Source organism: Schistocerca cancellata, chromosome 4 (assembly GCF_023864275.1).
Source record: "Schistocerca cancellata isolate TAMUIC-IGC-003103 chromosome 4, iqSchCanc2.1, whole genome shotgun sequence".
NCBI lineage: Eukaryota > Metazoa > Arthropoda > Insecta > Orthoptera > Acrididae > Schistocerca > Schistocerca cancellata.
Window position 1 is genome coordinate 830,266,489 of NC_064629.1, and position 288,358 is coordinate 830,554,846.

At 43.8% G+C, this 288,358-nt stretch overlaps 1 protein-coding gene across 1 annotated transcript; it reads right to left on the reverse strand.

Moving 5' to 3' along the window:
• Window positions 1–11,071: 11,071 nt before the first annotated feature.
• On the reverse strand, window positions 11,072–206,413 carry LOC126184458 (uncharacterized). Its single transcript, XM_049926848.1, has 6 exons — window positions 206,372–206,413; window positions 200,323–200,535; window positions 163,472–163,692; window positions 55,980–56,271; window positions 13,293–13,566; window positions 11,072–11,130 (listed from the first exon to the last, which is right to left on the reverse strand). Exons 1-6 carry the CDS (start codon window positions 206,411–206,413, stop codon window positions 11,072–11,074), a joined length of 1,101 nt encoding a protein of 366 aa, XP_049782805.1.
• Between the last annotated feature and the right edge of the window lie 81,945 nt (window positions 206,414–288,358).

A 288,358-nucleotide genomic window follows, 5' to 3' on the forward strand; every position in this document is an offset into this window, starting at 1 on the left:
AAATGCATTACGCCTACTATACTTTCTCCATGGTACACCAGACGATTTGTCGGGTTTCAAGCTAAATGGCCCCAATTTATTAGTACAAGCTATTCTAACTTTTTCTAATGCGCCCTGATCTTCATCGAATTTTTTATTAGCTCTGTCATCTAGTGTTAGTCGCTCTACCCTTACATTAATTCTATATACATATGTCACGATTTTATTAATAATGACAGCATTATATTTGTTAGCAAAAAACTTAAACTCATCGGTTATGTCACAGTGCTTAAAAGTAGTGAAATTTTGGGCGTTCTCGTCATATTTTTCAATAGTTGCCATTTTTCCATATTCGAATCTTGCTGCGTCCGCTTGTGTAAATTCAGTACGCCACTTGCACATTCGTCCAAAATACGGCCTAGTCAGAGTGTTCCGTCGGCGAATCCATCGCCTCGGACGTGCACGGCGAAACCGGTTCGTCATCTTCATCCGACGATATGCATATAGTCTCCGCCTCGGCTTCCACGTCCGACGTGTCCGACGCCATTTCCTCCTTCATATTTAAACAATGAATTATATGGCAATCGGCATGAACTACATGTAATCGTGAAATCAATGCTTCATCACCGACATTAAATTCATTCGACACAAATATGACAAGTCCCCTATGTTTAATAGTCATTCCAGGCTTGTTTTTCACATTGACAGTGACAGGGCGACCTTCAACAATTCGTTTCAAAATAGAAGCAAATGGACGCCAACGAAGCAGGCAGGATGGCGTACCACTTGCGTTCCGCATTGGGATACAAAAGAGCAGTGTATGAAGATGCTACCCGTGGTGTACAACAAATCCAAAACAATGAACATTACCCAAGTACTAATACAGAGGGAGACAGGCTTCAAGAAGAAACTTCACAGGATGGATTTAACGACGGATGGGAGGTGCCGTTGTCGCGCCTGCCAGCGCACCTTCTCGGAGATGGAGAATCATCCGCTGCGAGTGCGTCCCCACTGGGGGCCCCTTTAGAAAGCGACACGAGCCCACCTAGTATTACTTGTGGGCCGAGTACGCGTATTCGCGATTGCGTAACGCCTTCAAGGCCGCGCGCAGGTTTAGACGTGCCTGACCGGCTTGGACACGTTCCAGAGAGACTTAACCTAGGTCCAATTTATGATCCTGCAGTGAATGTTAATAGTAATGTTATAAAGACCATTGCCAATAGCTTGTGCTGCTCTAGCTGTTAGCTTCAATCTTACCGTAAACATATGTATGTGTCAGAGTTTATTGCACTCGCGTGTGACAAAGTATAGGTTGAGTTTATCCGTTAAAGTTACTAATAACTAGATTCTCGAACAAAAATGTTAATCATTTTCTTGCCTAATTAGGCTGGCGACCGTTTTCTTTATCCATTAAACAGTGCAGATAGGCAAAAATTTTGTTTGTTACTGCTCAAATATTTACGTAATTTTGACTTTCACTTCCGATAAGCCACCTCCGTTATGTACAGCACGGTCAACATAACAAAGTTTCTCTCAGAGGGTAACACTGCTCTGTTGCTTTATACCATAATTGCTTTAACAAGATAGTTTTATTTCACAACCTGCCTCCAGCTTCGAGGTTATGGTATAGCAATAGCAGACAGGAGTGTTATACGTGGCGACCGTGACAGGACTGATTTGTTCTGTTGGGGCATAGTACGTAGTAAACCAAACTTGGTATTTTGAGTACATAAGCTACGTAAATGCAGTTGCAGTGTTATAAACTGAAGTCAATTTTAAATCTGTCACGAATAAATTTACCTTATGGAATTATTTTTGAACCCTGCCAATCTCCGTTCTCATTGGCACATGTGCTCGGTTATCCTTTTTTCATATAAGTAGCAGATTCGAGCACAATACACTTAAAACAAACTGCTTCAGCAGACATATCATTTTCTTCTTTTATACTCAGCTTTCAGCAAACAAGTGCGAGGAGCAGAGAACTTCAACACACGTGCTGTAGCAATGACTGCATCGAGATATTACAGTTGAGTGCATCATTTTCTTGTCCTTAGTCATTATGACATGCTAGGTGTAGTTAAATTTCATGGCACGTATCTTTCCGACAAGGAGAGATGCATCTACGTTGATAGATTGTATTACGACGGTTGAAGATCTTCGTTGCAATTTATCTTCCTTTAATTTCTGTTGTATTTTCCGTTGCTCTATGAGAGTTCGATTACTACCTCATATTTGATTAACTGTCGATAGATAGCGTTGTCGTTCATTCATGATCATCTTTCATACAAAGGAGAATATTTTCAAGGCAAAAATGCTGAAGTCATAACTTGCTATTCACTCAGGTTAAATTATATCAGGTAGTAGCGGCTTTGAAGCTCAGTGGAGCGAACATATAATCTCAATAGAAGATAAGGCGAATTGGGAGACAAGATTACTTGGAAGAATTCTAGGAAGCTCCATTGCGTCTCTAAAGGAAATCGAAAAAAAAACGCTTGAGTGATAAATTCTACGGCAGTGCTGCCATGTTTGGTGTTATTATGCAGCAGACATGAGATCTGACGTTTAATAATTCAGAGCAGCACAGCTAAGATCGTAAGAAGTCGGTGCAGCCCATTCTAAAGTAACAGGCAACTTATGAGAGAGTTGTTGGAAGAAAGGCGTAGTTGCTCTCATGAAACCATGTTGTGTATTTTTAGAAATCTGGTAATCGAACAAGACTGTACAAAATTTCTGCTGCAAGCACGGGGGGTGAGGTTCACTAGAGTATGATGAGAAACTGCAGTGCCACTACAGATATCTGTCTGTCTCAATACACGAACTGCTAATATTGACATAAAGTACTCTCCGCCGTGCAATACACAGGAGCTTTCGGCGTACCCCGTCAGTCCAAAAACTTTCGAGAATCGATCGATAAAAGGCTAAGAAAAGTTAAGATGGCGGTTTTAATATATCAGGAGTTCTACATAATGTACCCCCACATGAGTACAGCGAATAAGACATTCATACAGTCATGCGAAACTGTCAAAATATCCCTTCTATGGAGTGTTGTTCAACTCGTGCGTAATATTAACACCTTCTTCGGTCATGGAGAATCAAGACCCATTCTGCACTTTGTCGTTTTGTGGTAAGTTCCTACCGATGACACCAAGTCTCGTCACCTTTAATGGTTGTCCGCGTTTTTCATTTCGATCAAGTCAAGGCGATTTGTGACACAGAAACGATGACATACTACCGTCATACGTCCTCTAGTTTGCCTGGTCACGACTTGAATGCAAACCTTTTGTCAACAGTTATTAGTTTATGCGGTCACCAGACTTATTACACTGATGTCGCTTATATGCCAGGAATAAAATCAGTCTTGAAACTTTCTGGATGGTCTTCGTGTACAGGTAGCTTCCTAGAAATCGAGTACCTAGTTAATGTGTGAGTAGTGGTTCCCAAAAACAAGAGTTGCAACCGACAAAGCATTTAATTACTTACTAATTTTCTGTGTTACGTGTAGATAGTATGCACCAAAGATGAAAGAAAGTTAGTTATAAAGAATCACATAAAATAGAGATGTCAAACATCTGAATTCAAATCCACTTAATATGTGCTTTATCCATATCTTAAATTTTTGTTTAATTAGAATTAAGAAATATAGTCACGCATGCTGCCTGTTAGCATGTAGTGAAAAAACTTGTATTATCAGTATTTCCACAGCCAATGAAGAGCAAACTATGTCCTCCAGTTCTTGATCATTAGGCGTTGGGCCAGTGTCCTGGGTGATATTCCTAGGCACTTAGCTGTGTTTCGGGGACCGAGGGCACATGAAAATGTTGGTGTTGGTGGTGCGACAATAAGAGCGGCAGTCTCCTTGGTGTTATTCGAAGGGAGTAGAATCTCTGCTGGCCTCCTGTTTCTTCCTCTTAGTGTTCTCCCTAACCGCTATCTATAGCCGAAACTGGACACAACATCTAACAGCACAATTAAAAAACAACGCTCACATTTCAAAAAGCAAGGATTTACCTTCTGAGAAATTAAAAAAGCAACTCTTAACGGTGTAAGTAGGCTGTGACTCTGCTGTGGGTTTGCTCTGTTGTGACCCATTACCTGTCTGCATGTCAAGAGTCAGCACTGTCTTTCCGTTGGAAGGACAACACTACTTCTACAAGACTGCATGGAAATCCAGTACTTCCGTGTGAATTTTCATTTAATCTTCAGACTTTGAGAAAAGAAACGGCAGTTTTACTGTGATGAATGATCAGGACTGTCTTTATGGACTGTGAGAAAATTTTAGCTTTTGACCAACATTGTATTAATATGTGTGTGCATTTGATATCTTTGTTATTGTAATTATGAAACATTTTATCAAATCATTATTGGCCACTGCCCAAAACAATTTTTTTGTGGTCAGCATGGGGGCTATGTAAGTAAGCTGTTTATGTTTTCTTATTGGCAACGTTACGTAGCGCTATGTATGAAAATCACTGGCTGTGCGGTGTGCAGTCTGTGTCCAGTTTGCATTGTTGTCAGCCATTGTAGTGTTGGGCAGCGGCTACTGGATGTGAACAGCGCGTAGCGTTGGGCAGTTGCAGGTGAGCCGCCAGCAGTGGTAGATGTGGGGAGAGAGATGGCGGAGTTTTGAAATTTGTTAGACTGGATGTCATGAACTGCTATATATATTATGACTATTAAGGTAAATACATTGTTTGTTCTCTACAAAAATCTTTCATTTGCTAACTATGCCTATCAGTAGTTAGTGCCTTCCGTAGTTTGAATCTTTTATTTAGCTGGCAGTAGTGGCGATCGCTGTATTGCAGTAGTTCGAGTAATGAAGATTTTTGTGAGGTAAGTGATTTGTGAAAGGTATAGGTTAATGTTAGTCAGGGCCATTCTTTTGTAGGGATTTTTGAAAGTCAGATTGCGTTGCGCTAAAAATATTGTGTGTCAGTTTAAGCACAGTCATGCATAATTTTTCAAAGGGGACGTTTCAACGGTTTAAGTGGCTAAACCCTAAGAGACTTTCTAGTTTGTTACGGAATACTTTACGTAGCCATGGAACTATTAAACAAATAAAATCGAACTTTCCCGAGAAGTCCACTCAGTTCCTGTAACAGCACCCCAAAGAGCCACACTATGTGATCAAAAGTAATAGGACACCTGGCTGAAAATGACTTACAAGTTCGTGGCCCCCTCCATCAGCAATGCTGGAATTCAGTATGGTGTTGGCCCACACTTAGTCTTGACGATAGCTTTCACTCTCGCAAGCATATGTTCAATCAGATGTTGGAACGTTTCTTGGGGAATCGCAGCCCATTCTTCACGGAGTGCTCACTGAGCGGTATCGATGTCAGTTGGTGAGGCCTGGCACGAAGTAGGCGTTCCAAAACATCCCAAAGGTGTTCTACAGGATTCAGGTCAGGACTATGTGCAAACCCAGGCCATAACAGGGATGTTATTGTTGTGTAACCACTGCGCCAGAGGCCGTGCATTATGAAAAGGTGCTCGATCGTGTTGAAAGAAGCAATCGCCATCCCCGAATTGCTCTTCAACAGTGGGACGCAAAAAGGTGTTTAAAACATCAATGTAGGCCGGTGCTGTGATAGTGCCACGCAAAACAACAAGGGGTGCAAGCCCCCTCAATGAAAAACACGATCACATCACACCACCACCGCCTCCGAATTTTACTGTTGGCACTACACACTCTGACAGATGACGTTCACATGGCATTCGCCATACCCACACCCTGTGGACCGCCAAATTGTGTACCGTGATTCGTCACTCCACACAACGTTTTTCCACTGTTCAATCTTCCAATGTAAATGTCGTGTTACCAGTGCCTCCCGCCGGATAGACCGTTCGCCGGGTGCAAGTCTTTCGATTTGACGCCACTTCGGCGACTTGCGCGTCGATGGGTATGAAATGATGATGATTAGGACAACACAACACCCAGCCCTGAGCGGAGAAAATCTCCGATCCAGCCGGGAATCGAACCCAGGACCTTAGGATTGATATTCTGTCGCATTGACCACTCATCTACCGGGGACGGACAATCGTCCAATATTTGCGCTCCTTACACCAAGCGAGGCGTCATTTGACATTTACCGGCGTGATGTGTGGCTTATGAACAGCCGCTCGACCATGAAATCCAAGTTTTCTCACCTCCCGCCTAACTGTCATAGTGCTTACAGTGGATGCTGATGCAGTTTGGAATTCCTGTGAGATCGTCTGGATAGATGTCTGCCTATTACACATTACGATCCTCTTCAACTGTCGGCGGTCTCTGTCAGTCAACAGGCGAGGTCGGCCTGTACGCTTCTGTGCTGTACGTGTCCCTTCGCGTTTGCACTTCACTGTCACATCGGAAACAGTGGACGTAGGATTGTTTAGGAGTGTGTAAATCTCGCGTACACACGTATGAGAAAAGTGACACCCAATCACCTGACCACGTTCGAAGTCCATGAGTTCCGTGGAGCGCCCCATTCTGCTCTCTCACGATGTCTAATGAATACTGAGGTCGCTGATATGGAGTACTTGGCAGTAGGTGGCAGCACAGTGCACCTAATGTGAAAAACGTACGTTTTTCGGGGTGTTCGGATACTTTTGATCACATAGTGTACGAAAAACTTAAATAAACGATTTCAGTGGTACTATCGACAACAAACACGACTTGAACGATGTTGCCTTTGAAATGATGGAAGGTAATTGTATGATATGTGTCTTTTACGAATGAAACAACTTGTTATATTCTTTGTTTTATTTAATATTCGTCGTTCTTCAAGTAGTGCAGTTTATTTAATGTGCGCTTTTTAGTTTGGTCGTATGTGCTAAATGACATGTCTGTCCACATCGCTGCTTGAAATGCTAGCCAAGTATTGTACAGTATCGTCAGCAGACACTTAACTGGCTTCGTTTCAACTACACTTTTTGATGGCTTTGAGGAGTCTATTCACATCACTTGTTTGGGATATACAATAAATCAAACATATAATGCAACACCTAAAATTTTATTAATCCACAGCTGAATATATATTGACATTCTGTCACACATTAAGAACACATTTAGTAGCACATCGAAACTGACTTCAAGCGTATTTTGACAGACTTAGATAAACTCGCAATGAGTGACATAAATACATATGATTATTTGTACACATAGAACACACTTATTTATACAGTTTCTTTGTCTTTATACAGTTTCGTTAGAATTTAACGCTTTCAAGAGCAACTGTGAATAATACTCTTAAAATAGATGCACAAAACATTAATACATTTTTACATAATATTGTGACTTCTGTTCAGCTATAATTACACAGTGTCGTGTATGTATGATCTTTAGAAATACGAAAGTCCTAAAAATATCTCGTAGTGGTATCTGCAATGCAAAAATATTTTTTTCATACGGCTATTGCAACTAGTATCAACATCTGTCATTAATGTAAGAATTACTCTCAAAATTTATACAATCATCTGATCGAAAATATCTGCTCTGAGACTACACGAGAAAAAACAAAAGCGTGGCAATGGTCCACTTGACATCCCATAGGTACGTCTGCTGATTAACATTTCCCCTCTTGTGAAAAATCACGTGTGATTTCGGAACTTTCGGATTGACTAGTAATTCTCAGATAACCCTCTCTAGTAGTTAAGGGATATGATGTATGCGAATACGAAAATATGAGAGACTTCACACGACTTCTCTATCGTATGTACAAAATTTATCTTCAGATAAGCGTAATAAGATTTCTGTGGACCAATTGCTACCATTCTTTTCCCCTGTATTCCCTAATATTTCTATTTAGAAAAGTAATTAACGATTTCAATCACATAATTAAATAATAGCACGGACCTAAAAAGTTCTAGTTTCTTTCCTCTGAGACTTAGTTCGTACTCTGCGGCTTCAGCATTTACAAAATAATACTTTTGTGATTTACTTTCAATTAATTTAGCCATATTGAGTTTTAAGGGGCTATGTGTATTAATTACTTGCGAGAATGAACTTCTTAGTCAAGATGACTTGTAAACAACCGTTACTGTAGAGTACCGGTTTCGGTAAGCATGGTAACCATCTTCAGTACACGATAACTGTTTGTTACCTGCCTCCTGTACCAATTCTGTAAGTACTCTGTTAAAAACATTGCCAGATCGTGAGGGACGAGATGATCGATGGATCGGCAAGTCATGGTTAAAACCGTAGTACGCAGAGTAATTCACTGAATGCTAATGTCCCATACCATACACTACCGTACATTTCATTGCAACCTTGGGTCTAGGGGTGCTCTGGCTTTTATCGAGATGATAAAATGGTAACCAAGCTTATCAAAACCTGTAATCGACAATAAGGATTGATTACAGGCGATCTTGGCCAAGAATGTCACCTTCTCTCAAGCACTTACTTTCGAGTTTTTTTCGGAAATAGTAAAGTACTCCGTGAAATACTTGTTGCAATATTCGTCAACCACTACATTGAATTCCAAGAAAAATTTCTATGACAGAGACTAGTTACAGAAGCATACTTCACAATACCTATTCAATAACTGGATTTGAGCATTTGTTTGGTAAATTATATGTTTGTTCGGTAAAGTAGCTTCAGCCTAAGAACGCCAAAAACATGAAACATCTATTACAGTGTTAAACGAAATTATGTGTATAATTTCGATTCAAGATTTTATGGGGTGACGAATACGAAAATAAAACTTTCTACAAGCGTTATTTTGCCTTTTCCGTTCCTTAATTTGTAGTTCATTTGGGACGGAAAAAGCTAAATAGTTCTCATTATATCAGTTGTTTCAGAAGATGGCAAACAAATACGTTTAACAAAATTAAAACATGTAGCCCGTGAAGTAGAATATAATAAAGCTAACACAAGACCAACGGGGATAGCAGACTATTATAATTTTAACTAAAACAAGAAGCGTAAATTCCAATTTATTAAAAGTTATTTCAAAGCCGTCTTTGCTACTACTGTGTGAAATACTTGTTAGAAGTCGGATTTGAAATATGTATCAATAAACTGAAAGCAACTACAGACACCATGGCAAGAGAAATAAAATAAATTATATGGTTTTCGATACACATATCATTTTAGTAATTTAGTAGCCCTGTAACTAGCAGATGATTTCATAAATTTACGAATGCTGAACAAAAGCACTTTCACTATTAAACTCATATTCACTAATTAAAACTTTAAGATCCATGAGACAGATCCATCAAATATCTTACAACGATGACAAAAATTCAACTATCATGATTACAAATACTTCTACTTATCTTTTATACAATGACACAGGCAGACATACATACACAACTATGCTGCAATTCACACAAAAGCGTCTAAAATAGTAGAACTAGTATTCTATCACTTACGTATTTCCTAAATTCTTTCTCACATCTATAGAGCAACTGAAGCTAATAACTTTTGAAGCTGTTTCTTCCTACGTCACACGACACTTATTATCACATTTAAAGCTTAATTGGCGAGCGCAGATACAAGTGCTCGGAATAATAAATTCTGCAAAAGTGCAAACGTTAATACTATAACATCAAGAAATATGGGAAAAATAGTTCATTCTTCCTTATGAAATTATGTCGACATTCACCAGCTAAATGCTTTCTCACCTATCACACTCCTCACAATTCTATATACCATTAGCGCCTTCTAAACGAACATTTTCTAGCACTGAATCAATCGACAGACGCACTTGAATCAGCCTTCTGCTAAAACAATATTGTACATAAACAGGATGCTAAATTAGTTCCCTTATGGGTTTCTGTTTTAATCTGAACACCAAACTAAACCACTGTGCACCGTGCTTTAAGGATATGACTGTGTCATACAGCGTAATATTTACACGGAAAACAATAATAAAGGTCGGATGACTTGTGTTACGCTGGGAAAATCTATAAAAGTAAGACTGATGCCCTATCGCCAGTACAATGAGAGGCATCAATGAAATCCTGTGTCACAACAGTTCAGCAAGGAGAATAAAAAGTCTATGCACTTGTAAAAATAAAATCGTTACATTAGATAGGTGTTTAGGTCAATTGTTCGGTATTCTAATCAGCCCGAGGGACAAGAAACATGATAAACGCAGTTTAGCCTGACAGTCCAATGTTATTCTACTTTTTATGAAGCACATTTAGGATCATACATAACTCTTCCCGTGTACGAAGCGAAGATACGGGTAGACGTGCTAGAATTCACCTGTAATTTCTTGTAGTTCGTCAGAGGCGTTTTTGTCTTCTGCGTACCAGCATACACATGAGTAACTGTATCATCAACATTAAGTCGTAAATAAGACATTCTATCAGTCAGTCGCCTGTTGTCCGAAGGCATACTACTTAAAGTATTGGAACCAACTAGAGGAAACACAAAATCCTGTCCAGTCCCTGCAACTCCTTCGATAACATTTACAAGTGCAGGAGAATGTGTAAAGCAAAGGGAGGCCCATCCAGCATGTTTTATGGAACAAGATTGCTGTCCAGCCCCTGCAAGTTCCCTTGGTAATATTCATAATTGCAGGAGAATGTTTAAAGCAAACCGAAGCTCATATAGCAAGTTTTACGGAATAAGAGGCTAAATCGCTATTTTCGCTACATATTTATCTCTATAAAAGATATTAACAATTACTGTTCCGTCTTGAGTGCATTATCTTTGAAGTAACTCAGGGTCTATTGTCCATAAAGTAAAATGGTAGTTAAAAACCATTTGACGAAAAAATCTTTCTGGTTTGATCTACACACGAAGAGTTAAAATAGCTTAATCTACATTCCCACTGGTAGTAAACTCGTCCCACTTACATCATTAAGGTGATCTTAGCTACCTAGCGTTTGTGGAGTATTTATGTTGCCCGATTATGTTCAGTGCCTGCTTTGTAGTTCCAGAAGAAATGTGAGGTGATTTTAATCTATCTTAAGTACTAAACATAAATTATCTCATCAGTTAAGCATATCCTGTTGCTTGGTACTGCACAGAACACACTTACGACCGACCTGGAGAGGGAAATATGTAATCGAATGTTCCAGCTGGTCAAGAAATCGTCCCACGTGCAACGCAAAGATAACGTTAGTTGCTTAGTACTCCTGACATATTTCTAGTCGCTGATTACATTTAGTGCACGTTTTTGAGTTCAAGTAGAAGCTTCAGGAGAGTGGGATCAACTACACGAGCTAAGCGCACAGGCATTGCAATGAACTCATGGCAAACATATATCGAACAAAATTAAAGTGTGAAATGAAAAACATGTAGCTCGTGAAGTACAATAAGGCCAATCCAAGGCCAATGACGATAATAGACTATTATAATTTTAACAAAAACAACAGCCGTAAATTCCTAATTATTAAAAGTTATTTCAAAGCCGTCTTTGCCACCACTACATGAAATACTTATTACAAAGTCGGATCTGAAATACGTTTCAGTAATCAGAACCACTCTGCCAATAAAAATATAGTGAATTCTATGGTTTTCCATGTACATATTATTTTAGTATCTTTCGTTCAGGTGCCCTGTAACTAGCAATACATTTCATAACTGCACAAATGCCAAACAGAAACACTTTCACTACTAAACCCACACTCACTAATTAAAACTTTAAGTTCCAGCAGACATATCGATTAAATATTGTACAACGATTACAATAATTCAACTGTTACAGTTACAGATACTTACACTTATATTTTATACAATGACACAGGCAGGCATACATACACAACTATTCTACAATACGCACAAAAGCGCCTATAATAGTGTAAATAGTATTCCAACACGTATTTACTAAATTTACTAAATTCTTCATCAGATCTACAGAGCAACAGAAACTGATAACTGTTGAAGCTACTTCTTCCTACTTCCAATGACATTTATTATCACATTTAAAGCTTGATTGGCGAGCACAGACACAAGTGCTCGGAATAATAAATTCTGCAAAACTGTAAGCGTTAATGATATAACAACAACAAACAGTTCATTTTTCCTTATGAAATTATGTCGGCATTCACCAACTAAACATTTTCTCACAAGTCGCACTGCAACGCCCTGTTCTTTGGCGAAACAAATATCCACACGCACGCGCGCACACACACACATATGTATATATATCGCAGTTTTTGTCTTCTGCGTTCCAGCATACACGTTATTACCTGTATCATCAACATTAAGTCGTAAATAAGTCATTCCATCAGCCAACCATCTGTTGTACGAAGGCATACCAGTAAAAATGCTGGAACCAACTGGAAGAAACACAAGAAGCCCGTCCAGCTTCTACAATTTCTTCCACGATATTTACAAGAATGTGTGAAGCAAAGCAGGGTTTATACAGCATGTTTTATGAAATAAGTGGCTAAATCGCTACTTTAGTTACGTATTTGGCTCTATAAAAGCAAAGAAAATGAGCACTTGGACAATAACGCAAAACTCGTATGGAATTTTATGCTGTTGACCCACAAAAGACGTTTTCCTAGGAAAGTAAAATAACATCAGTCCACTATTTTTTATCTATAATTACATTCACTGTTCCGTATTGAATGTGTCATAGAATTCAAGGTCACACGAGTATATTTTGTTGTATCACTGCTTGTAGTTCATAATTGAGTCTTTCAACATTTTTCCAAAATATTAATCGTAAGTATTATTTATCCGCGTGAAAGTTCAATTTTCTGAGTATTGACTATCGTCCTAATGAGTAGTTTGATTGACGTTCCTATTTATATACTAACGATACTTACTTCAAATATAAGGAAACACTATCCCAGTTCGTGATGACTACCTGGTAACTACTTTGGGAAGGAGACAACTAATAGGGCGTCACCTTGACGACAGGTCACAAAGAAGTAGCTGACACTTCGTTTTAATCCTAGGATAAGTAAACAGAAGAACTATAGCTACAGAGAAAGCAGACATCTGCCACATTTAACTACTGCGTTAAAGAAAACTCTTCTGCGAAAGAATGTCAGCGCACATTATCGTAAAGGCAGTCTTTCTTCAAAGAGTCTTCAACAGATGAAGATAGGTAGTTAACAAAGTAGTTTACCCTTACATTTTCGGCGCTGTGAATCAGTCACAGAAAGTCAGTAGGACAATAATTGGGGATTGCTACACATTTACGTAGGGAACTACTTCGGTTTCTTGAAGCTGACGACAAATACATTTAGAAGAAACAACGGCTGCGGCTGTGGCCGCAGGGCCGATGCGTTTTGAAGCGTCGTTCTCCCCTGGTAACGTGAAACTAAAGAATAACGGTAGTGGGCTGGGGTTGACCCAGCTTAGGCGGAGTGGTACGGGTCGTCTCCGTCCTCGTCGTCGTCGTCGTCGTCGTCGTCGTCGTCGTCGTTGCCGTCGGCGTCGGCGTCGGCGTCGGCAGCGGCGGCGACGTCGGCGCCGTCGTGGTCTTCGGGCGCGCTAGTCGGCACGCGTTGGGGCTCGTCAGCGCCGTCGTTGCAGCAGACGCAGCGCATGCGCGCGTCGTCACCCACGCGCACCGAGCGGGTCATCACACACAGGGTAACAAGCGACATGAGGAAGAGGCTCCCCGGCACTGTCACGCCGATCACCAGCTCGCGCTGCGTCCTCTGCCGGTCGAAACGCGCCACCACGAAAAACGAGTTGTTCTGCAACGAAACAATACACCGGACCAGTTATTATACTGCTGGCCACTCACATTGCAACGCCGTGTATCAAAATGTACTACGTGGCTATACATGTAAATGATTAATATATCTCCATGACAACACAAAGTAGGTACAGTTAACGCCATTTATACTCTACTTAGGGTGACTCTTATGAACGTTTAAAAACCCCGAGGCAGTTTATTGGGACCCCTCCTCCCCCACCTACCCTCCCCCCCCCCCCACCTTCTCTCCCCCGAGTCCTTTTGGATTTCCCTCCCCTGCCTTTTCCCATTCCCTCTCGTGTCTGCCCTGCCCCTCTTCCGCTTATGAGTCCTCTCCCTCCTTTGGTTCCCCCCTTTCGTTTTTCCTCTCCTCCCTCCTTGTTTCCCCCCCCCCCCATCTGCCCTCGGCTATGGTGTGTTATCTCTGTGCCGACATTTTAGTACAGTTTACAGTGAGTGTTCAGTGTCGTGCGTCTTCTCCGAAGTGTTGCGAACGGACATCATACTGTCGCTGGGTGTGATTTTTATATTTCTTGCGAACAGAAACCAGACTGTCGCCATGTTTTTTAATTGTCTTTCTACTACGTTCCCTGTCTGCTTCCTGTGTATTTTATTAGCTTTGCCACCCCTTTGCTTTATGTTTTAACTTTCCACAATTTTCCGCCGTTACACAATGTCAGTCACCGTTTTATCGCCTGCTTTTATTGTTTCTTATCTTCTTTCTTACGTTTTAAAACGTCTGTAGGCTGCAGAGCAGCGTAATAAGCTGCTGCCAGGCCGCCCCCTTCGGGGGGAATCGAAATACGATAAAGGAAAAAAAAATATTGGGAGAATTTTAGGAAAGTGTGATTCATCTGTAAAGGATATCGTATGTAGGACGGTGGTGCGACCTATTCTGGAGTACTGCTCAAGTGTTTGGGATTCGTTCCAGACCTGAATGAAGGAAGACATCGTAGCAATTCAGAGGCGGGTTGCTAGATTTGGTACCAGTAGCTTCGAACACCACTTAAGCGTTCCGGAGATGCTTCGTTTTTCCATCGTTCTATTTGCGAGTGGAACAGGATAGAAAATGACACACACACACACACACACACACACACACACACACATATATATATATATATATATATATATATATATATATATATATATATATATATATATATATATAATTTCCTGTTCTACTCGCAAATAGAACGACTATCTATACGGTAGTTAATCTATAAACAGCTATAAACCGACAATTGGTTACTTCAGAAACCGGTTATTTTGAGCGGTTTTAACTATATATATATGTATTAACGACAATCTTCAGATTACTTATAGTATTATAAATGCATTCGCAGTGTACAAGACCAAGACCGTTGCATCTTCCGCAGCATTCTTATTTTAAATCTTCAGGTAAAGTATGCTTTGCACAGTCACGCTATCTATGACAGCAATTTCCAGAATTAGATTTTCACTCTGCAGCGGAGTGTACGCTGATATGAAACTTCCTGGAAGATTAAAATTGAGCTTCTGTAAAGTTTGGAAGGTAGGAGACGAGGTACTGGCAGGAGTAGAGCTGTGGGGAGGGGGCGTGAGTCGTGCTTGGGTAGCTCAGTTGGTAGAGCACTTGCCCCCAAAAGGGAAAGGTCCCAAGTTCGAGTCTCGGTCCGGAACACAGTTTTAATCTGCCAGGAAGTTTCTTACGACAGCTATTGAAACAAAACGTCTGCACACCGTCAAAAATGTTTTTATGGCAAATTTCTGCTTGAATTTACTGACTGTAACGAAAACAATTACATGGATGGATCAATGTATAAAAAATTCCGAAGCTGTACAAGCTTCTTGTTGCAGTTGCTGTGACAGATAGCGTGGCTGTGCCTAGCACATTTTACCTGAAGATTTACAATAAGAATGTTATGGACGATGCAACGGTCTTGTACACTGTGAGTGCATTTATAATACTACATGTGATCCGAAGATGGTAGTTAAGCTACCGAAATTGGTCATCACTTTGTTAAAAGAAAACAACGTAAAATGAGATTGAGACAACATATAGAAAATTTTTAAAGATTTAAAAAGGTTTATAGAATTTTTTTATAATTTTACATTTGATTATCAAGTTTCACGTCGGTGTGGCTCCGGGCCTAGGTGCGCGACTTCACCGCGTGGGGCTCAGGTTTTGAGTCTTGTTTCTGACAGGCATTATTTTCTCGCATTGCGTTAGACACTTATGTGTATACATTCAGGTAAGATTTATTACTTTATTTACCTGTATCGTGGTTTCCGCTCCTTAATTGCAATGTGCAGTACAACAAAAACCCACCGTTTTGTGTCAAAAGAGTATCGACTGACCCAGTTGCTGCACTTGCGGCGAGGGACGTTATCTGGTGACGTCACATGTTCAACATTTCTCTTTCACTTTTGGTGTATTTCGCAAAATTTGTGGCCCAATGAATCTTATATTAAATTCCTTGTATCAGCATCAGGTTTCTTTTAAACTTTAATAAGAATCACCCTGCATATAAGAATGGATTATACTACTGGTTAGTTCAGAATAACCGGTATTTTTCAGTATTTGTTCGGTCTCAGATGTAACAGGTTTTTTGATGTTTTACTAATCACTAGGTAAAAATACCGGCACATCTGTTTGCCATGACAGCATTGCATGGCCTTTACATATAATTTGCCCGCATCTCGTGGTCGTGCGGTAGCGTTCTCGCTTCCCACGCCCGGGTTCCCGGGTTCGATTCCCGGCGGGGTCAGGGATTTTCTCTGCCTCGTGATGGCTGGGTGTTGTGTGCTGTCCTTAGGTTAGTTAGGTTTCAGTAGTTCTAAGTTCTAGGGGACTCATGACCATAGATGTTAAGTCCCATAGTGCTCAGATCCATTTGAACCATTTTTTACATACAATTTTTTTTAACGAATAATGTTTCTTCATAAAATTTCCATTGCTTTGAGATATTGGGTTATTATAGAAAGAGGCGAAACGATCTGTGCTATTGTAATGACAACCCCGACAGCTAGGAAGTAGCAACAAACACGTGAGATAAGAATCGGTTCAGCTTTTCTGAGACAATAAAGAACCTGTAGCCACGCGGAGTGGCCTATTAGACAGTACATACATATGGGCAGTGTGCAAGACTTGCCCCGTCTGGTCAGTTGGTTAGTTTCTTGCTGTCGTCCTGGAACATCGGTAGTATTGCAGAGTGGCACCATCTCCACTTTGGAAGTGTTTTACGGAATGTGGCAGCAGTGAAGTACAATGCTCCATTTCCTTTACAATATTGAAAACGGGAGGAAGCACAACAAGCTTGCGCCATCATATAAGGAGAAAACATCCACAATGTTCCTTGGAAGGGAAGTCTAATTACGAGTAGATTGGGAAACCTATAATTTTACTCACGTGCTATAAACTTGGGGTAATAACTTAACATTCAGTTTTGCAGTTGTTTCAGGGTGGAAAATTGCTACCATCGAAAAGTGATGATACAGGAAAGTCGTCAGCTTGTGTCATTTCGCTCTCGCTGTTGCCTTGCCTGACTCCTTTATCTTCGCTATCTCTACAGAGACATTGAGGCAAATTTCTGCCACAACCTCAAGTTCATATCGATCGAGAGCTCTTACTTCTTCATCTTCATTAGAACTTCTCAGCCTTTGTTTTGAAGTCTACGTATATTACCGGAAATAACAGCTATAAAAACCGACGATTGGTTATTTCAGGAACCGGTTATTTTGAGCGGTTTAAACAATCAGACTAAACTGGAGACGAAAGAAAAACACAGGATAACTGTAAACTAGTTGTTTCAGCTACAACCACCATCCATACAGCAGGTTTCTTACACAGGAATACACTACTGGCCATTAAAATTGATACACCACGAAGATGACGTGCTACAGACGCGACATTTAACCGACAGGAAGAAGATGCTGTAATATGCAAATGATTAGCTTTTCAGAGCATTCACTCAAGGTTGGCGCCGTTGGCGACACCTGATGACATGAGGAAAGTTTCCAACCGATTTCTCATACACAAACAGCTGTTGACCGGTGTTGCCTGGCAAAACGTTGTCGTGGTGCCTCGTGTAAGGAGGAGGAATGCGTACCATCACCTTTCCGACTTTGATAAACGTCGGATTGTGGCCTATCGCGATTGCGGTTTATCGTATTGCGACATTGCTGCTCGCGTTAGTCGAGATTCAATGACTGTTAGCAGAATATGGAATCGGTGGGTTCAGGAGGGTAACACGGAACGCCGTGCTGAATCCCAACGGCCTCGTATCACTAGCAATCGAGATGACAGGCATCTTATCCTCATGGCTGTAACGGATCGTGCAGCCACGTCTCGATCCCTGAATCAACAGATGGGGACGTTTGCAAGACAACAACCATCTGCACGAACAGTTCGACGACGTTTTCAGCAGCATGGACTATCAGCTCGGAGACCATGGCTGCGGTTACCCTTGACGCTGCATCACAGACAGGAACGCCTGCGATGGTGTACTCAACGACGAACCTGGGTGCACAAATGGCAAAACGTCATTTTTTCGAATGAATCCAGGTTCTGTTTACAGCATCATGATGGTCGCATCCGTGCTTGGCGACACCGCGGTGAACGCACATTGGAAGCGTGTATTCGTCATCGCCATACTGTCGTATCACCCGGCGTGATGGTATGGGGTGCCATTGGTTACACGTCTCGGTCACCTATTGTTCGTATTGATGGCACTTTGAACAGTGGACTTTACATTTCAGATGTGTTACGACCCGTGGCTCTACCCTTCATTCGATCCCTGCGAAACTCTACACTTCAGCAGGATAATGCACGACCGCATGTTGCAGGTCCTGTTGTACGGGCCTTTCTGGATACAGAAAATGTTCGACTGCTGCCCTGGCCCGCACATTCTCCTGATCTCTCACCAATTGAAATCGTCTGGTCAATGGTGGCCGAGCAACTGGCTCGTCACAATACGCCAGTCACTACTCTTGATGAACTGTGGTATGGTGTTGAAGCTGCATGGGCAGCTGTGCCTGTACACGCTATCCAAGCTCTGTTTGACTCAATGCCCAGGCGTATCGAGGCCGTTATTACGGCCAGAGGTGGTTGTTCTTGGTACTGGTTTCTCAGGATCTATGCACCCAAACTGCGTGAAAATGTAATCACATGTCAGTTCTAGTAGAATATATTTGTCCAATGAATACCCGTTTATCATCTTTATTTCTTCTCGGTGTAGCAATTGTAATGGCCAGTAGTGTATTTTTCTGAGAATTTCGAACCTCTTGCGCCATTTTAATTGGTAGAACGCTTTTCATAGGTCTACAAATACTGCTTCCATTATCAAACGCAACGTCAGAACGGACTCTCTTGTGCCTTTGCCTTTCCTAAAGCCAAACTGATCGTCATTTAACAGATTCTCAATTTTCTTTAGCAAGAAGTAAGTGGTTAATAATATGTTCTCCTCTATTACCTACGAGGGGTATTCGGAAGGTAAGTTCCGATCGGTCACGAAATGGAAACCATTGTGAAAATCCGATGAAGCTTTGCACGTATGTGTTGGATAGTGTCTCTAGTATGCCCGTCGATCGCGTGACGTCGCTCTTTTTAATTCTGGGCGCACGGCGAGCACGTAAAGATGTCTAGGCAGTTGTGTTTCCACCAAGTATGAAGGCCTGGTGTGAGATTTCGCTCGACGTCATGCAACTCACAAGACATAAATGTCATACGGTTCCTTCTTGTTGACTATTCTGAGCCGCAGTCTGGAGGAGAAATGAAGACGTTTCTCCAGCGTTTTCGATGGACAGTGTTAGATCGCCCACAATACAGCCCGTAATTGGCTCCCGCTGAGTTTAATATCAACTCAGAAGAACTGCTGGCTATGAATACGAGGTTTTGTCGCACACAACGAGCTATAGAACAGCGTATAATATTGGCGGAAAGGACAGGCGGCTGCCTTCTTTGAAGAGGGAGTTGGAAATTTGGTACAACGCTACAACAAATGTCTAAGTTGGTGCGGTGGGAGGGAGGTGTAGCTAAATGTCGCAAATAAAAATTTTTGATTTTCACAGTGGTTTTCATTTCGTGACAGATCGGAACTTACTTACATTCCCAATAGCTCTCGTATGACTCGACTATGGGGAAGCTTCTCGATTAGACGTCTGCAGAAATTGTGATATCATTTTAGTTATTACTGATGTTCCTCCACAATTATATCAACTGCGTATTCGTTATTCCAGAGAAGAGAATATCTGCAGTCTAAATTTCAAAGAACAAAATATAGCATAAACTCTACAGTGGTTCCACCTCGGTAGCTGCACCCTCAGCGCGGCGGTTTGCTAAGTCAAGCGGCCTGGGTTCGATTCCCTGCCGGGTCGGAAATTTTCTCCGCTCGGTGACAAGGTGTTGTGTTGTCCTTACGTTCGTATCGTCATAATTGTCATTACACTACTGAGATGACTGAATGGCTGAATGGACTCGGCCAGAAAGCCAATAAATTAACAAAAGAAAGCCCACTAAGCAGCGGTAGGCAGCAACTTGGCTGCTACGCGTAAGTCTTAGAAAGAGAGAATTCTAAAGTGACAGAGTAATAAAAAATAAATGTATAAGGAGGTTTTGAAAACTGAAACAGTTTATTATCACGTGGTATACGAGGGATAAATGATGGGAGGTTGCAGGCAAGGTGTTCACTATGCTAGTTTTCTCCGATTATTGATCGCACCCTATTCAACAGCTGCACGAAGCCTCGGAAGTGCACTCCTTAAGATCTCGGCCTTCTGCTGCGCCATTGCAAGGCGCTTAACGATACCGACAGCTGAGGGTCTTCTAGATGCGACCTGCGCTGTGCGTGCCGGGTACGACCTGTGCACTCGCTGGACGTAGATAGCTGATGCCCCACAGCTCACCAGTTTCAAATGTGATGATATTTTTATACTAACCAAAACATTACAACTTATCTGAGAGCACTACGACCTTTGCAAAATCTTAAGTGTTTGACAAAAACATAAGCTCCATGGGATTGGGGGCGGTGTACCTTTAGCAATGCATAAGAACTGTATGTCAACCGAGGAACACATTGGGCATATTTGCGGACTGGTGTAGGCAAGAATAACAGCCACGAATGGGAAAGAAGATGAAGCTGTACCCCTCCGCTGGCTATCAGACTGAACTGCAGAAGTGACGTACAACTTGCTAGAAATTCTGCAAAGCGGAGTGGGATTAGACTAGAATTAACAGTGCCAACCCAATAACGTGCAAGCAAGCAGCGTTTCCTGATGTGAGCAAAACAAAAACAGGCAAGAAATTCCGTAAGTAAAAATCAACATCTTGCAACGAACTATTTTTCGGTCTAGAAAGCAATCAAATTTTAAATATCTTTCATTGCAGACCACTGATTGTTTGGTTACAAAACACACACATTCCTGTATTTAAAAAGGAAGGAATATACGCTGGAGCGTCAAAGAAACCGGTATAGGCATGCGTATTCAAACACAGAGATATTTAAACAGGCAGAATGCGGCGCTGCGGTCGGCAACGCATATAGAAGACAAGTGTCTGGCGCAGTTGTTAGGACGGTTACTGCTGCTACAGTGGCAGGTTATCAAGATTTAAGTTTGAACATGGTGTTATAGTCGGCGCACGAGCGATGGGACACAGCATCTCCGAGGTAGCGATGAAGTGGGGATTTTCCCGAACGACCATTTCACGAGTGTACCATGAATATCAGGAGTCCGGAAAACCATGAAATCTCCGACGTCGCTGCGGTCGGAAACGGATCCTGCAACAACGGGACCTATGACGAAGAGGATGGTTCAAGTGGCAGAAGACTAACACTTCCGCAAATTGCTGCAAATTTTAGTGCTGCGTTATCAAGTGTCAGAGTACGAACCATTAAATGAAACATCATCGATATGGGCTTTCGGAGCCGAAGGCACACTCTTGTACCCTTGATGACTGCACGACACAAAGCTTTACGCCTCGTCTGGGTCTCTCAACACCAACATTGGTCTGCTGATGATTGGAAACATGTTGCCTGGTTTCAAATTCCATCGATATGTACTGATATGGAGACAACCTCATGAATCCATGGACCTTGCATGTCAGGAGGGAACTGTTCAAGCTGTTGGAGGCTCTGTAATGGTGAGGGGGGTTTGCAGATGGAGTGATATGGGACCCCTGATACGTCTAGATACGACTCTGACAGATGACACGTAAGTAAGCATCCTGTCTGATCTCCTGCGCCCATCCATGGCCATTGCGCATTACGTCGGACTTGGCAATTCCAGCAGAACAATGCGACATCCCACACGTCCATAATTGCTACAGAGTGGCTCCAGGAACATTCTTCTGAATTTAAACACTTCCGCTGTCCACCAGACTCCCGGGACATGGACATTAGCGAGCACATCTGGGATGCCTTGCCCGTGCCGTTCAGAAGAGTTCTCCACCCGCTCGTACTCTTACGGATTTATGGACAGCCCTGCAGGATTCATGGTTTCAATTCCCTCCAACACTACTTCAAACATTAGTAGAACCCATGCCACCTCGTGTTGAGGCACTTCTGCCTGCTCGCAAGGGTCCTACACAACACTAGGCAGGTGTACCTGTTTCTGTGGCTCTTCAGTGTATGTACCCTCAATAATCATTAATTGTAATCCAACTACGGACAGTATAACCTACACAAATGAAAAATTAATAGAGAACCACCCTTCCCTAATATGTATATTTCCAAGCTAAGCTATGGTAGTTAGAGGAGATTGTAATAGTCCAACAATTCTGTTTGACGAGAGAAATTCCTGTATACAGTTACGAAGACTTGGTATAAAAATTACCTCCGCCAGATGTTTCTGAAACCTAATCATGATGGAAATAGACTACTCTTATTGGTAACAAACAGACTCAAACTCTTTTAAGATGTTCACTTAGAAAATGGGATTAGTGTTCACTACTGTGATGTAAATGCAGAGGCACCGAAGTATAAAGGATGAGAAAAGAAAGCAGATGCATGAATATGTTTGGTAGAACGGTTCAAGAAGATCGTACCTCACTTTTCGTACAGCTGACTCAGATAGTAAACCTATAGAGAAGCTGTGAAACTAGTTCAGACGAACAGTCTATCAAGATCGATAAAAATGTGTCTGATACGATGATTACATCGTATTAAACCACTATCAAGGAGCTTATTAAGAAACAACGATTTCTGCACGAAATGTAAAGTGCCAAGCATGTATCCGCTGGTAGAAATATCTTAATCGACGTTCGTTTCGGTTTGCAGACGGACAATACGTGAAGACAGAATAAAATACTCAAAAATGTTGTGCACATCCTACATGTCTGTGAACCAGTGAAGGCTCAGATCCAAGGAGTGCAGGGAATCAAGTAACATGCCTTGTGAAACCGAAGAAAAATTATGTACACTCCTGGAAATTGAAATAAGAACACCGTGAATTCATTGTCCCAGGAAGGGAAAACTTTATTGACAGATTCCTGGGGTCAGATACATCACATGATCACACTGACAGAACCACAGGCACATTGACACAGGCAACAGAGCTTGCACAATGTCGGCACTAGTACAGTGTATATCCACCTTTCGCAGCAATGCAGGCTGCTATTCTCCCATGGAGACGATCGTAGAGATGCTGGATGTAGTCCTGTGGAACGGCTTGCCATGCCATTTCCACCTGGCGCCTCAGTTGGACCAGCGTTCGTGCTGGACGTGCAGACCGCGTGAGACGACGCTTCATCCAGTCCCAAACATGCTCAATGGGGGACAGATCCGGAGATCTTGCTGGCCAGGGTAGTTGACTTACACCTTCTAGAGCACGTTGGGTGGCACGGGATACATGCGGACGTGCATTGTCCTGTTAGAACAGCAAGTTCCCTTGCCGGTCTAGGAATGGTAGAACGATGGGTTCGATGACGGTTTGGATGTACCGTGCACTATTCAGTGTCCCCTCGACGATCACCAGTGGTGTACGGCCAGTGTAGGAGATCGCTCCCCACACCATGATGCCGGGTGTTGGCCCTGTGTGCCTCGGTCGTATGCAGTCCTGATTGTGGCGCTCACCTGCACGGCGCCAAACACGCATACGACCATCATTGGCACCAAGGCAGAAGCGACTCTCATCACTGAAGACGACACGTCTCCATTCGTCCCTCCATTCACGCCTGTCGCGACACCACTGGAGGCGGGCTGCACGATGTTGGGGCGTGAGCGGAAGACGGCCTAACGGTGTGCGGGACCGTAGCCCAGCTTCATGGAGACGGTTGCGAATGGTCCTCGCCGATACTCCAGGAGCAACAGTGTCCCTAATTTGCTGGGAAGTGGCGGTGCGGTCCCCTACGGCACTGCGTAGGATCCTACGGTCTTGGCGTGCATCCGTGCGTCGCTGCGGTCCGGTCCCAGGTCGACGGGCACGTGCACCTTCCGCCGACCACTGGCGACAACATCGATGTACTGTGGAGACCTCACGCCCCACGTGTTGAGCAATTCGGCGGTACGTCCACCCGGCCTCCCGCATGCCCACTATACGCCCTCGCTCAAAGTCCGTCAACTGCACATACGGTTCACGTCCACGCTGTCGCGGCATGCTATCAGTGTTAAAGACTGCGATGGAGCTCCGTATGCCACGGCAAACTGGCTGACACTGACGGCGGCGGTGCACAAATGCTGCGCAGCTAGCGCCATTCGACGGCCAACACTGCGGTTCCTGGTGTGTCCGCTGTGCCGTGCGTGTGATCATTGCTTGTGCAGCCCTCTCGCAGTGTCCGGAGCAAGTATGGTGGGTCTGACACACCGGTGTCAATGTGTTCGTTTTTCCATTTCCAGGAGTGTATATTCGGAAGGGCATACTTTAGCTCATTTGTGAAATCGGAATATATTGCTGGATAATATTACAATATCGTGATGCTCAGGCTCGTATATCGTAAGATGCTTCTATCCACCTTGGCATGCCGTTCAAAAGGTGGCAGTAAAGCTGATCATCAAGCCTGCTCCACTGTTGGACGGTGGCGAACCTGCGGAAGGTTGTTGGGCAGATTCTTTCTTGGGTAATGGTTTTATGAATCATTGCTCCCAGGCTCTTGGAAAGATGCTGGAGATAAAAGAATACCTGAAAATCTTTGGCAAGTAGTGGATGGCGAGAAAATTGATTATTTGCGCTGCTATGCTGCCGTTTGCTGCCGCCGACGAACGAATATGCGTAACTGACTTCCTGACTGTGCTAGGGCTTACCTGTTGCAGAGAAATCTTTTCGTTTGTGTCAATCACTGCTACTTTAGCAGAAAGATATGTGTGTGAATTTTGATGTAGAAGAACCATTATTTTGAAAATTTATGTTCATATCTCTGGCTACAATTGTGTGTTCATACAAAGATACACGACTTGAGAGAGCAGATTCAAAACTAGAGTGACGTCCAACTGTAGATGTATTGAATATTACACAGACGAGACACTTTCTATTGGGACGTTTAGTTTCTCTGAAAATGTGCTTTGACTTGTCCTCGTTTTAAAATGTGATCACGACTTTGGAGAACCTATTTGGATGTATATATTTTGCCACATCGTCTCCACATTTGTAACATGTGTCGCGTCTCAGAAAAATGTAAAAATATAGACTTCACTGTGAGCGAACATGAAGTAGAAGCAGTAATAGGAGATTTGGGGGTCAGGTACGCAAAGAGTCTTGTGTGCACTGACAAAGTATTCGCTGAAGAGGAGATTTCTGCAGTTAATATTATTACAGTTACAATGAGTATCACTGAAAGATCTGATCAGGGTAATAGTAGTAGGTTAAAAATTGGTGACAGCCAGGATAAAATTAATGCTTTCGTCGTTGATAATGATACACAGAAATTTGTTGTTGACGATCTGCATACTGAATGGCTCAGAAAAAATTTAACCAATTTCTGACTATGCGATTACGTTGGGCAGGCCAGATAAGAAAAAAATGATGATACCACAGAAGTGGGCAACTGAGAAGTTTACTGCAGCCAGGAATTTATGTCGTATGAGGGAAAATAAGTATGTGTTTCATGCTGCTCTCGACGAGTTATTTAGTGAACCTCCTAGTGACATACGTGTTAAAACAATGTACGTTGATAGCTTTAAGGAAATATAAGGTCAATAGAAACACAGTTAGAGTCAGTAGAGAAATTTCAGCCTATAATTAGAGTGTGTATTAATGATGTCCCTGTAGATTGCCCGGTTGACACAAGGAGTAATGTGTCTTGCATTTCCGAATCTTTCTTTAACCATGTTAATAATAAGGATATTGTAGTGTATCCTGTTACTAGTGTAGAGATTAAAATGGCTACTGGAAGTTACAGTAAACTAGTTACGATTGAGGCAATTTTTGACTGTTGCGTATAATTGTAATTAATTGTAATTCTGTAATTCGGGGCCGAGCGTTGTGGCCGAGCGGTTCTAGGCGCTTCAGTCTGGAACCGCGCGACCGCTACGATCGCAGGTTCTAATCCTGCCTCGGGCATGGATGTGTGTGATGTCCTTAAGTTAGTTAGGTTTAAGTAGTTCTAAGTTCTAGGGGACTGATGACCTCAGATGTTAAGTCCCATAGTGCTCAGAGCCATTTGAACCATTTTTTGATTTATTTCGGTACTTAGAGATGGTACTGGAATTCTGTATATCTATTTAGTTGTGCTAGAGTAGGATGTCACGTATCATTGTTTTTGTTATATTTATTTTAGTTTCTTAATCGTTGGTGTGTCTATTTATATTTGTTTACATTGTGAAGGGCTTGTTTAAATTTCCGTTTTCTGGCGTGTGCGATGTTGCGGCTGGTGTTCTTTCATACTGAAGAAACAGACCACAGCTGAGAAGCAAGAAACTGCAATCGTGTGTGTCTTGTTCCCGGCGCAGTAGCTGCGAATGTGTTTGCTGCTCTCACCTGATAATGTTTCTATCGTGTGAGTTTTTCTGCCATGGAAGTACCATAAAAGACAATAGTGCATCATACTGAAATAAAGGGGCACTTATTACTGGAGAATTTAATTTTTAAGTAATTTTTTTCATTTTTACTTTTAATCAGCTCATTTTGAGCACAGACAATGATTCCTTTAATTTCATTCATTGTCCCAATATTTAAATGTTTTATTTTGCCTACAAATTGTTACTCTGTCACACACAAACAGGTACATGTTGCGTTCAGTTTCTGCAGTGTTACACGTACAAATAACATTTACTTTAAGATGTCAGATACATGACACATGTATTGATTATGCCAAAGAACAGAATTATACAATTCTACGTTAATGTATTTTTTTTCTGAATACTGTCTGGATCTCTTTTAATGTAAGGGGTTAATTTTGGTGCTACTTCCGTTATCTTGTTCACTACGTGAAAGATAATGAAAGTGGAGGTGACGTGACGTGACGTACTATAACCTGAAGTGACTGATTCCGCTCTGGTGCGGATTCCAGGCTGGAGTAGTTGTGATGGCTAACAAGAGGGCGTGGTACCCGCGGAGAGCCGTCGAGGCGGCCACGTGGAACTATCTGATCTGTGCTCCGCCTGGAAGTGATGTTCTGTCTGCCCCGCTACTGTCACAAGGGGACATGTAGCGCCAACTGTTGTAATTACAGTAATGCACGATAAACCGTTTTCAAGAGGAGAAAAGAAAAAAAAACAACGGATATACCGATATAGACGATGTGCGAGACGAGTTACAGCACTGGGAATGCTCCTCTAACAGAAATTTAGTCAATAATTAACAACTACTGAAGTTTTTAATTGCAGAAAAGAAGTGAGTTAGTAACGCTCGTCAATACACTTTGACTGAGGTAGTTAGGCGCTCTGTTACTTAAATAATTAAACGCTGAGAAACATTTTAATTGAATTTTTGATTAAAATGCCCAAAACGGTTACATGACGGTCGCGAATTCCCTTTGATCTGTCACGAAAAGTACAGCATACTTGCTTGGCATTTTGGGGCCGAACAGGAGCTACACTGAAGGGCCAAAGAAATTGGTATAGGCACGCGTATTCAAATAGAGAGATATATCAACTGGCAGAATACGGCGCTGAGGTTGGCAGCACCTATATAAGAAAAAAAGTGTCTAGCGCAGTTGTTATATCAGTTACAGCTGCTACAGAGGCAGGTTATCATGATTTAAGTGAGTTTGAACGTGGTGTTATAGTCGGCGCACGGGCGATGGGATATAGCATCTCCGAGGTAGCGATGAAGTGGGGATTTTCCTGTACGACCATTTCACGAGTGTACAGAGCATATCAGGAATCCTGTAAAATCGATACGGCCGGAAAAAGATTCTGAATGAAGGGGACCACCGACGACTGAAGATTGTCTTTCAACGTCACAGAGGTGCAACCCTTCTGCAGATTGCTGCAGATTTCAATTCTGGGCCATCAACAAGTGTCAGCGCGCGAACCATTCAACGAAACATCATCGATATGGGCTTTATGACTGCACGACACAAAGCTTTACGCTTCGTCTGGGTCCTTCAACAACGACGTTGGACTGCTGATGACCGGAAACATGTCGCCTGGTCGGACGACTCTCGTTCAAAATTGTATAGAGCGGAAGGACGTGCACGAATATGGAGACAACATCATGAATCCATGGGCTCAGCATGTCAGCAGGGGTTGCTCAAGCTGGTGGATGCTCTGTATTGGTGTGGGATGTGTGCAGTTGGAGTGATATTAGACTCCTGATACGTCTAGATACGACTCTGACAGGTGACACGTACGTAAGCATCCTGTCTGGTCATCTGCATCTATTCATGTCCATTGTGCATTCCGACGGACTTGGGCAATTCCAGCATAACAATACGACACCCCACACGTTCCGACTTCTTACAGTGTGGCCCCAGGAACAATTTTCTGGGTTTAAACATTTCCGCTGGCCACAAAACTCCCCAGACATGAACATTATTGAGCATATCTGGAATGCCTTGCCCGTACGGTTCAAAAGAGATCTCTACCCCCTCGTACTCTTACGGATTCATGGACAGGCCTGCAGGATTCATGGTTTCAATTCCCTCCAGCACTACTTCAGACATTATTCGAGTCCGTGCCCCGTAGTTTTACGTCATTTCTGCGTGCTCGCGGGGGCTCTACACGATGTTAGGCAGCTGTACCAGTTTCTTTGGCTCTTCAGTGTATCTCGTCAGCACATTCAGGCGCAAGCCTACGCTTACGCTTTTCGTGGAAGAACGGCTCTTCTTTGGAGTTGTAAAACTGTCTAGTGAAGCACTCTGTTCCTGTTCCTCGCAGTTTTCGTCAACAGATATTTCCTCCATCTTTTTGGAAGCATCTGGAGTCAGCTCTGTTGGGGATTTTGTTACACGTTCGGTCGACTGCAGTGCATCAGGAACTTCCCCTACAGGATCTGGGATGTCCAGTGGAATATCTTTTTCAGTGACAGTGTCTTTATACGTTGATTTCAAGATTGATGAGGTCGGCTTCCGGCCACTGGCAGCAGCAACGTAAGTCAAAGGCACTGTTGACATAGCGGCGAGTCGTAAGGGCTCGCTTGCTGGTAGCTGGTCCACGCGGTGCTTATACACTGGGCACGCACGTAACCTGGTCAGCCACATGCATCGCAATCTACGAGGTAGCCTGTAACATGAGACTATAGTGTGGTACCGGCAAATGCTTATGTACGAAGGGATATGCTTCTGGAAGTCACTTTTCAGTTTCCGTGTTCTGTTCAATATCGGAAATTTAGGAGCATATGACCACCTCTCAGTAGAGTTATAGAGAACTTTTTCATAAATCCACGCCACCGCATTTATTTGCTAGGCCCAAAGGGTAGTTTGAATACTCTTACTGTCCTAATACCAAGCCCATCATGGGTAACATCTACGAGGGCTATTCGGAAAGTAAGGAATGATCGGTCACGAAATGGAAACCACATTGAAAATCTGACGAAGCTTTGCGCAGATGTATTGGGCAGTGTTTCTAGTATACCTGTAGATAACGTTACATCGCTCTTCTTAGTTCAGAGCGCACAGTGATCGCGTAAATGTTGTTGTTGTTGTGGTCTTCAGTCCCGAGACTGGTTTGATGCAGCTCTCCATGCTACTCTACCCTGTGCAAGCTTCTTCATCTCCCAGTACCTACTGCAACCTACATCCTGCTGAATCTGCGTAGTGTATTCATCTCTTGGTCTCCCTCTACGATTTTTACCCTCCATGCTGCCCTCCAATACTAAGTTGGTGATCCCTTGATGCCTCAGAACATGTCCTACCAACCGATCCCTTCTTCTGGTCAAGTTGTCCCACAAACTTCTCTTCTCCCCAATCCTATTCAATACTTCCTCATTAGTTATGTGATCTACCCATCTAATCTTCAGCATTCTTCTGTAGCACCACATTTCGAAAGCTTCTATTCTCTTCTTGTCCAAACTATTTCCCGTCCATGTTTCACTTCCATACATGGCTACACTCCATACAAATACTTTCAGAAATGACTTCCTGACACTTAAATCTATACTCGATGTTAACAAATTTCTCCTCTTCAGAAACGCTTTCCTTGCCATTGCCAGTCTACATTTTATATCCTCTCTACTTCGACCATCATCAGTTATTTTGCTCCCCAAATAGCAAAACTCCTTTACTACTTTAAGTGTCTCATTTCCTAATCTAATACCCTCAACATCACCTGACTTAATTCGACTACATTCCATTATCCTCGTTTTGCTTTTGTTGATGTTCATCTTATATCCTCCCTTCAAGACACCATCCATTCCGTTCAACTGCTCTTCCAAGTCCTTTGCTGTCTCTGACAGAATTACAATGTCATCGGCGAACCTCAAAGTTTTTATTTCTTCTCCATGGATTTTAATACCTACTCCGAATTTTTCTTTTGTTTCCTTTACTGCTTGCTCAATATACAGATTGAATAACATCGAGGAGAGGCTACAACCACTGCTTCCCTTTCATGTCCCTCGACTCTTATAACTGCCATCTGGTTTCTGTACAAATATGCGTAGAAAATAGTATCTTCCGCCAGGTATGAGTGCCTGCCGAGAGACTTCACCTGCTTTCATTCACACCCCCACATAACGTAACTGTCATACGTTTTCTTTTTTGTTTGGTTTCATTCTTTCTGTTTTATAGGGTTCCGATGGGAGGGCCCTTATACCCAATTACATAACATTTCGTACATCTAGCAGCACATGACAGTAATGGGGCAAAACACTTGCCATATCGGCAATAAAAACCCCACAACATGACAAAATACAATTGAGTACAGAACATGGATTCAAATTTTGCGTTACAACGACTAGGTAATTAGTAACTATAAATCATGGAACATCGACAATGGCCTTATATACAGCTATCGGACATGCATTTCCTTCTTCATGACAGTTCTGGGCTGCACACTGCAGGGACAACGAGAATGCTCCTGCCGCGGTTTCGATAGGAAGTGTTTGACGACCCACAATACAACTCGGACTTGGCTGCATCTGATTTTCAGCTCTACGTTAATGAACCGTTGGCTGTTGAGACAAAATATTGGCACAGATAGCGAGCTCCAGCCCAGCGCAGAAAATTGTCGGGAAGCACAGGAGGCTGCCTTCTATGACGAAGTTATTGGAAAGTTAGCACAACGCTACAACAGGTGCCTGATTCGGAGCGGCGACTATGTAGAGCAATATCTGGAAGATGTAGATAACTCCAGAATGAAATTTTCACTCTGCAGCGGAGTGTTCGCTGATATGAAACTTCCTGGCAGATTAAAACTGTGTGCCCGACCGAGACTCGAACTCGGGACCTTTGCCTTTCGCGGGCAAGCGCTCTACCACCTGAGCTACGGAAGCACGACTCACGTCCGGTACTCACAGCTTTACTTCTGCCAGTATCTCGTCTCCTACCTTCCAAACTTTACAGAAGCTCTCCTGCGAAAATTGCAGAACTAGCACTCCTGAAAGAAAGGATATTGCGGAGACATGGCTTAGCCACAGCCTGGGGGATGTTTCCAGAATGAAATTTTCACTCTGCAGCGGAGTGTGCGCTGATATGGTAGAGCGCTTGCCCGCGAAAGGCAAAGGTCCCGAGTTCGAGTCTCGGTCGGGCACACAGTTTTAATCTGCCAGGAAGTTTCATGTAGATAACTGTTGCAAATAAGACAATTTTGATTTTCACAGTGGTTTCTATTTCGCCACCGATCCTTCCTTACTTTTCGAATAGGCCTCGTACATCTCAAATATTACAGTCATTGTGTTTGAACTTCAAAGTTCACCCACAAGAATGCTGCAGCTGGCGGCCAAAATTGGAACTAATTTTTTTTCCGGTGTGAATCAGTTCTGCATTAACACGTTACAATATTTACTAAGTTCACTGCCGTGCAATAATTACAGCCCACCGTAGACCTCTGTGGGCAATTTCACTAACCCTTGGATGCATAACAGTGGTCTTTTACACCCAGCAACCCATATTTCTCTCAATAAACTGTCTATTTATTTTATTTGATGTCCTGTGTAATTCTTGGTAATACAAATGACTTTTTCAGAAGGAACATTGTATATTGCAAGTCAAATTAATTATTTTATTTTATGAATTTCGTAGGCCTACTCGTATAATGCATGACAGGGGCCTTTTAGATCCCGTAGCTAACATTTTACTAGAATGACTTTTTAAAGTATCTAGATTACTGATAACAGTTATCAGTCTGGCACAGTTATACTCTTTGTTGAGAGGTCAGACGTACTGTGCAAACTACACTCCAGTATTCAACTGAAGATAAATGTATTTCTCAATGCCAAAACACAATCAGGTGAACGTAAGTTTTGTATTGTAGAAGAAATAGGTATTGAAGATAATATTACTCCTTACATAGGACATAACTATATACCACACTACCTGTAAAGAAAGAAGAATATCTTAAGTCTGCGCAAGTGATGAAAACTTTAAATTAATTATTACTGAATGACTTGAAGATGAAGTTCACTTTGAGCAAGAAGACAGTAGAGAGTGAGACACTAACAATCATCATGATAATGAGGCCACGTCTTCTAACGCCCCAGGTGAAACAAGCAGCGAAGAATTAGATGATACAGACCACAGAGTTGCTGATTTCCTTATCGATCATAATGGAGCCCAACAGAGTAAATCACTTTCATTGATGAGCAGAATACGAGTACACAAGATCATGAAAAGCTCACCTTGTCTAGTAAGAAGCAGTGTACACAAAAAGGAAAATTCACTCTACATGAATGCTTCCATGAGCTGAGAACCTTTATAATTATCATTTTCGTCTGAAAGAGAATGTGAAAATTGTATGTTATGTAGCCAAAAAGAAAAAAAAAAGTGTGATGTTGTTAAGACTCTGCAGAAGAGCGCCAGCGTACGTGAAAGGCGCAGAAACAAAATTATTCTATCATGAATGTCCACTAGGAGTTCAGTGTCGAAAGGAAATGGCTCTGAGCACTATGGGACTTAACATCTGTGGTCATCAGTCCCCTAGAACTTAGAACTACTTAAACCTAACTAACCTAAGGACATCGCACACGTCCATGCCCGAGGCAGGATTCGAACCTGCGGCCGTAGCAGTTGCGCGGTTCCGGACTGAGCGCCTAGAACCGCTAGACCACCGCGGCCGGCTTCAGTGTCGAAAGGCAGGTACATACACTTGGAAGAGACCGTCAAGAAGATGGTACTTTGTCTTGAGGACAATAGTATTGGATGGAGTAGCAATAAATTCCCTGCGTATATTTTCACAGTAACAACCCAGCAACATGGAAGGCAGATCTGATAAAAACAGAAATTTTCTCTTATGGAGAGGAGAATCAACAATCCATACACCTAAATAAAGTTCTACAAGCCATGGTACGTTGTGGAATTAGTTGCTGACGGACGAAGATTCCGCAACTGCAAGATCAGGAAAAGGAAGATGCCTCATATTCCTACATCTATAGGAAAGAAAAGCAGTCACTTAGTAAATAATTCCAGAAAAATGTATATACAAAGAAGACAGTAAAATTATTTGTGAAGAGTATGACTTTTAATGAGCAAATATACTGACGTGGTACAGTAAAATTTGCAGTTAGTTATTCAACTCTGGAAAATTATAACATAATTTATTATACTGTGTTTCATGTTACGTTAAAAAAGAGTCACAGTATCACAATAAATTTCTTATTCATTCTGGGTCACCAATCGCTTGAAAACTTTATAATATATCTTTAATACAAACATTTAGTACTTGTCCTAAGCTAGGGGTCTTATAGACCCCCTCTCATGCATTTATGCATCCATTTTAACCACCCGGTACATATGGTATGCCACTTGATTTACTTAGTGCAAATTTGTACCAAACCTAACTAACAGGCGCTACGGTCGCAGGTTCGAATCCTGCCTCGGCCATGGATGTGTGTGATGTCCTTAGGTTAGTTAGGTTTAAGTAGTTCTAAGTTCTAGGGGACTCATGACCATAGATGTTAAGTCCCATAGTGGTCAGAGCCACAGGTCAACCGATTCCTCCACAGGAAAACACGCTTGATATATTCTATACGACACTGGTGACAGATAATAATTGTCTGAAAATAAAAAATTAAACTCTTCACTCAAGGGAAGACTTGAATCCAGGACTTCTCGTGCCACAGCTGCTCACGCTAACCACAGGAACACGGCGTTCCTGAGTTTGCACTTTCCTTGATGTTGCCTATCTTGCACATGGACTACTCAGTTTGTATATTTTGCTTATTTTTTTCATAGTTCCACACAACTTCTTCCTGTTTTCTCGATAGTTCTGTGTTCAGTTTTTCAAGGCCTATCCACTGTGCCAACTTATAACTAAATCTGAGGGGGGTGCGATGGGGAGGTTCCCTTGTCAGAGGCATTTTGAACCTAACTAACAGGAAAATAGACGAGTAATACTCAAATGGTTCAAATGGCTCTGAGCACTATGGGACTCAACATCTTAGGTCATAAGTCCCCTAGAACTTAGAACTACTTAAACCTAACTAACCTAAGGACATCACACACACCCATGCCCGAGGCAGGATTCGAACCTGCGACCGTAGCAGTCCCGCGCGAGTAATACTCCACAGCGTCTGTAGTGCGGTGCACTTGCCATGTAACGGTAGTGCTGGGCTGCACTAAGCGTCCTCGCTGTGACGACAGGGTCTTTAGCCAAAACATTAGTGGAAATCAGTACATATGCAAGGATATTTGCAGGAAAATTAACATTGTCGTTTGGAATAATCATGCTCAATGCACATGGAACAGTATGAAATCCAGTATACCGACAATTGCAGTCAAATGGTATCGCGTTTGATGTCAGTTGTGCAGTAGATAAAAAAACATCAATGGTTCCGGTGGTAGAGAGTAGAACACGGTATGACGGGACTCTGCTTTGTGTGGTGTTAGTGTGTGCGGTCGTGCCTTTACTGCAGACAGGAAACAGCCACTATTAGTGACAATGCGTGTTGTGTATATAAACCACGATTGTGAGAAAGCCACGCAGAAAACAGTTATCATGTGTCGAAAAAGCAAAAACCGGTACGCACAAGGGAATGGGGCTCTCTAGTCGCCAGATTTCCAAGAAGTTGAACTGTTCAAGTACAGTGAAATAATTTCTTTAGACTGGATGAACGATATGGACAGAACGGAAAATATGTTCGAAGCAGAAAATTATCTGAGGCATAGAAAGAGTTACTTTTACGCAAAAGCAAGGGCCACAAACCATTATTCTTTTCAACTTGTAGCTGATTTACAGTTCTCAGTAACTGCCAGATGTGTACGACAAGTTTTATCACACGACAAAAGTTCTTGCATTCAAGAAACGACTGCAGAAACCCGCTGTACGTCCAAGCATAAACGGACTAGATTGGAGTTTGCTAAGAAACATACGTCATTGACTTCAGAATGCGATAAAGTGATCTCCAGTGATAAGAAGAAGTTTAATTTAGATGGAGAGGCTCGACTGCAATATTATTGGCAATATCTAAGAACAGAGCAGCAGGTAAGATAGAGCAGAAATTATGATGTTGTAAGTGTTATGATTTGGGTAGCCTTCTGCGCTAAAATCACGCGTTTATTGACTCAACATTAGAGTGAACTGCAAAATGTAAACTGAGATGCTAGAGACAGAACTGATCAGAATGTCTGAGGAGCTATGAGACGAAAGTCTAATGCTTCAACAAGATAATGCATCTGTGTATGTTTCTGCTACAGCCAAAAAGTGCTTGAAGATAAAGAAATCGATGTTTCGCCCTGGCCTGCAGGTAGCCCGGATTTGAAGCCCATGGGAAAACTTTGGGGAGTACGTTTAAGGCGTCTTTATCGCAATGGAAGGCAATTTGAGGCCGTATGTGAGTTGAACGAAGCGACACGAGAAAAGTGGCAGAAAAGTTCGCTGAAAGAACTACACACCCTTACAAAATCAATGACGAAGAGAATTTTTGAGGCAGTTAGGAAGAATGGAGCTCGTACAAAGTACTAACAATGTAGGACAGTGAGTGTCGTTATACCAGTTTCCATCCACGAAGGGAAAACACTTTATTTTGTTCTCGTTTTATGTAAGAAACTACGTAATTCCATCACTAACGTTTATTATAGTAAACTCGATACATGGACTGGCCCCCTCTGGCGCCAGCCGCCGCTGCTCCAGGATGGGCGACCACTACTTGAACGAAGGAAACAGTCCTAGTACATGGGCTCTCAAGAAAATGAGTGTCACTCTCTCTGTGTATGGAACAAACTACAAAGAAAAGTAAGTTACAGATAACAGGCCATGATGTTTGAATAGTGTGGTGAGACTATTCCTGCATAAAACATTGCACAAGGACTCTGTAAGAGCGAACCTTCTAGTCCGAAAGCTACATCTCTTTCACTGATTAGTCTTGACTCTGAATAAAGAAAAAGGTGATGGACTTGCAGAAGTATTACCAAAAATGGCGCAGGAACTGCGCTGAAACATAAATGGAATTAGGGTTTATGTGGAGGAACTGAGGCTTTTGGCAAAGGCGTGACCTATGTCTCTTTATCGCTAAGGGACTTATGCCAGAGACGTGGATGCCCTTTAGTAAAGCGCTATAGCTTCCATAGAAACGACGATCTCAATGGGGAGAGAGTTAAAGGAGTGGCCATATTTGACAAAAGTGCATACCACACCTGGGCGTCCACCTCAACACCATCTGACAAATGGTAGTTATTACAAGTGCTGTACAATATGGGGTGACAGTTTGTTCCCTTTACTTCCTGTCATATGAAGCTCTAAGCAGCAAGGGTCTCTACAAACTCATCAGAGAGTTCCCGTATACATATCTCCTCTTTGGTGACTTTCATACATGCTACATACTACTGGGACAAGAGTGTTGAGAGAGTCACAAAAGCAGAAGAATTGTGACTCCACAAGATGGGGCAGCACACGCACTTTGACAGTGTTTTAGTGTCATTCTCCTCCATTGGTCTTCAATAAACTCTCCGATCATTTCAGACACTACCGTTACACCGCAGAATGGTATCCTGAGCGGAGGTGAAAATTTTTAATGTTTTCCCGGCAATTGCCACAGCCAGAAGAGAAGTCAAAGCAATATCAATACTGAAATGACAACCCAGAAGAACAGTCAATACTGCATGCAGCATTAGGACACAACGGACCTATTTGCCACACACCGCCCAAGTTGCAAGACGAAGGTGCTGGTGCAGGAAAGTGACCTTATGGAGAAGGGAGCATAGCGTCATTCAGTTGAGGGGACACAGTGAAGCAACAACGCCTAAGGACAGCTCTCATTGCATAAACGCTGCTGAAATAACTGAACTAAAAGCCTGAACACAGGAGATGGGACATCACGAGCTGGTGCAGAGTGCTGACGAGTTGAGAAAACTAATGTACATTTGGTCATTCTTGCCACTCGGTAACGTCATCGGCATAGACTGATCAGTAAAAATACCCTGATTTTCACAATTTATTTCTGATTTTGCAAATAACCAGTCCCAAGGTGGGACCTGTGGCTCTACATTCTCCACGTGCCTAGATGATACGATCTATGATGCAACAGCAAGCCCATCCTGCAGGACTTAGCTGGCGTATGCTGCTACCACCAATTTTTCTGCCTTCGCTTACAAGAAAGTTTGGGTGCTTCCTAGCACCAGGCTCCCTAGAGACCTAGCTGATGTTTCTTGGTGAGCTGCTGAACTACTGTTAGTCCGGGGTAAAGCAGTGGCTGCCCCCCCCCCCCCCCCCCGACCTGCGTCTACGAGTGGACAACTGTCACTGAACGTGCTATTGCTGAGGGGTCATGGCATAATACTCCACGACTACGGTCACCTTGTACAGAGCTGTTGGCCATCTTCCTTGGGTGCAGCCGCCAGAGGCAGTGCAAATAACACCGACCGAATTGTGGCTGGTTGACAGTGATGTCGTGGGGCAGTGAGTACGCGCTTCTGCTTACACGGCCACTGGCAGCCATGAAGGAAAACAACTGTTGTCATGAATAATAAATGTGTATTCTGTCAACAATTTCTCTTTAGCGCCTTCAGGTGTTCGACAGATCCTTACCACCGCGCTTCACTCCAGTCCATCCTGGAAACATAGAGGCAACAGCTCCAGCCCTCTGAACCACTTAGTGGGGAATGGTGGATAATCTGCACTGCAGTGACCACTTTCCGATCTTCATTCCGTAGGCATTTCGAACAGCAATCAGACGAGAGCTGCTGAAATGGACACTGATCACAGCTAACAGGATGCTGCGTACTCAATCGTCCTTATTTTAACGTCAATGTAGCACCCCGGAATGGGTAGACTATTTTAGCAACGCTATTCACCATTGCGCCAAAGCATCTAGCCCATAGTCTCAAGGACATTTGTGAGGATAATCTGTTCCCTGGTGGAGTGATGAGTGCCACATCTTAATATGGAGTATTTGGGCAGCTCTACATAACATCAAGTGCCAGCCAGCTGTGGATAGCCCCTTAGCCTTTGGGGTATCAAGAGCCAAATGTCCCTGAATTACCTGACGATCTCCTGACAGCTCAGAGAGATACAGTAGGAACTGGCAAAATACTTGCCTGGAGCGACCGTCACTGGTCGCCAGAGTCCAGTACTAAAAATGGTTCAAATGGCTCTGAGCACTATGGGACTCAACTGCTGTGGTCATAAGTCCCCTAGAACTTAGAACTACTTAAACCTAACTAACCTAAGGACAGCACACAACACCCAGCCATCACGAGGCAGAGAAAATCCCTGACCTCGCCGGGAATCGACCCGGGAACCCGGGCGTGGGAAGCGAGAACGCTACCGCACGACCACGAGATGCGGGCAGAGTCCAGTACTCCATCATCTCAAAGCTAATGCTGTGATGGACAATAACGATGAATTTGCCACTGTCTGTGCGTTGTGATGCAGCAACTGGTCACGACTGCACCAAATCGACTACTACAGGTTGGATAGTCTTATCAAAGCGTGATACAGAAGAGCTCGCAGCTGTTCTCACATCACTGATAGTGCAACCAGTGCAAAACACGAGGAGCCCCCACAACTGCAGCTACCGCCACGCCTCCTGGACAGCGTTTCTGGCCATGGTCTGCAGGTAGAGGCGGTGCCTCTGCAGCCTACAGTGAGTGAAGTAGTTATCGTGAATGTCATTATCATCAACACCTTCCCGCTATGAAACTACTTCATATCACTGCATGTGCTTCGACTGCTCTTCAGTTATTTACTTGTGATTCTGGCGTTGGACCTCTGGTCTAGCTTTGAATGCTCATACACTAGAATTAGTTAGCTACGTGTTCCACAGATCCTTTGAACGATCCTTTTATGGAAATGATGTGGAACGAGTCAGTTTACAGGACATGTATACATGGTTAGTGTCAACATTAAGGAATTTTTTTTCTTACTGTCCATCAGTTCTTAAGTACAAATTCGTCGATCGAATCGACGGAGTTCTCCAGGAGAAATGGTTTTAAGTTAGATTTAAAACCTACTTTGCTACCTGTCAAGCATTTTATGCTACTGGTAAAATGATCAAAGGTTTTTGTTGCTCTTACTGAACTCCTTACTGAGCCATTGATGATAGCTTTATTAACTGGTAATAAAGGTCATTTTTCCCTCTAGTGTTGCAGGTACGGACATCACTGTTCTTCTCAAACTGTGATTGATTATCTATGACGAATTTCATTAGCGAATATATGTATTGTGTCGGCGTAACTGAAGTATCTAGCGCCTCCCAGAGGTACCTATATGGCGCTCGTGGGTGAACTTCACATATTATTCTTCGTGCTCGCTTTTGTGCATTCAGTGGTTTGCTTGTAACTTTCCCTTTAGCTCACAAGTGCTGTGCTACTTTAGGCGTGTCACTGCATGCGACTGTGTCCGCTGCTCTGGAGCTTCTACCGTGAAGTTTTAATTAACTCGTGTTTGTACAAGCACGAAAGTATCCACGTGGCGTCGAAGCTTGTTTAGTGATAGTTCCAACACGTGTGCGTTAATTTCAGTTAATGGACTCAAAGTCCAGGATGCATTCCGCAAATATCAAACTGCTGGAGCAAGAGCAACCTGTAGAACAAGAGAGACATTACCAATAGCAACAAGAGCAAAATCGAAAACTGTCTGAATAGAACTACACCAGAATCAGCAATAACGGCAGCAGATATTAAACCAAAATCTGCAGCAGCGAGTGCAGTTTACCAACGAAATTTCAGCTTTGCTGCCATTTCCAGTGCCTGATACGCAAAATGAGGGCTGCGACGCTACATCAGCGTCGACTGAGCCTGCGTTTTCAGGCAGGTAATATATTTGTTCGTAGCTTGCAACGTTCCTAGGTGCTGTCTCATAACAGACAAATTACGATTTGATTTAAAATCTTAATTAACTGGCAGACAATAGTAGTATTCCGAGCAAAGATATATTTACCACACTATCAAGCTCGTATGGTGCATAAACGTATTTAGCAGCAGCCAGGTTATAATTCATACATCGTTGTTGTTGTGGTCTTCAGTCCAAAGACTGGTCTGATGCAGATCTACATGCTACTCTACCCTGTACAAGCCTCTCATCGCCGAATAACTACTGCAACCTACATTCTTCTGAATCTGCTAACTGTATTCATCTATTTATGTTCCACTACGATTTTTAATCAAAGTAACTGATGACATTAAACATGCTATGGACAGACGCGAAGCTACCATCCTAACACTGCTTGACTTTAGCAAGGCTTTTGATACAGTTGACTTTGATATATTACTAATTAAAATGAAACAGCTGAATTTCTCAAACAGCGCTATACACTGGTTCGACAGCTACCTCAAAAACAGAAGTCAACAAGTCATTTGTGGGTCGGAAAAGTCATCATGGAAAAACGTGCGCTCTGGAGTTCCCCAAGGCTCCGTCCTCGGTCCATTACTCTTCTCACTGTACATTAATGATATTTCTTCAGTGATTCACTCCTGCAACTACCATCTATATGCCGACGACATCCAACTGTACATAAGTGCAAGCCCCAAGAACATTGCTGACGCAGTAGCGAGTATGAACGCAGATCTTTGCTCTGTTTCTCGATGGGCACAGAACCTAGGTCTGAAACTAAACCCCAAGAAATCCCAGGTCATACTTATATCTCATCCAAAGTTAATCAGTCGGTACTTTCGCGAAACAGTCCCTCAAATACTCCTCAATCGTACCCAACTACCATACCAAAAAACAGTAAAAGACCTTGGAATAATCTTGGATGAACACCTAAACTGGGAAGAACAAACAGTCACAGCTTGCCGGAAATCGCTCTCCTCCCTACATGCAATTCAAAAATTTAGAAAAATATTTCCAACCCATGTTAAACAAAAACTAGTCCAAACATTAGTCTTGCCTAATCTTTACTACTGTGATGTAGTTCAACACGGCACAAATAGTGAAAATTCGAGATGCCTCGAGCTAGTGATGAATGCTTGCGTTAGATACGTATGCAATATACGGTTGTATGATCATATCAGTCCTTCATACTCCCAGCTAGGTTGGATACGCCCACATAAGGCACGCGATCTCCACACGATGTGCTTACTTCATCGATTTCTTAGCCACTGGTGCCCCCAATACTTATCTTCTCACATTAAACACCTATCATCATTCCACAACCGCAATACCAGATCGGATACATCTAGCATTTTGGCTGTACCTTTACATAACACAAAATCTTTCTCTGTGTCATTCTCCATCTCAGCCATACGACTATGGAACGCGCTCCCCTGTGATCTGCGTCTTATCCAGAACCACTTAACATTCAAGAGGGAACTCAAGACTTACATATTAGGGACGGTATAGCCACCATTGTCGTGCCCCTCTCATCTTTTTCTTTCTCCTCTCCATCATAGCTTCGAATTTTACCATTCTATTCCTCCTCCTCTAACTTATCTACCTTTTCTATATCTCTTTCACCCCATTCTATCGTCTTATGTCTCTGCTTGATGAGAATAACTCACAAGCTGCAAGAATATAACGAGAAAATTCCCAACTAGCAATAGGACTGACATTCATAAAAGAAAAATATGTTCACTTTCCTATACATAGTCATTACTATTATTATTATTCTTGATTATTATAATTACTTTTTGATTGTTATAATTATCATTGTAGTGCTTTTATAATCTCTAATTTTTTCTGTAACATTAATACTGTATAACATGTTATATGTCCTTAATGTTCTGTAGAAACTGAAATTTGTTGAATCTGAGTATGCCTGGTTAGATGTAAGAGAGGGCCTGAAGGCCCTAATCTTGCCAGGTAAAATAAATGCATAAATAAATAAATTTTTACCCTCCACTCTTCCATGCAGTACCAAATTGATGATCCTTTGAAGTCTGAGAATGCGTTCTACCAACTGCTCCCTTCTTCTAGTCAGGTTGACACACAAATGTCTTTTGTCCTCAGTTCTATTCAATATCTCCTCATTAATTACGTGATCTACCCCTGTAATCTACACCATTCTTCTGTAGCACCGCGTTTCAAAAGCTTTTATTCTCTTCTTGTCTAAATGTTTCATTTCCGTCCAAGTCTACACTCAGTACAAATACTTACAGAAAATACTTCCTAACACTTAAACCTACATTCAGTGTTAACAAATTTCTCTTCTTCAGACACGCTTTTCTTGCCACTGCTAGTCCACATTTTATACCTTCTCTACTTTGACCATCGTCAGTTATTTTGCTGCCCAAATAACAAAACTCATCGATTACTTTAAGTGTATCGTTTCCTGATCTAATTCCTCAGCATCATTCCGATTTGGTTCGCCTACATTTAATTATTCTCGTTTTGCTTTTGTTGATTTTCATATTATATCCTCGCTTCAACACGCTGTCCATTCCGTTCAACTGCTCTTCCAAGGTCTCTGACAGAATTGCAATGTCATCGGCAAATATCAAAGTTATTTCTTCTACCTGAGCTTTAATTACTACTCCAAATTTTTGTTTGGTTACCTTTACTGCTTGCTCAATATACGGCGATAAGCTACAACCCTGTCTCACTCCCTTATCAACCACTGCTCTCCTTTCATGCCTCTTGCCTCTTATAACTGTCACCTGGTTTTTGTCCAAGTTGAAAATAGCCTTTCGCTCCCTGCATTTGACTTCTGCTACCTCCAGAATTTCAAAGAGAGTACTCCAGTCAACACTGTCAAAAACTTTCTCGTAAGTATACAAATACTACAACCCTTAACACACTTTCTAAGCCGGCCGAAGTGGCCGTGCGGTTCTGGCGCTGCAGTCTCGAACCGCGAGACCGCTACGGTCGCAGGTTCGAATCCTGCGTCGGGCATGGATGTGTGTGATGTCCTTAGGTTAGTTAGGTTTAACTAGTTCTAAGTTCTAGGGGACTAATGACCTCAGAAGTTGAGTCCCATAGTGCTCAGAGCCATTTGATTTTTTGAACACTTTCTAAGAGAAGTAGTGGGATTAGTATCGCCTCGCGTGTTCCTACATTTCTCTGAAATCCAAACCGATCCTCCCAGGTTGCCTTCTGCTAGTTTCTCCATTCTTCTTCTGTATAGAATTTGCGTCAGTATTTTGCAGCCAGGGCTTATTAAACTGATAGCGCGGTAATATCCACGCCTGTCAGCACCTGCTTTTTAGGAATTACAATTTTATATTGTTCTTGAAGTCTGAGACTTTTTCGCCTCTCTCATACATCTTGCACACTAGATGGAAGAGTTTTATCATTGCTGGCTCTCCCAAGGCTATCAGCAGTTCTGACGGAATGTCGTTTACTTCCGGGGTTTTGTTTCGACGGGTCTTTCATCCCTCAATCAAATTCTTCTCACGGTATCATAGAGCCCATCTCATCTTCATCTACGTTCCATTCCAGTTCTTAATACTGCATTCAAGTTCACCTCCCTTGTATAGAGCCTCTATATACTCCTGCCAACTTTCAGGTTTCCCTTTTTTGCTTGGGACTGGTTTCCCATCAGAGCTCTTGATACTGATACAGGTGCTTCTCTTTCTTCCAAAGACCTTTTTCATTTTCCTGTAGGCGGTATCTGTCTTTCCCCCAGAGATATATGCATCTAAATACTTGCATTTGTCCTCTAGCCATTCCTGCTTAGCTATTTTGCACCTCCTATCAATCACAGTTTTAGACCTTTGTATTCCTTTTCCCCTGCTTCATTTGCTGCATTTTTACATGTTTTCCTATCATTAATTAAATTCAATATATCTTGTGTTGTCCAAGGCCTTGTCTTTTTACCTGTCCATGCAATATTGTAAAAAAGCACACTAAAATGCGTTATTTGACGTTATCAGGTTCGTTGTAAGTTAATACGGATGAGTGGAAAGAACAAACATGTTATGTTCGAATACAGTATTAATAGTATCCACACTCACACGGTCAATCGCCAACGGCCTTGTCGTAGTGATAACACCGGTTCTCGTCAGATTCCCAATGTTAAGCGCTGTCGGGCTTGGCTAGCGCTTGGATGGGTGAACGTACGGTCTGCCGAGCGTTGTTGGCAAGCGGGGTGCATTCAGCCCTTGTGAGGCAAACGGATGAGCTACTTGACTGAGAAGTAGCGGCTCTGATCACGAAAACTGAAAACGGCCGGAAGCGGGGTGTGCTGAACTCCATATCCGTATGCAGTGACCCCTATAGGGTGAGGATGACACGGCGGTCGGTCACTACCATTAGGATCTTCCGAGATCTGTTCAGAAGAAGTTAAGCTTGGCGCAGTCGAGTCGTTTACATATCTGGGCGTAACGTTGCAAAGCGGTATGAGATGGAACGAGCATGTGAAAACTGTAGTAGGGAAGGCAAATGGTCGACTTCGGTGTATTGGGAGAATTTTAGGAAAAAGTGGCTCACCTGTAAAGGAGGCCGCATATATGATGCTGGTTCGACCTATTCTAGAGTACTGATCGAGTGTTTGTGATCTGTACCGGGTCAGATTGAAGGAGGACATCGAAGCAAATTAAGAGGAGGTAGGTTCGAAAGAAACGTAAGTGTTACGGAGATACTTCGGGATCTCAATTGGGAATCTCTGGAGGGAAAGTAGCGTTCTTTTCGGGGAACATTACTGAGGAAATTTAGGGAACCGGCATTTGAAGCTGACTGCCGAGCGACTCTGTTGCCGCCAACATACATCGTGCGTGGGGATCACGAAGATAAGATACGAGAAATTAGAGCTCATACTGAGGCGTACAGACAGTCGTTTTTCCCTCGCTGTATTTGCTAGTGCAACAAGAGGGGGAAATGACAAGTGATGGTACAAGGTACCCTCCACCACTCACCTTTCGGTGGCTTGTGGAGTATCTATGTAGCTGTAGAGGTTGAGCAAAGTGTAGAGAGTCATAATCGAACCCTGTCGTTCGTGACGTCATGACTTGTGGAGTGTCTGAGACAGAGGTTCAGCCTCAGACGTTAAAAGTACCAAATGTGTCATTAGAGTAAGTACTGCCCAATATTATTACTCACAAAGTTTCCGCTGTAGCCCGGTTTTACGTCCCCATTGTATTCATATGCCGGAACTTTGAAGTAAACGCCGTAGTTGCTGTCCATAACCATGAAACAGCAGCCCTCGGCAAATTAATGTTTACGTTAGCAGTCTAGAACACGGATGTGAAATTCAGCTAGACACCTCTGTCTTTATTGTTAATGAACGCACGTTTACCAACATTGTTACTGACACAGTGTAGGTTTATTACGGACAGTGGACAAGTTATTTCCCTAATAGGGCACATTGTCGTCTCAAATGCCAACATGAATGTGGGAGGAAAGTTGACATTGTTTGCCACAGAAAATTCTAAGGAATCCAATACATTTGATTTAGAAGCCTTGTCTCTGCTAAAATTCAAAATTCACAACACAGGGAAACCGATTTATGAAAGCAGTTCAGTCGTAGATCTTTTTGAAAGCTTACAATGTTTGTTCAGAAACTGGTTACATTGTACTAGTAATTTCCAAGCTCAACACACGATGAAATCTTTGGTAGCATAATACCACGTTTCTATAGATCGAGATCAATTGGGTTTTCCTTTCGAGATGACCTGATGTAAGGAGCGGGACCGACTGCAAGCGCGAGTCGTCAATTTTATTTCAGCGAGCCAGTAGGTCATCCCTTTTGCCATAATATGCAAGACAGTGTATCATTCATAGTAGGTGGCGATTTTAAATCCACAGTAAACGCTCGGTCTCAAGTAGATATTTATCAATTCCCCTTCCAGTGGTATAAATAGCCATTATATCTTCAACCCAATACCTAGATAAAATAGATTAGGGAGATGTCTGCTTACAGCGACGTCTCGTAGAGGAATTTCCGAATACGTTTCTCATACTAAAAAATTATCTGTAATCAACCCCTTGTCTAGCCACGTTTAATCCAAGGAAACTTTTGCTCTTGCTTTAACGATAGAAGCGTCGGAACACGGCAATGGAGCAGATCATTTACACAAAGTGTGGATTGCTGAGAACAACCGAAAACGTATGCGTCAAAAATGTTACTATAAAATCGACAGGAAGGTCAAAGTTTAAATCGCGTCAACATCGAGGTAATTGAACACGCACTACAAGCACGGATTTGGGAAGAATCGGTAGGAAAATCCTATCGTTTTCAGAGGAACCATCTCGCCATTTGCCTTAAGCAATTTAGGGAAATCATGGTAAACGCAAATCTTGATAGCTGGATGAGAATTTGAGCCACCGTCCTTGCGAATATGAGTCCAGGGTGTTAAAACCTCGCCACTTCGCTCTGCGTTGAAGCAGGGAGACTGGAGTTACATCTGTTTCTAAAATTTATTTGCGCTTTATGAAATATTCACCCAATAGAAAAAGGACATTGGTAGCAACAGGATACGCAAATGTACTTGCAAGTGGAGAGCTGGATGTCTAGTGGCGATTAAACATCCTAGTCTCTTTTTTAAATATTCAGTCAAAGCGTAATGTGTCAGAATCCACATCTTTTCTAGATGCATCACTGGCTATCAGAATTCCAATGTTTCTTATTTGGTTAGCAACAATGTAGCATGTTCCCTTTGAATCCGTGTTTGATCCTTTGCATGAGATAGTTATTTATTCTGGACCCTTAGAAAAATGAATCCTTTAGGCAAACATATTTTGAGAGCTTCATTTCTACCGTCGAAGTACATTATATCCGGCAATAACTGTGTATTTTTCATAGATCTGGTACTTATTTATACGAAGGTGTGCTGTTAAGCAATGCCTTAGAATTTTTATGTGAAAACTCTAAAAAGCATTTTAAATAAAACAAACGTTATTAACATTCTACTTCTTTATTCTTCTTGTCTACATATTTATTTCTTAACATAATCACTCGGGCAACGAACACATTTCTGCCAACGAGAGACCAGTTTGTTGATACCGTCTCTGCAGAATGTTTGACTTTGTTGACGGAGCCACAACCTCACCTGTGCTTACACCGCTTCAAGGTGTCAGATTGTTGCAGATGTCGCAGCATTCTGTGTGGTCTGGGATTGTTACGTTACGTTACAAACCACCATGTTATACACGCTACAATTCGGAGCCCTCTAGCGGCAGAGTACTGTAAAAGCTTAAAGAGTTTTCTAAAAAAAAAAAAAAAAAAAAAAAAAAATTCCGAGGCATTACTTTTCAGCACGCACTTGTAGAATTCATAGTATCGCAGAAACTACTTACTAACAGCACATTTACCAATTTCCTTAACGGAATACTTTCTGTGAAAACTTCCCCTTTTCTTCTGTGATGATATGTATTAGAATTCCACTGCCCTGGGCATCGCGTTGTGCCGTGTGTCGTTATCATATTTTGAATTTTCTCAACTTATAAAATTTGAAAGCCTGTACTTTACCTTTGATTCTGTCAGTCATTTATACGTCTCATAATCGTTAATTTCAATGACGTTGAAAGTAAATTGTCGCATCTTTCGCCGAACAAGTTTTTAGCTATGTTTTACCCAGTTTCAACTGCAAAGTAATGACGCGCACCACTTGGAACTGGGCCCAGGGAGATGGAGTAATGATAGCACATATCCCGGCGGGTGGTGGTTCAAATTACCGTGCAGCCATACAGATTTGTCATTTCCATCATAACTCTAAATCGCTAAAGCGGGACGGTCCTTCTGAAAGAGCATGGCCGATTTCCTTCCCCAATCCGAGCTTGTGCTTCTTCTCTAACGACGTCATTGTTGATGGGACGTTAAACCGTAGAGAGAGAGAAAGTGTGTGTTTGTGTGTGTGTGTGTGTGTGTGTGTGTGTGTGTGTGTGTGTGTGTATGTGTATGTGTGTGTGTGTGTGTGTGAGAGAGAGAGAGAGGAGGAGGGAGGGAGGGAGGGAAGGAGCAGTAGGGCAAGGTGGAGGGGGAGGTGTACTTGCATGCAGTGTCAGAGGGGTGGAAGACCCTCTCAACCTACCTAAGCGTTGAGCTGTATGACAACTAGATTATGGTTACCGAACTGTAAGAAATGTACGAAACAAGATACTTCAAAACATGCAATATTTGCTGAGTTACTGTGTTGTAAGTGTAGTATGTTTTTCCCTTATTCGTAATCGAACTGCAAATATGGTGTTTCAGTGACCTGATTAAACACTGTGGAATGTTACAGGCTGTAGCAAAGTATTGACCTGCTCGAATGTGGGTGTACCGAAAACGTTGACTTCATTGAAGCTCCACATCTGCCATTCGATGACAAACACGGGAGGAATGTGCGATAACACATGATGTTCTATTCTGGGGAACAGGATTCTATAAGTACTGCGTATGTTAACATACATAGTTCCAAACAAATATTTAGTTTCTTGCCAAATATATCTCCTTTATCACTTATGTGAACACGCTGGTGATAACTGTCTGTTACGCGATATTGTTTCTTCAACTACTTGTGCTTCTGTAGTCTTAACTAAATTTCAGACATTGATTATATACAACTGCAGAGTTTTACCGATAAATTACCTTGATGGGTTGTAGAACAGACACATCTCTGTATTTTTATTCGGTTCTATCGTTTGAGCTGGGCTGATAAGTAACGCTATACGGCCAGGAAGCAATACTTGACACTGCCCATCCCTCTGAACGTGACTGTAGAACTAATATCTGTGCTGTAACAGCTCAGATAAGTAGCCTCTAGCATGCTCCATAGTTGGAAGTCTGTATTATACAGGGTGTTCCACATTTCCCATTACAGGTTTTTAGGAGTTGTAGGAGCCTATGGCCGGAAATGAATGATTCGGATGTAAAATCAATTTGAGGATCGGTTAACTTTCCAATGTCCCACTTCAAGGTACGCACACATAGGAGACAATGAAGTCTGAATTGTCTGCTCTTCAGGAGCTTCTCCGTATAGCGACCCTACCGTTCGTTGCACCAGGTGTATCTGCTCACACAATCCACAAAGCCTGATGCGTCTCCATGGTGAATCACATTCAACCTTCTTAGTTGGGCAGTCCTACCATTACGTACCGTATTGTTAACCGAGAGATTTGAAAACGATCGTACCTTCAAACTTAATTTATATCCAAACGGTACATTTCAGCCGCGGGGGATTAGCCGAGCGGTCTAGGGCGCTGCAGTCATGGACTGTGCGGCTGGTCCCGGCGGAGGTTCGAGTCCTCCCTCGGGCATGGGTGTGTGTGTGTTTATCCTTAGGATAATTTAGATTAAGTAGTGTGTAAGCTTAGGGACTGATGACCTTAGCAGTTAAGTCCCATAAGATTTCACACACATTTGAACATTTTTTTGGGTACATTTCTGGGTATGTTTCCTCATCAAACCATTATGTACAAAGTCCCCTGTACAACCCGTGGAAGCCTGTAATAGGAATTCTGAAATACCCTGCACATCTAAACAAAATCTGCTGTAGATACGGAAAACGTATAAACGTTTATTAATATAAGTACCAATCACGACATTACTCTTTCAAACCTATTTTCAACGCATTTCGAACTGTACAAACTGCTCACAGGATACTGAATTCACTCAAAGCTCGAACAATCAGATAATAAAATATATTGGATAAAGCGCATCCAAAACCTGCCTGGATAACTGTGCGTGTTAATGCGTTGCCTCTAGGACAGAGAGGTGCGCTGGCCCTGGATCGAATACACCTGGGGGATTTACGACGAGGGTCAGTGTGCTGGCCAGCCTGGATGTGGTTTTTAGGCGGTTTTCCACATCCAGCTAGGTGAATACCAGGCTGGTACACAATTCCCGCCTCAGTTACACGATTCGCAAGAATTTAGAAAACTTTCGGTCACTTTCACATGTAGACAGTTGGGGCACACATATTCCATCCCAGGGGAGGGGGAGGGGGGGGGGAGGTAACAGGGTGGTGACATGAAGGGCAACCAGTCACCCCTTAAATTAACCATGCCACACCAATTAATAACCATGCCGATCCTATCCCAATGAGGGACAGAGGCACAAGAAAATGATTATGATTAGTACCTGGAGCTCGAAATACTGTGTATGAAAGAAGAAAGTGAAGCACCCAGAAGAAATGGTCTGCCATCAGCTTAACTTTTGATGGGTGTGTAAATGTTTGGAGCTGCAATTCCCTGTGGCAGGCAGAACAGTCAATATAGCACATTAGTGTTGTTCGGGTTTAGTTTTGTTGGCATGCATGATTGAGTATATAGGCGGCGTGAACAGCGAAAAATGTTGAGTGATCTCTGCGAAGGACATGGAGATGCCGCGGACTCGTATGGGACAGCGTTATCAGCACCTGACAGAATATGTTAAGGACCTCATTGTGGTTCTCTATTTGGCTTGCTGATCCAATAGTGCAATATCCATATTTCTTGGTATTCGGATGTGACATTGGTCCAGTGATGCGAATGTGAGGGCAGGCATTTTCGTCGTCAACATTCCAGTCGACCTCACGTAACCAACACAAGAGGATTGCCGTATTGTGCACCAAACACATCGTAGCCGCTCTAAACTGCGCCAGTTATCTGAGAACAAGTCACCCAATTTGTATGGAATTGTAATAACTTGTTCCTCTGTGCATGAACATCACATCTACCGATTTCCGTCCTATACGTATAATTCCCTCATAGTGGTTTTTTTTCTTTTTTTAATTGTGTACGGATGTTTGTACACCTCTTCCTGGAATTTCCCACGCAAAAAAAAAATTAGGACAAAGTCGAAAATCTGAAACAATTAAAAAATAAAAACACTTATAGCTCTCTGTCCTCTACTGCTGTTCTGTGGAAGTTGTCCTCTTCGATAAAGCTTCCTCTAGTTTAAAGAAAAAGAAACGGTACAAAAATAAAAAAGGTTTTTCAAAACTGTGTGTCTTACACCTTCTCACTTTTCTTGTAGTTGTTCTCCATTTGAAGTGCACCAAGACTCATGGGTAAGTCATGTGATTGATAGTTTTACGTTTAGATAGTTCTAGAAATGGTTCCTATTGTGTGTCTTGTACTGCAGGTTGCGCTTCAGCTGCTCTTCTTCGAGGTATGTGAAGTATCTGGCAGTAATATTTAAAATTTGTCGCCAGACAAGTGTTGCTGTCGTGCTTTACCACCGCATACATACGTCCATAGGACCAAATATGCTCGTGAATTCGCTAGTACTCGGGGAGGTTCTGTTTAAGATTGCAAACTTTTTGCGCGTCTGCTTCTGTAGTTGAGCTTCATCTTAGCAAAGGTGTGAGGGTTGGAGAATGCCGTGGTGCAACGTTCATAATAAAGGCTACTTCGTTGTCTGATGTTGAAAAGCAATCGCCAATGGGAACTGTTTCATTAACTACTTCGTACCGTGTCTTAAGCAGCTAAAGAAATCAAGGAGAAATCTGGGAAGAGAATTAATGTTCACAGAGAAGAAATAAAATGTTTTAGATTTGACGATGAGACTGTAACTCTGTAAGAGACGGCAAAGGACTTGGAAGATCAGTGACCGGAATGGATACTGTTTTGAGAAGAGTTTATAAGATGAACATCAATAAAAGTAAAACAGAGATAATAGAATGCAGCAGAATTAAATCAGGTGATGTTCATGGAATTAGATTAGGAAATGAGACATTAAACGTAATGCATGAGTTTTGCTACTCTGATAGAAAAATACAAGGGGCGATCAAGATGCTCCAGTTTCAATGCGTTGCTTTTGTGTATGTGCAACGTAGCGTGACTCCGATGCGGGTATAACACGCACATGTAGGCAAGGGATTAGTTTGGCACTGGTGTCTTTCCGAAGTGCATGCAGTAAACGCAGAAACGTGAACTATGGCGAAGTTATTACCAAATGTGTTCAAAGAAGACCAACTTGCTGTTACTCTTTCCTTGGCAGCCGATGTACAAAGACCGGTAGACATATACCGGAGAACGAAGAATGTTTATGGAGCAGCATGTGTCGAAAACCACCGTTGTGAAATGGGTGCTGCTGCTTCATAATAACGCACGTCCCCTTATCGCAAATGTCGTTACACAGAAGTTACGCCAACTCAACTGACAACCACTCGAGCACAGCAACCACCCTATAGTCTGATCTGTACCCAAGTAATTATCTCGCTTTCAGTTCCTTAAAAAAGGCCTTGGAGAGGGCATGATTCCTTTCGCTCGAGGATGTGTAGCGGGCAGTTACGGACTTTTTCACCCAGCAGGATATGGTGTCTTACCAAACCAGCTTGGTGCGTCGGTGGGGTGGTTGACGCAATGCTCACGGCGATTTTGCCTGGTAGAGTGGCAATAGTAAGAAAAGCTTTTCTGAAAAAGAGAAATTTGTTTCAATCCAGTATTACACTACTGGCCATCAAATTTGCTACACCACGAAGATGACGTGCTACAGACACGAAATATAACGGACAGGAAGAAGATGCTGTGATATGCAAATGATTAGCTTTTCAGACCATTCACACAAGGTTGGCGCCGGTGGCGACACCTACAACGTGCTGACATGAGGAAACTTTCCAACCGATTTCTCAAACACAAATAGCAGTTGACCGGCGTTGCCTCGTGAAATGTTGTTGTGATGCCTCGTGTAAGGAGGATAAATGCGTATCATCACGTTTCCGACTTCGATAAAGGTCTGATTGTAGCCTATCGCGATTGCGGTTTATCCAATCGCGACATTGCAGATCGCGTTGGTCCAGATCCAATGACTGTTAGCAGAATATGGAAGCAGTGGGTTCAGGAGGGTAATACGGAACGCCGTGCTGGATCCCAACGGACTCGTATCACTAGTAGTCGGGATGACAGGCATCTTATCCGCATGGCTGTAACGGATCGTGCAGCCACGTCTCGATCCCTGAGTCAACAGATGGGGACGTTTGCAAGACAACAACCATCTGCACGAACAGTTCGACGACGTTTGCAGCAGCATGGACTATGAGCTCGGAGACCATGGCTGCGGTTACCCTTGACGCTGCATCACAGACAGGAGTGCCTGCGATGGTGTACTCAACGATGAACCTGGGTGCACGAATAGCAAAACGTCATTTTTTCGGATGAATCCAGGTTCTGTTTACAGCATCGTGATGGTCGCATCCGTGTTTGGCGTCATCGCGGTGAACGCACATTGGAAGAGTGTATTTGTCATCGCCATACTGGCGTATCACCTGGCGTGATGTATGGGGTGCCATTGGTTACACGTATCGGTCACCTCTTGTTCGCATTGAAGGCACTTTGAACAGTGGAAGTTACATTTCAGATGTGTTACGACCCGTGGCTCTATCCTTCATTCGATCCCTGCGAAACCCTACATTTCAGCAGGATAATGCACGACCGCATGTTGCAGGTCCTGTACGGGCCTCTCTGGATACAGAAAATGTTTGACTGCTGCCCTAGCCATCACGTTCTCCAGATCTCTCACCAATTGAAATCGTCTGGTCAATGGTGGCCGAGCAACTGGTTCGTCACAATACGCCAGTCACTACTCTTGTTGAACTATGGTATCGTGTTGAAGCTGCATGGGCAGTTGTACCTGTATACGCCATCCAAGCTCTGTTTGACTCAATATCCAGGCGTATCAAGGCCGTTATTACGGCCAGAGGTGGTTGTTCTGGGTACTGATTTCCCAGGATCTATGCACCCAAATTGTGTGAAAATGTAATCACATGCCAGTTCTAGTAGAATATATTTGTCCAGTGAATATCCGTTTATCATCTGCATTTCTTCTTGGTGTAGCAATTTTAATGTCCAGTAATGTAAGTCAACTATAAGGATATCTTTTCCGAAAATATTTGGTTCGATTAGAGCTTTGAACGGAGGTGGGAAGCTGGACGATAAACAGTTGAGACAAGAAGAGAACTGAAGCTTTGGAAATGTTTTGCTGTAGAGGAATGTTGAACACTGAGTGGGTGAATCGAATAACTAACGACTAGGTATTGAATTGAAATAGCTAAAAAAGAAATTCAGCTTGACTAAAAGAAGGCTTCGGATGATCGGACATATTAAGGGATAGATAATTTGGCAACAAAACGAAGTGTGGCGGATAAAAACTGTAGAGGGAGACGAAGGCTAGAATACAGTTAGCAAGTGCAAATGCATGTCGGTTGCAGTAGTTATGCAGAGGTGTAGCGGCTCGCACAGAATAGACTAGCGTGCAGGGCTGCAACAGACCAGTTTTTGGACTGAGGCCACAACAAGGAAGAAGCTACGCAGCCGTCACATGGATCGTTCTTGTGTATATTTGGCAGATGTTACTCCAATACCCTTTTCGGTATCTTCATTCTACTTGATTACGTGCGGAGTCTCTCGTAAGGATGCCATTCACTGAGGTGACAAGTCATGGGATGCAGATATATAGATGGTAGTAGTATCGCGTACTCGAGATATGAAAGAGCAGTGCATTGGCGGAGGTGATCCATGTGAAAAGGTTTCCGACGTGATCATCCCCGCACGAGGAGAACTAACAGACTTTGAACGCGGAATAGTAGTGGCGGCTAGACGCATGGGCTACCGAATTTCGGAAGTCGTTAGGGAATTCCGAGATCCACAGCGTCAAGGGTGTGTCGAGAATACCGAATTTCAGGTATTATTTCTCACCACCGACAACACAGTGGCCGATGGCCTTCACTTAACGATCGAGAGCAGTGATGTTTGTGTAGATTTGTCAGTGGTAACAAACAAGCAACACCGCGTGAAATAACCACAGAAATCACAAACTACGAACGTATCCATCACGCCAGTGCGGCGAAATTTGGCGTTATTGGGCTAAGGCATCACACAACCAACGCGAGTGCATTTGAGAACAGTGTGACATAGTCTGCAGCGCCTTCGTGACCACATCGATTGGACCCTTAGACAACTGGAAGAACGTGGCTTTGTCAGGTGAGTCCCGATTTCAGTTGTTAGGAGCTGATCGTAGGGTTCAAGCGAGGTTCAGTCCCACGAAGCCATGGATTCAAGTTGTCAACAAGGCACTGTACAAGCCGGTAGTGGCTCTGTAATGGTATGGGCTGTGTTAAATGGAATGGACTGGTCCTCCGGAACGGATCATTGACTAGAAATGGTTATGTTTGGCTACTTGGAGACAATTTTCAGCCATTCATGGACTTTATGTTCCCAAACAAAGATGGAATTTTTATGGACAAATGCGTCATGTCACGGGGTTCGCATTTGGTTTGAAGGATATTCTGGACGGTTCGAGCGAATTACATGGCCAGCTATCGAGAGATCAGTTCGTGAACAAAATCATGCACCGGAAACACTTTCGCAACTATGGACGGCTATATCAGCAACATGACTCAGTGTTTCTGCAGGGGATTTCCACCGATTTGCTGAGTCTATGCAACGTCGAGTTAGTCCACTAAGCCGGGATATAGGAGATCCGACACAATATTAGGAGGTATCCCATGACATTTGTCACCTCAGTTTAAATCCGTGCAATGGTACTTTTGATATATTCTTAATTTATGTAGCTTATTTCTGAATAATAATGACCCACGTATGTTATGTGGTTACTAAGCGGACCTAAGTTAACTGGAGGACTCATGGTCCGTCTTTTGTTGATGCTATCGTCGATGATCTTAGCATTGCGTTTAATACTGATGGCCCGAAAGAGCGCCCGTTACGTAGGCAGGGTGTTAGTGGATGGTATACGCACCTTGTCGTAGTAGCATGGGAAGCGTGAAGGTGCGGTGCTGTTGCGTCCATCCTGGCCGTGCGAATCGGCGAAGGCGCGACACTCGCCCTGCAGCGTGTTGACGCAAGCCTCAAGGTTGATGAAGAGGCGCGACCGGTTGAAGATCGTGATGTTCTCCTGTGCGGGCGCCACAAGTTGGTCTGGGTCAGCAGGCCGTGGGCCGTTGGCCAACTTCCACAGCACGCTGAAATTCATCGTCGGTTGCGGCACCTCGTCCGCGTTCACCAGCGTTCCGTTGATGCAATCTCCGCCCCTGTTGGCGAAATAGAGGAGATGTTTAGTTTATGGTAGTTGTAATTCAACTATACACACTTATAACAATACCGGATTAACGCGCGAGCTGTCAACATCTCAGAGGGAAAAGAAAATCACATAGCCTACCCTAGCATTGGCCTGGAGATCCCGTCCAGGATAGCTCGGTTCCGTGATGCAAGTCCTTCTATTTGACGTCATTTCTACAACTACACAGATACTCCGTAAGCTACCGTACAGTGCGTGGCAGATGGTATCCTGTACCACTAGTATTTATTTCCTTTCTTGTTCAACTCGCAAACAAAGTGAGGGAAAAACGACTGCCTATATGCCCCGGTCCTTGCCGCAGTGGATACACCAGTTCCCGTGAGATCACGCTGTTGGGCATGGCCGGCGCTTGTGTGAGTGACCATCCAGCCGCCACGCGCTGTTGCCATTTTTCGAGGTGCACTCAGCCTCGTGATGCCAATTGAGAAGCTACTCGACCGAATAGTAGTGGCTTCGGTCAAGAATACCATCTTACGGCCGGGAGAGCGGTGTGCTGACCCCACGCCCCTCCTATCCGCATCCTCCTCTGAGGGTGACACGGCGGTCGGACGGTCCCGGTAGGCCACTCGTGGCCTGACGACGGAGTGCTATATGCCTCGGTATGAGTCCTAATTTCTCGTATCTTATCTTCGTGGTCCTTACGTGTAGAATCGATCTGCAGTCAGCTTCAAATACCGGTTCTCTAAAATTTTCTCCATAGTGTTTCTCGAAAAGAACGCCGCCTTCCCTCTGGGGATTCCCATTTGAGTTCCTGAAGCCCGCCTCTGAAATGCTACGATGTCTTCCTTCAGTCCGCCATGACACGGACCCCAAACACTCGAGCGGTACTCAAGAATAGGTCGCACCAGCGTTCTACATGCGGTCCCCTTTACAGGTGATAAACTCTTTCCTAACGTTCTTCCAATAAAACTAAGCGGACCATTCGATTTGCCTACCACAATTCTCACATGCTGGCTCCATTTCGTAGCCGGCAGGGGTGGCCGAGCGGTTCTAGGCGCTACAGTCTGGAACCGCGCGGCCGCTACGTCGCAGGTTCGAATCCTGCCTTGGGCATGGATGTGTGTGATGTCCTTACGGTAGTTAGGGTTAAGTTCAAATGGCTCTGAGCACTATGGGACTCAACTGCTGTGGTCATAAGTCCCCTAGAACTTAGAACTACTTAAACCTAACTAACCTAAGGACAGCACACAACACCCAGCCACCACGAGGCAGAGAAAATCCCTGACCCCGCCGGGAATCGAACCCGGGAACCCGGGCGTGGGAAGCGAGAACGCTACCGCACGACCACGAGATGCGGGCAGGGTTAAGTAGTTCTAAGTTCTAGGGGACTGATGTCCTTAGAAGTTAAGTCCCACAGTGCTCAGAGCCATTTTTTTTACAGGTTTGTTCTTCCAACTCATCCGCACTAACTTAATTTTTCCACATTTAGAGCTATCTGCCATTCTTCTCACCAACTACAAATATTGTCTAAGGCGTCTTGTATCTTCCTACAGTCACTCAACTTCGACACCTCACCGTACACCACAGCATCATCAGCAAACAGCATTGATGCCCATCCTGTCCGCCCGATCATTTATGCGTACAGAAACAACAGCGCTCCTATCACAGTTCCCTGGGGCACTCCTGACGATACCCTTGTCTCTGATGAACACTCGCTGTCGAGGACAACATACTGGGTTCTATTATTTCACAAGTCTTCGAGCCACTCACATATCTGTGAACTTATTCCATATGCTCCTACCTTCGTTAACAGTCTGTAGTGGGGTACCGTGTCAAATGCTTTTCGGAAATCTAGAATAATGGAATCAGCCTGTTGCCCTTCAGACATAGTTCGCAGTCTATCACGAACTGAGAATACGTTCAAGGATTCTGCAAAAATCGAAGGGACATTGGTCTGTAATTTTGCGGGTCCGTTCTTTTTCTTTGTATACTGGAGTCGCCTGAGCTTTTTTCCAGTCACTTGTGACTCTGTGCTGGACGAAAGATTCACGACTAACGCAGGCTAGGTAAGAGGCCAGTGCCATAGAGTACCTGTTACGAAACCGATCTGGGATTCTGTCCGGACCTGGTGATTTATTTGCTTTCAATCTTCCGGTTGTTTCTCCACGCCATTAATGCTTATTGCTATGTCATTCATATGGGAGTCTGTCTGATGGTAAAATGACGCTATGTTAGCGCGACTTTCCTATGTGAACGATTTCTTGAAGGTGAAATTTAAAACTTCGGCTTTCGTTTTCCTGTCTTACAGAGCCACACCAGAGCGGTCAATAAGGGACTGATTGGAAGCCTTAGAACCGGTTAGCGATTTTACATATGACCAGAAATTTCTAGGGTTCTGTGTCAGACGTTTTGCTATGGTGGGACGGTGGTAGTCATACGCTTCGCACATAGATCTTCTCATAGGTGCACTAATCTCTATTAACATTTGCTTGTTGTCTTTTGAAAAGAGAGTGGAACAACCTCTGCTTCCTTAGCATCTTCCGAATTTCGTTATTAAACCATGGTGGATCTTTCCCATTCTTTATCCATTTAGTAGGCACACAACTCTCCATACGACGATTTACAATCTGCTTAAACTTTGCCCATAATTTCTCTACATTCATCTTACTGGAACTAAGTGATGTCAGTTCACTGTCTAGGTGAGATGCTAGAAACTGCTTATCTGCTCTGTCTAGCAGGAAGACTCTCTTAGCCTTCTTGACTCATTTATTAACTCGCGTAATCGTAGTTGCTATAATGACATCATGGTCGCTAATCCCCGTTTCTATGCTGACATTGTCGATAAGGTCCGGTATGTTTGTACCTAGAAGGTCTAAGATATTTCTTTGCGTGGGGGCTGCGGAGCTAGCTGCTCAAGACAGGTTTCAGAAAACGTGTTCAAAAGTGATTCGCATGACTGCCTGTCTTTACCCACCGCAGTGAGTCCATAGACACCCCAGTCTATACTCGATAGGTTAACGTCGCCTCCAACTAGTATTGCACGATCTGGGTATTTACGCGCTACTAGCCTTAGACTTTCTTTGAATAACTATGGAACTGTCACAATGGAATCGGGTGGCTGGTAAAAGCCTCCAGCAATTAGGATGGTTTCACCTACATCTACTACAAGCGACCAGATAACTTCACTGTTACACTCAACTACGATCTCATTAGAGACAATATTTTTATCAACTGCAATGAACACTACTCCTCCTATGGCCTCTAATTTGTCATTTCGATATACGTTCTATGACTCGCTAAATATCTCAGCCAGCTCTCGGTCCCAAGAAAAATTTGAGCTCGAGAACTTTCCTGGAGGACAGTAAATTCGGGAATTTTGTTACGAATACTTTGACAGTTTACTGATAAAATTTTGACAGTCGAAGTGTCATTATGCTGAACGCCATCTGACTTCCCTTGCTGCGTATCTACCGGCGTGTGTTCATCAGAGTATCTCAAATTACCGTCTAGCCTAAAAAGGCCTCCTGTGCACTCCACAAGTACTCTGCTACCCAAGTGGCTGCTTCTTTTGTAGTGCACCCCTGACGTACCAAGGGGAGTCCTACAAATCCCCACACATCTACATCTCTAGCTACATGGCTACTCTGCAAATCACACTTGCGTGCCTGGCAGTTGGTTCATCGAACCACATTCTCTAATATGTCTCTCATGAACACCAAAATTTTTCCGTGCGAACTCTGATTCCCTTATTTTTTTATGATGATCGTTTCTCCCAATGTACGTCGGCGTCAACAAAAATTTCCACATTCAGAAGAGACAGTTGGTGTTGGAAATTTCGTGAGAGGCTCCCGCCGCAACGAAAAAGCCTTTGTTTTACGGATTTCTGCCCCAAATCCTGTATCATATAAGTGACATCTCTCTCCCCTATTTATCGATAACACAAAACGTGCTACTCTTCTTTGAACTGTCTCGATGTACTCCATTAAACCTATCTGCTATGCATCCCACACCGAGCAACAGTACTCCAAAAGGGGACGGATAAGAGTAGTGTAGGCAGTCTCGTTACTAGATCTGTTGCATCTACTAAGTGTTCTACCAATAAAACGCATTCTTTTGTTCGTCTATCCCACGACATTCTCTGTGCGTTCTTTCGACTTTAAGCTGTCTGTAATTGTAATGTCTTGGTATTTAGTTGAATTTACGGCCTTTCATTACTTTATCGTGTAACTGAAGTTTGACTGATACCTTCTAGCACTCACGTGTATGGCCTCACACTTTTCATTGTTTAGGGTCAACTGCCAATTTTCGCACCAAACAAATAGATTATCTAAAACGTTTTCCAATTGGTTTTGATCTTCTGACGAATTTACTAGACGATAAACGATAGCATCATTGGCAAAAAACCTAAACGGCTGCTCCGATTATCTCTTAAATCGTTTATATACACTCCTGGAAATTGAAATAAGAACACCGTGAATTCATTGTCCCAGGAAGGGGAAACTTTATTGACACATTCTTGGGGTCAGATACATCAAATGATCACACTGACAGAACCACAGGCACATAGACACAGGCAACAGAGCATGCACAATGTCGGCACTAGTACAGTGTATATCCACCTTTCGCAGCAATGCAGGCTGCTATTCTCCCATGGAGACGATCGTAGAGATGCTGGATGTAGTCCTGTGGAACGGCTTGCCATGTCATTTCCACCTGGCGCCTCAGTTGGACCAGCGTTCGTGCTGGACGTGCAGACCGCGTGAGACGACGCTTCATCCAGTCCCAAACATGCTCAATGGGGGACAGATCCGGAGATCTTGCTGGCAAGGGTAGTTGACTTACACCTTCTAGAGCACGTTGGGTGGAACGGGATACATGCGGACGTGCATTGTCCTGTTGGAACAGCAAGTTCCCTTGCCGGTCTAGGAATGGTAGAACGATGGGTTCGATGACGGTTTGGATGTACCGTGCACTATTCAGTGTCCCCTCGACGATCACCAGTGGTGTACGGCCAGTGTAGGAGATCGCTCCCCACACCATGATGCCGGGTGTTGGCTCTGTGTGCCTCGGTCGTATGCAGTCCTGATTGTGGCGCTCACCTGCACGGCGCCAAACACGCATACGACCATCATTGGCACCAAGGCAGAAGCGACTCTCATCGCTGAAGACGACACGTCTCCATTCGTCCCTCCATTCACGCCTGTCGCGACACCACTGGAGGCGGGCTGCACGATGTTGGGGCGTGAGTGGAAGACGGCCTAACGGTGTGCGGGACCGTAGCCCAGCTTCATGGAGACGGTTGCGAATGGTCCTCGCCGATACCCCAGGAGCAACAGTGTCCCTAATTTGCTGGGAAGTGGCGGTGCGGTCCCCTACGGCACTGCGTAGGATCCTACGGTCTTGGCGTGCATCCGTGCGTCGCTGCGGTCCGGTCCCAGGTCGACGGGCACGCGCACCTTCCGCCGACCACTGGCGACAACATTGATGTACTGTGGAGACCTCACGCCCCACGTGTTGAGCAATTCGGCGGTACGTCCACCCGGCCTCCCGCACGCCCACTATACGCCCTCGCTCAAAGTCCGTCAACTGCACATACGGTTCACGTCCACGCTGTCGCGGCATGCTTCCAGTGTTAAAGACTGCGATGGAGCTCCGTATGCCACGGCAAACTGGCTGACACTGACGGCGGCGGTGCACAAATGCTGCGCAGCTAGCGCTATTCGACGGCCAACACCGCGGTTCCTGGTGTGTCCGCTGTGCCGTGCGTGTGATCATTGCTTGTACAGCCCTCTCGCAGTGTCCGGAGCAAGTATGGTGGGTCTGACACACCGGTGTCAATGTGTTCTTTTTTCCATTTCCAGGAGTGTAGATAACGAACAGCTGAGGGACTGTAACACTGCCTTGGGGATCGCCAGAAATCACTTCTGTTTTACTCGATGACTTCCCGTAAGTTACTTCGAACAGTGGGCTCTCTGACAGGAAAACACGGATATAGTCGCATAACTGAGACGGAATTCCATAAACACACAATTTGATTACAAGCTGCTTCTGAGGTACGGTGTGAAATCTAGAAACATGGAATCAGTTTAAAACCCTGTCATGTGCTTTTGATGAAGAGGAAATGAAACGATTAGGACAACACAAATGTCCAGTCCGCGAGCGAAGAAAATCTTCGAGGCAGCCAGGAATTGAGCCCGGGATCCAGTGACGCTAATCGGTTGACCAAGTGCTGCAGACTTTTCAGCAGTAAAGTGCCTTAGAGACACCCCTAATAAATCGTCGCAAGTTATATCTTCTAAGAGCAGAATAGTCGTATACAGCTACCTTAAGTTCTAGAAAGACGATGAACAGAAAGGCCTCGCTATTCCGTTACGGAAGGCTTAGGAAAGGAATGTGTGGTTTTCTGTCGAAAATGAGGCCACATAACAAGGGAAAAAAGCATATTTCCAGAGAATGATTCCCAGGCCACTTTCCTGAACACTGTGGTAATTGCAGGGTGGTCCTCCACTCGTTGGTCTCCAGATCACAGGATCACCGGCAATTGCGCACAGTGGATGGATCTGACGTTTGACTAAAGACCATAAGTAGTACGGCACAGCAGAACACAATCTATAAATTTTCGGAGAGTAAAGTGTTAAAGCATTACTCTTAAATGATTTACAGGGAGAATTGTTACGCAAATATAAATGCATTTGTACGTGTGATTTTTTTTTTTTCTGAGCGTGACAGGAGGGTGTTGCTGAAGAGAAACGAAAGCTGCTAACATACAGGGTGTCCCAGCTATCTTGTCCACCCAAAATATCTCTGGAACAATAAGAGCTATTGGAAAACGACTTTCACCGGTATCAATGTAGGGCTGAGGCCCATGAATGTACATATTTGGAAACATTCTAAAACGAAAGCATATGTGTTTTTTAACACAAACTTATGTTTTTTTAAATAGACCTCCTATATTATTTCTTCAGCAATCCATAGCATGACAAAGCACATACACAATGGCGTTGATTGCATCGCAATATTCCCATTACATCCTGAGATATTGAGACGCGAAGTTGACGCTTGAAACACCCGACATGCGCTGCTAGCGCACGTCCTGAGGCTCAGGAGTGAACCCCATGCTGCCCGTAATCGCCCCAGTCCTACATTGATACCAGTGAAAGTCGTTTTCCAATAGCTCTTATTGTTCCAGAGATATTTTGGGTGGACAAGATAGCTGGGACACCCTGTATAATACGTTTGGTGGGATGAAGGTTCCACGATGGATAGTCTAAAGTAAGGACATTCCCAGGGCAGAATTTTGCAAAATTCCGGCAGAGATCAATCATATCAAGATACTCCTGCCGTGGGGCAATTTGTTGTTATGCCGTAACTGACAATCAGCCTCTGCTGGAATGTTGCTCAAGGCGATGAGCGTACTCAATAGCAAGCACTCAGAGTCGTCGTGACATGCCTTTTGCTGTATGTACAGCCCTGTCGCAGCCACGCTCCGACAGTACCTGTCACCCAGAGAGGCTACCAACTTACTAACACGACATGAAAGCCACAAATCATTCGACACATCATCTGGTAATGACGTACACTAAAGTAATCTCATTAAAGTCTACCTGCCAACCATAGTTTCTCTTAAACTAACACCTGGTAAAAGACCTATAGATTATTATTAATATAATGTGGATATTATTGTTTTTAAGTATTATTGTATAAGGGCAAAATTTTTGTAGTTATAACCACTTCAGAGTAAGATATTTAGTAATTTTGTAAAGGCTAATCAGTATCAGTTTAGTTGTGGTCCAGAATGGATTTTTCACATTGTATTAGAAATAAATGCAGTGAATTTTAATTTCCTGCTGCTAGCACATCTTTTTCTTTTACTGACTGCAAATACTGAACTTAAATTAGCTGTTGAAACTGCAGATTGTGCATTATTTTTAATTAATAAATATTATTAGTTTAATTTAATTCCTACCACTGGAAGACATAATAAATGTATCATCACATAAGTGATTTTCCCTAAATATCCTTAGTGAAGCCGGCAATATAAAATAGCTTCCCAATTTGAGGCTATCAATTTGTGTACATAGCTGCTACAGCTGTAGGTGTTATTTAGACAGAGTGGAGAGTGTCGTAAGGGAATGTGGCAAAGTCGTACACACTGGAACGACATGGAAGTGCTTGGATTCACTAAAATAGTTGTTCGCTGTAATTTCGTGGAGTATTGTAAATTAAACAAAAGAAATGTAAATCTCATGCGCTTAATAAACTTCTTCACACTATTAAAAAGAAGTTCAAGTTTACAAGTAATAAAGAAGTTTTGGAGATTAGTCAAATTCGTGGGTTTTAAGTTTATCATTTGTGAAAATTCAAGACATTTATTGGTGTACGTTGGTGATATTTTAACTTGATGAGCTGTATGTGTATGTGCATTATGTCAATATGAAAATGGACGTAAAATATACATAATGAAGATCGACTGGGCATTGGCTCATGCTCACGTCACAGTAAAGAGTTGAAGGAAGCATGACGAAATTGTGTGACTCCACATGAACCAACGTGCCTGTTATTTTGGTGGGTATTTGTGGTGTAATATGGATAGCTGAACGAGCAGAATTGATTTAAGATTCAAAAACTCAATCCAAAGACAACAACATCGAGATCAACAGTGTAAACTGTGTTAAGTGACTGCAAAAACGCCTTTCTCAACATGTTGTGGACATGGGCATTGTTGTGTTGGACTCTGCTCTATATCACGTATTTGAAGGTGAATAAATACTGTCTCGGTTGAGAGAGAACAGTCTGTAAAGCCAGCACAGGGACCGTGCATCCGAACATCGAGCGTTTAGCGTGCCGAGTTTCTGACGTCATAGCGTGGAATAGCACGTTGGGGAGTCTTCCCGAACGTGCAGATCAATATCTAGCATTTCAGGTATTCTGAACGTGCGTTTGAGCGTTGACCAGTGAGATGGCAGAACGCCATCTACGTCACATGCACGCTATGTCCCTTCGGTGCGGAGTTGAGAGGCACCATATTGGCTTTCAGTTGAAGCCCGTATGCATACATGCCGTTTCTGAGGACCAGCAAACTGAGAAGCTCTCGAAAACCCGTCATTAATTGTATAATTCGTTGTAATAAAATGACGAGAAACGTCATAATCGTGGTTGAAGAGTTATTGTAACTTGCGTATCATGGGACTATGTCTTTTGAAGGCAACGGCATGCTGCGGATCATTGAAAACGTATTGTTCTTGGTACAATTTTTTATAATTAAATTTCAACTAAAAATATAACTACGATGAAAGCTTTCAGGACACTGTAACAAGCTATATATGGTTAATTTGCCGTCCTAGTCGCTTTAGCGCAGTGAATAGAGTCGTAGGATAATAAACGAAGTATGTGATACGTAAGTGGATCGCGTCCCACTACATCCAACTATTCTTTTTCTAATCTTCGCGTTTTTAACAGATTCTGATACTTTCTTATTAGTTCACTATAAGTATGTACTATAATATTCGATGTTATGTAAAAATAAGTGCGCTCTTTTTGGGAGTGACTTTCTTCGATTGGCTTAATCTACAGGACACCTTGCACTACTTGCAGCAAGATATTTTGCCCTTTTTTCTTTTAAGTTCTGTAATTCACATGTTGTAGCGGTTCTGCTACACAGTAGGAACACGATCAAGTAAGAATGACCTTAGTGTCTTACTAAACAGAGAGAAAGACGAAATAATTTTTGTTTGATGTGGAGAACTATTGTAAATTTGTATCGTACTATTTGTAATGGGACTTTCATAAGACGACTTCCTTATTGACTGGACATCGTACTTTCCTTTATGCCTTGTGATATTTTCACGGATCTTGAAGTTTTTATTTGTGTATACTGCAGACAGAATGAGCTGACTCGCATATGGACAAGGGAGGAAAGTACGGTTTAATAGAGTTAGTATAAGAGTTTTGCGCCCGTCCATTTCATTGTGATTTACGAGCCAGATACAGCTGACAACTGCCGCTGGAGGGTGGTGCGATCGCGTGTACCACGTTCAAGCCCTCGTACCGTGTGCACAAATCACATCGTTTCTAAGCGTTCAGCAGCACGTTGAACACGGCACGCTCAACGTTGACGTTCGACAGCACGGCCCGAGTGCCGACGGCTTAAGGGACAGAAGACATGACTAATCGAGAAGTACTAGGAATTGTTGAGCTAAGCTTGTCTGAACAATGAACGGAATCTGGAAGAAAAGAGGCTTCTTGTTCTACGATAGCCACCGTACGACTACAACCTAAATACAACAGAACTGATTTTGAACATACTGAATGAATGAATAAGCAAGAAATATCACCAATATTTAATTGAAAACTTTGAAGTGATTCACAAAGCTGAATAAAATATGTAACCGCATCTGACTGGGCACAAACGTCTACGCACGCTGCAAATACTGGAAACAGATACTGCGGTTATGATGCTTCAATCAAATATACTACGGTTTAACATTCATCGACGACAAGGACGATAGAGACGGAACATAAGCTTGAATTGTGGGAAGTATATGGAAGGAAACCGACTACTTCCTTCTCAATGAACCCAGCCCATAATTTGCATTAGACGACTGAGAGAAACCACGACAAATCTAAATCTGATTGGCGAGACCGGATTTTAACAGCAGTTTCCGTGACTGCCAGTCCAGTGTTCTCCCACTGACACCTTGATAGACAGTGGAGCACGAACATGAAAAGATTGTAATATGTTTTGGACTTGAAAGTAGTGGCAAGGGAAGTTCCCATGACACCAAAAAACTGCAAGAACAGCTAAAGAAATTTAATGACTTAAGTTTCATTGCAGAATTTACAACTGCGTACAGCACTCACTAAGAAGCAATACTGGTAACTAATCGATAACGTTTTGAAGCAAACTGTACCTGCTGCAGCCCCTCCCGCTCCACCCACAATCAGTAGGGGTGCTTTCTCTGTGGCAACAAACAGCAGTGCCCTCATTGCGCACAGGTTATGTCAGACAGGTGATTCGTAGGTAGGTAACTAATGTTGCTATTCATAGCGTGTAGGCTTTCACGGCCGGCGTCTTCAGTAATTAAAACTTCCGGGCTAAGAGGCCGTGGTCCAATAGTAGAAATACTGCTCCCTGACGTTTCGTTGCCAGCTGTAGGCAACATCATCTGAGGTGAGTCTACGACTGGCTGCTAGGCCGTGGAGGTCCTGTTTATATAGAGCGTGTAGAGGGCACCACCACTCGTCACGTGCTGTCAACAGTAAAACTATCTCTGGCTGGCGTCATTACTCTCGATCGAAGGTAATCGATTGTCACATCTTTGGTACAAAGTCGATCGCCATATCTTATCTAACTTCAAGCCTTCTTCTTTCCTGTTAAAATTATTGTGGTGTTTAAAAATCTCTACAGCCTCTCTATACATACTAGCATAATAATGCGATGTCTTAGCTACGGACAAATCGGCTGTAGCGGAACATGTTTTTGAAACGGGTGACCATGAAATAAAATTTAGCGAGACGAGCGTGCTAGCTAAGACATCGCATTATTACGCACGTGTGTATAGAGAGGCTGTAGACATTTTTAAACACCACAGTAATTTTAACAGGAAAGAAGAAGGCTTGAAGTTAGATAAGATATGGCGATCGACTTTGTACCAAAGATGTGACAATCGATTACCTTCGATCGAGAGTAATGACGCCAGCCAGAGATAGTTCTAATGTTGACAACACGTGACGAGTGGTGGCGCCCTCTACACGCTCTATATAAACAGGATCTCCACGGCCTAGCAGCCAGTCGTAGACTCACCTCAGATGATGTTGCCCACAGCTGTCAACGAAACGTCAGGGAGAAGTATTTCTACTATTGGACCACGGCCTCTTAGCCCGGAAGTTTTAATTACTAATGTTGCTATCTTTTGTAATACCTGAAAGGTCTACTAGAATGTAATAACACTGAAACTTCCTGAGAGATTGCAGCTGTATATGTCGTGCCGAGCCTCGAATCAGAACGTGATGCCTTTAGCTGATCATGCACCAGCCCGACATCCGTTATCAAGATGGAAATAGTTAACGGCTGGCTCAACTGCTCGCGCCAATGAGACAGCTGAAGATAGAAGATAACTATGACGACACTGTTACCCCGACGTCCTTCTAACAAGTTACGAAAAAACGAAATTACAGTTTGTTTTCCTTGGTTTTAGGTACACGCTTAAACATGCAGAAAAATCTAAGGCTTATTGATAGTGTCCTGCTCTTGAGACACACAGTTCATAAGATTTCTGGAATTTCATTTCATTAACTTATGGAGGGATTTAATTTGGAATCTCAAATTTAGAAGTCAAACTACAGGGGAAATTACACGGAAGCAATAAACAGACTGATTAGTATCCTTCTTCTGGAGGTAAACGTACGGAAGTGCAAAATTACACTGTTTCTCACACCCGCAGTTTTGCTTTCACATCAGCTGACATTATTTCCAGTTTGTTTTCGTGAATAAGCTGTTTAGCAGAATGAAAAACCTTTCCAAGCTGCAAATTTTTACTTTTTATTCGCTCGATGACTGGTTTCGGACCGAGATCCATTTTCAAATCATCATAAAATAGTCGAAAATGGTATTTCCGGAGATGTCAAAAATATGCAATGAACATTTTTGACATCTTCGGAAATGCCATGGTGATAGGATAACAGATTTCATGGGGAATCTACTCTGTTGGCTAATAACAAAACTGTGTCACGTAGCCGGACTCTGTGGCCTAGCGGTTCTAGGCGCTTCATTCAGGAACCGCGCGACTGCTACGGTCGCAGGTTCGAATCCTGCCTCGGGCATGAATGTCTGTGATGTCCTTAGGTTAGTTAGGTTTAAGTAGTTCTAAGTTCTAGGGGACTGATGACCTCAGATGTTAAGTTCCATAGTTCTCAGAGCCACATTTTTTTGTGTCACGTATGGACAAAGGAATCCACTGCGCAATATCAAAATCAAGTTCAACGATGTTTTCAAATATGTGAGTCATTAAACTTATGTTAGCAGACAAAAGATCAAGTTTTACACCAACAACTGGATTGCAAACACATCAGGCGATTTAATACAAACAAAATTTTTAGGCAAATTAGTGTCAGTATTTTGTTAATCATAACTTTGGAAATAGGATGATTACAGGAAATCTAAGACAAGTTTCGGAATCAGCATAACAAATCCTTTAAGGTGAGACACTTGGCACAACATTTTACAGTCATGTTAAATTTCGTAAAAATTACACTTATTTCATTTTGCTAAGATGGCAGAACGATTTGTAGATGGAGTAGATGACTAGGGTTTTGTTGCTATCACTTTTGAGTACATTCCAAGTGATTTAATTTGCAAGTGACAGTCTCTTTTGTGATAAGATTATTATAAGTTCAAATACTGCTTGTGGCCAATAAGCTTATTTGTTCTATGAAGTAGATATAAAAACGTCGTTTTTCTGACCTAACAGCCCTTAATCTAGTGGGGAGAGGCATGTCTATATATTCATTTTTGAGAAATATCAACAGCAGTTCTTTGTAAGATATTATTGGGGCAGGTCGTGTGATTTACTATTCAAGTAGTTTTTTGTGGTTAATTGGCTACTCTTAAAAAATAGGGCCGACACTTAGTTATTGTGTGAACTGTGATTTCTGTGAACAGCGTGAATGATGTTTGTCAATAAACCACGTACTGTGAATTAGTTGGTCATCGTTTTATTAACACCTCAAACATAGCACAAGTGAACCCAGAGATAAATCTCCTGGAGTAGACTGCAGCCATTTTAAATACATCGGTGTAATCGATAAGAACCATTAGATGGATTTGTGGCGTCTTTTTAATTTAAGGGGGCTCAGAGCTTAATTGGTTTTGACATCCAGGGATAGGAAGCGCAACAGCGTCAGACGTCAAGCCATCTCGTCTCAGGTGAAAAAACAGCGGCGTTTGTCTGCTGCTCTCCTCCTAGGATGCGAAATAAGACAGGCGCTCACTGTGAGTTGGCAGGCAGGTTCCAGCTGCTGTCCGCCGCTAAAGGCAGATATTTTGAGAAAGAATAAAACAGAAGATGACGAGCAACTGCCTCGTAGAAATATTGTGCAATTTAGAGAATTCCGTCCAGTACAATGCTCCAGAATATTTCTCACTCTCAAATAGCATGTGGGAAATATTTCTGCACGAGCTGTGATTTCTCTGGTCATTTCCTCTATGTGGGAGGGAGAAACCTGCCTATTGAAATTTAGTGAAAGATCTAAAAGCACCCTTGTTTTAATGATGGCGGACACCACTTACTTGTCAAATCTGTGGCACCTCTCCCCCCCCCCCCCCACACACGCACACACAACACACACACACTCACTCACTCACAGTCTCTCTCTCTCTCTCTCTCTCTCTCTCTTCTCTCTCTCCCTCTAATAGAAAGAGGATCAAACACATTTCCTGACGCCACTTTTCGCACCATACAAATATTATTTTCTAAATTATTTTGGGATTCCTTTAGATTGTCTGGCTACTAGATGGTTAAGCATGGTGTCATATGCAATTTACAGCAATAATCGATTCTTTCTGAAGCTGTTTTTCAATTACTTCATTACTATTTCCCGCTTTCGAAGCTAGCAAGAAAACTTATCGCTCCACCAATTCATATTATTCCAATCGCTAACGACAAGTGCATTATCGTTCTCTCCCATGTCGACATGTACAAATCTCAATAGTCCGCCTTAGCAGCTGAGTGGTCAACGTAGCTGGATGCCAAACGAAGAGTCCCTGATTCGATTCCCAGGTTTCTCAGCTCGGGGATTGGGTGTCGTGTTGTCATCACATATTCATAATCACTGACATGCTAGTAGTGCCCTAAATGGCGTCAACTAAAAAGACTTGCACCCGCCGGCGGTGAGTCACCACACAGCAGAGAGAGAGAAAGAACAGACACCACAAACTTATACAGGGTGTTACAAAAAGGTACGGCCAAACTTTCAGGAAACATTCCTCACACACAAATAAAGAAAAGATGTTATCTGGACCTGTGTCCGGAAACGTTTAATTTCCATGTTAGAGCTCATTTTAGTTTCGTCAGTATGTTCTGTACTTCCTCGATTCACCGCCAGTTGGCCCAATTGAAGGAAGGTAATGTTGACTTCGGTACTTGTGTTGACATGCGACTCATTGCTCTACAGTACTAGGATCAAGCGCATCAGTACGTAGCATCAACAGGTTAGTGTTCATCACGAACGTGGTTTTGCAGTCAGTGCAATTTTTACAAATGCGGAGTTGGCAGATGCCCGTTTGATGTATGGATTAGCACGGGGCAATAGCCGTGGCGCGGTACGTTTGTATCGAGACAGATTTCCAGAAAGAAGGCGTCCCGACAGGAAGACGTTCGAAGCAATTGATCGGCGTATTAGGGAGCACGGAACATTCCAACCTATGACTCGCGACTGGGGAGGACCTAGATCGACGAGGACACCTGCAATGGACCAGGCAATTCTTCGTGCAGTTGACGATAACCATAATGTCAGCGTCAGAGAAGTTGCTGCTGTACAAGGTAACGTTGACCACGTCACTGTATGGAGAGTGCTACGGGAGAACCAGTTGTTTCCGTACCATGTACAGCGTGTGCAGGCACTATCAGCAGCTGATTGGCCTCCACGGGTACACTTCTGCGAATGGTTCATCCAACAATGTGTCAATCCTCATTTCAGTACAAATGTTCTCTTTACGGATTGGGCTTCATTCCAACGTGATAAAATTGTAAATTTTCACAATCAACATGAGTGGGCTGACGAGAATCCGCACGCAATTGTGCAATCACGTCATCAACACAGATTTTCTGTGAACGTTTGGGCAGGCATTGTTGGTGATGTCTTGATAGGGCCCCATGTTCTTCCACCCACGCTCAATGGAGCACGTTATCATGATTTCATACGGGATACTCTACCTGTGCTGCTAGAACATGTGCCTTTACACGTACGACACAACATGTGGTTCATGCACGATTGAGCTGCTGCAAATTTCAGTCGAAGTGTTCGTACGCTTCTCAACAACAGATTCGGTGGCCGATGGATTGGTAGAGGCGGACCAATTCCATGGCCTCCATGCTCTCCTGACCTCAACCCTCTTGACTTTCATTTATGGGGGCATTTGAAAGCTCTTGTCTACGCAACGCCGGTACCAAATGTAGAGACTCTTCGTGCTCGTATTGTGGACGGCTGTGATACAATACGCCATTCTCCAGGGTTGCATCAACGCATCAGGGATTCCATGCGACGGAGGGTGGATGCATGTATCCTCGCTAACGGAGGACATTTTGAACATATCCTGTAACAAAGTGTTTGAAGTCACGCTGGTACGTTCTGTTGCTGTGCGTTTCCATTCCATGATTAATGTGATTTGAAGAGAAGTAATAAAATGACCTCTAACATGGAAAGTAAGCGTTTCCGGACACATGTCCACATAACATATTTTCTTTCTTTGTGTGTGAGGAATGTTTCCCGAAAGTTTGGCCGTACCTGTTTGTAACACCCTGTATAATCAAGGTGATGTCGGTTAATGATTCCTTCAGTGCAGATGCACACGAAGGTCGTACGCTTACAGTAATCGACGAGATGTCGCGATTAATAAGATAATGAGCAAGGGCACTACAGCAGTAGTGTGTGGTATAAGTTGAAAATTTGGGTTTCATGGGAGGCGTCCTAGGGTAGTCCGTGCGGTTATATTGACCACTGCGTCCAGATGGCGTGGAGGTCAGCACATCTGCCGATAAGTGAGAGACCCGGGCTCGAATGCCGATCTAAAGATGAGGAAGGAAATCCGTCGTGCCCTTTAAAAGGGACGATTGCGGTATTTGGGGAGCGGTTGTGGCAAGTCATTGAAAACCTAAATCTGTATGGTCGGCCGCGAATTTGATCCATCGTCCTCCCGAATGCGAATCCAGTGCGCCACGTCGCTCGATGACACGTTCCAGCCGGCTAACAGGAGTTATTTTGTCAATTTAAATGAGACGTTTTCGAACATCCGCCCTATAACTCAGACTGGTCTCCAAGTGATTTCCAATTTTTATTGTACACGAAAAAGTGGCTTGGCCCCCAATACTGTGATTCCGAAAAATATCTTCAAGAGACAGGGTTGTCATTAGGTACCAGCTTAAGCTGCTCTTCAGTTTATTCTTTATTGAGCTACCTTGTTTCGGTCAGAGACAACTGCTAGCACATATTTTTGTTAACAGCAAGAGTTATATGATTTGCATCAAAGGTCTAGAGTTGGTAGGTCACGTCATGGGGAACAACTTTTCTTCGACAAAAAATGTTCACTGATATCGGTGGCGTTTGGTGTCTTATATTTACCAGCCCTGGGGCGATGACATTTCACCGAGTTAGTAGGGGATACTATGTGCTGCATGCTGCCTACCCCAGTAAACAGATACGGTGAAAAAAATGGTTCAAATGGCTCTGAGCACTATGGGACTCAACTTCTGAGGTCATCAGTCCCCTAGAACTTAGAACTACTTAAACCTAACTAACCTAAGGACATCACACACATCCATGCCCGAGGCAGGATTCGAACCTGCGACCGTAGCAGTCGCGCGGTTCCGGACTGAGCGCCTAGAACCGCTAGACCACCGCGGCCGGCAGATACGGTGATTTTCAACAAGAAAATCTTAAGAACGAGTGTCTCTAAGTGGAGAAAGATGTTTTATAAGCGAATCAGGAATTTTAATTTTTCTTGCCCTACCCGCTTTCATTAGGAGCAAATGACTGCACTATAGGCAACACATATGGAATACGCACGCCCACGCCCTGCCATCTATCAAAGGCATAAACGGCAAGTGTGGCCGTGAAGAGACATTTTCTCTCCAACAAAAATTGTTTCCCGTGACGTGGACTATCACCCCTAGACATTTGACATAAGGACTTTCAAACACTATGTATATATCAAGTAAAAGAGAATGTAACTCTTGTTGTTAACTGGTCTTCGAGTTAAATCGTTTGCACATAAAGAATAAAATTAACACCAGCTTAAGATGTTACATGATGCCATATCTAGAATTTATAAAATCTGTGGAACACAAAAAAACAAGAAATAAGTTCGCAATGCACTCACGGGTTGGCTGTAATCTCAGAACACAGAACTTTATGCAGAGGGAACTTGTCAACTCGTTACGAAATATGACAAATACTTAAATTTCAATGGTGATAATGGTGATTATGTAGAGAAGTAATACCAGGTAGCCTTCGAATATAGCCGGCCGCGGTGGTCTAGCGGTTCTGGCGCTGCAGTCCGAAACCGCGGGACTGCTACGGTCGCAGGTTCGAATCCTGCCTCGGGCATGGGTGTGTGTGATGTCCTTAGGTTAGTTAGGTTTAAGTAGTTCTAAGTTCTAGGGGAGTTATGACCTAAGATGTTGAGTCCCATAGTGCTCAGAGCCATTTGAACCATTTGAACCTTCGAATATAACGTTCCCAAGTGATCCTGAAACACTATCATCATCACGGGAACCGTCTGCGTGAATAGAGCTTTCCTTGCAACGAACATCATAAGATGCAACTTTGAAGTATGTAAGAAGGCTAAAAGAACGGACCCGCAAAATTACAGACCAATATCCCTAACACTGATTTTCTGCAGAATCCTTGAACATATTCTCAGTTGGAATATAGTAAGTTTTCTTGAAACCGAGACGCCTGTGCCCACGAACCAGCACGGTTTTAGAAGGCTTCGCTCGTGCGAAATTCAGCTTGCCTTTTTCTCACATAATATAATGCGAACGATGGATGAAGCACAACAGGCAGATCCAATGTTTCTAGGTTTCCGGAAAGCCCCACTGAAGACGGTTAATGACGGTGGGAGAATCACAAATACATATGTGACTCGAAAACGCCTTAATTAATAGAACCCAGTATGTCGCCCTCTACTGGGAGTGTTCATCAGAGACAACGGTATCATCAGGAGTTCCCCAGAGAAATGTGGTAGGGCGGTTATTATTTTATAAACACATAATGACCTGGTGGACAGGTTGAGAAACAGTCGGCAGTTGATCGGTGGCGATTCTGTGGTGTACCGGTAGTTGTCGAAGTTGAGAGACTGTAGGAGGATACAAGATGACTTAAACAAAATTTCTATCTGGTGCGATGAATGGTAGCTAGCTCAAAAAGTAGAAAAATGGAAGTTAATGTGGATGAGTAGGGAAACCACACCAGTAATTTTCGGAGCCAGCATTAGTAGCGTCCTGCTCGACACAGGCACTTGGATTCAATATCTAGGCGTAATGTCGCAATGCGATGTGAAATGGAACGAGCACGTAAGGATTGTAGCAAGGAATGAGAATCGTCGACTTCGGTTTATTGAGGGAGTTTTAGGAAAGTGTGACTCATCTGTAAAGGAGACCGCATATAGGACACTACTGCAACCCATTATCGAATACTGTTCGAGTGTTTGGGATCAGCACCAAGTCGGACTGAAAGAATATATCAAAGCAATTCAGAGGCGGGCCGTTAGATTTGTTACCGGAAGGTCCGAACAATACTTCGGGAACTCAAATGTGTATCACTGGAAGCAAGGCGACGACGTTCATCTCGAGGAACAACAGTGTTGAGAAAATTTAGACAACCGGCATGTGAAACTGACTGCAGAACAGGTCTGCTGCCGCCTAAGGGCCATGAAGGTAAGATACGAGAAATTAGGTCTCATATGGAGGCAAAAGTTTTCCCCTCGCTCTATTTTTTATTGGAACACGAAAGGAAATGTCGAGTAGTGGTGCAAGATACCCTCCGCCACGCACCGGACGATGGCTTGCATAGCATATATGTAGATGTAGATGTATATGAAGATGCAAAAGTGAATTACGTAGAGAGCGAAAAACTATCTCTATAACCTTTCAAGCCTCTGTAACTGTCAACAAGAGACCGTAGTTTCATATTTCAACGACAGGATTTTCCTTTTTGCAGCACGGTTGAAACGGAACTTGTTGTACCGTTCCAATGTTTTATTAAATTGCTAGCACGCAGAAATTATTAGCAAGAGTTTCTTCTTTTGCAGGTCATACCTCAGCTGGTGTCCAAAAGGAGAGAATGGACTAAACAGTGTTATTTATTGAATTTTTTTCTGTTTTGTACCACGTTTCCCATTTTCCTTTCCTTTGTGCGGCCTGGACGGTATAAATGAGTGAGTGTGTGAACTAGCAGAAAGCTTTAGGCACAGATTGTAACACTGCATGAATGGTCGTTCTGGGGTAGGGTAGTACCAACCCCCCAAGCGTGAACAAGTTTAGCAGAGACCAAGTTTGCAGGTCAGGGCAAAGATGACACGTAGGCGCGCGTATTGGCTCTGTCAGGTTAGCGCGCCACCCCCACCACGTTTGTAAGCGGAACGGTTAGGCGAATTCGGTTGGAAGAGCACTTGTTCCTGGGTCGTGGTGCTGGACAGACATGGAGACGCAGCTCTCGTTTTGGTAATGTTAACATAGGTATTAGATTGTCTGAAATCTGCTCTGTAATGAAGTCCAGATGTTTAAATCAGGTGCGAAATTACCACTGAACCCTATAAGGGAATTGATTTTCTTAATTTACTCGAATTTCAGTAGACCTTGCGTTAGTGCCTTCTTCAGGCAACGCACCATGTGCCTTAAGCTCACGGTCACGTTAATTGCTCTGTGCTTAACGGAAATTCACTCATTCAATGGATTTTAATCTGCTCTTCCATTTACAGTAATATTTTGGGGATTTTTATTTATGTTACATATGTTTTCTTTGTGAACTTGCTTTCGCGCCACGTGGTCGGTTGGAGCAACCGCATTATTGATAAATTGTAGCTTCGGTTTGAAAATATATTGACACGATGAATAATCATACGATAGTGAGCGAGTGTAAAATAGGGAAGGAGTAATCGTGTGTGTCCATATTTTTCTGGGTTTCTGTTGGCTACTGAAACTTGGCCATGTGGGTTGAACAGCATTGAAGTTGTTGTGACTAGGCAAGACAGCCAAGCCACTATGACCGGTAGCCGAAAGGCACGCGTTTAAGCTCACGCAGGCTGGCGTGAGGTCTGGAACAGGACAATGTAATTAATATAGCCAATAAGGTACGTTGCTGCTGGAATACTTAACTTTAATCCATAATTGGTGAACATCGGTCTGACGGTACAGGCATCACAAGATAAATAGCAATTGATAATGGCGCTTTGCTAGGTCGTAGCAAATGACGTAGCTGAAGGCTATGCTAACTATCGTCTCGGCAAATGAGAGCGTAATTTGTCAGTGAACCATCGCTAGCAAAGTCGGCTGTACAACTGGGGCGAGTGCTAGGACGTGTCTCTAGACCTACCGTGTGGCGGCGCTCGGTCTGCAATCACTGACAGTGGCGACACGCGGGTCCGTCGTATACTAGCGGCCCGCGGCCGATTTAAAGGCTACCACCTAGCAAGTGTGGTGTCTGGCGGTGACACCACAAAAGTGATGTTTCTTGTGCACCCCCATAACGATCTGATTTGTTGGCGATGTTGTGCGTTAAGTAAAATACTCGTGCCACTAGGAAAAGTATCGGATTTTAATGCCCACTGATTTGATAAAAGATTTGCGAAATACTCTTCCACCCTGACCTAGTTTTGCTTGTACTGTCTTTGCGGAACTTGTTCTGAGTAATCTATAGCAACTGAATGTAATAACCGTGCGTTTAGGTATAATTGTGCGGTTGTATAAAATTACATTGAAGCCAGGTCTGCGCTCCTCTGTCCCATTCCATAATTACGTGGCGAAACTGAACCATGTTAACTAGAGATTGGTTTTGATGATGTGCATTGCAAGAGAAACACGACTAGTTGTTGAAATACCATCGGTACTGAATAAATATCAATTAATCTCTACCCTCGACTGATTATTTACTCCGTCCATCATAAAGAATAGGTGGCAGTCAGTACCACAGTCGAATTCTGGGTCATGAAAGAAAATAAAAGCTATATACTGCCTATTAAGCCCTGTATAGGTGCCTTCTGTAGTGGTTCAAAAAAAAAATGCGCTATCCGTTGCGTTCAAATTTTTACCGGCTCGTTAAAACCTTCCGCTAGAAATTATTAATACCCAGCAATAACTCGCAGGGGCCGGTAATTTCGTGGACCACACGAATTTAAGAAACCATTTACTACAGACGGTAGCTTGCAGGACATTTCAAAGCGACTGTAATCTACCTACTTAGGTAGACTTTTACCACCACCAGTACTGGAAGGTTACGTTGCACGGTGATTAAAAATATGACCACGAGACGCAAATGAACCTAGTGTACTGTTTTAGATTTACTGCCTAGTACTCGTGGAGCGTGCAGTATCGTATCACAAGGACGGCCGCGAGAAGTTGAGTCTAGGCACGTGTACGTCCCCGCGGGGCTTGATACATCCTTCAGGAAGGTAGAGGCCGCGTGTCGTCGTAAAACGCTTGGCTGGCCGCACCCCCTGTAACGCGAGGGAAGCTAATTTCATCTCACACTGCCGAGCTGCCTCGGGGCCTGGGGGCTTGCAACGCCTCCTGCGCCCCCAGCCGGCCCACGGCGCGTGCAAAGCGTTCTCACTAAACCGCTAAAACCTGCTCTCCCGTGGATTTCATACAAATTGTGCTTGTATATCCTATATCCGATGACACTCACAAAAAGTTAAAAGGCTATTTTTAAGGAAAATTTTATCAGTGACACTAGATGATAGCTGCTTCATAAGGAAGAGATGTTTTGCTGTGCTCAACGATAATCGCTATTTTCAGTGGTACAGACGCTGTAGTGTTAGCCTTTAGCACACTAGTATTGAAGACGTCACAAAATCAGCTAAGAGCACTACCCGTAAACAAATACTCACATATACAAACCGCCGGCCGCGGTGGTCTCGCGGTTCTAGGCGCTCAGTCCGGAACCGCGAGACTGCTACGGTCGCAGGTTCGAATCCTGCCTCGGGCATGGATGTGTGTGATGTCCTTAGGTTAGTTAGGTTTAAGTAGTTCTAAGTTCTACGGGACTGATGACCACTAATGTTAAGTCCCATAGTGCTCAGAGCCATTTTATACAAACCGGCTTTCGGTTTCTTTCCTTTACCTGCAGGTGAGATCACACGTATTAAATAAATTCGCTTTAAAAATGTTAATTCTAACATTCTACGTTCCATCTAAATATGCTGTCTCTTTCGTACCCAATTCGCTATTTGGATCAAAATTTTCACATGTGTCGTGCCATTTTACGTATTTTCTAACGCTGAATGCCGCGAAAAACGTAATAAATACTGAACCACAAGTTGTAAACTATGTTTGTCCTATTGTAAGACGTGTATATTCCTATTGCCTATTGTCAAATCACAATTTATGAAAGATGTTTATATTTTATTAATAGAATTACGTAGGAATAATTAATATCTGTCATGTTGGAAATAATTATGGTAACACGGAATGTCTGCACCAAAATATTGTTGGCAAGAGAGACGGCAAATTGATATAATTTTAAAAAGGGCGGGAGAGACCGCGTATGGATACATTTTAAGAAAAGAGCGGGAAAGACCGGGCATCGATACATTTTGTAATGGTAGCAGGAATTGTCTGCTCCAGAAAGCATTGTTGGCAGGAGAGACCGCACTTTAGCGTTCGTAGGAGTCAGTAGTAAGCGAGAAGTGAAGCGAGTTGGTAGCAGGTCTGAACCGAGAGGTTGAGAGGAGTAGTGTGCCTGCCAGCCACCAGCTATGATTTACAAGAGATTATAAACGGATGTACAGACATCAACTGAGTATTATCATAAGAGGAACTAATATTATTGAATTATTTTCTTTGCGAAACTCAAGACTACTGAAGGTATGTTTGCGCAACGCTAGTTGTAAGATTATTGTAAAAAGTAAGTCCCATTTCAACGTTTGTAAAATCAGTTCATTACCAACAGTAAATATTTGAAGCGTTTTCAGAATATAATTAATTTTTGCCAGCAATGTTCCATTATTGATTATAATCCATCCCAAAAACCATCAACATAAAACTTTGCAAAAATTTTATTGTTGTCAAGAAATAGTGTAACTATGAATTACGTAACTTCAGTCAAATTAATTAAAGAATAACTTCAGCTTTGCTATTAAAGAATAACGTCAGCTTTGGTAATAAATACAGCCACTTATTATGACAGCCCACCAGCAGTTAATAGAGTATAGTAAACCAGAGTAAGTATATTCATGTCGCAGTTCGATGTAGCAGTCAGATGGCGATCTAGTAACAAAAAAAAATGTAAGGAACATTTTTGGGTTATTGCAGATAACGACTGAGGGCCACGACGACGGCACATTCTATGTTTCGTCGAAATAATCAGAAAATCACTTTTAATAAGCACCAATTAAATTTGTATGCAAAGATTGAGAAAGAGAATAAATTTCAAAGGGAAGATTTCATTTGTTATTATTAAGCAAGAGATACAAATCCTTAGGGAAGGTTACATAGGTTATTGTAAAAGGGAATGTTGCGTAACAAAAGAGATATAGAGGAGACGGTTATTGCGTAACAACAAAAGAGGTATAGAGGAGACGGGAAGGCTTCACTATCTACAAAGATAACAACCCTCCGTAATTTGAGAGTGTATCTACGTGAACGAAGGTATAGTTTTAGAAAATTTCGGAGGAGTGCGAGCATTATGCATACCAGTTTTATAGTAAATTGACGGTTTAGACCTCCAAATTTGAATCATGGCTACATTACCTCGATTGGAAACTCGCTTCTTCCTGATTTCAGTGTTCTGATTTACTTAGTGCCGATATTTCGCATTTTTTGTGCTCATTGACCAGTTTGTTCTAAGCAAGTATTTGAAATTTTACGGTCACAACAATAACATGGCTCTTGCGACGTCGACTGCTGAGGCGTAACAGTGCGATTTGCGTATATTATACCTCATATCGCGTTCTATTTCTTTCTTCAACAGCAATGTACACCGAGGTGACTTACGTCATGCGCCATGGCACACCTTCTAATATCGTGTCGGATCTCCTTCTGCCCGGCGTAGTGGAACAACTTGACGTGGCGTGGATTCAAAAAGTCGTTGGAAGTCCCCTGCAGAAATATTGAGCCATACTTCCTCTATAGCCGTCCATAGCTGTAAAAGTGTTTCCAGTGTAGGATTTAATGTACGAACTGACCTCTTCATTATGTCCCATAAATATTCAGTGAGATTAATGTCGGGCCATCTGAGTAGCCAGATCATTCGCTAGAATCGTCCAGAATGTTCTTCAAACCAGTCGCGAAAAATTGTGGCCCAGTGACATGGTGCTTTGTGATCCACAAATCTTTGGAAACGTGAAGTCCATGAATGGGTGCAAATGGTCATCAAGTAGCCTAACATAACCATTCCCAATTAATGATCGGTTCAGTTGGACCAGAGAACCCAGTCCATTCCATGTAAACACAGCCCACACATAGTACCTGGTTGACATCTTGAGTCTACGGATTCGTGGAGTTTGCGTCATACTCGAACCCTACTATCAGCTCTCCAACTAGAATCGGGGCTCATCTACTACCACGTGTTTCCAGTCGTCTAGCGTCCAACAGTCACGAGCCCAGAAGAAGTGTTGCAGGTGATGTCGTGCAGTAAGCAAAAGCACCCACCTCGATCGTCTCTGCCATAGTCCATTAACGCCAAATTTCGCCACACTGTTCTAACGAATATGTTCGCAGTACGACCCACATTGATTTATGCGGTTGTTTCACGCAGTGTTGCTTGTCTGATAGCACTGAAAAATCTACGGAACGTCGCTGCACTCGGTCGTTAAGTGAAAGCCATCGACCAATACGTTGTCCATGGTGAGATGTTCTCGGCATACGCTTGACGCTGTGGGTCTCGGAATATTGAATTTTGTAACGATTTCCGAAATGGTATATCCCATGCCGGTAACAAGAGACTTCGTAGGCTCTCTGAGGAGCTACATTACGACTTCCTAGACTTGCGTCATAGTGTAGAGAATTGTATGGTGTAAGTAAAAGGGACCTCTCGCAAGAACGTATCATCACCAGCCGTACTTTCATTACTGGAAGAGACTTTAATCATCATACCATCAGGTGGGTTACTTGCTGATTTGTGACTGGTGGGCGTGACAAGACATTCTGCGAAACAGTAGGAGAACTGTTATACTAGTTTACAGTAATAGTTGACGAAGCACTGGGAAGATATGTATTACTAGAACAGTTCGTGATGAGGAGGGACGTTTCGTGGTATGGAACCTCTGCAAAGAGACAGACAGACGGAGACAGAGACCTGCTAAATGAAACGATTTGGCTGTGAAAATTGCAATGTAATTCTAGCACTATTTCAGATATCAGAATCAGTCGAGTTCAGAAACAGCTGAAATCACAAAAAATTGAACAAGGCCTCAGTACCCGAAATAATCCGTAGAAGGTTTTTATAGAATTTGCTGCTGAGTTAGCCGTTTTTTAAACCATAATATGCTGTATCCGTGGATCGAAATACTACTTCTGACACCGGTTTACAAGAGTGGCAGTAAGTTGATCCCCAAGCTTACAGTCCAAGATCAAATGGTTCAAATGGCTCTAAGCAATATGGGACCTAACATCTGAGGTCATCAGTCCCCTAGACTTAGAACTACTTAAACCTAACTGACCTAAGGACACATTCATGCCCGAGGCAGGATTCGAACCTGCGACCGTAGCAGCAGCACGGTTCCGGACTGGAGCGCCTAGAGCCGCTCGGCCACAACGGCCGGCAGACCAATATCATTGAGATCAAATTATTGTACAATCTTAGAACATATCATAACCTCAAATGGATGTGGTATCTCGAGCAGAATGACCTCTTCATCCGAACCAGAATAGATTCCGAAAACATCTGTTATCCGAAACACAACTCGCCCTTTTCTCACGTGACATCCCGAAAGCTAAGGATCAAGGCAGTCATGTAGATGCAGTATTGCTTAAATTCCGAAATAGTTTGACCCAGTGCCATACTAACGCTTATTAAGTGTCGTGTAGGTTATGAAAGGAAATCTGTGACTGGAGGCGGCCGGGGAGGCTGAGCGGTTCTAGGTGCTACAGTCTGGAACCGCGCGACCGCTACGGTCGCTGGTTCGAATCCTGCCTCGGGCATGGATGTGTGTGATGTCCTTAGGTTCGTTAGGTTTAAGTAGTTCTAAGTTCTAGGGGACTGATGACCTCAGACGTTAAGTCCCATAGTGCTCAGAGCCATTTGAACCATTTTTCTGTGACTGACGCGTTCTTGGTACAGAGGATGCTGAACGTTATCTGGAATGGAGATCCATCGACTTCAGGTATGCCCCAGAAAAGTGTCTGGTGGTCTTTTCAGACCATGCTTAATGCAGAAAAAGTTTATTTGCAGCCGCGGCCAGGCAGTAGACCCCAGCTCGGACAGTGTGCTAATCAAGTAAGCCACAGGGTAGTACTGTTGTCATTACTTCAAAACATTCCGGACAGACGGGTCACGGCGAAGGCTTGTAGTACCGCGATCGCCGCAATACAGTGTGAACAAGAGTGATCTGATATTTTTGGATCAGAGCACTTGCGTGCTACCGAGGAACTCAGACGTTGCGACTTTATGAGGATATAAATAACAGAGCTTAGAGGCTCAAGGCATTCAGTCGTGCTGCAATTCTGTTTGCGTCTTGAACCAGAGAGAATGTTAGGCTTTTGAATTTCAGAGCAACCGCGGCTATTCCTGGGTTATGAAGATCGGCTAGGAAACTGTGCGATGATTATTAACTCATAGAGTTCCGACACGAGGCCCGCCATACCTGTGGCGTGGCGGCTGCGGGACTCGGGGAGCAACTTCACCGATGCGGCGAGCTGGTGTTCGGCCAGCGTCCGCTCTCCGAAGGACTTCGGACGACGGAATGCGAGCTGTCTACGATCCAGCTAGGGGACGGCCGCCCTCGCGGTCTCCTAGCCACTTAGACGTCATCGGCCACCGTCCTGGCCTATTCCTGGGCGGGGGAAGGGTGACCGAGGCATTCCTGCTCGGCATCAGGACGTCTAGTTTCGAGCCCAAGCGCGCGACATGGTGACAACTAGAAGGCGCGGGATAGACCAGTCGGCATAACTCTGGAAAGTGTGGGCGGGCTGCGCTTGAATAAACATCTGTGAATACTACCCCTGTTTGGCTGAATGCCTCGGCGTGATATGCCCTATCTCTCACCATTTCTCTCGCCCATTCCGACGCGTAGCGGCCGGGTACTGGCCGGGTCGTTGCAATATGATTCTCCCGGCAAATTATATTAAAAATAACCTCTAACTTTTTGCAGATGTTTCGCTCAGCTATAATGAAGCACTGTCAGTCGTATCTTCACAAAGCCGCGCGGGATTAGCCGAGCCGGCACGGTAGCTCAGCGTGTTCGGTCAGAGGGTTAGCTGCCCTCTGTAATAAAAAAATAAAAAAAAAAAAAAACTGAGTTCACCGATCAACAACGAACCAAAACGAGTGTCTTACGACGTCCGCCCCGAGCAGATACAACGAACGAAAGAGAACAAAATGAGATTAAAAAAAAAAAAAGCGGTCTAGGGCGCTGCAGTCATGGACTGTGCGGCTGGTCCCGGCGGAGGTTCGAGTCCACCCTCGGGCATGGATGTGTATGTTTGTCCTTAGGATAATTTAGCTTAAGTAGTGTGTAAGCTTAGGGACTGATGACCTTAGCAGTTAAGTCCCATAAGATTTCACACACATTTGAACATTTTAGATCTTCACAAGCAAAAATTCATAACTTGCTACAAATGTCCATAATTGAAACAACTGGAGTTAGTCAACTAATGCAAATACCTTGATGTAAAATTTTGTGAGGATAGGACATGGAATTGTCACGTAGACTCAATAGCAGATAAAACAGGTGTTCGAATTCGATTTACTAGTAGGATATCCCAATTATGAAATGGGTTACAAGTGAGACTGCGTACAGAACATTCATGCAACACATTCTAGAATATTGCTCAAGTGTGTAGGTGCCATGCGAAACAGGACTAATGTGGAATATAGAACTTATATAAAGAAAGGCAGCATATGTTGCCAGAGGTTTGTCTGACCCACAGGAGACAGTCACGGATTGTGGAAAACACTGAATTGTCAGACGCTTGAAGGCAAACGTTAACTATCCCGTGGATGTCTAATTGTAAACAAACTAGAGTCAGTACTGGGTGAGAAATCTAGCAATATACTACAGCCTCCTAGGTATCGTGCTCGAAGGGACCGCCAAGACAAGTGCACACATACGAATTTCAGCAGTTCCTGCCAGGGCTCCACACGCGAACATTACGTGCTACATTTTGGAGGAGAATTCGCAAATACTAGAGAAGTCTGGTCATCATGTACTAGCCCATAATTTTGATTTTTGTTCTTAATCACAAGTTCATTCAGCTGCCTTGCTCTTACTATTTCTATAGCCGTTTTGGATTCAACAGCTTTGCAATATTTTCTACCCAACCCTATTTTGTGATTTTGCACTCTCTGTTAATCTAATTTTTTCGACAACTGTTTTTGTTTGTCTGCTTCATTTTTTACTTACTCCTTTCAAAATTTAATTTCAAAGTTGTGTGTTCATTCTTTCTGATCTTGTGGGCGGCGAGCCTTTGACTGGTGCTATGATACGACGTTGCTATAGATTTGTCGTTGCTTATTACGTCTGAATACTGCCAAGTTATCACGAAACAACACCGAGCGGTCTGAGGCGCTGCAGTCATGGACTGTGCGGCTGGTCCCGGCGGAGGTTCGAGTCCTCCCTCGGGCATTGGTGTGTGTTTGTCCTTAGGATAATTTAGCTTAAGTAGTGTGTAAGCTTAGGGACTGATGACATTAGCAGTTAAGTCCCATAAGATTTCACACACATTTTTGAACGAAACAACACACAGCAAAGTTATAATACTACGGGAAATCATCAAAAATTTCAATAGTCAAATAATAAATCTATGCTTACACAAGGCGAGCGGGTACAATCCTCGTTACTTTTACTGAACACTAAGTAACTGATCGTTGAGTTTGGCCACTGTGAACAATGATAACACCGTCACAGCGCGAACAACAAACCTAGGTGCACAACAGGCTATATTTGTTATTAGTGTGTCGCCTAACTCGCAGATGTCTTCCGTTGAGTTCAGGTCGGAACTACGGACAGGCCAATCCATTTCTGGAATTTTATCGTCGACGGACCATTCACTGCCTCATAGACGCTGCTTTATGACATAGTGCATTGTCATGTTGATACTAACACACATCCTCTCCGAACTGTTGCTCTACTGTACTCAGTACACTATGATGTAAAGTGTGTTAATATCCTTCCGCGTTTACCATTTTCTTAAGCGCCATAAGCGGACCATACACTCCACAGCACCCATTACAGTTGCGTACTCTGCTATGGATGCAGGGAAGGATATATAGTAGCTTGTGACGAATCGAATATCTTTCCGGGGATGAGCAAGTGCCAAAACTGTAACTGGCTTACTATCTTGTCATTTTGCTACAGATACAAACCCTGTTGTACAAATGATGATGTACGCTTATATGCAGTTGGAAAACATTTACCAGCAAGGTGCACATAGGGCCGTACACGGAAGCAGGAGATAACAACTATTTTCATACGTAGCTACTGAAAAGTATCACTGTGAATTCAATTAAGTTTTGAAAAATTTCACCAAAATATTAAGCTGTGAATAAATAAATTTGTTTGAAATAACAATGGTACATACCTTCTTCTTTTTACAGATGCTAATCCCCAGTAAAAAAATTAAGTGAGACGTATATTTCCCGTTGGACTCGAGGAGGAATCAATTTAAGGAACCATTTATTCCTACTCGAGCCAAGTGGAACATATACATCCCAATTAAAATAATTATAAAACTATAAATGACAATCGAAATTTAGAAACATGTCCTGCCTTAATATCCACTCAAAAGCAGGAAACAGTTTTACAGTTTTATAGAAATTTTAATCAATTCGGTCATGATAGAGTTAGGTCCACAATTGTTCTACCTGTATGTCAACAGCATCTCGTCGGTACCATCCTGTAAATAATATAAATTTCATCTTTGCTCAAATACCAAGCTCGGATATATACGTTTTGCCATGTTTTGCCATTGGTGTCATTAATAAAGACGTGTAATCATTGCGTAAATTGATAAAGGATCCGGGCCTAAAATTAAATGCGAGAATGTACAATATAATTTTAATATTTCATATGAAGCTATTTAGTCCCAATTTTGTTAATGCTTTGCTCCTACTCTTCGCGAGGGAACTTTAATATCTTATTAAAGTATGATGATCACTGTCTGTATGTAAATTTGGATGTGGGCCTCAAATGGGAAGCAAGCGCTATGGCCACGAGCAGGAAGTTTTCCATTTATATCTACGTCTTCCAAAAATTTCGGAACATAGTTCCTTAGGAAGTGAATCATAAAATTGCGCTGTCACCAAGTCTGTAAAATCACTATTATTTCGATATAGCCTGACACGACACAGGTAGTGAAAGGTGTTCTAGGAACTATGAATCTTTCTGGACCCTGCGTTTGCAAAACACTTCTAGGACGATTACAGTACCTCACACGTCTGCCGTGATCGGATAAGTTACGTGTCTTCTTCTCAGCTTACACACTCTATAGTAAATTACCTCACATATAGAATACATCTCATTTCACCGCAAACATGACACAAGGTACACTGATAAGCTAAAACATTATGATCACTGTTCAACGCGACGTTGGATGCCGCCTGGTGGCGTTGCAGGCACGTGACGCGGTAAAAAATATACAAGTAGCGCAGACACGGACGGGAGATCCCCCTAGCGAAGATATGGGCTGCAAATGGGGAAATACATTGAGAAAAGCAACTTTGAAAAAAAGGCAGATTATTATTACGCAGTGCCTGTGAACCAGTATCTCGAAAACGGCGAAGCCGATCGAATGTTCACGTTCTATTGTCGTGAGCATCTACGGAAATAGGAAACCAGAAACTTTTTATATATAGAATAGAGTGCTGTACCTTGTAACACGTCATGGCATTTCTGCGTACTGGGATTACGTCCGATTGAGTGCGGGCGGACTCTGGGCCACTAGCCGGTGGGCGGATGTGCCGAGGTCAGGTCAGGCGGCGCTGGGCAGCGACTCGCTTCCGGCGGAGGCGTCCTTGCTCCCCCTAGGTTTCCGCGGACCGGGTGTTACGTCAGCGTCCGGTAGCTGGCGAGTCTTTCAATTTGCGTTTTACTTATTTTCGGATGTGCAGCACGAACGGTGCTGATTACATGGGAGCACAAAGAGCCAAACGAAAGAGAATTTGATTGCGTCACCAATGGCATACCGATATGATCTGGAAATGCTATACGAGGGGAGACACAGAGACAAATATGAGGGGCGTTCAGTAAGTAATGCTACATACTTTTTCTGAGCCAATATCGGTCGAAAAACATGTGGAATTTTTTGGGGGACATCGTGGCATATTCCCGCTTCAGACCCTATAGTTTCATGAAGTTCCGATGCTTGGCGGTGCCATACATAGCCTTCAAAATGCCATCTGTAATTGAGGTCCGTTCCAAGCAGAAAGCTGTCACTGAGTTTCTTTTGCCGGAAAACCAGAGCATCGCAGATATTCATAGGCGCTTACAGAATGTCTACGGAGACTGGGCAGTGAACAAAAGCACGTCGAGCCGTTGGGCGAGGCGTCTGTCATCGTCGCAACAGTATCGCGCAAACCCGACCGATAACACGCGCGCCGGCCAGCCGCACTCAGTTATGACTGCTGCACTGTTGGAACGTGCGGACGCTCTCATTTGAGGCGATCGGAGGAACATAGTCAAACGCCTCGGTGCTCAACTGGACATCTCTGTTGCAGTGCTGACACGTTCGTCCACCAGTTGGAGTACGCAAAAGTGAATGCATGCTGGTTTCCTCACCTCCTAACTGAAGACCATAAAGAGCAATGAAGAAGGATCGTCTCCATCTGGGCGGAATTGCTTACGTGTTATGAGCCTCGTCGTGGCATTTTTTTTCGAACGTCGTCACAGGCGATGAAACATATGTTCATCACTTCCAACCGAAAATATAACGGCAATCAAAAATGGCTCTGAGCACTATGGGACTTAACATCTATGGTCATCAGTCCCCTAGAACTTAGAACTACTTAAACCTAACTAACCTAAGGACATCACACAACACTCAGTCATCACGAGGCAGAGAAAATCCCTGACCCCGCCGGGAATCGAACCCGGGAACCCAGGCGAGGGAAGCGAGAACGCTACCACACGACCACGACCACGACCACGAGCTGCGGACATAACGGCAATCCATGGAGTTGGGTCACAGTACTCTCTTCCGAACAAAAAGTTCAAAGCCTCACCCTCAGACAATAAAGTCACGGCGACGCTGTTTGATGTTCTATCTCACGGTGCAACGATCAACTCTGAAATGGATTGTGCTACCCTCAGGAAACTGAAGAAACGACTTCAGCGTGTTCGTCACCACAAAAATGCAAACGACCTTCCTTATGACACCGCAAGGCCTCACACATTCTGCGCACCCGAGAGGAGGTTACAGAATTTCATTGGACTGTTCTTTCACATCCATCCTACAGCGCTTGTCTCGCATCTTTCGACTTCCATCTGTTCGTGCCAAAGAAGGATACGCTCCGCGGGAAGCAGTGCATGGACACAAACAGCAACGATCGAACCGTCAGTATAGACCACGTCGGAGCCCTGAAACGAGGCAAGGATTGAAAAAAAGCGGCGGCGGAAGGCCGCAGGAGGGACCGAGTCCTTCGGTCCCTGTGCCAAATCGAGCCAAAGGCATGGGCGGAGTACACACCATCGGGGTGTACGCAGAGGGGCCCGGAAAAGAAGTGGAAGAGGAAAAACCCCAAGCCTAGAGAGAAGAGCTCTGACGTGAACTGCGATCGTAAAACCCGACCGAGGCTGGCGTTCTCGGAGATGGACGACAGACTGACGGAACAGGAGATGATAATTGGGATGCCCAGGCAAGCTATAAATGTGTGTAGCATAAGCGACCAGTAAACGCGCAGTGAAGGGACACTTGCATCCACAAGTATGCTGTTCACAGGGTTTGTCTGGAACGCTGCAGTGGCAAGTCGGATCCCGCTGTGAAGGATAGGGTCCAGCACCCGCAACGTGGAAGGGGATGCTGAACCACAAGCCAGGCTCCCATAATTCAGACGGGACTGAATTAACGCCTGGTAGAGCTGTAAGAGGGTATACCGATCGGCTCCCAGCTGGTGTGGCTCAAGCAACGCAGAGCATTAAGATGCCGCCAACACAACTGTTTAAGCTGCTGAATATGAGGGAGCCAAGTCAACCGGGCATCAAAAACCATACCCAAAAACCAATGTGTCTCCACCACAGCAAGAGGTTCGCCATCAAGATAAAGCCGTAGCTCAGGGTGAACAGTGCGTCGCCGGCAGAAATGCATAACGCAGGTCTTGGCAGCCGAAAACTGGAAGCTATGCGCTACAGCCCAAGACTGCGCCTTGCGGATAGTGCCCTGCAGTTGCCGTTCAGCAGCCGCAATGCCAGTGAAGCTATAGTATAGGCAAAAGTCGTCAGCATACAAGGAAGCTGAGACAGACGTTCCCACCGCCGCAGCGAGCCCATTCATTGCAATTAAAAAGAGGCAGACACTTAAGACCGATCCTTGTGGGACCCCATTCTCCTGAACTCTGAAGGAACTGCAATTTGCACGCGGAAGGAACAAAGCGACAAAAAATTGTGAATGAAAATCGGGAGTGGACCTCTATGACCCCAACCATGAAGTGTAGAGAGGATGTGATGTCACCATGTCGTATCGTATGCCTTCCTCATATCAAAGAAGACGTCGACCAGATGCTGATGGCGGGCAAAGGCCGTACGGATGGCAGACTCCAGGCACATAAGATTATCGGCGGCCTCTACAGAACCCATTCGGAGACGGAGCCAGAAGGCCCCGAGACTCAAGTAGCCAACTCAACCAGCGGCTCTGTCCTTGCCAGGTTTCAAAACGGGGATTACGGTCCTTTCCCGCCATTGCGACGGGAACTCATCCCCAACCCAGATACGGTTGTAAAGGTCTAGGAGGAGTCACTGGTAGTCCACCGAGAGGTGTTTGAGCATCTGACAGTGGATGCGATCTGGCCTAGGAACCCTATCAGGGCAAGCGGCTAGGGCACTTTGGAATTCCCACTCACTGAAGGAAACATTGTATGATTCAGAGTGGCGCATGTAAAATGAAAGGCTCCAATGTTCCAACTGCTCTTTCATGGCGTGTAAGGCCAGTGGGTAATTCGCAGAAGCGGACGGAGTCTGAGCTAAATGCTCTGTAAGCGGTTTGCAATTGTGTCGGAGCCAGTAAAAACTGCTCCATTCAATGAAAGCGCAGGGACACTGAGGAGGGTCCGATAGCCATAGAGTCGCCTAATCTTGGCCCAAACCTGCGATGGAGCGATATGGAGGCCAATAGTGGAGACATACCTTTCCCAGCACTCCTGCTTGTGTTGGCGAATGATGCGGCGGGCCCGCGCACTTAGCCATTTAAAGGCGATGAGATGTTCCAATGAGGGATGCCGCTTGTGACGCTGGAGCGCCCGCCTGCGTTCTTTAATCGCCTCAGCGATCTCAGGCGACCACCAAGGCACAGTCCTCCACCGAGGGGACCCTGAAGAACAGGGAATGGCAGATTCTGCGGCAGTAACGATGCCGGTGGTGACCGAGTGAACCACTGCATCAAGGCGTCATTGGAAAGAGGCTCAATAGTGACAATGGAGGAGAACAAGTCCCAGTCAACCTTATTCATAGCTCATCTGCAGGTGCGCCCAGAAGAGTGATGCTGTGGTAGTAACAGAAAGATCTGAAAGTGGTCACTACTACACAAGTCGTCATGCACACTCCATTGGACATATGCAAAGAGGCCACAATGAAATGTGTGAAGGCACCATCATTTAAAAGGGAAAGGTCGAGCTGTGCTAATACATGCTCAACGGTGGCGCCTTGGCCTGTTGCCACTGATCCACCCCACAGAGGGTTATGGGCGTTGAAGTCGATCAGTAACAGAAAAGGGGGCGGCAATTGGGCTATCAGCGCAGCCAGGACATGCTGTGGGACATCACCATCCAGTGGAAGATATGGACTGCAGACAGTAACAGCCTAAGGCGTCCACACCCGAACAGCGACAGCCTCTAAAGATGTTCGCAGAGGGACAGACTCGCTGTGAAGGGAGTGAAGGACGTAGATGCAGATGCCACCAGATACCCTTTCATAAACTGCTCGGTTCCTATAATAACCCCGATAGCAACGGAGGGCGGGGGTTCGCATTGCCGGAAACCAAGTTTCTTGAAGAGAAATGCAGAGGAAAGGGTGAAGGCTGAAAAGTTGTCGGAGCTCAGCAAGATGGTGGAAGAAACCGCTGCAGTTCCACTGGAGGACGACATTGTCCATGGCTGAGAAAGGCGTGAAGGGACTGGGGAGGCAGATTACGCCGCTGGCTCACCTGCTGCCACCGATTGAGTTCAAAAATGGTTCAAATGGCTCTGAGCACTATGGGACTCAACTGCTGAGGTCATTAGTCCCCTAGAACTTAGAACTAGTTAAACCTAACTAACCTAAGGACATCACAAACATCCATGCCCGAGGCAGGATTCGAACCTGCGACCGTAGCGGTCTTGCGGTTCAACACTGCAGCGCCTTTAACCGCACGGCCACTTCGGCCGGCACCGATTGAGTACCCATGCAAGTGACATTCATTGCGTCTGAGGGTCCGGTGAGATCTAGGTCCTCAGCGGACGCCAGAATCTCTACCTCATTCTCAGACGCTGAGCTTGTAGGAAGCGGTGGGATGGGTACCACCGCAATGTCTGGATTCTTGGGAGCCTTCTTCTTTTTCTGCTTTTCGCGCTGTGCCTTTGGTGGTTCTGGCTGGGAGGGATTCACTGGGTCAGTCTTAGGGACAGACGAGGACTGTGAAGCCCTACGACCAGAGACCTGTGGTTGCTTCAGCCACTGGCGGGTGTACGCTTTTCCACTGGTCAGAACCTGGGAAGGGAGAGCCCCAAGGGACCCCTTCCTGGCGAGAGGAGCTGAAGAAGACTTACGCTTCTCCAGCTGGGAAGTGGGAACTAATGTCCCCGATGGTTGTGGAGGTGTTGCACCTGAAGTAGATGGAGCAGAAGCGACAAAGAGTGAAGTGGCCCCCACCATCAAGGGGGCAGGTGGATTCTGATGGATCAGAGAGCCAACTGTACGCTATGAAGTGGTAGACTGTAGAATCATTGTCACAGCTGCGGCGTAGGTGGATGTCATTGGCACAGGATGGACTCTCTCATATTTCCGCTTAGCCTCAGTGTAGGTCAGGCGGTCCAGGGTCTTATATTCCATTATCTTCCGTTCTTTCTGGAAAATCCCACAGTCCAGAGAGCAAGGGGAATGGTGTTCTCTGCAGTTAACACAGATGGGAGGCGGTGCACATGGAGTATTGGGATGCAAAGGACGTCCACAATCTCGACACGTGACACTGGAAGTACAACAGGATGACATATGCCCAAACTTCCAGCATTTAAAACACAGCATCGGAAGAGGGATATATGGCTTCACATCACAGCGGTAAACCATCACCTTGACCTTTTCGGGTAAGGCGTCACTCTCGAAGGCCAAAATGAAGGCACCAGTGGCTACCTGATTATCCCTCGGACCCTGATGGACGCGCCAGACGAAGTGAACAGCTCGTCATTCTAGGTTGGCGCGCAGTTCATCGTCTGACTGTAAAAGAAGATCCCTGTGGAATATAATACCCTGGACCATGTTTAAACTCTTATGGGGCATGATGATAATTGAAACATCCCCCAACTTGTCGCAATCAAGCAACCTCCGTGACTGGGCAGAGGATGCTCTGTTTTGATTAGAATTGACCCAGAGTGCATTTTGGACAAGTCCTCCACCTCCCCGAACTTGTCCTCTAAATGCTCCACAAAAATTGAGGATTCGTCGATATAAATGATTCACTATCAACTCGCGTACAGACGAGGTACCAGGGTGAATAAACTTCACTGCCTTCTTCAGCCATATGTTCCTCCCACGGAGTGGCCAATGAGGGAAATGATCTCGGATCGTATTTCTTGCCATTGAGGTTAGACTTCGATCGATTAGAGACTGCTGGTGGAGGCCCACCAGCGAGAGATGATGTACCACGCTTCATTGCGGGTCATCCGCCCTGATGCCACCCACTCCAACCAGGGGCTCTCCCCACGGGCGCCATCCATCCACAGCAAAGACCACCTGGTAGGATGGCCTTTGCCAGGAGTCCTGATGTCCCAGAGACATAGGCATCTACTCATCGGCATACGTGGGGAGGTAGCACCTCAGGTATCAGCATTGCGATCCTTGTGTAGTCACGCGGCTACCACCAAGAGGGTACATGACGACCCCACCACAACGGACTGGCTACCATGCTGGATTTCGGGTGTCGAATAACCATTTGTACCGTGAGGACGAAGATGGAAGTGCACAGTGGAGGGAATGTATGCTACCCGGAGCACACAGCATCTGAAGTGGCCGGAAGCTCGGTGCAAGTCCAACTCCATGACGATATCGAGTGTGCCAGATCTGAGGGCAAGATCGATTTATGATACACCACGTAAGGCGTCCTTCCCCAAATGGTACGCACTAACAGAGAATTTTGAAAAGTATAGGTCAAACCCCTTAGGGGACCATCACATTAAGGCCGAAACGCTGGAGACTCCTTTTAGTCGCCTCTTACGACAGGCAGGAATACCGCGGGCCTATTCTTACCCCCGGACCCGCAGGGGGGGGGGGGGGGGGGAACTAATGTAACAGTATGCCTGTTTTATAATAGTCCGCATACTTGTTTCATCGCTTAAAATTTATCTAAGTGTGGCATCATACGTAAAACATCAAGCAGTCACAGCTTTATCACATTGGCCCTCTTCAGTGCTAATTTCGTCTTCCGCTACTAAAATTAGCCCATATGGATGGCACTGTGTTTGACTTTGACAGTAACATACTGGATGATTTGCTTCAAGAAAATGATAAAGACAAGTGAAAAGGAAGGTTTCCTTCAGTATATAAGTTGAGTGTACAGATGACAGAGACGTTGAGCAGGAAAGGAGGAATCGGATGAAGAATCGCTGGATGACCGTGGAAGAAAGCAGAACACTCTCTACTCACTTTGTGTGTAAAATACCCTTGGAGTCACGTTAATTGTAATAATTTGTAACTAGTGCATAGCATCAATTTTAATTCCTTCCCCATAACATTCTGAGCAGTAAAATTGTCAATAAATGGTATGAAACAGCACATTTTGTACTTACTTCGTATTAACATACCATTGGAGATTTAATAATTGTTATTAACTTGTGCATGACCTATAAACTGTGAGTCCCTTTGAATAAAATTTGAAGCAGGAAAATTTACAATGGTTCAGTAGTAACGTAATATTTCGCCTTCTTCAGTGTTCTACGGTTAGTAATACCTCTCCTTAATTTGATTTCACTTACTCATTCTTGGTGTGTAGTAGATTAATAATATAGCACAGAAACTATTAAATACTGTATTGTCAAGATAGCAAAATTTTCAAATTTTTACATAATATTTGTTCCTGCGTACATGACGATGCTGTCCCCTGGAATAGTTTTTCACTTTTGGAAAAACTTTACTTCTCTGGATTAATTTTTGTAATGTCAGATAAAGACTGTAACAAACATATAATGAATGCTATCATTTAAAAAAGAAATGTGAGACTATATATTGTTAACTCTCATTAATGTGACCACCTGTCAAAAGCCTCATTAACCACCATTAACAGCGCGGACTGCTGCGAGACGTGCAGGGTGAAAGTCAGTGAAGTCCTGGAAGGTACCGATAGGGTTGTGGAGCCACGTCGACTCCAATGCTGTGGCCAGCTGCGCTAGATTTACCAGTTAAGAATCCGTGGCGCGTACACACGATCGAAGTGGTCCCACAGATTCTCGATTGGGTTTAGATCTGGGCAGTTTGGTGGCCAGGGTAGTATGGTAATATAATCCTGGTGCTCTTCGGACCACGCACTTACATTGAGAGCTGTGTGACGCGTTGCACTGTACTGCTGGTAAATGCCAACGTGTTGAGAAAAAATAACCGAGGATAGATGCCACCCAGAGAATACCATGAAGTCATTCGCCAGACCGTAACGCTCCCTCCTCTGGCCTGTACCCTTCAGACGTTTGTCGCAGACGTTTGTTACAGCCGTCGTCGCCGATGGACAGCAGTCTGCATGAACAAGGTGCCTGCTGCAGTGGCCCATATACAGCAAAGTTCACTGAACAGTCGTTGAGGAGACGCGGTTAGTAGTCCCTTGGTTCATATGAGCGGTCACTTGCTCTACAGTTGCACGTCTATTACCACATACCATCTCCGCAGCCGTCGTTCACCCCTCATCTATGGCTTGTGGTGGATCACCATTGCCTCAGCGACGATTTGGATAGTGCCAGTTTGCCATCTACGGTACACTTTAACCACGGTGGCACGCGAATATTTTGCAAATTTAGCCGTTTCGGAAATGCTTCTAGCCTTAGCTCGAAATCCGATGATCATGCCCTTCTGGAAGTCAGGTAAATCGCTCCGTTTCCGTATTACAACAACGACTGCAATGTTTCCCGTGCCCCTTTATATACCCTCCACTGCTAGTGCTGCCACCTGCTGTCTGTGAGTGGTTATTGCACGTTGACGTCGAACACAGGCAGTGGTCACAGTAATGTGACTGGACCGTACTTTAAACTTCTATTACAGGGCTGGCTAGAGACGAAAGTCTGAGAAGCGTTACAAGGTACAACACTCACCCCTATACGTTAGTTTCTGTGGTTTAATGCAGTTATAGTTGTTTTCCTTTCACAGTTTTTCGACTGCAGCTGTAGAAACTACAGAAATGAACTGCAGATAATCAAATAAAAATCAGTGGAGAATGGATACGACACAATATTATAGACAAACTGAGTAACAAATTAAAATAATAATGAAATGTCATCCGACACAGAAAACAAACAGGTCATCACCCACTAACAAACAGACACACATAACAAAAACACACAGAACTCACACACAAAGACACTCGAATTAAAAACACCCACAAAAACAAGCAAATGATGAACTCTCACTTACAACAACAAACCAGTTCACAGGATATATAACACACTCACAAAACAAGGACTAAAAATAACCTACAGAACAGATAACGCAATACAGAGAAAACTAAGAATAACCAGTAACAACTCCGATAAACACAACGTATCTGGTATTTATCAATTGACATGTTAGCATCTACTTCAATTCTTGTTGTGCAGACAATCAGAAATTTCAGTATTAGGAGCAAAGAACAGAGAAGATCACTAAAAAGTAACACTTGTCATTCCACATCCGCAGCCTCTTTACGGATATGAACCACAGACCAACAGACAGTAACACCGACCCAAAAATTCTCAATTGCAGAAAGCCACAGTTGAAGAAATAACGAATGAATACATATTTCTCTGCGACGCAACTCTGTTCTTTGGGCTCAAAGAACTGGCAGCCGACCCAAACCCAGAAATACACACACACACACACACACACACACACACACACACATACACGCACACTTACACAGTCTCAATACACACCTCAAAGCCTAAGACCAAAACGACTTTGAAAACTCCCGCCTTGAACACATTCAACTGTCCGCCAGCTTGTTTTTATATCTTGCATGAAGTGACACAGTGCAAGTCCAGAAGTACTATTTTCACAGTGAAAATAATGGGGACATCAGAAAAAGTAAGTGGAATCACGCAATCTCACACACGCCACACAGAAAGAGAGAGAGAAAGACTCTGAAAGAAAAATTTCTATAACGAAAAATACCGAAAACCACAGACTGCTGTAAGTAGGAATACACAAAAAAATATTTTTCTCGTTTCAAATTCATGAATACCTTTCTTAAAAACTCAGATATCTGTATGTACAGGTAGTAAAGAGCAATGTAATAGAAAGAAAATAAAAACCTCACTGATAGTGCTGTAACTTCAGCGAAACATGCGTGGATAACAAGAAGAAATTACTGTATTTGCTCAAGGTGGAACTACTCCAAAAACAAATTTATTCGATAAAATCCTTGTTTCAAAGAAACCTACAGTAGTTCGCTCATACTTATTTCCCGCTTTGTGGAATATCTTTCGGTACTACAATACGGTCTATGTACAGTTTATTACTGTCTATAGACGTCATTAAATGTTGTGCTCTGCTACGCATAATAGCACGTTAATGTGATTATCAGGTGCGTTCATGTGGACTGAGGGTACGTTATAGCAGTCTTCAAGGCAGCTCACAAATTTGCCAGAGAACGTGTGTACGATGGGTGGGCGGCGCGTAGAATTTGTGCCGCTTTAATGCACTTAAAGGGAACCACCGCCGCCCAGCCTTCTGCAGTCCCCATTTACGAGTAATACGCATCGTCATCTAGAAATGTTTCGCTGCTGTCGTTATCAGTCACTGTTTTGTAATATTTTATTATTCGTTTTTATTTGATAATCTCTCCATTTGTCTATTTATTTTTCCTAATTTTGGAAATTTTCTGTGCCTATTCTTCATCCCAGCTCGCTTCCTTCAATTGGAAAACTAGCGAGTTCGGGTCCATTATATTGCCCTGTCCTCATCACCTAATCTTCTTCACATACTCTCTCCGCACCCAGCCAAAAATTTACTCATGCAACATCTTAATCGAAACCAGACATGGCGACATAGCTTTCTTCTCTTATGGAACCATATGTTCAAATTTATTTTGTCTAGAGTTTCCTACAATCCATATTTTTTCTATAAGCGGCATCTTAAATTGATATTTTTTCGGAAGTTTTTCCCATTCCTTTAACCTTGTGTTCTTTGTAAACTAAATTGTAAGCTGATTGAGAAGAGACGTTCCTACCCTGTTTCATTTTTCCGTTTTCTACTCTCCAAGTGCGATGTGTGTACACCCTTAGTTAAGCACTATATGTCTTTTGATTAACAGTGTCAAAGATCGGAAATGTAGCTACTTCATTTCATCAAATATGATTTCGCTTTCTTTATTGATATTTGATCTGGATTAAACGAAAGATCTACCAAGTTTCTATTCAATTCCTTAACTTCTTTCGCATAGGAATTTTGCATATAGACGCTTTTATGGAAAATATTTGAGGAACTATGAAGTTTGTGTTTTATAGTGTCCAAATAGGGATTAAGTAATTAAAATAATCTTTTACTATCTTCATAAATAAGAAATACTGACAACTATTCTCCAGCGCTTTGGTGCCGTTAGACTGGAAGGTAATAGATTCGTTATTAACCTTTTCGATACTTTTGTGCACTGTAAATGTTTTCTCCATTTTGACTTTACTGAATATTATCAACAAAACCAATTCTTCAAATGCTCCTTTCAGACTCACAGTCTATCACTTAACAAAGTCAAATCGTAATGATTTGTACTTGATATTGTTAAAAACCTTCCCGGGTTCGATTCCCGGCGGGGTCAGGGATTTTCTCTGCCTCGTGATGACTGGGTGTTGTGTGAGGGGACTGATGACCAAAGATGTTAAGTCCCATAGTGCTCAGAGCCATTTGAACCATTTTGTTAAAAACCCCTTGGTACATGTAAGGAAGAGGCAGCACGGAACTATCTACTTCTTCGAAAAAACTGAAACGAAAAGATCTTGTATCGTTGCTGCACAGACTGTGTTACGTTATTACTCCGTGAGGTATCACACTAGGAGGTAAGTGACTGTATAGAACTGTCTTGAATGAGTCAATAACTTCGAGTTTTCAAGTGCCTGTCTTAGGATTTTGTTTCTGTTCAGGTATTCGTTACAAAGCAGTCATCACTTCCACTTCTTACTCTAGGTTTATCGTTTACTCATTACCGTAAAGTATTTGTTCCACATGCCCATAGTATGCACTAGTCTGTGTTTGTTTTTCCTAATGGAGAACTGAAAAGTTACAAGAAACTGTGTGCTGCAGCTCTTCCATTGCTTTTAGTACCGGTGACACAGAATAATAGGATATAGAAATACTTGCACAGTAACTCGCGCCCCATGGTTCAAGAGTTCAATTACAGTTACAAATGCCTGTTCACAATCTTCGTGTTTCGAAACATTTCTCTTGCTCAGACTCCAACGAGAATCTCGTATTTTGCTTCGTTGATTTGATTATCATGTAGAACTGACGTTCTCTGTCTGTCCTCAGTTATTTAGACGTCTTTCCCGTGACCAGAATAATCAATAAATGATTAGTCATGTTAGAAAATGAGACAATAACCAGAAAAAACTCAGCCTTACGATTCAGTTCAAGTTGCGTTCGGGCCCAAGCTAGAGGCTGCATGTTCGGATCCCAGAGGTAGAAGAAATGATCATCTTTAAGAGATCTCTTGGCGCGATCGATTAATACGATATTGCAATGCCTGTGTTGTTATAAGAACGATGCAATTTTCTATCGGACACGCATGCACATTTATCCGCCAGTGACAGACAGCGACTTTCAATTAAAACGTCCTCCACTTTACAGGAATTACATAATGTGTGTACGAGTACAGGTTGCAACGCAGTAACGACGACATGCGGAAGTTTGGGTCTGGTCGTCAATCTTGCACGGGTAGCCAAAGTAATAAAAGCGGCAGCTCGTCTAAACCGAGAAATCCGATTTCGAGTCTCTGTCCGGCATAAATTTTTGTTGTCGTCATTCTCTCATACAGCTAATAGTTGCTCGTATTCACAACTGCGAAAAAATTTCACGTGTACGATTGATTAATAGTGTGCTTACGGGCGTTGAGTTGTTTGCATTTTATGTACAAAGTTTTGCTGTAATCTGGATTCCACTCAGTCTGCTTGGATTCCAGGCAGCGAGTATACGCAACAGCAAAATTCACGACACCTGGAGAAAACGGCTGGGTACGCCATAGAAATATTGTGTATAAAAAGGAAACAAAAAGTCAGCGTAACATCTGGAAGCACATAGTTACTGATCGTTATAATTTATTCGAAAAAGGGAAAGGAGATTCCTGATCTTTACCACTTCACGCATTAATTTCTTTACAGCAAAACTTATTGGAGAAACTGCAAAATGGGCTATAACTGGACTATAATGAAATCATTAGGATACACGATTCGTTGTTATAATAGGGTTATCATAATCCGGTTAAGATACGTCGATATCTGTATGTATCTTCAGTCGTTTATCAATGTACATTTCGTGAGACTGATTCATTTTGTATCCTGATATTGATGTAACCTCTGAGACACTGTGAGAGAGTCCCTTTGACGAGACATTTTCAGTATGCTGCGAAACCTTTAACCCTGTTACGCGTGAAACACTTCAGGCTGTGAGTGTGCTTATGTGGATGACTGTCACTTGTTTTTTTTTTTTTTTTTTTTTTTTTTTTTTTTTTTTTTTTTTTTTTATTGGGCCTCCTACCTCCCCTATAGCCCAACCTTTACCGCACCAAATTGCCGCCATCCTCTAGTGTCGTCGCAGCACGTAAAGTAGGGTGCTGTCAGGTGTAAGTCTAATGGTCAGGAATGGAACAACATTTGAGGCACACTCCGCTATGCCTCAGGGAGCGACGACACACACCTCGACCTGCAGGTGTGAGGCAAGGAATGAAAGAAGAATGAAAAAAATAAAGAAAGAAAGAAAGAAATGAAGGCAAATAAAACAGGGACGGCAGCACACACAACTGAAAACGAAATCGGCGAGATAGTTCCATCGCCCAGAGAAGTAACGAAATAAGGATTCTCTAAGATGTATTACGTGGTTTCCAATTTCTTAATACTATTCCAGACAGAGTGCACACGATTGCTCATGTGTCCGATTATCAGTCCAGGAGTAACAGAGAAAGGCTACTCGAGGGGTGCCTAGAGGGTCAACGACCACTCAAAGGCATAGACAATCAAGGGAAATGTGAAAAATTCAAGTGACAGAGCTCCAGGGAAGACACAGGCAAGGCCTGGAAGAGGCGCCTTAGTCGGCCTGGAATACCCTTTGGTAACCATGAACCATTGCGACTCTTAAAAATCTAGCAAAGGTTATGGTGTAAGTTCGGGTAGCTTCCGCCAAGCGATGTTGGCTCCACAGGTACTCCATGAAGGAGATAGCAGTGGTAAGGGAAAGGTCATAGATCGTGAAAATGGTGTGGCCTAAGAGCCACACCATCGCATTACGTCGCGTCCGGGGGTTGGTCTGAAGATCAGGGGTAAGGAACCAGTCAATCGACACATTGTCAGGCGTCGTTCCTCCAATCAGCGCTAAGAGCACACGGGCAAGGTTCCAGACTTCCGCCACGTGAGGGCACAAGAGACGGTGCTCTCTGGTGTCGACGTCACCACACCGGCCGCAAGCAGCCGAGGGCCGTAGACGGATGGCCGCCAGGCGATGGTTGGTGGGGATTAAATTATTGACGACACGATACCAGAGCGCCGAAACTTCCGTGGGAAGGGCTGAGTTGTTAATATTAGCCCAAACATGGCGCCAGATGACTGACGGTCGCCTGTCCTCCAATTTATGTGGTGTAGGCTGGCCTCGTAGTGCATGGTAAAGGCGCCGCGACGTGCGCGCCTTGTCCGTGGCCACTGGGAGGACATAGCTGCGATGGAGGTAATAGTCTTTTACCGTCGTCAGCCGGAACGGAATATGCGTCAAACAGACCGGTGCACGTGCCGAGTGTGGACGATAACGGTCGAAGAGGACCGCTGTAGTCCCACCGGGGTCGGCGTCGCGCAGAGTGGCGACACGGTGAATCAGAAGGGCCGCACATTTCCGGGAAAAGTCAATGAGGCCGAGGCCGCCATCGACCGTCGGCAGCGTACAAGTCCGCGCGTCAACCTTGAACAGCGCATGCCTCCACAAGAGCCAGTATACCGCTTGTGAGATGGCTCGGCCGATCTGTTTCGGCAGCGTAAGGAGTTGTGCGACATACCATGCCCGTGAGAGGATATAAGTATTGATCAACTGGATTCTTTGATGGAGGTCGAGACGTCGATCAGCGTGGCTCACGCAGAGACCCCTGATGCGCGTGAGAAGCCGCCGCCACGTGAGTGTCAACATACGCTGCGGGCAGGCAGTCACCTCAAGACCCAAGATACGCTGTTCTCCCACAACTCGGTACCATGGGCGTTCGACGGTCAATGATCGTGGCCCAAGCGGAAGCAGTACTGTTTTATTTGGATTTAACTGGGCACCGGAGGCCCTTTCATAGACGTCGAGAACTCGGCGAGCGGAATCGATGTCCCTGGCGTTAGCAACAAACACACCAACGTCATCTGCGTAGGCCGCACAGCGGAAGGTGACGCCTGGGAGAGCGACACCGTCGACCAACCGGCCAATGTCACGTAGCATGGGGTCCAGTGCCAAGGCAAACAAATACATCGACAAGGGACACCCCTGTCGAACTGACCGCCTGATGGGAATGGGTTGCGACCGGCAACCGTTCACCATTATGGTGGAATTCGCCCCATCCAAGAAATGTCGGATGATGCGTATGAAGCGCTCCCCAAAACCCATCCGCGACATAACAGCCAACAGGTAAGGGTGCGAGACCCTGTCAAAGGCCCCGGCAAAGTCCAAGGAAAGAATGGCTGCCGGGGTGCGAGTGTCGGCGGTTAGGTAGACAACATCGCGGTACAGGGAAGCGGCGGTGAAGATGTTCCGACGCGAAACGCCACAGGATTGAGCGGGGCAAAGGACCTTAGACATTGCCTCTTTTAGACGAGAGGCCACGCATCGTGCCACCAACTTATAGTCAGTGTTAAGAACAGTGATAGGACGCAGGTCTTGAGCTCGACAGTGACCAGGCACCTTTGGAATAAGGGCAATACGTCCAGTTAAAAATTCGGCGGGTAAGTCGCATCCAGCAAAAATCTCCTCGCACATTTTGCAGAAATGGTCGCCGAGCAGGTCCCAAAAGTGTTGGTAGAATTCATAAGGGAGACCGTCGGGGCCAGGGGACTTGTGTCCCGGACAGGCACGGAGGACAGATGTTAGGTCAGCGAGGGTAAGGGGCTCGGTTAAAGAGCCGCGGTCATGACGATCTAAAGAAGTTGGGACCCCACTGATAAGTGCACGTTGGGCGGCGACGTCGACCTCAACATCTTGGAAGAGGTGCGTGAAATGGTCCGTCAGGTGTTGGAGGACTTCACGGTAGTCTGTGATGTGCGTACCATCAGCAGTCTTAAGGCGCAGAATGGTGGCCTTCTTGGCACGAGTTCGTTCAGAGGCAAGGTGATAAGGGGATGGCCTCTCGCCTTCAATCAGGGACTCAGAACGGCACCTCACCACTAGACCCTCAGCCTTCTCTTGAGAGAAGCGAAGGATTTTCGCCTTAATTTTGTTGAGGCGCATGCGTATCTGATCGTATCTGTCAGCAGGAAGAGTCAGGGCGTCAGTGAGACACTGCTGATAGAAGGCTAACGTGCTACGCTTCCAGTGGGCGACTTCCCGACTATATTGCTGGATAACACGTCGGAGCCGAGGCTTCGCACAGCGGAGCCACCAAACCACCGTGGTAGGGTACCGGGAAGTGTCCGCGATACAATCCCGCCATGTTTCCGTGACAAGAGTACGAAGTTCGGGCATTTGCAGATGACGGGTATTCATCTTCCAAGAGGTGCCACGAGGTATCGGGGCTGGACCCGCGATACGCAAGGAACACGAGTACGCACAGTGGTCGCTAAAGGCCACGGGTAGAACTTGGACGGCACAAAGGGCGGCGGTCAAATCAGCCGAGACATAAACACGATCAAGACGGCTGGCTCCAGTGGGATAGATGTGGGTAAATTGCGTGTAGGCGGGGTGAAAGTGGCGCCATGTGTCAGTAAGGTCAGCCGCCCGAAGGAGTGAAGCAAGCGCTTCACACCGCATAGGCGTCGGGACCTGATCAACATCGGCCACCACACAGTTGAAATCTCCGCCAAAGACGATAGGGCGACGAGCTGCTAAGAACGGGGGGAGATCAGACTGAAAAAGTGTTGTTCTGTCACGCCTGTGGTTAGCACCTGAAGGAGCATAGATATTTAGAAAAAGGACATCTTGAAGGATACATGCAAGCACGCGACCGCTGGGTAGCGTGGTAACATCGGATGGAGTGAATTCAGATCGGTAGAGCAAAGCAGTACCCCGCCGGGCGTCGGGGTCGATGTTATACAGTGCCTCATAACCAACCAGGTCGGAGAGAAAGGGGGCACAAACCTCCTGTAGAAATACTACATCAAACGCACCAAGGCGGAGAAAGTCCTTCAGAGAGCGAAGTTTTACCGGGTTGGAGATGGAGTTAATATTGACCGTTAAAAGGGAGAGGGCTCCCGGCGGATGGTCAAAGGCAGGCATGGGAGAGCAACACAGAGGAAACAACGGCAGATAAGGTCACGGCCGTAGGGAAGCAGGTGTGGAAACATCCACACCGGAACCCTGCTGTAACACCCCAGATGTGAGAAACAAATACTAAGCAGCTCATGTGGGGAAGAGCCCACTTAATCACGCATGTCATCGCCCTCGTCGTCAGCCCAGTTCAGGCGCCCCCCATCGGCTGACGCGCTATGGAGTCTCCTGTGAATCACAACCACACCTGCCGCTCCTGTGAACATAATTTGGGTATTAGTAACGTTTCGTATGAAAATCTATAAGGCCTCGGCTGGGCTGCTTCGTTTCCAGAAGACTCTGTTTATCGGGGAGGAATTCTTAATATCCTGCGGTCAGTATCTTAGGTTTCTCACTGTCGATGCCAATGTTTCAAAACGGATTTTTTTATTTGGAATGTTCTCCTCGAGCTGTCTTCTGTCGAAGTTCCTCCTCTTCAGCCACTAACTTGCAACTTGTTTTCTTATTGTTGAGTCACCATGTCTAACAAAACGCTTATGGCAGAAAAGTCGGTTTGCTTCAGATACCGCACTCTTTTAACTAACGTTGTAATTATGTAAAAGGCAACAAAAATAACAGCACTGAGAGAAGCTGTACAAAAATACGAACAGCCTATCTCTGCAGCTAGTTACTAGGTGTTAGTAGCAAACGACCCACTATAGTTACCGAGGCCGAGGGTCACTCTGTAATGTCATAAATAAATAAAACTGCTCTTCGTGAAACGGGAACGCCCACTCCTCCCCCACATTGCTTTCCACAGGAATGAGATATTTTCTCAGCTCTAGGATATACCCTACACGCTTTTATCATACTCGTACTCAACAGGCAATTACATGTAAGATATATGATTCATATATCACGAAGGAGAGGTGTCTACGAAGAAAGTGACGAGAGTCCTTTAAAATTTGGCATCTGAATGATTACTGGAGATATTAAGTACTGGAAACACGACTGTTTTAAGAAGCAACAATGATAGTAAAGGGTTCCTTATTCGTAAAGATAGCAGATACGTTATCGAAAGAGCCATATTCCACAAAACCGTGCTAAAATTAAACAGAAAATACAGAGCGCTCCATTCACCGCTTTTAAAGAGGAAACGTGGTAACTGCGCCGCCAGCTTAAAGCGATGTCATCTGACACATGTCTGACAACAGTTGCAAGAAATGACAGTAGTTAACATCAAACCACTTAGAAAATTAGTAAATGTGGTTTCCATTATATTAACTGAAATATCTTCATTACGTTTCGAATATCACCGCAAGCTGCAACTTTAATGCCAAGGGGCACTATGCGTCTTTTCCACTGGGTCATAAATATAAATGATTTTAGATATGCTACAACAAAAAGTAGAGAAAGCGAAGGATGCGTGAACTCACCGGGGAAGGAAGCATTGCCTCACGACGTATCCAACGCCCAGATAAAAACTGAATGGACTGCGTAATACGGCGAATAATTCACATTTCCCGAAAATATGTTCACGCTCATATATGAAAGGCTTATTTCAATAGTGGTACATGTCCATTTTTGTTCATTCTGAGATACAGAGTCCTAAAGTTTAAAATCTACAGTTGAGATACCAGAAATATTCAAATATATACACTTGAGAATTCTGCATCTCAGAATGAACAAAAATAAGCCCTTCATATGCAACTGAATTTGGCACTGTGGATCCCACGTTCCATATGTGATAATTTTGTCTAGAGAATTAAAACACAATGATCAACTACACGGTCCAGTCACATTAATGTGACCATCGTGTACGTTTGACGTCAGCTTGGAATAGCCACTCACTAATGGTAGGTGGCAGCACTAGCAGTGGAGGATATATAAAGTGTGCCCCGGGGGGGGGGGGGGGGATGCGGACAACTGCGCAGTCGTTGTCACGATGCAGAAACGGAGCGATTATCTGATGTCTGGAAGAGCACGATAATAGGCGTCTGGGCCAAGGGTGGAAGCATTTCCGAAATGGCTAAGTTTGCAAACTGTTCGCGTGGTTGAAATATACCGTGCATGACAAATTGGCGCTATCCAAAAATGGCGGCGAGACAGCTATGGGCCACCATAGACCATAGATGATAAGGGTGAACGACAGCTGCGGAGATTTGTAAGGGCTAAAAGATGTGCAACTGTTCTACATCTACATCTACATCCATACTCCGCAAGCCACCTGACGGTGTGTGGTGGAGGGTACCCTGAGTACCTCTGTCGGTTCTCCCTTCTGTTCCAGTCTCGTATTGTTCGTGGAAAGAAGGATTGTCGGTATGCTTCTGTGTGGGCTCTAATCTCTCTGATTTTATCCTCATGGTCTCTTCGCGAGATATACGTAGGAAAGAGCAATATACTGCTTGACTCTTCGGTGAAGGTATGTTCTCGAAACTTTAACAAAAGCCCGTACCGAGCTACTGAGCGTCTCTCCTGCAGAGTCTTCCACTGGAGTTTATCTATCATCTCCGTAACGCTATCGCGATTACTAAATGATCCTGTAACAAAGCGCGCTGCTCTCCGATGGATCTTATCTCTTCTATCAACCCTATCTGGTACGGATCCCACACTGCTGAGCAGTATTCAAGCAGTGGGCGAACAAGTGTACTGTAACCTACTTCCTTTGTTTTCGGATTGCATTTCCTTAGGATTCTTCCAATGAATCTCAGTCTGGCATCTGCTTTACCGGCGATCAACATTATATGATCATTCCATTTTAAATCACTCCTAATGCGTACTCCCAGATGGTTTATGGAATTAACTGCTTCCAGTTGCTGACCAGCTATTTTGTAGCTAAATGATAAGGGATCTATCTTTCTATGTATTCGCAGTACATTACACTTGTCTACATTGAGATTCAATTGCCATTCCCTGCACCATGCGTCAATTCGCTGCAGATCCTCCTGCATTTCAGTACAATTTTCCATTGTTACAACCTCTCGATACACCACAGCATCATCTGCAAAAAGCCTCAGTGAACTTCCGATGTCATACAAAAGGTCATTTATGTATATTGTGAATAGCAACGGTCGCATGACACTCCCCTGCGGCACACCTGAAATCATTCTTACTTCGGAAGACTTCTCTCCATTGAGAATGACATGCTGCGTTCTGTTATCTAGGAACTCTTCAATCCAATCACACAATTGGTCTGATAGTCCATATGCTCTTACTTTTTTCATTAAACGACTGTGGGGAACTGTATCGAACGCCTTGCGGAAGTCAAGAAACATGGCATCTACCCGTGAACCCGTGTCTATGGCCCTCTGCGTCTCGTGGACGAATAGCACGAGCTGGGTTTCACACGACCGTCTTTTGCGAAACCCATGCTGATTCCTACAGAGTAGATTTCTAGTCTCCAGAAAAATCATTATACTCGAACATAATAAGTGTTCCAAAATTCTACAACTGATCGACGTTAGAGATATAGGTCTATAGTTCTGCACATCTGTTCGACGTCCCTTCTTGAAAACGGGGATGACCTGTGCCCTTTTCCAATCCTTTGGAACGCTACGCTCTTCTAGAGACCTACGGTACACCTCAGCAAGAAGCGGGGCAAGTTCCTTCGCGTACTCTGTGTGAAATCGAACTGGTATCCCATCAGGTCCAGCGGCCTTTCCTCTTTTGAGCGATTTTAATTGTTTCTCTATCCCTCTGTCGTCTATTTCGATATCTACCATTTTGTCATCTGTACGACAATCTAGAGATGGAACTACAGTGCAGTCTTCCTCTGTGAAACAGCTTTGGAAAAAGACATTTAGTATTTCGGCCTTTAGTCTGTCATCCTCAGTTTCAGTACCATTTTGGTCACAGAGTGTCTGAACATTTTGTTTTGATCCACCTACTGTTTTGACATAAGACCAAAATTTCTTAGGATTTTCTGCCAAGTCAGTACACAGAACTTTACTTTCGAATTCATTGAACGCCTCTCGCATAGCCCTCCTCACACTACATTTCGCTTCGCGTAATTTTTGTTTGTCTGCAAGGCTTTGGCTATGTTGATGTTTGCTGTGAAGTTCCCTTTGCTTCCGCAGCAGTTTTATAACTCGGTTGTTGTACCACGGTGGCTCTTTTCCATCTCTTACGATCTTGCTTGGCGCATACTCATCTAACGCATATTGTGCGATGGTTTTGAACTTTGTCCACTGGTCCTCAACACTATCTGTAATTGAGACAAAACTTTTGTGTTGAGCCCTCAGGTACTCTGTAATCTGCTTTTTGTCAATTTTGCTAAACAGAAAAATCTTCCTACCTTTTTTAATATTTCTATTTACGGCTGAAATCATCGATGCCGTAACCGCTTTATGATCGCTGATTCCCTGTTCTGCGTTAACTGTTTCAAATAGTTAGGGTCTGTTTGTCACCAGAAGGTCTAATATGTTATCGCCACGAGTCGGTTCTCTGTTTAACTGCTCAAGGTAGTTTTCAGATAAAGCACTTAAAAAAAATTCACTGGATTATTTGTCCCTGCTACCCCTTATGAACGTTTGAGTCTCCCAGTCTATATCCGGCAAATTAAAATCTCTACCCAGAACTGTAACATGGTGGGGAAATCTACTCGAAATATTTTCCAAATTATCCTTCAGGTGCTCAGCCACAACAGCTGCTGAGCCAGGGGGCCTACAGAGACATCCAATTACCATGTCTGAGCCTGCTTTAACCGTGACCTTCACCCAAATCATTTCACATTTCGGATCTCCGTCAATTTCCTTCGATACTATTGCACTTCTTATCGCTATAAACACGCCTCCCCCTTCACAGTCCAGCCTGTCTCTGCGGTATACATTCCAATCTGAGTTTAGTATTTCATTACTGTTTGCGTCTGGTTTCAGCCAACTTTCTGTCCCTAGTACTATATGGGCGTTGTGACCGTTTATTAATGAGAGCAGTTCTGGGACCATTCTATAGACGCTCCTGCAGTTTACTATTAGCACATTAATATTGTTATTCCCTGTTGCATTTTGCCTACTCCTACCTTGCCGCGTCTCAGGAGGCGTCTTGTCGGGCCTAGGGAGGGAATTCTCTAACCTGCAAAACCCCCATGTGCACTCCACACGTACTCCGCTACCCTTGTAGCCGCTTCCGGCGTGTAGTGCACGCCTGACCTATTCAGGGGGACCCTACATTTCTGCACCCGATAGAGGAGCAAATGACCTGCCTTGTGAACCAAGGGGCTACTAGCAGTGTCTCCTCAACGACGGTTCATCGAACGTTGCTGCATATTGGCCTCTGCATCAGATGCCTGGTTCATACACCCATGAATAAATCACGTTTAATGTTCCATTGGGCAAATGGCTGTCGGCGTGTATGGCTCTGCAACAACTATCGTAAGGGGAATGTTTTCGTGGCATTCTCTGGGTGATCTCGTCATTCTGGAAGACATAATGAACCAACGCAAGTATGCATTTATCCTTGATAACCATTTCCATTCCTACATGCAGTTCGTTTTCTCTTCGGCACGATGGCACCTACCAGCAGGACACTGCGAGGTGTTAGCTCGCAGTGTACGCGCACGGTTCGAAGAGCACCAGGATGATTTTACCATACTCTACTGGCCATCAAACTCTCTGAATTTAAATCCAAACGAGAACCTGTGAGACCACCTCGATCGGGCTGTGCGCGGCATGCATACTCAATCGGGAAATCTAGCGCAGCCGGCCTCTGTACTGGATTTGGCATGGCTTCACATCCCTGTCGGTACCTTCTACAACCTGATTGACTCTCTTCCTTAACATCCAAGCTGCAAAACGTAGTTATTCGGACCTTTGACAGGTGGTCACATTAATGTGATTGGACTGTGTATAAGATGACGCAGCAATAGTGATGCTCAAGTTTCCGTCACGTATTCCTGATTCAAGTTCACTGTAATCGGTCTAAGGCGTTTCAGGTGAATGCCGGGTGGTTCCTTCATGAGAAAGCGACAACTTAACCATTTTTCTAAGCTAATATTCCAACTGATGGCATCAGTGTCCAAAAGACCTTACATGCCAACCGCCTTTTCTTCGTTTCTGTGTAATACGTCGGAAAATACATTTGAAAGAAATTAACAAAAAACAGTTTCATTAGGAAATTGCTAGTGAGAGAAGTATAAGGCTTTTCAGAAGATTCGTGATGTACGAAAATTTACATGGACGGTCGTGTCATAACATGAAGCGTTCCTCGGTGCAAAGTATCCGCATGACTCCTTGCTAGCATAACAGCATTCGTTATGCAAGAATAAACTTCTTAGCGTGTTTTCATTTTAATCCAGTAAACATCAGTATGGAGGCCTGGTGACCATGGTGGTCAGGAAATGAGAGATCTGTTGTGTGCAGTTTACATCTTGCGCCAGCTGTGTAGTACGTTACATTATGCTCATGAACACACGACTCGAGGTTTCAGAGCCTACCTCTTGAGACTACAGTGTTGTGGTAGATTTTAAACCAGAGTACTCAAAAAAACTTTAAATAATTTGTAGTTAGGTCTATCGCATTTCTATCCACATCACGTCAACAATTAAAATCTCTTCAGAAATTCAAATCACCTTTCATTCTCTGCCATTGGATTCTACCTTAACTACTAGAAATATCTGTTATGATGGACATACCTCAGCAAGGGATAGAGTGTAAGTGCGTTAGTTTAGCCGCTATGATCACACCCTGGTTCTAGAATGAATACCTGTTCAGTCTGACTAAATTATGCTGTTCCGATAACTATGTGACCACAATTCATTACAGGTGCAAAGTATTTATCTCGTGGAATCCGAAGAATGTTCTTGTCGCGTTTTATGATATCCAAACGGCATCATGTTTTTATTAGAGTGTTTATTGCCTGAGGCGTGAAAGCTGATTACGCTGAAAATGATCCTCATCACTCTTTCAGCGCAAACAATTTAATCGAAACTGCCATTATTCTGCACGACGAGGTATGCGATTCACTGAAAATAATATTTACTGGGCTAAATTACGGGCTTTGGGTGTAAACAGAATTCCAGTTTGCAAGTTCTACCTCCGCGAGAAGTAATCTAAAACGGTGTATAACGGAATAGATAATACAGCACGTTACGCTGTTACCGCAACAGATACACATAGGTTAAACAATGAAACCATATAAAAAAGGCTCAACTGAAGGCTCGCCTTCGTTCTGAATTCTTGACACAAAATAATGCTATATCATTAAAGCTTTTTAGCCACGTAAATAACGAATTTATCCACTAGGAACTTTTAAAAGTGATGACGAAAATTAAATTATTTTTGGCATGGGTGTTAGGTACTGGAGACGGGTGACGATTAATCCACAAATTGAAAGTCTTGTATAAGAGTACTACGTCCAGATCGTCTGTAAAGACCTTAATAGGCCATATGATACGTTGACTCGGCGGATTTCGTGAAAGAGCAGTGTCTCTTTCTGTAGTTGACTCAGGTATGCGGCCTAACGAATTTGTATTTACTCTTTCTCTTGTGGCGTAAGGCTAAAGGACTTAAAGGGTCGAGGAACATAAAGGATTTGGCTAGTCAAGGGAAAGTAGAAGTTAGGAGCAGCCTCTGGCTCCAGGGCAATCGATGAATCGCCCTGCATGTGGCCGGCGCCTATCTAGACTCACAAGGGGAATTTGCAGCGTCTACTTTCCTACATACTTTGTTTTCCTTCGCATTTAACGTACTCGCTCTCTCTCTTACACATTCGTTCACTTCTGTCAGAGGTTTCCATAAAATATGCCTGGTTTACAGACTTCGAATGCGTCTAGGGTACATAAGCTTAATTTCACATGGTAAATTTGTTCTTGAATTGAGGATAACATTAAAAATAAAAACTAATGAAAACACTGCCTGTAGAAGTTACTAAACGTTATGTGTTTAAGTGATTAATTAATTCTGGTTTACTCTACGTAACTTCGTTACTTAATGAGGCCTAATTGAAAATGGCAACGAGGAATAGCTGTAAGGATAACCACATCGCAAAAGTAAGTCATTATATAAGTGTGTGATTTTAGCTTCCCTAGGCCTATTGTGTACTTTCATTCGAGGGAGTAGAAGTTATTACGTTTAAATTACAACACGTCGTTTTGGCGTTGATGTTTGTTGTTTACAATACTTACCCATGTAACAAATTGTTCCTCTATCCAATTATTAAGTGACACAGTGCTCCACTCATACTGTTAACGAAGGTACGAGCATATGGAACAGGTTCCCAGATATATGGGTGGCTCGAAAACTTCTTAGGGAAGTGTGATAGGATCACTGTTATTCTTTATACACACAAACGATCTGACGGGCAGGGTGGGCAGCAATCCGCGGTTATTAGCTGATGATTCTGTGGTGTATGGGAAGGTGTGGAAGTTGAGTAACTGTAGGAAGATACAGGGTGTTTCAAAAATGACCGGTATATTTGAAACGGCAATAAAAACTAAACGAGCAGCGATAGAAATATACCGTTTGTTGCAATATGCTTCGGACAACAGTACATTTTCAGGCAGACAAACTTTCGAAATTACAGTAGTTACAATTTTCAACAGCAGATGGTGCTGCGGTCTGGGAAACTCTATAGTACGATATTTTCCACATATCCACCATGCGTAGCAATAATATGGCGTAGTCTCTGAATGAAATTACCCGAAACCTTTGACAGCGTGTCTGGCGGAATGGTTTCACATGAAGATGAGATGTACTGCTCCAGCTGTTCAATTGTTTCTGGATTCTGGCGGTACACCTGGTCTTTCAAGTGTCCCCACAGAAAGAAGTCACAGGGGTTCATGTCTGGCGAATAGGGAGGCCAATCCACGCCGCCTCCTGTATGTTTCGGATAGCCCAAAGCAATCACACGATCATCGAAATATTCATTCAGGAAATTAAAGACGTCGGCCGTGCGATGTGGCCGGGCACCATCTTGCATAAACCACGAGGTGTTCGCAGTGTCGTCTAAGGCAGTTTGTACCGCCACAAATTCACGAAGAATGTCCAGATAGCGTGATGCAGTATTCGTTTCGGATCTGAAAAATGGGCCAATGATTCCTTCGGAAGAAATGGCGGCGCAGACCAGTATTTTTTGAGGATGCAGGGACGATGGGACTGCAACATGGGGCTTTTCGGTTCCCCATTAGCGCCAGTTCTGTTTATTGACGAAGCAGTCCAGGTAAAAATAAGCTTCGTCAGTAAACCAAATGCTGCCCACATGCATATCGCCGTCATCAATCCTGTGCACTATATCGTTAGCGAATGTCTCTCGTGCAGCAATGGTAGCGGCGCTGAGGGGTTGTTGCGTTTGAATTTTGTATGGATAGAGGTGTAAACTCTGGCGCAAGAGACGATACGTGGACGTTGGCGTCATTTGGACCGCAACTGCAACACGGCGAACGGAAACCCGAGGCCGCTGTTGGATCACCTGTTGCACTAGCTGCGCGTTGCCCTCTGTGGTTGCCGTACGCGGTCGCCCTACCTTTCCAGCACGTTCATCCGTCACGTTCCCAGTCCGTTGAAATTTTTCAAACAGATCCTTTATTGTATCGCTTTTCGGTCCTTTGGTTACATTAAACCTCCGTTGAAAACTTCGTCTTGTTGCAACAACACTGTGTTCTAGGCGGTGGAATTCCAACACCAGAAAAATCCTCTGTTCTAAGGAATAAACCATGTTGTCTACAGCACACTTGCACGTTGTGAACAGCACACGCTTACAGCAGAAAGACGACGTACAGAATGGCGCACCCACAGACTGCGTTGTCTTCTATATCTTTCACATCACTTGCAGCGCCATCTGTTGTTGAAAATTGTAACTACTGTAATTTCGAAAGTTTGTCTGCCTGAAAATGTACTGTTGTCCCAAGCATATTGCAACAAACGGTGTATTTCTATCGCTGCTCGTTTAGTTTTTATTGCCGTTTCAAATATACAGGTCATTTTTGAAACACCCTGTACAAGATGTCTTAGACAAAATTTCCAGTTGTTGTGTTGATTGGAAGCTAGCTATAGATGTAGAAAAATGTAAGTTAATGCAGATGAGTAGAAAAAACAACTATGTATGTTCGGATACAGTATTAGTGGTGTTCTGCCTGACACATTCAAAATCGTTTAAATATCTGAAGTAATGTTTCAATGTCATGTGGAATGGAACGATCATATGAGGATTGTGGCGACCTATTCGTGGGTACTGATCGAGTGTTTGGGATCCACACTAGGTCAGATTAAAGTGAAGCAATTCAGAGGCGGGCTGCTAGATTTGTTACCAGTAGGTAATGTCAGCGCAGGTGGTAGCAGTGTAATATTGCGAGGCTGAGGTCAGACAAGGAAATACAGTTGGGGTCTTGAAGATTTTTAGATTGAACCGCAGGGTACAGCCGTTCAACTTGGAGCAGGAGATGAGTGGGTCACAAAAAGACAATAAGCGTCGGAATGAATGCAGCAATCAGACTCGAATTCTGAAGGATGAGTCAACAACAATACGGTGACGTGTCTCTAGAAGTCAAACTCACTGCCTCTTCTGATAGCTGTGACTGCCTACTCACCATCTCGTCACTATCTCTTCTCCATCTGACCTCTATAACTCATCACTGTCTCCAGACCCTCTCTCTCTCTCTGTTGGACCGATTCATTCCTTGGCTGCTCCTGCTTAAAAGTTTTGTTATCGCCATACTCACTCTGTCACATGACATACACGATGATGGAATACTGAGCTGCGTCACTACAAATATCTCAACTGCGAATATCAATTCTGAAATTGTCTTCAAAATTTTTTGGGAGCACAAATCAAATTTTCGATGTTCATCTTTCGTGCACAAGTATATAAGCTCTCGCAGGTCGTAGTGAATATAAGTTTTGATTGCAAAGCCATGTAAATGGGTAGCTGTGGAATATGTTGCTCTGCGCGTACAAAGCTGATTTTAACCAAAAAGATTACTTTTTCATGCACAGTGTGTGAAGAAGCTTATCCCATACACGTTACCTTATAGCTGACCCCACAGAAAAAAGTCGTGGTGGAGGTGCCATGTCAGATAACCTTGGTCGCCATAATCCTTTGGAAATCACTCTGTCAGGGAAAAATGATTCCACCACAGCCATACCCGCTTTGGATGTGTGACATGTTGCCCCCATCTGCTGGTACCAGCCAAGCGTCAGTTCTTCGTCATCCAATTCCTTCTCAAATGCATGAAACAGTTCAGGTACACTTCACTGGTGACAATAGTGTCAAAAGCATCGTCCCGATGGCGTTCCAGTGTAATAATGCACAGAACACGTCCACCTTCAGTGAATTACTCAACGACTGAATGCTGGTTGTCGTTACGTCATAAACTGAAACACGAGACCCATATACAGCTCACGGAACCTCATTGTTGCCAGTTTCGCAGATTATGCCACATCAACGAGTTACGTGAGAACATCTGCCGTGAAATCCAATATTCTGGCAGCAACACTCGCGAAGCTGCAGCGCTGTGGTTGCACCGTGTATACAGGTGGGGGAAGGTTATTTCCAGTACCTATTCTAGTGTACGGTCTTCTCTCAGCAACGAAGGGATGTTATGTACAAATCAGATTTCATATCCTCTTTTATTAACATCTTTTGCATCGGATTCCCTGTAGAAAACATAGGAAATTATTGCGGTAGTTTTACTACCTTTTATTAAAATACAAACGTTTTATTGAACAAGTTACGAACAAAGTTCCGAAAGCATCCCTATATCCGGGTTTACAACGTGGCATAAATTATGTGAAATGGTAAATACATATGAAATAGAAAATTTTGTGTTCTCATCCACTAAGAATATTAGGGAAGCACGTGGGAATTCGTGCTACCTTCATACTAGGTGTAACTGTCGAGGATATATAATATCGCTACATTTGCATACAAACTTTTAATAAACTCGTTTGCTATTCTTTATATACATACATGATTTGAAAAGTAGCTAGTGGTGTTTTCTGACTTCATCATCTATCATCTTACACAGCATGCGATCATATCGTTCCATTGGTTCAGTTGTTATTAATTCTCATACTCTGTGGTAATTAAAACAATTTCAACTTTCTTAATATTTATCCTAATGTCATAATTCAAGTTGCACTGGGCTGACCTGATTGCCACGATTTTCTTTGGAGTACTTTGTTTTTTTTTTGTACCATTTTATTGCGTTTTGTAACGTAGTTTCGTTGACAGTATAACATTCATCTTTTATTTCAACCATCTGAACAGCCGTTGTGTAGTTTCTACTCTTCACCTCTCGCTCCACGAGCCGGACCGACCGAAGTGGCGCAATGGTTAGTACAGTGGACTCGCATTCGGGAGAAGGGCGGTTCAAACCCACGTCCTGGAATTCTGATTTAGGTTTTCCATGACTTCCCAAAATCGCTTCAGGCAAATGCCCGGATGGTTCATCTGATAGGGTACGGTCAATCTCCTTCCCCAGCCCTCCCTCACCAGAGCTTGTGCTCCGTCTCTAATGACCTCGTTGTCGACGGGACGTTAAACGCTAATTTCCTCCTCCTCCTCCATCCACGAGCCGGCTTATCGAAATGCCACACACTCCGTCATGCATGGGATAGTAATTACAACAGTTCTGAAACCATCACTGTCCTTCTAATAGCCGGCCGGTGTGGCCGAGTGGTTCTAGGCGCTTCAGTCTGGAACCGCGCTGCTGATTCGGTCGCAGGTTCAAATCCTGCCTCGGGCATTGATGTGTGTGACGTCCTTTGGTTAGTTAGGTTTAAGTAGTTCTAAGTTCTAGCGGACTGATGACTTCAGATGTTAAGTCCCACAGTGCTCAGAGCCATTTGAACCATCCTTCTAATAATGTTTCCCAATAACAGTAATTTTGTCATATGATGACATGGTTGGAGGCAGTGGCTGTTATTTGAAGACAAATGTTGATGGTGTTGGGACAGCAACCAGCCACAAATTTATTTTAAGTTCCTTTATTCAAAAGGTACCGTTACCGGTTTCTAGTCATTACGATTCATCGTAAGACGGCTTTCATGCTTTCATTACAACATGTGCTGTGGTTTTTACTGATTATTTATGCTAAAATACAAATAATACATAATTATAAGCACGTCTCAAAGATGGTTGAGTCACCGTCAGACGGCTTTCATGCTTTCATTACAACATGTGCTGCGTTTTTTACTGATTAGTTATCCTAAAATACAAATAATACAAATTATAGGCACGTCACAAAAATGGTTGCGTTACGGATTTGCATTGGGATGTGACTCACGTGAAATGTCGGTTTGGAGTACTTGTTTTCATAGTTTTCGTCCAGCAGACAACGTTTGTAGTTTTCGCCGCATTCACATCATTGCACACATAAACTTACATAATTGAGCCCTTCAGATTTGTCACTGAATGCATTTCCACCACATTTCTATCGTTGCACACGTAAATTTGCATCACTGAGCACTTCAGCTTACAAGGGGAAGGCCTCAGACACGGCCAATGGATTCGGCTCAGATTTGGCAGGTCGCTTGTGTACAACCTAAAACGAAGGAATGTAAGATATTTTGGGTCAACACCCCCGCGTTTTTGAGAAAATCAACCCTAAAGGCTATGACGAGCGATCGACTCAAAATTGGCGGGATCGATAGATAATTGTAAATAGAGCATTTTTCACCATCAGGTATGGGGTCTGAAAACGCATACTTTTCCAGAAATCGAGGAAAGAAACTTTTACAACTGCCGCTTCTGTACGTATATGGTAAACGCTATACATATGTGAAAGTACTATCTTTGGTAGTTGAAAGCAGCTGCCTTTAGTTTACTGCTTTGCCTTAAGAGTATGACACTCCAGCATGAGATTTGCGGGGAAAAATTTCACGTTTGACGATGCTTGTTTGATGCTGGGCTTTTACATCTGGCGGTGCCTAATGGCGTAGAAGTTTTAAGGTATGTTATACTACAGGACGATATAAATATTGTTTGAAATGGTTATGAGTACGTGTGGTACTCCGATGTATTGATTTGATTCCTTGTTTTGTAGCATTTGATAACGGGACAACGTAGTCCCGAAGCATGTTGTGCAAAAATATTACACCTTTAACAACTAGTGCGTAACATTCTCAGTGCCAACTCATGAGACAGTTTTACGATCGCTTTCCAACAGATAATCTAAACTAAACAGCTCCAACGTCACTGGACATTTCCTTACGCCGTGTTCGTCATGTGTACGAAACTACACTACTGGCCATTAAAATTGCTACACCAAGAAGAATTGCAGATGATAAACGGGTATTCATTCATTCGACAAATATATTATACTAGAACTGACATGTGATTACATTTTCACGCAATTTGGGTGCATAGATCATGAGAAATCAGTGCCCAGAACAACCACCTCTGGCCGTAATAACGGGCTTGATACGCCTGGGCGTTGAGTCAAACAGAGCATGGATGGCGTGTACAGGTACAGCCGCCCATGCAGCTTCAACACGATACCACAGTTCATCAAGAGAAGTGACTGGCGTATTGTGACGAGCCAGTTGCTCGGCCACCATTGACCAGACGTTTTCAGTTGGTGAGAGATCTGGAGACTGTGCTGGCCAGGCCAGCAGTCGAACATTTTCTGTATCCAGAAAGCCCCGTACAGGACCTGCAACATGCGGTCGTGCATGATCCTGCTGAAATGTAGGGTTTCGCAGGAATCAAATGAAGGGTAGAAAATTGTCCAAATGGCTCTGAGCAATATGTGACTTAACTTCTGAGGTCATCAGTCCCCTAGACTTTGAACTACTTAAACCTAACTAACCTAAGGACATCACACACATCCATACCCGAGGCAGGATTCGAACCTGCGACCGCAGCAGTCGCGCGGTTCCAGACTGTAGCGCCTAGAACCGCTAGGCCACTCCGGCCGGCACGAAGGTTAGAGCCACGGGTCGTAACACATCTGAAATGTAACGTCCACTGTTCAAAGTGCCGTCAATGCGAACAAGAGGTGACCGAGACATGTAACCAATGGCACGTCATACCATCACGCCGGGTGATACACCAGTATGGCGATGACAAATACACGCTTCCAAAGTGCGTTCACCGCGATGTCGCCAAACACGGATGTGACCATCAAGATGCAGTAAACCTGGACGCATCCGAAAAAAATGACGTTTTGCCATTCGTGCACCCAGGTTTGTCATTGAGTACACCATCGCAGGCGCTCCTGTCTGTGATGCAGCGTCAATTGTAACCACAGCCATGGTCTCCGAACTAATAGTCCATGCTGCTGCCAACGTCGTCGTTCTGTTCGTGGAGATGGTTGTTGTCTTGCAAACGTCCCCATCTTTTGACTCAGGGATTGAGACGTGGCTGCACGATCCGTTACAGCCATGCATATAAGATGCCTGTCATCTCGACTACTAGTGATACGAGGCCGTTGGGATCCAGCACGTCGTTCCGTATTACCCTCCTGAACCCACCAATTCCATGGTTGTTGTCTTGCAAACGTCCCCATCTTTTGACTCAGGGATTGAGACGTGGCTGCACGATCCGTTACAGCCATGCATATAAGATGCCTGTCATCTCGACTACTAGTGATACGAGGCCGTTGGGATCCAGCACGTCGTTCCGTATTACCCTCCTGAACCCACCAATTCCATATTCTGCTAACAATCATTGAATCTCGACCAACGCGAGCACCAATGTCGCGATACGATAAACCGCAATCGCGATAGGCTACAATCCGACCTTTATCAAAGTCGGAAAGGTGATGGTACGCATTTCTCCTTGTTACACGAGGCATCACAACGTTTCACCAGGCAACGCCGGTCAACTGCTGTTTGTGTATGTGAAATCTGTTTGAAATTACCTCATGTCAGCATGTTGTAGGTGTCGCCCCCGGCACCAACCTTGTGTAAATGCTCTGAAAAGCTAATAGTTTTCATATCACATCATCGTTTCCTGTCGGTTAAATTTCGCGTCTGTAGCACGTCATCTTCGTGGTGTAGCAATTTTAATGGCCAGTAGTGTAGAACGGGACAAGTAACCTTTTAGTCGGCTCATATTTAGGAGGCCAACTGGCTCCGTAACAGTCAGTTGAAATACCTCCCATCTCTGTAACAGTTATCCACGAGTTTTCCAGCAGTGGTCATCGTGTAACCTTCAAGCTATCTTCCAGAATTCTACTCTGGTTCATGAATATTTACGGAATGGATACGGAATGGATTACGTCCATCAATGTGGCTAGCCTGTATTGGGCTTTGAATCAGTAACATATGACTTATCCAGTTTGGACTTTACTTCTAAGTGATTTTAGTGAACTTACACAGAATCTTCTCTTACGACTCTAAATGTATATATTGTGTCTTGAAGAAATGTGGTGACTCATATAAATACTGTCAATTGTTGTTATGTAGCCATCTTACGGAAACTGACATTTATTTGGCGTTCAATGCAACAGTTCATGACTGCCGTCACTACACAACTAGTAAATAAAACAAAGTTCAATTTTTATACATATACCGAAAATTTTGAAATCTGCAACCGAATATGTGAAACTGCAGTCGAACTTAATTTCTTCTGGGTAAGTAAACTGACTGAGGTAAACCACGGAACGCAGAGCAACAACCTTTCACGACTGTAAGCGCACTGGAGTACATCTTCGCTGCTATTGCTAATCGCCACAGTCTCCCAGCTCTATAGGCTCGAAAGCGAAAATAACGGTTTCGAGTCACGCCTCTGTCAAGGGTGTAGATATGAAATATGCTGTTACCAAATACGTGCTGTGTATACGTTATACAGGGTACGACAAAGAAAAGTGGCCCCGAGAACAGAGTTGAAGGGTGCAAAGAAACACAGGAGAGGAAAGGAAATACAGTGTTAACCTGACTATAGCAGATGTTGAAAGCGACCACCATTCTTGGCACTCCTGGGCCCTGGTCAGCAAGTTACTCAACGATCGGAGCTGGACTTCTGGAATTACTGCAGTCTCATTCGAAATGTTCTGTTGTTGCGATACACCTTACAGGTAAGGGCTCCCCACACAACGTAATCGCACACTGACAGGAGAGGTGACCTAGGGCCGCGACAAGACTGCAGGTCCAGGTGCAGTACTAGTCTGCATGATCGGCGTGATATTCCGGTATCTCACGACAGACGTCGGGTTGATTTGGTAGGACTCTGAAGCATTTTATGGTGAACTGCAGTCACATTTTCTGGTGTGCTGGCATGTTTCGGAATATTTTTTGACTTATTCAAAATAGATCCTGCCTGACTCCAATTTCTGACTAAGTATTGCATGGCACTCTTTGAAGGCACTTTGATACCATTAAACTTCTCAGCAAACAACTAGCCACGCCGTTCCCACGACTTTGTTTTCACATAACTTTCCACAACAAACAACCTCTGATGCACTGTGGGTATCATCGTCCCCTTTGCACTGCTCCACTCACACCGCCACAGCCCGCACTACGCTCTGACCCTGTGTGGATGACATGGCGGGCGTACACGTAGTGTGCGCGTCACGGGTTGTGGCTATATGCATACCTTCACGTCCAATCGTATCCACTCGTCCGGACCACTTTTATTTGTTCCATCCTGTACTCCTGTTATTTGTCTACACTCGCTTCCAACATCAAGCGGTGTATGAAATATGAATGAAGAAAGTCATCTGTTATCACGCGATGAAAGTATCATAAGTGTGGCAGAGTTTTCAACATTAATGTGCAGAACGCATGGTCAAGTAGCACAAAGCCACCTTAAAGAAATCGTTGTCACACCAACACTGCTTTATTTAAACTGAGAAATCGAGATAAGAATAATAAAGTACAAAACTGTTTGGAACTAGGTAGACCTTGGTATACAGCAGACAAAGATTGAGAGGGAGTACCATATTTGTATCGAGCGGAGCTCAAATCCGTGTTCGGCCATCGAGATTCAAGTTTCTGTCGTTTCCCTAAATTCCTCTACATGGACCACAGACGATTTTTTCCCTGTCCTTCTTCAACTAAGCTGAACTCTGCCGAGTCAAACGTTGATGTATTGATTAGACAGGTCAGTTGCGAATATGGGGATTATCTGTTTATGTCGAACGGTTGGCTCAAATGTTTCAAATGGCTCTGAGCACTATGCGACTTAACTTCAGAGGTCATCAGTCGCCTAGGCAGGATTCGAACCTGCGACCGTAGCGGTCGCTCGGCTCCAGACTGTAGCGCCTAGAACCGCACGGCCACTCCGACCGGCTATGTCGAACGGTATAGGATGCGCCAACAGCTACTACGATTTAAGGCAGGGTCTACATAGACCCTAATGGTAGCAGTATAATAATCTCAATAGAAGATAACCTCATAAGTCCATCTCAGACTCGCAGCCGTAGACCATCCTTGGAAATGGCGACGAGGATAAGAAGGCCGTCTTGTCAGGAGGCTGTGCAATCATATACAGAAGAAAAGTTAATACGTTCCACATATGATAAGGGGATGTGTGTTTATGAGTGTTGGAGATGACGTACGTTTGGCTGTCGGGGCTGAGTTGCTAATGACCGCATTGTCAAAGCGAAATTCCACTCTAACTTTCGTTCCTTGTGGAAGAGTAAGCCTGGTCTGGAATGATTCATGAAACCCACTGATGCATCCGACGAGGAACTGATAGACTTTAATCCCAATCCCTGTCCCCCGAATTACGATTAAAATACTTCAATGTTGCATTTTTTTAATATGCGGATTGCATTATAAAAGATTTGGTTATTTCATAGAGAATATAATAAAATTGTGAATTAATAGCTGCAGAAAGCTATGATGGTTAATTTAAAAGTACTCTTGCCAAGAAACTGAAGAGAAGATGCGAGCAATCCCCGTGTCTGATAAACCAAAGTAGTTACTATTTCCCTCTTGCTTTAACTACTCAGTGTGGAGTTACAGGTAAAAAGCACGTAATGAATTGTTAAACAGCATGTTCGAGGTAGACTAAAGTACGTCATATTTTGCACGGCAATCCAGCAATACGTTGCTGTAAGGCTACTCTTTCCGAAGTAACTAGCAGAGCTTTTGTTCGGACAAGTCCATCGGCCGCCGATCCGATTAACCCATTAGTCGCAATCCTGCGCTGCCTCATGATTTATGGATCTGGCGTCGCGCTTGCGGCGTTTCTCGATTTACTGCTAAGCACCGAGTCAGTGCAACAAAGAGAGAACTTCTGCGACCCACTTTGTCTCACATGAAACCCTTCTAACAGAGGCCATAGAGTACAAGAGATATTGAAAATGGGAGAGGACAGTGTTTTGATAGTGCATGCAACATATTTCATTTCGGTGTAGGAGGATTTTCTGTGTGACGCAAAATTAACCTGCGCGAATGTACCTACGCGTCAAAGTAGGTGGCAGTTTGAATACTGATGATGCTTGGAAACTGCAGTGATGGGGACGTCATAGTTAACATTACATTCGCATTAACTATGACTGTAGATATAATAGCACTGAAGAAACTATGTAAGATGGTATGTTTATGTATTCATTCTTTGATAGTAATGCTTTTGTAGCGAGATTTCAATGGTATGCCACACCAATACTAAACGAGAAAATCACCTCGAGCTCTTTACGATAAAATTGTGTTACACCATTACCTTCTTGTACAGTATTTGACTTATTGGAGTTATCTGTTAGATTTCGTCATAATGACTATAAACTATTACACAGCACTTTGGGTTAGTTTCTGAATAATATACCTAAGTAAAATAAACTTCATGCATGCCAGAGGAACAAAGAGCATTTCATATTTTTCAACTGTCTAAATACTCTCTTTCAAAATCTGAAGGTGGCAAGGGTAAAATACAGAGAGCGAAAGGCTATTTACAATTTGTACAGAAACCAGATGGCAGTTATAAGCGTCGATGTACATGAAAGGGAAGCAATGGTTGGGGAGGGAGTGAGATAGGGTTGTAGCCTATCCCCAATGTTATTCAATCTGTATATTGGACAAGCAGTGAAGGAAACAAAAGAAAAAATCGGATTAGGTATTAAAATCCATGGAGAAGAAATAAAAACTTTGAGGTTCGCCGATGACATCGTAATTCTGTCAGAGACAGCATAGAACTTGGAAGAGCAGTTGAACGGAATGGATAGTGTCTTGAAAGGAGGATATAAGATGAACATCAACAAAAGCAAAACGAGGATAATGGAATGTAGTCGAATTAAATCGGGTGATGCTGAGGGAATTAGATTAGGAAATGAGACACCAACGTAGTAAAGGAATTTTGCTATTTGGGGAGCAAAATAACTGATGATGGTCGAAGTAGAGAGGATATTAAATGTAGACTGGCAATGGTAAGGAAAGCGTTTCTGAAGAAGAGAAATTTGTTAACATCGAGTATAGATTTAAGTGTCAGGAAGTCGTTTCTGAATGTATTTATATGGAGTGTAGCCATGTATGGAAGTGAAACATGGACGATAAACAGTTTGGACAAGAAGAGAATAGAAGCTTTCGAAATGTGGTGCTACAGAAGAATGCGGAAGATCAGATGGGTAGATCACATAACTAATGAGGAAGTATTGAATAGGATTGGGGAGAAGTTTGTGGCACAACTTGACTATAAGAAGGGATCGGTTGGTAGGACATGTTCTGAGGCATTAAGGGCTCACCAGTTTAGTATTGGAGGGCAACGTGGAGGGTAAAAATCATAGAGGGAGACCAAGAGATGAATACACTAAGCAGATTCAGAAGGATGTAGGTTGCAGTAATTACTGGGAGGTGAAGAAGCTTGCACAGGGTAGAGTAGCATGGAGAACTGCATCAAACCAGTCTCAGGACTGAAGACCACAAGAACAACAACAACATAATATTTTGTATGTATTATGTGTTACGTATACTAACGCTTAATCCTCTACTTACCATAGGCACACAGATACACAATATACGTACAAATGGATACTCGTTGAGAACTGTGATGAAAATGACTAGTCTAACGTATTAATTCTCCAAACCAAGGTGAGGGGGGGGGGGGGCACTTTTTGCCCACCTTTTGAAAATATGTTAATCTAGTCAGTTACTTTATATTTTAAAATTTTGGGAAAATATTTACCATTTTCAATGAATTCTCGCAATTCAAATCCCCACTCGACCAACACATTTAGGATTTCCGTGGTTTCGCTTTCTCGTTTAAGATAAATTCTGGGACGCTTACACTGAAAAGGATAAAGTCCATTTCCTTCACCATTTTTCTTAAATCTGAGCTTAAGGTCCTTCCGTAAAGCCCTAGTCTTCAACTGGGTGTGCATCTATTATGTTCCTGCCTTCCTTCCTTCTTTTTCTCTTCGAATGGTCGCCAAATGTAACGTATTACACGTACAACGAGAAAAGAGGTGTTATGTATGATACTATCTATGTCCAAAACCGAGCACTGACACAGTTTCATAGAATTTCTAGATACATGTGAAATAATGCGGTGAGGTCCTATTCTTTCAGTGAGTAATTTTTCAGCTGGCGTAGCTCAAAGGAAAGAAAGGAAGCAAACCTGGTGAGTGCGTTTCATTGAATAACAGCGAGAGCTCTGTTGAGGTTCAGTCCCCTATCTGGCGAACGGCCCACCAGTTGCACGGAGAACGATCATTCGATTGCTGCCCCCCCTCCCCCCCTTCCCATCTCTCCTCCTACAGCCCCTTCTGCCACTTCTCGCGGCAACTTTTCCTGTAAATACATTAATGCTTCGTCAGCAGCGGGTTCGTTTACCAATGATTGATAATGATGCACAAGAATATTTGAATATTTAGAGCCATTTTGTAAATTGTTTTATTAACAAAAAGATGCTAATGTGCCTGCATTTATTTAGATGTAAAATGAAGCAGTTGTATTCACTTACACATATTCCTGCGGATGGCGATTTGATTTGCTGTGTTCCTTATCATTATTCAGAATGATGTATACGCTGTTGCATTAAAAACAGCTCACATGTTGATCCATAATATTTGGGGCGTGCAGCCGCATAAATTTATGCGGCTGCACGCCCCAAATTTTATGCACCAGTATTTGCGCCGCGAAAATATGAAAATGCACAGCTCACATGTTGTAAATAAATAACTGTGACACACTTCATAATATTCTTAATATCAGTTTAAGCTTCACACGTATGCTTTACACTGCAAGTTTTTGTTTAAAATGGAAAGAGTAGCCACTAAACAAAGATACAAAGATGCCATTTAATTTGCTGTTGTGCAAAGACGTAAATTAGACAAGAAGAAATGTGGAATATGCAACATGTTATTAACAGAACAATGCTTGTACTGTAAAAATGTAATTATTATTAGAGACAATAGGACAAGTTGTTTTCAGCATTTTTATTTTATTTTTTTTTTAATTTACAGCTGCCAATCCAATGGAAATGTTAACGAAATATTATAAATCCAACAGATTCAAATAACTATGAATTAGACATATATGTATATACATTTATATGTACAGAAATATTTATGTTCATTACATTTTACAAGTTAGTTGACGGAAACGCAAAATTAAAAGCGTTGAGAATGGGGCAAGGGCAACACATTTGTTCAACGTTAGAGTTCAGATTTACGTTACTTTATATCGACACTACAAACAGGTAATTTCAAATGTACATTTTTGCAGGTTACATAGTAGCACGTTTTACGAAGTGTTAAAATTAAAAGATTTGTTATCAAAATATTTTGAGTGTGTTGATTTTAGTGTCTGTTCCTTTTCTTCTACAGCAGCTGGTAGGGCGTTATGTATTGCAGGTGTTGTTTTATTGTAATGAAGGTATTCGTGTGCAGATTTCTGATTATTTGGCGTCCATTTTTTGTTTAATTTATGCGAACAGCACAAGGGAATTATGTAGAAACTGTTTGTTATCTAACTCCAGGTGCTCATTTTCAATGTACTTGCGGTAAACTTTGGGTGTGAATATATATTTCTACTTCTTGTAAGAGGCTCATTTTCTGACCTTCGTTAGAGGTAATGTTAGAAACAGTGTCCATACTGGTTCATGTGAGCACCTATTGCAGATTAATTGAAACTGTTTTTAGGCTCTCGCATGAATGCATATGGACATTAAGTTTCTAACCTTAAATACAACTTACAGACAATACACACCACCAAAATAGAAACTGGCCCTCTTAAAGAAACTAGAAATATATTTTCACGCCCTCGGTTAACCGCAATACATTCTAAATGAGCAGCTGGAGTTTGCTAAAACAATTTCTACATAATTTCTTTGGGCTGTTCGCATAACTTAGACAGAACATCAACCCCCTAGTCGTCAGAAATCTGTAGAAGAATATTCTCACTCTGATACAAAAACATCTGCAATACATAACAAACTTAGAGTAACCTAATAACAAATCTTATAATTTTTAAAGCTTTCAATAACATGCTACACTATAACTTGGGAAAATTTATATTTGAAATTACCTATTTATGATTTCTCTATAAAGTTACATAAAACTAAACTCTAATATTGAGCAAATGTTTTGCGTCATCCCACCCTCCACATTTTTAATGTCGTATTTCCAACAACTAACTCGTAAAATGTAATGATCATCATATTTTCTATATATATAAATGTGTGTATACAGGGTGTTACAAAACGATACGGCCAAACTTTCAGGAAACATTCCTCACACACAAAGAAAGAAAATATGTTATGTGGACATGTGTCCGGAAACGCTTACTTTCCATCTTAGAGCTCATTTTATTACTTCTCTTCAAATCACATTAATCATGGAATGGAAACACACAGCAACAGAACGTACCAGCGTGACTTCAAACACTTTGTTACAGGAAATGTTCAAAATGTCCTCCGTTAGCGAGGATACATGTATCCACCCTCCGTCGCATGGAATCCCTGATGCGCTGATGCAGCCCTGGAGAATGGCGTATTGTATCACAGCCGTCCACAATACGAGCACGAAGAGGCTCTACATTTGGTACCGGGGTTGCGTAGACAAGAGCTTTCAAATGCCCCCATAAATGAAAGCCAAGAGGGTTGAGGTCAGGAGAGCGCGGAGGCCATGGAATTGGTCCGCCTCTACCAATCCATCGGTCACCGAATCTGTTGTTGAGAAGCGTACGAATACTTCGACTGAAATGTGCAGGAGCTCCATCGTGCATGAACCACATGTTGTGTCGTACTTGTAAAGGCACATGTTCTAGCAGCACAGGTAGAGTATCCCGTATGAAATTATGATAACGTGCTCCATTGAGCGTAGGTGGAAGAACATGGGACCCAATCGAGACATCACCAACAATGCCTGCCCAAACGTTCACAGAAAATCTGTGTTGATGACGTGATTGCACAATTGCGTGCGGATTCTCGTCAGCCGACACATGTTGATTCTGAAAATTTACAATTTGATCACGTTGGAATGAAGCTGTGGTGTCACCGCCAGACACCACGCTTGCTAGGTGGTAGCTTTTAAATCGGCCGCTGTCCGCTAGTATACGACGGACCCGCGTGTCGCCACTGTCAGTGATGGCAGACCGAGCGCCGCCACCTGGCAGGTCTAGTGAGACGTACTAGCACTCGCCCCAGTTGTACAGCCGACTTAGCCAGAGATGGATCACTGACAACTACGCTCTCATTTGCCGAGACGATAGTTAGCATAGCCTTCAGCTACGTCATTTGCTACGACCTAGCAAGGCGCCATAGCTCCATAGCATTTGATATTGAGATTATAACATGTACCGTCAAGAGCGATGTACACCAATTGTGGATTAAAGTTAAGTATTATATCAACTACGTACTTTATTTGCTACTATTAATTCCCTTAACTGTTCCAGACCTCACGCCAGTCAGCGTGTAATTAAACGCGTGCATTTCGGCCTCCTCTAGCTACACAGTGTTGGCTCTTCTGCCAACACTTCAGAAGCCTCATTCGTAAAGAGAACATTTGCACTGAAATGAGGATTGACAGATTGTTGGATGAACCATTCGCAGAAGTGTACCCGTGGAGACCAATCAGCTGCTGATAGTGCCTGCACACGCTGTACATGGTACGGAAACAACTGGTTCTCCCGTAGCACTCTCCATACAGTGACGTGGTCAACGTTACCTTGTACAGCAGCAACTTCTCTGACGCTGACATTAGGGTTATCGTCAACTGCACGAAGAATTGCCTGGTCCATTGCAGGTGTCCTCGTCGTTCTAGGTCTTCCCCAGTCGCGAGTCATAGGCTGGAATGTTCCGTGCTCCCTAAGACGCCGATCAATTGCTTCGAACGTCTTCCTGTCGGGACACCTTCGTTCTGGAAATCTGTCTCGAAACAAACGTACCGCGCCACGGCTATTGCCCCTTGCTAATCCATACATCAAATGGGCATCTGCCAACTCCGCATTTGTAAACATTGCACTGACTGCAGAACCACGTTCATGATGGCTAAAAATGGCTCTGAGCACTATGGGACTCAACATCTTAGGTCATAAGTCCCCTAGAACTTAGAACTACTTAAACCTAACTAACCTAAGGACATCACACACACCCATGCCCGAGGCAGGATTCGAACCTGCGACCGTAGCAGTCCCGCGGTTCCGGACTGCAGCGCCAGAACCGCTAGACCACCGCGGCCGGCACCTTCATGATGAACACTAGCCTGTTGATGCTACGTACTGATGTGCTTGATGCTAAGACTGAAGAGCAATGAGTCGCATGTCAACACAAGCACCGAAGTCAACATTACCTTCCTTCAGTTGGGCCAACTGGCGGTGAATCGAGGAAGTACAGTACATACTGACGAAATTAAATGTGCTCTAACATGGAAATTAAGCGTTTCCGGACACATGTCCACATAACATCTTTTCTTTATTTGTGTGTGAGGAATGTCTCCTGAAAGTTTGGCCGTACCTTTTTGTAACACCCTGTATATAGGTCTAATTCATGGTATGCAATCTGAACACCGAGCGAGGTGGCGCAGTGGTTAGACACTGGACTCGCTTTCGGGAGGACGACGGTTCAATCCCGCGTCCGGCCATCTTGATTTAGGTTTTCCGTGATTTCCCTAAATCACTCCAGGCAAATGCCGGGATGGTCCCTCTGAAAGGGCACGGCCGACTTCCTTCCTCATCCTTCCCTAATCCGATGAGACCGATGACCACGCTGTCTGGTCTCCTTCCCCAAAACAACCAACTATGCAATCTGACGGATTTATAATATTTCGTTAACATAACTGTTACCAACAGTAAATTTAAAAATAATAAAAAATGCTGAAATCTTCTCGTCTGCTGTCCTTTAATAATAATTTCACTCTTAGAGTGCAGATATTTTTCTATTATGAACATGTTGCTCATTCCACACATCTCTGCTGAGTTTACATTTTTGTTCAATAGGAAGTGAATTAAATCTTTATATCTTTACTGAATGAGTACTCTTTCCAATTTAAATGAAGAAATCGAATGTAAAGCGCATGTGTGACACTTAAACTGACATGAAGAGTATTATGAAGGATGCCACAGTGATTTGTTTACAACATGTGTTCCTTTTGCAATGTAACAGCGGGCACATAGTTCTGGACAACCATAAGGACCACAACAAATCAAATCGACATCTACTGGAATATATGTCAGTGAATAGAATTGTTTCAATGTACATCTGGATGCAGGCACATTAGCATCGTTTTGTTAATGAAATAATGGATAAAGTGGCTATAAGTATTCAAATATTCTTGTGCAGTGCAGAAGCAGACCAACATAACTGTGTAATTGAAAACGTTATGCATCTGAAGAAGGGAATGGTAGCCCTAACCGAGTATGGCATTGAAAAGAAAAGCATTTTAAAAGTATTTGTGGCTAGTTGCATTACTCACCAACAAAAAGGGGATTACTGTCATTTTATAAGATGAACAAAAATTCACCTGTACGGCCTTTGTCATCTGATTAAGCTGTATACATCATTTGTAGTACGTTAGTCTCTTGAAAGCTTACGCAATATAAGAATTCGTGTTATATCTCTTACATTTACGTTGCTAAACCTGTAGTACATAACAGATGATCTATTGACGTAAATGCTGCGTACTCAATGTACAGCAGTGCCAGCTCCCAGAATTCTGCGCATTCCTGTCGCGGCAGCCTGTCAAAAAGTGTGCTAATCACGTTGGTGATTCCATAATCGATAATACTAGAGCACATACAAATTTGTTGATAGGTCGTCATTTCAACTTACTTGTGCTTCCGTTATTACCATGTGCAGGAGCATATGAAAATGTTAAGAACGAAATTTATTGGAACGTTAATAATGAAAAGTATGAAGTCATCCAAATGATTACCAGAAGGAACCCACTAAATCACTGTTACACGATCAATCACTCAAATCTAAAGACTGTAAATTCTACTACAAACTTAAGGATAACAATTAGTGAAAACTTAAATTGGAATGATCACACATATAATGTTAAGGGGAAAACAAACCAAAGACTAAGATTTATTGGCAGAACACTTAGAAAATGCAACAAGTTTACTAATGAGACTGTTTACACTACGCTTGACCGCTCTGTTCTGGAGTATTGCTGTGCGGTGTTGGATCCACATCAGACAGGACTAATGGAGGACATCGAAGAAGATCAAAGAAGGATACCACGCTTACTAAAATCGTGAAACGGGGAAAAGAGTGCCACAGAATGGTACGCGACTTGGGGGGTGGCAATCATTAAAACAAAGGCGTTTTTCGTTGCGTCACGTTTTCTCATGAAATTTCAGTCACCAATTTCTCCTCAGAATGTGAAAATAGTTTGCTGGCGCCCATCTACACAGGGAGAAATTATTATCACGATAAAATAAGGGAAATCAGAGCTCTCACGGTAATATTTAAGCGTTCGTATTTCCCCCGTGCTGTTCGAGAGTGGAGCCGTAGAGAAATCGGTGGAAGATGGCTCGATGAACCGTTTGGTAGGGACTTAATTGTAAATTGCAGAGTAATCACATAGATGTAGACGCAGATTAAAACTGAGTGCCGAACCGGACCTTCGCTTTTCGCAGGTGAGTCTTCTAGCTACTGAACTATCCAAGCACGAATCACGACACGTCTATACAGCTGCGCCTCAGTCCCATCATTCAAAATCTGAGGAATATTGTATTTCCAAGGTATGTGGGATAACTTCATTGCAGTTTGGAAAGTAGGAGAGTAAAGCTGTGAAGGCGGATCGTGAGTAGTGCCCTGATAGCTCGGTGTTAGTTTGCGATCCGTCTATGACGGCGTATACCTGTCTACGTCAGTTGTCGAAATTTCCTGTTTCCAGCGAAGATATAGTATCATACCTACATCCACATCCACACTCCGCGAGCCACCTGACGGTGTGTGGCGGAGGGTACCTTGAGTACCTCTATCGGTTCTCCCTTCCATTCTAGTCTCGTATTGTTCGTGGAAAGAAGGAGTGTCGGTATGCCTTTGTGTGGGCTCTAATCCCTCTGGTTTTATCCTCATAGTCTCTTCGCGAGGTATACGTAGGAGGGAGCAATGTACTGCTTGATTCCTCGGTGAAGGTTTGTTCTCCAAACTTCAACAAAAGCCCGTACCGAGCTACTGAGCGTCTCTCTTGCACAGTCTTCCACTGGAGTTTATCTATCACCTCGGTAACGCTTTCGAGATCACTAAATATTCCTGTAACAAAGCGCGCTGCTCTCCGTTGGATCTTCTCTCTCTTTTCTATCAACCCTATCTGGGTTGAATAACCCTATCTCCCACCCCGGTGAGCAGTATTCAAGCAGTGGGCGAAGAAGTGTACTGTAACCTACTTCCTTTGTTTTCGGATTGCATTACCTTAGGATTCTTCCAATGAATCTCAGTCTGGCATCTGCTTTACCGACGATCAGCTTTATACGATCATTCCATTTTAAATCACTCCTAATGCCTACTCCCAGATAATATATGGAATTAACTGCTTCCAATTGCTGACCTGCTATATTGTAGCTAAATGATAAAGGATCTTTCTTTCTATGTATTCGCAGCACATTACACTTGTCTACACTGAGATTCAATTGCCATTACCTGTACCATGCGTCAATTCGTTGCAGATCCTCCTGCATTTCAGTACAATTTTCCATTGTTATAACCTCTCGATATATTACAGTATCAACTGAAAATAGCCTCAGTGAACTTCCGATGTTATCCACAAGGTCATTTATATATATTGTGAATAGCAACGGTCCTACGACACTCCCCTGCGGCACACCTGAAATAACTCTTACTTCGGAAGACTTCTCTCCGCCGGCCGCGGTGGCCAAGCGGTTCTAGGCGCGTCAGTCCGAAACAGCGTGATCGCTACGGTCGCAGGTTATAATCCTGCCTCGGGCATGGATATGTGTGATGTACCTATGTGAGTTAGGTTTAAGTAGTTCTAAGTTCTAGGGGACTGATGACATGACCTCAGATGTAAAGTCCCATAATGCTCAGAGCCATTTTTGAACTTCTCTCCATTGAGAATAACATGCTGCGTTCTGTTATCAAGGAACTCTTCAATCCAATCACACAATTGGTCTGATAGTCCATATGCTCTTACTTTGTTCATTGAACGACTATGGGGAACTGTATCAAACGCCTTGCGGAAGTCAAGAAACACGGCATCTACCTGGGAACCCGTATCTGTGGCTTTCTGAGTCTCGTGGACGAATAGCGCGAGCTGGGTTTCACACGATCGCCTTTTTCGAAACCCATGCTGATTCGTGCAGAGTAGATTTCTAGTCTTCAGAAAAGTCATTATACTCGAACATAATACGTTTTCCAAAATTCTACAACTGATCGACGTTAGAGATATAGGTTTATAGTTCTGCACATCTGTTCGACGTCCCTTCTTGAAAATGGGGAAGACCTGCGCCCATTTCCAATCTTTTTGGTCGCAAATACATTGTCCGATCATATTAATGTGACCATCACCCATGTTCGACAACATGCAATAACCACTAGTAGATGAAACGACTAGTAGTGGAGGGTACGTAAAGCGTGTCGGGGAGACGCGGGAAACAGTACAGTCGCTAGAATGAGATTTTCACTCTGCAGCGGAAAGTGCGCTGATATGAAACTTCCTGGCAGATTAAAACTGTGTGCCCGACCGAGACTCAAACTCGGGACCTTTGCTTTTCGCGGGCAAGTGCTATACCATCTGCGCTACCGAAGCACGACTCGCGCCCGGTCCTCACAGCTTTACTTTTGCCAGTATCTCGTCTCCTGCCTTCCAAACTTTACAGAAGCTCTCCTGCGAAACTTGCAGAACTAGCACTCCTGAAAGAAAGGATACTGCGGAGACATGGCTTAGCCACAGCCTGGGGGATGTTTCCAGAATGAGATTTTCATTCTGCAGCGGAGTGTGCGCTGATATGAAACTTCCTGGCAGATTAAAACTGTCGTGCTTCGGTAGCTCAGATGGTAGAGCACTTGCCCGCGAAAGGCAAAGGTCCCGAGTTCGAGTCTCGGTCGGGCACACAGTTTTAATCTGCCAGGAAGTTTCAGTACAGTCGCTGTCTTAATGCGCAAGTTCAGCAATTTATCTGGCATCCTAAAGGGAATGATCTTTGGCTTTCGGGCTAAGAGTAGAAGCATTTCCGAAACGGCTAAGTCTGTTAACTGTTCGCATCCCACCGTGGTTAAAATATGCCGCGCACGGCAAAATGGTGCTGTCCAAAACCGGCGCCGAGCAAACTGCGGTGCGCCGAGGGCCATAGACGATAGGGATAAACGACGGTTGTGCAGATGTGGACGAACGAATAGACGTGCAACTGTTGAGTAACTGACAGCTCAGGTGAACCAGGGGTAGCAGTAGTGTCTCCTCAACCACCATCCAGCAAACGTGCTGCGTATGGGTCTCCGCAGGAAAAAAATGGTTCAAATGGCTCTGAGCACTATGGGACTTAACATCTGAGAGGTCATCAGTCCCCTAGAACTTAGAACTACTTAAACCTAACTAACCTAAGGACATCACACACATCCATGCCCGAAGCAGAATTCGAACCTGCGACCGTAGTGGTCGCGTGGTTCCAGCGTCTCAGTAGCAGACGTTGATTCATATACCCATGCTGACTGCTGGGGCATGCTGACAGCAGTTGACCGACGTCTCCTGGTGAAACATTGTTGTGATGCCTCGTGTAAGGAGCAGAAATGCGTACCATCACGTTTCCGACGTTGATATAGGTCGGATTGTAGCCCATCCCGATTGCGGTTTATCGTATCACGACATTGCTACTCGCGTTGGTCGGGATCCAATGACTGTTAGCTGAAAATGGAACCAGTGGGTTCAGGATGGTAATACGGAAGGCGGTGCTGGATCGCAACGGCCTCGTATCACTAGCAGTCGAGATGACAAGCATCTTATCCGCATGGCTATAACGGATCGTGCAGCCACGTCTCGATCCCTGAGTCAACAGATGAGGACGTTTGCAAGACAACAACCATTTTCACGAACAGTTGCAGCAGCATGGACCAAAAGCTCGGAGACCATGGCTGCGGTTACCCTTGACGCTGCATCACAGACAGGAGCGCCTGCGATGGTGTACTCAACGACGAACCTGGGTGCACGAATGGCAAAACGACATTTTTTCGGATGAATCTAGGTTCTGTTTACAGCATGATGATGGTCGGATCAGTATTAGTGACATCGCGGTGATCGGACATTGGAAGCGTGTATTCGTCATCGCCATATTGGTGTATCACCGGCGTGATGGTATGGGGTGCCATTGGTTACACGTCTCGGTCACCTCTTGTTCGCACTGACGGCACTTTGAACAGTGGACGCTACATTTCAGATGTGTTTCGACCCGTGGCTCTACCCTTCATTCGATCCCTGGGAAACCCTACATTTTAGCAGGATAATGCACGACCGCATGTTGCAGGTCCTGTTCGGGTCTTTCTGGATACAGAAAATGTTCGACTGCTGCCCTGGCCAGCACAGTCTCCAGATCTCTCACCAATTGAAAACGTCTGGTTAATGGTGGCCGAGCAACTGGCTCGTCACAATACGCCAGTCGCTACTCTTGACGAACTGTGGTATGGTGTTGAAGCTGCATGGGCAGCTGTACCTGAACACGCGATCCAAGCTCTGTTTGACTCAATGCCCGGGCGTATCAAGGCAGTTATTACGGCCAGAGGTGCTTGTTCTGGGTACTGATTTCTCAGGATCTATGCACCCAAATTGCGTGAAAATGTAATCACATTTCAGTTCTAGTATAATATATTTGTCCAATGAATACCCGTTTATCATCTGCATTTGTTTTTGTTGTAGCAATTTTAATGGCCAGTAGTGTACTTTTGCACTGTCGGTAGGGCACTCGACTAGGTTGGTGGAGGTTCTACGTTGGGCCTATTGGTTGATGTAAGAGAGCTCCAGGCGACCGTGTCGGCCAATACGACAGCGGGTAGCGTCACTAGAGCATCACCTGAACCTGCAAACTGCCCAGGCGACACGTTAGACAGCAATCGCCCAGCTAGAAGAGTTAGAGAGGGGCTTCAGCGCCGGGCTGGGTGATGCTATCGTCGCATGACGCGTGACACCGGTCGTGGGGACACCACCATTGTACGTTATTGGCGACAATGCATAGAGGAAGACAGGCATGGACGATAAGTAGGATTCGAATGTCTGACACGCGCCACAAGGAAGAAGGGCCGACGGATTGTTAGCCACGCGCAGAAAGCTTGAACGGCAGCAATATAGTCCATTCAGCGAGCTGTCCTGTCTTCTGTGAAAAATCCCGTAAATGCTTGTACCATTGGCAGGCGGCTGGATGACGCAGGGCTCTCGCACGCCGACCCTTACGACGACTGCCGCTCACACCCACGCAGCGTCGTGCCCGACTTGCCAGGTGTAGGCAACGACGAACATAGGATCCTGCAGACTGCCAGCGGGTTATCTTCAGTGACGAGTCTCGCTACAGTCTTGGAGTCAGCGACCACCGGGTCTGTGTATGGCGGTGGAGAGCTCCACAAAAAGTAGTTTGTGCTCTCCCATCACACGTCCCGCCCGCTTGGTGTGATGGGGTGGGGAGCGATTTGCTATGGTGCCCGTTCACGGTCAGTGTTCCTTACTGGTTTTGTGACAGCCGCACGGTACGTGTAGGAGGTCCTGCAACCGCAGACTGCCATTCGCGAACACCCGTGCGTATGCCATGTTTCAACAGGACAACTCCTGGCCTTCTACCGCTCCCACCACCCGATAGAGCCTTGCAGCTGTGGATACATTGCTATGATCAGCCAGATCGTTCGACGATCTCTCCCAGATCGAGAATGTGTGGTGTTCCATGGTGAGTGTCATCAGGACTCTACTTCCACCCACCAATTTGCGGGCTCTGCGCGCTGAGGTGTAAGTTACACGGGATGGAGCGTCACAGGGCTACATCCGAGACTTGCAAAACTCCATGCCGCGACGTGTGGATGTTTGTATCCACAACGATGGAGCACTGCACCATACTAACACTTACGTCTTGTGGCGCAATAAATGTTCGTCCTTCAAAGTTTAAAGTGTAAGCATTTCGCATTTGTGGTAGCATGGTAGCATCTATTTGCCTTCCAACGATGAATGCAATCGGTGTTGTCGTTCTGGGTACAGCTCTTTTTATGACGATCAGTGGAGTTTAGAATGAATTTATCAGCTCATTTAGTAGCTTCTATATCAAAAAATGTCAACGCAAATATTTTAAAAAATCGGTAGCGCATTTGCCCGTGAAAGGGAAAGGTACCAAGTTCGAGTCTCGGTCCCGTACAAAATTTTAATCTGACAGGAAATTTCATATCAGCACGCTCCGATGCAGAATGAAAATTCATTCTGTAAATAATATTTACAATATTCTATGTGTAATACGTTTTTTGTAGTGTCAAACTGTCCCAGGTATACAGCAACTAAATAAATAATGTAAAGTCTGAGAGGATGTAATTCACACAGCACTGTAATTATTAATAATTTTTGTATACGGTTGGCGTCATGCACCATTTTCTCTCTACAGCCCATGTCTTGTCAAGTTTCAAATCACATTCGTTAATCTTACATGCAACATTACTGGAATTTGTGATCTTCTTGTTCATGTTTACTGTTCCTCGCAACCGTTAATTGTCTAGCAGGATGAAGAAATATTCAAGCAATCGGTCATATGAAAACTTAGACACTATGTTATCGAAGCACACGTGGCGACGGTCGACGAAAGAGGTTTTATTTCCGAGGCACGGAGTCGTGTTCATTTGTAACGTCAGTGCCTGTTGCCGTAGGGCGTAATAAAACCACCTGTTACTTCCCGCGCCCGACCCTGACCTGTTGAGAGATGGCCGAGTGCCAACGCTCGATACCCTTGCTTAATTCCTTCCTAAATTTATTCTCACCTCAGCAATCCGTGTCGCTCGTACTGCAGTAATATTACGAGTCCCGTTCAGTAAGTAAAGTAACACAGTTTTTTCTCAGCCAATTTCGGTTGAAAAACTGCGGAATTTGCTGCGGGACATCGTGGAATATTCCCGCTCCAGACCCTATAGTTTCATGAAATTCCGACAGGTGATGGCCCTATTCGTGGCCTCCAAAATGGCGTCTGTAAGGGAGGTGAGTTCGAAGCAGAGATCTGTCACTTAGTTTCTTTTGGCGGAAACCAGTGCAGCGCAGATATTCATAAGCACTTGCAGACTGTCTACGGAGACCTGGCAGCGAACAAGCAAGGTGAGTAAACAATAGTATCCAAAATATGTGATCAGACCAAAAATGGATTATTACCCGTTACAAAAACTTAGAGAAACACATTTACTATATCGCGCAATTGGATATAGTACACAGAAGCCGAAGTTTGTGAAGAAAAGATTTACACAACACGTGTTATCTGAAGTGAAAGAAATTTTTCAACATGAGTAGAAGCAAGGGATCAAATGATCCACGCATGGTAAATGTCCTCTTCAAAGATTTGTTCGCACAGTAGAATTTGAAATGACGGAATTGGATTGTGTGCGAGAAGATTCAGCAACAAGCATCCTTCAACATGCCTGTGGAATGCACATTTCTAAAAATTCGGTGTGGCCAGTACTGTTGAACCAGCAAATACCTTCCTGTAATAGGAACCTGTGCAACCATTGGTGCCAAATAATTTTAAGCCCAGAGTTCACTTCTCTCGATGGATTACACAACGCTGTACTCCAGTGACAAACTTAATGCAGTTTCCAGAGTTCCGTGAAGTTAAAATACTATCTGCCGAAATAGACTTGTTGTTGTTGTGGTCTTCAGTCCTGAGACTGGTTTGATGCAGCTCTCCATGCTACTCTATCCTGTGTAAGCTTCTTCACCTCCCAGTACCTACTGCAACCTACATCCTTCTGAATCTGTTTAGTGTATTCATCTCTTAGTCTCCCTCCACGTTTTTTACCCTCCACGCTGCCCCCCAATACTAAATTGGTGATCCCTTGGTGCCTCAGAACATGTCCTACCAACCGATCCCTTCTTCTAGTCAAGTTGTGCCACAAACTCCTCTTCTCTCCAATTCTATTCAATACCTCCTCATTAGTTATGTGATCTACCCGCGTAATCTTCAGCATTCTCTTGTAGCACTACATTTCGAAAGCTTGTATTCTCTTCTTGTCCAAACTGTTTATCGTCCATGTTTCACTTCCATACATGGCTACACTCCATACAAATACTTTCAGAAACGACTTCCTGACACTTAAATCTATACTCGATGTTAACAAATTTCTCTTCTTCAGAAACGCTTTCGTTGCCATTGCCAGTCTACATTTTATATCCTCTCTACTTCGACCATCATCAGTTATTTTGCTCCCCAAATAGAAAAACTTCTTTACTACCTTAAGTGTCTCATTTCCTAATCTAATTCCCTCAGCATCACCAGAGTTAACTCGACTACATTCCATTCTCCTCGTTTTGCTTTTGTTGATTTTCATCTTATATCCTTCTTTCAAGACACTGTCCATTCCGCTCAACTGCTCTTCCAAGTCCTTTGCTGTCTCTGACAGAATTACAATGTCATCGACGAACCTCAAAGTTTTTATTTCTTTTCCATGGATTTTAATACCTACTCTGAATTTTTCTTTTGTTCCCTTCACTGCTTGCTCAATATACAGATTGAATAACATCGGAGAGAGGCTACAACCCTGTCTCACTCCCTTCCCAACAACTGCTTCTCTTTCATGTCCCTCGACTCTTATAATTGCCATCTGGTTTCTGTACAAATTGTAAATAGCCTTTCACTCCTTGTATTTTACCCCTGCCACCTTCAGAATTTGAAAGAGAGTATTCCAATCAACGTTGTCAAAAGCTTTCTCTAAGTCTACAAATGCTAGAAACGTGGGTTTGCCTTTCCTTAATCTATTTTCTAAGATAAGTCGTAGGGTCAGTATTGCCTTACGTGTTAGAACATTTCTACGGAATCCAAACTGATCTTCCCCGAGGTCGGACTCTACCAGTTTTTCCATTCGTCCGTAAAGAAATCGTGCTAGTATTTTGCAGCAGTGGCTTATTAAACTGATAGTTCGGTAATTTTCACATCTGTCAACACCTGCTTTCTTTATTTTAATAAAATACTGAGTGTTTATTTCCGAGATTCCCCATAGTAGCCAATCGTGATTCTCTACCATCTGCATAAAGAAAGAGTCGTATGGCATTGTTGACTGATATACTACGATGGGTGTATCTGCACCTACTCGGAAAGAGGTTTCTTCCTGCCCACACAGTGACCTTTTTCCTCAGGGTGTTTGAGAGTTTTGTCTTCAGTGTATCTGTTGCATTAAGGTTACTGTAATTTAAAGTCGTTATCCGAGGGATTGATCACCACCAGTGTCAGAGGCTCTCACTACACGAGACACTGTGGAGAAGTCTGGATTTTAATGCAGGACATTAGGGCAAGATCATTTACACCGCCACATCTCCCTCCGCTGCCGTCCAAATACCCGTGGGGTATGCAGGGTGTTTCACAATTCCTGTTACAGGTTCCTAGAGATTGAAGAGGGGACCTAGAAAGTAAAGTTTTGATAAGAAAATCATGTCTGGTAATATAATGTTTGGATGAAAAATAAATTTGAATGTCGGATCAGTTTCAAATGTCCCACTTCACGGTACGCACTCAGTGGTGACAATGAGCTCTAACCTGTATGCTCTACAGGAGCCTATGGCACGCACTGGACTCGCATTCGGGAGGACGACGGTTCAATCCCGCGTCCGGCCATCCTCATTTAGGTGTTCCGTGATTTCCCTAAATCGCTCCAGGCAAATGCCGGGATGGTTCCTTTGAAAGGGCACGGCTGACATCCCGCCCCGTCCTTCCCTAAACCGATGAGACCGATGACCTCGCAGTTTGGTCTCTTCCCCCAAACAACCCAACCCAACCCCAACCCTATGGCACGGACAGAATTTCGAGCACTCGTCATTGGGTATTTGCTAGGTGACCAAAGACGCCCTCCTCGAACTCAAGAATGCGGCACGTGTGTGAAACACCTCAGTCATCCCTCTTAGTTGCGAATGTGCCAGTTCTTCAACCCGTTGTTGTTGTTGCCTTCAGACCGAAGACTAAAAAAAAATGGCTCTGAGCACTATGGGACTTAACATCTATGGTCATCAGTCCCCTAGAACTTAGAACTACTTAAACCTAACTAACCTAAGGACATCACACAACACCCAGGCATCACGGGGCAGAGAAAATCCATGACCCCGCCGGGAATCGAACCCGGGAACCCGGGCGTGGGAAGCAAGAACTCTACCGTACGACCACGAGCTGCGGACGACCGAAGACTGACCGGATGCATCTCTACTCTATCCTGTGCAAGTCTCTTCATCTCCGAATAACTACTGCAACCTACATCCATTCGAACCTGCTTACTGAATTCATCTCTTGGTCTCCATCTTATAATTTAACCCCCCACACTTCCCTTCAGTACTAAACTGGTGATTCCTTCATATTCAAGAATGTGTCCTACCAACCGATTTATTCTTTTAGTCACGTTATGCCAGAAATTTCTTTTCTCCTCAATTCTATTCAGTACTTCTTCATTAGTTACGCAGCTACTCATTTAACCTGTGGCACTATTCTGTAGCATGCACATTTCAAAGGCTTCTATTCTCTTTTTGTCTGCACTGTTTATCGCCCTTTTTTCAGTTCCTTATCAGACTAAACTCCAAACTAATAACTTCAGAAAAGACTCCTAGTACTTAAATTTATATTCGATGTTGACAAATTTTTCTCATTCAGAAACACTTTTTTGCCATTGTCAGTCTACATTATATATCTTCTCTACTTCGGCCACCATCACTTATTTTACTACCCAAATAGCAAAACTCATCAGCTACTTTTAGTGACTCATTTCCTAATCTAGTTCCCTCAGCGTCTACATATTTGGTTCAAATGGCTCTGAGCACTGTGGGTTCAAATGGCTCTGAGCACTATGGGACTCAACTGCTGAGGTCATTAGTCCCCTAGAACTTAGAACTAGTTAAACCTAACTAACCTAAGGACATCACAAACATCCATGCCCGAGGCAGGATTCGAACCTGCGACCGTAGCGGTCTTGCGGTTCCAGACTGCAGCGCCTTTAACCGCACGGCCACTTCGGCCGGCTAGCACTGTGGGACTTAACATCTGAGGTCATCAGTCCCCTAGACTTAGAACTACTTAAACCTAACTAATCTAAGGACATCACACACATCCATGCCCGAGGAAGGATTCGAACCTGCGACCGTAGCAGCAGCGCGGTTACGAACTGAAGCGCCTAGAACTACTCGGCCACAACGGCCGGCTCTACTTATTTAACTCGACCACGTTCAGTTACCTTTGTTTTGCTTTTGTTAGTGTTCGTTCATATCCTCCTATTAACACACTGCCCGTTCCGTTCAACTGCTCTTCCAAGTCCTTGCTGACTCCAACAGAATTACATTGTCTCAGCAAATCTTAAGCTTTCTATCTCCTCTCTCCGAAATTTAATTCTTTCTCCAAATTTCTCCTTGGGTTCCTTCACAGGCTTAATTTATTTATTTAATCGTATGGCCAGGGCCCCCCGTGGGGCAGACCGTTCGTTGGGTGCCAGTCTTTCAATTTGACGTCACTCCGGCGACCTGCAGTCGTTGAGGATGATAAGATTATGACAGCACAACACCCAGTCCCTGGGCAGAGAAAATTCCCTGACCCAGGCAGGAATCGAACCCGGGCCCAGAGAATTGACAATCCGTCATGCTGAGCATTTAGCTACCGGTGTCGGACACAGGCTTAATGTACAGATTGAATAACAACGGCCGTTTCCCTTTAATGCCCCTCGACTCTTTTAATTGACGTCTCGTTTCTGTAAAGGTTGTAAGTAATCTTTCGCTCCCTGTATTTTACCCTTGCGACCTTCAGAATTTGAAAGAGAATATTCCGGTAAACATTGTCAAAAGCTTTCTCTGAGTCTACAAATGCTATAAACGTAGGTTTGCGTTTCATTAAGCTATTTTCTAAGTGAAGTCGTAGGGCCTGTATCACCTCATGTGTTCCTACATTTCTCCGGAGACCAAACTGAACTTCAAGGTGTTAGAATTTGACACCCATGACATATCAGACTGATAGTTCGGAAAAATTCACACCTGTCAGTACCTGATTTCCTTGGAATTGAAATTATTACATTCTTCTTGATGTCTGAGAGTATTTCGCCTGCCTGACACAGCTTGCACACCAGATGGAACAGTATAGGCATGTCTGGCTCTCCTAAGGATATCAGCAGTTTTGAGGGAATGTCGTCTAATCCAGCGGCCTTGTTTCGCTTAGGTCATTCATTAGCCTGTGAAACCCTTCCCGCAGTATCATACCTCACATTCCATCTTCACCTACTTCCTCATCTTTTTCTATAAGTCGCCTTCAAGTTCATTTCCCTTGTATTGCCCCTCTACATACTTATTTCACCTTTCAGCTTTCCCTTCTTTGTTTAATACTGGTTTTCCATCTGAGCTATTGATATTCATACATCAAGTAAGTCCAATATCTCCTACCATATCCAAGAATTGCTACTGCATCTTGTATTTTTACTATTTATCCTATGCTGCCTTCACTATTTCCTCTCTCAAAACAACACATTCATCTTCAACTGTAGTCCTTTTCCCTGTTTCAGTCAATCATTGCGTATTACTCCCTCTGAAACTCTTAACTACCTCTGGTTCGTTCACCTCATCAACGTCCTATCTTCTCAGTTTCCTACCTTTTTAGAAATTCTTCAGGTTTAATCTGCAGTTCATAACCAATAAATTATGGTCATAGGCCACATCTGCCCCTGGAAATGTCTTACAGTTTAAAATGTGGTTCCGAAATCTCTTCCTTACTGTTATACAATCAGTGTCTCTAGGTCTCTTCCATGTATACAGCCTTCTTTCATGGCTCTTAAACCAAGTGTTACCGATGTTTAAATTATACTTTGTGCAAAAGTCTATCAGGTGGCTTCCTCTTTTATTCCTTTCCCTCAGTCTATACTTTCCTACTACTTCTCCTCCTATTCCTTTTCCTACTATCGAATTTCAGTCCCCCATCACAATCTCATCTACATCTTCCACAGCTATCTGAATAGCTTGCTTTTACGTCATCACACCTCCTTTCCATCTCTTCATCATCTGCTGAGCTAGTCGGCATATAGACGTATATTACTGTCTTACAGTTGGCTTCGTGTCAATCTTACCTACGATAATGCGTTCATTACTCTGTTTATAGCAGCTTCCTGTTTTGTTATTTATCATTAGACCTATTAGTGCATCACGTATTTGATTTGTTATTTATAGCCCCGTACTCACCGACTATCTGTATCACTGAGGTATGCAAGCCAACCCATTTCGACAAGGCCCATTGTTCATGGGGGAGGGGAATCAACCTTTTATATTTTAACTTATGCAGTTGAGTTCTTCTTATGGGGCAGCTGCAACGGTACAAGTCCATTTTCAAAAATGAAGAAAACCGCAGGACTTTTGCTTAATGCACAGTCTTTTATTGCGAACACGACCGGTTTCGGAACAGTTACAGTTCCATCATCTGGTGTAAAAAATAAAATCATTTTACTTATTACTGGTTTTCCAATTTCAGCTTATTTCATGAAGGAGAATTACACCAGATGCGTTTTGCTTTTATGTACAAAGCATCTTCTATGGTTTTTCTGTGGATACATACGTTTGTACATTTTTGGTTGTTTTAGGTTAAAACAGGTTTTTGTTTATAAAGTTGGTATGCAAGTTACTTACAGTGTTTCTTTACATATTCTCCAAACCACTGCTTCCTCCCTTCTTCCTAGCAGCGGTTGACGCCAAAAGGCTTCGATTTCTTTGGGCGAGTGAGTGGGGAGGGGGGGGGGGGGGGAAGCGGCAGGGACGGGCATGGATGGCAATTACAGAAGCGAAACGCGGCTGCTGTAATTCTCTTTATTTAAACTGCAGTAAGGTCAGGAGAAAAACTTATAATAACTGACTTTAACAGGTGTTGCGGAAGATGGCCCTGCAAACAAACGCATAAAATCATTTATTCATCTGAGGTCATCCTCACCCCAATGTTGTCATGGAACCAAAGATTCTGCGTCAAAAAGTAATATGGTCAGAAATTCTATAGCAGACGTTTCCTCGTGGTGGGCGACCGAGACGCAGACTGTTTGTGTTCCTGGTCGCGCACCACTCGGGAACGGCTACTGTGGAATTTTTGTCCCATTTACATTTTTGACACGGAGTCTTTGGTTCCATGACAACATTGGAGTGAGGATTACCTCAGAGATTAAGTGATTCACTTTTTTTTAACCAGATGATGGAATTGTAGCTGTTCCGAAACCAGACGTGCACCCAATAAAGGATCCTGTGGTTTCCTTCATTTTTTCAAAATTATGCAATTGTCGATTGCACTAGCGGCCACAAGCGGATATTACGAAAGGCTCTACAGGGAGGCAATCGAAATCCCTAAACACCCTAATAATTTCAGTCGTAAGGACGAGGGCGTGAAATTAAACGGTATATGGATGCCGGTGTTAAATAAGATGTGTACCACCCGTCCACTACTGGGTGATGGCAACGGCGATCGACGGCAACGGACAGCGGCCAATTGCACTGACGTTTTCAAAACACGTGACGTCACGCCGCGGCGCGGGAGCGCGCGGACACGGAATTTAGCGGCAGTCAGTAGCGAGCCAGGTGGTGTGTTGGACCTTCCATCGAGCTACAGACCCCCTTGAAGATGTCTCCCGCAGACGGGGACGAAACGTTGGGATTTGACAAAGAATTCACCAACCGACCACGGCATAACAGCCGGGATAATTATAATGGACATGAAATTGTCGATTTGTACTTTACAGTGCAAAACGTTTATTTTTGTCGACCGCCGTGTACAGGTTTTATATTACTTTTTTTAAAAAATTTTACTCTCACGTGACTGAAGAGCGGCAAACTACATTCGGTGACAGCCCACCGCCTGCCCATGTTTGGCAGGGAGGTTGAAATAACAATAAAGAAAAAAAGACAGCACGAGTCAGTCTGGCCTCTATCGTCTACCCTGGTTTAGGCGACGGGCGTTACTCACTCCATCAAACTGGATTGCTCTCGAAGTCCATCGTTAGGGACAACCGCCACTGCCAGGAATCCTCATCGCTTTTTCTCCCGCACTCTTACACCGGCTGATATCCTGGGATGTTTGCTTCTGCACCAGCCCAGTTCATACATCATTAGTGACGTTATTCTGAATAGGACGTTCCGGCTTTTTTCACCCAAGTTCTACGTGTTATTTTATTGAACGTAAACCCGGACAGTTGTCATCCTCGAACTCAAACTTACCAGCCACGAACTTAACATACAGCCAGTTTTCTGGCGAACTTCGCATCAAGCAGGTGCTCACTCCCTACTTGGCTCCAAGTAGAGTTTTTCTCGGTGATCTTAGTCTCGGACCAGTGCCCTTGGCACTCAGTGCCCGTCTGACCTTACTGCGAGCCCCATTTATCTTGTACTTATTGTATTACGCTTGTTATTGTATTTTTGACTTCTCATTCCCTACAGTCGAAGCAGACGACTTTTATTTTTGTCACTAGACTTGGTATATCTTGGACAGCGTTTATCTTGTGTGGCGAAGTGCAACACTTCCATAGATAAGGTCCCGAATTCGAATCTCGGTCCGGCACACAGTTCTAATATGCCACGTAGTTTCACACAGGTTAATTTCGCCGTTTGAAAGCCATCAATATGCATGGAAATATTAGGTACACCGATCACACATTAGTCATTTAGACGTGGGCCGCAACGGAAATGAAGTAACATTGGCGTACTGAAAAGTACGTGAAAATTATTAAACATTGTAAATAGAACAAACATTATAAAAATTCTACATCTAGTCTTCATGTTTACATACGTATTTCTCAGCATAGTCACGACTGCAACGAACACATATCTCCCAACAAGAGACCAGTTTGTTGATACTGTCACTGAAGAATATTTGACTGAGCTCATAGAGCCACAACCTCACCTCCTCTTGCATTGCTTCATCGGCCGGCCGGAGTGGCCGTGTGTTTCTAGGCGTTACAGTCTGGAAACGAGCGACCGCTACGGTCTGAGGTTCGAATCCTGCCTCGGGCATGGATGTGTGTGATGTGCTTAGGTTAGTTAGGTTTAATTAGTTCTAAGTTCTAGGCGACTGATGACCTCAGAAGTCGCATAGTGCTCAGAGTCACTTGAACCATTTTTGAACTGCTTCATCACTATCAAATTGAAGTTCTAGAAGGTGTTCTTTAGGTTTTGGAAACAGAAGAAAATCGGATGGGGCCAAGTCGGGACTATGTGGAAGATGATCGATGACAGGAAATCCAAGGCGACGAATTTGTGCAGATGTCGCAGCGCTCTTGTGTGTTCTGGCATCGTCATGAAGAAGAAGAGGTTGCTCCATATGTGGACAAATTCTTCGAATTCAAAACTCGATTACAACACGCTGTTTCTCACGCAACGAGGTACTTATCTTACACACCGCCATGTTACACGCTACAGTTCTGAACCCTGCAGTGGAAGAGACTGCAAATAGGTAGACATAAAGAATAAAGACGTATTAATAACGTTTCTTTTATTTAAAAAGCTTTAAGAGTTTTCACGTAAATTTGGAGGCATTTCTTTTCAGCACGTCTTCCTATCTCCAGGAATCACGTCCGAATCTACATTTACCGACTGCAGAAATGATTGCATGAAGAGTGCTATGAGAGGGGATACTAATCAGGCATGCAAGGGAGCTAATGTTACCAACTTGGCACAGCAATAAGCAATTCCGCACAAAGATTCACTGAAGCAAGATACAGTCGCGATCCATGCGCCCAAAAAATTAAGGAAATCTTTAAAATGGCAAGGAAATTTTTTAAAATGGCACTTATCATAACAAATGTCGCTATGAGGAGATCAGAATCAGTCGATGCCAGATGGAAGTACATGGTCCCCACATTCGATTCAAACCAGAAACCGGAGAGAAGCAGCGCTTATCGACCATGTGATCTAGGTACAGGAAGACAGCTTGTTCAGTACCAGCGTCAGATCTGAAGGGTCTGGATCTCCGCCGTTCGGCCGTTGCGCGTCTGTATATCTCCCGTTGGGGCGAAGAGTAGCGTGTCCGAATCTCTTCCCGGGCTTCCGTGGAGTGACAAGAAACTTTGATTAGCACACCTGCTGGCGTCACCGTGAAAGAAATGCGTGGTTGACACACACACCGGGAACTCACAGCCTGTGTCTAGTTGTCCGCCTCTCAAACAAGAGGAAATTGTCCTTCCCAGATCCTTTCTCCTCGTCCAGTGAAGGCTCATGATTCGTTGTCCAACTGTGAGGCCCGAGGAAATCGCGTTCGCGTTTTCCCACTCTTAAGATAATTTCAAATGAGCCTTCCAGACCCGTCGCTTGGGACGAGAACTCGCTCCTCGCGTAACTATTGTGCCTTGCGCAGTAATTTCGCCTAACTGCGTGGGGGGGGGGGGTGGTTAGTGTTTAACGTCCCGTCGACAACGAGGTCATTAGAGACGGAGCGCAAGCTCGGGTTAGGGAAGGATTGGGAAGGAAATCGGCCGTGCCCTTTCAAAGGAACCATCCCGGCATTTGCCTGAAACGATTTAGGGAAATCACGGAAAACCTAAATCAGGATGGCCGGAGACGGGATTGAACCGTCGTCCTCCCGAATGCGAGTCCAGTGTGCTAACCACTGCGCCACCTCGCTCGGTATGTCTAACTGCGTGGGCGGTGAACTGTTCTTCCCAAAGTCGATCTGCGTCCAGATGGGTGACTTTCAGTAGCCACCTAAACAATGTGGACGGATACTTCCCGTTTCGAAAGTCGCTTTGTCCCCAAATTCTTAAGTGTAGACAGGCGAGACGCTTCATCTCTGGGTCCCCACAGCGTGGACGGAGACGGTGACTCAAGCCCTCCTACGGTCAAAGCGCTTTCTAAATTAACGTACCAAGCCTCACCTCTCTACAAAGTTTAAATTTCATTACTCGACCGAAATTAATAGGGATCCTGCAATGGCCATGTGCTGAAAATGGTGGAATAAAGGCGCTACCTACTTGTTACACCGCAATTATTTCTGCTATGATTGTTATGAACTGGTATGTCCATCGATTTACTGGCGAAATAAATCATAAATAATAGCCTAAATTTACTGAAATGAAACGAGAGGGCCAGAAGATGACGGACCCGTTTCAGCATATCTGTGAAAGTGTGTGGTATCAGAATCAATACGAGCAGAGAATGAAAGAAAAAGCCTTATTACATTGAAAAGTAACTTTACTGTGAAATATAAAGAAAAACTAAACAAAAAAGCAGTCTGTTCGAAATAAGTATACAGGGTGAGTCACCTAACGTTACCGCTGGATATATTCCGTAAACCACATCAAATACTGACGAACCGATTCCACAAACCGAACGTGAGGAGAGGGGCTAGTCTAATTGTTTAATACAAACCACACTAAAATGCACGGAAGTATGTTTTTTAACACAAACCTACATTTTTTTAAATGGAACCACGTTAGTTTTGTTAGCACATCTGAACATATAAACAAATACGTAATCAGTGCCGTTTGTTGCATTGTAAAATGTTAATTACATCCGGAGATATTGTAACCTAAAGTTGACGCTTGAAACCTCCGACGTACAGTTGCGTGTTGTAACAAACACGGGCCACGGTCGGCGAGCAGCATCTGTAGGGACATGTTTACGATGACGACCGTGTTTACGAGTGTGGCTGTAGTGCACTGTTGTGGTTTGGTCTAGCTGTCGCAGTGTCCGCATATAGCGCTTGCTGCTATTGTTATTCTGCATTCGTCTCCGCACGCAGACCAACTGTAATACACCGTGTTACCAGACGTCTGTGATAGTGTAGTGTTGTAGGAACTGTGACCATGGTGAACTCTGAAAAGGCGGAGATGATACTCATCTATGGCGAGTGTCGACGAAATGCAGCTGAAGCCTGCAGGGTGTATGCAGAACGGTACCCGGACAGAGAGCATCCAACGTGCCGCACATTGCAAAACATCTACCGCCAACTGTATGCTACAGGTATGGTCGTAGCACGCAAACGGGTCCGTAACAGGCCCGTCACAGGAGAAGCGGGTGCAGTTGGTGTGTTAGCTGCTGTTACCATGAACCCACACATGAGTACACGGGACATTGCGAGAGCCGGTCGGTGGACTGAGTCAAAGTAGTGTCATGCGCATACTGCATGGTCACCGCTTTTACCCGTTTCATGTGTCGCTACATCAGCAATTACATGGTGATGACTTTAATCATCGAGTGCAATTCTGTCAATGGGCATTAACAGAGAATGCGTTGCAGTTCTACCTGTTTGCCGATGAAGCGGGTTTCACAAACCACGGGGCAGTGAATCTACGGAACATGCATTACTGGTCCGTGGACAATCCTCGCTGGCTCAGACAGGTAGAGCGACAGCGACCGTGGACTGTAAAGTATGGTGTGGAATCATTGGCGACCACCTCATTGGTCCTCACTTCATTGCAGGGGCCCAAACAGCTGCAACATACATTTTCTACAGAATGATCTGCCAACGTTGCTCGAAAATGTCCCACTGGAAACGCGTCGACGTGTGTGGTATCAGCATGATGGTGCACCTGCACATTCCGCAATTAACACTAGGCTGACCCTTGACAAGATGTTCGACGGGCGTTTCATAGGACGTGGAGGACGCATAAATTGTCCAGCCCGTTCTCCTGATCTTACACCTCTGGACTTCTTTCTGTGGGGTACGTTAAAGGAGAATGTGTACCGTGATGTGCCTACAACCCCAGAGGATATGAAACAACGTATTGTGGCAGTCTGCGGCGACATTACACCAGATGTACTGCGGCGTGTACGACATTCATTACGCCATAGATTGCAATTGTGTGCAGCAAATGATGGCCACCACATTGAACATCTATTGGCCTGACATGTCGGGACACACTCTATTCCACTCCGTAATTGAAAACGGAAACCACGTGTGTACGTGTACCTCACCCCTCATGGTGATGCACATGTGCGTCAATGAAAAAGACCAATGAAAAGGTGTTAGCATGTGGACGTAATGTGCTGTTCCAGTCTCTTCTGTACCTAAGGTCAATCACCGTTCCCTTTGGATCCCTACGTAATTCGGTGCTCTCCGATACACACGATCGAACAGCGGAGGAGTGGTACTCAAGCGTCAACTTTAGGTTACAATATCTCCGGATGTAATTAACATTTTACAGTGCAACAAACGGCACTGATTACGTATTTGCTTATATGTTCAGATGTGCTAACAAAACTAAACGGGGTTCCATTTAAAAAAAACGTAGGTTTGTGTTAAAAAACATACTTCCGTGCATTTTTTTTATGGTTTGTATTAACCAATTACACTAGACCCTCTCCTCACGTTCGGTCTGTGGAATCGATTCGTCAGTATTTGATGTGGTTTACGAAATATATCCAGCGGTAATGTTAGGTGACTCACCCTGTATTTGAAACGAAGATCTTCTGCTGGCTAACATTCGACGCCGTGTTGCTCCACCCATCGCATTGTAGCATGAGTGAAATATCTAACATGTGGTCCAGACGTTACTGCTCAAGTCAGCCTTCTGTTCAGCTGAGGCTCTATGTAGTGAATGACGAGGGTTCCAGCGAGGACCCACTGCAAACTTCAGCTGGTTTGAAGCATCGTCAGTTCGTTTCACGCCAAAAGATACCTCTCTTCATTCTAATCGGTTGATCCCTACCTCATGGACGCTGTTCGTGAGGTGGGCGTGAGATCGTCTTCAAGAAGAAACCAATCGCCGAAATATTGACTGTAGGGCCTAAAAATAAGTTGGGGTACCTAGATGCGATATTTCACAGCCCTACAATTACCCTCGATAGCAATGACAGGCGTGCGACACCTGTAGTTGACAACGGCCCAAAATATCGCTAATCACCGTGCCTGCCGAACCCGTGGAATTGTGTGCCCGAGTAACTGGCCACCTCCACACTCTTCTACGACGCTCATAAAGCATTTCACAATTCCTGCACTCCTTGGTAAAGACAAACTGACGGAACTGAGTCTGGTTCCATTCCAGGTGTTTCCTTGCGTCCGCAGCTCGTGGTCGTGCGGTAGCGTTCTCGCTTCCCGCGCTGGGTTTCCAGGGTTCGATTCCCGACGGAGTCAGGGATTTTCTCTGCCTCCTGATGACTGGGTGTTGTGTGATGTCATTAGGTTACTTAGGTTTAAGTAGTTCTAAGTTCTAGGGGACTGATGACCATAGATGTTAAGTCCCATAGTGCTCAGAGCCATTTTGTTTCCTTGCTCACTTTCTTTATAAAAAAATTATTGTGGAAATGGCTGTGTGCTGTCCGGGTAGACAGCACGCACCCAGTTGCCTCCAATGAGCCAGCACGTAGCTCTTTCGTGTTCCAGAATTGTAAACGTACCACAGGCTGTGGCTAAGCCATGTCTCCGCAAGGTCCTTTCTCCCTGCTGTGCTAGTGTTGAGAGGTAGGCAGTAGAACTTCTGTGAAGTTTCTGAGGTAGGAGACGAGGTGGTGGTGGTGGTTAGTGTTTAACGTCCCGTCGACAACGAGATCATTAGAGACGGAGCGCAAGCTCGGGTTAGGGAAGGATTGGGAAGGAAATCGGCCGTGCCCTTTCAAAGGAACCATCCCGGCATTTGCCTGAAACGATTTAGGGAAATCACGGAAAACCTAAATCAGGGTGGCCGGAGACGGGATTGAACCGTCGTCCTACCGAATGCGAGTCCAGTGTGCTAACCACTGCGCCACCTCGCTCGGTTAGGAGACGAGGTACTGACGGAAGTACAGCTGTGAGAAGGGGGTCGTCTGTCATGATTAGTTGGCTTAGTCGGTAGAGTACTTGCCCAGTTCGAGTCTCGGCCCGGCACACAGTTTTAATCTGCCACGAAATTTCGTATCAGCGCACACGTAGCTGCAGAGTGCAAATTTTCAGTCTGGGAACTTGGGTAAAGTTTCTCATATTTGTGAGTGTTAGTCTAAATAAAGGAGTAGTACCCTCTTTTGTATCAATTCTATATGTAGATAATACCTACTCCATTTATTCATTTACGAGGGCCTATTTTACTTCATCCGTTGCGAGAACTTTAAATTACGTAACTGAGCAAATGTGGGGCTGTCTAACTGACGGGAAGTCCAGTTGGCATCGGAAATCGATTCGATAAGACACTTCGAGGCTCGTAGCCGACAAATGGCAATGTAGATGGTACAAAACGTTTTTTGACAATTTGATTGCTTGTTGCAATTTCTTCAGTTCAGTTCCAAAGCAGTGATAACAACTTGAGGTATCGCATGCTACTTGTCAGACGATTGGCATTCGGTGGTACGAAAACTAGTGAGTATCGGTTGGCTTTGGCTTCACATTGTACATTGTATCAAGTTTGATTCCATAAGGAACCGTTGTACATAACGATCGTAGACTGTTGTAGCAAAGGATGTGAACACAGCAATATGTCGCAATCCTACTGTTTTTATTACTATTTCATATCCAAATTTCAGTTATAAATAGCCATCTTCAGTGCTAAAATACAAGGAAATTACAGAATCAGAATTGATTAATATAAAACAATAAGTAAAACTCAGTGTCTTGAAAGGAGGGTATAAGATGAACATCAACAAAAGCAAAACGAGGATAATGGAATGTAGTCGAATTAAGTCGGGTGATGCTGAGGGAATTAGATTAGGAAATGAGACACTTAACGTAGTAAAGGAGTTTTGCTATTTGGGGAGCAAAATAACTGATGATGGTCGAAGTAGAGAGGACATAAAATGTAGACTGGCAATGGCAAGGAAAGCGTTTCTGAAGAAGAAAAATTTGTTAACATCGAGTATAGATTTAAATGTCAGGAAGTCGTTTCTGAAATTATTTGTATGGAGTGTAGCCATGTATGGAAGTCAATCGTGGACGATAAATAGCTTGGACAAGAACAGAATAGAAGCTTTCGAAATGTGGTGCTACAGAAGAATGCTGAAGATTAGATGGGTAGATCACATAACTAATGACGAGATATTGAATAGAATTGGGGAGAAGAGGAGCTTGTGGCACAACTTGACTAGAAGAAGGGATCGGTTGCTAGGACATGTTCTGAGACATCGAGGGCTCACCAATTTAGTATTGGAGGGCAGCGGGGAGTGTAAAAATCGTAGAGGGAGACCAAGAGATGAATACACTAAGTATATTCAGAAGGATGTAGGCTGCAGTAGGTACTGGGAGATGAAGAAGCTTGCACAGGATAGAGTAGCATGGAGAGCTGCATCAAACCAGTCTCAGGACTGAAGACCACAACAACAACTAGTAAAACTCTACGTTATCTAGTAGCACTGATCCAACGTAGTCAACATCCCATTTGAGTGAGCTACAATCTAACAGGCTTGCAGTAGTCCGCATCACCATTTGACTTTGCTGGTGTATAGCCAGAAGGAAACTCAAGTTGTTTTTTACTACAAATACAGCAGGCGCAGTTTGCGTCATATATTGTAAGTAACGACCTCTATATTACGAACAAAACTAACCTTATTTCTTACAGAAACAGTAGTTTAAAACCTTTTTTTAATAAAATGATATCAGTAATTACACTTGCATATTATCTTTAAAATACATCAAGAAATGCCGACTTACAATGTGTTCGCTCACATATTAATGGTGAAGCGACCCGGTGTGAAACTACTACATATGTAAAAACGCGGTTAGTTAATTTGTAACATAGGGGGCGTTACTTACACTATATGTCGCAAACTGAGGCTGCTGTACTTGCGGTCGCAGGTTCGAATCCTGCCTCGGGCATGGACGTGTGTGATGTCCTTAGGTTAGTTAGGTTTAATTAGTTCTACGTTCTAGGAAACTGATGACCTCTGCAGTTAAGTCCCATAGTGCTCAGAGCCATTTGAACCATTTTTTTGCTGTACTTGTCGTAAACAACGACTTCAGTTTCCTTCTGCCCATGCACCAGTAGTGTCATTTGGTGACATATACTGTTGCGAGCTTGTTGGATTATAACTCACTCAAATGGGATGTTGACTATAATGGATCACTGTGATTGGACAACGTGGTGTTTCACTTGATGCTTTAGATAAATTTTGTAATTTCGTTGCACGAGGGTTGACCGGAAAGTAAGTTACGATCGGTCGCGAAATGGAAACCACTGGGAAAATCCGGTAAAGCTATACACAGATGTGGTGGGCAGTGTCTCCAGTATGTCTGTCGATCGTGTCGCGTTGCTCTTTTCAGTTTTGAGTGAACAGTGAGCACATAAAGATGCGTAGGGAATAGCCAAGTATGAGGGCCTGGTTAGAGATTTCGCCTGTGTCATGCAGCCCACATAACACCACTGTCGACCAGTTCCTTCTTCATGCCAATTCTCGGCCGCACACTGCAGGGGCAATGAAGACGCTCCTGGTGGTGGTAGTGGTTAGTGTTTAACGTCCCGTCGACAACGAGGTCATTAGAGACGGAGCGCAAGCTCGGGTTAGGGAAGGATTGGGAAGGAAATCGGCCGTGCCCTTTCAAAGGAACCATCCCGGCATTTGCCTGAAACGATTTAGGAAAATCACGGAAAACCTAAATCAGGATGGCTGGAGACGGGATTGAACCGTCGTCCTCCCGAATGCGAGTCCAGTGTGCTAACCACTGCGCCACCTCGCTTGGTTGAAGACGCTCCTGCAGCGTTTCCGATGAGAAGTATTTGATCACCCACAATACAGTCCGTAATTGGCTCCCCCTGAGTCCCCTCTCTGCTCACAAGAACCGCTGGCTATGAAGACAAAATTTTTCCATAGACAAATAGCTGCAGACCAGTGCAGATAACTGGCTGAAACCACGGGGCGGCTACTTTCTATGACGAGGATATTAGGAAGTTGATACAACACTACGACATCAATCGAATTTGGAGCAGCGACTATGTAGAGAAGTAGGTGGAAGGTGTACCTAACTGTTGCAAATAAAACATTTCTGGTTTTCACTGTGGTTTCCATTTCGCGACCAATCGGAACTTACTTTCTGGGCAACCCTCGTATTTTAGGAAAGAAGATGGCTATTTATAGCTGAAATCTGGGTAGGCTATAATACTACAAAACCAGTGGTATTGCGACTGATTGCTGTGGTCTTGTCCTTCCTTGTATCACACACTGTAGGTTTAATAAGTTCTTTCACAGACCTAGTCAGCTGAAAGAATGTGGAATTGACGGTATTAATGCAGAAAGTAAAGTTTAAATCACTGGACATTTCGGGGTAAAGGATTCTGTATATTGCTTCTTCCCTTTACGTTCATGAATGGGTTTACGAACTCTGGCCTCCTAAAACTGTCCATGTGAGCTACTTTTCTCCTTCCTTATTTCACCTTCACGAACGCTAGAAGTATAAAGACCTTAAGAATACCTGTTAGACTCTGGCCTGAAAACCACTTCTAGCACTGTTCTCAAAATACACTCCTGGAAATTGAAATAAGAACACCGTGAATTCATTGTCCCAGGAAGGGGAAACTTTATTGACACATTCCTGGGGTCAGATACATCACATGATCACACTGACAGAACCACAGGCACATAGACACAGGCAACAGAGCATGCACAATGTCGGCACTAGTACAGTGTATATCCACCTTTCGCAGCAATGCAGGCTGCTATTCTCCCATGGAGACGATCGTAGAGATGCTGGATGTAGTCCTGTGGAACGGCTTGCCATGCCATTTCCACCTGGCGCCTCAGTTGGACCAGCGTTCGTGCTGGACGTGCAGACCGCGTGAGACGACGCTTCATCCAGTCCCAAACATGCTCAATGGGGGACAGATCCGGAGATCTTGCTGGCCAGGGTAGTTGACTTACACCTTCTAGAGCACGTTGGGTGGCACGGGATACATGCGGACGTGCATTGTCCTGTTGGAACAGCAAGTTCCCTTGCCGGTCTAGGAATGGTAGAACGATGGGTTCGATGACGGTTTGGATGTACCGTGCACTATTCAGTGTCCCCTCGACGATCACCAGTGGTGTACGGCCAGTGTAGGAGATCGCTCCCCACACCATGATGCCGGGTGTTGGCCCTGTGTGCCTCGGTCGTATGCAGTCCTGATTGTGGCGCTCACCTGCACGGCGCCAAACACGCATACGACCATCATTGGCACCAAGGCAGAAGCGACTCTCATCGCTGAAGACGACACGTCTCCATTCGTCCCTCCATTCACGCCTGTCGCGACACCACTGGAGGCGGGCTGCACGATGTTGGGGCGTGAGCGGAAGACGGCCTAACGGTGTGCGGGACCGTAGCCCAGCTTCATGGAGACGGTTGCGAATGGTCCTCGCCGATACCCCAGGAGCAACAGTGTCCCTAATTTGCTGGGAAGTGGCGGTGCGGTCCCCTACGGCACTGCGTAGGATCCTACGGTCTTGGCGTGCATCCATGCGTCGCTGCGGTCCGGTCCCAGGTCGACGGGCACGTGCACCTTCCGCCGACCACTGGCGACAACATCGATGTGCTGTGGAGACCTCACGCCCCACGTGTTGAGCAATTCGGCGGTACGTCCACCCGGCCTCCTGCATGCCCACTATACGCCCTCGCTCAAAGTCCGTCAACTGCACATACGCTTCACGTCCACGCTGTCGCGGCATGCTACCAGTGTTAAAGACTGCGATGGAGCTCCGTATGCCACGGCAAACTGGCTGACACTGACGGCGGCGGTGCACAAATGCTGCGCAGCTAGCGCCATTCGACGGCCAACACCGCGGTTCCTGGTGTGTCCGCTGTGCCGTGCGTGTGATCATTGCTTGTACATCCCTCTCGCATTGTCCGGAGCAAGTATGGTGGGTCTGACACACCGGTGTCAATGTGTTCTTTTTTCCATTTCCAGGAGTGTATTTGCGCTTGATGAGTCGTATTTTTTCGTTATTTGCTTGTTAAGCACTGACAGCATCTTTTACATTTAAACAGTAACTGCCATACGAGAGTGTCCTAAACACTCACGTTCAAAGAAGGACTATACTTACCTCGTATACAACATCTTACAAAGCATGGGTCGGAGCAGCAGTTTCGAGCAGTCTGCCATTAATTTGAATATTGTGGTTTTTTTCACTTGAGAACAAAGTTATGTTTTTAGGCTCATAAGGCTCATTCTTTCGTGGCCTGTCCCCCTTGAATCTGAGCCTACACACATTCCTATGCACAGGGTGTTGGAAATACCCGTTACAAACTTCTAGGACTTGTACAGGGGAGTGAGTAGGAATAGGAACTCAAGTCCTGAAACATATTGTTTCCGTGCTACAGCCGTTTGAAAACATCTTTGCTACGCAGGTATGCAACAGAGTAATCATAGTGGGGGCTGGTTACGTCGGAAAGGATGATGACATTTGACGTCGATCCTACGTCTCTTACCTGGTTCGAGCCTCTTTCACGTGTCTGTGTTTGTTAGAGCAACATGGCTGATTACACGTTTGCAGAACGCGCCGACATAATCCTTCTAAATGACGAAACTCACAGTAACGGAAGAGCTGCTTGTCACCTGTATCAAAATCATTCTGTACAACGTCCGACTATATCGCATACTCTTCTCGCCACAATTAAACAACGGTTTCGACGAACAGTACCTTCACGGTAAGCAGGTGTGACTGTAGTGGTCTAAGGAGCATTCCACATCCGAAATGGAAGAGGTCGTACTGCATTAGGTAGAACTGCATTAGGTAGACGAGAACCCGTCAACGAGTACACGAGCAATTTCTTTGGTTATTATTGAGGTTATAAATTGTAAGACATTTCCAGGGGCAGATGTGGACTCTGACCACAATCTATTGGTTGTGAACTGTAGATTAAAACCGAAGAAACTGCAAAAAGGTGGAAATTTAAGGAGATGGGACCTGGATAAACTGACTAAACCAGAGGTTGTACAGAGTTTCAGGGAGAGCATAAGGGAACAATTGACAGCAGTGCGAGAAAGAAGTACAGTAGAAGAAGAATGAGTAGCTTTGAGGGATGAAGTAGTGAAGGCAGCAGAGGATCAAGTAGGTAAAATGACGAGGGCTAGTAGAAATCCTTGGATGACAGAAGAAATATTGAATTTAATTGATGAAAGAAGAAAATATAAAAAATGCAGTAAATGAAGCAGGTGAAAAGGAATACAAACGTCTCAAAAATGAGATCGACGGGAAGTGCAAAATGGATAAGCAGGCATGGCTAGAGGACAAATGTAAGGATGTAGAGGCTTATCTCACTAGGGGTAAGATAGATACTGACTACAGGAAAATTAAGGAGACCTTTGGAGAAAAGAGAACCACTTGCATGAATATCAAGAGCTCAGATGGAAACCCAGTTCTAAGCAAAGAAGGGAAAGCAGAAAGGTGGAAGGAGTATATAGAGTGTCTATACAAGGGCGATGTACTTCAGGGCAATATTATGGAAATGAAAGAGGATGTAGATGAAGATGAAATGGGAGATATGATACTGCGTGAAGAGTGTGACAGAGCACTGAAAGACCTAAGTCGAAACAAGGCCCCGGGAGAAGACAACATTCCATTAGAACTACTGACAGCCTTGGGAGAGGCAGTCGTGACAAAACTCTACCATCTGGTGAGCAAAATGTATGAGAGAGGCGAAATACCCTCAGAATTCAAGAAGAATATAATAATTCCAATCCCAAAGAAAGCAGGTGTTGACAAGTGTGAAAATTACCGAAATATCAGTTTAATAAGTCACGGCTGCAAAATACTAACGCGAATTCTTTACAGACGAATGGAGAAAATGGTAGAAGCTGACCTCGGGGAAGATCAGTTTGGATTTCGTGAGGCTATACTGACCCTACGACTTATCTTAGAAGCTAGATTAAGAAAAGGCAAACCTACGTTTCTAGCATTTGTAGACTTAGATAAAGCTTTTGACAATGTTGACTGGAATACTCTGTTTCAAAATCTGAAGGTGGCAGGGGTAAAATACAGGGAGCGAAAGGCTATTTACAGTTTGTACAGAAAGCAGATGGCAGTTATAAGAGTCGAGGGACATAAAAGGGAAGCAGTGGTTGGGAAGGGAGTGAGACAGGGTTGTAGCCACTCCCCAATGTTGTTCAATCTGTATATTGAGCAAGCAGTAAAGGGAACAAAAGAAAAATTCGGAGTAGGAATTAAAATCCATGGAGAAGAAATAAAAACTTTGATGTTCGTCGATGACACTGTAATTCTATCAGAGACAGCAAAGGACTTGGTAGAGCAGCTGAAGGGAATTGACAGTGTCTTGAAAGGAGGGAATAAGATGAACATCAACAAAAGCAAAACGATGATAATGGAATGTAGTTGAATTAAATCGGGTGATGCTGAGGGAATTAGATTAGTAAATGAGACACTTAAAGTAGTAAAGGAGTTTTGCTATTTGGGGAGCACAATAACTGATGATGGTCGAAGTAGAGAGGATATAAAATGTAGACTGGCAATGGCAACGAAAGCGTTTCTGAAGAAGAGAAATTTGTTAACATCGAGTATAGATTTAAGTGTCAGGAAGTCGTTTCTGAAAGTATTTGTATAGAGTGTTGCCATGTATTGCAGTGAAACATGGACGATAACTAGTTTGGACAAGAAGAGAATAGAAGCTTTCAAAATGTGGTGCTACAGAAGAATTTTGAAGATTAGATGGGTAGATCACATAACTAATGGGGAAGATTTTTGCAAAAACAGACCCTAATGTCTTATGGGATAACAGCAATCAGTGATTTTATAATGTTACTTAAAATCCGTCTTGATTGCAAAAAATTTTTTATTATTCATATGACCGGTTTCGGTTCATTCAGAACCATCTTCAGATCTGATATTTCAGTTACAGGAGTAACCCGTCCAAATCCAGCAACTGTGACGTAGCATGTGAAAGTTGCTGGATTTGGACGGGTTACTCCTGTAACTGAAATATCAGATCTGAAGATGGTTCTGAATGAACCGAAACCGGTCAAATGAATAATAAAAAATTTTTTTGCAATCAAGACGGATTTTAAGTAACATTGTAATGGGGAAGAATTGGTGAGGAGTTTGTGGCACAACTTGACTAAAAGAAGGGATCGGTTGGTAGGACATGTTCTGAGATATCAAGGGATCACCAATTTAGTATTGGAGGGCAGCGTGGAGGGTAAAAATTGTAGAGGGAGACCTAGAGATGAATACACTAAGCAGATTCAGAAGGATGTAGGCTGCAGTACGTACTGGGAGAGGAAGCAGGTTGCACAGGATAGAGTAGCATGGAGAGCTGCATCAAACCAGTCTCAGGACTGAAGACCACAACAACAACATTAATGAATGGAAGTGTAAAAAAAAAATGTACTGGGACACGCCTAATCAATCACTTGTATAAATGGTCGCCTTGTAAACATGTTTTGAAATGGCTGTAGCAAGCAAATGGTACGTAACCGGACATGGGTTCCCGTTCAAAATATCATCTACTTACTCCCCCCTACAAGCTCTAGAACTTAGTAACGGGAATTTTCGAACACCCTGTATACAGGTGGTATAAAACTCTTCTTGGTTTAGCAGTTTATTTCTACGCTCAGAAAATGCATCTGCACTTACGAATAGCTTCTAGCAAGACACGAAAGTACGTGCTGCAAGAGACTAAGAAGTTTTGTGGGTGACACAGGTAGGGGCTCTCACCTGAAGCTGGTGCCGTCGGGTTCGAGGTGCGTGCAGGAGACAAATAAGACGTCGCTGCTGTAGGCGTCCCAGAACGGCTCGTCGTGCAAGGTGCCGTTGGGGTACGCAGCGATGGCGCGCTCGCAGTGCGCCGCACGCACCGAGTCGCCGCTGCGCACCATCACCGTCGCGTATAGCGTCTCGATGCGCGGGCAGATGCGCACGCACTGCACGTTGCGGGCCTAGAAAAGAAAAGCCGTGCTTACACCACACCACCTGCCAGACTACGGCAAGTTGATAAAGAGAGCAGTAGAGAGGGGGAGTGACATACAGGGTGGTCCATTGATCGTGACCGGGCCAAGTATCTCACGTAATAAGCGTCAAACGAAAATACTACAAAGAACGAAACTTGTCTAGCTTGAAAGGGGAAACCAGATGGCGCTATGGTTGGCCCGCTAGATAGCGCTGCCATCGGTCAAACGGATATCAAAAGCGTTTTTTTTTTTTTTTAATAGGAACCCCCATTGAATGTTTTAGTTGGACCACTTTTTTCGCTTTGTGATAGATGGCGCTGTAATAGTCACAAATACATGGCTCACAATTTTAGACGAACAGCTGGTAACAGGTAGGTTTTTTAAATTAAAATACAGAACGTAGGTACGTTTGAACATTTTATTTCGGTTGTTCCAATGTGATACATGTACCTTTGTGAACTTACCATTTCTGAGAACGTATGCTGTTACAGCGTGATTACCTCTAAATACCACATTTATGCAATAAATGCTCCAAATTATGTCCCTCAACCTCAATTCATTTGACAATACGCGTAACGACATTTCTCTCAACAGCGAGTAGTTCGCCTTCCGTAATGTTCGCACATACATCGACAATGCGCTAACGCATGTTGTCAGGCGTTGTCGGTGGTTCACGATAGCAAATATCCTTCAACTTTCCCCACAGAAGCCGGCCGGTGTGGCCGTGCGGTTAAAGGCGCTTCAGTCTGGAATCGCGTGACCGCTCCGGTCGCAGGTTCGAATCCTGCCTCGGGCATGGATCTGTGTGATGTCCTTAGGTTAGTTAGGTTTAAGTAGTTCTAAGTTCTTGGGGACTGATGACCACAGATGTTAAGTCCCATAGTGCTCAGAGCCATTTTTTTCCCGACAGAAAGAAATCCGGGGACGTCAGATCGGTGACGACCAATCCACCAGTCATGAAATATGCTATTCAATACCGCGTCAACCGCACTCGAGCTATGTGCCGGATATCCATCATGTTGCAAGTACATCGCCATTCTGTCATGCAGTGAAACATCTTGTTGTAACATCGGTAGAACATTACGTACGAAATCAGCATACATTGCACCATTTAGATTGTCATCGATAAAATGGGAGCCAATTATGTTTCCTCACTTAATGCCGCACCATACATTAACCCGACAAGGTCGCTGATGTTCCACTTGTCGCAGCCATCGTGGATTTTCCGTTGCCCAGTTGTGCATATTATGCCGATTTACGTTACCGCTGTTGGTGAATGACGCTTCGTCGCTAAATCGAACGTATGCAAAAAATCTGTCATCGTCCCATAATTTCTCTTGTGTCCAGTGGCAGAACTGTACACGACGTTCAAAGTCATCGCCATGCAATTCCTCGTGCATAGAAATATGCTACGGGTGCAATCTATGTTGTAGCATTCTCAACACCGAAGTTTTTGAGATTCCCGATTCTCGCGCAATTTGTCTGCTACTGATGTGCGCATTAGCCGTGACAGCAGCTAAAACATCTACTTGGGCATCATCATTTGTTGCAGGTCGTGGTAGACGTTTCACATGTGGCTGAACACTTCCTGTTTCCTTAAATAACGTAACTATCCGGCGAACGGTTCGGAAACTTGGATGATGTCCTTCAGGATACCGAGCAGCATACATAACACACACCCGTTGGGCATTTTGATCACAATAGCCATACATCAACACGATATCGACCTTTTCCACAATTGGTAAACGGTCCATTTTAACACGGGTAATGTATCACGAAGCAAATACCGTCAGCACTGGCGGAATGTTACGTGATACCACGTACTTATACGTTTGCGAGGTGCCTATTTGCTTCCACCTTCGTGAACCGATAGCATAAGTTCTAATAAATGTTCACCAGCCTGCAGTCCTCTACAGTTGTGGTCCCCTGCGCAGTAAACAGCACGAAAGTCGTGAATGGGTTGTTTTGAATCTGTAAGAAACTCTTAGCGAGGAACTGTTATTTTAGGAATGATCAAATTTCCAATCACTTTGTTTATACTGGATGCCACTCACTTTTTATTAGCAGAACACGAAGAGCTGTACAATTACATTCCACTTTATACTCACAAATAATTTCTATTCTTACAGTGAATTACAGCCCTCACATTTACAAACTAGACACTGCCAGTTAAGTCTTAACCGATACCGCGGCAGACACTATGTCCGTCCACTGAGATTGCCGAACCAGCTCTCACATTTAAAAACCATAGATTAATAGTAAAGTCTTAAGTGACACCCACCGCGGCAGACAACATGTCTGTCCTCCGAACCAGCTCTGATCTTACAGCTGAGCCACTTCGCCCGCAATCCAAGTTAGGCGCGATCCGAAGATCACCGAAGTGCTTGTCTGCCTTATCGTTTAGCAGTTTATTATTTTGCTGATTATTATTGCTTGTGAAGTAGTAGAATGATAGCACGCTATTGAGAGATGCTTTAATTTGAAATGTAAGGAAATATGCTGTTTAGTTTATGTAATATTAATAACAGAAGATTATCATTTTCGCACCCAACTTCCGAATGCAGCAGCCAATCGCGGAGAAGGACCACAATTTAGGCGGTCTTTCTCACGATACCCGTACCAAACAAAGCATCTGTCATCGATACCTCACACCACAATACGTCATCTTGCTACTACTGCCTTCACAAATGCTCTAAGATAGCTTCTTGTACCTGAGTATGATTGCTGCAAAGCCAGAGATACATTAAACGTCGATGCGCCTGCAACGCACACCTGTTCTGTGTACAAGGGCGCGGAAAGGTCATAGATATTTAGACAACTGTCGTAAATTGACGCTAAACTTCTTACAATTTTACTTAATTTTATCCACAGTGCTTATTGTTGGAGCCGTGACTGATTTACATTCGTAAAAAAATAAGAGACGGAATGCCAGCCTTCAACCACAAATGCTCTTCGTGTTTAAAGCAAGATGCATCTCCGTCGCTGAGGGCTGATGCACAATTTCCTTTCTTTCCACATTAGAATTGTAAAAACATAGGAATTCAGATTTCACACAAAATTCAGAGCAGAAATTAGCACGGAATAGAAACTTTCTTCCACTCACGCTAAGTCAGGGTGAGCGGAGTATCACTGATCCGGAAAATACAAAGGCGTTCAATAAGTAATTCATTAGTTTTTGAAACTTCCTGGCAGATTAAAACTGTGTGCCGGACCGAGACTCGAACTCGGGGCCTTTGCCCTTCACGGTCAAGTGCCTGCGAAAGGCAAAGGTCCCGAGTTCGAGTCTCTGTCCGGCACACAGTTTTAATCTGCCAGGAAGTTTCATATCAGCGCACACTCCGCTGTAGAGTGAAAATTTCATTCTAGAAACAACCCCCAGGCTTTGGCTAAGTCATGTCTCCGCAATATCCTTTCTTCCAGGAGTGCTAGTTCTGCAAGGTTCGCAGGAGAGCTTCTGTGAAGTTTGGAAGGTAGGAGACGAGGTACTGGCGGAACTGAAGCTGTGAGGACGGGGTGGGAGTTGTGCTTGGGTAGCTCAGTTGGAGCACTTGCCCGCGAAAGGCAAAGGTCCCGAGTTCGAGTCTCGGTCCTGCACACAGTTTTAATCTGCCAGGAAGTTTCATATCAGCGCACACTGCGCTGTGGAGTGAAAATTTCATTCTACATCACTTTTTTCTCGAACATTTTCAGTTGGAAAAATGCTGAATCATTGGTGGGACATCGTAAATTACTCCCGCTTCAGCCTGTATAGCTTCATGGAGTTCCGATAGGTGGCGGTGCTATATGTAATCTTTAAAATGACGTCTGTAACGGAGCTGCGTTCCAAGCAGAGAGCTGTCACTGAGTTTCTTTGCGTGGAAGACCAAGGCATAGCAGATATTCACAGGCGCTTGGAGAATGTCTGAGAAGGCCTGGCAGTGAACAAAAGCAGGGTGAGTTTTAGGACGAGGCGTCTGCCATCATCCCAACAAGGTCGTGCAAAAATATCCGATCTCACGCGTGCCAGCTGTGGCTTCTGCAATTTTGCTCTCATTCGAGGTGATCGATGGATCACAACTAAACAACTGGCTGCCCAACTGCATGATGGGGAGGTTATTGATGCACCAATACATTGGCTCCGACCTAGATCAGCAGATTGGCCATACAGACCCTTCCAGAAAGGTGGCCTAAGTCCGTCGCATTGAACGGAGATTATGTTGAGAAATAGCGTTTTGTAGCCAAAAGAGTTGGGAATAATATGGCATATTAGAATCCTCAATAGAAGCAACCTGCCTTCCGAAAAAAAAATGCGGCATTACTTATTGAACGCCCCTCGTATTTCGTCCACTTTAAGTTAGACAACCCAACTTACTTCGTCCGCCTTGACTGCGGATGCCTACCTTAATGTTTTCTGAGTCCGTTTCATTTTGTTCAGGCTGTATGTTGAAGCCACACAACCTCAATCTAACTTTCATAAAAGGCAGACGACATGAGAACACAAACTGATGAATATACACTACTGGCCATTAAAACTACTACACCAAGAGGAAATGCAGATGATAAACGGGTATTCATTGGACTAATATATTATACTAGAACTGACATATGATTACATTTTCACTCAATTTGGGTGCATAGATCCTGAGAAATCAGTACCCAAAACAACCACCTCTAGCCGTAATAACGGCCTTGATAGCCCTGGGCATTGAGACAAACAGCTTAGATGGCGTGTACAGGTACAGCTGCCCATGCAGCTTCAACACGATACCACAGTTCATCAAGAGTAGTGACTGGCGTATTGTGACGAGCCAGTTGCTCGGCCACCATTGACCAGACGTTTTCAGTTGGTGAAAGATCTGGAGAACGTGCTGGCCAGGCCAGCAGTCGAACAATTTCTGTATCCAGAAAGCCCCGTACAGGACCTGCAACATGCGGTCGTGCATTATCCTGCTGAAATGTAGGGTTTCGCAGGGATCGAATGAAGGGTAGAGCCACGGGTCCTAACACATCTGAAATGTAACGTCCACTGTTCAAAATGCCGTAAAGCGAACAAGAGGTGACCGAGACGTGTAACCAATGGCACCCCATACCATCACGCCGGGTGATACGCCAATATGGCGATGACGAATACACGCTTCCAATGTGCGTTCACCGCGATGTCGCTAACACTGATCCGACCATCATGATGCTGTAAACAGAACCTAGATTCATCCGAAAAAATTACGTTTTGCCATTCGTGCACCCAAGTTCGTCGTTGAGTACACCATCGCAGGCGCTCCTGTCTGTGATGCAGCGTCAAGGGTAACCGCAGCCATGGTCTCCGAGCTGATAGTCCATGCTGCTGCAAACGTCGTCGAACTGTTCGTGCAGATGGTTGTTGTCTTGCAAACGTCCCCATCTGTTGACTCGGGGATCGAGACGTGGCTGCACGATCCGTTACAGCCATGCGGATAAGATGCCTGTAATCTCGACTGCTAGTGATACGAGGCCATTGGGATCCATCACGGCGTTCCGTATTACCCTCCTGAACCCACCGATTCCATATTCTGAAAATAGTCATTGGATCTCGACCAACGCGAGCAGCCATGTCGCGATACGATAAACCGCAATCGCGATAGGCTACAATCCGACCTTTATCAAAGTCGGAAACGTGATGGTACGCATTTCTGCTCCTTACACGAGGCATCACAACAACGTTTCACCAGGCAACGACGGTCAACTGCTGTTTGTGTATGAGAAATCGGTTGGAAACTTTCCTGATGTCAGCACGTTGTAGGTGTCGCCACCGGCGCAAATCTTGTGTGAATGCTCTGAAAAGCTACTCATTTGCATATCACAGCATCTTATTCCTGTCGGTTAAATTTCGCGTCTGTAGCACGTCATCTTCGTGGTGTAGCAATTTTAATGGCCAGTGGTGTACACAATAAGTGTGTATGGAACAAATATAACAATCTGTGCCAAATGGGGAATTCGAATTCGGTTTTTAAACATGATCTGAGCTGCTGAACCACCAATGTAATGAATTTATGAAAATATTTCGCTGATATTTCATGCGAACTTTCATTGATTTCAACCGAATCGATTTCATTCATTAGGCATATACGAGATGATTCAGAACTCCACAGACAAACTTTCAGATGCGGTCGTATGGACAAAAGAAAGGAAAAAACCTAGAAACCATGAGCTCCAAAATGCGCGCCTAAGAAAAGTGAGTACTTGTTCATCTTCGCTACTGTGAGACACATATTTACATAAAGCTACTTGCTTTCGACATTTTTAGAGCTTGTAATATGGATCTAAGCAAGGAAAAAATCTACAGGAAACATGAGCTCTAAAGTGCATACCTTAAAAGCTGTGAGAACTTGTTCATCTTCGTTACTTAAAACACATCTCTTATACTATGCAAGTGCTCACAGCTACTAAGGCATAAATTTTAGAGCACATGTTTACTGCACACTTTTTCCTTGTTTTGGTTCATACTACTTCCTCACAAAACAGCAAAGAACTTGATGTAGAGGAGATGCGCCTCACAGTATCGAAGATAAACAAGTGCTCATAGCTCTTAAAGCATTTTGTTTTGCTACATATTATTTTCATGGTTTGGTCCATACTACCGCCTCTCAAAGTTTGTCGATATAGTTCTGGGTACGGCATCTAAGACAGGCGACCCCGAATACATCCATTATGAATAAATATATGGAGGTGCGGTTTTGACCAAGTTATAGCGGACGATATCGCTAATTTCCTGGCGTTCCCAAGTATTCTTTGATCTTTTATATTTGCCGAATTACGAAAGTTTTCTCTCCTGACTTTCTTCTTCTGAAATTTTCAGTTGTTGCAGGTCTTTCTGTGTTTCTTTTATCCAATTGGTCTTTCATATGCTTGCATTAACGATGTTAAGAATTTTCGTTTTGACGCTGCTTTCATCCAGTCCATGGAACCGTAAGCGTCTTTTCTTAAATTTATCTCTGATGTTGTCTGTGTATTCGTAGAGTTCTTTTATTGGTCGTCTGAACAAAGTCCCGTCTCGGTGAACAGCGTAGTAGATTTCTCTAAGAATTCTTCGTTCTTTTTTCTCCATGACGTGAATTTTTGTAATTCCTCTAATAACGGCGGTTTCTGCCGCATACAAGGCTTCTGATAAAATAACCGTGTTGTAGTGCCGTAATTTTGCATTATGAGATGTTTCTCTTTTGTTGTGATGGTTCCATGTCAGTTTGTACGCCTTTCTCAGTTTGAATATTCTTTCTGTGCTGGAGATGTGTTCATTCCTGTGGGATGGATGGTTTCTCCTAAATACTTGAACTGAGTAACCTCTGAGATTTTTTCATACCGTATTTTCAAGTGGAAGTTGTCCGGCTGATTTGATGTCCATATACTAAGCTTTCTCATAATAAATTCGGAATACGGTTTTACAGGAGATTTCATGTGGTTTATCTAGCACTGGCTCAGTTTCATCTCTGTTGTCTGTTAGTATAGTCAGGTCGTTAGCAAAGGCCAAGCATTTCAGAGCGACACTTTTCCCTTTCTCTTTTCCAATTTGGGTGCCTCTGGCATGCTTTCTCAATCTCTGATTATTTTTTCCAGTACGGTGTTCAACAAGAATGGTGATAAGCCGTCTCCTTGTCGGAATCCTGTGTAAATTGTGAATGAATTTGAGATTTGTCCCGTGAATTTCACTTTTGAGGTGGTTTCTGGTAAAGTGTCCTGGATTATGGCTCTGTCTTTCTATCGACTCCTAATTTGTTTGTTTGTCAAAGGAATAGTAAATTTTTTTGAAATCCAGAAAAGTGACTGTGGTGTTCCGCCTTCGTCTGATGAGTTGTATGGTTTTGGGGTTCCATATCTGTTAAATACAGGATCTCTCTTTCCTGAATGTCGCCTGATACTCACCAATCTGTGGATCCGCTTACAGCTCATGTTGGTTCAGCAATGCTTTAAAGACCATGTTATAAATTTCTGGAAAAAGTGAGATTCCTCTGTAGTCGTTCGGATCTGGTTGTCTTCTTTCTTGTGGACTGGGTGTATCTAGGCTCTATTCCATTCTTTTGGGATTTTATCTCTTTTTCAAACTTTTGATATTATTCTGTGAATTTTTGGTGTTATGTTTTTGCCGTCTAATTTCCTTAATTTTGCAATAATTCCACCTTGTTCAAGTGTTCTATTTTTTTAAATGATTTGCTTATTTTTATTATTTCTTCATGTGATGATGGAAACGAATCAGGGTTTGGTGCTAGCTTTACACATCGAAGTTGTTCAGATGTTTCTTCGCAGTTTAGGGGTGCATTGAAATATTTTGCTAGAATTTCACAATTATTCTTTGTATTAGTTGCCAAGGATTCGTCAGGTTGTTGCAAGCATAGGTTAGGAGGTTGGTAGCTACCCAAATTTTCTCTAGAGGTTTTGTGAAAACTGCGGGTGTTATTCTCGGTAAAGTCTTGTTATATTTCAGCCAACATCTTAGTACTGTATTTGCATTTTTCTCGTCGAATAATTTTAGGGATGTTTCCCCGTACGTCTACGAATACCTACCACGTTGTTGTTGTTTTATGACTCCTGAAAACATTCCATGTTTTAATCCCATATCGACAACGTGATCGCATCTGACCTTCCACCACCTATGTTTTCTCCTTCTCGGGGGTTGATCTAATTTTGTTTGCTTCACATTCTCTGCAAGTTCAGACCAGTTTGTGGTATCCATCCTACGGATTTCTTCGATAGTAGTTTACTTGTTGAGTACTAGGTATTCGAGATCAGTCCGAAAACTCTGGGTTACTCTTGTCCTTTTTCTGTTGGGCTGAAATTCTACTTTGGTTTGGAGTAAGTGGTGGTCTGACTCGAAGAAATCTCTACTAGTTTTTACATTGAGGACTTCTTCGGTGTTCCTCTTAAAGATAGCAGTATGGTCAACCTAGAATTCTTAGAGCGTTTTATTGTGGGATCTCCACGTCTTTCGTTTTTGAGTGAGTTTCTTGAATTGTGCTGACATAATTTTCAGATTAAAATTTTGTCAGAAGATTATTAGGTAATCACTTTTTTTTTTCATCGGTTGTGAGCGGTGTTTCTCCTGTGTTTCTTTTCTTTTCTTAAATGCCCATTGAAGTTACCTAGTAGAATCTTCATGTGATGTTTAGGTATTTTTTTTCGTGATTTCTTGTAGGAATTCAAAGAAGTCTTCTAACAGCCGTGGTCTTTTCTATTGTAGACATTTGTTGGTGCGTGCACGTTAATCAGTGGGTATGTTTTGGTTCCTGATTTTATTGACAGTGTTGAGAGTCTTTCTCAAGGTGACATAAAGTAATCGACTGAATGTGTGATGGATTTGTGAACTGCAAAACCTGTACCAAATTGTTTCGGTCCTGTGTTGATATTCACTGCAAGTTTTCCTTTATAGAACGTGTAAGCCTCAGAGTCGAAGTGTTTCTCATATGTGAACCGGGTTTCTTTCAATACCATAATTTTGAAACTGAATCTGTCCGGATATTGGTTAGGTGCTTCAGTTTCCCCAGTTCATTAAAGTGTTTACGTTCAGTGTACCCATTAAAAGCTTCTATTTTGTTCGAAGATGTTTTGAGAAACTCCGAGCCTTCTCTGCGTGGCATGCCTGGTCCCCCAGAATCCTATGACCAGAACGGGAATCCAATCTATTGACTGGGGACGGGGATAGTGGAATTCTTTCCTGTTGTTCTGCCATGGTCACTTTAATTTCAAGAACTTGTTTGGGTAGTTTCCGATGGAGAGCACGAGAGTGTAAGACTTGATTGTTGAGATCAAGCCGTATATCTAACAGCCGCACCAACTAAGTGAACAAACGCTGACCAACAGCCATTGGTACCAGATCAGACGCTGTTGGGTTTTGTGAGAGTATCTGCTCCACCCTGAGTATTTCATTTCCCGAGTACCACCCATATCTGGGAAGCTTTCTCCTATAAGCCACCCGGGGAGGCGATCTAACAACCCGACACGGACCTGTACATAAGCTTCAAGAGTGTTCACACCAAAAAATTGAAGGAAATACATTTCACTACGCCCTCGTAGTATTTAATTTCTGCACATATTCAATGCAGTAATATTGTCGTTAAAGGTAAACATTGTACTTTTTTATTTGACGATGATAGCTACAAAAGGCTAGACACTGTTTTATGTGATTTATTATTTGTATATGCTTCCTGTGTAAATTAAATGTTTTTAATTATTATTGTATCTGTCACTTTTCAAAACCATGTGGATTTCATCACTTTTGATTCATATAACGAACTACATATATAATCTACAAAATTTCTCTACATATATGTGGATTCGTTATTTGGAATATGAAATATGGACTGAAACGAATCTATTAACACCTTTAATAGTTCATTATCGAGTTGTCCGATACAGTATATACTGGGCGTTACAAAATTTTGGACTATATTATAAGTTTGGAGCTTAGAGATACCGAAAAAATGGTCGGAAGTTTTCCGGAGGTAGGAGGTCTTGAATGAGTGATGAGTATGAAGCACGAGTTTGTGAAATGCATAATGTTTCTGCGGTACCGTGATATTCAATCACCTGTGATATGTCCACGGTGAATTTTTTTCCCATTGTGTTACATGGAATCGGTATATGAAACCACATTATGGAATGAAGAGGGACTGGATACTAACGTCCATGCTGCCTGTTTTATTGTGCAACAGACAGCAAGCATTTTTGAGAGAGTAGTAAAACTATATGCTCCGTTGTAACACATGAATTGTACAGTTGCTATAAGATTTATTGCTGTTACCTATGAGTTATTCCAATAAAAAATACATATTAATTTCCGAGCATGATTTCCTTAACTCGAAGTACTCCGCTACCATCTATATAAATCTGACAATCCAGTTTTTAGATACCCTACATACAAGTTTAAACGGCCGAAATAATTTGTAGGTGACAATGATTCGTCAAGTTGAGGAAATGGACGAGAAATTCAAACAAAAACTCTCGCTCTCAAAAGCTGACACACTGTTATTACGAATTACCTGCGTGGCAGGGTTTGAGAAGTAAAATTTGGGAACATGGAGCGTCATACCTGTATCTCTCAAGATATTCTTTATGAAAACATTCTAAGCTTGACGATAAGCAACTGTAATAAATATACAGCGGAAGCAGACAAGCTTATTACCGGTTCACGGGGCAGAGGTTCAGTTAAGGAACTTAAATGGCAACACAGTGACCTGTTGAGTCTTTCAGTAATATTCAGCCGAATTGTATCCAGCGAAATATCGAAGTAAATATATAAATAAAAGTAAACGATAAGTAATACTCGTACATAAAATTCTTTAATGGTTCCAAATCAGGTCAGTTGCTCCCTTGCTGACAGAGCTGCCTCACAAAGAGCCCATATAACTTCAGGTCACGACCGCCAAATGGTGTTTACAGCAGTTGAAATCGCAGACGAGGCCAATCTCGGACGCGCGATATTGGCTGTTAGTGGTATCATGAAGACGGGGGTGTACTGGCCGTAACTAGAGCACTCTGATGTGTAGCAACAACTGATCCAACGTAAAATAATAGATTGGCAAAGGCTACGTGAATTCTAAATGGCAAGCACTGGACGTCGAACCGGAACAATGGCAGTACTAAACATTGCAAACATTTCTAGCATCATGTTTGATTCCATGGGAATCAATATTTATTACATCTACTTACGTTGCACTCCTTCAGTTAGGGAGGGATGAAATTTCAAAGAGGGCAAAATAGCTGATGGGGGACGTGTTAACATTTATGTAAAATAAAGCAATTGTTGCGTTGTGTATCGAGTCTCATTTATATGGTGAAAATGGACATTCCTAACGTAATGAAGCGGCACGGAAAACAAGTGCACGGTTGAAGGCACGGACGTCGGAAGTGTAAAGATCCACGGCTGTGCTGAATACTTGAATTCGCTCCTTTCAGCGATGCTCGTAAAACTCAATAGTATGTACATAATAGTGTCGTAAAACCGCGCGGGCAGTAAATTAAACTTGACAATCGCTACAGAGACATTTAGAAAAGTAGATGGTGATTTCGGAGCTTCAAACGATACTACGGGATAGGTACGAAGAGGCATCATAAAATTAAAGTGGAGACGACACTTTTTGCTTGCCTGCGACCAATTCATAGTTTGTCACAAGCGTAACTGTTTTTACGGGTGCAATGGCAACGTGTCCGTTTGAAGGAAAATGTGGCTTTTATGTTCTTGTGCATGAAGTCAAGAGCGTACATCGTCACCGTCCTTTACCTTTCTGGCAAAACGCTGGCGAAAAAATTGTCTCTTCAGAAAATGATGGTGCTTAATACCTACGAAATGCGCACTCCACAACAAATAAGTTAAAGTCGTCCTACAAATACAAACAGTACTTCGCATAGTAGTTTATGTGTGGTTTATTTTTTCTTCGTTTTCTTCTTCTTCTTCTGCTACAGCTACTACTACTTTTTTTTTGTTTGTTTGTTTTTTTTGTTCTTCTTAGCTTCTATGGGACTCGAAGCTCCCGTGTCGATCTCACGTGTGACTTCCCACCATATACTTATGCCCGTCCTGTTGCATATTGTTTTAATTTCGTTTACCTATGTACTCCTGCATCTCACCCTCGGTCTCTTTCAAGATGACTTCTCCATGAAGTGGTCTGCACTTCTACAAAAAGAGTGATATATGCAACAATGGTGTTATTGAAACTACTGTGATAGAACCGGAGATGCCACAACGGTAGCCTGACAACAGAATCTATAAAGTAACTGACGTGATTTTCGGGATATACATGGGATATTCGGCCAAAACTTTATCCATTAGTTAATCATAATTTTAACTAGGACCTTTACTGTTTACTTACTGTGCCAAATTACTCGATGGTGAGCGTAGGGGCTAGATACCGGCTAGGGTCAGATAAACTTCCCATTACAACTTTGTGATTCGATACTGTCTAAGGTTATTCAGAGTACTGTAAACAATCTCGCCCACTGGATGCATTTAAAAGCGCGTTAAGCCTCATTTACACAATTACAGATATGGGCCATAAAATAGATAAAATTAATAGAACAAGTTCGTAAACATCTGCAAAAATTCTCTTCTCTGAGAGTATAAAAATGAAATACAAGACCACTGACTATTAGTGTGTAGCTCAGTATTGGTCCGGAAAAACAAAAATATAAAAAAAAAACAAGCGACCTTGTCCTTGCCTGTGTGTACGAATGATGGTATTTATCAACTGCATGAAGGACTTACAGAGGAAAGTGCAGAATAAATCACAATTTACACTCCTAAACTTTTAAACAGTACAGTAGCGAGTACTGATATTGAAAATACATGGTGATACTGTAACAGCAATATAACGAATATTCTATCTATTAAATATGACAACTACAGACGGACAACAAAATTCCATGTATTCATTATATGCTCAGGAACGCTTTTATAATATCTGTATAACAATTAATTATAGGAGGAAGTGACAATAATGAAGAGGACCCTGTGAAAGATTTTAGATACCATTCCAGCTATTCCACAAATTCTGTTAGAGAATAAAATGAGTCGTAAGTGGTACATATGTGCAGAAAACCTCGTAATGCCAAGATATCTGATAGGGCAGGAGCCGAAAAAAGAAAAATCAGTACAGCAAATTGTTATGATATACGTGTTCCTGTTACTATCTATGAATCAATAATTTTCTTAATTTACAAGTAGGTGAACAGTGAAAAGGTGCTTTATGCACATACATGATACGGTATATGTTAGTTCCTTATTTTGACCAATTTATATTTTTTAGTGAGGAAATTACACATTACTAACCAATTACCAGAAAACGTAAAGACTATGCAAAAATGTGGAAGAGAATAATATAAATAACTGATGGAACAAACACGAGAATTCTGCCGATCGCAGCATCGAAAGAGCCCTGGATCTCGACGACCCGTTGTACGCATTTCTACGTGGAACCTGTGAGTTTACTGTTGGACATCCGTGCATCCTTTCTGATGTGTCCACTTCAATGATGTCCAGTTGGCAACACTAGCATGCAGAAAGGTAGCAGCATTGTTAATTCATTGAAATGTACACAAAAAGAATAATATGATTCTGGGACCTACAACTTCCCTGTGGTATCAGTATTTTGAGCAGTTTGTGTCAATTGCCCTTACTGACGACATTTATGACGGCTCCACAGCACCACGTTTCCCCTCTGACCTCAGTGATGCACGTAAATGTGATCTAGAACATGGCTATGAAGCAATGACAGTAGAGGTTAAATTAATCACACCAAGAGGAAAACGAACAAATTGATGACACGCAGTATTCAAATGTTAGAAAAAATTTGAATATGACAAGAAACTTAGATCATTTATGGTAGGTATGCAAATGGTACAATTAAAGAGAGAAGCATCTAGTTGCTTGGATGAGGTATACATAAAGAAAATATGTTGAAGAAGTAAAATTAACGTAGTCTTTACTGAAACTACGTCCATGTATAAGAACAACATGCAAGCTGACGTTCATAATTCCTTTGTCCACTGGTATTTTCTATATTTGTGTAGTTCCTAAACGTGGCATCAGAAGCGCTTTTGCTGAATCCTTTTTTTCTTTTTTTGAAGTCTGGTTCGTGCAAGGAAAAGAGTTTTTATCTAATGAAATATTTATTCAAACAGTTTTCGTAACAGTGTAAAGACATTATGAAATTGATCCGCATTCCGTGAATCCGGAATGATGTCATCTATCTAGGAAAGACACACACACCGATTGTTACCTACATAAGAATTCGAATCATCATCCTAGGCAGAAGAGAAGAGTCATAAAAACTTTAGTGGACAGAGCTAATAACATCTGTGAGCCAATTTACTTGTAAGATGAATTAAGCCATTTGCGAACAGCTTTCAAGAGAAATGGGTACACTGGCAAGGAAATAGATCGAGCACTCCACCCTAGAAGAAAAGTGTCCGAAAATACACGACAACAACAATCGTCGGCTGGAAAAGTTTTTCTTCCATTTATTCATAACATCACGGACCGTATTAGTAAAGTTTTGGCCAAGTTTGAAGTGGAGACAATCTTTCGACCTACCAAGAAAATTAATGAAAGTTTAAGATCGGTGAAAGACGCACGACACCCCTTAGCTACCCCAGGTGTGTGTAAAATTCCGTGTAGCTGTGGCATGGTTTATATTGGAACAACTAAAAGGAGTGTTAATACCCGCCAAACGGAACACAAAAGGAATTGTAGATTGCGACAGATTGACAAATCAGCTGTAGCGGAACACGTTTTCAAAGACGGTGATCACGATATAAAATTTAGTGAGACAAACGTGATAGCTAGGCCCTCACATTATTATACTCACATGTATAGAGAAGCTATAGAGATCTACAAGCACGGAAATAATTTTAATAGAAAAGAAGAAGGATTAAAACTAGACAAGATATGGCGATCGATTTTGTACCAAAGAAAGTGACAGTCGATTACCTGTAATCTAGAGAGATGGCACTAGCCAGAGATAGTTTTAAAGTCGAAAGCACGTGGCGAGTGGTGGCGCCATCTAAGCGCTCTATATAAGCGGGACAACCAGCGCCTTGCAGCCTTTCGCCGACTCACCTCAGAAGATGTTGCCCGCAGTAGGCAACGAAACGTCAGGAAGGAAAAGAAGTTTTATATATGGACCACGGCAATTCAGCCCGTAAGTTTTAAATAATGATGACGTCTTCTGTTCATGACAAATGAAAATTTGTGCCGGACCAGGACTCGAATATGGATTTTCTGCTTATCGCAAGCGGTCGCCTTAACCACTTCGGCTATCCGAGAGCGCCTCCAGGACCGACCCAAACTTCCATATTTCACAACCATTACGCTCGCACATTGCATGATACCTGCACAGGTAGGGACTAATATTTTATCCTCATTTTAGCCCGTCGAGGTACCGATATAGCATGACATTTCAACCATCCATATGCGGCTGAACAGTTCACTAAACGTGAAATGGTTGTTGTGAGTCCTGACTGGTTAATATGAGACATAAGGCCCTACACTTCTCTCCTAAACCTCATTGACGAAAGAAATAAATGCATGCAACGATAGCGCTATGAACCAGCGCAACCGTGCAGTGACGAATTTCACTCAATGTGCCTTTTCTTTAACCTAACAAAAAAGCAACTGGATACTCTAGGATGGAGAGGAATATGGACGAAAGCAAATTATAATTAGTATACAAATGTCTAAACATTTGAAACTTCCTAGCAAATTAAAACTGTGTGCCGGACCGAGACTCGAACTGTCTAAACATTTATTACAGAAATTCTGTTACAGAAGCTTAACATTATTCACTATCGATGCTTAAAATCAGAGCCGGCTGGTGTGGCCGAGCGGTTCTAGGCGCTTCAGTCTGGAACCGGGCAGCCGCTACGGTCGCAGGTTCGAATCCTGCCTCGGGCATGGATGTGTGTGATGTCCTTAGGTTAGTTAGGTTTAAGTAGTTCTAAGTTTTAGGGGACTGATGACCTCAGATGTGAAGTCCCATAGTGCTCAAAGCCATTTGAACCATTTATTTTTAAATCAGAAACCTAGTATAGTACATTGGTTGCGAGAATTGGACTCATTTGACTCTGGAGATTTGTTTTCAGGTTCGTTATGTTGTGACAGGGAATCGGACATGCACATTACCAAAAGAACCTACACAGACTGAACTAGGTGCTTCGCAACCCTAACCACTTTTGAGAAACCAAAGAAAGGAGTCTGTAACAGACGCTCCACTGACTTTATTATATGACTACGTAGGTGGTTCGTGGTTAACACAAGATCCAAGTGCTCGATCTAAAATTTCACACGAAATATTTAAAATACACCATCGATAGTCACAAAGAATGTAGTGAATCACTGATGCTTTCAGGTTTGTACGCGAGGTAACACAAATTTCAACGCGAATTAACACATGTTCTTGTAGGAACGTCAGTAGTCATCGAAGCCTGGAACAAGAGTGTCCTCTTGCCAAGAAATAACAGCTCTCGCTGGACGCAAAGTCTGGAGCAAAAATGTTGTGGTGCAGGCGATCTCCGCCTACCTCCGACGCCCACTACACAACGAAACACTAATTTTATCCTCGAATTCTTCCATTTGGTCCGTGTTTGCATACAAAAACAACAATATGGGAACTGAGAGTCTGCCTTGATGCAAAACACTTTTGTTATTTTTTTTATTCCCCAAATTAGTTTCAGCGATATTTGTCGTTGTTTTTACAACGAAACACGCTAAGCCAAACAGAGGGACTGGAAAGAAAGCACATGATGCTTACGGCCTCAGTGCCTTGAGGACAGAGGACTTTCAAGCAGATTTTGGTAACTTCCTCGGGCTATCTCCCCGACAACAATCAAAAGCCTTGGTTCTGAAAACGGTGCGAAAACGCGTTGCCGTCTTTGTACATCGCACCTAGGCAAGTCTCAAGAAAGCCAACGAATTTCCCTTGTCTCTGGTGTGGAGGAATAGAAGATAGGAATCGCCTCAAACTAGGCAATTTACTGTTTTCTTGAACATATAATATGTGCCATAGAAAATGCTGTACACTGATGATGTGATGCTTGCGCCGGATACCAGCAAATACCTTGAACCACAAGTCTAAACATGGCATGATGGTCTGCAAAGGTTTGGCCACTGTTTAAACATCCACAAAACGGAGTACTTCGAAACGATTCTACCTCCTGGAAATTTACGAATTAATAACACTCTTCTCAGCAGGGTGCATACATTTCGACACCCAGGTTCTCGATTACAGAGTGACGGCTATGTCAGTGAGGATGTGCGAGCAAGAATCAAAGCTATCTGGAAGAGAATCAGAGATGTCACTGGCGTTCCTTGCGATAAGAATATGCATATCCGCGGTTCTAGGCGCTTCAGTCCGGAACTGCGCGACCGCTACGGTCGCAGCTTCGAATCCTGCCTCGGGCATGGATGTGTGTGATGTCCTTAGGTTAGTTAGGTTTAAGTAGTTCTAAGTTCTAGGGGACTGATGACTTCAGATGTTAAGTCCCATAGTGCTCAGAGTCGTATGCCTATCCGCCTAAAATCATGTTGCATTACACGGTACCGAGTGCTGATCGCATCTAGAAGTTCTGAGCATTCTCCGCATCTCATGTAAATGCCAATACTGAGAAGATCATTAAGCATTTCTCTGCTCAACCATATTAACAACAGAACGAATCGACGACTAACTGGAGTGGCTAGAGTCAATGATAAGAAGCAAGAATGAGAACTTTGTTGGTATGGACACATCATGTCAACTCACAAATCATCTCAGCCCATCATCCTTCTGTAGAAGGCCAGAAACAGTGTGGAAGACCAAAAATACAATGTCTGGACGTTATAAATGCAGATGTTAGATCAAGAAGTCTAAATCCACGGGAAGCGTTATATCGCAACAAATAGCGTGTTACAATGGGACGGCGCTAGGAAGAAGAAGAAGTGTAGCGAAAACAAAAACTTAAAATATCATTGAAATTCTTTTCAGTAGTTGGTGCCCCATTTGTACCACCGTACGCCGCTGTGAAAAATCTTTATTATCTTGGGTTGGTTTGGGTTGTGAGACCAAACAGCACGGTCATCGGTCTCATCGGATTATGGAAGGACGGGGAAGGAAGTCGGCCGTGCCCTGTTCAAAGGAACCATCCCGGCATTTGCCTGGAGTGATTTAGGGAAATCACGGAGAACCTAAATCAGGATGGCCGGACGCGGGATTCAACCGTCGTCCTCCCGAATGCGAGTCCAATGTGCTAACCACTGCGCCACCTCGCTCGGTTTATTATCTTAACGTCATAAGGTTCATCAAGTTTTTCAACTACAGTATCTATGAGGATAAGTTCCATCTCATTCTACACAACATCAAAAACCCAAGTTGGACAACATACTTGAATAAAAAAGTTGTATTATTGACATATTAGATCTTCTGAACAATGTTTAAACTTTATATGCTGAGTTCTGCTGTCCATTTCGTGCTTTGACATAATGTCTAGTGAGACAGAATGTAATGTACGTGTCCATACTGAAACTGTAATTGCAAATATTCACGTATCTCATGATGATTGGTTGTAGCGAAAATTGGTAACAATAATAATGATTTTCGTAGCAGTTAATTGTGGTACCACATGATATAATTCACCGTGTTTATGAATGAATTTGGTATGATTTGTAATGTCACATATGAAATTCTTCATTATCTGGGTAGAACCTGAACTAATAGATCCCAATCAGGCCCTTCGATGCACACGTAGCACAACTAGCGTGACGAGTAGTTAAAAAAAGTAACGAATAGTAAAAGAAAACACAAAAAGTTGGGGACTGTAGTGAGATTAAGAAGTTCATCAATAAAAGCAAAGAGATAAATTTGATAAGAAGTACGTTTACATGTTTTTGCGTAATTGCGTATTGAAATGTTGAGAGCACATTCTATTTTTTAGGGTGAGTTTTATAAGAGATCTTGCATAACAGAATGTTGATCTCCAAACATAATGACATCATTCGGGAAAGACATCGAGAAAGAAGGTACATACACGGAAAGCCACTGTTTGGTCGATGGTGGAAGATAGTTTCCTGTCATATCTGCGATAGAATGTGGGAAAAATGAATGCTGCCATGCCTCAGTAAGTGCATTTACCCATTTATAACGGCGATCCCGCGAAAGAAGCGAAACAGTTTTACAATCTATCACGAATAATGCTTATTAGAACTTCCCCGATAGCGTTGATTGAAAAGAATGTCGCATGTCCTACAATTGTATTAAAATTTATATATTGCTTATTTATGACTGTAGCTTAGTAAGTTTTCAGAGCACCTATCTAACACTTTCGTATTGTGGTGATAAGTCAGTATGATTGCACGTAAGTGCTGTGACTTCGTAGTATCAATTTAGCAATCACTTCTTAGTTATGCTGCTAGTAATAACTCAACGGCTGCACACAGTCCCAGGATGCCTTTAAATTCCGTTCGTCTCCTCCCCTAATCCTACTTGATGAGAATCCCAAATAACTGCACAGTAGTCAAGAACCAACATGCTTCCAGCTGAAATACGCTTGCACAGAATCCTCCCAGTAGACCTAAGTTTTCTATTTTCCCCCCTCCCCGATCCCACAGCATTTAATTTTATGTTTATGTCACTTCAAGTTACTTTCGAACATTACTCTAAGACATTTAACTGGCTTTTTTCAGTAACTGAACTCAAAATCTACTACATAATTATTTGGCTGACGTGTATTATCTTGTGTTTATCCAGATTTAATGCCGGCTACCATTCATTACACGAAGTAGATATTCTGTCTAAGTGGTTCGGAATTTCACTTAAGCTACACAGCGGTAAACATACCACAAGTGTCTATAGCAAAAGTCTGAACACGCTTATACATAGCCAACTCATGAAATTACTAACAGTTCTTAGCAGTGCAATTCGAACTATAGTGCCTGAAAGAAAGGTGAAGCACTCAGAATGGAGGAGGAAGCGAAATGAAATTTCACGGACTGAAAAGGTATTTGACGTTATTTCAACGATTACAAAATCGAGTCATATTTGCAAAGAACTTGGCAGTATGAGTCCATTTATCGGTATGATGTCTCATCCCATATATTCTGGATGCATGCACTTCTTCGGTTGTGAAAGGTATGCTAAAGCCTTTGTATCTCTCTTAAGTCAAGCTGACCGACAGCTGTAACTAGTCCTCGATATCCCGAATACTGGCAGCACTGTGCTTCACATTTTCAGTCGGGGACAGACCTGCGGATCTTGCTGACCACGATAGTACCTCAACATCAGGCAGACAGTTATTAGAGACCCGTGCCATATGTGTACGAGCATTGTGCTCTTGAAAAATGGGACCACGATACTGTTCCTTGAGAGGCAACACACGATGACGCTGAGAGTCCGTGACGTACCGTTCGCTGTGTCGTCAATGTTCCTCAGTCACTGACAGCCTTGACCTGAAGTCTTATACGATGGCTCCTCACACCATGACAACAGGAGTAACACCGTTGTAACTCCAAAACATTCGGAGAATGGGATCTCTCCCTAGGTCGCTGCCGTATTCGCCGACGATGGTCATCCGTGGTACTGCAGAACTGCAGTTCATCGCTGAACACAAACCGATGTCATTCTTCAGTTGTCCATGCTGCTGATAGCATCCGGCCAGATGTTACGATGTGCTTGGTGCACAATACGGCGATTGTCCATTGCAGTGGTCAGACGTGGTCGGCTGGGGACGACGTAAATGCCTGCCCTCACATTTCCATATCTGAATACTGCGCGATTCGACCATCTGGCCAAACTGAGGCCGACAATGAGGCACCCTTTCAACCTTTGTCAGGTGCTGATAATGCTGTCTCGCGCGAGTACGGAGTATCTCCATGTCGTTCATAGTGATTACGCAACGTCTGACGTAGTTCACGCCTCACGGTAAACACGAACAACACTAATGCATTCTGGTGGTATTTCTATTTGTCACAGGGAATTGCAGTATTATTCATTTACATACCCGCTGATGTTGTGTACGTTTACAAAGTTGCAATGAAATACGATCGTGTCCTCTAGGTGCTTCACAATTTTGGTCAGACAGTGTCAATGTGGCCCTCTGTGACTAGAATACTTCACATTCAGTGTTTCTGTCGCTCTCGCTTCATGTAGCGAACCGATCTCAAGGCAAGTTTATGGTAATCTGGACTGTTTCCTTTTCACTTTGCCTTTTATTTCTCGGAATGATTTCACGATCTGTCCTGTCGCTTGAGTACTCTAGACTTTGTTTCCCTTTCAGGCTGAATTTCTACTCTGTAGGGAAGTAGACGGTTTGGTAATGTTATGTTCTAGTAGTGTTGAACCGTGTGTCGGCTCTCAATATATGTATCACGCTGTAAAGATTGTTCTGAGTCCTTCCATTCCATCGTTAATTGATTCTTTCATATTTATCGTTATGCTGCGTAGATTCTGTTGAGATTCCCCTCTGGCGACGTGTCTGGTTTTATCGATCTTCGAGTCGTTGCTTCCTGCTAGCCTTGTGTAAGGGAATAAGATCTTTGGGGGGATGGCCGGTTGGTTGCCTAGCGGTGACGAGTCGGTCGGTCGGGTTTTAAAATCTGGAATTAGAGAATGTCCCACGATTAGACCGCGGCGTGGCGTGGCGGTGGAGAGTTGGCTGTTGTTCCGAGAAGCCGCGTGGTCTATCCTGGCGGTGCGAGACGAGCGGTACGAGTTGACGGGACAAGGCTGTAAGCTCTTGCTGTGATTACCCGGGGGCCACGGCTGTGGTTCCGAGTCACTACTTGGTGGGATAGCAACGGATGTCTAAATTTTCGGTCTGGAGGCGGGAATGATGGACTAGTAACTCGCCTAACCTGAGGAGTGGTATTTCGTCCCTGTGGGTACAGAGAAGACGAGGGCTCCGGTGAAAGAGCGCGTGGCTGCGTGACTGTGCCCAGTTGGATACACTGGCGACGTGTACACGGTCAGGTGTGAGGAACCTTTGCATCGGAGTTCACCTGCTGTTTCTCTGATAAACTGCAAGTTAAGTTGGTTAAAGGTTTAGATGTTAATTGAAGAATTTTGGTTTGTGCAACCAGCGTCTTTTCTGCCTTGTGGCCTCCTGCGTTCGGGTTTCCTGTCCCTGTCGCCGGTGTATTTATAGACAGTGATCTTTTCCGCTTCCTATTAGTACTGCCCGGTAGGGAGTGTATTTTTGGGCAGTGTTTATTGTTTTAGATTACCTTTTTTTCTGCCTTGTGGCCTCCTGCGTTCGGATTTCCTGCCCCTGCCGCCGGTGTAATTATAGACAGTGATCTTTTGGCTTCTTATTAGTACTGCATGGGAGGAAGTGTAGTTTTGGACAGGGATTATGGTTCTTGATTTGATTCCTCCTCCTCCCCTGGCCTCGCGTGAGGTCGATGTGATTGCTGAATGTGAGGCGTTGTGGGTCTGTTAGTCCGCTTCTAGCCTGAGCATCCTTCGGGAGACAATTGTGGCCGTCCTTACTCTTGGTCGGTTAATTATTTCTGTCACAGGACATTTTGGTGGCAGGACATGGTATTAAAGTTGTTAGTTATTGTAAAATGTTAAATTGTTGTATTTTACTATGATTGTTTTTTGGCCACTGTTTAAAAAGTTTAAGTTTGCCTTTTATTGGTGGATTTTTAAAATTATGTGCCTTTAAAATTGTTAGTTATTGTAAAAGGTGAATGACTGTATCTTTACTTTGATTATATTAATCTACTTGGCATCCTTTTAAAATGCTGGTTCTGCCTCCCTGTTAGCGAGCCCTTGTAATTTATATCTTGTTGTGCCAAAGTTTAAAAAAAGTCGGCTCCCTACATGTTCGGTAGGGAAATTGTATGCAAATTGGTGGTTTTTTGTTTCATTACTTGGAAAGTTTTAATTTTGTTATTAAATGCTTTATCAAAGTCTGTTTGAAGTAAAATGGCTTGGCTATTAACGGTAAAGTAAAGTTTTTAATTTCATTACTTGAAAAATTTTGATTTGTTATCAAATGTTTTATCAAAGTCGGTCTTAAGTAAAATGGCTTGTCCGTTAACTGTAAAGTAAATTGTTTTGAAAAGCCACTTATGCCTACTAGCTTTTTTGGATCTGTTCCTGGTCAAGTGATAAAGAAATGACTTTTAATGGTTGAAGTAATCAATAAAGAAATTGTAAATTGCAACTCGACAGTAACCAACTAATTTTGGCCCCGTTTCCCAACTGGGGGCTTTCCTTAATTAATCGTAACACCCGTCTCAAGTGTAAATAGTTCAACGTTGTCATTGAGCTCTCAGCTCCCAGGATTGCTGGGGCAGTATTTCACGTTTGGCGCTTTGAATCTTCCAGTTTTACAGTATTTGCCACGAAATCTATTACAGTGAATACTTTTGCAGTTCCTATGACGGCCATAAGTTATGTTTATTTTAATGACTGCTGGGCAGCAAACGTCTGAAGCAAACTATGCAGCAAATCCACCGGCAATATGATCAGTAGGCAGTGATCCATGTTGCCATGTTCGATAACTGTGCGACAGATGGCTCAGAAAACCATCACTGAGCGAAATCAGACAGATAGTAAGCTAACATCCAGAATGAGGAGCAGTTTTCAGTTGTGTTGGGTTGTTTTTGGGGAAGGAGAACAGACAGCGAGGTCATCGGTCTCATCGGATTAGGGAAGGATGGGGAAGGAAGTCGGCTGCGCCCTTTCAAAGGAACCATCCCGGCATTTGCCTGGAGCGATTTAGGGAAATCACGGAAAACCTATATCAGGATGGCTGGACGCGGGATTGAACCGTCGTTCTCCCGAATGCGAGTCCAGTGTCTAACCACTAGTTTTCAGTTGTTCGGTCTCCTCTCTTCTGTACTTTATGAGGCACTAGTTTTCGTTCATTCTGCGTCGTTCTTTAAAAGTAACACGTTATTCCGCCAACGTTAGAAGTCGTTACTAGCCGTTCAGTCTTCTTTCTTCCTCCCAGTTCTCTTAATTTACACCTGAATCGATGTGAGGTCATGGTTGTACTCAACATAAAATCTAAAATGTCGGTACAGGTGCACGTAATACAAAAGAACTATTTAATGTGTTTCGAAGGTACATGGCTTCCTCATCAGAAGTATGAACATACAATAATTTTCATTAAATGGTTCAAATGGCTCTGAGCACTATGGGACTTAACTTCTGTGGTCATCAGTCCCCTAGAACTTAGAACTACTTAAACCTAACTAACCTAAGGACATCACACACATCCATGCCCGAGGCAGGATTCGAACCTGCGACCGTAGCAGTCCCGCAGTTCCGGACTGCGCGCCTAGAACCACTAGACCACCGCGGCCGGCAATTTTCATTATACTGAATACTTTTACAAATATTGATCCACTGAAAGTCCCCAGAGTAATACCATCATTGCATAAAGGTTAAAAAGATAAAAACATACAAAAATCAGTAATAATTTCGTAGTCACTTCTCTAGGAATCGTGTTGTCTTCTTGGAACGTATGCCGTCAGCTTCTGAACTTCATAAAAAATAAATCAATACGCTAAGTATGTGCTGATTTGATTCCTTGACTTGCGCCATAGGGTGGTGGGGTTTCGGGTTCCGCTGAATAGGTCAGGAGTTCACTACACTCAGCTGGCGGCTACACGGGTAGCGGGGGCTGTGTGGCGTGGACTGGGCGGTTTTTTAGGTTAGAAGGCCTCGGGAAAGTACGGGGTGGCATGCAATCTCAAAGGGTGCATGGCAAATACAGGACGTGCTTGGATCAAGGAACAGTCGGAACTGTAAATTGTTGTAGTTGTGCTGGGAAAGTCCCTGAGCTTCAAGCGCTAATAAAAAGCACAGAAGCTGAAATCATTATAGGTACAGAAAGCTGGCTAAAGCCTGAAATAAGTTCTGTAGAAATTTTTACGAAGTCTCAGACGGTATTCAGGAAAGATAGATTAGGCAGAATTGGTAGTGGAGTGTTTGCGTCTGTCAGTAGTGGTTTATCTTGTAGTGAAGTCGATGTAGATACTCAGTGCGAATTGGTATGGGTGGAGGTTATACTTAAGAGCCGAACTAAGTTAATAATTGGCTCCTTCTACCGACCCCCAGACTCCGATGATATAGTTGCTTAACAGTTCAGAGAAAATTTGAGTCTCGTAACAAATAAATACCCCACTCATACGGTTATAGTTGGTGGGGACTTCAACCTTCCCTCGATATGTTGGCAAAAATACTTGTTCAAAACCGGTGGTAGGCAGAAAACATCTATCGAGATTGTCCTAAATGCTTTCTCCGAAAATTATTTCTAGCAGTTAGTCCACGAACCCACGCGAATTGTAAATGGTTGCGAAAAACACTTGACCTCTTAGCCACAAACAATCCAGAGCTGATAGAGAGCATCATAACTGATACAGGGATTAGTGATCACAAGGTCGTTGTAGCTAGGCTCAATACCGTTTCTTCCAAATCCACCAGAAACAAACGCAAAATAATTTTATTTAAAAAAGCGGATAAAGTGTCACTAGAAGCCTTCCTAAGAGACAATCTCCATTCCTTCCGAACTGACTATGCAAATGTAGACGAGATGTGGCTCAAATTCAAAGATATAGTAGCAACAGCAATTGAGAGTTTCATACCTCATAAATTGGTTAAAATTGGTAAGAGATGGAACTGATCCCCCGTGGTACACAAAACAGGTCCGAACGCCGTTGCAGAGGCAACGGAAAAAGCATGAGAAGTTCAGAAGAACGCGAAATCCCGAAGATTGGCTAAAATTTACAGACGCGCGAAATATGGCACGGACTTCAATGGGAGATGCCTTTAATAGGTTCCACAACGAAACATTGTCTCGAAATTTGGTAGAAAATCCGAAGAAACTCTGGTCGTATGTAAAGTACACAAGCGGCAAGACGCAGTCAATACCTTCGCTGCGCAGTGCCGATGGTACTGTTACCGACGACTGTGCCGCTAAAGCGGAGTTAATGAACGCAGTTTTCCGAAATTCCTTCACCAGGGAAGACGAATGGAATATTCCAGAATTTGAAACACGAACAGCTGCTAGCATGAGTTTCTTAGAAGTAGAAACCTTAGGGGTTGCGAAGCAACTCAAATCGCTTGATACGGGCAAGTCTTCAGGTCCAGATTGTATACCGATTAGGTTCCTTTCAGATTACGCTGATACAAAAGCTCCCTACTTAGCAATCATATACAACCGCTCGCTCACTGATAGATCTGTACCTACAGATTGGAAAATTGTGCAGGTCGCACCAGTGTTTAAGAAGGGTAGTAGGAGTAATCCATCGAACTACAGACCTATATCATTGACGTAGGTTTGCAGTAGAGTTTTGGAGCACATACTGTATTCTAACATTATGAATCACCTCGAAGGGAACGATCTATTGATACGTAATCAGCATGGTTTCAGAAAACATCGTTCTTGTGCAACGCAGCTAGCTCTTTATTCGTACGAAGTAATCGCCGCTATCGACAGGGGATCTCAAGTTGATTCCGTATTTCTAGATTTCCGGAAAGCTTTTGACACCGTTCCTCATAAGCGACTTCTAATCAAGCTGCGGGCCTATGGGGTAAAGTCTCAGTTGTGCGACTGGATTCGCGATTTCCTGTCAGGAAGGTCGCAGTTCGTAGTAATAGACGGCAAATCATCGAGTAAAACTGAAGTGATGAGGGAAGTGTCCTGGGACCTCTGCTGTTCCTCGTCTATATAAATGACCTGGGTGACAATCTGAGCAGTTCTCTTAGTTATTCGCAGATGATGCTGTAATTTACCGTCTAATAAGGTCATCCGAAGACCAGTATCAGTTGCAAAGCGATTTAGAAAAGATTGCTGTATGGTGTGGCAGGTGGCAGTTGACGCTAAATAACGAAAAGTGTGAGGTGATCCACATGAGTTCCAAAAGAAATCCGTTGGAATTCGATTACTCGAGAAATAGTACAATTCTCAAGACTGTCAATTCAACTAAGTACCTGGGTGTTAAAATTACGAACAACTTCAGTTGGAAAGACCACATAGATAATATTGTGGGGAAGGCGAGCCAAAGGTTGCGTTTCATTGGCAGGACACTTAGAAGATGCAACAAGTCCACTAAAGAGACAGCTTACACTACACTCGTTCGTTCTCTGTTAGAATATTGCTGCGCGGTGTGGGATCCTTACCTGGTGGGATTGACGGAGGACATCGAAAGGGTGCAAAAAAGGGCAGCTCGTTTTGTTTTATCACGTAATAAGGGAGAGAGTGTGGCAGATATGATACGCGAATTGGGCTGGAAGTCATTAAAGCAAAGACGTTTTTCGTCGCGGCGAGATCTATTTACGAAATTTCAGTCACCAACTTTCTCTTCCGAATGCGAAAATATTTTGTTGAGCCCAACCTACATAGGTAGGAATGATCATCAAAATAAAATAAGAGAAATCAGAGCTCGAACAGAAAGGTTTAGGTGTTCGTTTCTCCCGCGCGCTCTTCGGGAGTGGAATGGTTGAGAGATAGTATGATTGTGGTTCGGTGAACCCTCTGCCAAGCACTTAAATTTGAATTGCAGAGTAGTCATGTAGATGTAGATGTAGATGTAGATTTAGATTTTATGGTACAATAATGACTCATTTTGCATAGCTGGACATGTGTGAATTTATTCAGTGCAGTAGAGATTCTTGTGTGTACATATTTCTGAATTGAAGACATATACGTTAGAAATGCGTTAAATTAGTGTTTTTGCAATATGTGTGACTGAGCCCATATTTTAGCTATCAATTTCCCGCTAGTTTGTCGACGACCCTCTTTCGTTCACATTGTTTTTTATATTTCCCCTAGATGCTCGAAAAGCACCTCATTATTAGATTCCATCAGTTTGAGAACGTAATACACACTAATAGAAAAAAATCGCAACACGAAGGAGTTGTGCGACATAAATGAAAGTTGGTAGGCGTGTTTCTCCATGTCTATGAAAATTTCGCGTCAGTCACATAGGAGTGGCGTTAGTAGTACCACTATGAGGATGCCAATCAGGTTTGCTTTAAATCCATGCCGTAACTGTCGCGAGGCTTAGCTACCTATGAGATTGGACGTAGTGAATTCGTGGTAGTCAAGAATGCCTTCAAGGCGACAAAGATGCCACTATGAACACCTCACTAAGTTGAACGAAGTCGTGTAATAGGGCTACGAGAAGCTGCATTTTCTTTCTGCCACACTGCATAAAGTCTTGCCAGAAATATAGCCACTTTACATGTTTGGTGGCAGCGGTGGTCATGAGAATGTACGGTTCGAGATGATCGGGTTCCTGACGGCCGCTTGGCACTACCGAGAGGACAGACCATCGTGTTCGGCGTATGCCTCTGGCGCATTGTACTGTATCTGCAGCAGGAATTTGAACAGCAGCTGACACCACAGTGATACAACGAACTGTTACAAATCGGTTACTTCAAGTACGACTCCGAGCCAGACCCCCCCGTCCACTCATCTCAAACCTCCGTCATTAACGACTCCAGTGGTGTCAAGCGAGAACTCACTGGAGGGCAGGGTGGTGTTTGGGCTCAAAATGGCCATCTGGCGGCAGTCTGAAGCTGGACAGTGATGCTGTCCAGTCTGGTCTGCCCCCTGTGTGAAATGTTGGAACTCTAAGGGCAGCCTGGCCACCACTGTGCGGGCCGAGTTTCCGCCGACAGGTAAACATTCGTTTGTCACACTGCTGCCCCAGCTGCAGTGCTGGGAGCTATACAGACTGGTTCGAGACTCTGGCTACCGCTCGTAGGCACCTCATTAATGATTTAGCATAGTACTCGCAGTTGGCGGGATATTGTGCAGTGTACTGAGACGCAGTAAAGTGGTTTTAATATCCAACCTTGTTACGTCTTCTTATTTGTGCGACGGTGGAAACGATGGAGATATCATAATCTCTCGGATCTCTACATCATCAACAAATGTACGTGGGAACCAGAGGCGAGTACAGTTGGATATCTGTTGTGTTTTGTGATGAAAGCCGGTTCTGCCTCGGTGTCAGTGTTGGTTAGAAGGATGCCAGTTAAAGACCTACGACCAACAAATCTGCGTGCTAGACGCACAAGATCTACCCATGGAGCTATGGTGTGGTGTGTGGTTTCGTTTGAGAGCACTGCTATTTTCAACAGGATAACACTTGCCTACATACCACTGTTGTCTCCCAACATGCTCTACAGAGTGTCGATATGATTTCTTGGCCTGCTCAATCAGCAGGTCTGTCTTCAGTCAAGCACATATGGGGCATCATAGAACTACTCCAACGTCATCCGCAAACACCATAAACCGTCCCTGTCTTGACCGACTAAGTGCAACAGTCATGGATCTCCATCACACCAAAAGACATCCGGCAATTGTGCAACTCAATGCCTGCACGTTTGCATGTCTGTATTCAACATTGTCGCAGTTACACCGGTTATTTATGTACCGTCATTTCACATTTGCAATGGCTTACCTCGCGCTTACATTAACTTGCAAAATTTCGTTGCTCTACATGAATTGCCCGCATCTCGTGGTCGTGCGGTAGCGTTCTCGCTTCCCACGCCCGGGTTCCCGGGTTCGATTCCCGGCGGGGTCAGGGATTTTCTCTGCCTCGTGATGGCTGGGTGTTGGGTGCTGTCCTTAGGTTAGTTAGGTTTAAGTACTTCTAAGTTCTAGGGGACTGATGACCATAGCTGTTAAGTCCCATAGTGCTCAGAGCCATTTGAACCATGAATTATTTTTCTTGCGATTTATTTCCGTCAGCGTATTTTAAAGAATAAGGTAAGTAAAGAAATGAGACAGATTTCCTACTTTTTGTCTAAAACATTTTCAACTTGATTTTTAGATTACAATAATGTACTTTTAAAATAAAAACAGGAAAATCAGGTCTACGTATACATTGAAGTTTCAATTCAAACTATAAATAACACGCACACATCAAATAACTATGTTTTCTTTTGGTGAGACTACTTTCTTTAAAACAATGTCCGCTTTGAAACGTCCTGGCAGATTAAAACTGTGTGCCCGACCGAGACTCGAACTCGGGATCTTTGCCTCTCGCGGGCAAGTGCTCTACCATCTGAGCTACCGAAGCACGACTCAGGCCCGGTACTCACAGCTTTACTTCTGCCAGTACCTCGTCTCCTAACTTCCAATATCCGCTTTCTTCAGTTCGTCTCGGGAGATCTCCACTAACTCGTACAATGAAAGTACTGACAATCTCACGAAACTGGAAAATTTAACACTGTCATTTTTTAAATTGGTGTCGAGCGCGTGAAATAGTCCGGTTACATCACTATCAAAAACGAAGGAAAGTAGCCAGAACTTTTTTCCTGCATTTTCTTTTTATTTCGAAGTCGCACGCAAAGTTACTAGCTCTTGTACTGAACACAGCCTGAAGGGATTCCTCTTGCCACTCTGTTGACATCTTGTACTGCACAGCCGAGCGCTGCCAAACAGACGTGCCGTAGCATCCCACTACTGTAGGGCCCTATCAGTGTGAAGCAGAGTTCCCACACAAAAATATGGAGGCAGTTACCATGACCTACTCTACGTATAGCAACATCTACATGTACATCCATAATCCGCAAGCCACCTGACGGTGTGTGCTGGAGGGTATCTTAAGTATCTCTATTGGTTCTCCCTTCTATTCCAGTCTCGTATTCTTCGTGGAAAGAAAGATTGTCGGTATGCCTGTGTGTGGTCTTATTTTATCCTCATGGTCTCTTCGCGAGATAAACGTAGGAGGGAGCAATATACTGCTTGACTCTTCGGTGAAGGTATGTTCTCGAAACTTCAACAAAAGCCCGTACCGAGCTACTGAGCGTCTCTCTTGCAGAGTCTTCCACTGGAGTTTATCTATCATCTCCGTGACGAAATGGTTCAAATGGCTCTGAGCACTATGGGACTCAACATCTTAGGTCATAAGTCCCCTAGAACTTAGAACTACTTAAACCTAACTAACCTAAGGACATCACACACACCCATGCCCGAGGCAGGATTCGAACCTGCGACCGTAGCAGTCCCGCGGTCCCGGACTGCAGCGCCAGAACCGCACGGCCACTGCGGCCGGCTCTCCGTGACGCTTTCGCGATTACTAAATGATCCTGTAACGAAGCGCGCTGCTCTCCGTTGGATTTTCTCTATCTCTTCTATCAACCCTGTCTGGTACGGATCCCACACCGGTGAGCAGTATTCATGCAGTGGGCGAACAAGTGTACTGTAACCTACTTCCTTTGTTTTCGGACTGCATTTCCTTAGGATTCTTCCAATGAATCTGTCTGGCATCTGCTTTACCGACGATTAATTTTATATGGTCACTCCATTTTAAATCACTCCTAATGCCTACTCCCAAATAATTTATGGAATTAACTGCTTCCAGTTGCTGACCTGGTACATTGTAGCTAAATGATAAAGTATCTTTCTTTCTATGTATTCGCAGCACATTACACTTGTCTACATTGAGATTCAATTGCCATTCCGTACACCATGCATCAATTCATTGTATTTTCTCCTGCATTTCAGTACAGTTTTCCGTTGTTACAACCTTCTGATATACTACAGCATTATCCGCGAAAAGCCTCAGTGAACTTCCGATGTTATCCACAAGGTGATTTATATATATTGTGAATAGCAACGGTCCTACGACACTCCCCTGCGGCACACCTGAAATCACTCTTACTTCGGAAGACTTCTCTCCACTGAGAATGACATGCTGCGTTCTGTCAGCTAGGAACTCTTCAATCCAATCACACTATTGGTCTGATAGTCCATATGCTCTTACTTAGTTCATTAAACGACTGTGGGGAACTGCATCAAACGCCTTGCGGAAGTCAAGAAACACGGCATCTACCTGGGAACCCGTGTCTATGGACCTCTGAGTCTCGTGGACGAATAGCGCGAGCTGGGTTTCACACGATCGTCTTTTTAGAAACCCGTGCTGATTCCTACGGAGTAGATTTCTAGTCTCCAGGAAAGTCACTATACTCGAACATAATACGTGTTACAAAATTCTACAAATGATCGGCGTTAGAGATATAAGTTTATAGTTCTGCACATTTTTTCGACGTCCTTTCTTGAAAACGGGGATAACCTGTGCCCTTTTCCAACCTTTTGGAACACTACGCTCTTCTAGAGACCTACGGTACACCGCTGCAAGAAGAGGGGCAAGTGCCATAAGCGCTCTGTCATAGTGTATCTCTAAATATGTCAAAATAAGTGCTATGTCGAAACCAGCATCGTTCATTTAGGTAGTCCATGTAGCTCTGTTTTTAACGGTTCACATACACTGATGAGCCAAACCATTATGACCACTGCCCACTGAGGGACTTTATGCTCTCCGGTGGCGCTAGGGCACGTGACGCTGTAAGAGAAGTGTAGGAGCGGAGCAGAGACAAATGGGGAATCATTCTAGCTACGATAAGCGTCGCTAATGTGGATATCCCCCGATTTAAGCGACTTTGACAAAAGCCAGATTCTCGTGGCCCAGTGCCTAGGAACTTGCATCTCGCAAACGGCGAAACTGGTCGACTTTTGGCGTGCTACTGTCGTGAGCATGTGTTGAAAGTGGTTGAAGAATGCCGAAACCATGAGTAGACGAAAAGGTGGACGTCCATACCTCACCCAGGACATAGGCGTGCCTGGTCTCTAAAGCAGGATAGACGGCGATCTGTGGCAGATCTGACGACAGAGTACAGTACTGGCGCAGGCAAAATATTTTGGAGCACACCGTTTAGCGCACAGGGGATGTTCCCCAGCAGATGACCTCTACGTGTTCACATGTTGACCCAAAAACATCGTCGATTATAATTACAGTGGTCACGGGAATATCGAGATTGGACCTCTGATCAATGAAATAGTGTTGTCTGGTCTGATGAATCCCGTTTATTGGTAAACCAGGTCAATTTTCGTGTCCGATACTCCGTCATCCAGACAAACGGCTGCTCGAAACATGCAGCGCGCCACGGATTCAGTCCGGTGGGAGCAGTGTTATCTTATGGACGACCTTCACCTGGGCTTCCATAGGACCTGTGGTAGTATTCGAAGGCACCATGACAGCTATGGACTATGTGAACGTTATTAGGGGCCACTTGCAACCCCTCATGCTTGATGTCTTCCCCAACAGCGATGGCATCTTCCGGCAGGATAACTGTCCGCGTCACAAGGCCACAATCTTCCTGCAATTGTTTGAAGATCATGAGGGTGAACTGACGTTGATGTCTTGACCATCAAATTCGGCTTATCTGAATCTGTTGAAACCCAACTGGAACGCTATCGGGCGCCAGCTCCGCACCCACAAACCAACTGCCCGTAAGTTACGAGAATGGTCTGACCTGTGCGTAGGTATCTGCTACCACAAACCTCTCGAAACCTATCATGTACTTGTCGAATCCATGCCACGCAGAATCACTACTGAATAGCGTTCCAAAGGTGCGCCAACACGATTTTAAGTAGATCATAACGTTTTGCCTCATCAGTGTAGATATCTGGCCTTTTTTTCTCGATGTAGAACTCTGAAATATGAGAGAATGTTTTTACCACTTTCTGTTTAATTAAAAAAGTGTGCACTTTTTGTCTTGTGAAAAATTATCTGCCCTTTTGGCCGATTTATTCTTTATCGGAGCTTCCACACTTGTGTTTGTACTGTCCCGAGATCAATAACTTTTTTCCGGTCGCCCCATATTATACACTGAAGACCCAAAGAATTTGGTCTCTCTCTCTCTCTCTCTCTCTCTCTCTCTCTATTCGTTTAGTCGGTTCCGACTCTTCGTGACCCCACGAACCAAATCACGCCACTTTTTCCTGTCTTGCACTTTCTCCCGTAGACCTTCCAGGTTGGAACACATTGCTTCTGTGATGCCATCGATCCATCTCATCCTCTGACGTCCTCTTCTTCCAGTTCCTTCAATCTTCCCCAGCATTAATGTTTTTTTCCAGCGAGGCATGCCTTCGCATTGTGTGTCCAAAGTAGGTCAGCTTTTGTTTTAACATTAGACCTTCCAGGGAGAAATCTGGTTTAATTTGCTCCAATATTGATCTGTTGGTTCTCTTTGCTGTCCATGGAACTCTAAGAAGTTTCCTCCAACACCACAATTCGAAGGAATCAATTCTTCGCCGTTCAGCCTTTCTAGTGGTCCAGGTCTCACATCCACACATCACAACTGGAAAGACCATAGCCCTCACAATACGGATCTTTGTTGCTAGTGTCATATCTCTGGACCTTATAACCTTGTCAAGGTTTGACATCGCCTGTCTACCGAGCAACAGGCGTCTCCGGATTTCATGGCTGCAGTCGCCATCAGCAGAGATCTGGGAACCGAGATAACTGAATGTGGTCACTACCTCCATGGTTTCTCCTGCTATATCCCACGAATTGGTAGGTGTAGTGGTACACCTACCTAATATCGTGTAGTGCTCCCACGAGTACGCAGAAGTGCCACAATACGACGTGGCATTGACTCGAGTAATGTGTGAAGTGGTGCTTCAGGGAACTGACACCATGAGTCCTGCAGGGCTGTCCATAAATCCGTAAGGGTACGAGAGGGTGGAGATATCTTCTGAACAGCACGTTGCAAGGCATCCTAGATATGCTCAACAATGTTCATGTCTGGGGAGTTTCGTGGCCAGCGGAAGTGTTTAAACTCAGTAGAGTGTCCCTAGGGCCACTCTATAGCAATTCTGAACGTGTGGGGTGGCGCATTGTCCTGCTGGAATTGCCCAAGTCCGTCGGAATGCACAATGGACATGAATGGATGCAGGTGATCAGACAGGATGCTTACTTACGTGTCAACTGTCAGAGTAGTATCTAGACGTAACAGGGGGTCCATTATCTTTCCAAGTGCACATGCCCCACACCCTTACAGAGCTTCCATCAGCTTCAACAGCCCTGCTAACATGCAGGGTCCATGGATTCATAAGGTTGTTTCCATAAACGTACATGCCCATCCGCTCGATACAATTTGAAACTAGATTCATCTGACCAGTCAACATCTTCCCAGTAATCGATAGTCCAATGTCGGTGTTGACGGGCCCAGGCGAGGCGTAAAGCTTTGTATCATGCAGTCATCAAGAGTACACGTGGGCCTTCGGCTCCGAAAGCCCATATCGATGATGTTTCGTTGAATGGTTCTAACGCTGACACTTGTTGATGGCCCAACATTGAATTCTGCAGCAATCTGCGGAAGGGGTGCACCGCTCTCACATTGAACGATTCTCTTCAGTCGTCGTAGGTTGCAGGATCTTTCCCCGGCCGCAGAGATGTCCGAGATTTGATGTTTTACCCGATTCCTCATACTCTCGGTAAGGTCGTAAGGGAAAATTCCCACTTGATCGCTACCTCGGAGGTGGTGTGTCCCATAGCTTGTGCGCCGACTATAACATCTTTTCAATCTCACTTAAATCTCGATAATCTGCCATTGTAGCAGCAGTAACCGATCTAACAACAGGGCCAGACACTTGTTGTCTTATTTAGTCTTTGCCGATCGCAGCGCAGTATTTCTCCTGTTTACATGTCTCTGTATCTAAATACGCAAGCGTATACCAGTTTACAAAATTGTTAAGGCTTTCATGGCCACTTGTTGACAAACTGCCTATTGGCTTCTGTATCGGGTTCTTCGGCCGACGTTCATCTAATGATTTTTCTGACGTTTCGCCAGCACGAGTGGCTGGCATTGTCAAAGCTTCACCCTCCATTGGCGATGGAGGGTGAAGCTTTGACAATGCCAGCCACTCGTGCTGGCGAAACGTCAGAAAAATCATTAGATGAACGTCGGCCGAAGAACCCGATACAGAAGCCAATAGGCAGTTTGTATACCAGTTTCTTTGGCGTTTCAGTGTATTATGCTTTTATTTCCTTTCTAGTGTGTTCATGACTCGGAAACCCATTTTTACGACCCCACTGTGCCATTTTATGTGATATTCGCCCGTTGTAGGCCAATTTAGGATACTTTGCTTCCTCACCGTTGCTATTATTACAGGTATTGTTATTCGCGAAATTCACAGAATTTTCCTCGTGAACGCATTTTTCGTTTTCTTGTGTAGTCTCTCAATTGTATTAGCGTGATAGTTATTATTAATCGCTACTTATTTCACAACTGCTAGTTCTGTGTTGCTTTCCTATTTGAGAACAGCCAGACATAATGCTTTGCGTAGGGAAGGTGGCAGGAGCAGCCCAGCATGTTCACAACTATTTTAAATAGAGCTCACCTTGGTACAGCGGGCCTTATTGCAGAGGAAGTAGCCGTTGAGCTTGGCATTGTCGCGCTCGCTATCGATGACAAGGCCGTCCGCCTTGTAGGTACACTCGTGCATCTTCGACATGCCGTCACAATGGCCGTTTTTACACGAGTAGAAGCCGGTCAGCGCTCCACACTCCGACCCGTTGTTACAGTTGAATTTTGGAAGTGACGAGGGGTTAACCTGCAAACGGGAGGAAAACATGCCATGTATTCCAACTAACAATGTCTCTTGTCAGAAGAGAAGGCTGGCGAACAGCTGTAGGCCAGGTTCACTACTGCAAGCTTAAGAAGACATTCGTAAAAGATAGACATACATATATTATGTAATATATTCAAAAGTGATGACAAGGGAACTTCATCACACTCCACAGTACGCATATCTGGCTGCCGTCCACTACGTGGAATTTCGTTTTGTTTTTTTGTAGATGCAAACCGTACATCCTACATATTAATGGTATAATACACTGAGGTGAGAAAAGTTGTGAGATACCTCCTATGCAAAATCGCTAAGTGGGTCTAAGCGTTCCATCCAGTCACCTGCAGACCAGTCTCATATGGCAGCTGAGGGCAGCAAAATGAAAGCCGACGTTTTAAATTTAACGTTTAAGAAATCGTTCCCGCAGGAGAATCATACAAACCTACAGTCGTTTGGTCGTCGAACAGACTCCTGAACGGACGACATAGTTATGAATATCCCTGGCGTACAGAAATAACTGAAGGAGTTGAAAAAAAGCAAGTCATCAGGTCAGGATGGTATCCCAATTCGGTTTTTCAACGAGCACTTAACTGTATTGGCCCCATACTTAGCTTGCTTTTACAGCGAATCTCTCACCCAGCGACTGGGAACAAACACAGGTGAGTCCCGTGTATAAGAAGGGCGGAAGATCGGAACCCCCAAAAATTACAGACCAATATCCCTGACCCCGGTCTGCTGCAGAAGCCTTGAACGTATACTCAGTTGGAATGGAATAAATTTCCTTGAGACCTAGATGATTATGTCTACGAATCAGCATGGTTTTAGAAAGCATCGCTCGTACGATACTGATATACTGCAAACTATGGATGAAGGGCGACAGGCGATTTCCATATTTCTAGATTTCCGGAAAGCATTTGACACAGTGCCCGACTGCAGACTGAAAACGAGGGTACGAGCGTATGGAATAGATTCCCAGACATGTGAGCGGCTTGAAGACTTTTTAAGTTGGTTCAAATGGCTCTGAGCACTATGGGACTTAACTGCTGAGGTCATCAGTCCCCTAGAACTTAGAACTACTTAAACCTAACTAACCTAAGGACATCACACACATCCATGTCCGAAGCAGGATTCGAACCTGCAACCGTAGCGGTCGCGTGGTTCCAGACTGTAGTGCCTGGAGCCGCTCGGCCACGCCGGCCGGAACTTCTTAAGTAATAGAATCCAGTATGTTCCCTCGAAGGCGAATGTTCATCAGAGGCAAGGGCATTGGCAGGAGTGCTCCAGGAATGTGTGATAGGATCCCTAATAATCTATATATACATAAATGATTTGGCAGACAGGGTGGGCAGCGATTTGCGGCTGTTTGCTGATGATGCTGTGGTGATCGGTAAGGTGTTGTCGTTGAGTGACTGTAGGAGGATACAAGATGAATTAGACAAATTTTCTAGTCTGTGTGATGAATGGCAGATAGCTCAAAATGTAGAAAAATGTAAGTTAATGCAGATGAGTGGGAAAAACAAACCTGCACTGTTGGGTTACAGCATTAGTAGTGTCCTGCTTGACACAGATGCGTTGTTTAAATATCTGAGAGTAACGTTGGAAAGCGATATGAAATGGAACGAGCATATGAGGATTGTTGTAAGAAAGGCAAATGGACGACTTCAGTTTATTGGCCGAATTGTAGGATGACATGCAGGTAATTCAGAAGCCAGCTGCTAGATTTGTTACCGGTAGGTTCGAATAAATGCAAGTGTTACGGAGAAGCTTCGGGAACTCAAGTGGGAATATCTGGAGGGTAGGTGACACTTTTTCGGGGAACACTGTTTAGAAAATTTAGAGAACCCGTATCTGAAGCTGACTGGAAAACGAATCTGTTACCTCCAACATACACTGCGCGTGAGGACCACGAAGATAAAATACGAGAAGTTAAGACTCATACGGAGGTGTATAGATAGTGGTTTTTTCCTCGTTCTATTTGCGAGTGGAACAGGAAAGAAATGACTAGTAGTGATACGGGGTACCCCCGCCACGCACCGTAAGGTGCATTGTGGTCTATCGATGTTGATGTAGATGTAGAATATCGTGCTGATTGTTGTTGTTGTGGTCTTCTGTCCAGAGACTGGTTTGATGCAGCTCTCCATGCTACTCTATCCTGTGCAAGCCTCTTCATCTCCGAATAACTACTGGAACGTACATCCTTCTGAATCTGCTTAGTGGATTCATCCTTGGTTTTCCCCTACGACTTTTACCCTCCACGGCTCCTTCTAATACAAAATTGGTGATCCCTTGAGGCCTCAGTTCCTACCAACCGATCCCTTCTTTTAGTCACGTTGTGCCACAAATTCCTCTACTCTCCAATTCTATTCAGTGCTTCCCTATTAGTTGAGTGATCTAACCATCAAATCTTCAGCATTCATCTGTAGCACCACATTTCTAAAGCTGCTATTCTCTTCTTGTCTGAATTATTTATAATCCATGTTTAACTTCCGTACATGGCTGCTCTCCGTACAAATACTTTCAGAAAAGACTTCGTAACACTTAAATCTGTGCTCTATGTTAATAAATTTCTATTCTTCAGAAACGCTTTCCTTGTCATGGCCAGTCTACATTTTATGTCCTCTCTACTTCAGCCATCATCAGTCATTTTGCTTCCTAAACAGCAAAACTCATCTATTACTTCTAGTGCCTCATTTCCTTATCTAATTCCCTCAGCATCGCACTATTTAATTCGACTACATTCCATTATCCTCGTCTTGCTTTTGTTGATGTTCACCTTACACCCTCATTGCAAGACAGTGTCCATTCCGTTCATCTGCTCTTCCAGGCCATTTGCTGTCTCTCACAGGTATACCTCCTAATATCGTATCGGACCTCGTTTTGCCCGGCGCAGTGCGGCAACTGGACTTGGCATGGACACAACAATTCGCTGGAAGTCCCCTGCAGACATACTGAGACATGCTGACTCTATAGATGTCCATAATGTCGGAAGTACTGTCGGTCCAGAATTTTGTGCACAAACCGATATCTCGATAACGTCCCATAAATTTTCGATGGAGTACACATCGGGCGATCTGGGTGATTAAATTATTCGCTCGAAAGTTCCAGAATGTTCTTCAAGCCAATCGCGAACAATTCTGGCCCGGTAACATGGTGCATTGCCATTTATAAAAATTCCATCGTCGGTTGGGATCATGAAGCCGGTGAATGGCTGAAAATGGTCTCCAAGTAGTCAAACATAACCAAGGACCCAGTCCATTCCATGTAAACCCATGCCACTCCATTATGGAGTCACCACTAGCTTACACAGTGCTTTGTTGAGAACTTCGATCCATGGCTTCGTGGGATCTGCACCACACTCGAACCCAACCATCAGCTGTTACCAACTGAAACCGGAACTCATCCAACCAGGCCACGGTTTTACAGTCGTCTAGGCCATCCGATATGGTCACGAGCCCAGGAGAGGCGCTGCAGGCGAGTTGGTCGCCTGCTCCCATAGCCCATTAACGCAATATTTCTCCGCACTGTCCTAATGGATTCGTTCGTCGAACGTGCCGCATCGATTTATGCAGTTATTTCATGCACTGTTGCTTGTCTATTGGCCGTGACAGCCCTGTGCAAACGCCGTTGCCCTCTGTCTTTAGGTGAAGGCCGTCGGCTACTGCGTTGTCCGTTGTGAGAGGTATTGCCTGAAATTTGGTATTATCGGCATATTCTGGACACTGGATCTCCAACTATAGAATTCAGTAACGACATTCGAAATGAAATTCCTCATGCGTCTAGCTCCAACTACCATTCCACGTTCAAAGTGTAATTCCCATCGTGCGGCCATAATCACGCCGCAAACCTTTTCACAGGAATCGCCTGAGTACAAATGACAAGGCTGCCAATGCACTGCCCTTTTATACCTTGTATACGCGATGCTACCGCCATCTGTATATGTGGTTAACGCTATCCCATTACCTTTGTCACCTCAGTGCAAATGTCTGTAGCAGAATGTCAGCAGCTCGTGGCTTGAGAAATGGGTGTGTGTGTGTGTGTTGTCCTCATCATCATTTCATCATCACCGGCGCGCAAGACACTGAAGTGGAGCCAAATAAAAAGACTTGCACCAATCGGTCCAACTCCCCTGGAGGGGACTCTCGGACAAAAATGCTATAGGCACATTTGATTTCTGTAGAAACAAGAAAGTTCATCTGAACAGAGGTACGCACGAAAGAACACAAGATTAGAGCCTACTGGAGCTGAAAAACGAGCGAGAGATGAAGCACGTCTGCATTGGAGCATAATATGATAACCACATACAGTCAGACTAAGAAACTTTGTTTACTGTACTACAATTAGTAGGGAATATGCTTATATTGTTCAAAATGGTTCAAATGGCTCTGAGCACTATGGGACTTAACAGCTATGGTCATCAGTCCCCTAGAACTTAGAACTACTTAATCCTAATTAACCTAAGGACATCACACAACACCCAGTCCTCACGAGGCAGAGAAAATCCCTGACCCCGCCGGGAATCGAACCCGGGAACCCGGGCGCGGGAAGCGAGAACGCTACCGCAAGATCACGAGCTGCGGACGCTTATATTGTGAGTCAGGTTTTGTTACTACTGCGCTTATTGGAGTGCCATCTGACCATCTAAACACACCGCAGGAAAAAAAATTAGTACACCAGGAAAGACGAAGTCGATTGTGATCCGATGACGACATATGCCATCGGGGGATAGTTGACGTACTGATAATGGTTTCAACGTCGTCCGCCAACAGATAGCGTTGTAGCATAGCTACGAGGGAGCCATCTGTGTGTAGCCTGTAATATTGAATGCTCATAGCCAGAAGGCTCAGTGTGGTGCAAACGTGTGAACCAAGCAGACAACCATGTCACAGAGACACGCTTGTGCTTCCTACACCCAACGGAGCGAGTTTGAAAGGGGTCAAATTGTGGTGTTCCTAGTAGCGGAAGGGTTCTTTCGGAGAATTGCCACTCAAGTTGGACGTACTGCGTAAGTTGTGCGACGATGCTGGTATCAGTGGTCATGTGAACATTCACAGTAACTCGGTTGCAACTTTCCCCCAACATGATTATCCCCGCATGGAACGGTTGGGCTCTGCTACTGACTTTTTTCGTCTTTGACAGTTTCCTCGCGCCTCTACGTTCAGGCTGTCAGCAGATCATTTGTCACAACGAGCAACCGCTGATAGCGCAGAGGGAACAGGCTCTTGTCAGCGCCCTCTACAACTTTGTTCGTTGAGATTCTTTGCTGCATTACAGCATTAGATATAGCAATCGTGAATGTAAAGCATTGTAGAAACAGTACGAAATGGAATTAACCACATAGGGGCTTCAGAAAGTGAGTTACAAATGTCGTCCACGTTAAGACTACTGCGCAACAAGAGTGTCGCATTGTCAATAGGGTAGGCAAAACATCAAAGCTGTACGTAGATTCATTGTATTGCATCCAGCAGCAGTAAAACGGATCCAACAATATGACGAGGGCCATATAGACGTGGGTGATGCCGATGTGCAAGTTCACATCTTGCAGCATGTTATTTCCATATTTTCGGCAAGCTAAAAGAGCATCTGCGGGGTAAGAGATTTTCCGACAGTGAGTACGTTAACATGGAGGTTCTCGAATGGCTAAGGGACAAAGGAAGAGATATTCTATAATCGAGGAACTGAACAAGAGGTAGAACCTTTCGATCGTTGTTTACAGAGACTCGGTGCCATTGTTGAAAAATAGTGCATTTATCTGTGTCACTTTTAAATGTAGTGCAGCATTCAGTAAAACTGACATGGCCTGGCATAATAACGTGTAACTTACATTTTGAATTCTCGTCGTAGGAACGGAGCTACCGGACGCCATGGACGAACACCATTTTACACCCGGCGTACGGCAGCGAATAAGGTGCTCACAAATTCCACGACATCCACTATTCATACGACTTATGCTGCAGCTGTCTACGTTTCAAAAAATGGTTCAAATGGCTCTGAACACTATGGGACTTAACATCTGAGGTCATCAGTCCCCTAAAACTTAGAACTTCTTAAAACTAACTAACCTAAGGACATCACACACATCCATGCCCGAGGCAGGATTCAAACCTGCGACCGCAGCGGTCGCGCGGTTCCAGACTGAAGCGCCTAGCACCGCTCGGCCACACCGGCCGTCTCTTCTCTTTCGGTCTCTTTCTAAATAACTGTTCGTGAAGTTCATTATTCAAAACTAATTTATCCTGTGAATAGTATTACGTCAGTGCATTCCACCACTGAAACAATGACGTTGCTATCTGCTATCGCAGTGAACGTTCCCCACTCAGATACGTGTCCGTCTCCATCTACACTCCTGGAAATTGAAATAAGAACACCGTGAATTCATTGTCCCAGGAAGGGGAAACTTTATTGACACATTCCTGGGGTCAGATACATCACATGGTCACACTGACAGAACCACAGGCACATAGACACAGGCAACAGAGCATGCACAATGTCGGCACTAGTACAGTGTATATCCACCTTTCGCAGCAATGCAGGCTGCTATTCTCCCATGGAGACGATCGTGGAGATGCTGGATGTAGTCCTGTGGAACGGCTTGCCATGCCATTTCCACCTGGAGCCTCAGTTGGACCAGCGTTCGTGCTGGACGTGCAGACCGCGTGAGACGACGCTTCATACAGTCCCAAACATGCTCAATGGGGGACAGATCCGGAGATCTTGCTGGCCAGGGTAGTTGACTTACACCTTCTAGAGCACGTTGGGTGGTACGGGATACATGCGGACGTGCATTGTCCTGTTGGAACAGCAAGTTCCCTTGCCGGTCTAGGAATGGTAGAACGATGGGTTCGATGACGGTTTGGATGTACCGTGCACTATTCAGTGTCCCCTCGACGATCACCAGTGGTGTACGGCCAGTGTAGGAGATCGCTCCCCACACCATGATGCCGGGTGTTGGCCCTGTGTGCCTCGGTCGTATGCAGTCCTGATTGTGGCGCTCACCTGCACGGCGCCAAACACGCATACGACCATCATTGGCACCAAGGCAGAAGCGACTCTCATCGCTGAAGACGACACGTCTCCATTCGTCCCTCCATTCACGCCTGTCGCGACACCACTGGAGGCGGGCTGCACGATGTTGGGGCGTGAGCGGAAGACGGCCTAACGGTGTGCGGGACCGTAGTCCAGCTTCATGGAGACGGTTGCGAATGGTCCTCGCCGATACCCCAGGAGCAACAGTGTCCCTAATTTGCTGGGAAGTGGCGGTGCGGTCCCCTACGGCACTGCGTAGGATCCTACGGTCTTGGCGTGCATCCGTGCGTCGCTGCGGTCCGGTCCCAGGTCGACGGGCACGTGCACCTTCCGCCGACCACTGGCGACAACATCGATGTACTGTGGAGACCTCACGCCCCACGTGTTGAGCAATTCGGCGGTACGTCCACCCGGCCTCCCGCATGCCCACTATACGCCCTCGCTCAAAGTCCGTCAACTGCACATACGGTTCACGTCCACGCTGTCGCGGCATGCTACCAGTGTTAAAGACTGCGATGGAGCTCCGTATGCCACGGCAAACTGGCTGACACTGACGGCGGCGGTGCACAAATGCTGCGCAGCTAGCGCCATTCGACGGCCAACACCGCGGTTCCTGGTGTGTCCGCTGTGCCGTGCGTGTGATCATTGCTTGTACAGCCCTCTCGCAGTGTCCGGAGCAAGTATGGTGGTTCTGACACACCGGTATCAATGTGTTCTTTTTTCCATTTCCAGGAGTGTAGCTAGAACCATTCCCTCAAACAATTAACAGTTTAGTGTTCCCATCGCAGCTCGGCCAAGCCACCTTTTTCATCTCAAATGCATTGTACTGCTCAATGTATCGCGGCCGACAGGATAAACGTTTATAAGACCAACAGTAATAGTTTATCTAACTTAATTAACTGCTTAATTACAAACTAAATTTTGTCCAGCAGAAAATGTAACGTATTGCCAATGTCACAAATAGGTCATGTTCAAATGTGTGTGAAATCTTATGGGAATTAACTGCTAAGGTCATCAGTCCCTAAACTTGCACACTACCTAACCTAAATTTTCCTAAGGACAAACACACACACCCATGCCCGAGGGAGAACTCGAACCTCCGCCGGGACCAGCCGCTCAGTCCATGACTGCAGCGCCTAAGACCGCTCGGCTAATCCCGCGCAAACAGGTCATGTAAGAGAAATTTACTGCACTACATTAAATACAATATTAACAAGAAATAAAATTACTTGCGTCTGCAGAAGACATGTATTCGTAAATTGCGAATATGATTAGACATCAGCTGTACAATTTATTAGTTATTTATTATTGTGCCGGACCGTAACTCGAAACCGGATTTCTCGCTAAACACGAGCGGTTGCCCTAACCATTCTGATTATCCATGCACACGTCGCCGGTTGACCCCAACAACCACATTTCACCGTGGACTGTAACCGCTCGCTTTCTCTGATTCCCGCGCAGGGAGAGATTTCATCATTATTGTTGCGGGCCTGTCTATCCAAGTAATAAAGTTTTGCAGTGGCTTTATATTACTATGCAATGTCGTTTAGATATACGAGGGCTGTTCAGAAAGTAAGCTCCGATTGATCGCGAAATGGGAACCACAGTGAAAATTAGAAATGTTTTATTTTTAACAGTTAGCTACACCATCCAGCTACTTCTCTACGTAGTTGCCGTTCTGACTAAGACATTTTTCGTAGCGTTGTACCAACTTTCCAATACCCTCATCATAAAAGACAGCCGCCAGTGCTTTCCGAAAATTCTCTACGCTGGCCTACAGCTCGTTTTCTGTGCCAAAATGTTGTATTCATAGCCAGCGGTTCATGTGAGCAGAAATGAAACGCAGGGGGAGTCAATTACGGGCTGTATTGTGGGTAGTCAAACATTTCCAATTGAAAACGATGCAGGAGCATCTTCATTGCCCCTTCAGAATGCGGCTGAGAATATTGCCTTGTAGAAGAAACTGCACGACAGTTATGTAATGTTGGCTGTATAGCTTCAGGCGAAATTTCTCACCAGGTCCTCGTACTTGGCGGGAGACACTATTCTCTAGACAACTTTACGCGATCACTGTGAGCTCAGAAATGAGAGGAGTGACGTGATGCTATCTAGGGTCATACTAGAGACACTGCCCAACACATCTGTGCAAAGCTTTATCGGATTATCATAGTCGTTTCCATTTCGCGATCAATCGGAGTTTACTTTCTGAACAGCCCTCGTACATTTACATCTACATACAGCTTTCTGAAGCCACCGTACGGTGCGTGGCGGAGTATACCCCGTATCACTACTTGTCATTTCCTTTCCTGTTCCAGTCGAAAACAGAGCGAGGCAAAAACGACTATCTATACGCCTCCGTATGAGCCTCAATTTCTCGTGCCTTATCTTCGTGGTCCTTACGTGAAATGTATGTTGGTGGCAGTTTAATAGTTCGTCAGTCAGTTCTCTAAATTTTAAAAATAGCGTTCTTCGAAAACAACGTCACGTTCGCTCCAGGGATTCCCACTGGAGCTCCCGAAGCATCTCCGTCACACTTACGTGTTGTTCAAAACTACCGGTAACAAATCTAACAGCCGGCCTTTGAATTGCTTCGATGCCTTCCTTTAATCCGACTTGGTGCGGATCCCAACCACTCGAGCAGTACTCAAGAACAGGCCACACTAGCGTCTTATATGCGGTCTCCTTTACAGATCAACCACACTTTCCCAAAATTCCCCAAAACGAAGTCGACCATTCGCCTTCACTACCACAATCCTCACATGCTCGTTCAATTTCATATCCCTTTGCAATGTTAAAAAATGGGTCAAATAGCTCTAGGCACTATGGGACTTAACATCGGAGGACATCAGTCCCCTAGACTAAGAACTACTTAAACCTAACGACATCACACACATCCATGCCTGAGGCAGGATTCGAACTTGCCCCCGTAGCAGCCGCGTGGTTCCGGACTGAAGCGCCTAGAACCGCTCGGTTACCGCGGCCGGCTGCAATGCTAAGCCCAGATAATTAAACGAAGTGACTGTGTCGAGAGCAAAAATGGTTCAAATGGCTCTGAGCACTACGCGACTTAACTTCTGAGGTCATCAGTCCCCTAGAACTTAGAACTACTTAAACCTAACTAACCTAAGGACATCACACATACCCATGCCCGGGGCAGGATTCGAACCTGCGACCGTAGAGATCGCGCGGTTCCAGACTGTAGCGCCTAGAACCGCTCGGCCACCGCGGCCGGTTTGTCGAGAGCAGGACACCACTATTGCTGTATCCGAACATTACGGGTTTGCTTTTCCTACCCATTCACATTAACTTTCATTTAGAGCTAGCTGCCATTCACCACACAGACTAGAAAATTTGTCTAAGTTGTATTGTATCCCTCTACAGTCAGTCAACGACGATCATCAGCAAACAGCTGCAAATTGCAACTCACCATGTCTGCCAAATAATTCATGTATATAGAGAGTAATAGCGATTCTACGACAGTTCCGTGGGGCAATCCTGACGATATCCATTGTCTCTGATGATCATTCGCCGTCGAGGACAGGATACTGCGTTCTATTACTTAAAAAGTCTTCGAGAAACTCACATATCTCGGAATTTATTCCGTATGCTCGCACCCTCATTTACAGTCTGCAGAGGGCACCGTGTCAAATGCTTTCCGGAAATCTAGAAATATGGAATCTGCCTGTTGCCCTTCATCCATAGATAGCAGTATATCAAGTGAGAAATGGGTAAGCTCAGCTTCGCGTAAGCGATGCTTTCTCATACGGTGCTAATTCGTGAACATAGCTTCTCGGCCTCAAGAAAATTTATACTTTTCGAAGGCAGAATATGTTTAAGGATTCTGCAGCAAACCGATGTCAGGGATATTGGTCTGTAATTTTGCGGGTCTCTTCTTTTACCCTTCTTATGTACCTCCGCTTTTCCCCAGCCACTTGAGTCTTTGCGCTGGGCGAGAAATTCGCGGTAAATGCAAGCTCCACGTCTGAAGAAGCAGACACTGCAGACGATCTATGGCTGCATTAAATAGAAGAGATGAATTCGAAAATTATGAATACGATTAGACATCAGCTGTACAATTGATAAGTGACACATAAAAATTTGTCCCATACCAGAACTCGAACCCGGATTTATCGTTTAACACTTAACTTCGGCTATCCGTGCACGTGTCCAGTACCGACCCAGACCTCTGTATGTCACTGTGTCCACGTCCTGCATTGATACACTGTATATGATTCCAGCACAGGGAGAGACATTATTATTGTCGCGATCTATCAAGTGGTATATAATACAGTTTTGCAGTGTCTGTATTTGATAGTGTATAGTACTATGCAATGTGCCTAAAACGTGCATGCATGTCTGTAGAGCGTTGCATAGTATACAGATACAGTAAAATACAGACATTGTAGACTTATATTAAGATTAGATTAGATTTTCGTTGCATAGATCCGTGCTGAGGAGATCCTCGTGGATGTAGTGTAAGTAGGCTGTTTATGTTTTCTTATTGGCAACGTTACGTAGCGCTCTGTATGAAAATCACTGGCTGTGCTGTGTGCAGTCTGTGGCTAGTTTTCATTGTTGTCTGCCATTGTAGTGTTGGGCAGCTGGATGTGAACAGCGCGTAGCGTTGCACAGTTGGAAGTGAGCCGCCAGCAGTGGTGGATGCGGGGAGAGAAATGGCGGAGTTTTGAAATTTGTAAGACTGGATGTCATGAACTGCTATGTATATTACGATTTTTCAACACTATTAAGGTAAATACACTGTTTGTTCTCTATCAAAATCTTTCATTTGCTAACTATGCCTATCAGTAGTTAATGCCTTCAGTAGTTTGAATCTTTTATTTAGCTGGCAGTAGTGGCGCTCGCTGTATTGCAGTAGTTCGAGTAACGAAGATTTTGGGTGAGGTAAGTGATTTGTGAAAGATGTAGGTTAATGTTAGTCAGGGCCATTCTTTTGTAGGGATTTTTGAAAGTCAGATTGTGTTGCGCTAAAAATATTGTGTGTAACTTTAGTGAATGTTTGAGTACGTTCAGGTTTGCTCAGCTGTTTGAAAAGCAAATAATGTAAGAGATTTATCAGCACAGTAATTCAGAAATTTTTTTAAGGGGACGTTTCAGTAGAGCATGTCTTTTTTTAAGCTGAAATAACAATACTAATAGTATGAATATGTACAATACATCATTTATTTCTATTAAAAAATTCGTCAATGGAGTAGAAGGAGTTGGCCACTAGTAAGACTTTCAGGCTCCTTTTAAACTGATCTTTATTTGTAACTAAATTTTTTATGTTTGCTGGCAAATTATTGAAGATAAGTGTTCCTGAGTAGTGGACCCCTTTTTGAACTAAAGTAAGTGCTTTTAAGTCCTTGTGCAGATCATTTTTGTTCCTGGTATTGTATGTATGAACTGAGCTGTTTGTTGGAAAAAGAGATATATTATATAATACAAATCTCATTAAGGAGTAAATATACTGAGAGGCAGTAGTTAGTATGCCCAGTTCTTTGAAGAGGTTTGTGTTGTGACTTGGCAAGACAGCCAAGCCACTATGACCGGTAGCCGAAAGGCACGCGTTTAAGCTCACGCAGGCTGGCGTGAGGTCTGGAACAGTTAAAGAAGTTGAGTCTAGTAAAAATAATACGTAGCTGCTGGAATACTTAACTTTAATCCATAATTGATGAACATCGGTCTGACGGTACATGCATCACAAGATAAATAGCAAATGATAATGGCGCCTTGCTAGGTCGTAGCAAATGACGTAGCTGAAGGCTATGCTAACTATCGTCTCGGCAAATGAGAGCGTAATTTGTCAGTGAACCATCTCTAGCCAAGTCGGCTGTACAACTGGGGCGAGTGCTGGGAAGTGTCTCTAGACCTGCCGTGTGGCGGTGCTCGGTCTGCAATCACTGACAGTGGCGACACGCGGGTCCGACGTCTACTAGCGGACCGCGGCCGATTTAAAGGCTACCACCTAGCAAGTGTGGTGTCTGGCGGTGACACCACAGTTTGTACAGGACGTCCGTGAATTTACTCCACAAATAATACGTATTACACGCTTTTGGACTCTGAAAACTTTTGACTTGAAGAGTTACCCCAAAATATTATACAATACGACATTATGGAATGAAAGTAGGCAAAGTATGCAAGTATGCCAAGACAGGCCACAGCGACGATAGTAACACCGTCTCTCACTGCTCGGGAAACATAGAAGTCTGCGAGCACTAAGGGACGTAGAAATAGTGATATATGAAAGTCTGAATCAGTCCAGAATGGATGGTCTAAGCGTTTAAGGTGATTTCCCTGGCAATGCGGCAAGTCCAGGCTCAAGTCACAGTCCGGCACAGATTTTCATGTGTCACTAATGAATTGTACAGTTGATAACTAGTCGTACTATTTGCCAGTACAACTCTTCTGTTTCACACAGCTGCAGATTGTCTGCAGTGTCTGTTCCTTCAGACACAGATGCATGTCTGGAGAACATTACATGTTACTACATTACGATATGACACTACAAAATTGCATTACGTCTGCTGCTCTAGTGTCTTGACTAAATGAACGTTTATAGCTTTCTTGCCTGTTCATCTTCGCTTTCCTTTCACAAATAACCTTCACTCCACATTATAAGAGTGGCTCAATGCACCTAGTGTCGAAGATGTGAACCCACGAAAGATTTGTTTATATCTGATAGTAAAATATGATGAATTACTGCGATTAAGTTATATTTCGTATTCGGATTACAAATGTGACGACGAAGGATGCGGACATTTCAGACAGCGTTCTGGTCTGTGGGATAGATTCGTTTTTTTGTAAATTGGTTGCGTGAGGAAAGAGTGTTCGTGGAATGGCGTGCAGAGCGCCCCAGGAGGCGGGGAGGCGGCCGTCCCCCGAGTCCCCCGCCACAGCCTCTCCGCACGGTTTCCTATTACCACTCGAGGCCAGCCACTGCTCCCCTCTACCGCTTCGACTACATTTCCTCTAATTGCCCCATGTAGTAGACACAACACAAAGGCCTGCACGCAGCATCCGAGAAAAACAAAATGGCATTTTCCATTAAGGTTGCCAACCCGCCCAGGCTTCCCACGGGTGGAACTAATTGTAAGTATCCACGGCCGGACGACTTCCTGGTACAGTGGTAATAAATTATGTACTCAGACCTTTCTCGTGACTCAGTCTGTCTATTAGTGGAAACCGTATCAAAATCCCTACAGTAGTTCGTGAACTTAGTCTTCACATACGCGCAGAAAAACAGGGCGACGATTTTAATTATAATATCTAGTGACAGATATGTCCCAAACGCCAATAAATATGGAACAGATAACTCTACATTAGAGTTGTAAAAGTACCGTAGGCCACCGTAGACTACCAGAGATAAGTGTAGACTACAGCAGTTTTCCTAGTAGCCATGGTCAGTTAAGATCGTTACTGCCTTACTTTTACGTTAGGTGTGTAGCATACCTATCGAGCGTTATCTCATTTGGAATACTCCGTTTGCGTGTGCGATCAGCGTCTTAGTAGATTCAAATGGCTCCGAGCACTATGCGACTTAACTTCTGAGGTCATCAGTCGCCTAGACCTTACAACTAATTAAACCTAACTAACCTAAGGACATCACACACATCCATGCCCGAGGCAGGATTCGAACCTGCGACCGTAGCGGTCGCTCGGCTGCAGACTGTAGCGTCTAGAACCGCAGGGCCACTCCGGCCGGCCGTCTTAGTAGATTCCACTAAAAACCGAAAGTGGTGAACAGCCTAGAAACTGTGTAAGGCCATATATAGGGCCGTGTAACCTAAAGAACTTTTTTGTTCTACATAGCTCTCTCCCTGTGTGTTACTTAAAAATAAACAGCATTTATAGCAAAACTGAATTTTTCAATGTTTAATTTATACTTTATTCGATTTTTTTAATGTGAAAAGAGGCATTTGGCAGCAAAAATTAAAAAAACTGTACAGATTTATGAGGTAGCACTGGAAAATGCTATTTCCTAAAAAAAGGGTAAAATAAAAGAAAACGCAAGCAGTCGTCGGCTCCCAGTTTCTCTCGCATACATTCATTAATGTTTCTTTCCCCACCACTGCTACCAATACTACCGCTGATCCTACCATTTACTATCTCATTTCTGTACTGTACCAAACTAACGAACTGTAATTTCGGTAATGCGCAACTCTACATATAAATAACACTTACCATTGATGTATAATAATGAATTATATTCACAAACCGTCCTCGTGAATCTGTCTATTAGTGAAAATTGTATCAACACCCCTACAGTAGTTTCTGAGATTAGCCTTCTCATAAAGACAGAAAAACGCGGCGGGTTGCTGGAAGCGGGGATATGTTTCTCCACTGGTCTCAGGTCTGACAAAATGACTTACACGTTTTAATTGTGCGATATAAGAATGATTGAATTACTTATAGAATAATATAGTACCATCACACATCTACACTACTGGCATTTAAATTGCTATACCACGAAGATGACGTGCTACAGACGCGAAACTTAACCGACAGGAAGAAGATGCTGTGATATGCAAATGATTAGCTTTTCAGAGGATTCACACAAGGTTGGCACCGGTGGCGGATTGTAGCCTATCGCGATTGCGGTTTATCGTATCGCGACATTGCTGCTCACGTTGGTCGAGATCCAATGACTGTTAGCAGAATATGGAATCGGTGGGTTCAGGAGAGTAATACGGAACGCCGTGTTGGATCCCAACGGCCTCGTATCACTGGCAGTCGAGATGACAGGCATGGCTGTAACGGACCGTGCAGCCACGTCTCGATCCGTGAGTCAACAGATGGGGACGTTTGCAAGACAACAACCATCTGCACGAACAATTCGACTACGTTTGCAGCAGCATGGACTAGGAGCTCGGAGACCATGGCTGCGGTTATCCTTGACGCTGCATCACAGACAGGAGCGCCTGTGATGGTGTACTCAACGACGAACCTGGGTGCACGAATGGCATCATGTCATTTTTTCGGAAGAATCCAGGTTCTGTTTACAGCATCATGATGGTCGCATCCGTGTTTGGCGACATCGCGGTGAACGCACATTGGAAGCTTGTATTCGTCATCGCCATACTGGCGTATCACCCCGCGTGATGGTATGGGGTGCCAGTGGTTACACGTCTCGGTCACCCCTTGTTCGCATTGACAGCACTTTAAGCAGTGGACGCTACATTTCAGATGCGTTACGACGCGTGGCTCCACCCTTCATTCGATCCCTGCGAAACCCTACATTTCAGCAGGATAATGCACGACCGCATGTTTCAGGTCCTGTACGGGCGTTTCTGGATACAGAAAATATTCGACTGCTGCCCTGGCCATCACATTCTCCAGATCTCTCACAAACTGAAAACGTCTGGTCAATGGTGGCCCAGCAACTGGCGCGTCACAATACGCCAGTCACTACTCTTGATGAACTGTGGTATCGTGTTGAAGCTGCATGTGCACCTGCACCTGTACACGCCATCCAAGCACTGTTTGACTCAATGCCCAGGCGTATCAATGCCGTTATTACGGCTAGGGGTGGTTGTTCTGGTTACTGATTTCTCAGGATCTATGCACCCAAACTGCGTGACTATGTAATCACGTGTCAGTTCTAGTATAATATATTTGTCCATTGAGTACCCATTTATCATCTGCATTTCTTCTTGGTGTAGCAATTTTAATGGCCAGTAGTGTATTTTATAAAACCAGCTAATGATTTATCATCTAAAATAAGAATATTATGTTGAGTGATAAGTCAATGAGCTGCATATAGCAAAACATTAAATGACGTAAGAGTCAAGGAGTACAAAAATGGCAGGTCTGCATCTGTATAGACGTTTTCTTCAATGTAGTAAATAAGCAAATGCCCAAGCCTACCTGCAGAAGTTCGTGTGATTTTGTGTTTAGACAATAGCGCAGCAGGGAAGGGGAGGATGTGATATGAACATTACATAAATGGTTAGCAGAAGTTGAAACACATTGGAATGTGATGCTGCCGAAGAAATTAGACAGATAAATGCGAAAGAGGAATGGTCACAATCGAAATAACCCAGCCAAAAATAGGAAATTGAATTACAATATCACAGACACAATGCTAAATTACATCCTTACTCGTCTAGGATTAATTAATTTGATGATAGGAGAAACAATAACACGAGAAAACTTAAAAGAAGTGTATTTAAAAGCAACAATGAACTTCGGTTATAAGAAAGCACTGCCATTGCCGCCAGTCATATCAGGGCACTTGAAGTGCTGGGGGCGTAGCAGGTCTCGCTTCCCGTCAGACGATCCGGCCGAAATAAGCAATCTCCGCCTCGTCGGCCGTGACACCTGAGATAGCAGAAGGGGCTCAGCTTACTGCCACCCAACACTCCTCCTCTCCTGCATCGTCACCTTACTATTACTTCACGTTATTATTATTGATGACGTATAATCATGCAAATGTCAGCGGTTCCTATCGGTAAGCAGGACGATCTCGTACCGTTGACATGGTGGTTGCTCCGAGCAAGGTGACTGACGCAAATAATGTGGAAGCAATGGAACTATTGAATATCTGTAAGAGTGTCGGAGTGTGATGGGTGGAAGAGGGGGAGGCCGCACGGACGAACAGGCAAGACCAGTCCCTCAAAAATCTTGATATTCGGTCGATGTGTTCTTATATAGATAATTGAAACTAGTCCCATCTACAGCTTGTTATCTTTTTAAGAAACTGCCCAACAACGTGGCGTAACGTTAAGACGCTGGATTTTAATCGTGAGGATCGAGTTGCAAATCCTGTTTGGCTATGCAGCTTTAGGTATTCCATGGTTTGCCTAAATCGTTTAAAGAAAGTATCGGGACGTTTCGATTGGGAAGGAATCCCTACTTTCCCACCAATGTCCGTTCTGAGTTTAAGTTCCGTCACTAAGTTATTCGTTGTTACTAGAACGCTAAACCCTAACTTTCCTTTCTTTTTTAACAACTGTTGCAAATGTGAATGATGTGTGCTACTAATATGAAATATTATAGGTATTGAAATATTTACCATCTCTATAATTTCAGTGTGATATTGCATAGAGGGGCTGAGAAATAACTTTTGAAATCCTGAACTAGTTTTCAGACAGTGTCACATCGCTGTGTGAATATTTCGTCCGATGTGCTCAAGTGGAAGGAGACTATATAGAACTCCTGAAGAATTAAAAACACCATCTTAACATTTGTCTATCTTTCATGAATTCATTTAATTTAGACTGACGGGGTATAGCAAGCTCCTGTCACAGATTCAAGACGATTGTTAATATCTTTCGCTACAAATGGTTCAAATGGCTCTGAGCACTATGGGACTTAACATCTGAGGTCATCAGTCGCCTAGAACTTAGAACTACTTAAACCTAACTAACCTAAGGACATCACACACATCCATGGCCGAGGCAGGATTCGAACCGCTAGGCCACATCGGCCGGCCTTTCGCTACGAAAAGAAATTCTTCTGTAGTGCTTCTCGTTTTACATCACTATTTTTGTTCTACACTCCTGGAAATTGAAATAAGACCACCGTGAATTCATTGTCCCAGGAAGGGGAAACTTTATTGACACATTCCTGGGGTCAGGTACATCACATGATCACACTGACAGAACCACAGGCACATAGACACAGGCAACAGAGCATGCACAATGTCGGCACTAGTACAGTGTATATCCACCTTTCGCAGCAATGCAGGCTGCTATTCTCCCATGGAGACGATCGTAGAGATGCTGGATGTAGTCCTGTGGAACGGCTTGCCATGCCATTTCCACCTGGCGCCTCAGTTGGACCAGCGTTCGTGCTGGACGTGCAGACCGCGTGAGACGACGCTTCATCCAGTCCCAAACATGCTCAATGGGGGACAGATCCGGAGATCTTGCTGGCCAGGGTAGTTGACTTACACCTTCTAGAGCACGTTGGGTGGCACGGGATACATGCGGACGTGCATTGTCCTGTTGGAACAGCAAGTTCCCTTGCCGGTCTAGGAATGGTAGAACGATGGGTTCGATGACGGTTTGGATGTACCGTGCACTATTCAGTGTCCCCTCGACGATCACCAGTGGTGTACGGCCAGTGTAGGAGATCGCTCCCCACACCATGATGCCGGGTGTTGGCCCTGTGTGCCTCGGTCGTATGCAGTCCTGATTGTGGCGCTCACCTGCACGGCGCCAAACACGCATACGACCATCATTGGCACCAAGGCAGAAGCGACTCTCATCGCTGAAGACGACACGTCTCCATTCGTCCCTCCATTCACGCCTGTCGCGACACCACTGGAGGCGGGCTGCACGATGTTGGGGCGTGAGCGGAAGACGGCCTAACGATGTGCGGGACCGTAGCCCAGCTTCATGGACGCGGTTGCGAATGGTCCTCGCCGATACCCCAGGAGCAACAGTGTCCCTAATCTGCTGGGAAGTGGCGGTGCGGTCCCCTACGGCACTGCGTAGGATCCTACGGTCTTGGCGTGCATCCGTGCGTCGCTGCGGTCCGGTCCCAGGTCGACGGGCACGTGCACCTTCCGCCGACCACTGGCGACAACATCGATGTACTGTGGAGACCTCACGCCCCACGTGTTGAGCAATTCGGCGGTACGTCCACCCGGCCTCCCGCATGCCCACTATACGCCCTCGCTCAAAGTCCGTCAACTGCACATACGGTTCACGTCCACGCTGTCGCGGCATGCTACCAGTGTTAAAGACTGCGATGGAGCTCCGTATGCCACGGCAAACTGGCTGACACTGACGGCGGCGGTGCACAAATGCTGCGCAGCTAGCGCCATTCGACGACCAACACCGCGGTTCCTGGTGTGTCCGCTGTGCCGTGCGTGTGATCATTGCTTGTACAGCCCTCTCGCAGTGTCCGGAGCAAGTATGGTGGGTCTGACACACCGGTGTCAATGTGTTCTTTTTTCCATTTCCAGGAGTGTATGTATGTGGCTTCCCATCCACCAATGTTACGACATTCCGTAGCTTATCAAATATTTACTCACAAAATATTGATCATACGGCGTTTAGACAAATGTTATTTAAAAAAAAAAATCAATACCGCCTCTTGTGGTGGAGGGATTGGGCCGAGGACTTTCGGTTCTACAAGTATACTAAGGATCCAAACCCGAAATTGCGCCGAAGCTCTTATTCATCTGTCTGCCTTCTTCTTTTTGTGCATCTTCTTCTATCTAGGTATCTCTACATATCTAAATTACAGTCTCCAACTGTGGTTTCTGTCCGTATGTTCGGGCTAATATCAGGAACTAATGTAGGGATTGTAGTACAGTTTTCACTAATAGACTGATTAACAAGGAAGGTTTGAGTGTATAATTTATAATTATTTCGTTAAAATTGATATAACTACAATGAATTAAAGTCCTCTGCCTCTGTGGAAACAATGCCATTGCCACCCAGCGGTGACTGCGATAGGCTTTACGCCATCCAACTTAAGCACCAGGCCGGAGCAAACTACCGGTGCAGGGAGGCCAGCGTCATCTAACGCCGAGATCTTCGGTACGCACGTCAAAGTGCTTGACACCGTTTTTTGCCGATTACACTTTACTATCATCTCGCAGTAGAAGGCAGTATGGTTCTGCACTGAATATTTCAGAACAATCTTCCTCTGTTTATATTAGTGATACTAATTTAAATGTGTACAAAAAGAGAAATGCATATATTGCCCTGTTGCGAATAGCATTCCTCTGCAATTTTGTTATTATCAGTATAATTTTCCGTTCTGTATCATGGTAATTTCCTAGCATACATTCCATCACGTAGAGGTTATTTATTGTTATTTTCACGCATATCGCTACCGCCAACTGCATTCCGTTCGAAAACAATGTTGCAAATATTCCACCAAATACAAGCAGGTCACGGGAGTTACGGGATAGACGCTCGGCACGGCGGATCATTACCCAAAGTTCCTTGCCAGCAATTATAAAACTGTACGGCAAGGCCCGAATCAATATCAGCTGTAAATTTCATGCTCACCAAACAATGCATCCAAAGTGGCAAACACTTTAAATTTTGGGGAACAACATTCGTGACTTGAGATTCATTTATCGGAATAGGATATCTTCATGTAAATCCGAAACTGAAAACTCACCTACGCATATGACAAATTTAAGTCCCTCAGCACATTTTTGTATGTGAAGGTCGGTCTCAGGAACTACTGTGGAGATTCTAATACAGTTTTCAGTAATAGATACGCTGACTCAGGAATGAGAGTTGAATATATAATTTATTACCACTACGCCAGACAAGAGGTCCAGACTTACAAGGGAACCTCCCCATCGCACCCCCCTCAGATTTAGTTATAAGTTGGCACAGTGGATAGGCCTTGAAAAACTGAACACAGATCAATCGAGAAAACAGGAAGAAGTTGTGTGGAACTATGAAAAAAATAAGTAAAATATACAAACTGAGTAGTCCATGCGAACATAGGCAACATCAAGGACAGTGGGACTTAAGGAGCGCCGTGGTCCCGTGGTTCGCGAGAGCAGCTTCGGAACGAGAGGTCCTAGGTTCAAGTCTCCCCTGGAGTGAGAAGTATGATTTATTTTTCAGTTTATGTGACAAACTCTTATGTTTTCATCACTTTTTTGGGAGTGATTATCACATCCACAAGAAAATCTAAATCGTGGAAGGTAGAAGAATCTTTTTACCTATTCGCTAAGTGTGCAAGTTAGGTGGGTCGACAACATATTCCTGTTACGTGACGCACATGCCGTCGCCAGTGTCGTATAGAATATATCAGACATGTTTTCCTGTTGAGGAATCGGTTGACCTACGACCTTGCGATCAAATGTGTTCAGTTCCGATTGGAGAGGCACGTCCTTTCGTCTACTAATCGCACGGTTTTGCGGTGCGGTCGCAAAAAACAGACAGTGTGAACTGTGTGAAGTGTTACAGTGAACAGAGACGTCAATGAACGAACGGACAGATCATAACTTTGCGAAAATAAAATTTTCAGTTGAGGGAAGATTTGAACCAAGGACCTCAAGTTCCGCAGCTACTCGCGCTAACCACGGGACCACGGCGCTCCTGAGGTCACATTCTCCTTGATGTTGCCTATGTTACACATGGACTACTCAGTTTGTATATTTTGCTTATTTTTTCATAGTTCCACACAACTTCTTCCTGTTTTCTCGATCGATCTGTGTTCAGTTTTTCGAGGCCTATCCACTTTGCCAACTTATAACTAAATTTGAGTGGGGTGCGATGGGGAGGTTCCCTTGTTAGATGCTTTCCTTTACAAGGGAACATCACTAACTCGACCTTTTATTTTAAGGAGAGAAAAGCACATCTGCAGGATATCAGTGCCAGCAATCGCTCCTGGGCGAAAATTTGGCCATTATTCTGATATTACGCAGTTATGACCTTTTGAAAGTACAGTTTTTAAACGCGCAGGCGCATTACTTGACATTCGGTCTACCCCACTGTGCCCGCTTGATGCCTGAGGGTGAGGTACTGTACAGTGGAGCGGGTAAGAGGTTTGTACAGGGTGTTTCAAAAAGAACTTTACAACTTTGAAAATTCATATAAATTACTTCGTAGCACCTACAGAGGTGATTGTAGTGTCAGTTTGCAGGGAAATAAATCAGGTTTTGTCTCGTGTAATTCTCTAGTGCCTAATCGCGCCGTGAGGAGCGCTTGCTGCATATGCGTTAAAGATGGCTGCCTTCGGTGGACGCGAGCTTGCTAGCAGTGAGTTTTGGTTTCAAGAATCTAATTCGGTCACAACATTTCAGCGTAATTTCCGTAACAAGTTCGCTAAAGATCCTTCTAGTAGGCCTACACTTTATGAGTGGCATAAATGTTTTGTAGAAACAGGGTGCTCGATAAGACATTGGAAATCATCAGGTCGTCCAGGCACATCTGAAGACGTCGTTGAGCGAGTGAGACAACGTTTTGTCATAGCCCTGGCGTGCATCTCGCTAACTGCAAATCCCACATACGACTGGCGTGTGTTAAGAAACCGTTTGCGTTTGAAACCGTACAGACTGAAGATCGTACAGTCAATAACACACACTGATAAAATTACTCGAGAGAGCTTCTGCGTGGATATTTTAAATCGATTACGTGAGGATGAACATTTCTTGGACAAAGTGATCTTTTCTGACGATTCGACGTTTCACTTAAGTGGCAAGGCCAACAAGCATAACTGTAGGAATTGGGGCAGTGAAAAACCACATCAAACATTGCAGCATGTTAGTGATAGTCCTAAACTGAAGGTTTTTTGTGCTTTGAGGAAAAACAAAGTATACGGCCCCTTTTTTCCCGTGAGAGAACCATCGATGGGATAGTGTACCTGGATATGTTACAACAATGTTTGATGCCACTCATCGATAAGGATGACCAAGAACGAAATGTTTACTTCATGCAATATGGTGCACCTTCCACTACCTGGCTGACGTCTGGAATTTTCTCAGTGACCGCTTTCCAAGTCAATGGATTGCCCGTGATGCCCCCACGTTCCTCAAACCTGACGCCACTCTATTTTTTTTAATGTTTATTCATCAAGGATATCGTGTTTGTACCTCCTGTGCCGGCTTATCTACCTGAACTTGAAGCAAGAACTTATACGCCGCCACTGAGAAAGTTACACCTGCAATGCTACAGGTAGTTTGGGAAGAAATTGACTTCCGATGGGATGTGTGCAGGATAACCAACGGAAGCCACATACAGCATCTTCAGTTTAAGGTAAAAAAAAAAAAACAACCTTGACGTGTTTCCCTACGAAATAACACTAAACCCAGCTCTATATTTTCTTCAATAAATTTATATGAATGTTTAAAGTTGTAAAGTCATATTTGAAACACCCTGTATTTGTAATGTCGGTGAACAAGCAAGCGATAGTGCAGTGGCTCCAGGAGCGGTGCAGAGTGACGGCCAAATTGCAACGTTTAAAGGTCAAAGATCGAGACCTCCGGAAAGTCGTGATTAGTAATCATCATTATATGTGGCTATTCGACTACATTTTATAAAAGGGAAACGAAAGCTGATGGAGTTTATTTTGTGCTATTAATTACACCTTTCAGTTTAACTGCAGAAATCGCGACAACTTCACGAAGGAAGACGTGCCCGATATAAAGCAAAATAGTGGACTGACATTCGCAGGTTATTTACTAGAGGATGAAAATAATGAGGCTGCTCGTTCACTACAGTCACTTTCGTCAAGCAGCGCCGTTGGCACAAAGGGACAGGGATGTGAAAACGAGGAAGCAAGTTATGACGAAGCCCGCTTTGAAGACCTAATATCGTAGGATAACAAATTGCCTCCGTCTGTAACAGAACAGTATATGAAACGAGCTGTCGCTTTCTGGAAAAGTGGAAAGAAGGGGAATCTGTCTTTCAGGACCGCCAAGAGGAACCTTAGATAAATAAAAAAGAGCGCTGTACATCTGCAGTAACTACCTTGAAAACCAGGGTACGCATTAACGAAAGCTTTCCAAAATCAACACAATGCGTCTATATAAATTTAATAAAGCAATCAGGAAAAAGAAGACGATTCACGATGCTTATATACGACAGTGGGACGTTAAAGCTGCATTAGAAGTGGAAGTAAAAAAGCTTAAAGCGTCTGCTGGGTGAGTGTATGTTTTCAAGAAGTAACATGATACTGTGGCGCGAAAAATAGCCCGTCTTACTACAACTAAAAAGCTAGGTAATAAGACAGACATACTTACTACGTGTGAAGAGTCTGTCGCTAACACCAGAGCTATGGAAAGCGACAGTGGGCAGAATGTGCGCAATATGGATCAGAGAGGTTTTAACTTAGAAATGACGCCCGATCGATCTTTAGCCAAAAAAAGGGACGAAAGACATCGACAGAGTCATGCAACCCATCAGTAACACGACGCATAGTTACACAATAATGCCAACGGCATCTGGAGATGGACACTTGCTGTCACCTTTGTTTATAACTTTAAAAGAGCCGATCGGGACGTTTGGGGTGCGAGTCAAACAAACTTTATTTCATGCGAACAGTGTTGTAGCAGTTCCCTCGTCTTCTGGAACATTCAACAAAGAAAATTTACAGATGTGGCGACAGAAGGTGTTTTCTAATGTCGTACAAGATTACAGAAGAAAAATTTTAGTCGTCGATTCATTACACGGCCATAAAAGATTGTCAGTGCATGAAGAGAACAGAGAACAAACATTGCAGTTTCTGTATTGACCATACCGCCATGTGGAAAAATATACTGTCAACCGCCGGATGATTTGGCTTCCGCATATCAACTCGACACGACTTCTGGGTGTCGATTTGAACTTCGACCAGCGTAACATGATCCTTCAAATGCTATCTCGTCTTTACGGATAGTTACGTGCACCAATATTTTGTCCAGTCTTCCAGTGCGCTTGGTATTCAAGCGGGTACACTAGTGACCGGCCAGATCACTTTGAACATTCAGTGAAATACTGTTTCGAAGAAGGTAGCGCGCTTCTTCATTGTGTCAAAGGCTGCGGTTTCTGACATGTATCTGCTACCAGCAATCTCTTTGATTTGAACATTTTTATGCTGCGATTTGCAAATGCATTGCGACTGGAACGAATGAGTGTGTCATTAAAGAAGTAGCGTATCGGTACTTAATAATTAACATCTGTTGGGTGTCATTTTCTTTGGACTGTAAAGCTGACACTTCGAAACTGAAATACATTTGCAGAGATTGTGCTATTCATTAATACAAGGGCACTGGTTGTCAGTGTGCTGAACAGAACTTCACGCTCGGTCATTAAGCGGGTGCAGTGGGGTGGAGTGTGTGACAAAAAAGCGCTGTGCACGTGTGTGTTTAAGACGTGTACTTTCAGAAGATCATGATTGGTTACTATCAAACTACTGCCCTAATTTTCGTGTGGGGCTCTATTGTTGTGGCTGATTTTTTCTCCTTAAAATACGAGGTCAAGTTAGTGATGTTTCTTGTTAGAGGTACCCGTCTAAAGCATGGGTGAGTCGTAATCGTTATATAAAATTGTATTTTAATGTGGTAACAATGTGGCTATGTGGAGGGAAGCAAATTATTCTGAAAAACTGGAAGTAGTGTAGTAAATGTCGTACTGTAATACGCGCTGTTGATCAGTAATATGTTTTTATGCTTCTGAACTCGGTGCTATTTTATTACAAAGATTTAAGGCATACAGACACAGAAATTTTATGTTATCAAGATGATTCTGCCGTCACTGTGGCCTAGTGTATACCATATTCGATATACGTGCGACGATACTATGCTGATTTTGTGTGTGTGCCGTTTGACGATGTCACTACATGATCATTATATTAGGACATGTTTAAAACAGATCTGAAATGGTCATCGCTGATCAAAACCGGTGGTCTAAGGACCTTCCAATTTTATGACCATAGACGAAAACAAAATGAATTAATTCTACGCTTTCAGGATCGCTGTTGCATTAGCTACCGTGTCTCAACTTGTGTTGCTGCTAATTACTCATTAACTGTAAATGAATTCAAATACTTCCACTGTTTTTCATTGTAATGAGCTATACCTACCATTGTATTTGTCCCGTAACTGTATTTAGTTTTGCATTCAAAAAAATGGCTCGAAGCACTATGGGACTTAACATCTGAGGTCATCAGTCCCATAGACTTAGAACTACTTAAACCTAACTAACCTAAGGACATCACACACATCCATGCCCGAGGCAGGATTCGAACCTGTGACCGTAGCGGCAGCGCCGTTCCTGACAGTTCTGCATTGTGCCACATGCTTGTGTAACGAATGCAGTGTGAAAAACAGTAGGACAAAATTAAATTTCAAAATTGATTTATTTCTAGTATTAAACAACATTGCAATAGAAAATATTTAAAATATGCATCACTAGAATTGGCGGAATTAAAGCTCTGAAAATTTTCGGACCTAAAACGTGCTCACTCGTCGACGACAACAAACAATCGATAGGGTCTTTTCATCGAGGGATAAGTTTAAATTATGCTTCCCATTTTTCGTTGTTGCTGCTTTGCGCACATTACCAGAGATTTTCACAGAAACGATGATCTTACGGTATCTTCAATTTAAGCACTGTTGTTTTAAAATCCAATTCTACATCCCATAGTGAAGAAATTGGATGAGTCATAAATGAGGAAATACATTCTGAGGAGCAAACGATACTATCTACACTCCTGGAAATTGAAATAAGAACACCGTGAATTCATTGTCCCAGGAAGGGGAAACTTTATTGACACATTCCTGGGGTCAGATACATCACATGATCACACTGACAGAACCACAGGCACATAGACACAGGCAACAGAGCATGCACAATGTCGGCACTAGTACAGTGTATATCCACCTTTCGCAGCAATGCAGGCTGCTATTCTCCCATGGAGACGATCGCAGAGATGCTGGATGTAGTCCTGTGGAACGGCTTGCCATGCCATTTCCACCTGGCGCCTCAGTTGGACCAGCTTTCGTGCTGGACGTGCAGACCGCGTGAGACGACGCTTCATCCAGTCCCAAACATGCTCAATGGGGGACAGATCCGGAGATCTTGCTGGCCAGGGTAGTTGACTTACACCTTCTAGAGCACGTTGGGTGGCACGGGATACATGCGGACGTGCATTGTCCTGTTGGAACAGCAAGTTCCCTTGCCGGTCTAGGAATGGTAGAACGATGGGTTCGATGACGGTTTGGATGTACCGTGCACTATTCAGTGTCCCCTCGACGATCACCAGTGGTGTACGGCCAGTGTAGGAGATCGCTCCCCACACCATGACGCCGGGTGTTGGCCCTGTGTGACTCGGTCGTATGCAGTCCTGATTGTGGCGCTCACCTGCACGGCGCCAAACACGCATACGACCATCACTGGCACCAAGGCAGAAGCGACTCTCATCGCTGAAGACGACACGTCTCCATTCGTCCCTCCATTCACGCCTGTCGCGACACCACTGGAGGCGGGCTGCACGATGTTGGGGCGTGAGCGGAAGACGGCCTAACGGTGTGCGGGACCGTAGCCCAGCTTCATGGAGACGGTTGCGAATGGTCCTCGCCGATACCCCAGGAGCAACAGTGTCCCTAATTTGCTGGGAAGTGGCGGTGCGGTCCCCTACGGCACTGCGTAGGATCCTACGGTCTTGGCGTGCTTCCGTGCGTCGCTGCGGTCCAGTCCCAGGTCGACGGGCACGTGCACCTTCCGCCGACCACTAGTGACAACATCGATGTACTGTGGAGACCTCACGCCCCACGTGTTGAGCAATTTGGCGGTACGTCCACCCGGCCTCCCGCATGCCCACTATACGCCCTCGCTCAAAGTCCGACAACTGCACATACGGTTCACGTCCACGCTGTTGCGGCATGCTACCAGTGTTAAAGACTGCGATGGAGCTCCGTATGCCACGGCAAACTGGCTGACACTGACGGCGGCGGTGCACAAATGCTGCGCAGCTAGCGCCATTCGACGGCCAACACCGCGGTTCCTGGTGTGTCCGCTGTGCCGTGCGTGTGATCATTGCTTGTACAGCCCTCTCGCAGTGTCCGGAGCAAGTATGGTGGGTCTGACAGACCGGTGTCAATGTGTTCTTTTTTCCATTTCCAGGAGTGTATTACGGGCCAAGAATCATTGTTACTTAATCATTGTTATTTTCTCTCCCATTCTTCTTTTTTACAAAATTTTAGGAAAAAGTTATCCACTATATGAGACACTAACGAATCGGAAGATGGTTCAAATGTCTCTAAGCACTATGGGACTTAACATCTGAGGTCATCAGTCCCATAGACTTAGAACTATTTAAACCTAACTAACCTAAGGACATCACACACATCCATACCCGAGGCAGGATTCGAACCTGCGACCGCAGCAGCAGCAGCGCGTTTCCCGACTGAAGCGCCTAGAACCACTCGGCCACAGAGGCTGGCCAATCTTAAGATCTGGACAGGGTATTCTATCATAGATACGAGGCGTATTCGGAAAATAAGGTCCGATTAGGCGCGAAATGGAAACCACTGTGAAAATCCGATGAAACTCTGCACAGATGTGTTGGGCAGTGACTTTAGAGTGCCTGTCGATTGCTTCACGTCGCTCTTTTCACTTCAGACCGCAAAATGATCACGTAGAAATGCCTGAAACAACAGTGTATCCCTACAGGTATGTGGATCTGGTGAGAGATTTCGCCTGAAGCTATGCAGCCCACATAACTTAAATCTCTGAAGTTTCTTTCTTCAAGACAATTTTCAGCCTCATTCTGCAAGCGCAATGAAGATGCTCCTGCTGCGTTTTCGATGGAAAGTATGTGGTCACTGACTCCCTCCGTTGTTCATATAAACCGCTTTCTAGGAAGACAACATTTTATCACAAACAACGAAAGGGAGACCAGCGCAGACAATTGGCGGAAAGCGCAGGCGGCTGCTTTCTGTGGCAAGAGCCCTGGAAAGTTTGTACAGTGCCACGACAAATGTCTAAGTCGAAGCGGCGACTGTTTAGAGAGGTGGCGGGAGGTGTAGCTAACTTTTGCGAATAAAAAATTTTTGATTTGCACTGTGGTTTTCATTTCGACACCGATCGGACTTTACTTTCCGAACAGCCCTCGTATATAAAATGGCACACAATAGTCATGACTTTTATCAGCCATCGTAGTGCATGAGCAGTCGTAGAAGAACTTGTGTACTACGTGTTGTTGTCCGTGAGAGCACGAACACTATCGTTTCTTTCTCGTTCTGTTTGATCCAAACGCAAACGATCATTAAAAGGTTCACTTGATTTTCCCACATGTGTAAACGTGTAAGCGATAGGGGAGTGCATAGTGGGAATGTCCGTATTACTGATAAGTCGCATTTATGTACAGTATTTAATAACCACTTTCTGAATATAGCTGTTGAACTAAATAGAAACCTAGTCCCAACAGGGAATCATATAGCGCATGTAGAAAAAAGTGTTCAGAGTCTGTTACTTGAAATGCTCCTCCATGATACTGACGAGAGGGAGATTGAGTTAATAATTAAATCACTAAAGACCAAGAACTCTCACGGATATGACGGGGTATCTAGCAGAATACTGAAGTATTGTTTTATGTATGTTAGCCCAGTACTTAGCCATATCTGTAACTTTTCCTTTAGGAGTGGTCGGTGTCCTGACCGACTAAAGTACTCGGTAGTGAAGCCACTTTATAAAAAGGGAGACAGGGATAATTTTGACAATTATAGACCTATTTCTATGCCATCGGTGTTTGCTAAAGTTATCGAGAAGGTTGTACATACAAGGTTACTGGAGCATATAAATTCACATAATTTGCTGTCAAATGTACAGTTTGGTTTAAGAAATTGTTTAACAACTGAAAATGCTATATTCTCTTTTCTCTGTGAGGGTTTGGACGGATTAAATAAAAGGTTGCGAACGCTAGGTGTTTTCTTTGATTTAACGAAGGCTTTTGACTGTGTTGACCACAAAATATTACTGCAGAAATTGGACCATTATGGAGTAAGGGGAGTAGCTTACAATTGGTTCGCCTCTTAATTCAAGAACAGAAAGCAGAAGGTAATTCTCCGCAATATTGAGAGTGGTAGTGATGTTGAGTCCTAATGGGGCACTGTTAAGTGGGGCGTTCCCCAAGGGTCAGTGCTGGGGCCACTGCTGTTTCTTATTTATATAAATGATATGCCTTCTAGTATTACAGGTGATTAAAAAATATTTCTGTTTGCTCATGACACCAGCTTGGCAGTGAAGGATCTTGTGTGTAATATTGAAACATTATTAAATAATGTAGTTCATGAAATAAGTTCGTAGCTTGTGGAAGATAATTTGATGCTAAATCACAGTAAGATTCAGTTTTTACAGTTTCTAACTCACATTTCAACAAGAACCGATATTTTGATCAGATGGAATGGGCATATTATAAGCGAGACGGAACAGTTTAAGTTCCTAGGCGTTCGGATAGATAGTAAGCTGTTGTGGAAAGCCCATGTTCAGGATCTTGTTCAGAAACTAAATGCTGTTTTATTTACCATTAGAACAGTATCTGAAATAAGTTACAGTTCAACACGAAAAGTAGTCTACTTAGCATAGTTTCATACGCTTATGTCATATGGTATTTTTTTGGGGTAATTCCTCTGCTTCAAAAAGGGTATTTTTGGCTCGAAAACGTGCTGTTCGAGCTATATGTGGTGTAAGTTCGAGAACATCTTGTCGACCCCTATTCAATAGTCTGGGAATTCTGACATTGCCCTCACAGTATACATTTTCTTTAATGTCGTTTGTTGTTAGCAATATTAGCTTATTCCCAAGAGTTAGCAACTTTCACTCAGTTAATACTAGGCAGAAATCAAATCTGCATGTGGAATGCAGTTCCTTGACTCTTGTGCAGAAAGGAGTGCACTATTCTGCTGCATCCATTTTCAATAAGCTACCACTAGAACTCAAACATCTTAGCAGGAGCCCAAACACTTTTATGTCTAAACTGAAGAGTTTCCCCATGGCTCACTCCTTCTATTCTGTAGAGTAGCTCCTGGAAGAGCTGAAAAATTAAGCAAATTCCAGTGTTACATTGTTGATTTTCTTTATTTAAACTTACGAATTGTCGCCTGATTACGTTTCTTATATTTCATTTTATCTGTTTCTACTATCGTGTTATAATTTCATGTATTGATTCGTTCCATGACCATGGAGACTTCTCCTTAATTTGGTCCGACGGAACAATAAATAAATAAACAAATAAACACCGTCGGTGTATAGATGGTCTACAATGCAGAACATCATTTGCCTAATTCAGTTTTGGACATAAAGTGGATATTCACACCATCCAGAAACATCTCCTCAAATGGGTGCCTCTACCAATCACACTCTAAAATTCCGCTCGGAAGCGATGAGTCGGATACATCACTACCCCGGACATGGAAGTGGAATGGAGAATAAATGACTCTTTAAGTTTCAGATTCGCCAGTGGTGGCACCACATACGGGATGACACTTCCCCGGAGCCACGCCACTTGCGACTGGGATACCGTGGAAGTCGCTACTGCACTGCTGTGTTCGGCCACTACGTTGTCATCATTGTCGTCGGTCCCAGCACGCAGAATTCGCCCGCCCGCCGATTGAATTTCGGCCATCGGCCGTTCCGGGGCACACAGTGGGCTCGCTCACGCGTCCGCCGGCGAGCGAATTTTGTGAGTGCGGCGCTCCGGCATCCCAGTGCCGTTCCCTTCCGCTGCGTCAACCGAGATGCCTTGCACGTGGCCCACGCTGACCGGCAATAGCCGACGTTCCTTTCGTGGCACGAAACATCAGGCCACGTGTCTCTTCCACGGCCTACGAACACACAAGCCCTTTGGCCGTAGAACAGTTTCGCGGTCTGCTTTTAAATCTACATAAATACTACATGCCACTGTACTGTGGAGGGTACTTTCTGTCACTGCTGGTCGTATAGTTACTCCACGTCCTGAAACGCTGTTATATTCAACAACATTGATTTTATACTTCATCGGAATGCTATTGTAAAACCAGTAACAAAGTATTTTTTGCAGATAACGTACAATTAAATATTTTACTTATTTATCTGTTTGCTTTTAGTTATACAGGGTGTTACAAAAAGGTACGGCCAAACTTTCAGGAAACATTCCTCACACACAAAGAAAGAAAATATGTTATGTGGACATGTGTCCGGAAACGCTTACTTTCCATGTTAGAGCTCATTTTATAACTTCTCTTCAAATCACATTAATCATGGAATGGAAACACACAGCAACACAACGAACCAGCATGACTTCAAACACTTTGTTACAGGAAAAGTTCAAAATGTCCTCCGTTAGCGAGGATACATGCATCCACCCTCCGTCGCATGGAATCCCTGATGCGCTGATGCAGCCCTGGAGAATGGCGTATTGTATCACAGCCGTCCACAATACGAGCACGAAGACTCTCTACATTTGGTACCGGGGTTGCGTAGACAAGAGCTTTCAAATGCCCCCATAAATGAAAGTCGAGAGGGTTGAGGTCAGGAGAGCGTGGAGGCCATGGAATTGGTCCGCCTCTACCAATCCATCGGTCACCGAATCTGTTGTTGAGAAGCGTACGAAAACTTCGGCTGAAATGTGCAGGGGCTCCATCGTTCATGAACCACATGTTGTGTCGTACTTGTAAAGGCACATGTTCTAGTAGCACAGGTAGAGTATCCCGTATGAAATCATGATAACGTGCTCCATTGAGCGTAGGTGGAAGAACATGGGGCCCTATCAAGACATCACCAACAATGCCTGCCCAAACGTTCACAGAAAATCTGTGTTGATGACGTGATTGCACAATTGCGTGCGGATTCTCGTCAGCCCACACACGTTGATTGTGAAAACTTACAATTTCATCATGTTGGAATGAAGCCTCATCCGTAAAGAGAACATTTGCACTGAAATGAGGATTGACACATTGTTGGATGAACCATTCGCAGAAGTGTACCCGTGGAGGCCAATCAGCTGCTGATAGTGCCTGCACACGCTGTAAATGGTACGGAAACTACTGGTTCTCTCGTAGCACTCTCCATACAGTGACGTGGTCAACGTTATCTTGTACAGCAGCAACTTCTCTGACGCTGACATTAGGGTTATCGTCAACTGCACGAAGAATTGCCTCGACCATTGCAGGTGTCCTCGTCGTTCTAGGTCTTCCCCAGTCGCGAGTCATAGGCTGGAATATTCCGTGCTCCCTAAGACGCCGATCAATTGCTTCGAACGTCTTCCTGTCGGGACACCTTCGTTCTGGAAATCTGTCTCGAGACAAACGTACCGCACCACGACTATTGCCCCGTGCTAATCCATACATCAAATGGGCATCTGCCAACTCCACATTTGTATACATTGCACTGACTGCAAAACCACGTTCGTGATGATGACTAACCTGCTGATGCTACGTACTGCTGTGCTTGATGCTAGTACTGTAGAGCAATGAGTCGCATGTCAACGCAAGCACCGAAGTCAACATTACCTTCCTTCAATTGGGCCAACTGGCGGTGAATCGAGGAAGTACAGTACATACTGACGAAACTAAAATGAGCTCTAACATGGAAATTAAGCGTTTCCGGACACATGTCCACGTAACATCTTTTCTTTATTTGTGTGTGAGGAATGTTTCCTGAAAGTTTGGCCGTACCTTTTTGTAACACCCTGTATATTTACACCCTTCATACAGTTTGAAGAACGCATCACGGAAGAATAAATATGACTTTCGAAGTCTGTAACTGGCGATGATGACAGTCCGGCGTTCTCTGCACTTCAGCGAGAAACTTCTGAAATATTCATCTAGCCATGGTAAATGAAAGCTGGAAAATTATGTCCGTCATTTTGAGCTTGTGCGTTTCTGTTTAATTTTTTTCTTTTTTTTTAGTTTATGGTCGTTGTATTAGACCCGTTTGCCCCAGGCGGGCGTGATGTGGCTTATAGGTAGTACCATTTAGTCCGCTAATCAGCCAGAGACATTTTAAACACACAAAAACTATGTTTAAAAACATTAAAAAGAAATTAAAATTACTCGTGGTTTGTAAATTAAAATAGAGATATTTTTCATTGAGTTTTCTTAAAAATAAAATGTTGTTTTCCGTGATGATTGCATAGATAAAAACTGATGTTCTCCACTAACTTTTTCGGCATCGTCTGCGATGCTCGTGATGATTTTGTTTTGTGACTTTCAGGGAAAAGGTGTGGATGAGAAATGGGATTTGTTGATCGTGAACATAAAATGAGCAGAAGGTTATGTGAGTTTTGAGAGAGATCGTTGGGAAAAAGTAAGTGGGATGAAAATAATCGCGAAGAGGGCCCAGAAGCAAGCAGATGCGGGGAGGGGTGGACCGCTGACAGAGAGAGCAGAAGGAGTGCTCTATTAAATCTAGAGGGATAGATCCACCTCTGAGCAGGCTTCATTGTCATCTACGGCGAGATGGTCAAGTTTTCGTTCGTATCTGTTGCGGAGGCCTTGTATATGAATGAATGGTTGTGGAAACGTAATGGTATAAACGCGGCAGAGGACGGTGGTTGGAAATCAGGGATGAAAACATTGAGTATCTGTGCAAGTTTGCGGAACCTGTGTCCGCCCCTGGTAGCTGAGTGGTCAGCGCGATGGAATGTCATACCTAGCGCCCCGGGTTCGATTCCCGGCTGGGTCGGAGATTTTCTCCGCTCAGGGACTGGGTGTTGTGTTGTCCTTATCATCACTTCATCCCCATCGACACGCAAGTCGCCGAAGTGGCGTCAACTCGAAAGACTTGCACCAGGTGAACGGTCTACCCGACGGGAGGCCCTAGCCACACGGTTATACATATGCGGAACCTGTAAGCGATTAAAAGGTGTTCGGTTTGGTATAGATGTGGTGGAAACTAGTAAACTGATACAGACTACTCATGGGAGGCGGTAGGCGGATGCAGAAGGCGAGGTGGAGAGCTTGACGTTTGAGGTGTTTGAGGTAGTAATAGAACTTTGTGGCGGCAGAAATGGAGGGAACACTGGTATAGAATTGGAACGGTCGGATCATGGTTTCACAGATGCGAACGATGATGGACAGATGCAAGTCTCATGTTCGTAGGTTAATAGCTTTAGCAGTATTAGTCTGTTCCGGGTTTTCTGTTGTATGGTTAGTAAGTGAGATTCATTTTATTTTACGCTCGAGGTTATATTCTCACGTATTTTAGTGTCTTACAAACTGGATATGGTGGTTGTAATTGTTGAGGCAGAAATCACAGGGGTGGAAGTCTCGGGTGGTTGGTCCTGTTATTGCGTGAGTCTCGACAGGATTGGTCTTGAGAATACGCCGGCAGGTAAACTGTTTGAGATTAAAAAGGTCGTTAGGATCTTGGAAGGAACAATACAGGGTCAGGGGAGGCAGTGGCGTCGACATGCTAGATGAGGCAGGCAGGAGGAGCTGATTTGGGCAATGCAGAGTATATACAGGAGTGCAGAAAGGGGAGAGTCTTGGAACATACACAGCATGGGTGACTAAATAGAAGGAATGAAATAAGGTGGACGTACTTTATTGGAAGAACATGACTCTTAAGTTTCAATAGGTGATGAGAACGCCATACATGGCCGAGTGCTGTTTCAAGGCGATGGGGCACAAACATGGCAGATTTACGGTTGTTGCGTTGACAGGACATGGGGTTCATAAAGTATACGTACTACTCCACTCATCAGTGAAGAGCGGGAAAGGACAGGACGAAGGACCGTCTCGTTTTATTACACACAGAAGTCACAAACTGCTAATTTGTACGCCTATGCACAAGCTTCGCATTATTGGGCTACGTTACAAATATTCATAACACACAGTTTTCTACACGTACAAACCATAGGCACATTTCGTCTTTCTTATGATACAGAGAAGGAAGTTAAGATTAGTACCGTCATTGGGAAGTTTGTGGAACATATATTGGGCATAAACCTTCTGATATGAGCTACTACATAACACGCTACAGGCTCATAACGTAGGATCCCGTGTTCGATCAAATTAAAACGTAACACCTATCTCCTGTTAACTACCTTATTAAGAGGGTTTTGTCTATTTTCGGAACAATATGTCAAAAAGAAGATTTCCTCTATTATCTGTCGAAAACGAAGAATATCTCTTCTTCAAAGTTCAAAGATTTCGTTTCCGCTTTACGTCAGAAAAATTAAACAGTATACAGTGACTATATAAGGAGAGGTCGTCGGGGAGAAAATTTCTTTTATAGTAAAAAATGTTACGGAAACCAGGCTCCAACATAATGGATGTTTTGAAATACTTTGTATATTGCTAGAATGTCAGCAATAAAGCCTTTTGACCGAAACTACTCTGGCTTTTGCAATACAAAAACAACCCCTGCACCAGCGCTCATCAAGCGGGGGTTAAATTGAGAATGCGTGGGATAGCGAGGCAAAAGTTAAAAGAACTTCTGTTTGTGAAAACAGTGACCAAAAACAAAAGCTTCAGCGTTCAGTTTCAGTCCACGTCGCACTGCGCGGCTCGTGGAGTGCACAGACGGGCTATAAATTCCCTGCTTTCGACGACCAGTCAGCCCTGAGCCTGCCAATCTAGGAAGTGAGTGAAAAACAAGCTATCTCGTATGCAGTAAAATTAAAGCCATTGTGTTTTATTCGCAAAACGCATCACTTTTGCAAGTAAAAACAACACAGTAACGCGGTATTTATTACCTTGCTTTGAAAATATTCTTTGTTATACCGTGCTCTTGGAGTCCAGTGATAAAATTCCTTTAGCTTTGTGCCTAGTAACCTTCAGCCATTGCTCAGTGGTAACTAGATGGCTTGCAGTCGGTGCTCCATTCTTACATATACGCACTACCGACCGTGACGTCACTGGTAACTGTACTTCCTCGATTCACCGTAAATTTTCACAATCAACAAGTGTGGGCTGACGAGAATCCGCACGCAATTGCAACCACGTCATCAACACAGATTTTCTGTGAACGTTTGGGCAGGCATTGTTGGTGATGTCTTGATTGGGCCCCATGTTCTTCCACCTACGCTCAATGGAGCACGTTATCATGATTTCATACGGGATACTCTGCCTGTGCTGCTAGAACATGTGCCTTTACAAGTACGACACAACATGTGGTTCATGCACGATGGAGCTCCTGCACATTTCAGTCCAAGTGTTCGTACGCTTCTCAACAACAGATTCGGTGACCGATGGATTGGTAGAGGCGGACCAATTCCATGGCCTCCACGCTCTCCTGACCTCAACCCTCTTGACTTTCATTTATGGGGGCATTTGAGAGCTCTTGTCTACGCAACCCCGGTACCAAATGTAGAGACTCTTCGTGCTCGTATTGTGGACGGCTGTGATACAATACGCCATTCTCCAGGGCTGCATCAGCGCATCAGGGATTCCATGCGACGGAGGGTGGATACATGTATCCTCGTTAACGGAGGACATTTTGAACATTTCCTGTAACAAAGTGTTTGAAATCACGCTGGTTCGTTGTGTTGCTGTGTGTTTCCATTTCATGATTAATGTGATTTGAAGAGAAGTGATAAAATGAGCTCTAACATGGAAAGTAAGCGTTTCCGGACACATGTCCACATAACATATTTTCTTTCTTTGTGTGTGAGGAATGTTTCCTGAAAGTTTGGCCATACCCTTTTGTAACACCCTGTATAATTAAGGCGAGGAAGGTCAACGATCACTTCAGTGAGGATTCAGACCACGCTCAAACTCTACAGGAATCGGCGAAATACCGTGAGTAATGAGGATAATAGGCAGGGAGCACTACAGCAGTAGGGTCTGGATAAGTTGGGAATTTGAATCAGATGGGAGGCGTGCTAGGGTTGCGATGACCACTGTGTCTGGATGGGGCTGTTGTCAGCGCATCTGCCTAGTCAGCAGGAGGGACAGGTTAGAATCCTTGTCTGGCACAAAATTTCAGCTTTCCCCAGTGATTTAATAAATGCCCACTGGCAGCTAACGTCATTAAATCTTTTGGGTTTCGATTCATAGTGGCTGCAGGAACAGAATTGTATCCGTTCTTTCGGACGTGTCAGGCTATCTGAAAGCGTTTGTCGAGTTAAAATTATAGATTATGTGGTCCTACTGACAGTTCCTGATCTCTGTCCGTCGTACAAGCTGGGACAAACATTCCAAACGCAAAACATTTTTTGACACATGAAGATATACATGCATGGTTGTATCATAAATTCATGATTATTATTTCATGTCTTTTAGTTCATTTTTAAAGCTGTTTTCTCTTCATTCCCACAACTAGCCCTATCCCAACGACTACACTTACTCCGAACACTGTCATTGTTTACAATTATAAAAGTACGAAAGTTTTGCAAGGGTCCACTGGCTATGTGTAAAATAAACAGAAGGTATTTCCTAAACACGAATTTAATATTTGTATGGTGACTTTGTAATCGATACCATCGGAGGCGCCGTCCGGCGATAATTGGTAACACATGATAAAATTTGAAACGAGACTCTTCCGACCAGGCAAAATATTTCCAATCATCAACAGTCCAATGTCGGTGTTGACAGGCGCGGGTGAGGCGTAAAGCTGTGTGTCGTCTACATCTACATCTACATCTACATCTACATCTACATGGTTACTCTGTAAGTCACACTTAAGTGCCTGGCAGAGGGTTCATCGACCCATTTTCATACTAATTCTCTACCATTCCAGTCTCGAATGGCGCGTGGGAAAAAGGAACATCTAAATCTTTCCGTTCGAGCTCTGATTTCTCTTATTTTATTATTATGATCATTTCTCCCTACGTAGGTGGGTGTCAACAAAATATTTTCCTATGGTGGCATGCTCATAGTCGCAACCTCAACTCATGGAACACCTTTGGGATGAGTTAAAACTTCAACTTCGCTCGTTGGTGATTGAAATTTCGTAAATAGATCTCGCCGCAAAGAAATCCGCCTTTGTTTCAATGACTGCCACCCCACTCGGGTATCATATCAGTGACACTCTCACCCCTATTGCGCGATAAAACGAAACGAGCTGCCCTTCTTTGCACTTCTTATATGTCCTCCGTGAAACCTACCTGGTAAGGATCCCATACAGCGCAATATTCCAGCAGAGGACGGACAAGTGTAATGTAGGCTGTCTCGTTAGTGGGTTTGTCGCATCTTCTAAGTGTTCTGTCCACAAAGCGCAGTCTTTGTTTCACCTTCCCCACAATATTATCTGTGTGGTCTTTCCAATTTAAGTTGTTCGTAATTGTAATTCCTAGGTCATCGAGGGTACACGAGTGGGCCTTCGGCTCCAACAGCCCATATCGATGATGTTTCGAAGAATGGTTCGCACGCTGACACTTGTCGATGCCCAGCGTTGAAATCTGGAGCAATATGAGGAAGGGTTGCGTTTCGTTGAACGATTCTCTTCAATCGTCGTTGGTTCCGTTCTTGCAGGATCTGTTATCCGGCCGCAGCGATGTCGGAGATTTGCAGTTTTACCGGATTCCTGATATTCACGGTACGCTCGTGAAATAGTCGTGCGGGAAAACCCCCACTTCATCGCTACATCAGAGATGCTGTGTCCCATCGCTCGTGCTCCAGCTATAACACCACTTTCAAACTCACTTAAACCTTGATAATCTGCCATTGTAGCAGCAGTAGCCTATATAACAACTACGCCTGACACTTGTTGTCTTATATAGGCGTTGCCGACCGCAACACCCTATTCTGCATGCTTACATATTTGTGTTTATATCTGTATTTGAATACGCATGCCTATACCAGTTTCTTTGGCGCTTCAGTGTAAATAACCATAATCTCCAAACTGTTCATCTATTATATGCGGTACATAATTTTTAATGATGATAAGAAGACCACACTCGAACCACGAAAAAGACCTCCATATGGTAAACTCCACACTCCACCGTTGGCATTACGCTTGATGGCAGCTGACGTTCTTCAGGAATTCGCCAAATCCAAACCATTCACATGGACTGCTGCAGGGTATAGCGTGACTCATAGCCGCAAATCACCCGTTTCCAGGTATCCTGTGTCCAGTGGCGTCGCTCCGTGACTACAGGAATGCGTGGCTTATGAGGAGCCGCTTGACCATTTAACCCCACTGTTTTTATCTCCGTACACGCAGTCACTGTGCTAGCTGGACTGCTGGTAAAACTTTGGAAGTCACGAGTGATTCCTTCTTCTGGTTTCATGCGAATTTTACAACTGTCATCCGCAATACTCGACGAACTCTGCACGTTAATGCGTGAGGTCTACATGGTCTTGCTTTACCTGTGGTTGTTCCTTCGCGTTTCCACTTCACAATCATATCATCAACAGTCGACTTTGGCAACTTTAGATGAGTTAAAATATCCATGATGTATTTCTTACTCAGGTGACATCAAAATGAATACCATTTTCGTCGTCACTGAACTCTTCTGACCCACCCGAGTGTTACTACTTCTCTAATGACAGCACAGTACTTTCCTCCTCCTTTTATACTGGCAGGTCCACCTGTCATGACATATATTTGTAAGTTCCGCATTACATAAGGGTGTCCGGTTACATTGGCCAGATACTGTAAGTGATAAGTTAAAATCATGTGCCATGCTGGGCTTTGAACTCCGTTACCTTTGTTTTCCAAGAAATTACTCACTGACCTACTGCTTTTAGCGGGTGAGGTGGCACGGCGTTTTGCGCAAAGGACTCATGTTCCAGATGGTGATGCTTCAAATCCCTACCTGGCCATCAACATTTAGTTTTCCGTAGTTTACTTAAATCGCTTAAGGCCTATGTCGGGATGGTTCGATTGACAAGTACATGGTCGATTTCCTTTCCTATCCTTCCCTCATTCCCAATTTGCACTCAGTGTCAATGGTCTCATAGTCGACAGGAAGCTAAATCCTAATCTTTCTTACTTCATTGCTTTCGTCTTGACTTTTAACGTACAGATTCTGGAGAGTTTCTTCCTCGGTGGTGCGACACTAGACCTCTGAAATAAAGGATCCTGCTCCAGCACACAGTTCTAGCACGATCACAGCAAACACACAGCTTAAAGTGAAACAATAACCCTGAGGCCGTGGTAAAACAAACTCAGTTGTAATTTACGGCGTACAATCATCACGGCATATAGCCTCCCATGCTTGGAGTAGAAGAATTAATACGATATATTGCCTGGATTAATACTACGGGGATACATTTTTATGAAACTTCGCGTTCATGCATATAAGCAGCTTAAATTACTTATCCAATATGCGTGAGTTTCTTCGCTATCTCGCAGCGCAATAACCATTACATTCTAAGGGGGTGTACGGATTGTCGAGAAACTTTTTTTCGAACCATATTCTGGGAGTACCTTGCCATCCTGGAGAATTTCGAATTCTAGAACCTCTTTGTCATTATTATATTGTGTGTCACTCTGTCCTGCACAGTTTGTGACCAGTACACGACGATAAACATGTAGCAAAAGTCATGATGTCATTGGCACTCTCGGGCTGCTAAACGCTTTTGCATGGACGGTTCACCTAGGAGAAAATCATACATTTATTCAAGCTAATTCTCAAATGGCCATGTAGGAGATAAAGAACACTCAAATTTATCTCTCCAGGTATGAGGATGAATCCTGTTGGCGGCGTTCCAAATCACATGGAATTTCCTCTTGGATAATAAATATTTATGATCAAATTCTTCTCGCACTACTCTCTGATGTGCTGCCCAGCTTCCTTGATGTAAACTAGTCTTCTCTACCCTGGGCTCCATTATGACCCTTCTAGTACACAGTACAGTAAACACCTCCACGTCGTCCCTACGGAAAACTAGATTCATGCTGCACACAATGCCATCCAACACGGGTAATCTGAGGAGCTCATTGATTGAGGAGTAGCGACTCTGGTATAGGTGATTGACATCCGGCCGGAAGAGCGGTGTGCTGACCACATGCCGCTCCATATCCGCATCCAATAACGCCTGAGGGCTGAGGGTGACAGCCGGCCGGTGTGGCCGTGCGGTTCTAAGCGCGTCAGTTTGGAACCGCGTGACCGCTACGGTCGCAGATTCGAATCCTGCTCGGGCATGGATGTGTGTGATGTCCTTAGGTTAGTTAGGTTTAAGTAGTTTTAAGTTATAGGGGACTGATGACCTCCGTAGTTAAGTCCCATAGTGCTCAGAGCCATTTTTTTGAGGCTGACACGGGGGCCGGTCGGTACTGATGGGCCTTCATAGCCTGTTCGGGTGGAGTTTAGCTTAGTTTAGTTTTAGTGTTAAATCTGATCCACAGATGAAACTTCAGTTTCATAGTAATTATGGCAGAAAAAAATGAAAAAGCGTTCTCGTATTCAAAAACATTCTCCGGTAAGCAAAAAAGTGATCTTTCTGTTCAGATTTCTCTTACAGCGCATTTAAATCTAAAGAAAACACAAGAAGAAAACGAAATGTAGTTCTCATAATGGAGAACAGTGATACAAACTGAAACGTGGCAGGATACACAGTCTAACAATACACCCACTGGAATCATACATCGGATTAATTTCGTGGTTTACTTGCTGGAAAATCCTTCATAACAACACAGTGCACGAAAAGGAAACGATAAACGCGTAATCTGAATCGTCATCATATATTTCGTTCCCATCACCTGCAGTCTCGCCAACGACTTTAAGTCATTTGCTCCAGAGGCTCCTCCCCTCCACTGCACATTTTAAACACATCACACAAGACGCACGAAACAGAGGGAACTTTCACGCCAGCCAACGTTAAAAAAAAAAAAAAAACAAGAGACGATAGCAAACGTTTCAAAAACGTCGAATTTTTCCAGTGAGTCCGCTATTACGAGTACCATCTTGCAAAGACTACGAAGCCTGCAGAAGTCACAGACGTTTGTGGGAGCCGCAAATATACGTTTGACGCCGCAGAATATCATCATAACCGACGCGACGTAATATCACGTCCGCTTCGCGTTCCCATTTCCCGCAAGCGCCGTAATATTCCGTCAGCCGCACGCTTAGTGCTAAACGCGCGGACCGCGCAACTGCGAATGTGGCCGCAGATAGACAAGCTTCACAAGCTTCAGAGACGTTGATCGGCAGCAGTGAGTATGCGTAAACTGAATCTGTGCCTACGCGGTCGATAAATGGTGGGACAGTGTTGTATCGTTACGAGACGCCCTGTAGCGACGTTTTCGCGAGTTTATGAAAGGAAGCGTCGAATTCCGTGATTTGCCCAGGTTGAAAGTGCTATCCTTGGTATTTAAATTCTTCACCTAAAAAGATGAAGTCGAATGTAGTATTCCGGCATTTTAAAAACGCATGGAGTGAGCGGTGTCGACACAGTGGTCTGCCACAGTCGATTTATTGGGCTCTAAGAGCCGGCTGTACCCACTGCTTTCCATACATGTTTCGTGGACTACATGAGTTGCTACCGGATTTACAAAAGGTCACACTCGCATAGGATCTCGTAAGCCCCCGCTTTCTGAAACATCACGTCAGAAGCACGTTTTTGGTTCCGTCAAAGATGACTTTAGTCTAAAATATATCAAGTTAACGTATTTTCACTTTTTAATTTTACTAATTACTTTTATTTTATGATGCAAGAATATCCTTTACAGCGTATCAATGTACTAGACAATCACTCGCTTACGTGTCACGTGACTGCCTATACAGATTTCTCCACAGCATCCTTTGTATTTTTACGTTAATTTTATGTAATTCACACCACTGTTGATAAGTTACACCTGGTGGTGCCAGGCAGGTTTGGGTTCTTGATGTTATTTGTGGAACCTTGATGGTAATTTTCGTTATGTTACATTTGTGTTACTTTTACATTGTCGCTTCTCTTTCCTTTCCCTAGCTTAGCTCTGAAGAGGATGTGTTGCACTGATCGGAAACGGCAATGGTTACTAAAAATAGGGATACATGGTGTTTATTCTTTCATTATAAAGGCAGGAAAAGATAGTGTTGCCAGTAGCACCCCTTACTCACGCACCGTGAGATGGTTTGCGGAGCACAGATGTTTGGAACAGAAGCTCGGAAACACCATATTTCGTCCTGGCTTACGTCATACGGCTTACTTTTTCTAGCATTAATCTGCCGCCTATTGTCAACCCAAACCAGGGAGTTTCCATGGTGATGGCTTGTCCGAACATTAGCATACAGCAGCAAGCTTCGGCCATATGCCGTTTACTAATTCCATTCTTATATACCAAATCTTTGATGTTAATTATTGACTAATTGGTTGGCTGTACAAAATATTTTCTTAAAATATTCAGTACTCATAAAAAGGGGGATTAGAGTTAAAGGACTCATCGATGACTAGGTAAATACAGATGCATTACACGTTCAAGATATGGAAGGTAAACGGTCTTGTCCTTGTCAAAGAAACCATCATGACACATGCGATCTGGGGAAACCGACGAAAACTTGAAACCGGATGACCGAACGGGGATATGAACCGCCGTCCTCCTGAACACGAGTCCAGGCTATATATATATATATATATATATATATATATATATATATATATATATATATCTCGCAGTGCAAAAGCGAGAAACTTTTATTTCTGGAGTAAAGAAAATCCACATTTTTATGAAGATGGTTCAAATGGCTCTGAGCACTATGGGACTTAACATCTGTGGTCATGAGTCCCCTAGAACTTAGAACTACTTAAACCTAACTAACCTAAGGACATCACACACATCCACGCCCGAGGCAGGATTCGAACCTGCGACCGTAGTAGTCGCGCGGTTCCGGACTGAGCGCGTGAACCGCTAGACCACCGCGGCCGGCTTTTATGAAGAACTTGAACACAACCCACCACCTGTCATATCTGGGCTGCAATGTCTGCAACCCACTTGGCAGGTCCACGTCTGTTTGACGGTGCTTTTAATCACATTGCGTTTCTCACCACGCTACGAATTTTTATTCCACATCTGTAAGATGGGTGACTGCTCGGTTGCGTATTGTCTGAGAAGGCTGGAACACCAGCCCAATAAGCTATTGCCGTTAGAGAATATCTCAGTGAGGTATTTCCTGATAAATAGACTGTCTAGTCCATTTGCCTGCACCTTTGGAGTGGCCACACAGAAGTCTTGATCTGACTGCTTGTGACAATGCATTATGAGGGTTCATTAAACCATAGGCTACTGCCAGACGTTAGGAGATAGTTGAACTTAGGATGTTTTCCGACGTTCGTTTGCTTCCATAGTGTCAGCAATGTTGAGGAGAATTTCGCATTTTACATGGAGGGGAATCAAACTCTGTCATGAAAACGATGGTGTGCATACAGACACTGTGTAATAATTAATAGTTTCTGATTCTTTTTTTAGGTCGTCACTTGCTGCGACACTTTGTTTAAAACTGATTACAATCCTTTTCAAAGCAGCCAACAAGGTAGGCAGTTTGTCAGTCTCTCTAGTAGCTTTCTTTTGCTGCCAAACTGAGCACGTAAAAAAACACAACGTATGACTTCCTTCCAAATATTACTAGTATTTTTTGTCCTTCACCCAATACACTGATGTTATGAGACATGCTCAGACAATCATTCGTTTAAATGACGACAAAATAGTTGACAGTGGTAACAAGGGGCCTAGGTTGTTTGCCAGCATCGAAGGTGCCTATTTTGTTATTTTATTCAAATCTGTTACCTTCCAGCAACTGTAGAAAATATTTCAGATTAAAAATCATTCTTTAGTCGCAAATATTTTTATTTCACTTTACAGATTTAGATAAATTAATTTGTCGTCTTCAGAAGCCTACAGAATTAGGGATATTATTAATCTTTAGATTTTGGTTATACATTTTTGTGAAGTATTAGAAGGATGTTACAGAAACTTACTTAGTGTTGGTTTAGAAGATGGTAATATCTTCTTCATAGAAACATAAAGCAATGAAATATCCAAAAAGGTACATATTGTAAGTGATTATTGCGAACATAGATTGACAGATTGATAATTTACAGTAACTGAACCCCACCTAAGCACATGTCAAACTGTTACGTCAGAAGCAACGAGCATGTATAAAACATATAAAAAGTATAACTAACTAATATGAGGAAGTTGTATACAATACGTTTGAAACAACGTGGCATATAGTTCTAATATATAAAAGAAATGGGCTGATTTTCACACGTCATACGAGGTGCTACGTAATTAAAATAGTGCCAATTGTTTTAATTGAAGTTGATCATTCTACAAATCTTTTTAACTTAGGAGGGAATGCTTATACATTTCAAATTCTTCTAAACGTTTATTTTATAGCCTTTGTCAACTGCATGCAATTGACGACTGAATTTTATTCTGAAAGTCGTTATTTGGTCTTTAACATCGATGTTACGACGTTTCAAACATTTTAGCATCAATATTGAAACGTGAATGTTAATCTCACAGCATCGAACATCGCTATTAGATCCTCGTGCAGACCTGTTAGCAGGTGAATCACTTCCAGCCAGTCGAGCTCCAGTGAAACTGAAAACATTTGTAATAGATACAAATGGATGGCAGGAATGTTGTGAAGCTACAGTATATTTCATGTGGATTCGTGGAAAAAACTAGTGTACGTGTGACTGACATATGGAGAACTGCTACGAATTTAAGATCCAGCCGATAACGTAAAATTTAGACTCAATTAAGACAAGATTTGGTGAAAGGACAGTTCAACAGTCTATATATTGAGATTAACTGAAATATTGGACAAATAATACGAGGGTGACTAAGGCAAGATTCGAACCCACTCGAGCATTTTCCCACCGCGTTGCTTCTCTCCGTATTACTCGGAACGAGGCCGCGCCGGCCTCTCTGGCTACATGCTTCGTTACCGTGCCGTGTTCGTGCGCTTTAAAACGGAAACTACGTACGCAGAGAGCGCTGGCCTCCCCGGGGAATGGCGTGTTGCGAGGCGCGCATTAAAGAGGGAGCGAGGGAGAGGCGACGCGTCCTAACTCACGCCGTATGGCCTTGTTTTGCTGGCCTCCGCTTCAGTTCCTCGGCCTTGCTATCGATCTCGCAGCTCGACCTTTCTTTCGCAGCCTTATGTTTACTCTGCTCGGTCTTTCATTCCTTCACCACTTGCCACCCTTTCCCCTCTCTCGTTTTTAATTTTCTACTTTCCTCCGAGCCCGCCTTAATACCTCGTAGCGCAGACTTAACAACGGGCTCGTCTGGCTGCCTAACACTGTGACGGCTCCTCGATAGAGCGCCAAAGAAGAAAGAGAAATTGCGTCCGACTGTAAATGCACAATACTTTCCGGGGCTCTCTTTCCGCCCATTTCGGTACGGAAAGCTTGCCGTTATCACAGCGGGTACTGCGCCGTGTGGCCTTCGGAACTCCCGAGAATGGGAATACACGGGGGCTTTATAGCTGCCAGGCTGAGAGGCACTTAAAACTTGGCAAATTTTTTCTCGTCGACAGTGGGATGGTGCGTGACGTGTCTAGAGCCGCGTCCTAGTTAAACGCCACGCCCTCCACGTGTTCTCGTCAGCTGGCGAGGCGTGGCTCGGAGCCAGCCGAGTGGATTACGTGATCTAGCAGGCACCGGCAACCTTCGCCTTGTCTGTTTACACAGAGGTGGCTGCGGACTTACGTGATATTACACCGAGCCGTGTGACGCAGTGCTATTATTATTCGTCGTATCAGAGGCACCGTTGCAACATTTCAGAGCTAGCCCTAGATTACTAAACCCTCGTAAAATTTGCGATGGCAGTAGAGTATAAAACAGGACTTTTGTACTTAATCCGGTTTTTAATATACCGTTGGAGATACGGTAATGGTAATTAACTAATGCATAACCTGTAAACTTCTTTGAATAAAATGTGGAGTAGTAAACTTGACGATGGTTTAGTACCAGTGTAACATTTACCCACTTTCGTGTTCTAGGGTTAACTAAAGAATTGTAATAAGTGAGAAGAGCATTATAGACTTTCACCTTACGTCCACCGCACTGGTTTGCTATGATATAAGCTCCTCCCAGGAACACTGCACAGCACATGGAAAGAAGGAGTGTCTGTGTTGCGCCGGCCGGTGTGGCCGTGCGGTTAAAGGCGCTTCAGTCTGGAACCGCGTGACCGCTACGGTCACAGGTTCGAATTCTGCCTCGGGCATGGATGTGTGTGATGTCCTTAGGTTAGTTCGGTTTAATTAGTTCTAGGCGACTGATGACCTCAGAAGTTAAGTAGCATAGTGCTCAGAGCCATTTGAACCATTTTTTTTGTCTGTGTTGCACCACATTCGCAAGGTTTTGTTATTATTATTAATTGGCTTTCCACATTAACCATTGGAACAGAGAAGTGAGTATTAGCAAAATTGTCATACAATATCACATACACAACATACTCATAGTCAACTACAGTGAGGGTTGGGTGTTGGGTTGTTTGGGGGAAGAGACCAAACAGCGAAGTCATCGGTCTCATCGGATGAGGGAAGGATGGGGAAGGAAGTCGGTCGTGCCCTTTCAGAGGAACCATCACGGCATTTGCATGGAGCGATTTAGGGAAATCACGGAAAACCTAAATCAGGATGGCCGGACGTGGGATTGATCCGTCGTCCTCCCGAATACGAGTCCAGTGTGCTAACCACTGCGCCACCTCACTCGGTAAACTACAGTGATTCAAGGTAAACTGCATCACACACTTTGTACTATTGAAATGGGAGAGAATACGTTATTCGGCATAATAACGGAGGATAAATATTAACAGGAGCTGTAGACAGTCCTGCGCGTAAATGGCTTCTGAGTATCTTGAACATACGAATTCCCGCGAAGTCTACACCGATGACAAGACCTCTCCGTGGTATCCCTCTTCCTGACCACCGATCGATCTTCGTACGTTGGATTCTTGGAGTCTAATTTACATTTATGCTAGCTGAGAAAACCGGCGTTTCCCGGGTATTTATTGATTCCAATCATCTATAAGCCCATCTCTTCTTCCATACTCTCTCTGTCCGTCTTCTCTTGCCGCTCTCTCTGTCCATCTTCTCCCCCCCCCCCCCGTCTCTCTGTCAATCTGCTCCTCCCCCCTCTGTACTACTGCTCCTTCCTCTTCTGTATATCTGCATCTGCTTCTTCCCGCCTGTCTATCTCTTCCCCCTAATTTCTTCTCCTCCTCCCCCTCTCTTTGTCAATCTCCTCCTTCCCCTCTTTCTATCCATCACCTCCTCCCCACTCTCTCTGTCCACCCCCTCCTCCTCCTTTCCCTCTTCATCTCCTCCATTTTACTTTCTGTCTCCAACACCTCTCTCTCCTCTCTCTGTCCATCTCCTCCTCTTCCATTTCTCTGTCCACCTCCTCCCCTTCCCTTTCTCTGTCCTTTTGTCCCTCTCTTATCTGTCCATCTCCTCCTCCTCCTATCTGTGCCTATCTCCTTCTGTCCCCTCGCTGTCTCTACATTTCCTCATCTTCCCTTCTCTTCCCATGTTATCACCCCAATAGGAGCCTGGTGGTTTCTAATGGTTCAAATGGCTCTGAGTACTATGTGACTTAACTTCTAAGGTCACCTGTCCCCTAGAACTTAGAGCTACTTAAACCTAACTAACCTAAGGACGTCACACACATCCATGCCCCAGGCAGCATTCGAACCTGCGGTCGTAGCGGTCGCGCGGTACCAGACTGAAGTGCCTGGAACCGCTCGGCCACACCGGCCGGCGGTGGTTTCTACCCCTACAGAATTTCTTTCCAGAATGTACCTAATATGTGTATCAGATTTGGTTGAAATCGTTCAAGGACTTTAGGATGAGCTTTTGTCCCGTGACTTTACTTGTGTACGCACATGTCAAATATATTTTACATATTTCATGTATATTTGTATACATATTTAAACTGCATGTCTAGTGAATTTCGCCCTGCAGTTTCATTTTCGCTCAGCTTAATGTTTGTGACGTATCTCCTGAACTATGTGCTGCACAATAATATAATTTTGCAGATACATCCAGTGGTATATATGCCTACTGTCTGCGAAATGTGTTATGAACAGAGTTAGTAGTATCGAAGTCATGAATTTAAACGTCTTGTATGATGCGATAGTTTCTCACGCATTTAGTTTTTATTATATCGTATCTCCTGAAATAAGTGTCGTACAATGATGTAGGTTTTCTGATACAGTCAGAGGTATAAGTGAGTAATGTCTGCAAAATGTGTCACGAATACAGTTAGTATTAAAGTATAAATTAAAGTAGTAGTAAAGTATAAATTAAAACTTCATGCTTCATGTGGCAGTTTTACTGCATGAACAGCGAAAATGTAGTAAGAGACAAACTATATTCGTTTCGTCATTTTGTGGGAGTCGTCAGCGAGAAAATGTTTCGTAAAGGCTTGAAACCACGTGTAAAGTTGTTGCAAGTCTCTAAGTGCTTTCATTCTCAAATAATGGATAGCTAAAGTAAGGCCATTCTTGCTTCATGGGCTACACTGCTTTCTCATCCCCACCCCACTGACAGGTTGGTGGTTCTTCCCCAACAGTGATTCTTTCTAGTCAGTAAATGACATGTGTACCAAGTTTGGTTGCAATCGGTCCAGTGGTTTAGGACGAGATGTGGAACACACGTACACAAATTTTTATAATTTGTATGGATATCCGTTTCTTGCACAAATCGGGCAATACTTGTGCTGGTGTAAGATGGCGCCAGCACACCAGGCAGCAAAGAGGTTGCGAGAAGGTCGATAAAGGCCAAAGACAGACTCGCAACAAACTCGCCGCCAACGCCCGATCGGGTGCCAGTATTTAGATCACCACCGTGGACTGGAGGGTCCAGTCAGTTCCAATCAGTCGTCCAGTGAGTCAACGAGTCAGGTCACCGTCGCTGCCCAGTGGGGGTCGCAGTTGCAGTTAGCTCAGCCTCTAGCTCAGAGTCAATCAGTACCTAGAGACCAGAGTCATGTATATAGCGGACTTGTACTGCACCAGCAGTGAGACTAACGTGGACTATTACAGATGATCTTTTACCACAACAACTAGCTTAAGTTAAGTGGCTTTCATATTCTTATGAATAAACCACCCAATTAATGCATGCTTGCTATAGAAAGACGATACCGTCCACCAAACAACATCTTCTCCTTGCTTCCCATGGTACAAGCCTACAGTGACAACGAGATGACACAAAAATACTGACATAGTCTGCCGTGAATCGCTGCCGAAACAGGTCTGCCACAAATATAGATTGGGGAATTCCTGTCGAGAGAAGCTTGCGGCGTCATTTGTCGTAACGTGAAATTCAAGTATCGCCTGGCTGAGGTCTGTGAACTTCTTTGGATGTACTTCGATGTATGGAGAAGGCTGAACTTTCATCCTATAAAAATATGAAGTATAACAGCTGACACCCAGTCGGATGCGTGTTATAGTAGCGATGTGTCGTCTAGATAGTTGTATTTGTCAAAACCAGTCTTTTCTTAATGCTCTGCTGTACAGCTGCATGACGTCTGCTTTTCGACTGCTGTGATAGCTGCCACACCTGTGACCATTCGTAAAACACTTGCTTCTTTCTAGGGGACTGATGACCACAGCAGTTAAGTCCCATAGTGCTCAGAGCCATTTGAACTTGCTTCTTTACACTGGCGAAGAAATACGTATACGGTAGACAAGTAAGTAAAGCTGACCAAGGTCTAGGAACGCTAAGGAAATCCCTGCTTTACGTAGCATTTAGCAACACCAGGCCCATTTCAGTTCTGAGAATTTGATGTAGTCCAGTTCTCATTGTATAAAGCTGCGAGTGCATTGATGATGTTGGTGCTAATACTGTACCTTGAATTTTATATACCTTTCCAGTCTTGAAGAGGCTTCTTCCTTGAAATCTGTAATCGATCTAATAAAACTGTGACTGTACTTCAGTCGTGGAATGTCTAGTCGTGTGTCATGAAGCGGGTTGCTGTGTAGAAGCAGGTAGTTTGGCTTACTCCTTGCAGTCTGCTGCATCCCTTATAACTGCTGACGATGGTGTGATGCCAGCCCCAGATGGCTAGTTATCAGTCTGCAGCTTTCATTTAAAACACACTCAAATTTCTTGGTACGTGTTGATTTTAACCAAACTGAGATAGCATACACGTCAGTGGAGAAGCACATGGCTAAAACAGTAGTTTTTACAACTATCGGTTTGTTACCCCAAGTTGTGTCAAGTTTTTTTCTACAACCGATCCTGAACTAGGTTTTTCCCACACCACCTCAGACACACGGAACTCCTTCGCCTCTACTACATGTCCCACAACCTAGAGTCCCAATATCGTATATCCTCCTCTATCCTTGAATAATATGGCCTCCTTTCGAGCCTCTATCAACCCGTCCCACCTTCCCTCCATTGCTGGACGCTCCATGTTCTCTCCCATACCAACGTGATTTCAATCAAATAAAACCGTATAATTCCAGAACCTTTTCATATCTGAAACATCTAATTCATATTCATCTAAGTTCAGTCGCCTTCCCCTCTCACACATTAACTTATCCCTGAAATCTACCCTTCCTTCCAACCATAACTTAACCACCTATCCCACCCCAACCAGCCCCGGATCAAATCCACCCTGCGGATTAATGACGAGGGGTCGGTGAGCTGGACAGTCTAGGAGTGGTTTTGAGGTGGTTTCCCACATTCCACTAAGTGAACACTGGGCTGGTTCCCATGTTCTGTCACAGACGCGCGCAACGCAAGCATTTAGATTAATTTCAGAAGTTTCTTACTTGCACACAGAATTTACACTACATGCAGATAGATAAGCTACCCTATTCTGTCGCGGGAGGGGAGGTGGGAGGTGAATAGGAGACTGATGGACTTAACTGTTCGGTCTCCTTATCAAACATTCACTCAGCACCAGCATCTAACCCACCTTTTGTTGCCCTTCTGGCTTCCCACTTATAGTCGATTGATAACGCAGGGAACGTGTTAGAACTGAGCTTTGGAAATACACATCAGACCAGTCTGTAGTCAAGTGAAACTCTTCGTTGACGACTTCCCACGGAGAAGTAACCCCACTGCATGTACGGCAGGATGTAGTCATGAATCATACTGTGTCATGGGTTCGGATCACTGATTTAGCAAAGGTATCCGGGTGCGAGGTCTCAGTTGCCACATATATCAAACGCAGTACATAAAATGGCAAAGGTGAAATGGCATCTCTTTACTGTTAAGTTACGATATCAAGTTTGTGATATACAAGACACCTGCGATGTTTAAATCTATTCATTGATGCACTCTCACCAAGAGTTATGGCACGTTACAAATGGTTTTGGTGTTTCTGTTGAACATTGTGAGGACAGGAACACGGAGTGAGGCGGTACAGTGGTACGCAGTGGGCTAGTATTCTGCAGGAGGGATGTTCAGATCTCCGTCTGGCCATCTTGATAGAGATTTTTCGTGATTTTTCTCAGTGACTTTAGGTAAATATCGGGGAGATTAATATATATAGTCTATCAAAAAGTTTCCTTTCGAAGGGCAGCCAGGACAGAATCGGTATGCCAGTTAGGCAAAATCGTCGTGTTGCGTGGATAAGTCCGTAACTGAAAGCTGCACGTTCTCGTCCGACAGGAGTCGTCTTCGCTTCAAGGCCTTTTTCTAAGGGACCGAAAGCGTGGTAGTCGCGTGGGGAGAGATCAGGACGATAAGGCGGGTGCTCGAGTGTTTCCAACGTGAGTTGGAGCAGCATCTGCGTTACATTTGTAGTAATGTCACGTGCGTTATCATGAAGAAGCAGCACCCGCTGTTGCACCACAGCCGTGGTTTTTGACAGACATGTTGCCCCGCACTCATTCTTCATCCTCCGATGGATGTATACCGATGTTCTTCCATCGGCGGTCGAGGAAAGAATAACAGCACGCTGGTCCTGTTTCGACGCGTTTGGTAATAACGTCATCACGGTTCACGTTTCCGCATTTACTGCACGCACGTCGGAAAGACGCGTATGGCATACTAATCCCTTGCCAACATGTCGGTGCTTATACGCTGTAGCAAAGCCCTCAAATGAAAACTTTTTGATCGCCCCTTATAACAAACCTACTGCATATTTCATTTTCCATCACTATCTGTTCGAGGTAGTACTCGTCTCTGATAACTTCGACGTTAACGGGACACTAAGCTTTCATCTTCCACCTTTTCATTTCTTGCTCGTTTCTACTACAAGCCGAAAAAGGCTCTCTCTCTCCTGATCCAGGCATCGGGAAGATAAAAACTAACTTCCTTCCTTTTCACTAAAGTTTCATAGTTTTTCAAGTTATAAATACATATTGGGAAATACGAAGCCACGCAACCGTAATGGTAAATTTTGTAGTTCTGCTAACGACTTTAACATGGTCGGTGCAACATCTACATTTGCATATATACTCCGCTAGCCACCAAGCGGTGTGTGGCGGAGGACACAATTCGCGCCGCCAAAGTCATATTCCCCCCCCTTTTGTTCCACGACAGACTGAACGCCTCAGTACGAGCTCTAATTTCGCTTATCTTTGAATGATGATCATTACGCGATTTGAAAGTTGGTGGTAGTAATATATGCTCTACATCCTCGGTGAAGATCGGATTTCGGAATTTAGTGAGCAGCCCCTTACTTTTAGCGCGCCGTCTATCTGCAAGTGTGTCCCACTTCAAACTTTCTATGAGATTTGTAACGCTCTCGCGATGGTTAAATGTACCAGTCACGAATCTTGCCGCTCTTATTTGGACCTTCTCAATCTCTTGAATCAGACCCAACTGGTAAGGGTCCCATACAGACGAACAATGCTCTAAGTCTGGACGAACTAACGTATTGTAAGCTATTTCCTTTGTTGAAGGACTGCATCACTTCTGGATTCTACCAATAAACCGCAATACAGAGTTTACTTGTGTAATCTGATCATTCCATTTGAGATCATTTCGACTAGTCACACCCAGATACTTGGCGGATGTTACCGCTTCCAAAGACTGGGCATTTATTTTGTACTCTTACATTAATGGGGATTTTCGCCTTTTTATACGCAGTAGGTTACACTTACTAATATTGAGAGATAACTGCCAGTCATTGCACGCTTTCTACAAATCCTCATTGATTTGTTCACAACTTCAGTGTGATACTACTTTCCTGTAGACTACAGCATCATCGGCAAACAGTCTAATGCCGCTGTCAATACCACCAACCAGATCGTTTACGTAAATCGTAAAAAGCGGCGGACCTATTAAGCTGCCCTGGGGAACTTGAAGTTACGCTTGTTTCTGTTGGAGTCACCCTGTTCAGAACGACATACTGCTCACTGTCTGTTAGAAAACTTTCTATCCAACCACATATGTTATCGGATAGACCATAAGCGTGCACTTTTTGGAGCAAGCTTGGGTAATAAATCACAAGTAAAGGCAAAAATCCTGGACTGAAATATTTCTCTGGCGGTTACATGACACAACACGTCATGTAAAACTATTCACCAGATTCAGGAAGAATGGAAACGAATAACGCTTTCAGTGTAGTAACCTTCTGTCAAAAATCATCGATGCAATGGTAGCCAAAGATGACATTTCACGCCGGAAGTCGGTTGATTGGCATGTTTGATACGAACAGCAGTGACTGTCTGAAGACTTATTATGTCCGTAGAGTATACGTTAGTAAGACCACGCAGCTGCTATTATTATGACAAAATGTGGAAAGAGTGAAAAGACATTCTCGCGACAGATCTGGTTAGAGAAAGAGTTAACGACTGTAGGTGAACATCGATCTACTTCCCCGTATTCGTCTAAAAAAAGAATACACGAAGAATTAAAACACGGAAACGCAGATGGCAGTGTTCATACTATTCGCAAACAGGTGATGTGTATGAAATTTCTATGCTCAAATGAGTATGAGGTAGTGAGATCAAGGAGAGCATCCCTTTCCTGAAACGAAAGCCAGATCCACGATAAGCAAAGGCTCAACAGGTGCGCACCCTGCAGATCGCTTTGGGTGGACGAAGGAAAATATAAAGAAACGTGTACCCAACTCTGAAATGATCCGTAAGGATTAATCCAGAACTAAAGTAGAAAGCAACAGAATCGAAGGGAACGTTTGTGAGCAATTAAAAATGGAGCTCAAGGCGTATCGACATACACGTCGATGATGACACTCTCGATTCGGTCAGGCATACAGAAAAAGCACTGAAATACCTAAAATTTCAGTTATTAACAGTTTTCGTATGTGTCATACTACACGGAAACGCTAAGCACATAGGAAGCAAAACAGCAAGCTTCCCGCTGGGGGGTTTAATCAATATGAGCGAGCTCCTAATGGGGAACGTTGTCACTCTCACAGAAGGCTATTGACAGAATTCCAAGAGGCAGCCTTCAGCTCCGCTTCCCCATAAAATTTCACGCTTCATCGATACCTCTCGCTCAAATATTGTGTACGTAAGATAAATTAAGCCACGGACGCCAGCATGGCGTCTGCAATAGCGCGTAGGGGGGAATGAGATTAATACATAGTACCGAAGTGACTGATTGAACTTATACTCTCTCCATGAAGATTGAAACACCACGAGTGAAGTCTGCAAATGATATAAAAATTGCAGGACACTCAAATAAGGACAAGTCAATAAAGCTAAGCTGCGCTCTCCCTCTAAAGGACTGAACATCAAAACTGCTTTATCAGGCACATTCCGACAGGAAACGTCAAGCGTTTGTTTCCCTCTGAGCTGAAACACGGTTGACTGATTAGGTTATGATGGGACCACAATGCGTGGCATGGTAAATTACTGAAATTTCAAATATATAATACGTGTTAGACTGAGAAGCGCCTGGTCCTCAAAACAATTAGCTTCAGCGATGATAGAGGTATCGTTGAATGTAATTTTATGTCCATTTAACTAGTCACGCTCCTTGGATGGTGCAGTCACAGGCACCTTTTAATTTCAATCCGGCGTTGTTCTACCTTGTGCACAGTCTGCCAGACGTAATACTTTCCGCACTCATACCGTATTTTATAAACGCCTGGAGTTCTGAGGCCTATATTATCTCTCACACGTCTCGTCGGTCGGCACATTTTAGCTGGTGACCTGAGGATTGACTGAAAGTAATTTTTCTTCCGGAGCCAGCTAATCTTCCTCATTAATGAACTACAGAAAGGTAAAAACCTCTTCTTCGAGGGTGTTTGACTTGCGGCTACGTCCTGAAATTGGCTGTGATATTTGTTTATTGTTGTAGCAATTCTCAAGGAAGACTGTTAGTAGGCGATTCAGTTCTTGTGTCAATTTTTCCGCATCAGCAACTGCATCCGCTGGTTGAACCAGGTTTCTTAGGTCAGCGCGTTTTTGGGACGGGTGGTGATAGCCGAAAGTGTACAGATGATGTTTGGTCTATGGGGCGCTCAACTACGCGGTCTTCAGTGCCCGTATGAAGTCCCAATTTTTACACAGTACAATTTTCACACAATCCGGTCTAGTCACTGTGACGAATGATGATGAAATGATGAGGACAACACAAACACCCAGTCCCCGGGCAGAGAAAATCCCCAACCCGACCGGGAATCGAACCCGGGAACCCATAATCCAGAGGCAGCAACGCTAGGCACTAGACCACGAGGTGCGGACCGGAAAGCGTACAGACAACACTCCGTAAGAGCTGTTTTTCTGCATTCACTGTGACTGAGACATCCCTGGGATTTCGGCAGACGATTACCGCAAGGAAGAGGAACACGCTGTCTTTTTCAACTTTAACCTTCAGCATGATGCTGTTGTGGATCCTGCTGAGATTTTCCAAGGACTCTTTCAGGTTTTATGCCCGTGTGGCGAGGACATGGATGTGTCGACGACACAGGGGTAGGAACAACTGTGCTTTGCGGGCACCGTGTCCAAGGTGATACCCTCAAAGTTACTCATGGCTACGTAATCCATGAATGGTGCTGACGGCTTTCCAATGTCAACACCGTCCGTCTGGTCAAGGTAAATCCCCTATATTCAAATATTCAGGAACCGGAGAGGCTTAATTCGGCTGCCAAAATCGACTGTATTCTTCACGTGATGCACTCAGTGGCCTACATACAGAATAAGTAGACAAGCAACGTCTTTTGACAGTGTGCGTTGTTGATCCACTGGTGTTGACGATAGACTGTAGGGGCTTATACTTCTTCAATATACCTGTTTAACCCTACGTCGAGAAAGCGGTCTCTACAGAAAGAACAGAAATTTTGATAGAGGAGAACTAAGAAAAACTAAACTCCGCCATGGCCTTGAAGGCCCAACGGTATCGACCGGCCACCGTGTCATCCTCAGTCCACAGGCGCCACTGTATGCGGATATGGAGGGGTATGTGGTCAGCACACCGCTCTCCCCGCCGTATGTCAGTTTACGAGACCGGATAAGGGAGAACAGAGAACAGAATTCGCCGTCTCCTTTTCAAAGTAACCATAGTGCATTGGCCTTAATCCATTTAGGGCAATAAGGAAATACACTCCTGGAAATTGAAATAAGAACACCGTGAATTCATTGTCCCAGGAAGGGGAAACTTTATTGACACATTCCTGGGGTCAGATACATCACATGATCACACTGACAGAACCACAGGCACATAGACACAGGCAACAGAGCATGCACAATGTCGGCACTAGTACAGTGTATATCCACCTTTCGCAGCAATGCAGGCTGCTATTCTCCCATGGAGACGATCGTAGAGATGCTGGATGTAGTCCTGTGGAACGGCTTGCCATGCCATTTCCACCTGGCGCCTCAGTTGGACCAGCGTTCGTGCTGGACGTGCAGACCGCGTGAGACGACGCTTCATCCAGTCCCAAACATGCTCAATGGGGGACAGATCCGGAGGTCTTGCTGGCCAGGGTAGTTGACTTACACCTTCTAGAGCACGTTGGGTGGCACGGGATACATGCGGACGTGCATTGTCCTGTTGGAACAGCAAGTTCCCTTGCCGGTCTAGGAATGGTAGAACGATGGGTTCGATGACGGTTTGGATGTACCGTGCACTATTCAGTGTCCCCTCGACGATCACCAGTGGTGTACGGCCAGTGTAGGAGATCGCTCCCCACACCATGATGCCGGGTGTTGGCCCTGTGTGCCTCGGTCGTATGCAGTCCTGATTGTGGCGCTCACCTGCACGGCGCCAAACACGCATACGACCATCATTGGCACCAAGGCAGAAGCGACTCTCATCGCTGAAGACGACACGTCTCCATTCGTCCCTCCATTCACGCCTGTCGCGACACCACTGGAGGCGGGCTGCACGATGTTGGGGCGTGAGCGGAAGACGGCCTAACGGTGTGCGGGACCGTAGCCCAGCTTCATGGAGACGGTTGCGAATGGTCCTCGCCGATACCCCAGGAGCAACAGTGTCCCTAATTTGCTGGGAAGTGGCGGTGCGGTCCCCTACGGCACTGCGTAGGATCCTACGGTCTTGGCGTGCATCCGTGCGTCGCTGCGGTCCGGTCCCAGGTCGACGGGCACGTGCACCTTCCGCCGACCACTGGCGACAACATCGATGTACTGTGGAGACCTCACGCCCCACGTGTTGAGCAATTCGGCGGTACGTCCACCCGGCCTCCCGCATGCCCACTATACGCCCTCGCTCAAAGTCCGTCAACTGCACATACGGTTCACGTCCACGCTGTCGCGGCATGCTACCAGTGTTAAAGACTGCGATGGAGCTCCGTATGCCACGGCAAACTGGCTGACACTGACGGCGGCGGTGCACAAATGCTGCGCAGCTAGCGCCATTCGACGGCCAACACCGCGGTTCCTGGTGTGTCCGCTGTGCCGTGCGTGTGATCATTGCTTGTACAGCCCTCTCGCAGTGTCCGGAGCAAGTATGGTGGGTCTGACACACCGGTGTCAATGTGTTCTTTTTTCCATTTCCAGGAGTGTATATATATATATATATATATACACTCCTGGAATATATATATATATATATATGACTTAGAGAAAGCTTTTGACAATATTGACTGGAATACTCTTTTTCAAATTCTGAAGGTGGCAGGGCTAAAATACAGGGAGCGAAAGGCTATTTACAACTTATACAGAAACCAGATGGCAGTTATAAGAGTCGAGGGGCATGAAAGGGAAGCAGTGGTTGGGAAGGGAGTGAGACAGGGTTGTAGCCTGTCCCCGATGTTATTCAATCTGTATATTGAGCAAGCAGTAAAGGAAACAAAAGAAAATTTCGGAGTAGGTATTAAAATCCACGGAGAAGAAATAAAAACTTTCAGGTTCGCCGATGACATTGTAATTCTGTCAGAGACAGCAAAGGACTTGGAAGAGCAGTTGAACGGAATGGACAGTGTCTTGAAAGGAGGATATAAGATGAACATCAACAAAAGCAAAACGAGGATAATGGAATGTGGTCAAATTAAGTCGGGTGATGCTGAGGGAATTAGATTAGGAAATGAGACACTTAACGTAGTAAAGGAGTTTTGCTATTTGTGGAGCAAAATAACTGATGATGGTCGAAGTAGAGAGGATATAAAATGTAGACTGGCAATGGCAAGGAAAGCGTTTCTGAAGAAGAGAAATTTGTTAACATCGAGTATAGATTTAAGTGTCAGGAAGTCGTTTCTGAAAGTATTTGTATGGAGTGTAGCCATGTATGGAAGTGAAACATGGACGATAACTAGTTTGGACAAGAAGAGAATAGAAGCTTTCAAAATGTGGTGCTGCAGAAGAATGCTGAAGATTAGATGGGTAGATCACATAACCAATGAGGAGGTATTGAATAGGATTGGGGAGAAGAGGAATATGTGGCACAACTTGACAAGAAGAAGGGACCGGTTGGTAGGACATGTTCTGAGGCATCAAGGGATCACAAATTTAACATTGGAGTGCAGTGTGAAGGGTAAAAATCGTAGAGGGCGACCAAGAGATGAATACACTAAACAGATTCAGAAGGATGTAGGTTGCAGTAAGTACTGGGAGATGAAGCTTGCACAGGATAGAGTAGCATGGAGAGCTGCATAAAACCAGTCTCAGGACTGAAGACCACAACAACACAACAATATCCTAAAGGACTGACGAAAAGCTGCATTTCATGCAATTTAAAACAAAACAAGGGACTAGTGTTACAAAGATCTTGGTTGAATTCGCATCTCTCGATCCCCGTGGTCTGTGGTGACAGTTAACATGTCTTATACATTACACTAGACAACGCACTGACAGTCAATTCTATCTAGAATAAAGGCGTAATTGTTGATGTGTAACGTAATTACGCCACATTTGTGAGCGGGTGACGAAAGGCACCAAGACTTCGTTGCTACGTAACAAAGAAGGAAAGTACACTGAAATCTCCAACCATGACATACACGTTTTAGAGAGTCAAGTGAGCAGCAACATGGGATGCCGCAACCAGGGTAAAAGGTTGTCTGAACTGATAAAGAGCACCATGTAAGTCGGTCGCCGAAAAGCACATAAAACGATGGATCCTCTTGTCGACAGCATGTTGTTCAGTAGTTCAGGCCAATGCAGGTACTATCGTATAACGAATGCTTATTTGCGTTAAAATATTACTCCTCATACGTCCTTTACTGGAAGACGATGGGGTGTGCTGCCCTGCTTTTCTCTACGGCTATATGATGCTGCACACCTGTATGTTCTAGAAGACAATGTTCCGCGCCGGATCTCAGAGCGCTTTGAGGTACATTCTACGTGCACCAGTGTGCTTACCTAGCTCTCGAAGTCACATTACGTCAGCTCTATTGAAAGTAACTGACATTCTCTCGTGAGGCTTTTATGAAACCGGCTCTCTCCCCTATCCCTGCTCTGTGAACGGATATGGGTCAGCATTCTTCTTCCCATTGTCTGTAAAATGCTTTCGTTCGACGAGTTGTGGCCTCCTTGCTATGACGAGTGACTGTTGTAATCAGTCTACTGAGATGCTGAATATTACTACAGAGTGGCCGAATGTCTAATTACTGATTAGAAAATGTCATCGGCAGGGAAGCTGATTTATGTTTCATTCTATTCGACTAAATAATGTTGTACAACGAAAACATGCAGTTTATTGGTAAACGTTTAAGCCATTAATACATTTACCCTCGTCCTACTGCAACTGTATCCCTGCTGTTTTTTCCAAAACATATCTATGTATTGGTACTGACAACGTTACGTAACATCGTTTCTGAGGAAGTTGGAATGAGGTAGAGGTATTCATTGGAAGACATCGCCTGGGAGAACGAAATCCGTCACCGACAGAAGGTTCTTAGTAATGTGAAAGCGATTCCTTCTCTTACGCTCGGATGAACATGCTGCTCGTTTCCCTCACGAGCAATGTCCCCGTGTTACCAGTGTTTGTGTGTGTGTGTGTGTGTGTGTGTGTGTGTGTGTGTGAGAGAGAGAGAGAGAGAGTGCGTGTGTGGGTGTATTAGCGCGCGCGCGTTGGAGCATCTGCAGACGTTTGTCTCTCTGGCACATCAAGCTGTAAATCCGAAACAGACTTGTTCCTCGTTTGTTATGTAACGACAAGGGGCTGCATATTATCGACCGAAAGGACGAATAAATGCAAGGTGAGGGTCGTGCACGCTCCTTTCTCGTGTATATTGGTCTCTTATGCAACAGAAAATTGAAGGTATAGGTCTCTCTCACTGCGCAGTTGGTTGTGCAACATGTAATGCATTTATAAATGAAAACTAAATTTGTGATATTTGTGAGTACCAGTAACAAGTTATGATAGTGCTATGACAATACGAAGAAATGAGATCATCATCATTCCGGCTGCGACGGATAATTTAGTGTCTACCGGCCACATTGTCAACCTCTAATAGCGGCGTAATTTCTATGAGGTATGGAGGGGTGGGGTTTGCACGACTCTGTCCTGACCTCGGAGCTGATGATCAAGTGGGTCATGAATTGTTGTCATGATTATAAGCGCAAACTTTCCAGTCCTCCCGCGAAATAAAATTTCCTGGCAGCTCCGTAACCTGAACCCTGGCCTTCCGCACGACAATGAAATGCGCTTGCCAGTTCGCTGCGGAGATGAATTCTCTAAAATACAGGCACATTGAAGCAACAGCGTTTTTTTTTTTTTTTTTGTTCTCGGTTTAGAGTTTAGCTGGTAATTTTCACCGACTAAGCATGATAATAAAAGAGTGTATGCGTAGTGACATACAGAGAGCCAGCTTAAAATTTTAAAGCAGTGAATGTGTAAGAAGGCTGTTTAGGTTTTTATGTTGGTAACGTCACCTAGCGCTCTGTATGAAAATCACTGGCTGTGCTGTGTGCAGTCTGTGGCTGGTTGGCATTGTTGGAATATTCGCCATTGTAGTGTTGGGCAGTTGGATGTGAACAGCGTGTAGCGTTGGGCAGTTGGAGGTGAGCCGCCAGCAGTGGTGGATGTGGGGAGAGAAATGGCAGAATTTTGAGAGCGGACGATATTGACGTGTGTCCATCAGAAAGAGTAAATTTGTAATATTGGATATCATGAAATGATATATTTATGATGATTCTGGAACATTATTAAGGTAAATACATTGTTTGTTCTCTATCAAAATCTTTCATTTGCTAACTATGCCCATCAATAGTTACTGCCTTCTGTAGTTAGAATCTTTTATTTAGCTAGCAGTAGTGGCGCTCGCTGTATTGCAGCAGTTCGAGTAACGAAGATTTTTGTGAGGTAAGTGATTCGTGAAAGGTATAGGTTATTGTTAGTCAGGGCCATTCTTTTGTAGGGATTTTTGAAAGTCGGATTGCGTTGCACTAAAAATATTGTCTGTCAGTTTAGTGTTGATCAGAATAGGTAAAGAGCGAAATGTCTCAGTTCGTTCAGTTTTGCTCAGCTGTTTAAAAATCAAATAATGTAAGGGGTTTATCAGCACAGTAATTCATAAACTTTTCTAAAGGGACGTTTCAAATGTTGTTCACCCAAGCTGCCGTCCCAACCATCTACGCTTATTGCTTACTTCTTAGTATGTTTCATACTTGTGCCTTTTCCATTCCTCCAGGACGAATACGGACCCGACTGATTTTCGTAATTGAAGATATTGTGTCTTTGAGTTCCGTGACCACTTGTAATGAAATAAAGGAAGACACCGTCTGGGTTATTTTATTTGGACAATCGCTTTCGATCCATGATATAGGTCCTCCTCGGATCCATTGCCCTGTTATTTTTCATTTATAGTCAATCACAGTCGCATCATTAGAAATGGCCAACGATATGTTCTTTCTTTGGAGCATAAATTGAGAAAGTAAACTCTCAAAAAACGCTCGTGAAACGCGCCAACCAGACGCGACCCGAACTATGATTTCCTGCTTGTTATGAGTAGTCACATTAACCATTTTCTTTTCGGAAACTGAATGAAACTGACACGATCTTTTTTTATCTGTCCGTGGAATTCAACTACAATGCTGCATGTGAGGAGGATTATTGCAAAAGCTTATGCTTTCTTTGGAAGTAACCAATGACAAAGAAAGCATAACCTTGGAATCATACGCTTGTATTATATATTATGTTAACGTGAAATCTCGATTTCAGTGTACTTTTGAAGCTGATTATTGGTGTGGCAACTTTTGTTTAGCAACTATGATCAACATTGTCAAAACTTTAAACTGCAAACGTTTGTTAGCACAGAATACAAACAAAAAGAGAGGCATCGGTAAATATATTAAAAAGAACACATTGCAAAATAGAGCTAAGACATGAGACTACTTATCTGAACAAAGATGACAATTAATGTCACACTAATGGTAAGGAACTGGCGTTATAATATAAACCATCTGTCTAGTTGAAAACACCTCCACGAATGACTCAAAGTTTCTTTGTCAGTGATGGTTCCACTATTGATTTATTTACACTACTACCACAGGTTCTCCTTGGGGTACGTAGAGAAATGGTTCAAATGGCTCTGAGCACTAGGGGACTTAACATCTGAGGTCATCAGTCCCCTAGAACTTAGAACTACTTAAACCTAACTAACCTATGGACATCACACACACCCATGCCCGAGGCAGGATTCGAACCTGCGGCCGTAGCAGTCGCGCGGTTCTGGACAGTAGTGCCTAGAACCGCTCGGCCACCGCGGACGGCCGGGGTACGTAGAAAATCACTGCTGGAGGCAAATGTTTACCCTGAATCAAGCGATGTATATGAAAGAAATGAAATTCATTAGAATGAAACTGTAGGTTCAGCATATGTGAACGATTTGCACTGATATTATTTCATGTCATTGCACCTCCGTTGCTGATGTCTTCATACACCCATTCCTTTTAGTTCAGTTCAATTAATTTACTTGGTAGATACATAGGTCTGACATTACATTAGCTATAAGACAATGAACAATTGATGTGGTTATGGAATGTACGTAATTTCTGACTTAGGAAATTCAATACGGTATGGAGCCCCTATAATCTGGAATTACAATTTTTAAGTGCCTTACAATGGAATCAAAGCAGGTGTGGGTATGGTCCTGGGAAATATCCTTGCATGCAGTTGTTATGCGAGTCCACAAAGTGGCTGCTGGAAGACTGTGACGAGAAAGTTGACGAGTTCGATGGAAGACTCACAAGGCGTGCAGGCAAGAAAAGCAACGGAACTCATCGTACTTCACAGAAGGTTGCCACATTTCTCGCCGAGTACTATCCTGCTGGAATATGGCATGTGGAATTTTCTGAAAGACGGGTAGTACATCGGGCTTCTAGCGGTTGCTGTCCAAATTGCTTTCGATACATAAGAGTCCAGAATTCGAGATCGCATTTTGCATGCAACGGTACCCCAACCCATTCTGCGCGTCGTTTGTTCCCTATACCACCAATGATTCATGGTGTCAGAGGGTGGTTACCAATGTAGCTGATACATGTATCACGGAAAAGCTAACGTCCTATCTGTATGTCTATGGTGGCGAGCCAGAAACAGGTTTTCCCCCAGAAACTCCGCGAAAGCCAATCCAACAGCGTGTGACGTTCGCCATACACAGCAAAGAGTTGAACAATAATTTTAATTGAAATTAAATGTTTGAATACTGTTACAAGACTTGGTTGATTATGTGCAAGTACGCCAATGTTAAATGCTTAGATCTCAGCAAGAACCGCTGATTAGTTTTACCAAAAAGTCCACTTGGTACGAAATTTCAAAAGCGCGTAATAATAAAACCAGAACGTTTTACTTTTAGATCAATGGTCTATTTTATGTGAAAACATATGGTAGAGGTATTCACGAAGCTATTTCTTTTACTTTTTGAATTATTAGGTAAAAACCTATTTTCATGCCAAAAACTGTAAAAACTAGTTGGATTAACTAACCTTTTTAATTAATCTAGAAAGCTAAAATGACAACGCCGTATTTAATATGTGTAACGATGGGGCTTTACCAGTTGTCAAGATGGTAATAGAGTTTAACGTAGGTACAGAAATTAGAAAAGAGACAGTTTAAGAGGTCTATCTACTCTCTGTTCTATCTGAAAAATTCTGCAAGTCAAAGTATTAGAGTTACCGAGCTGAGAATTTTACATGAAACAAACAGTGCGCACATTTAATCAGAGAAAAATTGCGAACGTTGTTAGTCCTCAATGAAAATTATATAAATATTTTTGAAGCCAGAAATGGTGCTAGATGCGTACTTCTGCTCACGCTGGAAGCGATCTAACAGCAGATGCTTCGTTTAGCGTCCGCACCGAGGGTATGTAAAGACCGACGCGTCTTCACTCGAGAGGTTGATGGTGCTAAAGACGACCAGGTCACTGTTTTTCGATCGAATTAGATATTGCGCTTGTCTATGGCAAATGTGTAAACGTGAACCTACTGGGATTGATAATTTACTGGAAGGCCTGTGTTTTGTTTTAATGTCTTGTTCTGTGAGCTACCCGCTATGTTACAGAAAACCGATTGGCAAGTAGCTTAGATTATTCTCCATGTCTAAGTAGAGCAATTAACTGTACGAGAAGTATTTGGAACTGAGAGTAAAAATCGTCTCCGAAGTGTGTCCAGTGCTGAGTACGATAGAAAAAACTATAAGATGCAAAATTAATACGTGTGCTTATGAACGTTTATCATAATATACTGCTTCGTTAAACGATGGTAGACTTTGATTTATTGTCGTAGTTCCTGACTCTCCTGCATTATTCTTAGAAAGTTACAGCATTTTATTTCAGTTGTGAGTTTCAGAGCTGAGTTGCTGATGTGTGGACAGCACGTTCCCCATCGCTTTCTGGCTGACTGCACCAATAATTTTCAGGTCCTTGTAGAAGGCTGCGGCATTCAAAAACTGCACAAAATTAAAACTTCCAAATATTTGGACTTTGAAAAATGTTCGAAACTGGAAGAACGAAACAAAACCATTTACTTTTACCCGCCGCCTCAGAGAATGCTATTATTACTGCAAGACTTCCTCAAGCGAGGGTTGTCTGAAAATTGCTATATTTTGTCACCCAGCTGAAAAAGTACTTACACCAACCACTGATATCTCTTCTTTTGCACAACAGATATCGAAATCCGCTTTCGTACCGGAGGTCGCTAACGCAGGCTTATGCGGTGGCGCTTGGCTTGGCGGAACACAATTATAATAATGGTGGTGGAAGAAATTTTCACCAAAAATATTTGGCTGGAAAGGAGACTGGAGATGGTGGCATTAAGTTCCTGGTCATCAGGCTCTGCATCAATATTCTGGATTAAATTCCAAACGTCTCCTCAGTGTCTCACGAAATGACGAAAATGACATCGGAAGTTCACTGAGGCTTTTTGCAGATGATGCTGTGGTGTATCGAGAGGTTGTAACAATGGAAAATTGTACTGAAATGCAGGAGGATCTGCAGCGAATTGACGCATGGTGCAGTGAATGGCAATTGAATCTCAATGTAGACAAGTGTAATGTGCTGCGAATACACAGGAAGATAGATCCTTTATCATTTAGCTACAAAATAGCAGGTCAGCAACTGGAAGCAGTTAATACCATAAATTATCTGGGAGTACGCATTAGGAGTGATTTAAAATGGAATGATCATATAATGTTGATCGTTGGTAAAGCAGATGCCAGACTGAGATTCATTGGAAGAATCCTAAGGAAATGCAATCCGAAAACAAAGGAAGTAGGTTACAGTACGCTTGTTCGCCCACTGCTTGAATACTGCTCAGCAGTGTGGGATCCGTACCAGATAGGGTTGATACAAGACATAGAGAAGATCCAACGGAGAGCAGCGCGCTTCGTTACAGGATCATTTAGTAATCGCGAAAGCGTTACGGAGATGATAGATAAACTCCAGTGGAAGACTCTGCAGGAGAGACGCTCAGTAGCTCGGTACGGGCTTTTGTCAAAGTTTCTAGAACATACCTTCACCGAAGAGTCAAGCAGTATATTGCTCCCTCCTACGTATATCTCGCGAAGAGACCATGAGGATAAAATCAGAGAGATTAGAGCCCACACAGAGGCGTACCGACAATCCTTCTTTCCACGAACAATACGAGACTGGAATAGAAGGGAGAACCGATAGAGGTACTCAAGGTACCTTCCGCCACACACCGTCAGGTGGCTTGCGGAGTATGGATGTAGATGTATATGTAGAAATGAGGGCGTATGACACAATTTATGATGATCAGTTCGCCAAATGGGAGCACTAAGCCGGCCGGTCTCCTTACTGCTATCTGAGAGGACTGGGCTATGTCGCTGCACCAAGTTTCACTCACTCCTTTCTCTTACCATCATACAACAGAAACAAGAGACCATAAAAGGCCCATTACAGTCTCCTACACTCATCACATATTCTGTAACACACCGATTAGGCATCGGAACAGCCCTTCAGGGCCTCCAAATCAACAGTTCCACACGATTATCTCTAACGGATATTGGCGCAGTGGGATTCATTCAACCGGTCCCGTGGTCAGAAGACAGTGTCGAACTGTCGACGGAAATGGTTCATATCCACTGTACTATTCCAGTTCTGCGCCAACACAGAGACTGCAGGTGTATGGCTAGTAAAAGCCATGAGGACGAGATGACGGCTTTCCAAATCTTTATTTACCTTAACCGACTCAATATCCGCTCGCCTCTGCGTTTGTAGTTTTCTATCACCAGCTCCAGCCACGAATCACTGTCACGGCAGCACAATACGGAATGCTGCAGTGTGACAAGCAAATTTCCTGGAGAGCGAATATTCTGCGCTGTTCCAGTTCCCTCTCATGCCGATATTGCGCCCTTTGACGTCGGTTTGGCACATTGGCACTTAATTTCACCATCTCACTTTGTTAGGTGCCTCTTGGTAAAAAAATACACGGAGCTGCTGGTTCCACATGTCTTTTTAATATGCACAAACGTTTTTAATTAACCTTGGAGAGTGGCAATACACGACCAGTGCAGTACACGGTAGACGAGTTTGCAATCATCCACGATTAGTTCGCCGATGAATAACAGTGTAACATCAATCAGTGACGCTATATTTTTATACGTTATTCCAGTTTAAAGAGTCAACTATCCATGTTGATACAGAATATCTCTGTAGCAAAACCTACGAACACTTCTTGTGTGTAAGGAGCTTGCGTGAAATTCCTATTATAACGGCAGCAAGTGGGACATGGGCTCCAATAATTTCTTATTTTGTGTTTTTATTACTATCGTTAGCTTGCCTGTTTTGTTCTAATCCTTTACACATGAGTTTCTTTGGCTCAAGAGCATTCCGACATTTAAGTACTTGCAAATAATGTGGAGTGAATCAAACCTTTATGAGACGTAGAAAATACTGTTATCAATGTTTTGAGTCAGTAGTATTATTTCTAACTTCACGTCCGGTAAAAGAGAAAGACACCAAAATTTTGAAGTGTCTCGTGAAAATCTACATTTTAGTATGGCTGAAGCTGTACTAAATACAAAAAATAGGTTGAGAACAATAAGCAAGATGGCAGGGACTCTTGGTCCAGAGAAACGGGATTCAAACATATATTCATTCATTCTGTGATTTTTTTGCGTCTGCTTTCTGGTTTCCCAGAATGGAGAGGGATCCCACAAAAAGACCATAAGTCCATTGACTACGCCAAGCTTACCCAAACGAACTAGTGTTGCATTATCATGACCTCGATGACAATTGAACATTTAACTTTTATTCTCTTCCCATGCTGCATACATCCCTACAAAAAATCAGTTCAAATGAAAAAGGTATAAAGTGGTTGCAATGTTTAGCAGGTGAAATAGTGGTGGGGTTAGAAATTAAACTACTGATGTTTGTTTGGTGGTTGTTGTTTCTAAGCTAAGCCATCTACACATGATGGACTATTTTCATTCGCCCTTCCAGCAACTTCATATAATTCGGATGAACTCTGTGGAAGTCTTCACCTCACCCAAACGAGCTAGTGCTACATTATCGTGACCTCGCTGACAACTGAATATTTAAACTTTATTCTCGCTCTCTCCAGCCTTCATCCAGCTGTTTCTTTTAATTGGGGAACTATTTCCTATAGATCATATGTTATTTTTATATTCCTTGTTTGTTGCTCACTTTCCTAGTTAATTTCAATTTATGACGGCTGTAGGTTCTTTTTGGGTTGTGACTTTGTCTATGAGGTGAATTTAATTTTTATTTTTATCGTATCATGATCTGATCCAGTATTCGTCCCTCTCAGAACTTTCCGTTGTAGATTTCACTGTGCTACCTTTTATTCGTATAGACACCATCCTGTTGACATTATCCTTTTTCCGATCTGGACGTTCCCATATTTTGAGCTTATTTGGTCTTTTCTTGAAGTATACTGACTTTGAGATAGTGTCAGTTTTCTGCAGAATTCCACCAGTCTCATGCCACTCCTGTTTGTGCTTCTTTGTGCTGGTCCCTTGTTATGTCCCTATATTTCTTTTACTTTCATAACTGAGCATTGAGATCTCCAACCAAAATTCTCAGGTGATTTTTATTTATTTTTGTTGTCGTCTTAGCTAAAAGCTCCCAAAATCCATCCCCGTCTTCTCTGTGTTCTTTCTAATTATTTTTATCATTAGATTGGGTGAGGGCAATTATTATTGAGTATATTTTGTTTGCAGCTTTTATGGTTAGTGTTGATAGCCTGGTAAATTGTGATTTAATTCTGTCAAGGATTCAGTTATTTCGAGACTGACCACAAATCCCGTTCCGAATTGTGGACATTGCTACGTTACTTCTTTTCCTGGCATTCACTTGTAAATTGTGTATCCTTGTGATTCTGTTGCTTGCTGATCAATGTTTCTCATTTCGAAGTGCAGTTATTAGAATCCCTTTGCGATCCATTTCGTCTGTCAGAATTTTGAGTTTCCCTGGTGGATGGAATTTACGTTGTGTGTCGTTATGTAGTTCATCTATCCTGTCTTGAGACTAAATTTTGATCTTGCGTCTCTCTTGATATTTTCAGATGCTCTGACTCGTCCAAGTTATCTTTCAATTGATTACCCACCTTATCAGACAGCAGTCTTCCTTACCAATTGGCAAGTGGCACCGTCTAGTAGGATAATTTACTGCCACAGACAGTGAATGACGCACATAAATATACTCACGGCACTTTAGTGGTCGTTCGCATCGTTGTCACCTAACTTGTAGAATACGAACAGAACTACTTAGAACACCACCCGTTGTGGCGTCGTGGCGTGTACTCGGATAGTCCGAGATTCAAATGCAGCAAATGTGGACGGATATACTACTGTGAAAATCAGGTACACTTCCATACTCACTCAAGCCAAGTCGACGCTACAATGCATTACAGCCTCATTTAATGTATACAGATTTTCTGTAGTAAAAGGCCGTTTCCTTCCGTATACTATTCTCATATTTACATGCATGAGCAATTAAGTTAAAAACATCTAACTACAAGCGACTAGCATAGCTTTCCCACCAGGTGACGAAGGCTATGGGTCGTGGCATGGAATCCGCTGCCGTCAAGAGCGTTGGCGTCTGCCCCGATAGCTGAGTGGTCAGCGTGACGGATTGCCATCCTAGCCATCCTACCACCCCGGGTTCGATTCCCGGCTGGGTCGGGGATTTTCTCCGCTCAGGGGCTGGGTGTTGTGCTGCCTTCATCATCGTTTCATCCCCATCCGGCGCGCAGGTCACCCAATGTGGCGTCGAATGTAACAAGACCTGCACCAAGGCAACTGGACCTGCCCCGCAAGGGGCATCCCGGCAAATGACGTCAAACGCTCATTTCCATTTCCAAGAGCGTTGGCGAGCCACCGTCATACACAACTACGCTCAGCCGCAGCTCACAGCTTATAGTTCTGCTTTAGGTCCAAGATGCGAACATCTTACTCGGTGGCGTTCCAAATGTACTCAAACGTATGAAGGTTATTTGAAAAGTAGGTCCGGCGTAATAAAGTCTCCAGTTTCTGTGGAGTATTCTGTAAGTCATTCTAGTACTATTTGGGAGCGATCAGGTGCTGCTTAGCTGAAGAAACAGTCACCAAATTGCTGTTGGCGAAAAAGCGAATGAATGTCATCAGACTGTAGGTTCCAGTATCGTTCGCCAGTGGGAGTCGATGCACACGTATCAGGGGCATCAAAAATTTCGATCTGAGCTTCTCGCACAATAGATCATATCCAACAATTCGTCAACGGAACTTTGTTACCACTAGGATACTTCGCTTCATGTTGTTTTCGACATACAGTTTTCCTGCCATCGCCTTAAACACAGCTGTACCACGGCTAACCGTACCCTGTGATCCGTTTCTATACACACAGTATCCAATGACAGCGACCTTATGCCCTGTGACACACGGTGACCAGAGGTGTCTTCCGTAACACGGATAAGATGTGGCGTAGTGGTTGAGCACTGGATCTCGTTCGGGACGACGGTCTTTCATACCCCGGTCCGGCCGTCAAGATACAGGTTCCCCTGTGGTTTTAGTAAATCTTGTTCTCTGAAGAATTTTCAAAACAGAATGAAATCCCTTTAAACTTCCGTTCCCAATAAATCACACAAATTTTAAGGTTGTCGATCGAACTAGTACTGATTACGTTTAGGAACCACCTAAAATCGAACTATCACATAGAAAATGTTGTGCGGAAGACGCACAGAAGACTGTGTTTTATTGGCTGAATGCTTAGAATTTACTACATCCGCCGCCGAAGCGCAGTGGGATGCGGAGGACTGGGCTCGGTTTCCGCTACTACCAGGGATTTTTCCTTGTTGCGTGGACGGTAACGGTGTGCACACAGCCTCGTGATGCCAACTTAGGAACTACCTGAGTGAGGAGTAGTGGCTGCAAGGTCTAGAAAGCCGACAACGGCTGGGAGAGCAGTGGCCTGACCCCATGCCCCATCCGAATGACGTCAGTGTCAAAGGATGACACGGCGGTCGGCTGTGCCCGACTGGTCCGTCCGGGCCAGAAAACGGCTCTTTGGTTCGCTTTGCTACACTACGCTTGTCCGTCCTCTTTTGGAGTGTTGTTTAACAGGTAGGATTGACGGAGGACTTCGAGAAGGTTCAAAGAAAGGCAGCTCGTTTAGTATTATTACGAAACAGAGGAGAGTGTGTCACGGATATTATGAGCGAGATGGGGCGGGAATCATTAAAAAGGGGGCTTTCGTTGCTGTGGGACCTTTTCACGAAATTGCGAACGCCAGCTTTCTCCTCCGAATACTTCGTAGACGCTCAGCTACTTAGGGAAAAACTGTGATCGTGGTAAAGTAAAAGATATCAGTAATCGCACGGATATATTTAGGTATTTTATTTTCCCACGCATTTTTCGAGAGCAATAGTCTGAAAGCGGTTCTGTGAACCCTCTACGAAACATTTAAGTGTGATTTTATTCATAGCAGTTATTTACTCAGCAGCTGTGGTATACATTTTAAATTATAATTCAGTCGTCAGTTGCACAATTTCGCTTTAACGGTTTCAACAGATTAATCTATCATGTTCAGAAGCTTAATATTGGTTTATTAGACATTTATATCTTCTTGGCAGAAGCATAATGTCATGACATGGTGAAAACTGTACGTGTTTTATACGATAATTATAAACACATACTGATAATTTACAGTAAATGAATCACATTTATGTACATAGACAAGCTGATGCACCAGCGCGAACAATATGTACAGTTTTCGACATTTCATGGCATTATTCTTCTGTCAAAAAGATACTGACATCTGCTAAACCAATATTAAGCTTCTGAAGCTAACAGATAAATCTGTTAAAAAAAAGGAAAAGGAAATAAATTTCCTAATTGTAACTGGTGACTGAATTTTATCACGAAATTTAAGAGATAACTGCAGAGCGATCAAGCAAATGAAAATGTAAATGCGGATGTAAAGTGTTTAAGGCATATGTCGCAATCGTGCCTCTGAAAACGACGCAGCCAATTTTTTTCCACATCCTTTGCTAGTCAGAGCTCGTACTTCACCTCAAATGACCTCGTCGTCGACGGGAGTGTAAACCCTAATATTCATTCGTATTTTGTTCGTACAGAGAAGAAGTGGCAATGGTTGCTCACCGGCCTTTGTTGCCCGTCATTTAATCGGCGACTGATTTGCTGCGTTGTGGTCGTTGTACCCGCCGTTACTCCGCTATAGTCGGCGACGCCCCGTTTCATCAGCACGTTGTTGCCCACGGCAGTAAACCCCTGAATGGAAGTGCCCGCGGCACGCCCTTGACACGGAGCTATATTAAAAGCGCAGTGCCGGCGCGACCTCGGAGAAGGAGTGTCACACGCATCGCTTAACCACGAAATAAGGCGCTCACCTCGCCTGTGCTGGTCACAACTGTCACAATGAGGCCAGCACCACACGTCATGAGGATGATTCAGTCCGACAGCCGGAAGGTATATGATAAAGCCAACAGTGGAAACATCCCACATCTCCCACGCTATAGAAATCGAAAGTTGTTCCAGTAAGGTTATGATGACGTTCTTCTACTGCAGGGGCCTCCTCCTCGTTGAATTTCTTTAGGGTGGAATCACAATCAATGCACAGCGCTATGAAGACTTTTGCAGAAAGTGCGACGCGCAGTACAGTCAAAACGCCGAGAATTGCCGTCGGACGGAATCATCGTGTTGCACGATAATGCCCGTCCCCCACTCCCAATCGCAGAAAGGCTACGCTTCAGCGATTTGGTTGGGAAACAATGCAACATCCTCCGTACAGCCCGAATCTTTGCACATCTTTGGTGATCTCCAGAAAGACAGGCGTGGACGTCGGTTTCACTCGGTCGAGGAAGTGTAAGAGTGACCCGCCAGGTTAGCCGAGAGCGCTAATCTACATCTACACATCTACATTAATACTCCGCAAGCCACCCAACGGTGTGTGGCGGAGGGCACTTTACGTGCCACTGTCATTACCTCCCTTTCCTGTTCCAGTCGCGTATGGTTCGCGGGAAGAACGACTGCCGGAAAGAGTCCGTTCGCGCTCGAATCTCTCTAATTTTACATTCGTGATATCCTCGGGAGGTATAAGTAGGGGGGAGCAATATATTCGACACCTCATCCAGAAACGCACCCTCTCGAAACCTGGACAGCAAGCTACACCGCGATGCAGAGCGCCTCTCTTTCAGAGTCTGCCACTTGAGTTTCCTAAAACATCTCCGTGACGCTATCACGCTTACCAAATAACTCTGTGACGAAACGTGCCGCTCTTCTTTGGATCTTCTCTATCTCCTCTGTCAACCCGACCTGGTACGGATCCCACACTGATGAGCAATACTCAAGTATAGGTCGAACGAGTGTTTTGTAAGCCGCCTCCTTTGTTGATGGACTACATTTTCTAAGGACTCTCCCAATGAATCTCAACCTGGTACCCGCCTTACCAGCAATGAATTTTATATGATCATTGCACTTCAAATCGTTCCGCACGAATACTCCCAGATATTTTACAGAAGTAACTGCTACCAGTGTTTGTTCCGCTATCATATAATCATACAATGAAGAATCCTTCTTTCTATGTATTCGCAATACATTACATTTGTCTATGTTAAGCGTCAGTTGCCACTCCCTGCGCCAATTGCCGATCCACTGCAGATCTCCATGCGTTTCCCTGCAGTTTTCTTATGCTGCAACTTCTCTGTATACTGCAGCATCATCCGCGAAAAGCCGCATGGAACTTCCGACACAATCTACTAGGTCATATATATTTGCAACACATGCGCCCTTTTGCATGATTTACACTAGACGCAGACAGATGGGGTTCTCTGATTCCGTCCTGGGGGGTACGGAGTGGCGGCAGGAAGGGCATCCGGCCACCCCTTCACATTAACATGCCAAATCCGATTTAACCACGCCAACCCCGCGCACAATGCGGGACAAAGGCTCAAGCGATAGATAGAGGAAGTGCAAGAGTGGGCGCGGTTGTGGATCCGTCAGCAACCGACCGCGTTCTACGAAACAGGAACTGATTGTCTGTTTTCCCAGTGGGGTAAAGGTCTTGACGCGTGTGTAGTTAACACTTTCGAGTGGAATCATTCCATAGCCCCGTTGTGGCGGATGTTTGGTTTTAAATTGACTCCCCCGTACACAAGGAACAACGCCAGCATTTGTTCCATCAATCTATTCCTCCTGCTAAGAGTTCCTCTAGTCATTTACTCTACCTCTCAAAGTTCATCCAACCATCCAATTTTTAGCGTCAATTTATAACACTTTTTGGCCTTAATTTGAGGAAGAAATGTCAGGGAATATACGTTTTGAGCACAGTGTTGCGTGGTTGTGAATCATGGACCGTAGGAAAACCAGAAAAGTAGACAGTCGAAGTGTACGAGATATGGTGCTACAGAAGGATGTTGAAAATTAGGTGAACCGATAAAAAAGGAAATGAGAAGGTTCTCCACAGATCGACAAGGAGAGGAAAGGTTGTAAAATTCGAAAAAAGAAGGGGCAGGATCATAAAACATGTGTTACTACATCAAGGAATAACTGCCATGGTATTTGAGAGAATTGTAGGGAGTAAAAACTGTTGGTGAAGGCAGAGATTGGGACAGATCCAAGAAATAGCTTAGGATTTCGGATGCAAATGCTGACTTGGGACCAGAAGGTTGGCACAAGAGAATTCGTAGCGGAAAAAAATGCTCTACATTTAAAAGCATTCAATATATTTTTCTCAAATGTGCCTATGGTCACTCCTTTACTTCCACAAAATGCCCTGTTCCCGACATACAGTTTTGTAAACCTCTACCTGAAAGCTATGTGGCTATTTCATTCCAGCACGCAATGTAGACGTCGGGCGGCCTGATTGGCTGTTATTATTTGCAACTGTTCCATCGTGTGCCGTGTGTTCTTTACTTCGACAAGTGAACTTAATTTAATCACTTCCTCACCCCGTACGGGGAGCCTCAGTAAATTCCGAACGAGAACGCTGCTTGCGTTTCTACCTGGATAACACAAAAGAGGATTTGGTTCCATACACGCCGTACACGGTGCGCTTTATTTATTCGCTCCTTTGAAGCTTTAGTATACATGAGCGACACCTGTTTCACAATAACAAAATAGTCTCTCTTTCAGCTACGTAAAACAAAAATCTCAACTCTGATCTGGACAGCTGTCAATACAGAAATTATGGCTTTTAATTTCAGCACCAGAAATCCGTATGTATCCGGCTATAATTCCAGCAATTTTCTGCGCAGGCGGACAAGCGCACACCCCACTGCATTTGTCCATTATTTGATTACTTGTAGCTTATATGAGATCAACAAAATCACAGCTTTGAAGGCTTGTTACTTTACCAGCTGTCTGGACGCAATTCCATAACTTAAAACCACGCAGAACAACATTAGAAGCGTTGTTAGACCGGTTAACGTTTCTGCTGAAAATCGAGACAATCTTGCTGTCTGCTTAATAAAAAAGAAATTAAATAGCCCGTGGGTCTCATATCAATGATAATATTACAATTACGAATAGCCATATTACTTCAAACACGATTTGAATCATAGTATAACTCTTCACCTCTCACTTGCATAGCATTAAATACCATTTTTGCTGTGACCGATTGAAAAAGACAGTGCCCTTCTAGCAGATGTGTATGAGTGACGTACGATAATTTTCTTACTAACCACGTAGTTCATACATCCGGTGTCAATTTCATTAAAATATCAACGGATACTTTTGCCACGATATAATTCAAAAGATTACAACAACCAAACTCTAAACCATAGTGAAGCGGCCTTCCTCAGAGCTCATCGTCTACACTCTAAGAAAGACGGCCGCAATACGGCCGCAACGTTGTAATTTCGATATTTCAGTTATTTAATATTACACCCAGCAGAGCTTTTAGTCTTTTTCTCATTCAAAGAACATTAATTAATTTGGGCACTCACTTCTTTCAGAGGAATTCTTCTTCTACTATTCCAAGTACTAGACAACTTTACACATAAATTACTTTATCATTTTAAACTAGTACACCCTTTGGAGTACGAAATGGCATTAATAGTAGTTTAAAAGGACATGCTGCTAAATTCGGGCTCATCAAAATCTGCAACTTGCCTTAAATCCCAGTCACATATTATGCAGTCAGAATGAATAAGTTGAACAATATAATAAGCTACCCTCGGAGGTTCAGTGCTTACCTTTGTTGCCTCTATTCTGGCTTAACACATCACTTTCGCATTTTTTAGAAAACAATGACGTCACAAATTATTTTCTAGATACCTAAAATTTTTCACTATTTCTACTGTTCTTTCATCAGTTTTGAGGTTTATTAAGTTGGTATACATTTCTTTACTTCTCCTCATTACTTTTGTCTTAGTTTTCCTTATCCATAAATCAAACTCTGTGTTGGCTAGTTTCTTCACTTCACTCAAAAGCACCTCTCGGTCTTCTTTACCTTTTGCACGAAGGGCTATGTCTTCTGTGAACCTCAGAATTTGTATCTTTTCCATCTGGACTTTTATACCTCCTTTGAAATTTTGTTTCGTTTCCTTTATTGTTGCCGGCTGCTGTGGGCGAGCGGTTCCAGAGGCTTCAGTCTGGAACCGCGCTTGCTACGGTCGCAGGTTCGAATCCTGCCTCGGGAATGGATGTGCGTGATGTCCTTAGGTTAGTTAGGTTTAAGTAGTTGTGAGTATAGGGGACTGATGACCTCAGATGTTTAGTCCCATAGTGCTCGGAGCCATTTGAACTTTAATTCTTCTACATGCAAGTAAAAAAAGCGCGACAAGTTCAAACCTTATCTTATACCTGTTGTAACATCATCTTGTCTTTCTCGCTTTTGAAGTTTTAGTATTCTCAATATCAGACCAGCTGTGTGGCTGGATTGAAGAGTTTTTAGCAAACGAAACACAGCATGTTGTTCTCAATGGAAAGACGTCTACAGACGTTAAAGTAACCTCTGGCGTGCCACAGGGGAGTGTTATGGGGCCAATTGCTTTTCACAATATACAAGGTGTTACAAAAAGGTACGGCCAAACTTTCAGGAAACATTCCTCACACACAAACAAACAAACAGCATGTTGCAGGTCCTGTACGGGCCTTTCTGGATGCAGAAAATTTCGACTGCTGGCCTGGCCAGCACATTCTCCAGATCTCTCACCAATTGAAAACGTCTGGTCAATGGTGGCCGAGCAACTGGATCGTCACAATACACCAGTCATTACTCTTGATGAACTGTGGTATCGTGTTGAAGCTGCATGGGCAGCTGTACGTGTACACGCCATCCAAGCTCTGTTTGACTCAATGCCCAGGCGTATCAAGGCCGTTATTACGGCCAGAGGTGGTTGTTCTGGGTACTGATTTCTCAGGATCTATGCACCCAAATTGCGTGAAAATGTAATCACATGTCAGTTCTAGTATAATATATTTGTCCAATGAATACCCGTTTATCATCTGCATTTCTTCTTGGTGCAGCAATCTTAATAGCCAGTAGTGTATTATGTAATGGTACGGTGCGTTGTGTGGTTGCAATGGCTAGTCAAAGCAATGAGGTAAAGCGGCGCTCTATTTTACAGTTCATCTCTAGTTGAGAATGTTATTACTTGTTCACCGAAAGCGAAGGTGGAGCACAATGTTTGGTATGTGGTAAAATATTTGGCATAAAAATGTACGCATGGGTACGTATTATAATTTTGTACGTACGTACTATATAACTTAATTACGGTGCCTGATAAACCAAATTTTCCTTTTAAATGACAAATCCGATAATTTCTTACACAGGCATGTTATGCCTCCTTTCCTGATACAGCTGTCGTGCTAGTTACAAAATAGCTTTGCCGATCGCCCGTTCTTCCCGGCCATCTTGTGACGTCGTATTTCTGAAGCAGACTTTGGAAGTCGTAGCAGACGAACTGTGTCCACAACTATAACGTTACTTCGCAAGTTTGAGTCTGTCGCGGCGCACTGTAACTCGTCGTATCGAACGTTTGTCAGGTGACATTTTGGAAAAACTAACGGATGTCATTTCGAACGTCTTGGTGCTGTTTATTGCATTAGATGAGAGTACTGACTTATCGGACTTAGCCCAGCTGTCAATATTTATTAGAGGTGTTGATACAAACTTAGTAGTAAGGGAGGAACTCTTTGATTTATATCCTCTCAAAGACACCACGACAGGTGATGACATACAGCAGTGCGTGAAAGATGTATTTATCAGGTTTGGTCTACCGTGGGAAAAGCTCGTTTCAGTTGCCACTCATGGAGCACCCTGCATGGTTGGATGTAGAGCAGGGCTTATAGATCGTCTGAGAAGCAGACTACTGCAACACGAAGTGAGGTTCATCCCTGTGCAATGTTTGATTCATCAACAAAACCTGTGCGCAAAAAAACTCACAATGGCAAATGTAATGGCCGTACTTAATAAAACACTTAATAAAATTAAGAGCCATGGACTGAACCGTAGACAGTTTAAAGCTATACTGAAGGATACAGAGTGTGAATTTGGTGATATTGCGTACTTTTGTTAAGTTCGTTTGCTCGGCAGAGGTGACATCTTCAATCGCTTTTTTGGTTTGTCGGACGTAATAGTTTTATTCGTGGAAATGAAGGGGCGTCCCGTTCAATGTATTCACTGATTCTAAATGGATTAATGAGTTAGCACTTCTCAACGACATCACATCCCACATGAATAAACGTAATCTTAAGATTCAGGGAATTAACATACTTATTACTCATTTTGTAGACAGTATTACTACTTTCAAGCTAAAGTTGGAGCTTTGGCGGCGTCAGATGTTGAAAGATGAGTTAGCCCATTTTCATGTACTCTTGCGAGTCTTGTGAAGGAATTTTCCATCCGATTTAGTGCTCTGGAAGATTTGTCGATGGCTCTGAAATGTTTGCTGCGCCATTTTCAACTACGTTCGGTCTGCTCTACAGTGCGAGTTCCTCACAATTTGATGTGATAGTGTACTGAAGGCTAAATATGAATCACGAACAAACCTATCACATTTTTATGAATATTTTTCGCAAACAGATTTCCCATATATGCATAAAATTATTGACAAACTGCTGTCCATGTTTGGCTCAATATATCTGTGTGAAAAACTGTTCTTTCTAATGAAAATAAATAAATCTCCACGAAGATCCTCTGTTAACCGACGCACATCACGTCAAATATAACTAGTCTTCTTCAGCGAGAAGAGACACACACCTCCGCGTGATCTGCTGAATGACGTTTCATATATATGAGAACACATAAGCCTATGGTTTGTTTACGGTGAATTGTATTCATTCATTTATTTATTTTTGCTTATTTCTGTGCTTAACCTACTATTAGTTCGTAATTCATTGGTCATGCTGTATTCTAAATAAGCTATTATGTTGGCCTTATGTATTCTCATGACTATAGGTAGTAGTCAAAGGAGTATTTAGTTATCAGATGTCAAAGTAATTACTTTTGTTTCATACGCATAATCTAATGAAAGGAATTTAATTAAACGTATTTATTTTGCACCATACTCTAATGCATTGAATAGAACGAGACATTAGACACCACAAAAATGTCACAAGTTTACCTCTGGTTTGATACTCGTTCCTTTTCCAGTTGTTGCGGCAAGCTGTGCTAACAGCTTCAAGGTTAACTTCCGCCAGAACGCAAACGCTGCTCTTTTTCCTGCCTGTGTTGGAGCGCTGCTCATTGAGCCGATTTGCGTTCTCCTTTGCCATACAGTGTAGGTAGTCGAGATGCCTGAGGAAGGAGCTTTTTAACGATATTCTCTTCCAGTGCACACCACTTAAGAAGCTCCGACGTCTTTCTTATTATGCTGGATGTTAGGTCCCTTGATAATTTTTGATACGTCTCCTCCTCCAGCATCAACCGGATCTTCGCATCGTAGTCACCTCGTTCCATAATGGCTGCATTGCCCTTTCCTGCTGGCAGAACTACGTTAAGAGGATCACTGCGGAGCTCGCGAAGACTGTGCATTCTTATATGCCATATACCTAGTCACAATTGTAATTTTTAATTTTTAATAGCTATTAAGATACTTATTTTGTACTTTTTAGTCCACTTTAAAAACGTTGTATATTAGAAATTGACTTTTATTGAAATAATTATTTTCTGCTTTTTCGTCTTTCGTGTGAGAAATTTTTCAGTCGCTTTCAAATATTTTATGGTATTACAACAGAAATGTGTAGTAAATTTCAGATTTATTTCAGTTATTCTTCACCTGACTCAGCCAAGATTTTGCTACCATCAATGTATATGTCGCACAAAGACCACGAAAGTAAATGTTAGAAATATTTGAACTCACACGTGTGGTTATCAGCAATCGTTCTTCCCGTAAACGATTCTCAACTGGAACAGGAGAAGGGGGAAGTGACAGTACTACACGAAGTACCCTCCATCACACACCAGACAGGAAAGCGAGTTAATATTGCGTTGACATCCACTTCTGAGCTGTGTTGAAAGTTTCAGTTCTGTAGCTCATCGGCAACCGACAATCGGCAACTCTCCGCCACATACCGCTCAAGAAAACGAGTTGATACTGTATAGTAATCCAGTCCTGAGCTTTGTTTAAAATTTCTCATCGGGAAGTTAGTTTAAAATTAACTGCAAAATTTGTAGCGAACAGACTAACAGACAGCCAAGAGAGCACGTTAATAAAAACGTGGTAAAATGAGTCATGAATATTCCAGACTGGTTGAAATTGCTCCAGTTGTTCTTGAGTTATGCTTTTATGTACCTCATTTCACCCCTACCCTCAGCTGCAGCGATACTACTGTCACGATAATTTTTTTTCCAAGTTGTAAGTGATACGTGTGACTCATTTGGTAGAAACTGCTTCCGGCTCTGAAGACGTGCAACTAAAACTGATTCAATTGTCACAGATTGTTTTTGCAGCGGGTAATCACGCAAATTGTGCCTGTAGGCGCTACGACGCAATCTGCTAAGCACAGCAGTCATACAGGAAGTCCAACTGCACAGGTAGTTCGCTGCATTATTCCTGTTTGTCACCACCTCCTCTTCTATTTCAGGTTCGTGATTCTTACCCCAGCACTATTGCATTGTCATCCAATTCTGAGCGACGTTTAAAATTTCAAATCTTTAGCTCATCGAGAAGTTAGTTTAAAATTCATTGTAAAATTTATATTGAATAGACAGACAGACAGTCAAGAAAGCGACCTGATAAGAACGTGGTAAAATACTATATGATTTGTAAAGTAATTAAGTAATAAAAGAGGACGATCGGAGAAGATCTTAGAAGAAATGTCAAGCAAGGTAAGCCAAGTATAGCAAAAGTAACGAAGAATACAGTTTAACGTTCCATTGACAACGAGGCCGTTGGAGACGGGAGCACAAAAATGTTCAAATGTGTGTGAAATCCTATGGGGCTTAACTGCTAAGGTCATCAGTCCCTAAGCTTACACACTACTTAACCTAAGTTATCCTAAGGACAATCACACACACCCATGCCTGAGGGAAGATTCGAACCTCCGCCGGGACCAGCCGAACAGTCCATGACTGCAGTGCCTAAGACCGCTCGGCTAATCCCGCGCGGCACGGGAGTACAATCTGGGATTAGGGAGCTATAGGATAGGAAACATCCCGGCATTTGTCTTCAGCGATTTAGGGAAATTACGGAAAACCAAAATTTGTATAGTCGGAAGGGGATTTGAACTGTTGTCCTCCCGAATGCTAGTTCAGTGTGCTAAACATTGCACCATCCCATTTATTGCTATGGATACAAAGTAACTTGGCAGGACGAGCTATCTCTGCACGCAGATAACATAAGGACAAGACGCGAAGGAAGTGCTGAGCAAAGCGTATTCTGCTCTTTACAAGCCAAGCAAAAAGGATTATGTAGACAAGTTCCTTTAAAAGCAGAAAATAATCATGTGGTCAGAGTTATTCACATCATAATCCATTGAAAATACTTTGAAATGCGTTGAGGAATGCAATTCTTTTCAAGTTTTACTCCACACTGAGAACTTTGTCCTTCCTGTGGGGCATGAAATTATGAATTTCTATCTCTCCTAAAAAGTTCATAGGTACACCCTTCTTCTTTTTATGTAAAGTAGTTAGATTGTTCTCTATAGTACTGACATTGTACCTATCTGTCAATAAGAGAGATGCAGTGATAAATTTGCCTGCTGCGTGTTTTCTTCGAATTTCCGTGTGTTATTTATATCCAGTTTTACAGTTTCTGAATTAATATTCATTACATGCCGTTTTGGAGATTCCTGTGGTTTCGAATTTGTTTGAGTCAGCCTTAATGTTATGTATAAGTGTATTTTCTTCTTACTGAATGTACTTGTCTATACAGGGTGTATCTGAAGTGAATGTAGAAAATGAGATGGCTGGCTGAGTAGGTCAACAAGCATATTTCACATAGCAGCCCATGTCCGTATCCCTTTGAGTGCGGCACCAGGCATCGTTAAACAGCGTCGCGCGCCGCCAAGAGGGTAAACACACAACATGCCGTCGGAGCCGTCATGGTAGCACGTCTACAGGGCAACAATTTCACGTACTTGCGTGTATTCCAGGCGGGACAACACTACGGGTTTTCCGCCTCTTACTGGTACCTCAACGCATTGCTTTTGGCTGTGCAGATGCCTGTTTGATATGTGTTGCATAGAGGACAGCACCCGTGCACACTGCGGAGTCTGCTTGGCCCTGCGCCAGTCTGTCATCAAACGTGGACACTCTTGTGTTTGTTACTGTGTGGAGCGGACAGGAATTGGGGCGCAATTACTGGGATGAAAGGGCAGACATGCACTGTACTTACGGGGCAGCGGATGGAAATGCTCACGCTGCTCACCGTTTGTACATTCGGCGGTTTCCGAATCGTTGAGTGCCAGATCTACGCCCATTTACTGCCATTCACAGGCTCCTACGAGAGACTGTTTCACTTGTACGTTTTCCACTGGCACTTTCTCGTAATGGCAAATGCGCATTTAAGCAAAGCCTTCTAAATACAAGGCCTACGCACAGCGGCCATATTGGCACGTTACGTCACAAACTGTTGGCCATCTTATCTTCAGTCGGCAGTCCTGTTGGCGTGTATGTTGTGTTGAAAGTGTGTGACACGTGAAAGTGATATACATTTCATACAGTATTCGCCTACAGTTCTTCGAGGTATGGGATACCAGTGCTGCGTTCCCTTTTGCCAGGGAAATTATAAATCCCAAAAAGGCATGAAAGTGTACATGTTTCGATTTCCCAAATGTGTGAAGTTGAGAAATCGCTGGATTGCAGCTATTGGTTGTGGGATTAAAGGGACCAGACTGCCACGGTCATCGGTCGATTGCAGCTATTCCCAGACAGGAATTTGTGTCTACGCTTCATTCAAGGGTAAGTAAATGACAAAAAATTTGTAGCGTGTTATTTGTTTCCATTGCACCACATTTGCCAATTGTTTTTAAAAGCAGTTATGTATTATGTACCAGTATAATTTGTTTCTTAATTCTGGACCATTGCTGTGAGGTTAATACGAAGCTGGCTGTGAAATGTCTCTCATTAATGCAATTATTGTCACACAGAATAGTTATATTAATTACTGTGACTCGAAACTGTTTAGTATTCTTCATCATTCCTACCATACTATTGAGTTTCCAGTAATTTTATTTGGAAGAGCTACAGAATGATTTTGTTCAGTTTTACATATACAGCTATTCGGAAATAATTTCAATTTGAGTAAACTACTTTAGAAAATTTCTTTAATGAATTCAGTGTTAGACAGATTGAGCTGTATAGAAAGCAGAATTTCGAGGTAAGTGCATTATGATTAAATTAACAGCACTCTGTGACACGAATTTCAATCAATGATATTGGAGAAACAATCTTCTCATGTTTAAGGTTCTAAAGTTCTGGAGAAACAGGGAAATAAAATATTTTTTCGGTTTTTTTCATTTATTAAACATTATGTCAGGAGGTGCTCCATTTCGTCGAATGATTTGAGTTTCGTGTGAGATCAGAAAATTTTCAAGTCGAGAGGAAAATTTACGAAAATAACCAGGGAAACAAATGCTTAAATTCTGTAGGAGCTCCAGCAGCTTTATTTAAAACCGAAGACGTCTGCTTGTTGTTGCATATTGCCGATTTTTTTACTGCAAGAAAGCGTAGCTCCTGAGGTAAAAGACAGAATTTAAAATTAAAGTTTGTATTCAAGCCTAGAAGCATGTATTTAAGGTAAATCGTCAAAATAATTTAACATCTTGAAATAACATAGGGCAGTTACGTTCAGTAACTTTACGCACTGATATAAATTTCCATACTTTCAGCCGGCCGGAGTGGCCGTGCGGTTCTAGGCGCTACAGTCTGGAGCCGAGAGACCGCTCTGGTCGCAGGTTCGAATCCTGCCTCGGGCATGGATGTGTGTGATGTCTTTAGGTTAGTTAGGTTTAATTAGTTCTAAGTTCTAGGCGGCTGATGACCTCAGACGTTAAGTCGCATAGTGCTCAGAGCCATTTGAACCATACTTTCATTACAAGGACATGTAGAAGAGGAAAGCACGAGAATCTCTATACGGTCTCAGCTCTAAAACTCGTAAAGCTCGTATAGCTGCAGAGTGCTTAACAGGAGCGTTCCGATACAGACCCGGCCATCAGTATGTGACGTCACAAGTGTGCGCGCAGGCCTGTAGTGTTGATTTAAGGGCTACCCGGGGTATTCATTTTGTATTACGGGTGCGAGAGCCTGACGGACAAGGTCGTCAATGCACAGTGCATACACCAGGGCTTAAAGAAGAGACGTTAGCACTGCTGGAAGACAAACTCTCAACAAGCTCGCGGCGTGTTGCACGGAAAATGGGTGTAAACCATTCCACAATTTGGCGTGTGTGGCATGAAGATGATATGCGCCTCTACCGCCTTCAGAAGGTTAAGGGCCTTAATCCAGACGATTTTCTGAATTGAATTCTGCCACTGGTTTTTGCAAATGTGTGCCGCTCAACCGGACTTTCCGAACAGTGTACTTTTTACGGATCAGGCGTCCTTTACACAAGAGGGTACGTTCATCAGCCACAATCAACACGAGCGGCCACGGAACAAACCGCACGCCGCCTTTGTTCGCGCTCACCAACATCGCTTCGCTGTCAACATTTGGGTCGGCTTGGCAGGCGATAATCTGGTCGGTCCATACATGTTTCATCAACGACTGATCGCAAACAGATATTTAATCTTTTTACGAGAACATTTTGTTGGAACATGTTCCACTCAACGTGCGAAAGCGAATGTGGTACCAACACGAAAGGCCGGCCGCTGTGGTCGAGCGGTTTTAGGAGCTTCAGTCCGGAACCACGCGGCTGTTACGGTCGCAGCTTCGAACCCTGCCTCGGGC

What these genes read in the sequence shown, in the direction of transcription:
- LOC126184458 (XM_049926848.1), bottom strand. Translation starts at nt 206,413, where the DNA reads ATGGCGTCCGGTAGCTCCGTTCCTACGACGAGAATTCAAAAT. An exon ending in CTACGACGAGAATTCAAAAT is followed by an intron (nt 200,536 to 206,371) that starts GTAAGTTACACG and finishes TCCCGTTTGCAG; the next exon opens with GTTAACCCCTCGTCACTTCC. An exon ending in ATAAGGCCCGCTGTACCAAG is followed by an intron (nt 163,693 to 200,322) that starts GTGAGCTCTATT and finishes TTTCTTTTCTAG; the next exon opens with GCCCGCAACGTGCAGTGCGT.